General features: G+C 41.5%; 1 protein-coding gene across 3 annotated transcripts; it reads right to left on the bottom strand.

The window, feature by feature from the left end:
• Positions 1–48,725: 48,725 nt before the first annotated feature.
• On the bottom strand, positions 48,726–277,598 carry ATP2B2 (ATPase plasma membrane Ca2+ transporting 2). Of its 3 annotated transcripts, none has more exons than XM_041489963.1 (23): positions 277,516–277,598; positions 217,677–218,161; positions 164,453–164,650; positions 142,557–142,814; positions 141,451–141,576; positions 140,566–140,691; positions 137,138–137,233; positions 131,266–131,307; positions 129,504–129,668; positions 127,223–127,437; positions 125,472–125,714; positions 101,808–102,049; positions 100,611–100,845; positions 94,765–94,944; positions 93,706–93,793; positions 86,657–86,763; positions 85,841–86,032; positions 77,158–77,371; positions 74,548–74,759; positions 72,834–72,941; positions 68,917–69,099; positions 62,723–62,809; positions 48,726–52,189 (listed from the first exon to the last, which is right to left on the bottom strand). In XM_041489963.1, the coding sequence occupies exons 2-23, from the start codon at positions 217,873–217,875 to the stop codon at positions 51,878–51,880; spliced, it is 3,828 nt and encodes a 1,275-aa protein (XP_041345897.1). In that variant the 5' UTR covers positions 217,876–218,161; positions 277,516–277,598; the 3' UTR covers positions 48,726–51,877. The 3 variants fall into 3 exon arrangements, with proteins under 3 accessions (XP_041345897.1, XP_041345898.1, XP_041345899.1); XM_041489964.1 differs by having other exon boundaries at positions 137,138–137,230; XM_041489965.1 differs by lacking the exon at positions 62,723–62,809 and having other exon boundaries at positions 137,138–137,230.
• Positions 277,599–288,196: the final 10,598 nt, after the last annotated feature.

The following is a 288,196-nucleotide window of genomic DNA, read 5'->3' as shown; positions in this document are numbered from 1 at the left end:
ATGTTTCTGCTCACCAGAGAATGATGCTGTGAAGTACCAAATGTTCCAAGGCTACATTTATTTAGATTTATAAACTAAAATTAATCAAGAGAAGTCATTCATACCTAGAGTAACTTGGGAAAACAACCTCCAAGAAAAATCCACATGTCCACAGGATTCTGCCAGGCTGCCAAAATTAATGTCAGCTAAAGTCATGTGATACAGCTTTGGAAATTTAAAACTGGGGCTTGGCTCATTTCTTCCCCTTATTGTAACTCTGAATTTCTGTGTTGTTTCTGCAATAGAAAATCCTGTGTCAATATAACTGGGGGGAACAACAATCCTCTCCAGATTTAAAACCTTCAATTTAGATTTGCTATAAGCAAAATCTGCACAAGCCATCTATAAAGATTTCATAAAGCTGGACTCTTCGTGGGAAATAGCTACACAAAAGCAAAGAAATACAATCAGAATTTCAGCAGTGATAATAATCTGACAATATTTTGGATCAAAAGCCTAAAATTACAAAGCCATTTATGAACAAGACCAACACATTTAGCTGTTTTATTAGAGATTGACTTCAATCAAAAATAGGCTGATTTGTGCCTAATCAGTTTTCTGTAATGGGAAAAAATATTTCTTTTTTGTAGATAATTTTAAGTAAAGCAAAACCTGATTGTTTGGCTTGTGCTTAGAAAGGCTGAACCTCTATCATTGTAGATATCTCTCCATCCAATTTATTGCCTCACAATGGGTGAGATGCTGAATTTTGGGTTGAGGAGAGCTGCAAAAATCACTTTTCCATCTATTGATGTTGCCCTTCCCTTGTCAATCTGAGACCTGTATTTTGTTACCTGCATTTTATCTTCTACCCCCTCCTCTAGACAGGAGTGGGTGAGAATATTCCAAATAGGGGATTTCTGCTGCCGACTAATGCTGATCCCATGGAAAAGGTGGCACAAATTGGGGTTCCCTTGAGTTAATTCATCCATTCCCACTGCACTTTAGGGACACACCCTTCTGCTAATGGGTAATGGTATCCTGAGTTTTTTAGACATGAATTTTATACACAGACAACACTTGGAAAGAACCTCCAGTCCTGGGTTATCCACAACTTCCAAGAGTTAGCAGTCACCCATCCTAGTGAACTGAAATCTACAAAATAGCAAATAAATGACAGCACTAAATGAGAAGACAATTTTGAAAGGTTTTAATGGGATTTACAAGTGAGACTAAATAAAAGAAATACCAAAGAGACCTGAGAAGAACTCAATACATAAGACCACAACTGCCTGTAGTCAGTCATTGTTCCAGGTCAGAAGCTGAATTTGCACTCTTCATGCAGATACAGATGTTATCAGAATGTCCAGCTCATAGGAACTGGGAGCTGCTCCAGCCTGGAAAAGAAATGAACTCTGAGGAGACATAATATTTTCAACTCTGTTAAAATATTTTGTGTTATTAAAGGTACTCAGTGAACAATGTCAGAATTTAATTCAGGTTACAGAAGCTCTCTGCAGGCTCATGAAATCTTTTATTTTAACCCAGACACTCTTTGTAAAATAGGGTAAGGGGTTGCTTTGTGCACTGGATGCTCCAGGTCAGTATGGGAAGATTGTTAGGAATTAAATTTCAAGGAATTGAATAACTCTCACAGCTCTGGTAGCAAGAACCATCTCCCCCCCACCCTTAGGTAGAGGTCCAGTGTCCTTTGTTTCTGCAAGCAGCCCACTGAGCCAGGCTTTGGGTTAATCCTGGAATTTCACAAAACCAGCTTGCCTTTGGGTTGGGTCTGTAGCACAGTAATTAAAAAAATGAAATTCCAGCTTGTAGATGAAGATGATCATTCCATGTTATGAAGTGTCATGCTCAGCAGTAAAAAATGGGACCAAGAGGGAGGGAGGACCATAATTTGAGTGATGGCATTTTTCTTCCCAAATATCCCGTGGATGAAGTGCTGACCTCCTGGAAATGGCTGAACATCCACCTGCTGATGGGAAATAGGGAATTCATTCTTTGTTTGGATTTGCTTGCATGTACTGCTTTGTTTTACACATTAAACTCTGTCATCTCAGCTCCTGGGCTTTCTCATCCCATGAGTTTTCCCACTTTTCCCTCTCTGATTCTCTACCCTGCCAATATGGGAACCTGTGCAATATTCAGGTTCAGTGAGGGGTGGCAGCAACACTGCACACTCTGACAAGTGCTGCTTTAAAATACATGAAAATCAAAAGCAAGTTAGCATTAGAAACACAATGATGGGTGTGAATGAGGGAGTGGTTTGGTTCTGTGTCAGACCTGAAATAGGAAAAAAGCTCCAAAAGACAGGTCAACCCAAAATGAAGATAAGTCATTTTTCTCCCCAGTGCAAAATAGTAAGAATTATATATAACCCCCTAAAATTTAAACTTAATCACGTTTTACTTTTGAACTAGAGTGCAACAGCAATATATTGCTTCAAAAATTAAAAAGAGGTCCCATATTTTCAGAACATTTCCTTTATTGAAGTCTTTTTGGCTGAAGTTGCATGTCAGTAAAGCAAAGTAATTGCCTGGAAAATATTGATTAGCTCTTGTCAAACACCCCTCTGCTATTCAGTATTTCCATTTCAGCACTGTCAGCATTCCAGCACTGGCACAGGAGTTTAACTGTGTGTGTTAAGTTCTCTAAAGCAGCCCCAGTGCAGTCCCACAGACACTGAGCCCCTGCAAGGGCTCTGCCACATAAATTACATGTGACAACTTGGACTAACTCAGCAAACAATCCTGTCCTGAGCCGTCTGCTGGCACATTGCTAATTAACAATTAATTGCCTTCCACAAGACTCCTGCAGAGCAGATGATGTGATACTGCAGATGTTTCAGCCAACTTGTGTTTCTCTGCAAAGTGCCCAAAGATTTCTTTTAATGATTTGCTTTTTGTCATGGTATTTTTAATCAAATACATATATTCCTTTTGTTGTTGTTGTTGTTGTTTTTTTTTTTTAATATGTTGCAGTATTTTATTGAAACTCCTTTTACTAAAACATTTTCTTTAAAGCTGTGAATCATCAGCTGTTGGTTGACACCTGTAGGTTTATAACCTGAAAATTGGGTCACAATAGAACTTAGCTGGCAGACGAGAAAAATTAATTATTGTGAAACCCCACCCAATTATGTCCAGCAAAAGCAACATCTCTGCTTCAAGAGCCAAAAGAGAAAATACTGTCAAATTTTATTACATCCACTTACTAAAAATGCATGGACTTCTTTGTCTTTCCCAGCTATAAGAGGAATATTTTATTGTAGGCTAATCCACTGGGAAGGCAAAAGGAGAAGACACAAAGATTATCCAGAATTTCATCTCTGCTGGACAATAATTATTCCCAATGACTCGTTAAAGGTGAACAAAGAAACTCAGTGAGAGAAGAACCCTCCAGCAACAAGGCAAGCCTCACATTAGGTGCACAAAGCTGGACCTGCAGGGAAAAAGAGCAACAGGGAGATCCTGACTTTGCTGGCACAGATTCCAGGAGCCTGACAAAGGCTGTGGTGGGAGGGCAGCAGGAGATGCGGGAATTGCTCTTGCACTCCTCAGGAAATGGATGAACAATTCAGGCACGGAGGAAAAAACAGGGAAATTGCCATCAGTGGGAAAAGCCTTCCTGGAAATTTCAGATCTAGGTTCTTCCCCCAGAGGGTGCTGGGCACTGCCCAGGCTCCCCAGGGAATGGGCACATTCCCAAGGCTGCCAGAGCCCAAGAAGTGTTTGGACACCACTCCCAGGGAAGGATTCCTGGGGTGTCTGTGCAGGGCCAGGAGTTGGACTGGATGATCCTTGTGGGTCCCTCCAACTTGGGATATTCTATGACCATTTTTATGTTTCAGGATATTTCTGACCATTCCTACTCCCTCTCATCTCAGCTCCTTTTCTACCCACAGGAAAACTGAAACTGATCCTACAGGGTTTGACTATGTTGTAAAGAAAAGCTTAAAATACACTTGTCTCCAATTTTTTTTCCAAGTGTCCAGCACTGAGGAGAATCATCACTCTCCCAGAAACACAGAGCCTAATCCATGGAAAACTGAATTCAGGAGAGGGGAAGGAATTTTACTGGAGGTCATTTTATGCATAACTTCTGCCTGTTTTTGATTCCCTCAACACCCTGATGTTTGTAGGGTGAATTACAGGTAATAAATCAGGAGACATCCCATGTTACCTGAGACATGGAATTTTGGCTTCACAACAGCAGGAAAAAGAAGTTGGGCTTGTTTCTTTTTGTATTCTGTAATAAGGAAGGCAGTAGTAGAAATAATCAGTTGAGATTCTGTGCTCCCACCATGTTTTGATTTAAGCACAGTATCTGTCTGGTGAATGGAATTCCCAAAGCAGCACTTATTTCTTAAACTTTCTCTAAAATTAACTTGCAATTTTCTTTATATAGGAAAAATTTCCTATGCTGAGAAAGGCTAGGCATCAATTTTTTTTAAAAAAACCAATTTTTTAGAAGTTTAACTTTCTCTGAGTATTGTTCTAGCCATCATTTCTTCATGATTAGAAGTGTGTAGTTAACTAAAACAGGAAGAACACAAAGATCTCCTTATTCAGTGTCACTTTTACTTGTCCCACTGGGAAAGCAAGACTTAGCTGATGGAGTCAAGGCAAACAAGTCTCTCCTAAAATGTCACAGCACGAGTGACAGTGACACATCCACAAATATCACATCTTTACCAGCCGTGGTATCACAACCATACAATTTTTGGGAGCATCAGTCTGTGTTTTACAGTCAACTACTCCACCTGCTCCGATTAAATATCATTTAAGAGTAGAAAAATTGCACCCAGAAGAGGAAAACTTCCTCTGCAGAGGTGTCCATAATCACAACCTTTTAGCTTTTTACAGGCTACAGAACATTCTGCAAATAAACACAATAAAATTTTCCACCAGTGCATCATTTACAAAACTTTCAGCATATTCAACCTGAAATTAATTTCTAAAGATACTTTGCAGATTTGGGGCTTAAAGGCCAAATTTTCAGGGCTAAATTACTGAGGTGGCCTTTGCTGCTGAAGAGGGGTAGAATATAGCACTTGGTTCATTGTTTGCAGTTCAAAAGGGGTTTGTGCATCTTGGACACTGATTGTTTTGAGACTGACAAGATATGGCTGTATATCTGTAAGTGCTTTTATCTTTCCAGAAAGTGTGAGATTCCTGAGTTCATTACTGACTTTACACACAGAATAAAAAGCTGTAATCCACATAGCAATAGAAATAAAGGTTTTAAATCAGGCAAGGTTTTCTTCTGAGGTTTGTTTTTAAACCAAGCAGGGAGGGTGTGGAGCAGCCAGCTCTTAGTGCAATTAATTTCAGGTCCTTGTTAGTCATGATAAGAAAGTATTACATTTCAGATGATAAGAAATGATAAGAAAGCATTGGCTTGTGTTACATGGATTTTTGATTCTAACTTGATTCCTATTTTAAGTCTCTTTAAGCTTATTAAGAGTTTCCCAGTTCAGCCCTGGGTTTTACAAGAGCCTTGAGCAAGGAGCAGAACAAAGTGTCCCTCTCCTGCAGCCCCTGGACACACAGGGATGGTTCAGATGCTTCCAATGAAGGCAGAGCTTACAGGTGAGAGACCTGAGTTTATACAGAGACAGCAGCTGCTCTGGAAACTTTCTCCTGTGCTGTTGTGCACTCAGAGAAATAACAATTTATGTTCATTTGCTGCATGACCAGTAAATCTGCAACAGACTGCGCTTGTTAAACATGGGTTTTGTGAGCTGTAACACAAATCCTTAGCTACCAAATAATTCTATACTCTGCAGTGTTTCTGCACACTGGGGTTTGTGCACTGAGCTTTTGGCAGGGCTGTGGCTGTGTCACAGCACACTGACCCATGGAAGGCAGTGCCATCCCTCAGCAGGAGGACACAGACGGAATTTTGTGTTGATCCATGAGGGGCAATCATGGAACCATGGAATATCCAGAGCTGGAAGGGACCCACAGGGATCAGAGAACATCCTGAGCTGGAAGGGACCCACAGGGATCACTGGGTCCAACCCCTGCACAGACCCCCCCAACAATCCCACCCTGGGCATCCCTGGCAGCACTGTCCAAACTCTCCTGGAGCTCTGGCAGCTTTGGGAATGTCACCATTCTCTGGGGAGTGCCCAGCACCTTTCCTTCCCTGATCTCCACCCTAAACCTGCCCTGGCACAGCTCCAACCCCTAAAACCCTTTGTTCACACTTTATACCCTTGTGCATACAGACTTTTTTAAGCACAGGGGCTCTCCATGATTTCTTGAATGGTTTCAGTGCCCCTTTGCTAACAGCATCCTGAAGTCCTGAGTCCCCTTTTCTATTTGCAAATCAGAATCCTGGCCAGACACAGAAAACAACCCATCTATGAGTCCATTTGATTAAAACAAAATTTGGCTGCTGCCTAATGGCTTGCTCAGGAAGCATTTGGGTTGCATTAAAATGAAGAGGCCAAAGCAAGTTCCTGAGCTGCATTCAAAATCCAATGTTAAAGGTCAAAATACCAGAGTGAATGGCACCTAATCTGTGGAACAGCTTTCAGGAACTCTTTTTGCCACCTTCAACATTCAGCACTCTATTCTTAGCTGAAGCAGATGTAAATTATGGTCTCCTATTAAAACAAATGAGATATTCAAGAAAACTTCTTTGAGGAAACTGGAATAGTTAAATACAATAAACTTAAGACACTTGAGTTCTGTAATAAAACTTATTTTCCCATAAGTAGTTTAATCTTAATGAAGATTGTTGCTTTACAAGATATTGTTCTAACATAGATGTTGTTATTACCCTTTGTCAGGTGCACTAAAATATCTGAAAATCTGCCCAAATTACCATTTCAACTCTACAGACATCACCCAATTCCAATTCTAGGCTTAAAATAAATTCCCACTCTGCATCTACAACTATGAAGAATCTAAAATAATTAATAGTATTAAACGTATATTGCAAAATTTGGGAGAAAAAAAAGTATTTAAGCTTTCCATGTTCCAATTCCTAATTTAGATTTTTTAGAAGTAAATGCATCTTTCACCTATGTTTGTTTTAAAAAGGGTTGTATTATAGTGTATGTTGCTTACAGTTGGTTTCTTCACATCTTCCTCCTATGTTTGCAGGCTTTAAGGTTATTTTAAAATGCCTTTTCCCAAATGATTCCTCATCTGTTGCTCCTGACCCTGTGATACCAGCCTGCAAACCCTTTACAGCAGGGCCTTACCCCAGTGGAAGGATTTCCACACAATTACAGCAAGTTAATGCTCTTGCTTTCTTTAAGGACTTGGGCGTGGAGTGTTTTAAAAGCAGCTCCTGGTAAAATTCCCTTTGAATAACAATAATGGGCTTTTCTTTCTCATTGGTGCATCCCTAAAGTATGGAAAAATGAGTCCCAGCAAACTCCAGCCCAGTCCTGAATACGACACTGAAAACTAAATAGCAAAAGTTGGACATTTTAAAATATTCCTAAAACTTTGAAGAGTACTTCCATCCCTGTTATTGAAGTCAAGCCTTATTTTCCTGGGATTTTCTACAGCAGGACATCAAAACCCTTGCACACCTAAAACTCTCCTGACAAATTAAGGCTTATTTTTCTTCTGCTTCAAATTAATTTTTCTCAAAGCTTTTGATTTTTTTCAAAGTAATAAATTCCAAGCTTTCTCAGTTCACTGTTTTGAACCAAAGGGTTTGAATGGAATAGTCCAGCTGGATTGCCCTGTCAGCTTTTTATCTCTGTTTCTATTAATGCTTGATAATGCCTCCCTAAAACAATTTTTATTATTGGTTTGCAAGGCAGAATTACCTGAATGTAATCAGATACATCATTTCCATTAACTGAAATATGTCTCTGGGCCATAAAGAGCTCTCTGTGGTTTTACAACATTATTTTATTATTTAAGATATTCAATGTTATTTATTGCATTATTTAATGCATTATTTAATATTTTGATATATTAATTAATGTTATTAAGCATATCACTTAACATGATAATAACTTTGCTTATAAATATAAACCATAAAATATAAACAGGCCATTTTAACTCTAGCATTATAATTTTTAAATTATTGTTCAAGTTGCATCTTGCATTAGTTCTTTCACTCTAGATTACCTTAAAATATAATCACAAATACAAAAATATACATTAAAAATCCTACATTTAGACGTGATTAATGACCTAAAGTTTCCTGCCCATGGCAGGAGGTGAGAACAAGGTGATTTCTAAAGTCCTTACCAAGCCACACCATTCTGGAATTCTCTGAAAATGGGCCTCCCATTCCCACTGTCCATTTTACTAGTATTGACTGATTTTCTAAATCATCTTCCAAATCAGGCTGTGTTTGCTCCACCTCTGGATGAAACAGGTAACTATATAAATAGAATATTTCTGATTTTCTATATTGCCTCATGCTGTTTCTACAGACTTTCTAAAGACTGTAAAAATGGCATAAACAGCAAAAATTCCTTGCTAAGAAATGGACTTCCTCCATTTATTTCTGTCATTAAATTGGGAGCACCATGTCTAATTGCTGCAAGGAGGGATTCACAGAGCTGAACAAAATCTTGGCACTTCAAAAAGAAACAGAGCCAGGCTTGCTTGTTTTCCTGAGCAGCTCTGAACTCTGCCCAGATGTGCTGTGATCCAATCAACTCCTGAGGGGATCCCTGCAAACAGAACATTCTGGGCCACCAGCAGCTCACCCACTGCAGTGGCTGGAGCTGTTCTCACAGCACTGCTTGGATGCTGGCAGACAAACTGATTTAAAAACCTCACCTAGGTAGAAATAGGTGATAGAAATGTAGATGCACAATTCTTAATTCATCAGGGATGACGTGCAATAGTAGATTCATGAGAGAGGCAGCAGCAAGGAGGAGAGAGAATTCCCACAAGAATTTTTTTTGTCTGGGTGAACCATGAATACCCCAATATAACATCAAGGAGGAGAGAGAATTCCCACAGGAATTTTTCATCTGGGTGAACCATGAAAGCCCAACACTAAATCAAGGAGGAAAGAATTCCCATAGGAATGTCTTATCTGGGTGAACTATGAGTGCCCCAACATTACATCAAGGAGGAGAAAAGCTTGCTTCAATCTCCCACTGACTCTAGGAACAGCTTAGAAAAATTTTTGTATGACTACTCCCCCAAAGGCTTGAGATCTATGATTTATAGCTGAATCTTCATGGCATGAGTTCTTTTTGAAAGAAAAGCCTGCTGTTGTCACCTTGCCCTGTGATGGCAGAACAGAAAGGTACTGGGGTTTTTTAAGTGTGTGATCTGCAGCAGAGAATTTGAGCTCTCAGCTGTAAAAGCTGCTCTTGTCTCTCTGAAACCTGCTTGCTGCAGCTCTGACAGGTATCCCAGACTGCTGGAGATGCACAGATTGCCCTGAAGTTTCAGCTATTGAAGGAGAGACCTTTCCAAGGAGCAGCTTTCCTCCACCCCCTCCCACCCTCCAGTAGCCTCTCTATTATTACAAAATGGGTTTCTCAGCAGGAGCTGCTCGACAAGAAAATGGGCCCTTGGCTCAGCCACCCAATGTTGTCAGAGCTGAATATCTGCCTGGAACAGGACTTGATATTCCTTAAAATCAGTTCATTAACTGTTTGACCTTTTCTACTTCCTAGGAAGATAAAAGTATCAATGCAAAGCCAAAGCACAGCCCTGGACCACCTAGGACGCTGTGACAGGGTTTATAAGCAGGGACGTGGGTGAAAGCAGAGCCGGGGCTGCCCGGAGAGGGCAGGGCTCCAGTGAAACTGCTAAAAGTCATTAACATTCTCCAGGACTGTGCTGGGAGCCTCAGTGCCTCGGAAATGCCCTGGCTGCTGAGCCAGGGCACAGGCAGTCCCTGCACCCAGACATTCCCCCGTGCTGGAGTGCCCAGCTGCCAGGCTGCCCCAGTGCTTATCACTTCTACAAGTGAACAAAATGACTGGAAAACAGCAGGAATTCTGCTCATGCTCCAATAATGCACATTTGCTTGCTGCTGTTAATGTCAGTAACAGGGTAAACTGAGCAACTGCAAATCTGTGGTGTCATTGACTACAGTGCAATAATGTCAATAATTATGTTCATAACAAAATAATTCAGAGCATTTTCACATCCAGTGACATCACTCATATATGAACAAAAAAGTATAAAAAATTCTTTTCACCTTGACTGCTTTCTTGGATTATTTTCCAAGGGTTTTTCATGCAGACCATCATGAATTTGTCAACGACTCGAGCAACCAGATGACTGTGTGGCCTTGTTCTGTGCAAATCCCATCTTTCCTCTGCCTGCTCATTAGCAGCATTCCCTAAAACATCAGCAACCGCAGCCTCAGGCCTCCAAGGCCTAACCCATGCTTAGCTTTAAACATTTAAGAATTCCAAATAGCAACATCTCTTAACAACCAAAATGCAAAATTCTGTTTTTACATGATGATTATGCACAGACGTGACCAGTCCTGGCCACCCACAGACAACAGATCCTCCTTTAGCCTCTGGAACCACTCTGCTAAAACAAACAGAAAATGAGCTTTTACTGGTGGCAAATCTGTGTCATTCTGATCTCATTTCAAGTTGAGGAAGAGATTATTTTCATCTTGTCTGAAGTCTGAATGATTAAACATTTACACAGTTCCAGAAAGACTTCAGAATAACTTCTTCCAGCATAACCAAGTGTCAGTTCAAATGACAATTGAGAGGATCCTGGAGTTAAAAATTGTTTGGATACAAATATTAGGGTTGTAATAGATGCTGATCTACCAGACTCTTGTAGCCTAAAGTCATTGATCTACTTATGGCAAATTTGTGTTGTGCAAATACCATTAAGAAAAAAAAGGAATTTTTTTTTTTAAATCCACAATGCTATTGATTTCAAATAGTATTATACAGAGAGGAGTTAGGAACTGGGGTCTGGACTTTACCTTGTGAAATCAGTTTGAGAAGAGGCCATGTGGCTAAAGCAGGAGTCTCCTAAAGCACTTTCATCTGTAATGCAAGGGGAGTTCTGCAGCACAGAACGCCAACTGTGGGGTGCTACAATACCAATACAATAAAATATCAATACAATAAACTATCAATACAATATCAGCCAACAAAATCATGAAAACCTGCCTGTGCTTAAAAATAATTAGAGAGATCCTAACTCCACTCCTGAATTTGGTATATAAAAATTCCAAAACCAACTTTTAACTAAATTCAAAGGAAGAACAGCCAGGAATTTGGCAGCACTGTCAAACCTGTGAGTCTTGGTGGCATCCCGGGGTGGCAAAGGGAGGGGTCAGAGCAGGTGACCCAACTAGTTCCCCTGGATTAATTCAGTGATTTAAATCAGGTGTGATGGCCTGACCCCAGCTGGCAGATATATATTGCTGTATTACCATGATAAACTCCATTTGCATGCCAAAGAAATCATCTATTTCTTCACAAATGTTTCCTCTACTCTCAGAAAATGTATTTTTATGAACAGATTCAAAACTGACTTCATGATATTGTGGTTTATGGGTAAAAAAAATACAGCTATTCTACCTCTAGAAAGCTGAAATATATTCTTTCCATCAGAAGAGGAAACAGGCAGAACAAAGTTACTTCTCAAGCAGAAAATTGCTAGATAAAAAATGCCCAGCAAAGCCAACACTCCAAACATGATTTGTATATCAAGCATTTCTCATAAATATCACCTGATGGAAGGATAGGGATTCATATCCTCTACTAATTTTGTCTATTTATCATTCAGAAGAAGCATCTTGCTTTCATTTCTTTGCATTTCATCTGGAAAACAAAAAGGTTGAAATTGTTATACTAAAAATATGTTAATTCTTATGTAGAATTAATATAAGAATAAAATATATTAGAATAAAAGCAGTTACAGCCAGAGCAAGTGAGTGCTTTTATTGCCCCACACAGCAGACTGAGCAGTCAGTGCTTTGGATCCCCTTTTTCCACGTTGAAAAAGGATCATTCCTGCTCTGTCATGGGGGGTTTGCCCAGCAAAGGGGCAAAACCAGCAATAACTCTCGATAAAAATAAAAAAATATAGAGACAATTACAATGTGACAGAATCAGTTAGCTTGATCCTTCAGAAAATGGCAGCTTTGCCTGGCCCATTCCAGGAGAAAAAAAGGATTTTGTTTCCTATAATCTTTGGAACATGTTGAGTGCTAATCCTGCTATGCTGAGCAGGACTTGGGGGATATTTTCTCTCTAAATCCACATATTTGCTGTTATACTCTCAGCCTTTTTATTGTATATTTGAGTAGCTTGCTGGGGTTTATAAGTAATTATTCCCTGGCTCAAGCTCTATCAAGCTCAGTTCTCCATAGGACAATAAGGGACTATTTTTGGCCAATAAAAATAATTTGATCTGTTTATAATTTCACTGCATGGCCCCATTTATCTCCTTACATCACAGTCAAGATGATTCGGGACTGTTGCAATTGGTTTAATTATTTTGGTAATAGTCTTCTGAGTTATCAAAACTTATTTTTCTGCAGAAAAACTATTTGACATCCACAGGAATCTAAGAATACATGCAGATTTTTAAAATATGTAGTATATTTTTAATATATATAAAAAATATTGGTATGTGGATAAAATAGCTTAAAGAACAAATGGAATTTTCTTCTTTTGCCTTTTCTAAACATGATTGAATGCAACAATTGTTCAGTGAGGATTCACTGGGCTTTGTGGCTACTAGAACATAGATTTTCTACACACTTGGTGGAGAAATTACAGCAAAATAACTGCTTAGAAAAGTTTAACTAAGGTCTGTAAAAGACAGTTAAGTTTTATGGTTTGGCTGATAAATACCTCATGAAAGATAAAGACCCTCGGTTTTCTAGAACAGATTTCAGTCTAGATCTGCACACAAACTGCAGGAGAGATTTTTAATAATTCATCTGTAATTTCACGTCCCAGAAATAGTTCTAAATGCTGGTGCTGTCCACAAATAAAAATGTTATCACCACCCTCATAATGTTCTTTGCAGGTTATAATTTTCCTTGCAGCCAATAAATAATGGCTGTAATAAGCAGTAGGTGATGGGAAGGCAAAGAGAGTTTTATTTGCATTTATTTATAGCATTATTTAGACAATGGTTAGAGCAAATTAGGAAAGGATAACTTGGTAAGGCAGCACCATATCACAGATAAACGTTTTGGGAAGAAAAGATGTAGGAAATCATGTTCAATTAAAAAAAAACAAAAAACCAAACTAAATGTGGTGTCAGTGCTGAGCTTTAACGAGTTAAAATTCTCCACTATTGATTGCTTTGGAAATCCATCATATTCCACTGCAGTAGCAGCAGAAAATCTGTGGGTGGAGGTGCAATATCAACTGTGATAAAAGAGAATAGCCACCACAAAAATCACAGGAGATTATAAACCAAAGCCTGGCCAAATGTTTGCACAATGGAGGAGCCTCATTTCACCTCTTTTGAGCATCTATATGTTGCTCTAAAATATTCAGCACATTATGATTTCACCTGCAGCTTTTGCTGTGAATCTCAAATGATCCTGACCTCAATCTGGGCTCGAGTGAGCAGCTTTCATGTTCTGTATTTTAATTGCCTCTAAAAAAATGAAAATTTGTTTTACTTTTCCTGACTAGAAAGAGCTTCCTCCCCCTTTGTTTTTTCTCTGAAGCTGCTGGTGCTCATTTAAGAGTCCACTGTTACAATAAAAACATACAATCTTTTCCAGATTTCGTTAACAGGATTTTAGTCTGATTGTGAGCATTTTGTTTAATTATTTTAAAAGTTGTTTTCCTTGTGCCCAGGGAAGAGCAGGGTTGGCTTGTGGGAGTTACTCTGTGGTAATAGTCACTGTGCAGACCAAGGTTCTCAGAATTTATCTGACATTTCTTTTCCAGTTTTCTTCTGCAGAAATATCTGGAAATTAGTTATGCCATTACAGAGATATATTCATCTTTTCCTTGTGGTTCAGTTGTGTTTTTGAGCACCAGCACCCCAAACCAAAGGGATTCTCCAAAAGTAAAACTAAAGGGTAAAGATCATTGTGGAACTAGAAATCAACACTTTTTAAATATAGACTGTGAAAGGAAATGCTACATTTCATATGAATCTTCTCTGGAAGAGCAAAGCAGTGTGAAGCCATTTGAAAAACAATTTAAGTGGACAGGAGAAAATTGGACAGGAGAAAATACACAACAAAAGTTACCCACATTATGGAAAAACCCACACCTGGTGGCCTTATGGGAAAGATGCATGTATGTAGCACAAAAGAGATATCTTCCAATATTCTGTGTGGAATAATCTGATTTTTGAATATGGAAAACACGGAAATCAAGAGCTGCAGCCTTACAAAAAAATTTCAAAATTAGGACTCATCAGAGAAACACAAAAGTTTGTGAGAGGATATATTCACTATGAGAAGTGAATTATTGCTTAGCCTTGGTACAGATAACCAGATTGTAGAAACATTCAATCCCAGTGAATCAATTAAGCTTTGTTGCTTCTCCATAATTAAAAAAAAAAAAAGTGTGTGGGAACTTGTATTACCACACTAAATCCAAAGACAGTGTCTGGAAAGCACACACAAAATTACTTAATGTTCAAAAAAAAAAAAGGATTAGCATTGTTCATAACTTCCAGAATTTTTGGTTCCAAGTCCGGTCAACAGTTTTTTTACAGACATGAGACACATGAAGTAATCTATATTACAGGCACTCATTTAATTAAAAACTAATTGAGTCATGGAGTTCAAAAATACCTGTTAAAAACAGAAATACCTTGAAGGAAATGGTCAAGAGTTAAAAAAAATTATTCCTTGTCAAGAAGTCAGTGCACTATTCTTTATATTTTTTTCTTCCCATATCATTCTCCATTCTCAAAAGGAGCAATGGAGTAGCTTTACAGTGATCTAGTGCAGTCTGCTACTGTGTTCTTGAGTTAGGTCTTGGAAAAGGACCACTAGCTACCTGATGGGGTTATTTTTAGGAGCTGAATACATCACCAAAGTCTGTTCTGCATTCCCAGAGCCGGGCCCAGGTGTCACACGGAGACTGGATGCGTTCCTGAAGCCTGTGGGCAGGGATCCAACGGTGACGGTGCAGATCAGGCTGACACGGAGCAGGAGGGCTGCAGTGCTCACTGAAAAATTGCTCCAGGCAGCCAGAAAACATGCCAGAGAAAGGAGAAGGTTGGAATGGCTTCCTTTGTGTTCATCCCTGTACTTCTTAGCGAGAAAGGAGGAATGGGAACACATTACTAGGAGTTTAATCTCTGGGATAAAAGCACAGAAGCTTAATGGGGCTGATTAGAGGAACAGAAGCTCACACACACTTTGTCCTCTGAGCAGGAAGAGTGATGCTCATCCTGAGGGCAGCCAGCATCACTGAAAGGCATTAAAATAATTTTAAAAATTAACTTGTGGGACCTTGCACTCATGTTACAGTTCTGGCACTCACAACAGTGCTCAGAGAGAAAATGTTGATTCCTGAGAAGAGAACAACATCAAGGACAAGAGAAATGCCTTCAAGTGCTGCCACCATGACACCAGCTGTGCCCTAGAGTGTCCTGAGTGGGGAGGGATGCACAAGGACCATCCAGTCCAAGCCCTGGCCCTGCACAGACACCCCAACAATCCCCCCAAGCGCTGTCCAAAAGCTCCTGCAGCTCTGGCAGCCTGGGGGCCATGCCCATTCCCTGGGGAATGCCAGCCCCAGCACCATCTGGGGAAGAACCTTTTGCTAATATCCAACCTGGACAATCCCCCCAAGCGCTGTCCAAAAACTCCTGCAGCTCTGGCAGCCTGGGGGCCATGCCCATTCCCTGGGGAATGCCAGCCCCAGCACCCTCTGGGGAAGAACCTTTTGCTAATATTCAGCCTGAACCTCTCCTGACACAATTTCAGGTCATTCCAAATCCCTGGTCACCACAGAGCAATCAGTGGCTGCTCCTCCTCTTCCACTCAGGAGGAAGCTGAAGATCCCTCGTGCCCTCCAGATGAGCTGCCCGAGTGTCCTCGGGCGCTACTCACACAGCTTCCCCTCACGGCCCTCCGCCATCTTTGTGTCCCTCCTTTGGATAGTCTCTAATAGTTTAATATTCTTTCTTATATTTTGGCACCCAAAACTTCACAGAGTACTCAAGGCGAGGCTGCCCCCATGAGACATGTGGGGGTCAGAAAATTAACTTAGAGTAGAGCAGGACAATGCCTTCCCTGGCCCAGCCAGCCATGCTGGGCCTGGTGCCCTCAGGACACTGATGTCCCCCCAGCTGCCAGGACACACTGCTAGAGCCTCAAGAGAAATATTTGCACCTCAACCCCCATCCAAAGCACTGACTTGTACTCACAGTTCTTGTCTGGGTGGTTCTTGTCTGAGAGGTGACTCTTTGCTGAGTCACCTCTCTCCCTCATCCTTGGTTCAGTCCTGTTACGAGCAAAGCCTTTTCCTTCCATCGGAAGCTCCCAGGATGAAGGCTTTGCTCCAGACACACACTGGATTTTGGGGAGGAATCTTCTCTCTCCCAGCACAAAGTCAGCCAGTCCCAGAGGGCGGGAGACCCTGCGAGCATCCATCCTGTGCCACTCTATTCAAAAGGCAAACTGGAAGGGTATCAAAGCCATATAATTCATGGCAAGATGGATGGAAGTCTAATTTAGTATGAAATGTTGCTATTGACAATAGTTAATTAATCTCAGCACTAACGAATGTGAAGATAAATTGTTTGACTGTCTGTTCTGTCCACATTGGTGGTCTTAGATGAGATGCTCTGGAATTGCCTCTTTATGGAAAGGGTCCTGATAGAACAGGTGGTATGAATTTGTGAAGAAATGATTCACACCAAATATTACATTAACTGCTGTAACCACATAAACAGGATTAGTACAAGGGTAGAGGAACAGTACCACTCCAGATCACAGCTTGATCCTTGAATTTCAAGTATCTTCAGTACAAATAGGTGAATGAAGCACAAAATTACAGGTTACCTTTGTATCCTCCATGCCACAAAACCACACTAACAATTTTTGGCCACATACTCACAATTAACAAGAATTAAAGTTTTGTTTATATAGTGAATTTCATTGTGGATGATATATTCTAAATTTTTCAGTCAACCAGTACTAAAAAGTGCATTTCCTCTGTATGAACTGCACAATAGAGCTTTCCAAACTCAAAAATAGACTGTAGCTCTATTGATTTCTAGCATTTACTCTTCCATTTGTTTTCAAGAAATTTATAAAAACATACTGATTTAGCTTTCATACCCCGGAGTTTGTTTGAATGCAGTAAATTGGTTTTAAAACCGCTGGGGCAGTGATTGACTCCTGTCAATCACACGAGCACAGGCAGCGCTGCGGGATGAGAGAGGAGCAAATCTCCAGAGGGCAGGAGCTGAGATGGTGAGGATTAGCAGACTGAAGGGTTTTTTGCTGTTTCCCCAATTTTAGCACTGCGACCCCCCTGAAACAGATGAAATATTTTCTCTTGGAAGCAAAGCAGAGTAACTAATGAGGTATTAACGAGGCAGTAAAAGCAGGAAGGTAAATTGCAGACCCATTTAAGAAGCCAAGCTACAAACAAGGGCAGTGCCATCCCATTCCTAGAGCTACCAAAGAGTAACAGGCAAGATGTTCAACCAAAAATCCTTTTCTGACTGCTCCAAATTAGGGTGATGTGTGCTACAGAAATACTTCCCCTGTTCACCTCTGTCTCCAGGTCACTTGCTCACCCAGCACAGTGTTAAAAATAAACCAAATTTAAAGTGAACAACCAAACCACTACATTTCCAAATCCCTGTGGTTTTTGTTAAGTGGCTATGATATTTAAACCTCAGTTAATGACCTATTGATCAGGAAGCCTTGCTGGACAGGATTATCTCCCAATTTATAACTCAGAAATGAAGGCCAAACCACTTGTCAGAGGTCCTGTGCATAATTGAGTGATCAGAGTCTCTCAAATTCTAAAAATGTTGCGGAGAACAAAAGATTTCTCACTCACAGAAAGATAGGCAGCCCTTGGCAGTCCTCACCATCATTTATGGCAGCAGAATCCCAGCAACCACGCTTAGAAAACCACGTGCTGAATTTAGTGAGAAGTTCCAGCATTATTTCAAACTACTATGAAAATTGAAGGGTTCATCTGCCTCATTTGCACATGCAGTGGAACCTCAGTGGGTCTTCCTAGAAAAGGCTGATTTGACCTGAACTTTAGAAACATAAAACACCCAGAGTAATCTCCACCCTCCCTTTGGTGTTTATCATGGGGTACCAGCCTAGGAGATTCAGCATTTTCAGTTCTGGGGCTGGGGAGGGGAGGCCCATTGTTTATCTAGTCAGACCAGGATCCCTGTTTGGTTTGGATGAATTACATAATGACTATAATCAGAATCTGGGGATGGTTCATAGACAAGAAAACACAGGCAAAAGCTTTTGTGCAGCAGTAAGTGCTGGTAATTAAGTATCACCCATTCTTCCCTTTATTTGGTGAAACTACACACAGAATATCAATTAAAATTCCCAAAGTTACCACCATGGAATTCAGTCCTCCCCCTTCAACCAAGGTGACCTAATTTGACTCTTCTCAGTTTTACTTTAATCTCCACAGTGCAACCAAATCTATCCAGCAAATGGGGCAGGACATCTGCTCACACTGGAACATGTATGAAATTCAAACTCATGCCAGGTGTTCACATTTGTCTTTTTGTAGCAGCGTTAGGAAGGAGTTTCCTTACACAACTCATTAAGGTTTTTACTGATGAAAATAAAGGTGTCTGAGGAGCTGCTGGACAAATGTGAACTGACAGGGGCTTTTGGAAAACATTGTTCAGGTATTTGGTTTAAGGAACAGAAAGGGAAAGTTGGATTATGCTGAAAGTTTTCCTGGAAAATCCTCACCTTGGGTCTCTGGGAATGAGAGGAGACTCCTCCTATTGAGGCGATGCTTCCTCAGTCCCAAATCCCTGCCCCATTTGCTGGGAGTGGGCTTGGGAAGCAAAGGCTTTCCTTGTGCCCACTCTACAGGTACAGGTATTTATTTGTGGTAAAGTTTTCTCTTAGCTCCTTGAGTTATTCTCACCTCAGAAGGGCCCTGGCAACACTTCCCTGGGCACAGCTGGGTGGGAGCTGCTCCCTCGGGCTGTGTGAGTCTGAGAAAAAAGAGACACAACCCTCAACCTCAGCTTTTATCATCTCCTCACGTTAAGTTTTAAGCACAAGTGTTGTGGATTAAGGATAACAAGGAGCTGTCCCTGTGCTCCCACCCGATGGTCCCCTCTGGTGCTCCATTTTCAGGTGTCTGATTGCAATTACACCAATTAACCTCAGGAAAAGATGAAGGCTTGCTGGGGCTGGGGATAATTTTTCTGAAGCCCCAATGTAAAGGTGTGACTTTGGTAGTCTCTTGTATTTGATGCATCCCTCTATGTTCTCAGAGTTTACCAGCTTTGTAGCAAAGGAGTTTTGAGCTCTAGGACACAAACAATGGATCATGGATGGAAAAAACCTTTTAAAAATCTTCTCATTGCAACCTTTTTTTTTTTTTTTTTTTTTTTTTTTGCTGTAGTCTTTATTTAATATAATCTGTGTATTAAATATATAAATGTAACCCATTGCCATTAAATATAAACCCATTAAATATATAAATGTAACTCATGCCCTGGCTGTATCAAGGCATTCCTGCAACACTCTCCTTTTATTCAAAAGATGCCTTGAAGAACAGGTTTCCCAAGGAGGGGAGGTTTCCCAAGTTCCTTCTGGCCCTGGCTGCTGTTCCTAGCTAGTTTTCCATACCATTTCCAGGGTGTTGGTTGAGGAACAGAGCATGAGCAGCCCTGTTCCAGGAAAGCAGAAAGTCCAGAGCATCCAGGAAACACGGGATAGAGAACTGGGCAGGAACAGGGCAGTGGGGCTCATTCCTGATGGTGGCACTTGTTTCACCAGCTGAGAAAGGCAGAAGTCTAAACTGGGAATACAGAAGGGACAGTTTTCCAAATTTTTATCACCAAAACCTAAACCTGGCTGCTGCTGAAGTTATCATTTTGTAGCAGGGGTGTGCAGTCACCATGGGAAGCATATTTAACACAAATCCATCGAGCTGAGAGCAAAGCTGGCTTGGCTTGGGTCTTTTTCAGTTTGGTTAGGGTTTCTTTGTTTGCTTGGGGTTTTCTTGGTTGGTTTGGGTTTGAAGCTCCTAGAGGAGCACATCTGTATCAGCACAGGAACAGGCTCCCTCTGGTGGCGCATTTCCATTTTTGACTTTTTTTTTTTTTTTTTTTTTTTTTCCCAAAAAAGCCGTTCCGTGCAGTCCAACCAATTGGAGTTGGCTGGATGAGGTGGAACCTGTTTGGGAGCACGTAGGTTCAGGAAGCTCTAAGGTTTTTTGTAAAGCACTGAACAATTAATTCTTTTATTATGACTAAAGACTTGGGGGTTGTACAGGCTCTTTGTTGTTGCTATGCAGGCTGTGAAAGCATAGAGAAGTCTTCATTTATAAAAAATAAAAGCCTTTTAAAACAAGTATATTAACTATGAAACTGTGTAATTTTATTTAATAATGCTTAAAATTGCTGATTATTAATTCCACACCTGCTTTATTTGAAAAATTATATCCTTGTCATTACTTCAAAGTCAATATTTGCTACTTTTTGGAGGTACAGGAATAGAATGAGGCTTAGAATAGAAGTTTGAAAGACTTTAGAAGAAACAAACCAAAAGCATAAACACTTGGAAGAGCTGATATAGACATGTACATGTCTTTTAGCTCAACAAGATAATGAAAGAAGGAAAGGAAAGGAAGAAAGGAAAGAAAGAAAGAGAAAGAAAGAAAGAGAGAGAGAGAAAGAAAGAGAGAGAGAGAGAAAGAAAGAACCACATCCCACCTTAAGAATAAAAACCCAAAGGCCCTGTGATTGTATAATCAACATCACTGCACAGCTTCCAGCACTTGCACTCTGCTATTCAGCCTTGATCCCATGTGGTCCTACCCAAGACCTACCAGATTTTGACTGAAGTAGTTAAAATTTCATATGTGGCTAAATATAGCCTGCCAGTCAGGAAATGCTGCATGGATGGAACCTTCCAGCAGGGCAGGAGCAGGCTTGGAGCTGGACTAGGTAACCCAAGCACTAGGTAATCCAAAACATTTTACACCAGGCTGGAGTTAACTCTGGTCGTGTCTGACAGCTCCTGGGGCTGCCTCTGCAGTGAGAAGGAAATGGTTTCTGTTCACACCATCTCCATGTTGTGTTATTGATATAAATCTCATCCAGGAGAACTTTGATAGTTCCTAATTCTGGCTGTAAATATTTTGGCTGCAGCAGAACAAACTCTGGGTCTGAATGGGCTTCAACAATTTTTGGTTGTTTCAAGTTTTCACCTCACCAAATATTATTCTAAAGGACTTGTCCCTGAGTCTCTGCAGGGAATGATCCCTAGTTCTGAAGTAGCCCTTTGTGAAGCACAAACCCTTCTTCAGTTTAATATTTCATACAGTTATAAACTGTTGGAAGTTATTCCAGGATTGTTCTTCTGCTTCTTGTCCCCTTTCCCTTAAAACTTGTTGGAATTGTCAGAATGGTACTAAAGAAAATTGTGCCTTTAAGAAATGTTCTTCTGTCAGTTCGTTTTATATTTTAGGCCAATCTCTCCAGAATCCTTACCTAACCTTTACAGTGCTGGAGAAAGGGGAGGGGAGAAAAAGGTTGCTAGGATACTTGCAAAAAGGCAAATTAGCTGCACTAGAAATAAAACAAAAGGATTAAAAATCTCTAACCTTTTGAGTTAAACACCCAGTTCCAGCCACTGCCAAAATTTCATGGTCCTTCTTTTTGAGACAAAGCAATGCAGAATGTCACAGAGCCCCAATTTCACAGGCATATGGGATTTTAAAGCATTGCCTCACTGCATTAAGGTTAAGTTATGACAAACTCTATGGTAAGTTTCTCCTGCTGTTGGCCGAAAATTTGATAATTATTTATAAATTTATATATATTTCTATTTCTATCCATGTTTGGAAGTGGAACTTTAGAGTTTTAGATATTCCATAACACACTGAGCTCAGCTGAGCAAAGCTGAGTCCCTAAAACCAGGTAGAATGTAAGGCTTCAATCAAATACTTACTTTTGGACAGAGCTGTGGAGTTCTCCTTTTATATCACTTTAGTTCTACTGAACTTTTCTTCATTTATAGCTTTGGCAGCAAAAAATCCACAAGAAAAGTAAAGCTGAAGATGGAGATTCTTTCCCTTCACTAAAATATGCACCACTGATTGAAACACTGACAAGAAATCAACCCTTGCATATTTTCCTTCGTCTTAAGTGTAGTAAAATTTCTGCTTATTTCAAGGCAATCTCATTTTACATATTCAAATCCACTGCAGCAGAGAGCTCCAATCCCCTGCACGAGCTCTGAGGCAGAGCCAGCACTCATGGGGAGTTGCTGGGATTATCAAAGCACATCATTTTCAGGGCTCTCTATTCCACTGAGCTGAGCAGGTTTTGATCAGATCCAAGCAAAGGATGAAGCCGTCATTGCTCTGGCCCCTCCAGAATTTGGATGCAGCTGTGATTTGTAGGCCAGCGAGCACATCTGTATTGATGGCTCTTTCTTCTTCCCTTTTTGTCCAAATAATGCCTGAACAAAACCCCTGTGTGCACAGGAGATCCTCAGGAACACTCCACAGCTGGGCCATGTTTGGTGTTTTGGTCCAAAGAGATTCTACATGACATTATTAAGAGGAAACACAAGGCAGAGCAGTGTTGGGCTTGAACAAACCAACATTGTTGATGAAAATGGAGCAGGATTTGCTCCTTGCTCAGTCCCAGCTGGGAGGGCTGGCTGGCCTGGGTGCAGGATCAAGGGAGGGCAGTCCTGCCAGCTGTCTGCTCTGCAGATGCTCGGCAATGAAAGGCTCCTCTGCCTCTTCACCTTGGCAGAAGGTGTCAGAATTCCCTTTAAAGTTGTCCCTAAGGACAACTTTAAAACTTCCATGGAGGAAGAACACTGCCAGTTTCACAATCAGTTCCCATGGCTCTGCCATTCTGATGTCTGATGCCAGCAAGGATTTGTTCTGCACCCCTCCTGATGCCACAGAAGTCACAGATGGAAGGCTGGGCCTTCCTTTCTTACAGGAGGAGATAGAGATCATGCTATTGCTCTGGCTTGACTATTTCCTTTCTCCAGCTGAGGCAATACATAATATTTCAGACAAGAAAAATGTGTACCAGGAGCCTTCCCTTGATGTATTTTCTTATTTTTCTCTTTGACCCTTTTAAACCGTGGCGTTTTTTCCCTCTTCTTCCTCTCACCCTGACGCGAGTCACAAGAATGAGTTTGCAGGTTTGGAGGGTTTTTTTAGTTGTTTTGTTGTTTTTTTTTTTTTAATTAAAAACAAGAAAAGTATAATCTTTGCATGCATAAATGGAGCTGGAGTAGTGACAATCTGAGACGGCAAATTGGGAAGAATCCGAATGCAGCTGCATAGAGAAAACAGCAAATTGGAATGGAAACACATTTGGATAATTACAAACTTGCAAAATCAGGACATGTAAATCTCCTTTTTAAAAAAAGCAAAAAATGTAATAGTTTGTTTCTGCAGTGCTTACTGAATTAAAAATGCAGAGGCTGTAATAGTACAAAGCTCAAGATTTACAAAGGAAAATGAGCTGTAGGAATTAAGAATTACTGAGGTCTAACAGGTCATTTTAAAAGAACTCCAGAAGAGCAGAGCCAGGACATTCCATGGGCTCACTGCTCCCTAAGGAATGGGAAACAAAGGGCATCAGCAGCCAGAGCCCTGCCCAGAGGCATCAGCAGCCACAAGAGGCAAGAACAGCCCCAGAGATGGTCCCAAGCTGAGCCAGAAACCCAGGGCTGCAGACAAGCCATGGAATCCTAGACTGAAAGGATCCCAGAATAAGCCCTGGAATCCTAGACTCAAAGATTCCAAATCACTGATGTTGGAAAAGAGCTTCAAGGCCAGTGATTCCCAGCTGTGCCCCATGCCCACCTTGTCCCCAGCCCAGAACTCTGAGTGCCACATCCAGGAATTCCTTGGGCACTCCAGGGATGGGCACTCCACATCCCCCTGGGCAGTTCCAATTCCTGAGCTCCCTTTCCATGGGGAAATTCCTGCTGCTGTCCCACCTGGCCCAGCCTGAGGCCGTTCCCTCTCCTTCTGTCCCTGCAACCTGGGATTGGATCCCAAATTTGGGATTGGATCCCAAATCCCCTGGCTGTCTCCTCCTGGCAGGAGTTGTGCAGAGCCACAAGGTTCCCCCTGAACCTCCTTTGCTCCAGGCTGAGCCCCTTCCTTCCCAGCTCCCTCAGCCCCCCACAGGACTGACACTCTGCCCCTTCCCCAGGGTCACCTTTCTCAGGAGCTCAACAATCTTAGGAAAATATGAAGGCAATTTAGAAACCAATGGATATAAAGCAAAACTTAATTCACTTTTCTATTCTAAAATCCATTTTAGAATAGAAAAATTAATTAAAAGCCCTTTTTTAAAATTATTATTTTTTTTAATTTTAAAGGGGGCACATATGGTGCAAGATGCTGGTTCCTGGAATACTGTGTTTATATTTTTGTGTGATGATCCTCATTCTATTAGCCATCCTTTTGAGAGGACATTAAATATTATATATATATATATATTTACAGGATAAATAAACTTTTAATATGCCAGACTTTTTTTTTGAGGGATGGGGGATAATAATAATTCAAGTCATCATAGTATTTGATTAAGCCTCTAGGAATTTCAAATTATTTGCTAAGGAGCTGGAGTACTCCTTCAGAATATCTATTTCTGTTTAAGAATCTTAAGATTCAAATGACTGGTGTCTCTCTCGTTCTTTCAAAAAGATTGAAAGATGAACTTCAATTAATTGAACTTGAATTAATGAACTTGGATTTGCTTTTATTCAAGCATATAGGAACCTGCTGTAGAGAAGGAAAAAAGTGAGAATATAGTAGGCATACCCATAGATAAACTTTTAGTAATAATTTGTGTTTGGTAGAAAAAAACTCAAAATTAGGCATGTCTTGGGGTAAAAAAAAAAAAAAAACAAAAAAACAAAAAAAACCGAAACAAAACATTTATAGTGTGAATCTCTTCTCCAGCACTGAATTTCTGATATTACAGTGAAGTTCAACAGTGTGTTGTTGTGTGCATCAAAGTGAAATAAGGTCTGGGAGGATGCAGCACTTTGGATTTCAGTGTCAATGAGAAAATTAGGAACCTAACAGGAAGCATAACTCGGTGATTGCTGGTTTTGTTGTTTTGGTTTTGGTTTTTTTTTTCCTGTTGAAATTCCTTCAGTTTTTAATCACGCTTTAAATCTTCTGCAGGGTAATTAGAGAGGGCACTGATCCCTGAGGGAGCAGGCTGCAGTTCCACATCTCCAGAGGGATAATCATTCCCAGTGATTATTCTCTGTGCTACCCTTGATTTCCATGCTGCACCATTGTCTTAATCCACATTTCAGTTTAATAGAAAATGACAAATGTCACTAATTTGCACCTAAATAGCTTTTTAGAATTGCCTTTTACTTCCCAAAAATGTGCAGCACAGGTATTGAGCCTCACTTGACTTTCAAAGCACAACCCAAGAGTTGTAAACACTTGGTGAGAAAACTGACAGGTGAATAATGTGAGTACATCCTCCCACAGGAAAGGCGTTTTCAGGGTGTTGAAAGTCTGGTGGTTCACACTTCAGTTTAAAAAGTAAAACTTGGGATTCTCTGAGCAGCTGGTATTTTGTACAACCCGTGCAGAAATAATGCATTAAACCATTTCAAAATATGGGGCAGTGATCCCACAACTCTGCACTATAAAGGGTTTTTATGCATTAATCACATGGGATGCAAAACAACTCCTTGGTGATATTTTTAGAGGTTTTGGTGGCTGAAAATCAGGTTTTGTTGGCTGAAATTTTTTAAGAGATGCTGCTAAAATACTTTTTGCTTTTTCCAGTCATGTGCTCCCAGTCAAGAGTGATGGGGAATGCCTGCTGGGATTTTAGAATTTACAGCACAATCTAAAAAAACATAGCATTCTCTGACAGAGACAACTCTGAAATTCCTACTAAGCTGATACCTTCCCGTTCCCCAGAACACAGCTAAATTATTAAATGCAGCTTGACTATAGAAATAAATATATTTCTATAACATCTGTAGGAACAGGGGAAGTATTAATACTAATCTGCTCTCAGTGTTTCATGTTTCCAGCAGGAATTAATTCCATTTTTATTCCCTTTATAAGTTGGTATTAGAACTTTGCAAAGGTCTGAACAAGTCCTGTAACACTGAAGTGTTTTCAGGGGTTTCTTCTTCAGGGATGGAAAGTTTCTTTTTTTTATTCTGTGACCAAACAGGAGTTTTCTGTCCTTTTTCCCCTGAAACAGGAGGGCTGCAAAATGCAAATGCCATCAAGCTGTCACCTCAGTCCCTGCTCCATGTGGGTTGCACATCCTGTCCACTTCCAGCAGGGATCAAATCTGCACACTGAGCAGTCTGTTCAACCCTTCCCTTGGGTTGTTGTGACCCCCAGCACCTGCCAAGGTTTGGTTCCCCCTGCTCCCAATCCCTCTCCTGAATTCCCCTGGCAGGTTCATCACAGGACAACTTGCCAAATTCCTCCTTGCTAAAATGTCTCACTCGTGGGATGTTCTCTCATTATAACCACACCGCAGTGCCAGGATAAATGCATTAATAGCTCAACATCTCTCTTGTTTAGGAGATGGAGCTATGCAAACAAAATATGAAATAAATATTTCAGGGGGGCAGTTAAGAGGCAGAGTGTGTAAGACATGAAACTTCCGTTGAGCTCCTTCCAGAGACTTTTAAAAACATCCTTCTTCCTCCAGCAACATATTTAACTTGGTCCTCCCCTCTGTGTTTGTTGGGGATTTTGCATAATGCAGTGTCACTAGAAACTTTCTGTCTAGCTGAATTAAGAACCACCAAAAGTCTCTCTAGAATGGAGTTCCTGAGTGAAACTGAAAGGACTAAGTGGCTGAATAACTTTTTTTTTTTTTAATTAAAAAAAGAGGATATGGCCAGTTGCTTTGGAAAAAAGGCCATTCACTTGCCAGAGGACTTGGAGATCTTCAGACCACCCAGAAGGCAGGGACCCTGCCAAATCAAAACCCCAAGGACATCATGCAGAAAGGGCTGCAGTTGGCTCCCAGGACTACTGGGATTTTACTTTTTCTACTTCAGTGTTTAGAGCCATAGAGGAGATCTTGTAGCTGAAACTGTATTTCATCATTAATAAGTCCCACCTGTCTGAAAAAAACAGGTAAGAGCAGAAGCAGAGATGAGGTGACCACTGGGAAAATCAGTTTTGCAGTTGAATGGGATTGGGAATGCCAGGAAGGCCGAGGTCTCCTGCTCCAGGATGCTCCTGCCCTGCACAGCACACAGGGGAAGCTGCAGCAGGTGGAAGAAGAGGCCACAAAACCAGAAATTTTTGTACCAAACAGGGGCATCACCGGTGCCACTCAGTGAATTTTGGGAACTGACACATGACGTCACCCAGAGCTGAGACTTCTGCTTGGGATTTTGCCATGTCATCCCTGAATTTCCAGCTAGGCCATTACTCTCTTTCTAATTAAACTGAAATGATGAACATTTGTCAGGCTTTAGAGATATTTGCTGTGAAAGCAGCTGCACCTGTTAGTAAATGGGGGAGCAGCACTGTCAGGAATGTTGCAGTGTAAATAATGGTGGCAGTGGTTGTTCTGGGAGAGGTCCCATTCTGCTAAAATCAATATTAAATTGAGGAATATTAGAGTGATGCCGTGTCAGGGCTACCTAAACCAGAGGCCAGACAGAATAAAGGGAATAAAAAGCAGTTCTATTTATTGAAGGGCCTTCAGGTACATTTCAGGCAGATGAAATCTCCCAGTCTTCACCCAAAATGGATGATGGCTCAGGGTTTTTCACACTTTTATAAGTTTGGTCCATTTGCACATTGGGGGTTCATCTGCCAATTCCAGCTCCAGGTAATGAAGTCATTGACCCCAGGTTTGCTCCCCCAAGTCCCTTTTGTTCCCATCTCTGGGCCTGAGGCAGTGAGGTGTCCTTGATTGCCAGGCCTGGAGAGGAATTGTTGTGTCTGCCCAAAATGGGAAAGCTGCAGCTGACACTGAGTGTGGGGTTTGGAGCTCTACACTAGAGAGCTGCAGGATTGCAAATACATGAAAAATAGACAAGCTAAAATGCTAAGGCATCAAGAGCATAGTACACACTTACTTGCACTTTAAGATGTGATAATCAGATAAAAACCCCTGTAACATTTATAAATGAGCATACTGTGCTCATGAGCTCATTTCCAAAGAGAATTGGAAAACATTTCTTGGTTTGCATGGCTAGGTGATGCAGCTAGCCCTGTGTGCTGTGAAATCAGGGCAGCAGAGCCTGGCATTCCCCAGCTGGGATTGTGTGGCAGCACCTGCTCAGCAGCACCAACCTGCCAAATACCAGGCACAATTCATGGCACGTGCCTGAATCTCCATTATTTCAATTTGTGTTGCAATGAGAGCAGTGCTGGCAATGAGAACGGCACACAAAATGCAATTTTAGCAGTTTGGAGGCGCTGGTGATAACTCAGATTTACAAATTCTTTTACTATACATGAAAAGTGTGGCTGCACATTAACTGAAGGCACAAGAAGGTCATGGCAGGGAAATTCCCTGCTCTGAGGGGTGGCTGTGGCCTCCATCCTCTGCACAGCACCTCAGTCGACCACGTCAGGAGCAGCAAGGCATCCACCGAGACAAAATGATAATTCCTCCCAAAAATATTCCTGGAAGTTTTCCAAGAGTGAAAACATTCCTCCCTCAAGTTTGTTATTTGAGTGCTCTATTTATATAGTGGAGTGTTAAAATAATTAAATTTTTTGGCCAGACTGTGATAATCTCTTTTGACAACCTCAGTGGGTAGCACAGCCATAGATTTTTTTTCCTGGTAATTATTTGAGTTCTAGACCAGCTTTCAGAAAAAAGTCCTGTTCCAGTGAAGAAATGCAGGTGTAAGGGAGGTAGAACTTCAGGAATTTGTGCCAGGTGAGGTAATATGTAACTGGCAAGTTGTGTTTTTATTTGACTGTGGGGTTTTTGCAGCCCCAAATTTAGATTTTGATTAATAAGTTAATGCATTTCTTTTCTTCAGGAGTAAGTTTCAGTAAAATGTTTCTGAATGTAGAAAAAACCTGACCCCCTACCCTAAAAACCAAGGAGGAGGGAAAGATTAAACCTCTGTGTGAAGTAGATAGGAAATAATTTTAAAAAATATTTTTAAACCATATTTTGGGGGAGGGGTAATACTTTTTCAAGTTCATACATAATTTTTTTTTACAGTATTTGATGACCTGACTTGTCAAGCTTATTTTCTGCTAATCCTGATCCTAAGCTATTAACTCTAGTCTGAGCATTCAGTAGAATAATCATTGAGTTAAATAGAGACATGTTTTCTCAATATTTTTGTAAGATATATGATGAGGAAAAAGGAAAGTTTTGTGGACCAAAGATATTCATAAATTGAGGCAGATTTGTACATTTTCAGAGGAAGTCCCAAGTGTGGGCCCTGTATTTCACACAGTGGCACTCTGCAGCACTTTGAGGTGACTGAGCAGTCCAATAAATGAAAAAAAATGTAAATTATTTTAAAATAATTGTGGTTTTAAAGTGGACACACAGAGGTGTAAAAGAGAGGCTTCCAAGAGTTCCTACATCACAGAAGGACTTGTGATTTTTGGTTGGGATAATACTTCCAGAAAACAAAATTTCATCCTTAAAGAAATCTCTGTTATCTCGTTGTGCACATGAGGCTTTGAGCTGGATAATACAAATATTTGGGGGCTCTGTTCTTCTAGAACAGCCACAAAGTTAATTTTTGTCACAGCAACATTGATTCTGTCTCTTGTGTCTGCTTTTCACAAGATTACAGAACAGTCAGGCTTTTCCTTATTTTTTTCTTCCTCTATTCCAAGATGATTTACAAGGAAAAGCTGCTCTCTCCTTCACTTTGAAAAAGTAATAAATCTTCTTTGGATATTCATTGTGCACAGGTGTAAAACCCCATCAGAAATTAGGAAAGGTTTTCTTCACAGCATCAGGAGGTTGGAATAATTTAGAGAAAAAAATTATATTGCAAGAATGACTTGCACAAAGCACTCTTTACTTTAAAGTATATTAAATTGCCTTTATAAATGCAAGTACTAATTCCAGTGTTATTTAGTGCAAAATCAGGGCTTTGAGTAGGACTAGGAAAAAACAAGTCACTCTAATTGCTGAATATTCTTCTTGAATACTGGACTTAAAAAACCCCAAAGACGAAATTGTTATTCGAAAACTGAAAACATTTGATTATTCAACTGGATAAATTATCTTAGACTGAGACAAGGCTGGAATTAAGTGCAGATATTTCTAAAACTCCCTGAGAGCAGGCAATGACCATTCCATTAACTGAATTGTTGTGCTACTTATTCTCAAGAATCCCTTTCACTTTCCTTTCCTCTCTGTTGGTGTAGTGGAGATCACAGCCCTCCAACATGTGCAATTTAAGTTTTCAGTGCTGATGACAAGTTCAAATTGAAAGCAGTTTTGTAAAATTACGAGTGTCAGTGCAGACAGAACAGAACAATGTAATTAACTGCAGAGCAAGTCATTAAAGAGAGAGAAGAAATGAAGCTGCAAATCAGCTGCAAAGGCAGACTCTGAACTTATGGCACCACAAATTGCTAATTCATTATCAGCATTGTTGTTATCGGCCCTCTGAAATATTTGGCGACCTTTAAGTTTAGAAATGGAGCTTTGGGAGTTTGAGAAACTCAGAAAACCACTAAAAATGCACCTTTTCCTTTTGCTAAATTGAAACAGGGTTATATAGATCAGGATTTCTGTTTAAACACAGCAGCTGTGCCCTTCTGACAATCAGTTTTGTGGGATCACTGCATAAATTCACAGAAGACCACTACAAACTGCATGGAACAAATCCATAAATATGGTAGGGAAGTATTTTGAGCCAACACAGGCAGAAATTTCTGAACCAGAGTCTATAATTTCTTCTAAAGTTATGGGTTTGTAATGCTAGAGCAGTAATTATTATTTTTTAACTTCTGGAAATGGACAGAAACCAAATAAAACAAAACCATTTGGTTCCTCATTGGAAAAAAAGAAAAAATTAAAACTATTGGGTTTGACCATAGATAGCTCATGTCAATAAAATGCTTTTGAAGGATGGGAAATAAGGGCACGAAGGGAATTATGGGCTCATTTCTCAGTGTTTACAGAATTCGCCAAGGATAGTTGCAGACCCCCTGCCTAGGGAGATAAAATCACGCAAGTAATGACAAATTCACAGAACTGCACTTTGTACAGACACTGCTGCATTTAGGGCCAGAAATCACAAATTTCACCTCCCAGGAGAAAGTCCAGCCAGAAATGCTGCAAGAACTTTCCGCATTTGCTGTGTCCAAGACAGAGATAAATGTTTGTACAATGGGAGAGCACTCCAGCAGAGAGTTTGGAGCTTCTCCATGAGCAGAAAAACTGGGAATTCCAGCACCCAGGGAAAAAAAAAGTGTGAATTCCAGCAGCAGGATCCCATGGTGCTGGAGTTGCAGCAGCCACAGTTATGATTATTATCCTTACTCCTCTCTGTCAGGAATTCTAGGATTTTGTTTGGGGGTGGATTTGTACAGCCTGCTGTTTTAGCTGAAATTTATTAGGACTTTTAAGTCTGGAAAAAGTATTAGAATAAATCTTATTTTCTTGCAAACATTTCCATTGCCTCTATCAGTTACTGGGGATAGATAGAAAAACACTCAGAATTTCCCTCAATTACTTTAATTTTGGTGTATATTTTATCTATAAAACTCCTCTCTTTGCATCCAGCTGGAGAGCAAATATTTTAAGACCCAAGGAAGAGCTGAACAAGTAAAAAAATTCAAGAACAACAGGAATTATCTGTCAAGTAAAACAAAGCTTTTCCAGGAGTTCCTTCTTAATTTCTTTATTATGATCCAAGCAGATAAAATGGCAATTTTATGAGTTAGGAAAGAGTAGCAACAACAGCAACACCACCATGAACTAGGAGCAAAGAAACCCTGACCTCAATCTTATGTTGGTTTTGGGTTTTTTTTTAATGTATTTTTTTTACCTGTGTGTTGTTTACATAAAGACATATCTTTATTTCTATTTTATTTATAGTCCCTGTTTGGGCTATTTTTACAAGCCCGTCTACCTCTAGTCAGCAATGAAAAACAAGTGTGATTCAAGAGAGCTCCAACAGAGGTCTTATTCTTTAGGGAAATCAGATTGAGTATGGGCTTGAATAAATTCAGGCTGCAGCTCCAGCAGCCTGTGGGTGTCTGTGAATGGCTCATTTTGTATTCCAGACACACTGTGAGCTACAAATGCCAACCACCAGAGCTGCACTACACAGATCAGGCTCTTTCTCCATCTTAAAGCAACCACTTCCTTTCTGAAAACACGCTTAAAAATCCTCTGAGGACAGAGTGCTTTATTTCAGGAATTTTTCCTCATCAGTGTTGGGTTTTTTTCTGATTTCAACTCAAATATTGTCCCAATGCGAGGTTGTAAACAAGGAAAAGCAGCAGCTCATGAGCAGAACTGAAATGGGGGAGAAAAAATGAGTTTATCTGTTTTGGCAGATAAGAGCTTGCTGCTGTGATCTGTCATTTGAGTAATTTCCCCCTTCAAAATGGGAACTGAAATTCATTTTGCTGAGATTTCCTTTGAAACTCTGTGTGCAGGGGGGCAGAGTTTTCCCACAGGACAAAGTGAGAGTTATTTCACCCCACATTAATCAAGACTTCAGCACCCTTGGCCCCCTGATGCCTTGGGAAGGCTGGCCTGGAACAGAGGCTGGATGGAGTTAAAGAATAAAGCAAGGATCCCCTGGTATGAAGCTCAGACTCACACACTAAAGCAGCACAGAATGTGAAAATATAAAAGCCAAAACCTGAGGCACCACCCCCCTCTGCCCATCACCTGGACTCACTCACACACGAGGCAGAGCGAGGCCCTTTCCCAGCAGCAAACCTGGGCTGGGCTTCAGAACAAAAGAAGCAAAATCTGATTTATTTCTGCACTGAGCATGCTCCTCCAGCTCCGGGCATCATGTGGTTCCTTGTTTCCAGGGAAACAACTGTGATGCTGAGCACATCCTCTCCTATCATGGAGGGTTTGGGATTTTTTTTTCCCCCCTCTGAGAATTTTTTGAAGACATCAATCTGAAATAATTTGCTGCACTTGATTGGCATTGATTTCTATTTACAAATACATAATTCTTCCCATGAGCAGAGGAGATTGTCTAAATCTACACTGAAATGAACTGCAGGAAATACATGGCATGGGCAAATTAATTTAATTCTCTTTGGGATGGGATTGCCACAGTTGACAAGGGAATGAAGATGTTACACAATTGTGATCCCTAGTTGGGGCTTTTACTTTGATTCTTTGGAGGCATAATTTGCATTATGGCTGACTTGTCATTTAAAAAAAATAAAAAGAGATTTACAGAGCAGCTGCTTCCAGTGATCATGTCTTGAGCACCTGGAAAATACTGAGGAAAACAAGGGGGAAATGGGGGAAAATGGGAACAAATCTGAAAGTGTGCCACACCTGAGAGAAGTGTTGCTTCTGCTTATCAGTGGATTGGTAAAATAAAGAAAAAATTGATTTACAGATTTACAGAAGCTACAGAAAACCCTTCAGTACAATGATAAGGATTCCTGAAGGATGCTCTTCCCCTTCTTGTTAGTGGCCTGGACTTTGCCATGCAGGACAGTTTTTATGGCATCAAAACTTATTAAATATGACTGAAGGGTTGCAGAAGTTAGGTTTCCAACTTGAATCCACATTCTAAGTTATGGACTGCAAGTTTTCATTTCTGTTTCTTTGTGTGAACAACACTAGTACAAAAAATTACATTATTAAATCCCCCACAGAGTATCTAATTAAATTCTAATTAAAGTGAAGAAATCCACTGAAACAGAAATAGGAAGTGCAAATAACCCTTATTAAATCTATAAATCTGAAGTGATACAAATTCAGGTAATTTCTAATGTCTATTTTTAGGAGTGTTTGTAAGAGGCATGCAGACATTATTTCTTTTTAATGAAAACAAATACTCAGGAGATCACCAAAGCGCCAAGAATGGAGCCAAGGAATTTTTCCATGCCAAGGCAGGCAGAAACTCCAGGGATTTTAAAGAGGCTGACTTGGTTCTGTTTGGACTCTTAATGAAAAGAACATCATTTCCTCTGCCATGTTAAAAATCAAGCAAGACACTGCAGAGTTTGTAGGGCTCTGTTGGTATCTGCCAGCCTTGGAGAGAATTTCCAGGTTTTTGGAGACCACATTGGGCTGCAAGTGCTTTCTGCCTTATCTCCAGAGGGAAAACTGATAATGTGGCCAATATGAACTGTCCCCTATCAACAGCAGGGGAAAAGAGAATTGGGTCTGTGCTTTAGGAAGGGACATTTAAGTGACAGGATTTAAGCAGGTAATTTAATCTAAACACACTTAATTTGTCATGCTGAGTAAAGAGAATCAACATTGAAAAAGGCAACTTACTTAAATCCTTCAATCCTGAGCAAAGAATCCCTGTACAAGGCCATTGCCTGTTTTATAGCCCTTGTGATAAGTTACAAAATCTTGCCCAGAAAAAATCTCTGCCTCTATTGTGTTCTGTTCAAAAGCACAGAAATATTCACAGAAGGGAAACAGCTCTGTGGAGGTTTCCAGACAAAAATATGACTCCACCTTCAATCAAATGGTTTTACTGGAGGTCAGGAGTGAGCCTCAAAAATCAGAGCCTTAGCAAAAAAAGGGCCTTCAGCAGGGAATTTCATCTAAACACACTTAATTTGTGCTGAGTAAAGAGAATCAGCTTTGAAAAAGGCAATTTACTTAAATCTTTCTGTCCTGAGAAAAGACTCCTACAGCAAGGCCATTGCCTCTTTAGTGCCTTTGTGCTGTTATAAAACCTTCCCCAGAAAAACCTCTGTTTCTTGTGTTCTGTTCAAAAGCACTGAAATATTCACATATTCCTCAAAAGGAATAGATATCCTTCATATTCCTTTTGGAAAATAGGATTCCAGACGATAATATGACTCCAGCTTCAATCAACTGGTTGGAAGTGAGCCTCAAAAAGAAGAGCCTTAGCATAAAAAGGGCCTTCAGCAGGTAATTTAATCTAAACACACTTAATTTGTGCTGAGTAAAGAGAATCAGCTTTGAAAAAGGCAATTTACTTAAATCTTTCTGTCCTGAGACAAGAATCCTTCAACAAGGCCATTGCCCATTTACGCCTTTGTGCTGAGTTATAAAACCTTCTCCAGAAAAATATTCTGTTCAAAAGCACTGAAATATTCACATATTCCTCAAAAGGGATATATATCCTTTATACTCCTTTTGGAAAATTTCTCTGTGGAAGTTTCCAGAGAAAAATATGACTCCAGTTTTAATTAACTGGTTTTACTGGAGGCTGGAAGTGAGCCTCAAAAAGAAGAGCCTTAGCAGTGGGGACTCCCTGAATTCAATTTAGCTACAAAACACTTGAAAAATTCCACACGAATGGAAATTAAAATTAAGAGCATTTTTTCAAGTTGAAACTGTCAACAGATTGTTTTATCAGACTTCAGATTTGAGAGCAAGCAGGTGGAATTTCTATGGTTTTTTACAGAAATTGAGCACATTTGAAGGACAAACCCAAGGCCATGGTGAGTTCCACACTCTTCATTGATGACTCTCTTAGAAAGGGTAGAGTTGATGAACTTTTACTCTGAATTTTTTCCTATGCAATTCTCTATTAAAATAGAATAAAAAGGGACCAGAATTACTATTTACATTTATATCACACAAATTAAAATTTAAATGAAAGCAGCAGCATGAAAAGCAGGAATCTCTTCAAAATTTGAAACTCTTTTCCAGCTTTTTGTTCTGCTTACAAATTCAAGAACTGATACTTGCAAGTTAAAACCTTGACAGGAAACTTCAGGGGGTTTAGGATAAAGTCTCTCTGCTCAAAATTTATTTTGGAGAGGAAATTGAAACATTTCTTTATCTGTCCATGCACAGTATAATAATAAAAAAAAAATAATATTTTCTTTAGAAGGTCTCATACATGGATGTAACACAGTAAAAAGAAAACTTGAGAAATTAAAACTCTCTTCCTCCTGGGACATATATTTTGTTTTGGCTTCCACTTTCTGATATCCAACTGTAGTTAAATTTAGAAGGAATAAAACACTATCCTAAGTATTGTAATCAAAGATGTCCCTTATTAACCAACAAGCAAAAAACTGTTGCAAAAATCAACATTTTAAAACAGAGCATGTGATCTTAGAAGGTCTGATTTAACTTATTAAACACTGAATTGTTCCTTTTTCAGTACTGAAGAAAACAATTAGTTCAGGTTTACAATATCATTGTTAGAAAATTAATTTTACTTTGGTTTTAAAAAAACCCTCTGTCAAAAATATTCTCCTGTTGAGTGTTATCCTGAGTGGCCTTGATCTACAGAATAGAAGAACTGAACCTGGATTAATTTTAAAGCACATATTATGGACAAAATTAGCAAGAAAACAGTGCTGCAAAGCAATTTTCCCTTTGAAAATTCACATTTTTTGGGCATTGGTCTTGCCTGAAAGGTGCTAATCCATTTTCTCTGTGTGTTCAATGCTATTTTCTTGAACATGAATGCATTTCTGTCTTCCTTACAATAATTTCCTCTTTGTAAACATTTTAAATATTTTAAAATGTATTTTCTATTCTACTTGTGCCTTTCCATTCTCAAAAGGCCAAACCCCCAGTTTTCTTGAAAATTAGTTTCCAGACTTGAAAATTATCACTGTTTCAAGATTTTTGTATCATCTAAATCTAAATTTAATTTAATTTAATCTGTAGATCTAAATCTGGACATCACCAGCTTCATTTGAAATGAAAGCTCTGTGGGGAAAGCCCAGGACTATAAATCAATTTGTATTCCAAATAATTTCAGAAACCAAGTAGAAGGAAGTCAGACAGGAGGTTTTCCTTTGGGACCACTTCTGAAGCATCACTGGAGTAATTTATTGGAGTCAAGCTGAAGGGCTGTGCTTTTTCTGAACCTTGTGTTCAGACCTTCAAACCCTAATTGATATTTTTAAAGTTTGGAAAAGTCTGCTTTTGACAGGAAATCCCCAGGAATCACAAAGAGCAGACTTAGAATGTTCTCTTGACATCTGAGGAGTGCAGAGGCCAAGCTCTCAGGCAGAAAGGAGAGCACAGAGCCCTGTGCTGATGGCAATTAGCACAAATAATGAGGTGGCTCCTGCCCAAACTTCCAGCAACACCTGGGCAGCACGACTGGCTTCGGAGGTGTTGCAGGGTGAAATAGATTCACCTGGGAAGATTGCTAATTTATTTAGAAGCAGAATCCTTTTCCCAGCCTATTCCCCGGCTGGGGATTCGGTTGAGTGCCTCTCATTAGACTGTGTGATGGTCTAGGGTGACACTTTGTGGCTAATCCGAGCACTGAAATATCAAGTCAGCTCTTGGGATAACTGGGGAAGAAACCGATCTCACCTCCTGATTAAAATCCTGAGCAGGCACGTGTGGAGCTTCTCGGGTTTTTGGAGTGTGTCATGTGGAGTGGTGAGCATGTCTGAACTGCTGTTCTCAGCTTAAACATGACGTAAATCCCTGAAACAAGGGAATGATCACACTGGAAGTGCCTTTAACAAGGACAGATGAGTTTGGCTATGGGACAGAAAGGGAAAAACAACTGATGGAATTTCTTTCTCAGTGTCCTCTTGATGTTCTTTTGCTCCATCTTGGAGCCATCCAGGCAGAGCCACGGCTGTGGCTCTGGTATTGCAGGGTGTGGCCTTTGAAGGCACCTCACTAAATATCATCTTTATTCCCCTTAACTCCATCCAGCCTCTGCTCCAGCTCCTCGAGGCATCAGTTTGGTGACCCAGATGGGACAGTGAGGCATCTGGAAAACCCTTGGACCTGGCATTCCTAGAGAGGCCCAGCTGAGCTCCAGAGGTCCTGAGGGCATCACTCTTGATCTGCCATCAGCTGGGTTTTCCTAGGGGTGCTCGGGAGCAAACAGCAACACTCAGTCCCTCACCTTGGCCTCTCTGCTGCTGGCCTGGAGCTCAGTTTGGTTTGGTTTCCTGGCTGCTGCTCACCCTCACACCTCCCTCCTCTTCCCCCTCACTGCTTCTGGCTCACCCAGCCACGTGGACCTGCAGTTCATTGTGCAGATAACACCAGACCTCCCTATTTCCATGGATTCTCCTTCATCCCTACAGCTCATGGCTGGCCTCACACAGCTTTGGCACAGTCGATTTCAGCTCATACATCTGAAAGGAAATGTGGCTCAGAATTCCACAGATTTCAACACAACTTCACCAGTTCTACCCTTAGCAATCCAAAGTCATCAACTTAACTTATCCAAGGAAAAATCCCTTCAGAGGAGTCAGTGGTGGGTGCAGCCATAACTTTTAATACTGCAAATGCACCGGTTCCTGTTGAAATGTTCCAGCATGTATCCAGCTGGAGAAAACAGTCCCACTTTGACACTTTGTGCAGCTGAGGAGCTCAGCCTGGCAGAAACCACCACTCTGAGTTGCACTACCATGCTTTGAGAGCATCTTTTGTTGTCCTTCAGCTGCAGCTCCATTTGCAGGTACCACTTGTAAGATTTAGGGTAGGAAAGAGTTTGAGGCTGTTACAATGTGCAGGCCTCATCATTGCAGCAATGAGTAAGGGCTTTCATAATTAGTTCAAGCATTTTTGCATCCTTTCTACATAATTAGATGCTGCTTTTCTCCTGACTTAAACTGTGAGTGAGGCTGTTTTGGCAGTGTTTACACTGAAATTTCTCCCCCCAGTTTGCTGCAGGGTTTCCCTCAGAGCTAAAGTGAGTCTGGCTGGATTCAGAGACCAACCTAAAGAAGATTTTCTCCTCAGCTGCTCTGCTCATACTGAAACCCACATCAGGAACAAATCTCATTGTTCTTCTGGGAGAGGTCCTCCTTTGGTGTCCCTTCACAGCTGTTTTGTGTTCCAACCTTGGCCGCATCCAGTGGTGCAGTTTGGGCTCACAGTTCTTAAGTCCATCCATCCCTCCTGCAGAGCCATGGAAGTTCTGCTGGGTAAGGCCCCCCTGAGACATGTCAGATTTCAGCCCCTTGCTGAGCTACCACTGCTGCTCGTGGAATTTCTATCCCAAGAGATCACTTTGACAGCACAACTGTCCTTTTCCAAACAATTTCTTTGTTCAAAGAGAATTTCTGCTTTCTTTGCTAGACCCTTGTCCTTGCATTTATTACATAGGGAAAACCAACATGACAATTTTGGTTTTCCCTCACTTGAATTTTAAAACTAACCTGTTAATTTTCCTAAATTCCTTCGTGGACTATATCACTGTTGAGAGATGAGTATCCCGGTGGGTTTTCCACTGGCAGGATGCTGCAGTGTCCCTCTGTTTCCTTGCCACAATGGTTTCAGCAAACAGAGAAGCCTGATTGCCTCTTCAAAGGTGTGAAATCACAGCAAAGCTGTTATGATCTGCATAAATTGTGGGTATATTTGAAAGCCTGCATTTAAAACTATGGTAAGAAAATACAATTAAAAGATCAGAAGGGATTTAATCTGTTTAAATGATTAGAAATTAATTCAGACCTGCTGGGAGGTGCTGCTCCCTTGCTTGAAAAGGGCTCAGAAGAGCTCCCAGTCTGAGTTTAGCCCTGCATTTATCAAATATGTGAAGAATTGAGTTATTGCACCTGGGGCACAGAGCTCTGGATGTAAAACTCAATTTCCAGTTTGAATTCCTGCACACTTTGCAATGCCATAAAGAATTCTCCACTTGCAGCTCCCCAAACCCCTGGGTTCACCCTTCCTGTTAAGCTCTGAGTGTTCTTGTGTCCTTTGCCCTGTGAATTCAGCAGGTGAGTGGCACAATTCCCCCTCTGGAGTGGGGTTTGTGATGTGTGGGATGCTCATCTGTGCTTCCAGCAGATCCTGCACAGTCCTGGGAATTCCACACAGGAGCTGCTGGATCTGGAAAAGCCTCCTCTTTCAGCTCAGTGGAAAAAGAAAAATTATTGGATGGACTTTTTCCATCTTTGCGATCCTTAACCTGAATGATTTAATTCGTCTTTGTGAGGAAAAGTTTTAGAGTTTATTTCTTAGAGATTTAAAATTATATTAGTCATTAGACTATCATCAGCCTTTTCTGCAGCCACAGTGGAGCCAAGTGGAAAACAAGAACTCCAAAACAGGAACAAAATCAAAGAATTTGGATCGCCACGTGCATTGCTATTGAGCATGGTTTGTGGTGGTTTTTTTTTTTTAAAACCTCCTGAGTAAGACCATAATCTACTTATATGATTTTTGGTTGCTCTACTTTGATAAACCAAAATCAAAATTCCACCCACAGCAGTTAAAAAAGTAAAAAATTAAACCAAAAACCACCCCAACAAAAAGAGGTAAAATGAGAAGAAAAGAAGGAAAAACTGATCAGAAAGCAAAAGCAAGTCCTAGAAACAGCTCTTCCTTTTGATCAGAATAACTTCACATGGAAGAGACTGCTTCAAAGCTCAGCAGTTTTCTGGAAATTATTGAAGCTTGAGGAGAGTGTTTCAAGTGATAATCTGCTCTTTTGGTGGTGTGGACTGCACAAAATGGCCCTAATGAGATTCAGTTCTAATGTCACAGGTCTTTCATAGCTGCATTTTAATCTCTGCTGAGGGCACCCAGGATGGCTGAATGAACAGCATTTCTATTCTACAGAAATAAAAATTCCATTTGAAGATGAGCTGAGATAATTTGTGCGTTTCTCCTCCACTCAGAAGTGCTGCTGTGGGGGAAGGAGCAGGAATGGGATGTCAGGGTCTTCATTAACCCCTCAGAGGGACACAGTGGTGGCACTTTGGTGACAGAGCTGTGCAATATGGCCAGGGATGCTGGGGAATTGAATGATGCCTTAGCATTTTAGCTTTTGTATTTTCCATCTCTTTGTTCTCCTGCAGTTCTCTAGTGTAGAACTCCAAATCCCACACTCAGTGTCAGCTGCAGCTTTCCCATTTTGGGCAGACACAACAATTCCTCTCCAGGCCTGGCAATCAAGGACACCTCACTGCCTCAGGGCCAGAGATGGGAACAAAAGGGACTTGGGGGAGCAAACCTGGGGTCAATGACTTCATTACCTGGAGCTGGAATTGGCAGATGAACCCCCAATGTGCAAATGCACCAAACTTACAAAAGTGTAAAAACCCCTGACCCATGGTCCATTTTGGGTGAAGACTGGGAGATTTCATCTGCCTGAAATGTACCTGATGGCCCTTCAATAAATAGAACTGCTTTTTATTCCCTTAATTCTGACTGCCCTCTGGTTTAGCTATTTTGGTATCAGGAACCTCACTGATTTCACACTTTTGCCCTCTGTTATTATTAGTAACACATTCTTCCATCCTGGGACGTCTCAGCTCCATTTGAAGGAGAATTTCTCCCAGCCTGGACCCCTGGCACGGTGACAAACACCCTGTCCCCTCCGTGGTGCCACTGTCAGGGGCTGCACCTGCAGCATGAGGTGAGTCTGGGGAATCACCACCGTGCCCATCACACGCAGACCCTGCAGCACTCAGCCTGGGCTGGGCAGGATTCAAACAAAAGCAGCTTCTGATGGTTAAAATCCCCTCACTCTGGCACTGCTCCTGCAGCACTGCAGTGTGTTTCCCTCCTGTGAGTCTCAGACCCAAACTCAGCCTCTCTGGGGCGTCAGGAACCAGAGCAATCCAAATGTTGTGGCTGAAGGATGCTGCTGCGATCCAAATTCTGCCCCTCCTGTCATCCCTCTGCAGCAAATGTCTCTCTGCTAAGATGTGCCGCCAGATTAACGGGCATGGCACAGAGCTGACAGCTTTACCAGCCTCTGTGGCACCCTGCTCCTCTACCAGATCAGCTTTTCCAATCCACAGCCCCTGAGGGTTCCTCAGAGATTGGCAGAACAAGAACAGATCACCATCGTTTCTGAAATGTGACATTGCTGTTTATTTTTTATTCAGTTTTCCATATCAAACAGCACATCTGTGTACCCTGGCTGGAAATCAGCTGGTGTTCATTCAGAAACCTGATCCTGGCATTTCCCTGTGTCTGAATCCAAAACATATAAACCTCGTGCCCACAATTTGTTGCATTTCTATGGCATCATCTCAATCTTTAATGTCACAAGAAGCACATAAAAATGAGTTGAATTCTTGTTTTCTTTCAGTATTCTAATCTGAGGAGCACATTGAAAAACCTAACACATAAATTACTCCAAGATATAATAAGACAAAGGATTATAATTAAAAAAGTATCACTGCAATGAGACATCCACTATGAGGAGGTTTAAAAAAACAAAAACAACAAAAAAAAATCCCCCCAAACTGCCCTTAAATCTAAACCAACACATTCATGTCCTTTCCCTGCATGAACAGATTTGAAAATATTTAACATCAATTCTAAAAAAACTACTGCTTGCATTGTCAGTGACAGATTAAGCACAAGACTGAGCAACAAGAGTCTGATGAGATCCCTTTTTTCAGTGAATTTGAAGACGTAGCAGCAGAATCTTTGAAATCTGATATTGATTTCCACTGTAGGTAATTCCTATATGAATTCTGCCTCCCTGTTTAGTCAGAAATAAATCATTAATGTTAATTTGTGCCTTGCTTATACTCCAGGATTGTTTTTAATGGCCATGACCATGGCTTCCCATCAGTAGAGAGATCCTAAACCACCAAACAACTACAGAATTAAAGTGCAAGCCCACAGGTCCTGGGCACCCTTTCCTGGCCTTGCTTTCTGTTACACAGCACCCATGGACACTGATGGGAAATTAAGGATGATAAATAGAAAAACCTGGGGGAACTCCTGAAATCAAAGAACCTGTGCTCTGTCAGTTGAAACATGAAGCAAAGATTAACTGATATATCAAAAGCCACAGAATGATGCATTAGCTTTGGAACACTGGAATTTTTCAGGGTTTGTGGAAATTATTCCAATTATAAATCTCTAGTGCAATTTCAAGCCAGCAGATTAGAAGCAAAAATCAACCCCAATAACTGGACTAATATTCCAAAGAACTGAAATAATATTTGAGGATCCAGACTACCAGGTTGCAAACATCTCTCATTGTCATCAAAGGTAATTATGATTTGGGGATGAGAGAAGAAAAACAGGATTTCCTCACTGGGACTTTGTTGTACTCTTCTGCCCCATAAAAGCTAAAATTTTACCGGGAAGTTTTTCAAAGTCTCTAATGGCCAACAGCAGAATAAAGGCAAAAAAAAAAAAAAAAAAAAAAAAAGGAACAAGGGTGTGCCAGATTATAAATCCCAGCAGGGTGGCTGGGGAGTTCAGCACACAACCCTCACTATTCCCCCCCAAACTCCATTAGCAACACCCTGCAGGACACAACAGCTGAACAGAAGGGAATCACTCCCCTGAGCTCCCCAAGAATTAAAATGTCCCCTCCCTTCCCCCCTGCTCAGCTCCTTCCCTTTGCCTGTCAGCACTGCAGGCTGAGCTGCTGCAGTTTGTCCCAGAGCAAAGCTTCCCTCACCTGCTGCAGCCTCTCAGGCTGACCTTTAATGTCTTTAATTTGTGTCAGATGCCCTTAGAGATGCAAATGAGATAAACCTGTCACAGTCAGCAGCAGAAGTTTGTAGCTCCGAGGTTTGGGTTTAATTGCTTACATACATTAGAATTTCTGGGTGCCTTTAGAGGATTCCCTTTTGGCACCTGCTGTTTCCTCTGTCTGCCCAGCAGTCCCCTTAGCACAAGATTTTAAACTCTTGTTCTGCTTTTTGGCTTAGCCTCAACTGAGCTTTAGCTACTCAAATCTTGAAAACTTTTTAAATGGTGTCACCTTCTTTAAAGAATGGACTTTTTTCCTGAGCTCAAATTACTTGATCTGTGTTTCAGTATTTGGACTTTTCTGCCATTCTGACACCATTTAGTTGCAGCCTCAGGAGCAAAAGCAGTATTTTTTAAAGGTGCTACCATTGCAAAAGGCAGGATTTCTTCTCTTTTCCCTACCAACATTGCCTGCAAAGTCTTGACATCAAAAGTATGCACTTTCTAAGCCCAGGAGAATTCCATGACCAGTAGTCTGCTTTGGTTTTTTTTTTAAGCCAGCCAGATTTTTTCTACTTTGACAGCATTTATGGAATGATATTCTGTGGAACTAATTTACAAGAAGTGATCATTCAGGATGTTTACGTACCTGCCTGTTTTCCCTACTAAATCTCAGATTGCTGGGGATCCTAAAGAATGTTCTTTGGTTGTTTTTTTAAATAAAACCATGATTTGTAACACGTGACATGTGCATGAACTACAGAAGAAAGCAAACTCAAATTGTGACCACAGCTCTGTCCCATTTCAAGATTCAATAATACAACAAAACACTTCGATGTGGTGAGACTGCAGAGGTTCTGCATTGATAAAGAAATTCAGTTAATTATTGACTATAGGTAGCAAAGCTTTCCTCTGGTGTGAGGTGATTCAGGGCTGTCCCAGCCATTATTTTCAATGTTGGCTGTTTGGAGGGATGGCAAATTTCCACCAGGCTCACCATTAGCATAAGGATGCTCTGCCAGTGGCAGATCATGGATCAGCCTCCAAATTTTCAGGAACAAAATGTCCTGGCAGGAACACCGAGGAGACAAAATGCTTTGGCATTATTGGGGAGTGCTTCTGTCCTGATACATGAAAATGAAAAGAAAGGCAATTGAATCATCCCTGCAGTGTTCTCAGCCAAAGTGAGTTTTCTCATCCAGTGAAAATACAATTTATATCTAGGAGTTGTGGGGTACAGGAGACTGTGGAGTTTAATACAAGGAAAGAAGTCAGAAGGAATATTTCACTACAGCCACTTTTATCACCTCAGGCCTTCAGAAAATAGCACAGCAAATGTAATAGAGAAGTACTGAAACCTTCCAAATCCCTCCCAAGCACAGACAGCAGGATAATAAAACCAGCTGGAAGGGACTTTATTTCGTGCCAGTAGAATAAAACCTCCAAAAAGGTCCCTATGGCAGCAGAAGCAGCTTCCCAAGGAGCAGGCAGAGCTCCTTCTCCCTTCCCAGGAAGTGTGATGGGTTTGGCACAGGGGAGCCCCTGCCTGGCAGGAACCCCTCCTCTGCAGATGTTTGTGACCCTGCAGCTTTGCCTCTGAAGCCAAAGTCCTCTGTGATAGGTGGCAGCACACAAAGACAGTCCAGAGCACTGAATGTTCTGCTGGGGAGCTCTTTAATTCCCTTTTTTTTTTTTTTTTTTGGTAGGCTTGTTAGAACAGACACTTTACTCTGAATGAATTATGGCTTCATTCCCTGAGCAGGCACCACTCCCCGCAAAACCATGCAGTGAGACCAGGCCTGGAACTGGAGAGAAAGCCACTGAAATCCCCAGGAACAGCCCAAACAAACAAACAAGTGGAAAAGCAGTCTGTCCCAGGCCAGGAGCCCCGTGCTCCTCCCAGGCAGTGACTGTGGGGGAGCAGCAGGGCTGTCCCAGGGCCCTGCAGCAGGGCTGGCCATCCGGCAGCTCCAGCTGGGACAGGAAGGTTTCTGTGTCATTCCCTTCCTTCCCACACAGCACTATTTATGTGCACAGTGACATCTGCTAGGACTCCCGGAATCTTTGTCTTCTAGAAAATAATTCCAAACATGTATCAAATTAAAAATTGTAATTAACTCTCCATATGCAAAGAAGCCTGAGAGAGCTTTCCCATTTGGTGTTCTATGGTGAGAAAGTATTAGTAACTCATTCCTGTGACTCATCATCCCATCACTCTTATTAAATTTTCTTCAATAATTTTAGATAATTATTTTAAATGCCTCTTTTGAAACTTGAAGCTGGAATAATTTTAAATAACTCCCTGATGAAAGCACTAGGAGCTTTATAAATCCATGTGTCACCCTCTCTGGAGACATTCCAGACCCACCTGGGTGTGCTCCTGTGTCACCTGCTCCAGGTGACCCTGCCTTGCTGGGGGTTGGACTGGGTGATCTCCAGAGGTCCCTTCCAGCCCTGGCTGCTCTGGGATTCTGGGATAAAGGGCCATCCTTAGTAGGTGCCATAAATGCTCTGTGAGACTTTCCAAGAAAGCTCAAACAAAGAAGCATAACTCGTTTTTCTAATTTTCATAATATTGTAAAAGCTGTTTGCTGTGCACCAATAATGCTCATTTTATACCAGCTCAACTCCTAGAGATTCTCAAATGCCCACACACAAGGGGTGGAGGCAGGTGCTTTGTAATTTGCTGGAAAATCAACCAAATCCATCAGAGGAAGGAGTGAAGTGCATTCCCTTACTTGGAATTTAACACTTCACTTATTACCAGGCAAACATGGGCTCCCAGATAGAAAATCAGTTTGTTTGAACGTGTGGGAGAAAATGTTGTAAATATTTCCTTGGCTTTGTGTTTTTCAACAGTGTGCCCTGTTTAATAAATTAGTTGTTTGATCATACTTCTCTTTAGTTCCCACCTAGTTAGATTATAATGTGCCTGTTAAAACCTTCTTGTAAAAAGAAAAACAGAATCAAACACTTCCCTGTTCTTCCCAGTTCCTCCTATAGCAGTGTGCTGGTGATCAAACCCAAGCATTCCCTACATGGATTCCATAAAATCAGAAATATGGACTTGTAGTTCATAGCCTAGAGTGATGCACACATGGACCCTTGTCCAGATCGGAGCCAGGAATACATCATCATTATTATTATTATTATTATTATTATTATTATTAATGCTCTATTCTGCCAAAGTCTCACACAGCTGCAGGAATGCAAACACAAATGGCAAATATCCAGTGCTTACCTTTAGTGGTTCCTCAAAAGCCACTCTAAAAGTGCTGGAATACCAAGAGGAGGTGAGAAGAGTCGAGCCCTGGTGCTGCCCCCGTGCCCACATTGGCTGCCACAGGTGGTGCCAGCCCTGCTTGGGGCACGGACAGCAGCAGACACCCAGGGCACTGGGATGCCAGAGGTCACCTACTCCCAGCTGCTTTGGGACTTCTTTGGAAAGGGCTTCAGACAGGGAGTACTCTTGGGCTGGAACTCAGTGCCAGATCAACCAGTCACAAGCAATTACGACTCCATTTCATTTCAGTAGATAGCAAACTATAGATGCACCTGCATTTTCTTCCTCCTTCTCCTTCATTTCCCCTTTTGGCCTCTCCTTTATCTGCTATTTATGCACCGTTTCCCTCTTCCTTATCAGTACAGCACCTCAGCAAATCACCGCCTGGTTTTCTACAGAGGTCACAATGTTTACCCTCATGGTTTTGGCATAAAACAGCTAAAAACTTCCAGCATTGCTATGTTGAGTCAGAGTGTCAGCCCTGGTTCTCCCTCATGGATGAATAGCCTCAAATATGTGCCTTTCTGAAACCTCAGTTTGCTGCACAGAGCAGGAATTCAGCATTGTGGGGAATTTCATTCCTGCTTTTCTTCCCAATTTGCACCTGCAATGCACATCCATCCCATATTTCACAAACTCTCCTGCAAAGGTGAAGCTGCTAAAGCACATCTCTGGGGCTGCAGCATTCCCAGAGTGCCCAAATCACACTGAACAAGGCAGAGCTGTTTCTTACCAACACCTCCTCACAGGTGCTGCTCTGCAGAGATGGAGAGCCCTGCCCAAAGCACTCGGACGAACGCTGCAAATCAACTCGTGCGTGTGAGGAGGGGGGAAATGAGGGACAGGGAATTCAAGTAAAAATACTGTCTGATTATTACCTACCCTGAGCTCCCAAAATCAAAGCAGAAAAGAGTTTCATTCCAAAGTAGCTGTAAAGCTGCATTAATCCAAGAAATCTGCTGTCTAAATAATTGTTTTCTCTAGGGGTTTTGTTGAATTCACGGTGCTGAGTACAGTTTTATTTGTTGGTAACTTTCCTCACAGTGCAGCACTATTTCATTTTGGCCTCTATCAAGTATAACTTCTGATAGAGAATTGGTGAATTAAAGTTTGAAATTATTTGAGAAGACAGGAAAATCTGTAATCAGAAGCATTTTACCTTTACAAATGAGATTATCTGACAGCCACTCACCTCATACCTGGCCTGCTTGGCTAACTCCTAAAGCAACAATATTGTATGAGCACAATTGAATCAATCTAAGCTGGGAAAAAAAGGGAAGGAACTTCTGGGCTCAGGGCCTGAGCACTGGAATGAGAATTCCCTCCTTTTTCCCTAGGTCTTCAGTGGCAGGAGGAGTCCTGGACTAAACTCCCCTATTCTAATTCTCCTGGCTGACAGTCCTGATGCACTCCCCAGTTCTAAAAATTGAAAGTTAATTTTTCTCCCTCTGACAGATGGAGAAAGAGCTGAAAAAAAAAATCGGTGTAAGTGCAGAGCTGTCATCAATGTCAGGAAAAGCCTTCGAGAGCTGTTGTTCTTAGGGCCAAGATTAAGCTCCTTGTTCCCAAATTCACTTCATGCTTTGACTTTCCTGAGCACTCATGCAGCCATTTCCCTGCAGCACTCCCAGGAGCATTCCCACCTCCAGGCTTCCCGGCCAGGCAGGCAGGAATGAGAGCCCTGGGGGCTGCTCAGCCCCTGGGGCAAGGGAGGCAAGCTGTGCCTGGGGAGCAGGGTCCTCACTGCCAGTCCAGATTTACATCCACCTGCACATCCAAACATCCCAGCGGGAATCCAGAGCTGCATCTCGGGATTTCAGGTGAGAATAAAGAAAGCTGTTACATTCAGACCATTATTGTTCATGCTGCTTTGTGAATTTATTTCTTTAAATTTTCCACTTGTGCTCCTGCCAAGAGAGATCTATTAGACAGAAAGCAGCAAGAGTAAATCTTTATCATTTTGTTTCAAACTATAAAATAATTTACATCACATATTTTACTTACTTTTGTCTTTTTTGTTTGTTTTTTTTTTGAAACCACAAACATTCCAGCATCACACTGTAGGAATAAGAATAACAATAGAAAGCATAACCTTTTGCATAGTATTAAATGAACAGACAGAGTAAGTTCTTTATTTACAATTATTGTCTAGATAAAAAAATTCATAAAAACAGATGAATGAACATATATTAATAACCCCTAGTGGGATGGATTGCCAATGTACCACTGTATTGTTGTCCACAAATCTCATGCTGCTAAGTACAGTACGTAGAGAGCGAGCATTTATATATTGCAGGGAATTTTAACAAACTGATCATTTTGGTTTTTGATCCATTGTTCCCATCACAGAGAGGTCAAGCAATAAAAGAAAGGAATTGTGATGCACGACTTGTAGTTGAAAGGTCATAGCTATTCTGCTTTAAAAAAAAAAAAAAGTCTATCATTTATCATATACATAAAGCACAGTCTCTGCTCACAAAAGCCCAAGTTTTCTATGCATCTCAGTTTATATATGTTTTACTATATATACACAGAATGCAGTGTTCGTTTTCTTAACAGTTTTCAAGTCTGCAAATGGTACCTTAGGGAGGGGTACTCCTACAGGAAAAAATTCAAAAATTTAAAAAAAAAAAAAATGGAACCAAGAAAAAGCATGAAGAGTGTTGGAAAACAAAAAGGCAAACAGTCAGTGTGTTAAGATGCTGAAAAGAAACTGTTCCAGTATTAATAGCTTCTGTAGATGTTCAAGTCCAAAGCTAGAGGCTTCCCTGTAAAGAGATACCACTTTTGTCTTCTGGCCAGAGATGCCCAGAGGCCCAGGGAGCCAATCCGTGGTGAACAGGGGAGTGCCCAGTCACAGAGCACCTTCCTGCCTGGCGCCCATCCCTGGCTGCTGGGGCACCCTGCCTGCCCCCGGGGCTGAGGGTGAGCCACAGCCAGCAGAGCTCCCAGCCCCGAGTCCGGCAGCTGGCAAGGGGAGCTGCTCAGAGCTTTACCTGGCTGAGAGTCCTGATGCGCCCTCACAACATCGGGGTCAGTCTGCAGTTTGGCCATGAGTCTAAGCTTGGTTTGGAGAGTTCTGGCTTGGTTAAGCTGCTGTGACTGCAGAGATGCACCACTGTATGGAGCCAACTTTAGGACAACCAGAAAAACACCTTAACAACTCAACAGATCGAGGTGGTTGGAGGGTGTTTGGTTCCAACACGCCTGGCATTATCGATTGTGTAATTCCAAATGTCTTTTGCACTGTACAGTTATGGAAAAAATCATATGCTGAAAAGTCTCCAAGCAAACTTTATATTAAATACAAAAATTATTTATGAAAAATCTGTGATCCACAAAGTGCTTAGCATTCAAGTGGTTGACATAGCAATTGTATAAGCTCATAATTTTTACTTTTCTAGGGCTGTTACCATCTTGAAAAATGTTTTTTGCCTTCCATACTGCAGGTTTTCAAAGCAGCTTTCTTGGGAGAAAGCTGAAGGTAAAATAATGTATTACTGTGTTACTGCAGGAACACAAGCTTGATTTAAAAAAAAATCACACAAATCACATCTCAATACACAATTAATAAAGATTCGTTCAGTCCTAATAGTGCAGAAATTATATTTTCCTTTAAAAAAAATCAAAGCAACAACCTACAGTGATTTCATCCAAAATGCCAACAGCCCATACCTTGCAAATAATAAGGAAATAAATGCCTAAAGTACTAATCGAAAAGGATTAACACAGTATATCACAAGATTTTAACATTTCTTTTATCTCCATATAGACAAACCAAATATAACTTATTTTAAATTATAAACTCATTTAATGTCTCTCTAAAAATAGCTTCCGAAGCCATTGCGGTATGTCTGAAGAATGAAATAGCCTCCATTATTGTATGTTGCACCAAAACGAGTTCAAGCAGATTATCAGAGGGAAGGAAGGAAAAAAAAAAGGAGAGAACCTGATCATTTTGATTTTTATTTGAAACAAAGGAAGCCTGGTTTACCTCCCTGTATATAGGATCACAATGCTACATCCAATGTGTTATATTTTGGCTTCTTTTGTTATTTACTAGCAGTATCTACATTATTAAAAAAAAAAAAAAGACAAAAAAAAAAGAACCCAAAAACTAAATCAGGCAGAAATCAGAGCACGGTTGTAATAAAATATCCAGGGTGTGAGAGTACAGACATTTTCAATGAGCTGAGCTGAGCCATTTTTATACTACTTCGGCAGGAAGTGCTTTCTTAACCCTACAAATAGTTAAGGATATTATCTACAGGTTTGTAAACAAATTACATTCTTTTTTAGGACATAAATAAGTTAAAATAGTCAGAGCAATTTGAGCAGAAACAAGGCAACATGCCAACAAAGAAACTTTATATATATATAACTATATATATATAGATAGATATATACATATATATAATTAATTATCTATATACTTATATGTATATATCTCTATATATAGTCTCATAAATGTTTAAGTTCCTCTGTCCAACTGGTGCAAATCTACTGTGCAAGTTAAGCTTTGCAACTTCAAAAAAGTTATTTAAATTAATCTATACAATTGAGTCCATGCCACACAAGCATTTCAAAAACTCACAGACCAGTGAATTGGATAAATAGCCTCAGAAAGAAGTCCTCTGCAGTTCCTGCTTAAGGAGGAAAAAAAAAAACAAAAAGAAAAAAACCAAAAAGGAAATAAAAACAAACAAAAAGAGAGAAAGAAGGGCCAGCAGTGTACAGTACATTCATGCAGGAGGATTTTTTTTTTTGTTTTTGTTTTTCTGAAAGGGAACAGGGGGGTATGTAAATCAGCCATTCATTCTTTCCCCAAAACCATTGTGATCAACAATTCATTCACTTGTCTCAGAGTGAATAAGAGTTCAAACAGCTTTTCAGCCAGCAATGTTTTTAATATATATATTTATAGATCTCGGTTGCTGTGGGGTTTCTTATTTTATTTTACTTTAACTTTTTATATTTCTTTTTTTTTTTCTTTTTGCAGTGACCTTTTCAGCTAAAGTGATGTCTCCAGGCTATGTATTGGGCTTCCTGGACTAGAAGAGGTAGCTGATTTACTTGTATCAGTTGTAAGATTGATTCCACTGTCGATAGCACTGTTGTTCTTGTTCAGCGAGGACGGTGGACTCGAGTTTTTCTTGAGAGCAGGGTCTTCTTCTAGGTCTGTGTCATCAATGAGTGGGATGTGGGGCTGGGAATCTTCTATCCTAAATTCAGGATGAGTCATAAAGTTGTGAATAGAGGTTCTAGATTCTGGTTTTTCTAAACCTTCATAGAGAGAGCTACGGAATGCCTTCACGACGCGGATCTGGGGGGAGAAAAGGAAAGGGCTGTCAGAGGGCACGGCCCCAGGGCACAGCGGGGCAGAGAACACTTGGTGAAAAATGTAGCACATGGTTAGGGCAGTGCAGGCAGCTGGAGTCCAAAGTCTCTGGATGTTATATGCATAAACGAGTGGCTCAGTTATGTGCATTTTGAATGTCTGTACCGACTGCAATATTAAAATAAACCAAGGTTTAAAGCCATCAAAGAACTGATGGGGAGGAGTGGTTAAAGAAAGCCAAGGTCCACTCGTGTGGTACATCCCTAGTAAAAGACAAGCCATGTTAATTGTAATGCAAATGTCAAACCATGCATGTTGATAGTTTGGTGGTTTTTTTTTTTTTTTTTGCAGTGAGTAAGTAGAAAGGCTTTTTTAAAATTAAAAAGTCTCTTTTGTATTGTTGTTAAAAAAACCATTACACATAACATATCACACTTCACAAACAGAAAAGCACGGAACACGGACACGGTTGGATGGGTACGTATGAGACACACACAGGAGCCAAGTGTGAAAACTAGAATATCAATGTTTTAAAGCAAAATCTAAATGGATGCAGCCAAGAGCACAAAAAGCCAAGCAGACAAAGTACTAAGCGCAATCATGCTACCACAGGGGAAAAAAAAATAAAAAAATCACAGTTACCACATGAACAGAGATAACTTGCACACAACAACTACACTTGGAAGCCTGGATAATGTGAACATAGTATCGTTGAACCAACTTTTATTTGTCCTTCATGCAGATGTGAGGTAAACACTCGAGTATAGACCCACTGTTCTAGCCATTCAGCTTGTTAATAAATAGAAGAACATGAAGTAAAATAATGGATTGGTTGTTGGGTTGAATTGAGTCCCATTGTTAACAGCGAGCTGTTTGGATTTGGTGTCTCAGTCGTGCACTTAAATGCTGAAAGCCACATGATTTATGCCATATATGCAGTCTTTAAAGCAGGTCAGTGACCTGTGCCAGGGGCCACCTAATGCCAGAAACCACCTGGCAGAAAGAAGAGAGGTGAAAATCAACTCAAGACTCAGCCCAGCGATTCTCAGGGATGGTGCCCACCGTTTTCCCAGTAGGAAAGGGGAGGAGCAGAGTGAGGAGTGGGGACACTACATCCTCTATGGGTGGGCAAAGGGATGGATGCTCTCTAGTCCCAGGGACCTACCAGTTCTCAAAAGAAGTGAAGGGTTGTGCTGGGTTACTGCTGAAAAAAACCAGAACTTTTTGGAAGGGGGTGGAGGGGCAGAGAGGAAAAAACAGAATGGCAAAACGTGATCTGTTGGCAAATGTTTCATGACTAAGTATGAGTTCTATCCCTCTACTTCCATGTAGTCCATGAGCAAACCTTGAGCATTTCTCAGGGGGGAGAATAAAACACAGGCAGAGGCAGAAAAGGTGCAAGCAGGTACTGTGAAAGCTTCTCCACACACACTTGAAATGGTTTGGTGGTTGGCATGTGGATCTTTTTACATGTAAATATGCTGCACATTGTTGGTTGGCCTGATACACCACTGCTTTGGAAAGCTTTAATCCCTCTTTTCCTTGGCAGACTGCACTTCAGTAATGGCACAGGGCCACAGGGTTCCAGCTGTGGGGTCCAGCTGATCCCGTGCTTGGAACTGGCCAAGTTGTACAGAATTTCAGCACATTTGAGGAGGAGGCTGACTTGGTTTGGTTTTTTTTCTCTTTGATCTTGGTCCTTGTTTATGGTCTCTAAATTTGGATATTCATCATTTTTCAAAAATCTTAACAGCCAAAGTCCTGCCACGTTCAGATCATTGGGCCAGCCCAAATACTCTCCCTTCCCTTCACAGGTACATTTGGTAACAGCAGGGCACAGTACAAAAAGTAGTTCATGTGACTGTTTATGCTCCAGGTGAGAGGATTGGAGTGGCACAGAACGGCTCAGCCAGACCTTGGGGTGTGAGAATGTTTTAGGTTGGCAGAGGTGCAAGAGGGAAGATTGTCTTGCACAAAAAAAAATATCAACAAAATAAATTTCAAATCAGTTTCACCCACTGCAATCACACAATGTACCTAAGAGAGCTCCTGGAATTAAAAACCAGGGATTTATGAGAGCTGAATCTGAGCTGTGTGAGGGCTCTGTAGAGTCAACAGAGTGGGGTAAGGAATGCATCTGCACTGCTAAAAACAGAAAAGGTGACAAATCCCTTCACTATTTATGCCCTCCTAGCTTGTCTTTTCAAGAGCAGAATAATTAGTTTAAATGATGAAAACAATTGTATGACTGTTAAGACAGCCTTAAAACCACATACCCATATTGGCCTATTTAAATGAGGAAACTTTTTCTACCCTGGGTATTTTATAGTATGGGCTGATGAGGTGACATTTCTGCAAACCTCCCCATTATTTCTGCTTTCTAAACACAAATACCAGTCACCTCTTCAGCTGCAGCTGGATGCTAGAGCTTATCAATTAATGAGATAATTCTATTTTCTTGGAAACAGCCAATTTCTATGACATAGACTTAGGTTCTATTTGCCAGCTGGATTTTTTATAGTGAAGGTAAATTTTTGCTTAAATAAAAGAGTTTGATATTATCCTGAACAGATCCAGCAGAATCCAAAGACAGGAAAGCTTTTCTTCATCACACAAACTGTATTTAACTCTCCATGATTTAGCAAGGGAGGAACTGATGTCAGTTTGTAAATTCCATATCCCACAGTAGGGAAAGCATCTGTATTGCTTTAGTACATTAATCTTGGATTTCATTCCAAGCTCCTCGTCAGTCCAGGGAAAACTGCAGATTCCAGCTGTGTTTGACAGGCAGCTCTGCAAACGTGCCTGCCATGACCTGGATTTGGGGCTCTGCAGTGGCTCTGGAATTAATTCATTAATGAGCCATTGCAGGGGAGCAATAATGACTTTTAGCTGCACGGTCTGAAGATAGAACTGCAGCCTCTCACTTTGGGTTCAGGTGTGTGGCAAAATTTTTGGCCTGGACTGTTTGGGTCTTGAAAGAACATTGAGATGTTTCTGGAATGGCTTCTTGTTCACACTGGTTTGTAGTGGAAATATTAGCTTAGAACTGCTTCAGCTCTGCTGACACCTAAGGTAGGCCACCCTCTGAAGGCAGTGGTAATGGAAGGGCCAAACTGGGCAAGTCCCTCAAGCTGACAATAAATCAAATTAGATTTCTAAAGAGTTTTCTTCACAAGGGAGTTGTAGGAACCCATAACTTCACTTAAAATCTCTCTATAGAGATGTATATTAGTTTTCCATTGATTTTTCACTTTAGAAGAAACTCCCTCCTCAACTTAAAATATTGCGTACTGAGCTTGGCATCCAGAAGAAAACATTTATTTTTTTAATGTCACACATCATTCAGTGACAGAATTTCTGCATTGCAATAAAATTCAAAATCTCCTTCAAGACCTGTCCCCCAATGGATCAAATTATTGCTTGCAGGGACAAAACTTAGTGGAAACAAAGGCAGAGGGTTTGTTGCATGTAAAGGTGGCGTTTTTGTTTCTCTACCATAATACTACAATATTTAATCTACCTATTATAGCTGATACAACTCCCAGATTTAAAAAGATTATTTATCCAGAGTTACATGGCCCAACAGCAACAAGTTCTTTTAATACATGCTTAAATTCAAGGTTTGAGGTAATATCTGGTGTAAAAACGTTTTGGGGCTCTGCTGAAACAAAGCCCAGCCAGTTTTATTTTGAAGATAAAATCAAGCAGATGAACTTGGGATGTTGTTATGGCTGTAAAAGCATGGAAAAGCAGGGACATCCGTGATGGATAGAACCTGGGAAGTGTTGGTTTAGTATGAACTATGTAAGTTCATGTAATGGTGTTTCTTTATGAGACTGACAATGCCAAGGGAAGACAAACAGTGAGATACAGCTCCCTTTTCTCACAGTAATGGAGACAACAGAAAAAAATGAACTGCTTTTAACAAAAGACTGTGGGGACAACACTTCAGGACATTTTTGACATTGCTATAAGTTTCCACTTCTTTCTTCTCTGGAGCTGTAACAGAAAAAAACTCTTCAGCTTCATCCCACCTTGGAAGTCAGATTTATTATACTGCATCAGGCAAGAAAAAAACAAAAACAACAACAAAACAAAAAAAAAAAAAAAAAAAAAGAAATAGAATTTTAGATACTACAATTTTTTTTTCCCATCAGAAGAAAAAGGTGATATTCAGAATGTCAGTCCTAAGTACAACCATCTAGGCAAAATCCCCAAAGCCTGGTAAGCACCAAGAGCTGTGTTCTGGTTGGTAGTGTGTGGGCTTATACTCGAATGTTTACCTGGCTTCATCTAAGCCAAGTATCTGGAGTTTGGTTCACATTCATTTCAGGCTCAAGGTTAAAGACTCACAACCTCTTTTTATTTCACTCTCTCCTGCTGAACCCTTTTGTCCAATGTTCTCTAGCCCTCTGGGAAAACAAACACATTTAATATTCAGACAGTAGAGAGTAGGGCACTGCAACAGCAAATAAATTCAATACTGAAAGGTCAGTAAGGTGATTAGTATAAAATTGTAAACAAGAGGTCAGTTTTGCAAAGAGATGCCAACTCTTAGGTGTAACTGAAACTATTCTAGGTCAAGACTAAACTGTACAAAGGTAAAGGAGTTTGGTCAAGGACTATTGCATATGGAATGCCTTGAAATAGAAAACATCTTCAGTATATTGGGATTTCTTTTTGAATCCTCCCAGTTTTAGGTGAGTAAAATCAGATTAGGTCTCCACAAGAGATGCTTCTTGAATTGGGGTCACCTGTAAATGTTGTGCCTCATATATTCTGGGGACTAGGATGCAGAAGTTGAGCAAATTCAAACATAAAGTTAAAAAAACATGTATAAAAATTAGAAATTCTAGTTTTCTGCTTTAACGAGTGAAACAGATGCATAACATTATCTGTGCTGCTCTCTTCCCACATAAAGATGCAGCAAATCCTGCAAGGGCTGCTCAAAATTCAAACCACAGGCAGCAAGGAAAGCAGAGCACCCACACAGGCCTGGTTCTCATTCCACAAAAGGGCTGAATTCCACTGTATTTTAGAGCAAAACAGCAGAGCCCTGTGCAGGACTTCCACTCTTCCACAGCAGGATTGATTGCTGCAAAATTATGGAGTTGGACATTTTTGTATCAGTTTTAAATAAATCCCACAAGCCTTTAAAAGAACCTGTTTGTGCTTTAGGATCTAACCCTTCCTGCCATGGCACATCTCCACTTGAGAGCTTGGGTTTATATTTAGGCTCTAAATCTGCTTAATTTTCCTTCAGGGAGGAGATCTGGGAGTAGATTTTTATTTTTTTGCATATCCCAGGAGGGTTTTGTCAAACTTTGGTCACAGCCAGTGGGAAGTCCTAGGCTTTAGTATGGAACCCCGGTCTCTGGTTCAATGGTGCAACTTTTAGAAACATAATTTTAGCTGTGGGTTTGATTTAAGTTCTTCTTGTTCCATTTCCTCCTGTGATGGTTAAACCTGCCCACTGGTCTTGGTCTGTGATCTAAATGTAGATCGATACTGAGCAGCAATCTTTGCCTCAACATTTATTAAAATAGATGATTTCTTTAAAATAAATTAGTTCCCATTTTTCTTCATGAAAAAATTTCATCCAAACAAGACTTTACTTCAAGTTTTAACTCTGAATTCTCAATTATTTCTTTCACAGAAAATTAAATATGCAAGAAATATAGAAGCTCTTCATACATAACAGCTTGCGAACAGTTAAATGGAGTCTTTAAGATGATCTCTTGGGAAATGGGCTGTGAGAGCCACTGGAGCTGAGCTTGCTGAGTGCCTCACACAATTTGCAGATGCTCGTGGCCTCGTGCCTGCCCACAGCAAAGCCCTGGGTGACACCTCCACCTGTCCATGGCAGTTCCTGCCCTCGTGCCACCCCAAGCAAATGCTGAATGTTCTACACAGGACACGTTCTTGGCACATCTCAGAAGCTGCAACCATTCTTTGATTAAAAGGGGAATGGGAAAGGTTTTCTTGCCCAGCAAGTGAAGCCCCAATTCTGGAGGCTGTGGCCCCTCCAAGGGAGGCAGAACACAAATCCAGCCTTAAGGGTGCTGTGCTCTGCTCTTGCAGGAAGACACTTCTTAAAAACCAACCAACCAATCAACCAGACAGAAAAATAAGCCAAAAAAACCCTTCTGAGATCTGTATGATGGACAAATACCTCTGAGAGCGTTTTGTGGTTGATTGGTGAGGCTTGAACTGCTGCTATAAAATCTGGAGTTGTGACTCTGTTTTCTCCTGTCCCACCTTTCAAGTGGGTCATTTGAGGCCGCTGCTGCTGGGGTTCATGTAGTAAAAAGTTTCAAGTGATTGCTTTAAATATTCACTGCTAGAAACCTCTGACAAGACAGTTCTCATCAGAACCAAGAAAAGGGAACTCTGGGAGGTCTTTTTGCTTGGGTTTGGTTTGGTTTGTTTGTTGTTCCCCCAATGCTCCCTAAACTTAAAAATTAGAATGTATTTTGAAAGAAAGGAGAGATTTTTTTTTGCAGGGACCTGCAGTTCCTGACTGGTTCCACTTGGGAAGAGTATGAGCTCCATATGACAATGAGAGGAAGAGCAAGTACAAAGGAATATTAAATGTGTGTCTTTCTTGGAAAATCTGCAACTGTGCTCTTTTGCAGGGGTTACCTATTGCTAACACAAACATCTGAGAACCAGGAATACACAGAGTAGGATAAAGACTTGTTTACTTTGTGTACAGTTAGATATTCTCACCCTCTACCTAACTAAAAAAATCTAGTGCTGAAAACTTTAATCACATACTCAGTTTTAAGAACAAGATAATTTTTTGCGTTACTAATTCTGAGCTTGAAAAGGAAAAAAAGGATGCTGCATTGCCCCAATGTTCTGGGGTTTTTTCCCTCCAAATAAAACATAGAAAGAAATGCATATAAAACACAAATCCACCAAATGTTGTAGCTGAACCCACCCTTAACTCTGCAGCGGCAGAGCTTTCAAATGATGGAGGTTTGTGTGTGTAAGATCTGAGACCGCCTTGCTTAACTTCCCCATATTTTCATTTTCAGTAGCTTAAAGGTTTGCATATTAAACAGGTGCACATATTTAGTGTGCATTTAAATGAATTTCATAATTTGATCAGAATATTGAAAATGCCAAGTTTTAATTTGCAGAATTTTTTGCTCTATTTAAAGCTGCAATGTCTTTCAAAAGAGATAAGAGACTCACAGAGCTCCCTGTTATCCATTAATGGTGACATCCAGAAATTTGTCATTTGTTATTACAAATAACACCCTGGTGGCTCACTAGGGAGACTTTAGTATTGTATTCAATATTCCCTTTTACAAACTGCTTTTAATTAAGGGATTCCACAACTCTGAATGGGCCATATTTGTAAATAGCTGCTAATTACAGGTAATAACTTGCTGACCTGTTTCACAAACCACTCTAGGGGTGGATGCATTCCACAGGCAGATTTCTCTTTAAGCAAGCACTAAGCTTTGAATCAAATATAAATTTCCCCAAAAATACTAGAAAAACATTCCATTAAAAAAAATATCCAAAATTTTACTATAAACCTGCAGGAGACATCTCACAGATTGGTAAGATGTCACAATGAACTTTATATTAAAAATTAGTAACACAATTAGTGAAGAGCTTCATAAATGCTGTGTTGAATTAGACTGACATATCAATAGAGCATCATGTGATTCCTATTTTTTAATTAAGTATTCATTGTTATCAGACCCTCTCCACTTTGGGCACCCAAAATGCCACCTGAAATAGCCTAGTTGTTGCAACATCCTGAGCAGGTTTCAAGAGCTAGACCCTGTTTCCTTCCTATACTCTCAAGGTTTTCCCTCGATACTCCCCATAATACATTTACATCTATTTTCAACAATCCTGAAGACTGGGAAAGGCTTCAAAAACAGAAGTACAATTATCCCATTATTCTCTTCCACCCCATAGGAAGAAGAAAATGGGGTTTGAGCTGTTCTGAGCAGCTCAGAGGAAAGCAGCCAGTCCTGTGTGCTCACACACACTTTAAGCACAGAGGTGGAGAGCAGCCCTAGGTGAGCATTTTGCAACTGGGATTTCCTCAGAAAATATCAATTCACAAAACCATCCCCCATTTCTATGAAATTTGTATTAGGAAAGGTTTTCCAGGTTCTTGAATATGAGCAACCCACTGTAAATACCCCATTTAAAAATAAAAACCATGGGGGTTTTACTTGATGGGGTTTTTTTTCACTGCCATTCATAAATTTGTGTCTTTGTATGAATAAATCAAAACTTTCCCTAAGTGTTATAATTTCTGATTTAATACCAGCAGACATTCTGCTGTGGTAATAAAGCACCAACAGTCCAGAATAAGCACTTTAAAATCCCAATCTCTAATAGCCCTCTGACGTGGAGATCCTTATCTCTGGGAAGTTTAACAAATCAATCACCTGGCTTTTATTTTAGTGAAGAAACTTGGCTATAACCACGAGGAGCTCTGGACACCTGTTTTATTTCTCCAAATGAAAGGTGACAAAGGCTGGAGCAGATTCTGCTTGCTCCTATTAATTAACTTCAGCCCATAAATGAGTGAGGCCCTTGTTAAGGCACAATAAAATCCAATTCTTGCTTTGCTGCAGTGGAGAGTAGAGAGGGAAGATAAATTGTCTATTTAAATTTTATTAGATCTTTCCTCCCAGAGTGCTGGCCACAGCATGTTAAGGAAACATTTCCCACAGCACAATGACCTGCTCCCAATTTCCTGCTCAGATGGAGAAACTCTATCCCAGGCAATCATTCCCTGGATGAAAAGCTGCTTTGGGATTTTGGGGTTTTGTGTGCTGCTCAGTGTGGAAATGGGGGAACCTGGGCTCAGAAACCTCCATGGCTTCACTTCCCCTGATCCTGCAACTGCCCTGGAATAGTTGGGGCTGTTGGGGTAAAAGTTCTCAGGCCAAACTTCCCAGGACAAAAATAGAAAAATATAGAAAAATCTCCAAGAAGCAATTGCCAAAGCTGTAACCTAAATAGCTTTAGCAAAAATGAAGTTTCTCTTTAAATCCAACAAACCTTCCGGTGTTGCCCTCTGCTCTTGCTTGAAAATGCTTTAAAAACCAACCAACCAATCAACCAGACATGAAAAAAAAGCAAAAATACCCTTCAGAGATCTGTCTGATGGACAAATACTTCTGAGACTATTTGTGACTGTTTGATAAGATTTTAATTGCTGCTATAAAAGTCATGTTTCAATGTTTGGTGTGCAAATACTGATGGGGTTTGCACTCAAACAGAATAGAAAAGTCAAGCTTCCATTTTCTTGCAGGAGTTCTGGAATTTTACCCCCTTCTCTTGTCTGCCTTTTCTCTGTCTGCCTTCCCTTTCTCTGTTGGCCAGACAGATAAGAGCAGTTTCTTCTCTGTTTGGCCAAGTACTAAAACTTGTGTAAGGAATATACCCAATTATCTTCTGAAGTGTGTGACAGGCTTGTAAACTGAGTTCTACACATTTAAATATTCTTTTAATGCTGTAATAGAAATAGCTGCTCACAGTCCTTAATAAATAAAAATCTAGAAACAGTTAGATCTTTCTGAGCAACTGGAATTTTTCTGTTACTGAAGCAGCCATTCCTTATCAGCTGCCTCAAACATTTTTCATTCATTTCAGTACTGCTTCAGTAGATATTTTGCAGTATTTCTTCAGTAGATATTTTGCATCTTAAACCAAACTGTGTCAGGATGTTAGGATTCAGAAATCTGTTTCTTCTAAAAAATTTGTTACACTGATTTTGTTGTTTCAACGCTGTCCTTTAACTGTCTACGTCCCTCCTGCTTCAGTGCTTTCCTGCCAGTGAATTTAGAGGTAATAAATCTACATCTAAATAAGACAGAGATAATAAATCTAAATAGGATAGAGATAAGAAATCTAAAGCTAAATAAGACAGAGATAATATAACTGAAACTAAATAAAATAGAGAGAATAAACTTAAAGAAGTCTTTAATCTTTCATGTGAAGTTTAAGCCTGGCATCATAAACTAGATTTCCTGTTACTTATTCCTTCATTTCCATGTCTTTCCTGGCCGAGTTACAGAGAGTCTTCCTGGTGGAATGATCTGGTATCTGAAAAGCTCTAGAATCATTAAAAGTCTGTATTTTAGAAGCAGTAGAAAATAAAACCTGAAAAAAGAAAACCTGACAGAGAGCCCTCAAATAAAATTAAAATCCCCTCACTATGGGTAAAAAATGCCCATAAATTCCTGCCCTCACTGTGAGTTAGCAAAGAGACAAAGAGAGAACAACTCCTGGGGAGCATCTACTGTACACAAAGTAATCATGTCACGGGGTTTGGAGCTGGCTCAGGTGGGAGCAGCGCCTGGGGAGGGGCACAGGAGATGAATTTGAGGCCACTCTGGCTAAGTTGGCATCTCTGAGGGTCGGGTGCAGTAAGAATTCACACTCACGCCCAGCCGCAGCAGCAGAGGTGCTGGTAGGAGAGGAAAGAGCATTGGATAACGATACGTGACTAGGGCTAGAAATATTGGTTACATCCTGGGTCTGGCTTGTGACGGAGGACTGTCTCCTGAGAGCCCCCTGAAAGGAAGTGCCACTCTTGAAAGTATTGACTACTTCGATCTGTAACGGAGGAAAGAACGAGACAAGTTGCTTAAAGTATGGATACAGTTGCATAACTGACAGGAATAATCATGAAAAACAACAAATCAACCGTGCACGCGCTTCTACTCCCGTTGGAACCGAGGTGCCCCTTTTCAGGGCTTTTAGAAATGATTCAAATCTTCTGGCTGGATAAAATGAGGCAGCTCTGTAGGAGGCGGGGGAGCTGCATCACTTTAAACAAGTAGAAGATTTGAAATAACAGGTTTTTTAAAGTTTAAACCATTTTATTTAGAGGTAAATAAAATCAGCTGGAATACCTGATGTAACTAATCTCCGCTCTTTTTTTTCCTACTGAGTTTCAAATTATGCTGTTATGTCTCTCCAGGGGGAGGAAAATTCAGTCACTCAATTGGAATTTGGGGGATGGGGTCAGGGATGACACTCAACCAAAACAGAAAAATTTTAAAATTCAATATATGACTCTATTTTTCTACAAACCCAGGGTTGTCAGTACACTAGTTTGATAAAATAATTATTTTATCTGACTTTTTCTGTAATGAAAATTTGTAAAAAATTAGCATAGTGATAAAGAATGTTGGAGTTTTGTAACTGGAGATTTAAAAGTATTAATATTTTATCTTTATACAGAACACTTAAAAGCACCCAGAAAATGATGTGGAACTGGATTGACTATTGCAGCAAAAAACATCACAATTTTCCTCTTATTTTCATATGCCTGCTGTATTCCCTGTTTGACAGACCCAGACTGAGCACCTTCCTTTTACTCCCCAACACAGAGGGCGAGTTAAAAACAGAGCTGAGTATTTGAAGGCATCTTTGGCACCAGTATAAACCCATAAAAAGCAGGCTCTGGGTACAGAGGGAAAGCCAGGAGTAAATCCCACAAATCCCTACACCCCAAAATGTCCTCTGGGCTGCATGGGTGCAACCACAACAGCGGAACATCCACGGCAGGAATTCAAACAACTACTTGTGTGAAGTAACCCACTGTTACCAGACCACGCAACCCACATCTCTGGAGATTCCCAGCCTAGAAAGAGGTAAATTGGTGGCATTTTTATCAATTTAAACAGCACAAATCTTGGTGCAAACCCTCCTAAATTTTCCAAGTGGGAAGCACTAGAATGAATTTATGATTTTCTGCTGTGGTCAAACTTAGGAGAAAACCAATTTGTAGGGCTGCATCTTTATTAATATGGATGATTTCCCTCACTTAATCTTGCCTTTGGCCACCATTGTTTATTTTCCTGCATGTTTTTATGGGAATAATCAATGACACCCAGCTGGAAAAGGGATCCCAGGTTACTGTTGTGCAATTATCACAGTGAATTTTCCTCTGCAAAGCCCAGGTTTGTTCTGTCTGAGCCCTGGTACCATTTCTCTGTGCCCACCCAGGGCTGGGCAGTGTTCAGCAGTCCCCACAACGTTGGAGAGCTTTGGTTTTGGCAGCAGAATTACATGTCCAGTGCAAATCTCACAGTGAATCAAGGGTAAATCACAGTAAATAAAATGTGAGGTGAGTTTGCACGTGGGGCAAGGCACGAGGGGATCGTCAGCTCAGGCTCATGGAAACACCACATGGCTCAAAGCACTGGTGACATGGCACATTAAATACTCACCTGGAATGCTCTACAAAAGTAGAATTAAATACAGATCTTGGGTTCTCAGGGTCTAACCCAGGTGACAGAGCACTCTTCAAGAGAGACCATTCAAAAAAGACTCTAAAGACTCTCACTGAGGCATGAAATGAGTATTTCTGTGACAAACCCTGAGATGTGCAAAAGCCTTCCTAACAAACTGAGAGCCTTAGGTACAAGAGTGAAAAGATGAGGGAAGATCTGTATTTAATGGTTTCTTCAGAGAAGAAGAATTACAGCCATGTAATTTGCTTTTCTCCTGAAGAAATGAACTCCAGCTGTTCATGGATATAATTCCTGGTGGGAGGATGACAACCTCCCCAGAATCCTAAAAGCTGAACATACAGGGCTGTTCCCTGCCTGAAGCCAAGAAAGAAGAGAAGAACTTGACCCAAAAGTTTGCCTTCTCCAAGCAGAAAAATAACAAAGAAGAAAAGAGCTCATGGAAAAAAATAGTGCATTTTGAATTAAGATGGAACCTTTCCATGACAAAGGAATGCATTTATTTAGAACAAGTCAAGCTGCTAAAGAGGAGAAAGGAAACAAAAGTTCATAAGTTAAAAAAATTCCAACACCATATAGGATGCAATCATGTTTTGATTATAGGCCTTCAGGTAAAGGAAAAATACTGTCCTACATTTAAAGCTTATCCATAAGGTTGATATTTTTCACACCTGCCTCATTTTTCTCTATGTTCTATACTCTAGAAGATCCAATTGTTTTTTGTGTACACAGCAAATAAAAATATCAGTGATTAGCAATTTAAAAAAAAATTTAAAATCTGATAGTAGCAGAATAGTCCTGGCAGAACAGGTACTTCTTCCTGATTTTTAACACAGAACAGATTTTCAGAAGCATTTCTGTTGTCATTTATGTGAGTAGGACCCACGTCTCATTCCCCTAATCTCTAAGCAGGATATTAATTAAAAAAATTTTAAAAAACCCCAAAAACCAAAAAAAAACACCATTAAAAAAACCCCACCTTTCTGTAAGAAATAAAACAGTTTCCATTCCACTTACGTAGGGCTACCACAATGTTTTCTATATTAAAAGCTACATGGAAACCATAAAATGAGGTGCTGGCTTTTTATCCAACTTCAGAACCTCTTCCAGGAGTGACTTTCATGAAAAGAAGGTTTGAATTGGTTCAAAAGAAAAGTTTTCATGTTTTCTACATGAAAAATGAAGGATGAAATATGCAGTGCAGCACCTCTGTGTCGTTTTTTATCATCCGAAGAGAAACAATCTTTAAGTAGCAGTTACCCTGTCACCTGTATTTTTTTCAGCTTTTCCTTTTATTTTCAGCACATTCCAGGCAGTTGTTTCCCACCTGGGGCAGATAAAGCAAACTGAATTTCAGGATGAATGAAGCAGAAGAGGAAAGAATCAGGCCGCGGGTGTAAAATTCTGACAAACATGAGAAGTTTTTGAATCTCCTCGCTTCAGAACGTTTCCATTCTCAGATGTGAGGGAACTGGAGAATCTTTCAATACACAATTAAAAGAGGTGAGATGCGTATTTTTTTCTCTGTTTTTTTACTCCGATTATGAAGTCTGGCCTGAAGGTGAACTTGGTGAATTTCCCAAAGGCTGTTAGACCTGCCAAGAGGGTGCGCTCAGTCTTGTCTTCCTTCTGAATGAAGAATTTCTGAGAACGGCAACAAAAACTTGGGGAAAATCGCAGACAACTGTTGGAAAGTCCTGTCTCTATGCAATTTCAGACCCCTTTTAGATCCTCCTCAAACGTGCATCTCTAAGATAAGCCATTTGTGAAGCTTCACTCCTCAGTGTTCATCTGAGAGAGCTTTCCAGGAAGGAAACCCTTCCATTCAGAGCACACGTCCATCCAGAGATTCCCTGTTGTATATTTATCAGAGATTCCCTATTGTGTATTTTGTTCAAATCTAAATGAACAAAAAGAGGCCAAAAAGAGCATCAGAAGTCGATAGCCAGTCTCTGGCTTAGTTATGTGCATTTTTCATATACCTTTCTTTCATTTAAATTTATGTGCGTTTTTTATAGAAACAGAAAATTCCCAGTGGAAATCCCTCCTCTGGTGTCTTGGGCTGAGCCCTCTGTTTGAGAGAGGATATAGACAAAAAAATCTCTTTAACAATGCAAAATCTCTCTGACTGTGTTGTCAGTTTGGATGGGTTTAAAAGGGAGCACTCCAAGGAAGAACTGTTGGGTGTCTGAAAACAACACCCAGCCTGTTGTAGGTTCTTTCTTTCAGCAGTGAAGGCTTTGCTGGGAGCTGAGACCACCTGTCCAAGAGCGACTGAAGAGAAAATAAGGTCAAATAACCCAATTTACAGCACAAGTGTGGAACCTGGTGTTGTTAGGATTGAGTGACCAATCTGGTCCTGAGCCCAGAGTTTCATCCTAGTCTGCCATCCCCAGAGATATAAAATGAGGGGATGCTCTACCTTCTTCCTCCACATCTCCAGGCGTGCATTAGACAGCAGAGGATTCCTGCAAATCCTGCCAGGGATGCTAAAGACATCCCAGCCCTTTCCAGGAGCTCTTCTTTTGCTGGCCTCCTGAGAAATGTGTTATAAGGGATTGAATCCACCTGGATGGGCCCCCTCCAGCAGGGATCAAATTTGACCTAAGTCCATCACTCTCCACTGCACACCTGGGCACTGCTTTGGAATCCGTTGGCCCATTTTCTTTCTTTTTGTATATTTTTTCTCTTTTCATTCCACAGATGTGAAATGGATGCAAAAAAATCAAAGTCATTGAGTAAATAAAATGAGAAGAAAAATCACGGAAGTCTCTTGGCACAGAGGAGGGAAACATCCTACTAGAGGTGCTTCTACAACTAAGAGCGGAAAGGAAACCAAGATGGATGTTAGCAAAGAGACATAATTAATGTTCATTTGGGTTTAAGTAGTGGAAAAGAATCATTTCTCTGTGAATTAAGTGGACAAAGAGATGCAGAACTAAAAGCTACCTCTCAGACTAGAAAGACAACTGGAAGGACGTAATTTGCTTTGTGTTGCTTGAAGTTGTTTACACTCACCCCAACCAGAAAGACATCCTGACAGAAGTGCCAACAGGCAACACTCCTCCTACAGCCACCAGGGAGAAAAGAATGCACATTTAGAGGTCATCTTTCCCTGAAGATCACCAGTACCTGGGCACTTTTTGTCACGACTGAAATTTGAATTTTCTCTAGTGATGAGTGCTCTTGACTCAATGGAGTCAAGACACACAAGCTCAGAGCTGAAGATCCGTATTTAATCACTTACCACAGAACCCTGGGAATTCCCCAGCTCTTAATCTCTCTACATTTTATGCTCTGCAGATGCAGCCAAGAGATCTCACTGCCCTAATTTGTCTTCTTTCCATCATTTTTTCTAAAGTCATGGCTGCATCTTCCCCCCTCCCAAAAAAAAGTATCAATTTGTAGATGTGAAAAAGCAGAATGTGCTGTTTATCTTGGACGAAGACAAAAACCCCAAATCTTCTGAGACAAAAATGTTCTTTAGAAGATTCTTTCAAGAAAAAAAAAGATCATTTTCTTAATTATTCACCTCTTTTTCTTGTCAGGCTCATGTAAAACACGCACATCTGATGTGGTGATATCTGTTCTCTGCTGCAAGCTGGCAGAAATACTTGATCTTAGAAAGATCAAGCAGAGCACACCTGAGTGCAATGAAACACTTCACTGCAATGGAAAAGGCAAAATACTTCACATGATTTTCTTCAGCACTCCAGGACAAATTTCACAGCTCCTTAACTTGCACTATATTTAGCACCATGATTCAGTGCAAAGGTCTGGTATATTAAAAAATGCCGTGGATTTTTGTGTTTAGCAAAAGTTGGGGAGAGATATTTCTCAGGAATCATTCCTAATAGCCAACTCTTACACCTCAATATTTAATGGATTCTTAATTCCTACTAAAATCCAGAACCACATTTTTCATTACCTAATGGGAAATAAAATCAATCCCTTTTAATCGTGATCGATGTGTGGCAGTGCCAGAACTGGTTTTTTTTAAAATCAAATTAACATCATACTTCAGACTCAATTTCAATTATTCTGTTAGTGCAGCAATGGCAGCAACAATGTAATTTTTTTTTTTGAGCAAATCAAGCAATACATTTTAGAAAGCTTTCATAACATTCTGCGAGCTGACGTTGGCCAAGCAGCACAATTTTATGAGCTGTCATCACTCTAGGAGAAAAAGAACATCCAGTCACGGTATTCCCAAATCACAGATCCCTGGTTTTGCATTTGATCATTTTATATCTTTTCAGTTTACCTCTTCTGCTGCACACATCCCCTTTGCTCAGTTCCCCTACTTTGTTTTTCATGTTTTTCCTTCGAGAGCAATTAACCAGTGCCATCCTCCGCACACACAAACACTCCGTGGCTTTCCTGTTAACGTTATCTTGCCTTGATCTCACATTAATCAGTTCTTTGGGTGTTTCTAGACCTTGTGGGCATTTATTTTTAGCATACCTGGGTCTGGATTCTGTTGAGCCCTCGGAACCAGAGGATTTGTCCACGTCGGAGTTCTCTCTCTGCATGATCTATTTCTTCAACATCTTCATTGAGCTCTTCCTCAGGGACCTCCTCCTTCTCAGTGAGCCTCCCTGCCTCCTTTAAAAACTTTAGCCTACTTGTTGGGATGGTTGCAATGACCTAAAATTATAAAAAAGTACTGAAAACATCAGCCTCATTCAAGAGCAACAGTATAACAATCTGCTAATTACAGAACAGCAATCATATTTTAGTAAGGTCTATAAAGGTGAGCTAAGCCTGTTCCTAGCAGCACTTTGCACTCGGACAACTCCATTTTAGTCCCAAAAATATTTAATTTACTGTGTAAACAATTAGCATGACTTGCACCACTAAACCACAGTGTGGAGCAGGTTCAAGGCTGGGAAAAGTCTTATCAATAAAAGAAACTGAAAATAAAGCAAGATGGAAATATTTCAGTGTAATTATGTAAAGAAAACTTAAGCAGATTGATAGCTCTGAAATTAGAGTTTGGGTATTTGTATGGTAATGGGAGGTGAAAATTCGTTGTATCTCATGCTGATAAATCTTCTCACACTCCCTTGGTTCATGGATTCAGCTTCCCCTTGTTCCAGCAGCTGGAATGCTTTTCTGGCATTTATCAAAATTGAGTTTTCTGAAAGGTGTGGATCTGGTTGTTGGATTTCTCTTAGGGCTGTCTCTCACTCTGTGTCCTTACCACCAATAAATTCTGATTAACTTAACCCCTCTGCTTATTCTGCTTGCCCACCCAAGTGGTTCTTGGAAGTAACTAATACAGGAGAATAATCTTTAAAAATTGCAGATACTGTAGCTGGACAATTATCTTAAATGCATTTCAAGGTTACCCTGTTGGGCAGTCATTTTCTCTTTGTTCTGATTCCTTGCATAAAACCAGGAGCAAATCATGGCAATTTGAACAAGACATTACCTGGAACATACTGAATGCTTAAAGCAAATCTCCTGCAAAGCAAATTTTTAAACCCACTTAGCAAAAACTGCTGCAATTTTCTTTTTCATCTTCATTTCAGCAGCGAGCAACCACAATTGTGAAGCTCAGATGTATGAAAAATGAAGAGAGAACCAAGAGAGCTGCCAGAAAATTGGTGAGGAGAGCTTTGGAAAACTGGAATGGATGCAGTGAAGACACATGGAAATGTTCTGGATATTTTCAGGGTGAAAGCAAACCTCTGAGTTTGCTGAGGGTCTCCTTGAGCTTCACAATCCACGAGGCCAGTTTTATTACAATGTTTTAAAGACAGATTGAAAAAAAACCCGAAATAACCAAACCAAACCCAGTTTCTACACTACTATAAAACCTTTTTAAAGGGGGGTTGAAAAACAAGATGCAAACCTGGAAAATTAATGGTGTGGCATGAGCAACGACAGAACGGGAGAGAAAAAGAAAGGGGAAATGCTCATCAATTAAATACTTACTGAAAGTCCTTCAGCCTCCCGGCTTTCAAACTACAATGCCAGCACTCTACAGAGAGAAACTACTGGAAACTCTGGGATCTGATGAAAAGTGACGGTGATAAAGGATTTTTAAACTAAAATATTCATAAAAATAACTTTACTGGGTCAGAACTGTGTGTGACAGAATGTTCCTCTCTTGCAGCACCTCACCCAAGCTGATGAGACTCTGCTCTAATTCTTTCCTTAAGGTGTTTACATGGCTTTTTTTATTATTCATTTATTCTCTGTATCTGCCAACACCCACCCAGTTCAGGACACAGACTCAATAGATGCAGATTAAAGAACTAAATATTCTCAGAAAAATGATCACAGTTTTAGTAAGTGATCAATAATTCTCGGAATGGGACAGGAAATACTTTAGAAAGTCTTGGTTTTCAGAATGGATGGGAGCTGTTAGAAAACTGTCCCTCCAAGCACCTCAAATTGACTTGCTGGGAACTTTAAATTAAATTCCTTTCAGAAGTGCTTGCTTTGACACCCAAACTTGGAAATCTTGACTGCCTTTCGTGGGTCACCAGAACAGCGGATTCAGCACATGGATTAAAAGAAAAATAAGAATAACAAATTTGGTTTGTGCTGAATTAGAATGAGTCAGAGCAGCAGAGAAAAGGCTGAGACAGAAGAGAAGCATCACTGCTAAAAGAAAAGAATTCTCTCTCACTGAAGAGCTCTATGAAGAAAGACCTTGTCACAGACTGTAAATCATGTAAATATGGACATAATTGATTGATTTTAGCATCCTATTTTCTCTTCTTGTCACTAAATATTGACCACAAGACAGATATTTTCTTCCCTCTGTATTCGCTTTCTTCTCAGTGCTAAAACTGTGGAGGTGTTCCAATATCAGTTTTAATTTAATGTCTAAGGTCTCACAATAAACCTGGGGCAAGTAAAGTGGAAAAAAAAATGCTGATATTAGTATTAGTTCTTGGTGGTTATGTAATAACCATGGATAACAAAATTTAGAAGCCAAACTATTTGATCAAAGGCTGTGGGAAATTTTCACAGCTGAATGAAGCAGTTTGGATTCTTCTCCCTCTCCCTGTTTGACTTCCCCTTTCTCCAAAGGTTAGTATATTTTCCAAACAGTAGGAAAAAAACCCCAATAAATCTTTCCTTTCTGAGATTATCAAACTGATTTTAGGTCTTCCTCCTGCAAGGCCTTAAGTAAAATCCCAACCTTAAGTAATAATTACAGCAGAATAATTTAATAGTGATGATATGCATTAAAATATAGGTGTGCATTAAAAGCTGTTCTGATTCTGAGCTTTTTCTAAGGAAAACTGAGGCCGAACTTTCAAACAAAGTTTGTTGGTTTTTTTTTGGTTTTTTTTTGTTTTTTTTTTTTTTTTTTTTTTTTTTTTGTTTTTTTGGGTTTTTTTTGTTCCAGAAGAGAACAAATAATCAGAATTGAAAGCAAGCATTTATTCACTACAATTCCAGTAGAACCACAGAAGAATTAAATTGCAGTGGGCAATTTCTTGACTCTTCATAGAGGCAAACTGTGGATCTACAAATCTCTTTACATCTGAGAGAAAAAAATGTAACGTCACATTTTTCTTTACTGCACCAGGTGGCAACAATTTAAATATCCTGTTAGTGCATTCAGAGGTGAAAAAATATTATTATTATGAGCTTTGCAACCTGTGTTTGCACATAAAAGAACAATGTAGAATGTTAATAATACTGATAGTGTGTGTGTATATCACTTCCAGAGAGTTATTCCCAATTTATCATTGACATTTTTTTCTTCATCAATGTATAATTCTATATTAGCCAATGATGACAGAGGATATGGCAGAAATTGAAAAGGAGATGTTAATTTAACTGCCATTTTCTACAACTTTTAAATGCAAAGAAATTCCTTTTTTTTTTTTTTTTTCACTCCCTCTTCCATCCTTCACACACAGAATTAGATGGATGGAGAATCACAGCAGAAATATTTTAAAGGCACTGGAATTTTTCCTATGACAGTAGCCAGAATGGCAATTCCAGCAAGGGAATGAGTTGGTTGACCTAGAACTGGAACTTCATTTCAGCTCCAAAACTTTGCCACATCCTACAGGAGGAATTCTATTCCAGGAAAGGTCACAGTGCATTTGCCTTTTTGTTGCATTTTTTTGTGACTAAAAGACTGAAGTTGTGACTCAACCTCTTTCATAAAAACGCCTAACTGAAGATGCCCCTGGTGATTGTACACCCTACTAGAAAGGAAATATTTTAAAATTAACAAAAAACCCCAAAGGAACAGAGGGATAAATTATCCTTGCTAATAAATCCCTCCTTGAAGCTCTCAGAGAGCACCTTGGGTTTCAGTGAGGGCTGCACTGGGCACTGAGAGAGGAAATCACAGGATTATCAACAATATCGCCCCTTTGAATGTGCAGCTCCTGAATGCTTACCTGACCCCACACCAGCTCTCCTAATCCAATAAATACACACCACATCCACTGGTCCAGCTGCAGGGGAGAACAGCTGAATGGTTTTCCTCCAAACTGGACAATTACTATCTACAAAGAGAAGCATGAGGGAAAAGGGGTCAATTTTTTCAGGGAGAAAAGGCAACAAAACAAAAACAAACACAGCTAGACAAAAAAAACACAAAAAAAACCAACAAAAAAAAACCAAACAAACAAAAAACCCCCAAAACAAAAAAAAAAAAAACCCAAACAAACAAAAAACCCCCAAAACAAAAAAAAAAAAAACCCAAACAAACAAAAAACCAAAACAAACAAGCAACAAAAAAACCCCCACAAACTTCTGCATCCCAAATTAAAAGTGTGAAAAAGAAATAGCAGTTCAGACAGGAGTTCCTCAGCCTCATATTTAACAGTGGTCAGATATGAATAGCCAGGAAGAAAGGGAACAGGACAGTCCCTGTGTGCTCTCCCAGCTCCTGATTTATTGACCCTAATCCAGTTCACTTTGGAATGTCCATTGCAAGAGAGGCTTTTCCCTCCAAGTTACATTTTATTGAGTATTTACAGATGTGCTTCATGGAGGGACAGAAGGGACACAAAATTCTAGAACTGTTGGAGGAAGGGGGTGGGAGAACCCCACACCTTCAGCAGGATAACAACACACAGAGGCTGAGCAGACTGAGAAGGTTTTGCTAACTGCAAATCAGATATTATTGATATTTCTTTTTAATATTGTTGCTGCAAAATCAGGGACCTGAAATGGCATCCAGAGATTTAAATTGTCCAAGTTTTAAACTCATGATTTTGAATTAGATGTTAAAAACCATCACTGTGAAGTTCTGCTCCCATCACTGCTGCCCTTCCTCCAATATTCAGTTCATTGAGGAGTTTCCCTTTTCAAATCTCTGTAGCCCAAGCTCAAACTGCTCTTTCCTCCTCCTTCCTCCTCCCAGGAGAAAGGTGCCAATGCTGAGCTGCCACTGCTGAGCTGAGCAATAACGACAAGATAAAAATAGATTTCTAAATGATAATATCAAATACTACAGGATGGATGCCAGCAAAAGAATGGATGCAGGAGCAGGAGGGGGAATTCTTACAGAATAAAAATTTGTGAAAATTGTTTATTACTGAGAGCATGTTCACTTGTGATCGGACAGCAAACTCAAGAGAGAAACATGAGGAATCACAATCCAGAGGCATCATTGCTGGGAATACTGAGCGGCTTTGGGCAGTGGCATTGAACAGAAGAACAGTTCAGCATCAGCTGTTTGAAGGTATATTTGTCTTTTCAAGGAGTAATAACATAATTGTAAAATGCTTTGCTGGTATGCTATTAAACAATTTCTTCTTTAAAAACCAGTTACAATATCAATGATTGCTGTTATTATTGTACATGCTGAGATTAATTTAAGAATTAACCCAGTTATAAGGACCAAAATTTCTGTTTTATTAGCATGGCTACATAATGTTTTCCATTATTAACACTTGTGTTGATTGAGAAAATACACCAAACCAGGTGGTTTACTCTTAAATGGTCTTCCTGCAGCACTTAGATTTAAAATTAAAGAAAAAAAAAAAGAAAACACAGAGAAGAAAACTCCCAAACAACTTTGTGTTTGATTTTTTTGAGTGGGCTTGTGATGATTTGAGTGATGATCTGTGATGAACAGTAAGTGATTCTTGGCCAGAGCTTTACCTGAATAGCAAAGGTGCCCAGGACAATAGTGCAAAAAATGGGGTTTCTGAAGATGCCGTCGAAGACGTTCCTCTCGCCGTGGATCTTGCGGGCGTTGATCTCGTTGAAGAGCTGCATCATGACAAAGGTGTTGAAGATGATGGTGTAGTGCTCGGAAGGAGGAGAGTGAAGAGGGGCGTTCCTCCCGCTGTCAATCTTAAACATTTTCTCACCTAGGTATAAGACAAAAATAAAAGTTTTCTCCAGAATGAATCAAACCAATTTATATTCCAGTCATATTCTTCAGCCTTCTCTGCTCTGCTTTTTCTAGATAAAACTTTTCTTGGACCAATGAGCAAAACACATCTCAACTGAGCAAGAAGCTGTTCAAATGCTGGTTTTTATCTAACAATACCTAACTCCTATCTGACAACACCTGCACTACGTTGTCAGTCCTGCTCTTACCTACCCAAGTAGGAATTACTCTAAGCACTCAATTCTTTCAGGTGCAACAAAATCTTAAGGTCATTGCCAGAGTGTTTGAATTTTCTACAGTGGTTAGAAGACATTCCTCTTCATCAGGTTTTACCCATTTACTAATCCAGTAACTTCTGCTAAGCATTGAAGGATATCAGTCACAAAAGACACCGACATTCCTGGTTTTAAAGAGATTTGGGGTCGAGCAGCAGCAGGCACTGCTGTTTAGTTTGATAATTTGGATTTCACTCATAGATCTGACCAATCAAAAAGCAAGATACAACCCATGATAAGTAACCAAAAATGTGGTGAGCTTTGAAAAAATAAAGTTATGATTTTTTTTATACCACAGCTTGACAGGACCAGACAGTGAATTCCGGATTTCTGATGTCTCAAAGACATTTATGTTTTGTATGTTCAAACACAATGTATTTCTAAAAATAAAAAAATAGAAAAACTTGATGTACTGGTCTCTTAAGAAACCTCCTACAAAAGAAAGGAAGTATTATTCGACCAAAATAGAAATAATTCTCATTAATTCAAAATTTAATTATGGAGGCACTGAGTTTTGCACACCATGTCACTGCAAAGCTGAGCCTTGTGGAGTTTAGAAAGGAAAAGATTATTTCCAAGGCTTATCAGAAAATTGTCTGGGATGTGTCCTTCAAAGTATGCAGGAGTTTTCCAAAGACACACAGGAGCAATTAGAATAGGGGGTTTGCTTTTCATCTGGCTCAGTATAAAGTATTTTCAACCATAAAATTAATCAAAAAGCCATTCTAACTCCCCATAAAGTTCACAGAACTTGTTCCAAGATGAACATATGAATTCATATTAATTATCAAGAGTTTCTTCACCTGTTTTAGAGAACCTGAAATTCCAATTTCCTAATGCAGGCATTCTCAAAATTCCCTGTAAATCTAACAATGTTAGAGACCACGTCTCTTCAGAAACCTGGCAATTTTTTTGGTTTAACTCCATTATGAACAGATCACTGCCTCCTCTGAGCATCCCAGATAAGCTGCCAGATGGCCATAAAGTGGACAAGGCTTTCAGAATGGAACGCAAAAACCTCCTAAAAATCAAAAATTTGCAGCTTCTCTGGAAGTCTGTGTATAAGGGGGACAAAAAGCCTGAAAGACAACACGTGTGATTTAACAGCGACTACAAAGTGACAAGAAGACAATACCCAGCTGAAAAAAATCATCTGTCCTTTGAGAGGGTTCAGTTATTATTGTGGAGAAACAGAAACTATTATTAGCTCCTACTATTCCCCGCAGCAAGAAACATTTCTCCTCCCTCCCTCCCCTCTCCAAAATACAACCTATAAAAAGCATCCATTGCCAGCAAGGCCTGAAGAAGAATCCAGTAATGCAATAAATTAGACTTTTCGCCCCCTTTTAATATCCATTCCAGAAATTAAATGTCAAAGCAGAGTGTTATTTGTATCACTTAACACTGATTACTTACTTTCCATACAGCTTAAGATCAACATTATTTCTGGACTGTGGACAACACTTTGCTCTTGGTAAAATGGATCTTTATTTTTATTGTGGTTTGTTTTAAGGGGGTTTTTTAAATATGTTTTTATGTCCCTACTCACCATGACAAACCTCACAATGAAATCTCAGTATAGAAGCAGCAGGGTGGACTCTCCTGTTACAGCATAACCTTCTATGCTGTGTTTGGATGCAAACTTTTGCCATAGCCCAAAACTGTATTTTATGAGGGGAAAAAAACTCAGTGAGGCTATTCCCAAGGTAACAATATATGGAAAGTGACTACAACATGACGCCTTCTGTGCTTCCCATCCCATCAACAAGGATTCACAGGATCACAGAGTGACTGGGTTGGAAGAGACCTTCAAGATCACTGAGTCCAACCCAGCCCCAACACCTCAACTAAACCCTGTGCACCAGTCTCTTTTTAAACACACCCAGGGATGGTGACTCCACCACCTCCCCAGGCAGGCCATTCCAGAACTTTATCATCCTTTCTGTAAAAACTTTTTTCCTAATATCCAAACCAAAGTTTAAAGATAATGAAGGCAGACAAAAAACGCACATTAATTCATTATATTTAAAACATTTTGACACTTCAGCCATACAACCCAGCTGCTGGTGAGCTGAGCACCGAGTCTGGGCAGCTTCTCACCGACAAAGAGCAGGGTGAAGATGAGGGTGAGCTGGTAGACGGCGTGGCCCAGGATGTTTTTCATCATGGTGCGGGAGATGAGCGGCTTGTTGCGGCCGTAGGGCTTGCGCAGCAGCAGCGCCTCGGTCGGCGGCTCCGTGGCCAGCGCCAGCGAGGCGAACGTGTCCATGATCAGGTTCACCCACAGCATCTGCACGGCTTTCAGGGGAGAGTCCTGAGGGGAGAAATCAGGAAGGTTTGTATTTCCCAGGAAAAGCCTGGCTGGGGGTTCATTTTTCTCAAGGGACCCAGAAATCCCTGCACTGAGGACCCTTCTTCCGCTTCTGGGACCCTCCTTCTTCCTTCTGCGGGACCAGGAGCACAATGACCTGAGCAGAGAGAAATCATCTCCCTGCAGGCATTTAATCAACACCATTTGCAACCACAAAACTCATACCAAGCATGACAGTAACTCCTTCTAACACCTATTGCAATGCTCTCCGTTCCTTCATGCATCGTTGCTTGAATTTTCAGCTGAATTCAGATACAACTAGAGAATCCAAGTTTCTCTTGTGGAAGAAAAATTATATTGAAACAGATTAAAAAGTAACATTTCCTTTATACTGTCTTTTTTTTTTTTTCAGAGACAGCTTGAAATTATTAAAAATTTATGGAACAATTATGGTGACATCGTGATACATTACACTTAAATAAGATCATTAACAGTAGTGACATAATAATAAAAAAAAAACTGATATTTTGATAAAAAATAATCTGAAACTTATTAAAGTATATCAAATGTGCAAAATCAAGACTACCTATTCTTTTATTACTAAAAGGAAAGTATATTTGTCACTATGGAAATGGAATGAAAAACCCCAAATCCTGGTATTTGATGCAGGCTGTGGTTTTGGAAGCAGCTCTCCAGTCACTAGAAGGAGCTCTTTCCTCACACAATCCCATAAAGTCTGTGGTCATAATACAGATGACTTTAGTTCAGGTTTTAAAACCCCAAAATTAACTAAAATAAAGCAAAGTTACACAGATCTCAGGAGGATGCTGGACAACCCTTAACCAAGTTTTGATGTGTAACTCACTGGGGCAGCTGTGAAGAGAGAGAAATGTTTCAAGGAGCCAGGGGAGGAAAACAAAAAAAAAACAAAACCCAAACTCCTGTGCCTTTAGACTGTATAAAACAGGCAGCATTAGCAAGGTCTGCTTCCTGTTCCAAACACATCATTTTTATGAAGGAAAAAAGAATCACCAAAGTAATAAGGCATCAACATGACAAATTTCATCATGAAATTGAGTTACTTTGCTCTGTGAAAGCTGGGAGAGGGAGCACTATTTTTATGTATTTCATTACCATGGTGCTGCAGCATTGAAGCCAAAACAATGTAGAGGACAGGATACAAACCAAAGCAAAGCCAACAAAACTCCCTGAGAATTCTGCCCGTTTCTTCAAAGGGTTAAATGTTAATTTTTAATGAAATACCATAAAAGAACATGCATTCAGTATCCTAAGGACCAATAGAAAACAAGGTTAAGTGTTTTGGTCTCTTGAGCATCTGGTTTAGATTTGAACTCTTCCCTTGAGATAAAATATTATTTCCCCTAAAAACACATTTTTAACACATTTACACAGATTTTGATGCATTTGACTTATTTAAAAAAACCCCAAAACTTTCGGCTTATTCAAAGAGATGGAGAAAAGCAACCTCCTGTTTCTCAGTCTTACAGGTTGGGTTCATCACAGCAAGGAGGACAATTAGCATTTATAGCTTCTTGACCTCTTGGTTATGAGTTGCATTAACTGGGTTTACCTGGAGAGCTCAGCTCACTCATTTGAAATGCAGCTGCAGAAACAGGAATGTCTTTGTCTTTAGAGATGGCTAAAAAACTAAAGGTGATCAGGACAAACTTCATCCCAAATCAAGACTTCATTCATTTTTATTAACACTGAGTGGTCTAACAAAGAGAGCCCTTGCAGTAAAAATCAGTTTGTGGCTGGGGCTCACAGACCCTCGATGGGACACAGGTAAAAAGGAAAGCATCTTTTCTGCTGAAGAATTTTCCTTATCATGTTTTTGCCTGTCTCATTAATAAGTTTGAGCAACCTTCTCTGCTTTGATCTGTTACAAAAACTCAATTTCCACTTCACACGCTGAATTCTTTGTCAATAAAACCAAATTTCCCTGTTAGATTTAATAGATGGAGTCAGAGATTCAGGTGTCTATCAGAACCTGCCATATTCCCAGCAGAACAGGAAAGGCAGGGTATTTCAGTCTCTAAATCACACAACTGTAATTGGCAGTCATCAGTTTTGGCAACAACATGTTCTCACCATTTCACACTGCCAATCACCTTGGGTGGCTGTGGTGCCCCTAATAATTATCTATTATTGGCAGTGCTACACTGCTCAGTGGAGTGTGAGAGCTCATTCCAGGCTGAAGCCAAAACATTAAATACACATTAGTCTGGGCAGGCAGTGGAATGAAATTTCCACTGTAACTCTATCTGATTTCTGATTAGTTGGTGGAAACTGAGGGAAATACATATCAGCTAAGGAGCTTAGGCTTACACTGCAGATTTTAGTCACTTATGGAAGTGGGATGCAAATCAACCTTCTTTTCTTTGTGTTTTAGCCACTAACTGACCAGCCAATAATTCTTAATTCCCTCTCTGAAAACTTTGGGGATGTGAACCATCCAAAATCACCACTTATTCATCAAATTCCTTTCACTTGACCTTGGAATAGGTTAGCCTTGGCCTAGAGGTAAAAGGAAAATGTCCCTTAAATCAAGTGATGTTACACTTCATCTTGGAAACACTTAAAAGTACAAATTGCCAAAGGCTGGAAATAAACTACAAATCTTTTGTGACATGCACAGCCTCACAAATTTTAGAGCTTGTTACTTTTGATTTAGATGACAAGCTGCAAGGGAACAAAAAGGTATTTTCACCCTTACCTCTTTACTCCCATTTGCCACAGAACACATGCAGGGATTCATTAAAATGAGCATTTCTGGGAGTTACCTTTCTATACATTAATTCAATAAAAGTCCCTGTGCTGCTAGATCACACTGTCTGCTAATTGTATGGAAGTGGCATCCTCAATTCCATTCCCATGCCTTGCCAAAACAAAGCTAAACAACACAGACTTTGATTTTATATTACAGCTTTTTCAAGTTTGCCAGTGCTATTATTTTAGAATTTGCCAAGTACAGTTCTGCAGTAAAACATTATAACCACGTAAATTACTCCCTTTTACATGTAAGTATAGATCATCCTCATTTTTTTGAACAAGATCTGTAAAAACAATCAGTGATTCATGCAGCAGTTCATTGCTACAGTGCCTTTTAATTAACATTTAATTTTCCAAACATAATGTCCTATGGAGTCACTGTTTTCAGCTCCTAATGTCTGCTAAAACACTAAGTCTCTCTCAAAGTGAAAGAATAATAATTTGAATGTAAAATGTTAAAACACAGCCTTTGTCTTCCCTTTTTTCAGCGCAGTCCTTTTGAAGAGTTACAATTGCTCAACATTTGGAGCCACAGACCGAACCTGGCATGGAGAGAAACCCTCTTGCTTCATGGCTCCAGTAAAAAACTGTTTCCATTTGACTGAGCTGCATTTTAAAATCTTCATTTTGTTCATAGCCAGATCACTATGGACAGCTCCAAGCATAATGAGCTGATATCCTCTGGGTGTTGTGTGGTTTTTGGGGACAGGGAGCGGGGTGAGCCCATACAGGGCTCTATAGGACACCCAGAGATGTGGAGCAGTGACTCACTGCAAGCACAAAACTCACAAGAATCGTAGGCAGAGCTCCAAAGAGCCACCCTCACTGCATCAGTCAGGGCTCTGCAAAACTGTTATTCAGAGAATGAAGTCAGAATATAAAAGTTTGTAGCTCATAAATCCACTGGGAAAAACAAACGATGGGTTTGAGCTGAGGCAGTGGCTGCAGAAGAGAAAGGACAGCTCTACACAGACTGGTCAAGACCACCACACCCTGACCACACTAAAGGTGTGCAGTGAGCACCACAGGGAAGGCAGCAAGAGGGAACTGAGTTAGATTAATTAAAAATAAAGTGAATGAGCCCAGATCAGTGGCACTGAGCCACACAAGCCTCGCTGGGAGTAACCGGAGGTGTGAACTCCTCTGGGGTCTGTGCACACACAGACACAGAGCTAAAACCACCCCTGCAGCCCAGGCTGGGGGCTCCTGAGCCAGCTTCCCACCAGAGACTTCTCCAAGCTCTGCTTTCCTGGATGACCCAGATCTCAGAGCGCCTTACGTAATTACAGACTCACAACACAGAAGTTCATTATTAGCTGAAAATTCAGATCTTGTGGCTTATAGATTGAGCAGCTGTAAACTGAAACAGGGCCCCGTGTAAGTGAGATCCCTTGGAGGGGTGCTTGTGGCAGCAGCTGTGCTAAGCTTGTCAGCAGGTGACACTGGATCTGTAATTCTTATGCTGCTTAGAATATGGTTGCTGTCACCTTAACATGACTTCATGCTGGGAACCAGGGGAGACAAGAGAAACAACAATTTGCTGTGGTCCTGTGCATAATAAGTTCTTTGACAGCCCACTGTTTGTCCTGCATAAGCTTTATCTGGCACTGGAGCAGTACAGAGACATTTTGTACACATCACTATCTACTGAGACGGCAAACCAGGACAAATAGAAATTGTAAATATAGCAGATATTCTCTAACAGCAGCATCTTCTTGAAGCAGGCATTGGGTAGATGAAAAATAAAATGATAGTTGCTTAAAATTAACAGAATTAAACTAAACAGCAGTCCCCTGAAGTGGAATTGGCAAGGACCTTCACTTCATTAATCTACTTGAGAAAAAAAGCAGCAGATTATTAAAATGGCCACTAATGGTCCCAGGTTCTGCCTAATGTTTTTCTTAAGCCTCTCCATGGGCCTCCCAAGGTGCCCTGGACCAAACAAATCATCTCCTGCGTGGGCAATGCACTCTCTGGGTGCCCCTTGAAGGGCTGGCTTCACTCCCACCACACTCACACAGTCATTAATTAATTCATTAATACAGAATTGCTGTGCTTTCACTTGCAGTCCTGCAGGGAGATGACCACATCCTCATATTTACATGTACACCAGAGCAAGTGCAGGATCAAGACTGAATAAAATTAAGCCCATTATGTTGCAAAGCACAAGCCAAGTATTAAAAAAAGATTAGTCCAAGCAAAGATTTTATTATCTTTGTACTTCCTTTAAGCACAAACCAAAAAAGAGTAGGTGAGTGTGCTGGTTCCAAACTGCAGAACAGACTACTTGAGAGGTGGCATGAGGAAGAAGGGAACAAATGTTATTACCTACAGAGAATTTTTCTCATTCTAGATATGAAATCTCACCAAAAGAACAGCCTGTGTAATGTTCATTAATCTGAATCTTAATGATGGACTGAAATTATATTCTGTGTGTCAGAGAAAGCCAAACTGATCCCCTAAATCAAAGGAAAACTCAGTCCAGTGAAGACTTTCTTTGTGTTCATTTTGAAGGTCACAGGAATCTGTGATGTCTTTTTGAAACTATAGATTTAAGCTTTGTTTATTTGTTTGCTTATTAAGGACTAAAACATTTCAGTCAAAATCTTTCAGTCAGATCTGTGCGCAGTTCTGCAGATTTGGATGTACATGTGTGCACCTAGACTGTTGCAGGCAGGATTTTTTTGGGAGAGTCCTGCACTTTGTGCTGGAGCTATTTTCATAGCAACCAGAGGGTACAGCATGTTCCCAAGTGCAATTTTTAGCAAAGCTTTCAAGCCAAACAGAATGTCCTTTGGCTGGCTGGAGTCAAAGCCTAACACAATAATGTGCATTTGTGTGGCAAAATCCTTCTTGAATGAGACAGAACCGGGAGCAGCTCGAGATTGTTCACACTGAGTGTAAACAGTGGCAAAGGACAGAACTGCTGCCTTTCTGCTGCCATTTCCACTTCAGCTTCCCCCACACCTTTCCTTTGGGTTTGCACCTTTACTGCCAAATTAAGGAATTGCACACAAATCTGCAAAGCAGCCCAGGAGTTCCAGGAGGTGTCCCCTGAAACCTTTGAGCAGGGACGACAGGCCCAGGGATGGACTCACAGACCTGGGGGCAAGAGAAATGCACTGGGCCTGATCCAAATCCTTCTAGAAGCCAGAGGAATGATTCAAAGGATGAAAAAAGCTCCAGAATTAAAAAGGGGATTATGCTTGTAATGATAATGCACTTCACATCCACTTAGACTTGATTTAAAATAGTTCTTGCACTGATCCAGCAATGTTTAACCTCCTCAGGGATAAAAAATTATCTGGTTACCAAATAGAATGAGTTTCCCTTTGGGCTTCCACAAAAAAAAAAAATGAAGATATGCTGGGCATTGACCAAGAAATTTCACCTTAAATGTTTCTAGTCAGACACTGATTGTCAATAAAATCAGTTCCAGTGATGGTGCTGCTATCATCACCTTGTTCTGGCTGGATTTGTACCACTTGTAAAAACCTCCCAGAGATTCAGTCCTCATTCCTGGGTTACCAGCAACAATCATTTCACAGCTGGGCATTTCCTCAATATGCTGGCAAATGTTTCCAAAGGGAAATTCATCCAACTTTGCTGCAACACCATGGATTTTGTCCATCAGCACAGGCTCAATGGTGACAAGAAGGGACCTCCGAGGCTCCTGGATGTCAGCCAGGGCACAGGAGAAGTTTGACCTCATGGGTTTGTTAAGGTACTTGGGTTTCTGGTTGCAAGGATCAATTCCATGATTCCAATGTAAGTTTAGCCTGGAGCAGAGCTGATGATTTATTCATTGCTTTGCTCAGGTGTGCCTGGGCTGAAATAGACCTGCTGAAACAGGTATGGGCATCTGGGTGATGCACCATGACGGAAGCATCAGTTTTCCCAGTGCATCCCAATCCAGGGGGGCATTTTGTGACAGCACTTGTCTGCAGCATCTAAAATATACTTTATTTTAGGGACTGACAGCACTAAAAACCACATTTTGTTATTTTCTCATTAAAACAAAAACCTTACACTCTACTGCATATATCCTGTTTACTCTCTAGAGGAAAAAATGCAATTTTATTGCCCAAAAAATTATAATTTGAGGAAAAAAAAAACATGTTTGCTTTGAGATATGCTTCTTGTAAATGACCTGGATGTGTTGCATCTGCACCAGGATTGCAATGAAGGATTAATGGAGTGCAAGAAAGAGAGGTCTAAGTCCAACTCTATGTGTCATTTAATTCGTTTGTCATCTGCATCTGGAATTAAAAATAACTGCCTGAAAGCAACAAAATAATTTTATCCGTCAAAAAGATTGGGGTTACTTCTGTGGGTCATCAGTGCTGTCTTGAAAATAACCTCATTCCACAATGCATTAAAAATATGTATTTATTAGTGAAGTATTCTGAGAGAAAAAGGCAAATTGACATAACCGGCTCCTTTCCCAGTCCATGGTGTTTGCTGTTTGACCATCACAGGCTCAGGGATGACAACACTGAGGGAAGCAAAAATGCTCCTAAAAGTGGGTTCCTTTGGGGAAAAAAAATGGATTAACCCAGCCTGACATCAGCAGCCCCTTAACCCTCAGCAGCCTGATCCTTAGAATGCTCAGGAGAATTTCCAAAGCTTTTGATGCCACAACAATTTTTTGTCTTTTTTTTTTTATACCTTTTATGTATTCTCAGAGCCCTTAGCATGCATACTTGTAATTCCTTAAGTCTGATAACTTAACATAGTCCTGGTATTCTATTAAGCCAGAAAACCAAACATCCTAGAGGCCTTGCAGTTAGAGACCAGAAAGCCCTATGCTATCTTGAAAAACCAAGGTCTCCTCTCAAATATATCCTGTAAACTAAGGTTAAGCCCAGCCAGGAATAAATACTTCAAGATAAAAAGATACCACTATTGTATTTGTAGAGACTCTCATGGTAGGGAGGAATGATGTATCTGACTTTATGTTTTCAGAAGGTTAATCTATTACTTTATAATACTATATTATATTAAAGAATACTATACTATACTATACTAAAGAATACAGAAAGGATACTTACAGAATGCTAAAAAGACAATAATGAATACTGGTGACTCTCTCCAGAGTCCTGACACAGTCCCTTGGTACTGATTGGCCAAAGAGTCAAAACAACTCACAGCAGAATCCAATCAGACAATCACCTGTGGGTAAACAATCTCCAAACACATTCCACACATGAGCACAGCACAGGAGAAGCAAATGAAATAAGAATTGTTTTCCTTTTCTCTGAGGCTTCTCAGCTTCCCAGGAGAAAAATCCTGGGCAAAGGGATTTTTTCCTGAGAATGTGAATGCCACATACCACACTATTAATTCTAGCACCTCATTGGGGCATCTTTGTTAGATATGCTAATTTGCAAGGTCTATAAAATGGCATACGTGATCTATCGTGTGTAGGCATTTCAGCATGCTCCACCTTGGTGAAGTGTTACACCACAAAAATCCTCACTAAATACCAAGATAAAAACCCTTTAACCCTTAACCATGCCTAGCTCTTCATTTTAGGACCAAGGATAAGGCATCAGTTTATTTGCTGTGTGCCAAGCAGGAATCAAATGCAAGGCCCCATCTACTGCGAGCGTGGATCGTGGCGGGATCGCGGCAGGATCCCAGCAGGATTTCAGCAGGATCTCAGCAGGGATTGCTCACCTGGGTAATGCAGGCGCCGGTGAAGGCCACGATGACGGCCACGATGTTGACGGTGAGCTGGAACTGCAGGAACTTGGAGATGCTGTCGTAGACGTTGCGGCCCCACATGACGGCCTTGACGATGCTGCTGAAGTTGTCGTCCGTCAGGATGATGTCCGAGGCCTCCTTGGCCACGTCTGTGCCCGCAATGCCCTGGGGAAAGGGGTTGGGAATGAGATTCCCGCTGGACAGCACAAAGCTCCATAGTCAAAGCCCACAGCTTTTTGTATTTCCTGGAATTTCGCTAATTCGGCCTGGTTTTGATGTGAATTAGGCCGCAGAAAAGGGAATTGACAGAGAGCAGAGGAGTTCATGTGGTGATGGCTCTGAGCGTTTTATCCGCTTAAAGACTGCTGATCATCTGAACTATTGTTGTCATTGATGATGGTTTTTTATTATCCATGAACAGAACTGGTATCAAAAATGAGAATTATGTGTCTTTATATATAGTCAGAGTACACATGGAAGACACCTTTCCAATTAGTGGTGGATTTATCCACAGCAAAAGAGAACTCCAGTGTTGTGAAGAAAAAGTTCATTTTTCTGTATGGGTACAGGATTCTGCATAAAGCCAGTAATTAATTAGACAAAATCCTGAAGAAGTATCAAAACAGGCAATGCCAGTAAATCCAAGTGAATTAAAGGATTCTGAGTCAACATAACTCATTCCCACCAATATATTCCTTCACTGACAAGTATTAACTAAGCAACTTCACATTCCATGAATGGAAAAGCCCTTACAGCAAATTCATAATGGCACAAACATCAAGATTATACCATTGCAAAGCCAACATCAGCTTTTTTAAGTGCTGGTCCATCGTTGGTTCCATCCCCAGTCACAGCTACCACCTGCCTCTGTTCCACCTGTGTGCTGTCAATAATACCTGCAAAAAATGTATGTATGGGTGTGTGTTTACAAACATTTATGGGCAATAATTAGCAAGATAAAACACCCCTGAAAAAAACAGGATCTGTATAACACAGATTGGATAACAGGACACAGTTTTAGAGAGATTAAAAGGCAGATCTTTAAGGAAAATAACGATGAAAGCTGTGGCATCACCACCATCCACTACTAAACATCACCATTAGGATTTACATGGAAAGTTCTGATCCTGCATCATCAACACATCAACAAAACCTGCTCAGGCTTCAAAGGCACTTAGAGCAGCTCATTATGTCCTTCTGGCAGATTCCTGCTATTTAAAGTTTTGTGTCACTGCCCAGCACTGATCAAACATCAATGAAAAGGATTTGCCAAAAACTTAAGTTCATGTTTAGGGCTCTCCTAAACTGGGACCTAGCTGTAATATCAGCTTTACTAAGAGGCCTTCTTAACCTAGAGGTAACAATTTTATTTAGCTGGAGAATTTTAGCAGCCATGTTCAATTTTGCCAAACAATGATTAAGGAGATACAAACTAATTCTTTAAATTCTGGAAACAAGCATTTTAACAAATAGACAGAATAAAATAATTTCTACTTTCATTTTGAGATCATTTGAGAGAAATTAAAAACACTTTTCACTTGGTGAATCAAGTTTTTCACACAACAAGGCTGCAGGGAATTATTTTCCACTTATGCAGATAGGGAAACTCAGGAAAATAATGAAGAATTTTTCAGAGGCTACAGAAGCAGCCCAGTTCTTTATAGGATGAAGATAATTCACAACTCATGTTTCTATTTCCATGTCAGGGTCCATTTGAGTACGAGTCCAGAACACAGGATTGTTGTGTAGGATACAAGAACACCTTTCCATATTGATAACTTAGGGGAGGAAAATGACAGAATTTCTTTTGCTAACACATTTTGCACAAAGTCGTTACCTCCAAAAACAATTATCCAAACCTACCCAGTGTGAAAAGCCTTCACTCTGCTCTGAAAAAAAAAAAAATCCCTCCCATATCAGATAACCAAGGAGAAATAGGAAATTGCAGATTACAGAGCAATAGCTGCCTCTTGGCAAGGTTCAGGCTTATCAGGCACCAGAAGATTGCAGTGCCCTGTGCAAGCAGTTAGTGTCCTGTATTTTTCAGATAATTTCTACTTTCATTTTGAGATCATTTGAGAGAAATTAAAAACACTTTTCACTTGGTGAATCAAGTTTTTCACACAACAAGGCTGCAGGGAATTATTTTCCACTTATGCAGATAGGGAAACTCAGGAAAATAATGAAGAAATTTTCAGAGGCTACAGAAGCAGCTCAGTTCTTTATAGGATGAAGATCATTCACGACTCATGTTGCTATTTCCATGTCAGGGTCCATTTGAGTACGAGTCCAGAACACAGGATTGTTGTGTAGGATACAAGAACACCTTTCCATATTGATAACTTAGGGGAGGAAAATGACAGAATTTCTTTTGCTAACACATTTTGCACAAAGTCGTTACCTCCAAAAACAATTATCCAAACCTACCCAGTGTGAAAAGCCTTCACTCTGCTCTGAAAAAAAAAAAATCCCTCCCATATCAGATAACCAAGGAGAAATAGGAAATTGCAGATTACAGAGCAATAGCTGCCTCTTGGCAAGGTTCAGGCTTATCAGGCACCAGAAGATTGCAGTGCCCTGTGCAAGCAGTTAGTGTCCTGTATTTTTCAGAGTTATGAAAATGAGAAAAAAAAAAAAAGCCCTATTCACTTTCCACTGGTAGTATGACCTCAGAAAAATGGCAATTACTCTGATAAGATCTCACAATTGGAGCTTTCAGTTTGTTGGGGTGATTTGCCTTTGGTATTACTAAATAAACAGGAACATCATCTGTCACTGCTGTTAAAAGCATTTACTTTGTCTTGTTATTAACATATCCTTTGATGTTAAATTAATAGTTTAAGCTTCTGAAAAAAAAAAAAGTCATTAAAATCTCTGGCTCATTAAGGTATTAACTGCTCCAAAGAGGTCGACAGTATCCGCTCACAACTGGGCTCCAAGTGGGAGCACAACCCAAATCAAGTTGAAGAGGCTCAAACAAATGATCTCCTAATAGAGATAAATGGATATAAATAGTGACTGTGCTGATGACTGTGCCACCAACTGCCCTCCCTCAGCCAACTCCTGGGTGCTGCCAAGTCATTCACAAGGTTTAGGAGACATTTTTATCCCAAAATCCAAACTATGCAGTCAGGATGAGCCCAGAGCACAGAGCTGAATGCAGCCATGGAAAACCAGACATGAAAAGGTCTCAGGTATCATCAGCACCTGAGCCCCAGACCCTCCCTGCAGTGCCCAGTGGGAGTGCCACAGGAAATATTTGGAATTCTGGGGATGGATTTCAGTGCTCCCCATGGAAGAGAGAAGGACTTTGCAAAGCTCCCATCTGTACGTCAGACAAATTTCTAAAATGGAGCAGCCACGATTATTTGGGATTCAGAGGATTTATCACAGCTCTGCCAACACTCCCTGACTTCTGCCTGCTCTCTTTAATCTGTTCCTCCTCCCTGCTTCCTCCCATTGCTGAATGTTTGCCTTCTTCCCAGCACGTGCCTCCTTCCAAACACATTGTTTGTTTTTAATATTCTGTTAACGACTGTGATAAGGTTTCACCTCAAGAATTCTCTTCAGTACTGAGAAATGTGCACACTGTGAGGAGACCAAAGAGAAGGAGGATGCCCAGGAAGGGCTCTCCCTCTGAGCTGTGGGGATTAATCTCTGATGTGATCAGGGAAAAATGTGACTGAGGGCATGAGCTGACAAGCTGCCAGTAAAGAGAACATTCCCTGGCCTTTGCACTCAGTCCAAGTGGCTGAAAAGAAGCTCCAGTAATAATCAATCATGTCTAGCAACCAGGAATTTTCTTCCAACTATACAGCTTTACTCCAGTTAAATGCTTACATACAGAATTTTAATAAAAACAGGTTTTCATGGGGAATTCTGCTCTCAGCAAAGCTTCCTGCCAAAACAGCCTTTGCTCTTTCACTGGCCTCTTCCCTCATGTTGAGCTGTTTGGCCATGACTTTCTTCTGTCAGAAGGAATTTCATTCAACAGCCTCAGGAGCACACATCAAGCAGAACATGACAGTGTGCTCCACACACGGATCCCGCTGATGTGGCAGGAATTTGGTTAGGAAATTTGGGCAGGAATTTGTCCTGTGGCTTGCATAAGACACAAGTTTCTCAGAGCAAGCAGCTTGTGTCAGATGAGGGCAAAGATCAGATTTAAAATGACCATGCAGAGCTGTTAAGAAGGACTCTAAATGCATAAGCCTGCCACAAAAAGTACAAAACACAAGATACAAAACTGCAATATATCCTACATCTCCCACCTTCCTCCCACCTAACACTAAGCAAGCATTAAATCAAATCCACTCAGGATAATAACTCAGGGAATATCAGCCAACAATGTCTCTTCTGCAGCTGTGGCTCAGCTCAAACCCATCACACCAGCCCCAGGTTCTCCCTTTGTCACAGGAAAAGTGCTGCTCTACTTAATCAATCCTTGCTCATCACCCTTAGAGTTGCATCGTTAGAAACTCCTGGGAGAAAAAAAAAAAATAAATCCTGGTTTAGAGATTTGTTTTTGCCTCTACTGCTTAAAACAGGCCGGAAAATTCATCTCCAGCTGAGGATTTCAGAGCTGAAGCCCAGTTCAGGGTTAGAGAGGCAGGAAAGCTGATCCTCCCTCAGGATCACACAGATTTGTGTTTCTTTGACAAGCTAAACATAGGCACAGCCACGTATTTTCATAAATACGTCCTCTTCAGGTGAGTTTTTAATACTTCCAAACTTCTGGAAGCTCCCTGTTAATGTAATAAGAATTTACAAAGTCTGTCTGAAGAAGAAAGGTCAAATTTATTTCAGTTACATGCTTGGGTACCTGCCTGGATAGAAGTTTAAAGGTTTTTTATACAAAAATGTTCTATATGACATTGCAGACAGCATTGGGAATTAAGTGAAAATTCCTCCCCAAAGTTCAGAATATAAATTAATACCATTTTCTGTATTTTGATTATTCTACCCATCTCACAGCTTTCCACATTAATGAGGTTATGAACATACTACCATACCATGAAAGAATAGTTAAAATATTTGAGTAATTAAGGGTAATTAATTTTCTTCTTAAAGTTCCCTTTCTGTTTGATAACAAATTAGCCCTACTTGAGAATAGCTGTTTTTAATATCACCAAAAAAAAAAAAATTCCAGTCTAATTTAAATATATTGGAAGGTACCGCTTCTTTAATTGGTTATCTGAGTATTTTTTAATCTTTTCTATTTCTTCTGATATTTCCCATCAGTGTTAAACATTTGTTTCCTGCAGTGTTTTTAAAAGATAAACTGACAGTTTTGAATTATTTCAGCAGTAGCACTGTAACTTCACATCAGTATAAATTATATGTTATTTTACTTGTTATATTTTGAAATAGAGTTAAAAATATGAAAGTTTAAATTTGATAAATAACAATATGAAATACAAAATTTTTAAAATATGAAAAAGTATCTTAAAACCCTTCCCAAATTGTATTTCAGTGGGACTGAGATTTTGGTTTCACTGAAGCAGTTTGTGATGATAAACCATTCTGATGGGTGTTTTTCCAATCTACCTCTACTTCAAAGCCATAAATATTTGACTGCAAGTGTCTGCCCAGGCTGAAATGCTGAACCATGCCTTTCTCTGGTCCCTGAGCAGTACTGAAAACAAAAGTGAAAAATAAAAATGATCCTTTTGCTGGGTGGGATTGTGCTATGTTAACGGGAAAAAAGATTCCCTCCAGCAGCTGTATGTCATTAAAAATTAAATATAAAAAAAGTTTATTTTCTGATGTGTGTTTTTAGCCTAGAGCAGATAGAATACATCAAAGGGGAGAAAATCCTCTCAATCCCTCAAGTGTCTGAGAAAAACATAACATTTTAATAAGAGGCCCAAAACTAGTGAACATTTAAATAGTTTCTTGTAACTTTTAATGGCCCTTGGAGTATTACTAGCCAAAAAATTCCATCATGATTTCCACAGACTCGTTCTTGAACTTTGTTAAGACACTTAATTGCTCTCTTGACCTTGTCACATCTTTAACACATTAATTGTGGTACTTGCATGTGGCATTCAGTAGGAGTAAATATCTTTTGGGCTCTCAAAGTGCTTATGCTACAAACCATCAACAATTTGCTGTTCCTTTTTGCTCCAGCTCTCTATTGATTTCAATTTCCCTGGCAAAGGTTTCCTGCTCCTCTTGAGGGAAAATCCTGAATGATTCAGACGAGCGCTCCTGAGGGACTTAGTTAATCCACTTAATGAAACACAAATTGTTGTGTTTCTGAAACAAATCAGCTGTTGGGCGGAACAAGGGCTGTTCTCTGAGAGCAGGATCCTGGAACACGGGGTTTGAGATGCACTGGTGAGGAGACTTCAGCTGACCTTGGGCAGATCCAGCACTGAGCCGTGGAGATAAAAATGCTCTCCAAACCTTTCCAATCCTGAACAAACCCCTGCTGGGAAACTATTTTGGAGCACACCTCCCCCAGAAATGTGTATTATTTATTAATTAATTATTCTATTATTAATATAGGTACTGCCATACTAATAAATTGTGTACATTATAAGATATACATATAAAAGGATGGGATGGAGATGATACATTCTGTCTCCAGCTGCCCCATCCAGAACCATGCCAGAGTTCCCTGGAATGATCCATTTCCACCTGGTCTCTAGCCCAAGGGACCCAACTGATCCAATCTTCAAATTCACAGTGGAACTTCTGCTCTAGAGTCATTTAGGCATTTTTAAAAATTGCACGATGCTCAAAAGCCTTTGTAATCAGTCATTTATGGAATCATAGAAACACAACCTAAAGGATTTCCTACCTAAATGTGGATTACTATTGGAGTAGTCAACAGCTGAAAACAGGTATGTGATCAGCTGGATCTTAGCCTGAACTTTAGTTGCTCCAAGAATTGCTAAAAGGGGCTCCCCAGACTTTCCAGGGCCTTAGCAAAGTATTCCAGCTCTTTCTTCATCAGGAAACAGCAACCTGCTGACAGGGCTTCTACCTGAGCATGGCCAAAAATGATGTTATTCCTGCTCAGAAACTGCCTGATTTCACCAGCTGTGAAACGTGAGCCTCAAAGTCAACTGAATAAGATGTCAAGTCATCAAGAGAAAGAAGGAAACTGCCAAGCAAACCATCTTTAAAGGGAGCATTCCATCTGCAGACAGTGTGGGGAGAGAATGGAGTTTGTATGGTGCACTTCCCACAGGGCAGATTCTAAAAATACAGGAATCTAAAGGAAGCCAATGCAAATCACCCAGTTAGATTAAACTATAGGAAAAATGGAATTGGCTGAAAATCCCCATCTCCACTGGGCAGCTCCCAGCTCCACCATACCAATAACTGCTGCTGTGACAGGAAAAGGTTTTTTCCTCTTGGAATGCTGTTTAAGATAACTGTGAGAGAAGACATGCACTGGAGTGACTGGATTCACTCTGAATGAGATTGTTCTTGCTTTCCTCATAAAGCAGTGCAGGCAAAGACAAACAAATCTATGTCCCCTCTTGTTTATGTCTTGTTTCCCAGCAATATTTTCTTTCTGGCCACCAAATGCACATTTTCCCTTCTCAGCTTGAGCCTTGTTCCAACTAAAAGTCACAAGGCAAATATGAGATTGCCTAAATCCACTTGCCAGGCATCTTATTGCTATTTCTCTTATTCCTGCCAAGGAGTTTCCTATTATTTTCCATGTCAAGGCTGAGGTAGAACACAAACACATGAGTGCAAGAAAACTTCCTTGTGTTAAAGATGACAACCCAGGTGGATTTGTAACAGTGAAATCAAAGCAGATGATGTGCTTCAACACCTGTATCATTGATTTCCACCCCCCACAAGCAGTTTGCACCCACCTTTCACCAAAGTGTGTTTGTCCGTGGGGGAAGAGCGAGCAAGCACCCGGAGCTTTGGCCAGATTTTGTCAATCCGCTCCTGCTCAATCTGCAGCGGTGGGGAACACAAAAAAAAGAGCCCAAACAGTAAAACCCCTGGCCTGTGATGAGCAGAGTTTATGTTATTGTGTCAGAAAATTCCCCTCATTGCTCAAACCTGCAGCTTTTCTCCAAAGAGAAGAAAAATTCCAGCAGTGATCCATGCTGCAAGTGAAGACAAGGCCAGTACTAACAGGGCTCAACTGCTGGCTAACACAGGTAAATTTTTTCACAATACCTAACCAGCCTTTCTTATCATCCCTATGGATAATTCCACTCAGAATCATCACGCTAGATAAAGAATAATGGAGTTTCTCAAAGTTGATCAAACCTGTTCACAAGTTTGTCGTTCTACTCCACAAGAGAACCCAGATCCTTCATTTAGTATCAATAATGGCAAGATTTTCTTGTGTAGCAACAGGAACAAAGCCAAAATTGTTGCAGTTACTAACATTCCCAGGATTCCACCCATCCATGCAGGGAGCAAATGACTGTGTCCATTCATTTATGATGGACTCAAGAGCCAGCATAGATTTTTCTAGTTTAGAACTGTGTGTGAGCTCCATCTTTGATGAGGAGTTAAAAATCTTCCAAAGGACAGATTTTTTTAATGCAAATCATTGCTATGAGTACATTAGAGAAAGTGGAATAAATTAAAGAAATGAGAGGAGATGGTTCTCAGTACAGATTGTATTTTAGGAGCAAAATTGCTATTGAGTTCCTTCTCCTCCTTGCCATAAACCTGCTTTAATGGGCTTCATTTTGATTTCTTGTGGAGTAGTGCAGTGGTTCTAAAAACTGCACAGTTAGGCCTGCACTAAACTGATCTTGGAAGAGCAAAGACTGGAATTTCACCACTGTTTTGAATTACAAATATTTAGTGGGAGAAAAAAGTAGCAGTTTTTCCAAGTTGTCTTTACTGTTACGAGGCGCACACCAGCGCAGGAGAATATTTTGGTGTTTTTACCGGGTTTTATTTACCTCTCCCTTCTCATTTCGGATCCTCCTGTTGAACTCCTTCCCCTCGAGGCAGAGGAAGTCCTCTCCAGGGTGGATGATGCCACATTTGATGGCGATGGCACGCGCAGTGTTGATGTTGTCCCCGGTGACCATGCGCACGGTGATCCCGGCTCGCTGGCACTTCCGGATGGCTTCTGGCACCTGCAGAGGATGCCTTAAGATTTTAGCTTTTGTATTTTGAAAATTCCTCTGCTGTAACTCTAAACTCCATATAGAGTGCTAGTTAACTGTCTTCATATTTTGGTCAGATGAAATTATTGATTACACATAGGTACTGCCATATTAATAAATTGTGTACATTTTAAGATATACAACAATTCCTCTCTGTGCCTGGAACCCAAGGACACCTCACTGCCTCAGGCCCCAAAAAGTACAAACTAAAGTGAATTGGGAGAGCAAACTGGGGGTAAATGACTTCATTCCCTGCAGCTGGAATTGGAGCATTAACCCCTGATATGTGAATGTCCCAAACTGATAATTGTGTGAAAAACTCGTGCCCATGGCCCACCTTGGGTGCAGCCTCTGGAGGCTGTGGCTGCCCGAGCTGTGCCTGCTGAAGGCTTTAATGAATCTCCAATTTATTCTCCTAACCTTGCCTGGCCTCTTCCCCAGGGGCCCTTCCAAGGCATCACAAAAGCAAGGCAAGGGCAAAGAAAACTCCTGAGTCAGAGGTAAAACACAAGGCAGGTGTTCCAATCCAGAAAAATTTCAGGCTAAGAAATGCCTGAAGCAGGAAGAGGAATCAGATGTGTTTTATTGTTGCTTGACTGTTGTGGAGTTGGGATCACTCCACAAGCAAGGCAAATCTTTTATCAAGAAGTAAAAAAAAATATCGTTTAGATCACTTCCTTCAACTTTCTCCAGGCTTGAATAAAAATGAGTGCTCTGCAGCTTCCTTGACCTTTATCAAGCTGAACATAACTACTCAGCATGTGTAAATATGAATGGACAATACAAACATTCTGTACAGAAAATTACTTCTGATCCAAGCCTTCCTTTCAACAAGCTTTTAAAAGTTATTGTGATTTAGCACTACTTAATTCATGCTTATCAACAGGTGTAATTCCTAAATACAAGAGTTTAAAATTAATATATTACATATTTCAAAATCATTAAAACCAAGCCTGATTTTACTTATGCCTTTTTCTGCATGAGATAAATTTCTGCTGCACAGGAAATGTATCAGGGAGAGAGATATATTCACAATATAACAGGGAGTGTGAGATTAATGTAGGGCCTCCATTCTGACTTGGCATCATATACATCTTATTTAAAAAAAAAATCAGGAATTAAAAGAAAATATTGATTCCTAATAATTAAATAAAACTTTACATTTACTTTGGTAAATGAAGACTATAGAAAGTTCCATGTCTATAGCTCAGTTTCAGATGGGGGAAAAAAATTCTGTTCCCTTAAACTGCATCCTAATTAATTATAATTTCTAAGTAAATATCACTAACCAATTAATACAGTCTCCTCACATTTTTGCATTATTTTGCATTATCGTTATGAAAGCATTATTTCTTCAAGAGAAAAACAACAATATTATTTAAAGTGAGAGAATAAGGAATGTGTTTAACATGTCCAGAACAGCCTGGATGTCATTCTTCAGCACAGCACCACTTCTCTAAATTTCATTTTTACCTACAAGAGTCTAGAGCACCCAAGGATTCATCATGAAGGTTGAAGCCCTCCACAGAGCTACAGGGAAGTGAACTGCCCTACTCAGAAGATAGAAATGCACAATTATTAAATATTATTTTAAAACCCCACAACTATTTAAGAAAAGGTATCAAAATGGGTGTTACTGTCTGTATTCAGTGCACCCTGCTGATCACACCCTCCAGCACAGATACAATTGTGTTGGGCAGCTCAATGCCAATTTGAGTGGATTCATCTCATCCATTAGTGCAGAAAATGCTGAGAAAAGGAAACACCATCTCCAACATTACACTGCTCATTTTATGCATTTCTAGATATTTTCATTTCCTCTGCAGCCACAAGTAGGGGACACAGCTGAGGGCTTTTAAGACAATTCTTGTCTTGAGCCAGTGTGACAAACCTTGGGCTTTAAGGGATTTCCTGGGGCCAGGAAGGCACTGAAAACCCTAAACCCCTCCACCACACCACAGTTAATGGTTCTCCCAACCTGGGAGTAATTTCATACCATGTTTGTGAATATTTATTAAAGGCATTTTGTGGAGTTCCTGTTTTCCAAAATACCTCCCTAACCCAACACCTCGGAGAGGACCAGAGCAGCACTTTTCCCAGGATTTCCATGAAAATCCCTCTACCCTGAGTGTGTCCACAGGATGTGCTGTTTGCAGGAACTCTGTCAACACAGATCACAAAATCAAGGGCAGAATTCAGGGACAGAGCTTTATCTTCCCATTTCCTCACCTCTAACTGGGAATATTTTCCCCACAAATTGTACACCCTGGAAAGATTATTTCCACCTGAAGCCTTTTAGTGATGTGAAATAGGTTTCTATAAGGGAATGTATGATCAAGTTCAGTCTGTTCCTTAAGCAAATGACCCCTGACTTCCCCGGTTTCCACATTCATAATCCTGCCTAAATCCCATTTGTCAATTGGAAATGCTTTTGGTACCCACTTGGAGCTATGGTGACCCTCATGCACAGGACAGGACAGATTTAGATGGAAATCTAGAAAACCAGCCCAATGGATGGACCATGAAGGAGAAAAATAAATTACAGTGCAAGCAGCAAAAAAAGGGTTATTCCTGTGAAGGGCCAGTCCCATTGAACAAGGTCAGGGGAGGACAGCCCCAGTTGCAAACATGTCTCAAACTCACATCTAACTGGAGAAATCATCCTCTTCTGTCATTTTCTGGACAGCTGGTGGGTGGTATCTGATTTAATAGTGTGTACAGTAATTACAGTTAAAATATTGTTCATATTTTTTTTATTGCTGCAAGGGAGAAAGAGTGTTGGCAGACTGAGTGGGCAGAGGAAGCAGATATTTTCCATCAGTTTTGCAGAGTTTAAGTACACATTTCACAATTTTTTGGTTTATTTTCCCTCTGCAAAGCAAAATTTCCAATGCAAGCACGCATGCACCAAGTATCCAACACAGGAATATCTTTCCCAATCAGGTGACAAATAAATAGGAGATATTTGGAAGGGATTTACGTTCGTCTCCCAGAAATAACAGACTGGAGGCGTTTTCTGGCAGATCAGTGTGAGCCAGTTCAGGCTCATTAAAATCAAGCCAGAAAGAGTGTCAGGATCAACAGAGAATCTCTGCAGGAGAAGGGCATCACTCTGTTTGTTCTCTTCCTGTGTATTTATCAAAGAAAAATAAAAAAACACACCCACAAAATATAAATATCAAGCAAGTAGTTCAGTGCTTGCTAAATCCAGCAGCTGCTGATGACTAAGCTGGTGTCTGAATTAACCTGGGAATATGGAAAAGCCATGGGTGTCCATGGTGGGTATTCCAGAGTTGCTGGACATCAGTGCTAAATAACTCATTTAAATTGGGTTTTTTAGTGTATGGGGGAGATGTGAGTGCCAGAAAGCTCCCTGAGTATACCAAGAATATCCATGGAAGCAAGAGGGAGGAAGGAGTCCTCCAAAACAGCTGGTGTTCCCACGTGGGATCACTGCTGGATGCACAGGAGTTGTGTCCCACAGGATCCACAGCACAGCCTAGCACCCTCCAGGGAAAAGGAGAATCCTGATTCTTCCCCAAGAAACACAGGAATGTAACTGAAGGGAAGGTAAAGGCTGCCAGGACTGGGACCTTTATTTTTGGAATTACCTGATTTATCACCTCCATCCAAATAAATCCTAAGACCCGCGAATATTGAGAATATTGATAAAACAGCACTTTTTGTAAGAATTCTAATTTTTGTGTTCTTTTTTTTCCCCCCTACAGAAAGCACTTTGAAAATGCATAAGCTCCAGTGGGGAGTCAATTTAATGAGCAGATTTCATTTTGGCAAAATATTCCCTATAACTGCTCAACATCTTGCTCTTTGCATCAGCAATGGGGATTTCACACATGCACATTATGATATTCCAACAAAGTCAGATATTCCAAACTTACAGAGTTTTCTGAACTTTATGTTTTTCTCCTGGCTCAGGGTTTATTGGTTCATTTAATTCCCCTAAGGTACTGCTTCTTATAATGCGCAGAGTAGTAATAATTTAAATATTGGTTTAAATATTTTCATGATGTTGTTGCCACTTCGAAACAGTCAAAAGGCACAAGGTGGAAAAAACCAAAAACCCAAGTCCTAAATGTCCAAAATTTGCTAAAATTCTGAAATTGAAAATATTTTATCATGTGTCTAGCACTAAAGTAAAAATGTTCCTGCATGTTCTGGTGTTAACCTATGAGAAATTCAATACAATATTCAAGTGTTTATTGAGAAATAAGATGTTTTCCTGCCTTCATATCTTTGATTCTTTACATAGAAGTCAGATCTACCCTCTATTTTTAGCAGAGTTATTCACTTTTACCTCAAGCTCCCAAAAAATTATTCCCTGCAAGATAAGAGCAGCTCTCTTACACAACACCCTCCTAACAATCACATGAAAGAAGAGTTTGCAGCTATTTTCCATAATAACTGCAAATCCCACTGCTCCCCAATCCCTCAGTCTGTCACACCACACGGAACTTGACTTAAAGCTGTTTTCTAATGTGGATCATGATTTAATTTAGGAGGGGGAGAGGATTGATTCACAGTTCCAGTGGCCATTGACAAAATATTTCTGAAAATATCTGTATTTTCTGCAAAGTATTTTCTGCAAAATATCCTTATATGTTAGCTGGAGCATTAAAGGAGCACTACAGACAGAACTTCTAAAGGACATTTTCCAACATTTTGAAAGCCTTGCAATGTCAGGCATGGGGACAGATGGATTAGCAGCAGGAGACCATCTGATGACAGATAAAGTGGATGCTGTTTATCTGCTCTCTGTGGAGATAAGGAGTTTATCATCCAGTTGTCACCTACACCAGATTTACTTTATATTTTAACCTTCATATTGAGGTAAAAACCCAATAAAATCCATTCTGAGGCAAGGCACAGTTGTGCAGTTACCTAGGTTTGTGTTCTGCTAGTTCCAAAGTTACTGTCACTATTTTCAAACCCTAACATGGAATTAATAATTCTCCACTAATTATCAAGCACCAAAGAGAGAGATCAGAATTCTCTAACTCGACCCTTTGTATTTCTGCAGGAATTTACAAGTGTAGAAGCAGGGGTGTGCTTCCCATGTGCACACCTACTACTGATTTACTCGAGTGAGTTGAGCTGAAATTTTATATATATATATTTGTACAAGCCAAGTAAATGTGATATCCATGACAACTGCAGACTTTCCTTGTTCAAATACAACATCAAAAACAAGTTTTCCTGAGTAGTCACCCAGGTACAATATTAAGTGAAGTGACAATTATTACAATAAATGGCAAAAACTCCAGTTTCTCTGGAAACTGTCATTATAATCATGGCAATTTTAATCACTGCACTTGTCTTCCCTTCTTTCAGAGTTGTACATCACTGCACTGCTTAAAGGAAAATTCTTTAACATGTGGGAGCATTACAAAACCTTTGCTGATCATCTCAATCCTGCAGTGCAAAAAGCCCTATATTCCTTTATTTAAATATAGTTGAATTTTATCACCTTAATTATTTGGCTTTTTATTGATAAAACCCATTTCTAAAGCTGATTTTCAGCTTCTTTGAAAGAGCTAATTAAAAAAAGAGATACAACCTGTGAGAAACCTGCCATTCAGATTATGTCCAGCTTTATATAAGACAAAAATTGGACATACCTCTGGCCTTACTGGGTCTTCAATGCCAACGACACAGATGCAAGTCAGGTCGGATAAGATGTCGTTCTCGTTGTCCCAGTCAGGCTCGGGGCTGCTGGGGAAGTCTCTGAAGGCCACACAGATGGTTCTCAGCCCATCACAGGCCATGGGCTCAATCACTTTCTTCACCATCTCGTCCCTGTCGCGGGGCCTGAAGATGCGCGGTTCCCCAGCCGCGTTGAGGATCCTGGAACACCTGGTTTGGGCAGGGAAAACGAATAAAAACTGAGTGTGATGCCTTAGCATTTTGGCTTGTCTATTTTCCATATGTTTGCACTCCTGCAGCTCTGTAATGTAGAACTCCAAACCCCACACTCAGTGTCAGCTGCAGCTTTCCCATTTTGGGCAGACACAACAATTCCTCTCCAGGCCTGGCAATCAAGGACACCTCACTGCCTCAGGGCCCAGAGATGGGAACAAAAGGGACTTGGGGGAGCAAACCTGGGGTCAATGACTTCATTACCTGGAGCTGGAATTGGCAGATGAACCCCCAATGTGCAAACGGACCAAACTTATAAAAGTGTGAAAACCCCTGACCCATGGTCCATTTTGGGTGTAGCCCCTGGGGGCTTCATCTTCCCTAAATGTACCTGAAGGCCCCTCAATAAATAGAACTGGTTTTTATTCCCTTAATTCTGACAGGCCTCTGGTTTTAGGTAGCCCAAAAAGGCATCAAATGTGCATCTGCATGTCTGACAAAGTATTTCCTGTATAAGCTCATTTCAGTCAATTCTTTCCTCTTCTGATGTCAAGTTTTAAGTTTCTAATGTAAATTTCTAGAAGACTCACTATTGAAATATCAGAGAGAATTTGTAACTTATTGAACAGACACCAAGAGCCCTTCATGCATTATTTTCCCAATAATCAATGAGCTGGCAGCTTACAGTGAAACTGAAAAGTGCTTATTTTCCAAATGGGTTGAACGTAAAGAATCCATTTGTAAATTACCAAAAGGAGACCCAATTCTTTGGTAAGAGAAACAAGCCAATTTCCCAGAAGCACTTAAAAAAATTAAAACACAATAATAGCAGCTCATGTTGCTAAGGTGTGTCACATTCCGAGTGCAGGCAGCAAACTCCAAACACCACAATTCCCATGTTTTAGTGTCGGGATGCTTTGAATTTTGGAAAAACGAGGGCAGGGATGCAATGCACTCACTTCTTGAGAACAATCTCGGAGGCTCCTTTGCTGTACATGCGGAAGCTGCCGTCTGGCATTTTAATGACCGTGCTCATGGACTTCCTCACGGAGTTGAAGGTGTAAACCTTGTAGAGCTTCTCCTCGGGGATGAGGCTGCGGACGGGCTCGTAATCCTGCTTCAGATCCAGGACAAACCCCAAGAGCCCACACTCCGTCTTGTTGCCCACCTGGCGAGGCAGCCCGCCCTCTTTTTCTGGTGGCTGGAGAGAGAAGTGAAAAAAAATTGGAGATTAATTTCTCTAATTTCTCTGACTTCACAATTCCTAATTTAATATCTGAGCTGTGCAGCCATGAGTTTTTCAGTTTTTAAAAGCAAGGTAAAAATTCCATGGAGCTCCAACAGACCTGAAGCATCTCCTCACAAGGAGAAACATTTCTCTAGACAATATTTGCCACATTTGGTCTCTTGCATTTCTTTTTTCTTAATATAGCCATTGGCAGCTTGTGATGGTTGGGCAATCCATTAAAAAGGAAGTAACTTTCCTTAGGCTGAAAACCAAGCAATTTTCACGTGTCACAAACAGAGGATTCCCTTTTCTCTCTTGCTTAGAATTCCATTGGTTTGCTGATTTTCACAGCTTAAAACGTGAGTTAAAGAAAGCTCTATTTTTTTTTTCTGTGAGGCATTTTTAATGCAAAAATAAATCTCCATCTAACTATAACAACAAATCTCAGTGAAAAAAAATCTATAAAATAATAGTCCTGTATCTAAATGTACCCGTTTCTAGAATTACTTTAGTCTGCTGCTTCAGACAAATAAATTATATATATGTTAGAGAAAATGGAGTAGGCTGAACACTGCTCAGCTTCTACTAATTCTTAGTCCTTCTGGAGGAGAGAAGGAAGGACAAGGAAGACTTTAAATTCCCTTTCAAAACAGAAACAAACACTTATTTACAAACTTTCTTTGGAGTGTTGTACACCCCAAACAAAATATTCCTGTGCCAGGACTCCAGACTTCAAGAGGCCAATGTGTGAACTATAAACTATTGATAACTTACATTTTCTTATGCTCAGTAGAATTAAAAAGGGTTCCTTAAGCCAGGGCTAAACTTCCCTTATGAGAATAAAAACAGGAAATCATCTCACAACTTTAATTTGCAGTGAAAATAGATTTTGATTTGGCTCAAGCCAAGACTCTAAGTCATCATTTTCAATATGAGTTAAACGTTTACCTCACATCTTGCAGAATTAGGACTGTATTCAGAATCCTTGTTTAATTCCACTTTAAAATCCAGTTTACTTCAGTAATGGGATTCCTAATAGATGGAATTTCCTACACTGTCCCTCACTGGGATGAGGGCACACAAAGGGAGTGCTTAAAGCTGCAAATCAGCCATCCTACTGGATTTGAATTCTTGCAACAAGTATGGCCACAAAAAGGGAAAAGGGGGCCTTTTAAATAAGCATTAGTAATTAATTATCCCAGCAAACCACCAACTGCAGCTGGTTTAAAAAATGAAGGTCAGATAGATAACAGACTGGTCTAGAACTGAAGCAAACTAATATTAATTTTCCAAAAGAATTATTTCCCTCCCAGCAGGAAGACTGATATCTGGTGACAGGTAGATTAATGTCTTTTTTGAGAAGCAGCTACAAAAAACAACACAGAATAACCCAGAAGTCTCTGAAAGAGATTTATCTGTCCAAAAAGGATTGTAACATCTTTCTTTTATGTGAACCATCATTTTTACTGACTAATATGGGTCACTCTGGTGTTGCTGTGACATTTTAACATCACTCCAGGGTCACTGTAAAACAATGACATTCAGCAAAAATGCCAGTGAGATACATTAATTTTATTACCTGCTATAACAACTTGTCCTGCTGTAACCTCATTACACTATGATGTAACTTCACTCTGGATTCTCAAATTCATTTAAGAATCCCTAATTCAAAATGGAAGTGCTCATATTGAGGTGTATCTGGAATCCAGTGAGTAAAAAAATATCTTTTAAAATCCAGTTTTGTTTACTTAAATAAGCTTTGTTTTCCTGGCATTGCAGGCACAGGGTTCCTGAAATCTGCCAGGAACTTCAGGTTTCTCAGCAACAGAGGAAAACCAGCTTCATTGCTTGGGTAGTGATGGAGTAAAAAAATATCTTTTAAAATCCAGTTTTGTTTACTTAAATAAGCTTTGTTTTCCTGGCATTGCAGGCACAGGGTTCCTGAAATCTGCCAGGAACTTCTGGTTTTTCAAAGCAACAGAGGAAAACCAACTTCAGTGTCTGGGTAGTGATGGGTGCCAGGGAAGATCCATTCCTCTGGGCATATTAAATCCAACACCTCTCATTTTAGATCTAAATCCTCATTTATGCTTCTCTTTGCCACTGAACTCAATGAAAATTATCATTGAATTAAATATGAATGTGGTCAGGTCACTGGAACACTCCTGGAACCCAAAGAAAGACAAAGTTTTCCATCAAAGTCAGACAATTCTAGAAAATAATTTATATATATGATTTCATCATGCCCTGATGCCAATGGAAATCAAGAAAACAAAAACCTGCCCACATTTCTCAATAAAAAACTAACCATCAGAGTCTTTCCAAAATCACCTTTATTTCAACAAAAAGTAGATCACACTCCCCTGTTCTTACTGTGGCCTAAAAATAGATCTCTTTCAGGGAACATCTTTTGAATGCAAATACGTAAGCAAGGGGGGAAAAAAATCCCCATGAAAAGAAAAGGAACAGACACTTCGGAAAGGTTTCAGAATCTAACAAGTGGCCACCTCCCTGCAGAGCAGCTGCTGTCTCCATATTCTTTGTGCATTACATTAGGGGCAAGCATATGGTGCTGAGAGCTGGCACGGAGCACTTCCTTCCCTGCACTGTTCCAGCTCAAAATCTATATGCCAGGAGCAGCCTCCTTGCAGATTGTTCTTGACAATCCCTTGCAGAAGCTGCTGCCTCTGAAACTTCCTGCTGGGTTGGAGCTAAATTTATTTCTCGCTGAATTCTGCGGTTCATGGCACCTGGAAAACAAGGACAGCCCGATGGGGTTACTCTGGAAGGATTCGCTGGGAGCAGCTTCAGTGACCCCTCAGAGGATGGAACTGATGCCTTAGGATTTTAGCTTGTGTGTTTTCCATCTCTTTGTACTCCTGCAGTTCTTTAACGTGTAACTCCAAACCCCACACACAGTGTCAGCTGCAGCTTTCCCATTTTGGGCAGACACAACAATTCCTCTCCAGGCCTGGCAATCAAGGACACCTCACTGCCTCAGGCCCAGAGATGGGAACAAAAGGGACTTGGGGGAGCAAACCTGGGGTCAATGACTTCATTACCTGGAGCTGGAATTGGCAGATGAACCCCCAATGTGCAAATGGACCAAACTTATAAAAATGTAAAAACTCCTGACCCGTGGTAGATTTTTAGGTGTAGCCCCTGGGGGCTTCAACTGCCTGAAATGTACCTGATGGCCCTTCAATAAATATAACTGCTTTTTCTTCCCTTAGTTTTGTCTGGCCTCTGTTTTTAGGTAGTCCCAAAAAGGCATGATAACCCTTGGAAGAGGGCAGAGGGAACGGCTTTGAGCTGAGATTTACCACAGGGAGCTCCAGCAAGGACCTTCTGCTCCCCACAGGTCTCCTGCAATCTGTTCCATCACCTGCTTGGAAGGGACTGAGCCAGGATCTTCCCCTAGTCATGACCCTTGCAAAATTTTTTTCAAACATCTCTCCCGTGCCTTTGGATTATTTACCCACAACATTTCAATTGCAAACAGCTACTCACATGCAGAAGAACCCCCAGACAGATGTTTAAAAAGCCCTGGTTACACCCAGCCGATCGAAATAGGTTTCTAGGTCAAACTACAGCTGCATTATCAGGGCTTAAAAACACCAATGCAAAGCCAGTATTGACCTGATACTGAGTTTGGATTACAAAGGGAATTTTCAGAATTGTTGCACTGGGAAATAATTGACTAATAAAAGGTTTTAAGAAGAAAGATAACATTCTGAGCATAATTTAAAGATGTGCTCCAACTTGTGAAATTAGATTAGGAAATAATTCCCATTTTAGTCCTAACTGTTTACTAAACCTCCTTTTTCTCACTGCCCCTTCTCTGCAGGAAGACCCAAGAGATCCTTCTACATTAAAATGTCAGGATTTTCCATATTATCTGAAGTCTTAATTTGTTGAATGTAACTCTCCTGTGTTCTACAGGTTGAACTACTCCTTTAGAATAACAATGACATTAAATATTCTAATTTATTAACATGAACAATGAGCTTTGCTAGAATACCATATCACTATTGAGTGTTCTATTTCAATACAGCATCTCAACTGGAAAACAGAGGAAAACAAAAACTTTTTAAAATTAAATTGCAAAATATTTCCACTTCATACTCTAATTACTCAAACAAAAGAAAAAATGGACCAAGGAATTTTTCTCAGTATAATTAAACAAGTTATATGTAAAATTTAAAATAACCAACAAGGATGAAGTTTGTTCAAACCACGTGATTTTTTTACTTTTGAATTCCTAATACTGCCAAAAGCAGTACTAAAGAACTGTGGTCCTATCAGAGATATTCCCTTGCTACATAATTTTAATCAATATTTTAATGTAAGACATCTAAAGCAAGAATAAAACATCCCAATTTATAACCAAATATTACAGCTTTTTGCAGATACAGCTTCCTTCAACTGACTTCAAGCTGAAACAACAGAGATTTTGCCTGTTTATCTTAGAGAAAAGCTGCAAAATGAAAGGGTTGAGTCTTTTTTAGCCAAGGATTAAGAATTGAAAACTTTGCTCAACTAAATAAAGTTTCCCATTACAAAATGGGAAATGGTTCCAGAAGCTCTGTTGGCAAGAGGCTGGCAGTGAAATACCAGCCCTCAGCTGGTTCAGAATTTGTGTTTAGAATTTCTCTGGGATTCTGGAGCCAGAGCAATGGTTTAACCCCAGCTGGAAACCAAAAAAAGGAGCCTCTTTGCTCACTACCCCTTCCCCCTGAGATGGTATATGGGGAGGAAAATCAAAAATACATCAACCCCTGGGCTGAGATAAGATCAGATTCCCTACAAACCCCTGGCAGCAGCTGTGCACCCTTAAAATGCTGTGAATTTATTTCCACAAGGTCTCTACATAGGAATAAAAATCAGCTTTTCTGTCTGTGTAGACTGGGATCCTTGCAACCTCAAGGGCAGACCTGGAATAACAGCATTTATTGACAATTTGTCCTTGCACAGTTTGGAAGTTTCTGTGAGGTTTCTGTGCTAATGGTGAACAAGTTGCCTGTGTTTTACACAGAGCAGGATGATTTGTGGTACCACACAGCTGCTTCCCAGCTCAGAACCAGCACTGCAAGGTGCAGGGCTGCTGAAATTCAGTTAAAATAAAGTCAAAAGTCAGCTTGAATTGGGGTCAGCAGAAGGGATTGGAGAAGAGCAGTTATGAACTTGGGGCTGGTTGTGTAACCTCCCTGGCACCAGGAGACCCAGACTGCAGGACTTCCACACTCACTGCATTTAAAGCTCAACACTTCAGTCTTTGAAGATTTCGTGGTTTTTTCCTACTCTTTTTCACAGTGCTGAGTAGCTTCACATCAGTGTTCCCATTTACTTATGTTTATGTTCACTCATATTAATGTTCACTTATATTAATGTTCACTTACATTTATGTTCACTTATATTTACCTGTTCATCACAAAGTAAATTGATCTCCTTTTAACCTTCAAAAGATTAAAAATATTTTTACACTGAGCTGATACAGATCTCTCCCTTCACAATTCCCAAGAACTAGAGGTCGACAACCCTTAAGGAGAGTGAGCTTCTGAATTCCTGACTCTGACAAGTTTGCACCATTTTCTGGGTCCAATGATTGCACATCCAGAATTCAAAGCCCTATGGCTGATATACTTGGAAATGAACTAGAAACCAGACAACAAAAATGCTTGGAAACCCTTTAGCAGATGCTTTACATGCCCTGGTACCTGAGGTTGGATATATTTTCCAAATATTATTGGATTTCTTACATGTGGTACATAATGGTGTTACACAGTGCTTGCTACACAGAAGAGAGAAAAAATATTAAATATTTTTGGAAGGGTTAATACAGCTTCTCTAAAATAAAATCATTATAGGCTTAACCAGGAACTTTGATTGTGAAGAGTTTCTGACAGAGAACAGAAAAAAAAAGACAACATTCATTTCTAACAGTGCCATGAATTTTCAGAGAGAAAGAATCAAACAGAAGGTGATGGGAGAAGGAAAAGTGGTTTTTGCTAATTCCCACTGTATTGCCTGTTCTCTCCCTTTTTTCCTGCTATATCTCCTGCATGATTTATACACTTAAACATCTCTGTAGCAGACGGGAGGACATGGAGCTGTTGTAACATGAGAAAGTTTAAACTCAAAATTGGAGGGAGGAACAGGATCAAGAGAAAAAAATGGGTTTTACTGATGGTATCAGTAATCCAGCACATCAGCAGCATTCCCAGGCATCAAGCAGGACTGAAGCAAAGGAGAATGCAGAGAGGTAAATCATAAATAATCACCTAAATAAATAAATAGTTAAAATTTCACCAGGGCTGCCCTTTATTGATGTGTCCCCCATATTTCTAGTCGAAAACACAAAAAAGTGGGATATAGAAGCTAATTCCTTCTGCTTCCCATCACCCACAAATCCCCAAGATCCACAGCAGTTCCATCTCTTGGGAAAATGGCACCAAACAAATCACCTCAAGTTCTTACTATTTCCTTTAGGCACCAGCAGCCACCACCAAAGGTCTCTCAAAACCAAGGCAATTTATTCCAAACCCTGGCTGGCAGGTAAGGAATTACCAGCTCATCCCACATCTAGAAAATCAAAAATAAAAGCGCAATGAAACACCCACAGGGGATCTAAAATCTGAAGACTGGAATCAAAAATGTAAACGAGATTATTTCATAATAACAAAGTTCTACATTAAGAGGTTGCTCCAGTGTGAGTTTTGGTTTAGTATTTGATGTATTTTGGGAAGAATGTACTGAATGGTTGTAATTGATTTGTAGTTGAATATATTGTGGTAAAATAGTTAATATTATAGGTATTTATATATATATATATATATATATGTATAATTATAATATTAATATTATAGGTATGTTGGATATTGGTGTAGATGTTATTATAATTTTTTATGTGTTTTGGTTGAGTGATTGGAATTTAGTAGTACTTATGTGTGTTTTAATAGGAATTGGAGGAGCTATATTGTGTTTGTAAAGTGAATTTATGATTACTGTTCTATTCGTGAAGGGAAGATAGTGATTATTTGGTTTTTTGTGGTGTAAAGATTTATAGTATGGGGGGGAGATATATTGTTTTAGTGGGGAATAAAAACAGAAGTGAGTTTTTGATGGGAACTATGGTGGCACGCATCAACTGTGAAAGATGCATTGTAGAAGGACCATGGGGGAAAAAATACAGGTGACTGGTATTAGAAACAATAGCAGCATTGTGTGGCAAAAGCTAATAGGCTGAAAAACATTTATAAGGAACTGTAACCAGGAAATGGGTTGGTTCTCATGGAATGGCGTAGAGTTTTACATCTCTTGTGTTTCACTCTTCATCGAGACTGATAATGGAAAAATTGAATTACCCCAAGTTTGATATCCCTCATTGTTTTCAAAACTATTTAAATATCAGATCTGCCCAAACTGCCTAGGAAAAGAGTAGCAGGAAATTTTGTCTGGTTCCTGTATCAGTTTAAGAACAGTTCATGTGTGATGGAATCATCCAGGTACAACTGGCACCACCAGCTCTCCCACAACAGCTGGAGAATATTGAAAGGCTTCCTGCCTCAGATTAGCTGGGATGCAGGGTAATTATTTCATTTTTGGGAGGATAATTATTGAATGGTTTTCCCTATTATCTGAAAAGGACCGGAAAATGATGCCCAAACCAAGGCAACATTTTGCACCGCATCATTCTCCTGCTGCTGCTCGAGGTGGGGACAAGTTTGGTCAGCTATAAATTGATATAAAAATGGTGCATTTCAGCATCTTGCCTGCAACTCCAGCAAGGCAATTCTCCTCTGAGAGAGGGCCAGCTGGAATTATGCAATGGATCAGGGTGACATTTCCCAGCAGCAAAGCTGAGGAGCAGCGCTGATGTGGCTCAGTGAATATGGACTCGTGCTCCTTTCAGCTCACAGAACAGGGACAGGGAAAACAAGGATACAGCCCATGAATTCCCCCACGAGTGGCTCTGGAAGAAGGGGAAATCAGGCATGAAGAGCAGACTGAGAGGCTGGTGTGACAGTCCCCACTTCCCCTCGCTTTGAATCTCACCTATTTTACATTCACAAAGAGTTTTTTTAATAAAAATCCCTCAATTTTAATAGCAAATAATTTAATTGTCCTTTTAATTTGAAGGATGTATCTGCCTTTGATTCACTTAAAAAAAAAATGGTGCATTTCAGCATCTTGCCTGCAACTCCAGCAAGGCAATTCTCCTCTGAGAGAGGGCCAGCTGGAATTATGCAATGGATCAGGGTGACATTTCCCAGCAGCAAAGCTGAGGAGCAGCGCTGATGTGGCTCAGTGAATATGGACTCGTGCTCCTTTCAGCTCACAGAACAGGGACAGGGAAAACAAGGATACAGCCCATGAATTCCCCCACGAGTGGCTCTGGAAGAAGGGGAAATCAGGCATGAAGAGCAGACTGAGAGGCTGGTGTGACAGTCCCCACTTTCCCTCGCTTTGAATCTCACCTATTTTACATTCACAAAGAGTTTTTTTAATAAAAATCCCTCAATTTTAATAGCAAATAATTTAATTGTCCTTTTAATTTGAAGGATGTATCTGCCTTTGATTCACTTAAAAAAAAGGCAAAAAAATACTTCCACAAACATGAAAGTTGTTGATTCTTCTCACTGATTTAAGATGGATATGTCAGGTTTGTACACAATTTTTGAAAAATTGGAGATTTGCTCAGGGCTTTGTCCAGTGGGATTCTAAATATCTGCAGAGAAGGAGACTCCACAACTTCTGCAAGCAACCTGTGCCAATGTTTGACCACCCTCACCCCTAATTCAAATGAAAATTACTTTTTCTTTCAGCCTCACAACCAGTTAAATAGAGGGATAGCTCTAGCAGAAGTAGTTAACAAAGCTAAATTTAACCATATTTATCAGTACAATTAATTTAATTTGGAGCAGAGCAAGGTTTTCTGATTTCAAACTATAAATAAAACAACTGATAACTTTTAAAAATTAAGAATATCTATTCATAAGGTCTTGCACATGTAATTTAACAATACCTATGTTAAGGAACCAAACACTGACAGAGATGTTGCATTTATACATCACAGTTCAGCAGTGACTCCATAACCTGAAGATATGAATTATTCCTCTCCATCTCCTAACCCCTTCTGGTTCTCTCATTTGAACTTTTTCCTTTTGTAATAAATTGTCTACATTTCAAGACAAAAATAATTAAAACAGAAGGCTGCAAGTCTTTTAATTTAAAAACCAAAACTAATTATGAAAAATCTCTCCATTCCAACTGACAATAATTCGTGGCTGGGTTTAAGCAGGGGTACATTAATGCACCACACCACAGTGCAAAGAATGAACTCTGCCTTGTTATGACACTACTGATCAATTCTTAGTTATGATTAGGATCCTCCAGCCTTGGTTTCCAGATGAGATTAAACTGAATTTTACTGGCACAGATTTTTCTCCACATTTCCCTCACAGGAGTCTTGGCATTGCACCTAGGATATTGTTCATCTGTATTATTTAGGGACCTTCCTATTGTTATTGATCAAACCCATTGCTACACTCCCTTAAAATGTGCCATTTCATGACAATTTAGCTCTGAATTTGGAATATTGCCTATTCCCTTTCCAGACATGGCCACTAAAAACCTGCACTCTTGTCATTTTGTGCAGCCCCAGGGAACTGGCAATGGTTGGATTTATTCTGGCACCATCCCAGCTTTAAGTGCAACAAGAACTGTTGACAAGAAACCTATATAATCAAACTAATTAGACACAGCAATTGTTATAAACTTACTTTAATCAACAACTAATTTACTTTAAATATAGTCTAAGTACAAGGATTCTATTTGAGTTTGCTACAAAGAAAGCCTCAGCACTTCTTCTGTTACCAGTATCAGCAGAACCCATACAAGAGTGACAAAAAGGACAATTTCTAAACCAAACTGGTAAAAGTTAGGAGCAGATTAAGAGATTTTATAAATTCCTAATGAATTCTTCAATACATTTGGCAAACACTCCCCAAATTGCCATGAGCAACAACCAAGCTGAGCATCTTTCATTTCAAAAGAGAAAGTGCGCTTTATGGCAGGGCTGTAATTGATGGCACCCAAGAGCTGCTACCTTGGGTTAGACCTATAAAGCTCAAGTTTTACTGCCTGTTGGTCCTAGACTGGCTCTGTGAGAGCTGAACACAGAGCAAACAGGACAGAAACTGCCTGGGGTGGAGCCCATCAGGTAGGAAAACTCCAGGTCCAAGGCAACGTCCCTAGTTCAAAAAGCGTATTTCCAAATTAGACCCAGCACTGGGATTTACATGGGGTTGGCCAACAAAAGCCTTCAAGCAACTGTCTTAGGGCTGAAACCTCACCTTTTAGGTTTAAGGAAGCAGAGATATGTTTTCTTCAGTCTAAGCAGCATCTGTACATTTGGAAAATGTCCTTGGAGCCACTCTGCTACACGCTTAAATCATTTATCAGCAGATTTTTCCCTCACATCTCAATCCTTTCTCCCATCTAGACAATAGTAATATTCAATGATTCTGACCACATGATCTTCATATCTTATCACCTTTTATTAACTATTTAACTCTTTTAATCAAAATTAATCACATTTTTTAAAAACACCTCCACTGCTAAGCTGAGTTTCCTCTCGTGCCTGTTTTTGCCTGGCCATCCTGCATGAATTTCAGCCACAAAATGTGAAAGCCATCACCTATTCCATGGTGATGGAATTCCATCTACATATACCCACTCTCATTTCTATTTGTATTGTCTCCTCTATGCTTCTTTCAGCTAATTACAAGTGGAAAAAACAATCAACCTAACATCCCCTTGCACAAAAATCCACCAAAACCCAGTCCCACCATCTGAAAAATATGAACTGTGATAATAATCATAATGTACAAGAATTTAATCATGCATTAAATAACAGAAAATGCCTGACCTTTACAGATGTGTGTCAAAAACCTGAATTTTCATAAAAGAAAGAATTTACAAGTGGCTGATCTGTCCATCCAGTTTTCACATGCAGAAAACTTATCAATACTCTGGAGATTGTCTGTTTTTTTATTAATAGAACCAGATGGGGAAATAAATGTCTAGAAAGACCAAACCAAAGCAAAGATTAATCTTAATACTTGCTGCCTTTCTTGTGGCACCACAGCTACAAACAACTTGTACAGTCGAAGGAACTAAATTTAGTGAGTGCAAAGCAAATCTAGCCACATGAAAAAGGAAGTTTTTCCACTTGATTGAAGCTCCTGATTATAGCCCATCATAATTACAGATCTCTGTTAATAGGACTCATTTCCAGAGTAAGGAGAAGTGTTCTTCAAGCACCCATCTCCAAAGGAGTCTAAAACCACCAAGAGCAGATATTTAACTGCTGATACAAAATGTGCTTCTCTTTTCCAGCACGTATCAGCTGCAACTATTTTTAAATTGGTTTGGGTCTGTTCCATTTGGGGTTTGGGAGGCAAATGGATGAGCTCAAGTGGATATAATCTGTCAGAGCAATGCTTAGCTAATCTATTTTCTCAGAGGGATTTTTTTGCATGATTGGTGGGATAATGTTTGGGATGCATTCTAAATTCAGTCCTCTGGCCAGGCCCTCTCCTTGTCAGGACACCAGGAATGATGCCTTGGCTGGGCAGAGCTGCAGACGGAGGCTGCAGCCAAGTTGTGCCTGATTATTCATTCAGGAGGAAACGGGACAGCAGTGATGGAGAGCTGGAACATCCTGTCCTTCCTTAGAGAAAAATTCTCCCAGAAAAATCTTGTTTCTCACCTCTTCCAAATGCACAGCCCCTGTCACACCAGCACTGAGCACTGCCAGCCTTTGGAGTGAGGGGAAATGGAAGGGGATGGAATAAATGGAAATGACAGAAAAATAAAAATGGCATTAAAAACCTGTTTAACATGCTCAAGGCTTTGCTTTGGTGCTATGGCCAATGAGCCACATCTTCTGCCCAACTCTCATCCAGAATTTCCCAAGGATGAGGTGTCCCAATGTCCCCACAAGGACTCACCAGGAGCCAGGCACACTCTACTGCTCTGTGTTTGTACCTGCACAGGTAAGGCAGGCTCACAGATTTATTCCATTTATCCCATTCAATTTCTTCAGTTTATTAAGGCAGGCTCACAGATTTATTCCATTTACCCCATTCAATTTCTTCCATTTATTAAGGCAGGCTCACAGTGCTTATTCCATTTACCCCATTCCATTTATTTAAGGCAGGCTCACAGTGCTTATTCCATTTATCTTAAATTTTTATAATTTCTAGAATATTATTTTCCATGCAAGGTGTCTGCACAGCAGCTCTGTCATTTTTTTCAGTGATGCTAAAGGACTAGATGGCTTTGACTAAGTTAAAAGAATCCTTATGAAATTTGAAAGTTTCCTGTTTCCTCTGCAAGGTTCCAGATGGGAAAAGGACTTTGTGGGACACATGTCCAGCCTGCTCCCTGTCAGTCTCATGCCCCTGGGAATCTGGATCCATCACAGCCATGTGCCTTTGGGAAGGCAGAGCCCCTCCTGGATCCCTGGTGACAATTCTCCAGGTTTCCGCCCATCCGAGAGGTTTTGCTGTCCGAGACCCACCTCGAAAAGCAGAAGGGCCCAGGATTTTTGGACACCTTCCCACACCCATAAATAACCCAGACATAAAATTGGTTTTATCCCAAAGGAGCCAAGAGCTTCACACACAAGAAGAGAAAACTGGAAACTTGACAGAAAAATGGGCTCTACCTGCAGGAGAAAGCAGGAACTGGAAATTGAAGCATAGATTTTACTTATCATACATTTAATACTGATTCTCTAAGTTATCTGTGGCTCAAAAATAATATAATTTTGCTTACATTAAAAGCAAATTAACAGATCTTGTGAAGTGCAAGGTCAGTCACAAAGAATAGCAATGAAAGCCAATTTAAAGTCTTGTTCAAGTCTGCAAATAACTCCTGCCACTTATTGCTCTGAAATCAACACATTTCCTGTCAGACTTATTCCTGATCAACTGTACTTCAGATCTTGTAACATTTGCAGTTTCTTGGTGATTGTTGACTGGCTTCTTTGCCAGAGGAATAAACCACATTGGAGCTCTGAGAGTACAAAAAAAAAAAAATACTAAAACGGCATTGTATATAAAATGTATATTTACACAATATAAATTTGAAAGGAAATTAATTTCCTATTTCATGAGCTGGAACATCCTGTCCTTCCTTAGAGAAAAATTCTCCCAGAAAAAATCTTGTTTCTCACCTCTTCCAAATGCACAGCCCCTGTCACACCAGCACTGAGCACTGCCAGCCTTTGGAGTGAGGGGAAATGGAAGGGGATGGAATAAATGGAAATGACAGAAAAATAAAAATGGCATTAAAAACCTGTTTAACATGCTCAAGGCTTTGCTTTGGTGCTATGGCCAATGAGCCACATCTTCTGCCCAACTCTCATCCAGAATTTCCCAAGGATGAGGTGTCCCAATGTCCCCACAAGGACTCACCAGGAGCCAGGCACACTCTACTGCTCTGTGTTTGTACCTGCACAGGTAAGGCAGGCTCACAGATTTATTCCATTTATCCCATTCAATTTCTTCAGTTTATTAAGGCAGGCTCACAGATTTATTCCATTTACCCCATTCAATTTCTTCCATTTATTAAGGCAGGCTCACAGTGCTTATTCCATTTACCCCATTCCATTTATTTAAGGCAGGCTCACAGTGCTTATTCCATTTATCTTAAATTTTTATAATTTCTAGAAGATTATTTTCCATGCAAGGTGTCTGCACAGCAGCTCTGTCATTTTTTTCAGTGATGCTAAAGGACTAGATGGCTTTGACTAAGTTAAAAGAATCCTTATGAAATTTGAAAGTTTCCTGTTTCCTCTGCAAGGTTCCAGATGGGAAAAGGACTTTGTGGGACACATGTCCAGCCTGCTCCATGTCAGTCTCATGCCCCTGGAAATCTGGATCCATCACAGCCATGTGCCTTTGGGAAGCCAGAGCCCCTCCTGGATCCCTGGTGACAATTCTCCAGGTTTCCGCCCATCCGAGAGGTTTTGCTGTCCGAGACCCACCTCGAAAAGCAGAAGGGCCCAGGATTTTTGGACACCTTCCCACACCCATAAATAACCCAGACATAAAATTGGTTTTATCCCAAAGGAGCCAAGAGCTTCACACACAAGAAGAGAAAACTGGAAACTTGACAGAAAAATGGGCTCTACCTGCAGGAAAAAGCAGGAACTGGAAATTGAAGCATAGATTTTACTTATCATACATTTAATACTGATTCTCTAAGTTATCTGTGGCTCAAAAATAATATAATTTTGCTTACATTAAAAGCAAATTAACAGATCTTGTGAAGTGCAAGGTCAGTCACAAAGAATAGCAATGAAAGCCAATTTAAAGTCTTGTTCAAGTCTGCAAATAACTCCTGCCACTTATTGCTCTGAAATCAACACATTTCCTGTCAGACTTATTCCTGATCAACTGTACTTCAGATCTTGTAACATTTGCAGTTTCTTGGTGATTGTTGACTGGCTTCTTTGCCAGAGGAATAAACCACATTGGAGCTCTGAGAGTACAAAAAAAAAAAAATACTAAAACGGCATTGTATATAAAATGTATATTTACACAATATAAATTTGAAAGGAAATTAATTTCCTATTTCATTACAAGGTGATTCACCCACCACATTGATTTCTAATCAGCCTGTTTGTGTACCTTATAAAATCACCACCATTTTCTGTGAAATTGGTATTAAATCATCACATTGGAAGGCATTATCTTCCTGTTCCTGTGACTGAGAGCACAAAGAAAACTCACATTAAAACAAAATGTGCCTGAAGTAATTGGTTTACACCAACTCATGTGAAAACAAAAGCTCCCATCAGGAAAACATGCTCCCTGAGAATATTCCCTGAAAAGTGCTAACACCACAGCCCCACCAGCACATCAATCAGCTCCAAGGTGTGATGGCTTCACCTCAGCAGGGTGACAGAGGAGGAAAAGCAGCCCAACACCCTCCAATCATTCATTGTGCCAACGTATTTTTAAAAAAGAAAAAATAGCCCTAAAACGCTCAGACAACAAGAAGCAGTATTTATAAACCCTGATGAAAACACTGTGGAGCACCTTGCAGGAAACACTGATTTTTAAAGCTTGCACTTTTGGGAGGAGCTGGAGGTAATTTTCTCATGACAGGACAAGATTTGTGCAGAATAAGAACATGAACATAAGATAAATAACATAAAGGAAAATTCTATGCAAGGCAATGAGAAAAATACTTGTTGCATCACAGCAAGTTCAAAATCTAATTTACTCATTTGCATACCAGCAAGAAGGGGAAAAAAAAACCCAAATGTATAAAATGATATTATAATAATAAAGAGCTTCCAAGTGATTTCAGACTGACTAAAAGCTTGCAGTGAATATTGCTTCCAACAGGAATTGGTGGAATCTGCAATTACCAAACTGGAGTCAAAGGAGGCCAGGATGAAGGAGGTGTTTATTACCATGGGCTCTGTCACTTGAGGAAATGTGACAAATCAAAGAGGTGAAATGCCATGGAAATGAAGAATGGAATTTAAACTTTTAGCTGACATGGGAATAACTTGTCAAGCAGGACTCTATTTATCCATCTCCTTTTCCTCTGGCCATTTGTTGTGGGGGCAGCACAGTCACCCCTTTCCTTGGCAGGAAATAAGGAAGGAGGGAGGGAGCTGCTGGTGCCCAGTGCAGCCACAGTTCCAGCTCACTGGGAGGGGATGAGCTCTGTCCCAGCACATTTATCCCACATTTATTCTCTGCCTCCAACACCTGTGTCCCTCTGCAGGGAATCCCCCCTTTCCTCTGGCAACCAGGGCACCAAAACCCCCCAAATCCCACAGCCTTGGGTACATGGCAGAGGGAGAAGATGGCCCTGTTCCCATCCCTGCTCCCAAATCCCCTCTTCTGCTCACAAATCCCATCTTCTGCTCCCAAAATCCCCCCTTCTGCTCCCAGATCCTCCATCCCTGCTCCCAAATCCCCTCTTCTTCTTCCAAATCCCCTCTTCTGCCCCAAATCCCCTCTTCTTCTTCCAAATCCCCTCTTCTGCCCCAAATCCCCCTCTTCCTTGGCAGCTGACTCCATTCCACCCCTCACAACTCCCCAAAAAAAGGAGATTTCATTCAAACCCAGCTTTTTTGGCAAGCCAAGGCCCTGGTGCCACTGGCAGGAGGAGCAGGGTGGGATGAGGGGCTGTCCCAGGCTTTGCACAGCCCAGCCTTGCCTAATCACAGTTATTTCAATTATGAAGTCAGCTGCTAATTTAGGGAGAAAAGCTGTTTTTGTACCTCTCATTCTACACAACTCTGATGGCAAGTGATGTGTGAAGATCATTACTTTCTGCTAATTACCGCCCCTAGAAGCACAGACAATTAACTGCATCATCTATTATCCCTAATAATTATTATTTACACAGTAAATAAGATGGACACTATAGGTTGGGGTTTTTTCCCTGCCTAATTAATCCTGAGAAAATGCTTACCAAGGGCTTTAGAAAAGTTTGAAATATGTTGGGGGGGATTTTTTGGGTGATGATTGTCTTGCTTATATTTAGAAAGATTCTCTGGCCTGCATTGTCTGTTCCTATCCATAATTTATAGCTGCTTACACAGTTGTGTAACACTGGGAACAAAATACAAAAAATCTGATTAAATATAAATTTACCTAAAATAGGAATTGTTTTGCCTAGGAAATAAAACCTCTCACAAAATATACAGATTTTTAATGATCAGTTCAATCAATTTTCAACCATATCAACCAGATTTTTCATTTAATTGGCTTAAATGCGCCATTTAGCTGGAGATACAGACAACATTTTAACCCTGTCACCTGAGGTCTTCAAAAAGAAGATTTTCACAAATTTCCAGTACCAAGCTCATGTGCTGAAAGCAGCCAATAAATTACTTGCAGCATTATCCAGAAGCTGTTTGATTCCTGGGATGCCTTTCCTGATCTAAAGCCACCCTGAAAATCACATGGGGTATCAGAGGCAGGAAAAGAAACCCAACACATTCAAATCATGCATTGTCCCAACATATTTTGTTTAAAAAGAAAAAACAAACAAACAAAAAAAAAAAGCTCAGACAACAAGAAGCAATATTTATAAATCCAGATAAAAACACTGTGGAGCATCTTGCAGGAAACAGTGATTTTTAATCACTTAAATTTAAGTGATTTAAAAATCACTGTTTCCTGCAAGTTTTTAAAAGTTATCTTTGAAGCCCCATAAGTGAACCTGATTTTCTGCTAAGCAGATTTTCCTCTGCGTTTCTCCTGGTATCCCATATTTAGTAATTTATTGTACCCCTAGGGCTGCAGGATCCAAACTGTAAAACCTGGAGCAGTTCCATGAGTTGCCCCAGATTCCCTTGGTGTTTTTTTCAGATAGGGAATGAAATGAGGATCCTTGAATTTCTCCACCAGTTCCTCCCAGTACATTTTGCTGAGCCATTTTCTGGATGGCTTTAATTACACAAGGAGAGGATTTTAGGACTCCAAGTGTGTTCCACAGTGCAGAAAGGTGACTCCAGCCTGTTTCTCCTCCCTCACCCAAAACCAATGGCACCAACGAGCTGGTCCACTGCCGTTAGAAGGGCTAAGATGAAAAAATTAATTTCTTACTGTTTACTGATTTCCTGTATTATTATGTGAGGATAAAACCTTGGACAGACCTATCCTTCCATAAAATACCTGTCAAATAGCACTTCTCTTCCCCATCAGCCTTAAAACACAAATTATGAAATCGTGACAGAGTGTCTGAAGGGAGAATTTACTTTTGAGCATTGCCTGAGGAAAGCAAGCAGAGATAAACAAACATTCTGAAGGATGGTCACTGCTGAATTGTCACCAAAATTCCCTCAAGCCTTTCTGTACCAACACTGGCACTGCAAAGCTCCCTGTGGACAGAGCTTGGATTTGTGGAGCACATGGTGCAGAAAAGCAGGGAAAAGCACACTGTAAATAGAGGAGCACAGTGTGGAGAACTCCTGCAAACTCTTCTGCTGCCAATTCAGAATTTCCTTTCCTTTCCTTTCCTTTCCTTTCCTTCCCTTCCCTTCCCTTCCCTTCCCTTCCCTTCCCTTCCCTTCCCTTTCCTTCCCTTCCCTTCCCTTCCCTTCCCTTCCCTTCCCTTCCCTTCCTTCCCTTTCTTCCCTTAATTTTTCCTTCCCTTTTTCCTTCCCTTTTCCCTTCCCTCCCCTTTTTCCTCCCCCTTCCTTACCAGTTCTCCCTTTCCCCCCTCAATTCACCCTCCCTGCAATTCTGTTTTTCCTTTTCCCATCATCTCTTCTGCTCCCACAGCTCTGGCCAGGCAGGTCAGCCTGGACTGGCCACTTGACCCCCTGACAAATAAATAACTGATTTTTTCCAAACACTTCCAATCAACAGCTGGAGCTGCCACTTGATGTCAGTGGCAGAAGGAAAAACAGAATTTAGTCCATGCCAGAGACTCTTTTGTCAGTTAAATTATCATAAATGAAAGCTTTCCTCAATCTATCCTTACTAATTTTTTTTTTACCACTTTTGTGCCCATTTCTGTCCTCATATTTTGTATCTGGAGGGTTTTTTTAAGTATTTACTTTGATTTATTTTTAAAGAATTTATTAATTTTATTTATTTTTAGGTATTTATTTTACTTTAAGTATTTATCATTTTTAGCAGCAATGGGGGAACTGAACTGGATGAAATAAGAAATGGCTTGAACCTTTATGTGCAGCAAAAATAAATGGGAAAACCATCTGTACTGTAACACAAGAAACAAAGGGCTTGAGAATAGGTTTTAAGCAATCCCTACCTGTGAGTAAAAATATCCTTGCAATTCCATATGCCAAAATAACTCAAAAACGCAGTTTGGAGGTCAAAAGCTGTTTTCTTATGGTTCTCCTTGGAATAAAAAAGGGAATTCTAGTGACACATAATAGCAATTTCATTTAGCAGAGAGCCCCGGGCAGACAGCTCTGCTGCTGTAGCCTCAGGCCACAGAAATTCCCTGATTTTCTGCTGATTAAGTGTGGCCTAATCTGATCTGTTGAAGTTTGATCTTTTTTTTAAAATGAAATTTAAAAAACCTTTTCCTAAACAGTCAGAGTCTCCATCTTCTTTTTTATTTGCAAAGCAAAACTTCAAATAAATACAGAAACATATTAAAATATATATACACATACATATATATATATATATATATATATATATGTATATATATATATATGAATAAATAAATAAAGGTAGCTAGATAAAGGAAAGTCAGATAAGATGAGGGAGCCACAAGCAACCACTGTTTAAAAAGTGATATTTCAATTCTCCTTCCCATCACTAATAACTTTACACATTAATGTGGGGAAATGTATGGAAAAATCCATCAACTCACCTGCTACACCTCAAGTTTCGAAATTATTTGGTAGGAAACTTCCAAATACCCACACTCCCCTAAAAAGTTTAAAGTTTTGGTTTTTTTTTAGAAGACCTTTTAAAAAGCCAAGATAATTCAAGTATTTGATGAATAAAATTCAGTCTTTGAATAAAAAACGAAACAAATCTCCAAGAAAGAAGCACATTTTGCACTTTGCACACCTTCTCAAAGTCTGTTCCTGACAGGAACATTGTGTCTCTCAGCAATCAGAGAGCTGTCCTTGCTTGGCATGCAAATATATTCTCCCAAATAAAAAGAACTTTCACCTGGCTACCACATCCATGTTCCCAATACCAGCAATAGATTTGCATCAATCCTTGCAAAACAGCAAGATTGTGCTAAAACCTTATTTTTCCTCCTTTCACTATTTCAGTTTTGTAGAATGTCATTGCTTCTTATGGCTTCTGTGTATTATGGGTGTCCAATATGTTATTATCTACCTGCTCTGCCTTTCAGCTTTAATAAAATTGTCTCTACTCTTTGTGTTTTATTTCATTTTCTCCTTTAGGTTTTATCCAACAACGACCTTTTTGTCCCAAAAGCTTTCCCAGCTCACAGTCACAACTTGATTAATATTTACTAACATATAGACCAAAATATTTTTATTTTATTTCCTCTGGGGAAAGGGAGTGAATGAGGAAGGGAGTGAATGTTTTGCACTTTCCTGTGACTTGTCTTCCTTTGGTTCAAGTTTTGCCACCACATCCTGCCACATTCTGTGCAAATGCACCAAATCACAGCAAGAACAGCCCTAAAAATTCAGATACTCACCCAGCACAGGCAAAAGGAGCCTTTTATCCCTCACACCCATCAAGCAGCACATGGAAAGTCGGTGTTAGATCCTCACACTAACAGCTCCAGCTGGGACTTTTCCACTGGTGCTGAAAATCCCTCAGCTAAACCCTAATTGTGGTGTCTTCTTAATCAGGCACATCACACCCAGCCAGGAAATTAAAAGAAGAAATTCCTTTCTAATTAAAACTGGAATTATGAAAGCGAGAGCTGCACAGGAAAGTTGAAATCAGTGGTTTTGGTGTTTGGAGTCTGTTTCATCACTGCTTCTTGGCATCCAAGATCAATGTGCTCCTGCCCCAAGTACAATCAAAGCATTCCCAAAATGCAGATTTTGCTCTCAGAGTCTTTGCAGTCCCCACCCCAGCTCACAGGAAGAAATGCACAAAGCCTGCATTTATTTCCATGTGGAAGCAGGAATATTGAACACAAAGGTTTGCTGGAGAACAGCTTCACACAAACAGCAGAAAAGTTGCTCTGAAGCTGAAGGGATGCAAAATCAGCTCACCCAGCAACTTAATCTTGGAAAGCAGTAAAAAGAGCTATATTTAATGATGCTATTGTTCACTTGGAATAATTTGTGTTTAATTTCTCAGGGAAATTCAAATCTTTTATGCCAAGCACTGATATTATTCCCTTTTTATATTTTTATCAATGGTTCAGTTGCCCCTTAATCAAAAGACAATGCAAGAGGGAATATTTCTCATTCAGCAGAGCATCTTGACTAATTTTATGGTCCCCTATGTGATCCCTCTGAACAGAAGTTCACACAAAGAGCAATTTACAGCACACACGTAGCTGGAGAGCTAAAAATAGAATATGCAAAACTCAGTCTTGGCAACAGAACCCTTCCAATGCCCTTTGGGTTTCAGCTGATATTCACAATTTGATTAAACATGCTCCAAGAACGAGAGCACGAGCATGCATTCTCTATTAGCAGGAAGGAAAAGAATTCTGTCTATTTATCCTGGAAACAACTCCCTCAGGTGTTTTTTACTGTATTTATTTGGGATGCAAAATGGGCTATGGAACAATATCTTGTATCTTAAAGGTCAGCTTGTTATAAACTGTGAATAAGATGAAATCCCCTGAGATTGGAGCTGTGGTTCTCATGGAGTCCATATTGCACAGCTTCAGCTCGTAAGATCTAAAAGATCTTCATTATTTTCAAACAGATAAGTTCAAGCAGTCACGGATCTGCATCCACAGGATTTCACCCCTTTATCAGTTTAGAATCAGTCTCTGTGCAAAGCTAAAAAAGCACTGACATGCTGAAATATTGACTCTTTTTAATAGGCACATAGCACTAATTCCAACAAGGAGCAATGTAGCCAAGTCAGAGAAAAAAAAATTATATTGAGACCATTTTAGAACTAGTATTGACCAGAAATGTTTCAATAAATCACATGAAAAAGACAGATTATTAAACTTAATATTGCAAATGTGGAAGGTCTGATGATTTCCCATTTACTCTGGGATTCTTAGGGGTCAACTGGTGCGGAAGCTGAGCAGAAACACTTTGATCTCAAAATGAACAGCAAAATATAAAACTCTGTATAAGCCTCTGCCAGTCCCACCTGACTGAAGAACCAACCCCCTGCCTGCCCTGCTGCTCCCTGGGAAGGAGGAAAATTCTTCTGGCACTGGGAATGTTCTCCCAAAGCCTTCCCAAAGTCAAACCCTGTGCCTTGTCCTGATCCTGGCTGGTCAGGGTGTTTTATCCTCTTTCTCCAGGAGGAAGAACCTGAGCTGACTTAGGCTGTAACAATATTTAAACAACCAAAGTGTATTTTCCTCTCCCTAGCAATCAAATATTACATTTGTGAGAGCAGGAATTACCCAGCAAAAGCAAACTATTCTTGCTGGTTTGGAAATGCACAAATGAAATTCAAGGAGCTGCTGCCATAAAATATCCACTCTGAGTTATCACACAGGATTTGTTTTCTCTGATTGCATTTGAAGAGACCACTTTTAAAACAAACATCAAGTACATGCCTGGCTTTATTCTGCAGCTCAGTACAGACCTATAAAAAGGACAATACATGTATTCATAAACTAGAAAGAAAAAAAAATCTATTTGTTCAGCAACTTTAACATTCAGCGTGACCTTTTAAAGAACAAATCTATTGGAATTGCAAAAATTTTCAGTCTCTTAATTAGCTCTGCACAAAAGAATCAGATGAAACAAACGCCACAAACAAACAGGATATTTTCCACTCTGGCCTCCTGTACAGAGTGAATAAAATACTTCAGGATGTAACTCACCTGAAACCATTATGAACAAAGGTCATTAACCTCACTGATTTAACCAATTCAATTTGTGCTCTTTGAGCATTAATTGAAATTTCTTAGACACAAAAAAAACCCATTTTGCACATATGAAGACTCAGTGAAAACCAGATGTGTTACCAACACATTTGTGTTCCCAAATTTATCTGCACCAAAACTGAGTCACCCCAATCTAATGACACCAGGAGTTTTTTAAATGTCTCATAGCCATTTTTAAATAAATCCCTGTTCTTGGGGAAAAAAAAAATACACTTTTTAGAGCACCTGTTCTCATTTTGAGGACCTCAACAGTACTTAATGCTTCATAATCAACAACAAGACATTAAAGAATTAACTTCTCAAAAAAAATAAAAGTTACGCCTCCTTCTGCTGATGCCTCAGGTTTGAGCTTTTCTATTTTTCAGATTCTGTGCTGCTTTAGTGTGTGGGTCTGAGCTTCATATAAGAGAATAGTAAGCTCTCTACACAGAGTAGGGAGACAAAACAATTCCTGCTCCAGCTGGGCACCAAGGACAAATGATCCAAATCTCAGGCCCAAGAGCCTAAACAGTGTGGACTGAAGAGAGAAAAATAAGAAGGATGGGATTCATAACCTAAAGCTGTAATTGGACAATTAACTCCAATAAGCAGACGGAGCAGAGCTGATCCCAGGGAGAGACCCCGTGAGCGCTCGTGCATTTTGGGACCATTTGGGTTCATCTTGGGTGCAGCCCTGGCTGGGCTCTTGTGCTGCCCAAGGGGCATCCATGGAGGAGATCCTTTGAATAAATCCCAGCTTCATTCTTTTACTCCATCTAGTCTCTGTCCTAGCTCAGCCTTCTCAAGGCGCCACTGCTAGGCCACACTTAACAGCCCCCCCAAAAAAAAGGCACCTACTCACCAGAATTTTTGTAGTGTAAGCACTGTTGATAGCAATCGCATTGACCAGCAGCTCCATGGTTTTGGCAGGGATGGAGTCGGGGTCGGGGATCTCCTTGTAGTGGACGTCGCCCACGTAGGCCTGCACCACGGTCATGCGGTTGGTGGTCAGCGTGCCCGTCTTGTCCGAGCAGATGGCCGTGGCGTTGCCCATGGTCTCGCAGGCGTCCAGGTGCCGCACCAGGTTGTTGTCCCTCATCATTTTCTGAGGGGAAAACCCACCAAAACCCAAGTAAGAAATCCTTTGATGTCGGCTTTGACGGGTTTTTAGTAATAAAAAGGAAAGCAGCCCATGGTTAGTCCTGATGGGGAGAACGTGATGTTCTCTAGAGCAGAGCTTTGGCCCAATAACCCCAATTCCCAGTCACAGACAACGAAGCTGTGCCTATCCCTGAGGTAATTTTGCCTTTGATAAACTAAAAGGGTTGCATCATTTTCCTGCAGTAGGTTTGCATTTTAAGGAATAGCTGAAACAGGTTGTTGTCCCTCATCATTTTCTGAGGGGAAAACCCACCAAAACCCAAGTAAGAAACCCTTTGATGCCAGCTTTTGAGGTTTTTAGTCATAAAAAGGAAAGCAGCCCATGGTTAGTCCTGCTGGTGAGAACTTGAAGTTCCCTAAAGCAGAGCTTTGGTGGGGGCCAATAACGTCAAACCCCAGTTATAGACAGCAAAGCTGTGCCTATCCCTGAGGTAGTTTTGCCTTTGATAAACTTTTAAAAGAGTTGCATCATTTTCCTGCAGTAGGTTTGCATTTTAAGGAATAGCTGGAACAGCAAAGATGAGCTAAAGGAACCAGAGATTTTAAATTATTGTTATAGCAAGCATTTGGGATTTTTTCTTAACACTGCTTGGAATGCCAGGACATTATCTGGCAGCACACAGATGGACCACACATTTTGGGGGAAAAGCAAAAGAGGAAGGGTATCAGAGGAAGGACATCAGGAAAATGAGAAAACATTTTCAAAGCAGCTACATTCTTCATTAGCAAAGCCCCATCCTTCAGACTTCCTCCTTTTTCCTAATAATTGTGATATTTGACTACACAGAAGCCAAAAGATTCCTTCCTGAACTTCCCAAGTTAATTTGTTTACATGCTAAATGGAAATCAACTTTACACCATCTTCATCTAAGATTCCCAGAATGTTTAAATCATCTAATTAAATTGCTCAAGTAATCCTGAAGTCCAGGATGTTAATCCTCTTTAATTTCCTAATAGAACCATTTACATTGACTTCAAAGAACTGCAACTGCATTTAAGAAAAGTACATGAAAGCTTCAGTGAAACTCTTAATTTCTTTGAGAAGCTCCAATTTCTCTGAGAAGTGCTCCTGAAAACTTCAAATCCTTGTCAAAACTTTGTATAGTTGCACAAGAAAATTTGAATACAAAATTATTCTATATCAAAAGACTGGACTATTTTCAGAGTACATTCTGCTCAATAAATTCCTGGTTCCTTGCAAATTAAGTAGGTATTTCTACTGCTTGGTATTCCTGCACTGTGCAGTTTTAAGGAGATGTGTTGGAAGATGTATTTGCATTTTTGTTAGAAATACTTTCAATATAAGTGTTCTTTAAAGCAATTTCATGAATATTTTGAGCACATAATTTTCAGACCATTTTTCATCCCATCTGATAAAATCTGAGGACCATCTTAGTGGTGAACTCAAGCAAACAGCACTTTTCTCCCTGGATTATTTTGAATGTCTCTTACCTTTACAGAATAAGCCAGAGAAATAGTGACAGCAAGTGGGAGTCCCTCAGGAACAGCAACCACGAGCACAGTAACACCAATAATGAAGAATTTAACAAAATACTGAACGTAGACAGGAGTGCACTCAGGCAACCACTGCTTCTTGTTGACCACAAAGGTGTCAATGGCAAAATACAGTACCAAGATGATGACAGTGATGGCAGACATCACCAGACCTGGGAGGAGAAATCACCAGTTACCATAAACCCAAACAGCGCTGAGAACACAAGCAATTAGAAATTGGGATTTGATAGGAAATTCTTTCTTTCTTTCTTTGTGATGTTTTTCACCAGTACCAACAACAAGGATAAATCGTACAATGAAGAAAAAAAACATTGTCATAATATATTTACAGTGTACAAGGAATTCTAGGAAATTCATTTTTAAGCACTTACTGCTGCCTTTACAACTTCCCAGGCAGTGCAGGAGTTCTGCTGTCACTTAAGCTAAGCTTATTCAATTTAGCACATTACTTTGCCTGGTACAACATTTATCTGTCCTTTTAACCCCCACCTTTTACAAATTACTTGTCTATCCATATTTAAACACCTTTCTTCTAAGTATATCTTTAGAGGCTTAAGCAAAGGAGCCTCTCATGTTGCTGTATAAAATAGAAAAGTCCTACAGATGAGTCTGAGTGAATATAAAGAGGCAATAATGCAGAATTATCCACAGGACAGTTTTTCACTGGGTTTCTTTAAAATGTGGCTAATACTGGTGTCTCCAATGTGTCCCTTTTCAAGGGAACATCTGCAGAGTGTGTATTTTCATGAGCAGAGGTTCCAAAGAGACAGAGGCACCAATAAATATTTCACAGAAATGACAACATGTCCCAAACATTCCATCCACTCTCCCAATGGCACAGACTGCTGGGATAGCACTCCTGCTCCACAGTTTTGTCCCTGGGTTTGAGTACACAAATAAAATTTCCATTATAGCCTCAGCTTTGCCTTGCTCTGACAGTCCTGTTTGTCGGGTTTGTGTGAAGGAGTTAAGCCTGCATTTTGGAATAAATTAATTTCTCCCTAATGAGATCATAGAGTAGAAGGAGAATGCTGTGAATTTCATGTCTTGACTGCAGTTCTTAAAAAATTGGTAAAGCTGAAGGATGCTAAGGTTGACAGGAAACAGATGAGTCAGGGAGATCACTCTGTGCCAGAGGATAAAGGAAAAACCATTAAAATATTGTACAGGCAAATACTCCTGACAAGGCAAGACATCCCCATAAGTTGCTCAACACCAAAGAAAAACCAAATGAGACAATGATTAATTAATTTAATTCCTGTTCCTTGCCACATTCTGGTCAGAAATCCCTACACAATTACTTCAAGAGTGAGGTACATGTGCCAGAGCAGAGGTCAAGGCAATACTGAAAGACATTTAATCCAAGGAATTAATCATCAGGGGAAACAAATAAGAGAAACTGGAGGAATATAAACGGGGGCAAGGCATGAAATTAGATATCAGGGATGATAATCCTGGATTTGGTCACACTCTGCTCAGGCAAAGGGAAATGGCATCGTGGGGTTATGTGATCAACTCCTGTGATGAACTCACAGAGGGATGGGAAGGGAAAAACCAGACTGGGGGAGAAGGCTGAGGGACATGGAGCAGAAGTAAAGGGATCTTGGAGGGCCTCCACCAAGGAGCTGAGATCAAAATCTCTTTATTACCATGATAAAAGCAAACCTAAGGAACTTTAGGCCCTTATGGAAGATTTCCACTCTCTGCCCACATGTTGGAGAAGTACTCTCTCCAACTCCAGGAGCCAGATGGTTCTGGATACACGAGTCCAAAGATGTGTCATGCTTGGGGAGAAGGCAGGAATGTGGATATTTGGGGAGAACAGAATGATTTCAGAATCCATGAGAGGGGAATACTGTGTGAGTGATATTCTGAGATGGTATTAGAGATTCTGAAACTGTGTACTCCCAAGTTCTGAGGGGAGAGGAAATTAAATACGTAATTACTGCGCTTGGGAATATTAACTCTGAGAAAAGCTGCATTTAATTTTGATTCAAATATTCATTACAATCCAAGTTGCCCAAAGCTCCTTGGCAATCAAAGCTGATTTTTAGGAGAATAAAAGATCTTCAGCATCACATACTCCCCTTAGAACAGCTTTGTGATGACCCATTTCCAAATCTTGCAGTAAAAGAGGGCCTGTCCCTTTTCAGAACCATTTGCTTTGCAGCTCTTTGTCTCCTGCCACCCAGAGGGCTTTGGTGTCACCCAGCCATACCTGCTTTGCCAATCTGCACTGCCAGCTTGGTCAGCTTTCCCTGCAGGACGGATTTTTCTTTCTTGTGCATGTTGGATTTCTTCTTGTCCTTGTCGTCTCCCTCTCCCCCTTCTGCGCTCTTCAGCGGCTGCATCTCCATGGCAGCAGCCCCGTCCTGCTGCTTGGCTGATAATGCAGAACAAAACTGTTACTCCACAGCTTTATCCCTTCCTTCTCTCCGTGCTCATCCTCTCTGAACCCAGCCAGCCTGGGACAATCCCTGCCAGGGACACCCTTGGCTCCCTGGAGAGCCAGCAGGGCTCTACAGGACACGGCTGTGCCAGCGCATCCCTCAGGACATGGGGGGATTTGGGCTGGAAAGCCTTGATGGGGTTTATCCCTCATTTTTACCCCCACTCGTGACGCTCTAGGCCATACACATATATGCCACTGAATGTCTTGCAGGTGACTTGGCAGGTGACAGCACCAGCACTGCAGGATTCCCTGGAACAGCAGAGCTCAGGCAGAGCTGTGACAGATCCACATTCCTCTCAATTTGAGGATGCCTCTTAGAATGCAGTGCATATTTCCAATGCAAATATTTTGAAGGCAATGTGGTTGCACAGGTGGCCTATGTGTCACCTCTCTGGGCTGCAGGGGCACCTCAGTGACCAGGGGACCACACTCTGCCATCCGCCATTCCAGAAAATCCCTCCGTTATAAAGTTTCCTCAGCATTCCATGATCAAGGTACTCAGCCCTTGGGTCTGATGGAGGTGGCATCACCATTCCCCCACAAAACCCACACACAGTTTCAGGGCTGATCCCTTCTTTCTTGACAGAATGCCAGCAGAAGGAAACTTTATTTTTACCTGTTTCTGAACATGTAAATGACATTGCAGTGGATATATGTGCATGTGTCTGGTTTGTACTGAGCACAACAAATAAAATAGGATGAGATGAAACAGCTTGGCTTTCATGAAGAGATTGTACAAGACTGTGCTTGTTTGACCTGGAAATCTAATTTATCTACCTAGCCTGAATGTTTATTATTTAATAGCATTTTATTTGGTACTTTTGTACCATGAACCACTGAGTTTCTCTATCCAGTTTCTGAGCCATCACCTCTGCAATGTCCAATATTATTTGAGAAAACTGTCGTTTAATTTGGTATAACCCAAAGAGCTCTTGATAGCTGTGTCTTATAATAAAAAGGGAACCATGACTTTGCTTCAGAGAAAGCAAAATACTGATTCCAATTTCTTCCTGACACTGTATATTAAATAAGAAACACTTAGGATTCTCAATCTTCCTGTTGTTTATCCTTATAAAAGGCTTTTGCACTGCTAGATAACACTTTGGCTTTAAGGTTTCCTTTTGTTGTTGCTTTGCCTTTCCCCTGCAGATGAAGAGATGTCCAGACAATGCCATCAGACACCAGAGATGATGAGACATAAAAAAACTGGGCTGGAAAATCACTAACACTACACAGGATACACAACTTGCACAGGAAAAATTAACTCAAATGAGCTTTGTGAGATGAAAGCAACATCTATAAGTGGTCCCTTTAAAATACTCCTCTCCTAAACCTCTGCAGCTTGTGGAAGTTACAATCTCTTTGGTTGGGGTTGGCTGTTTGGGGTTTTTTTGGACATTCTGCATGAACAGTTAGGGCCAGTATCACACACAGGCACAGACCACAGGTTCTCACTGTACTTTGGGACAGGGTTGAACTACATGCTAACAATACAATCCACAACCTCCTGAATAGCAAAGAAGATTACCTTTGTTCTGGTTGTTCTCCATATTCCCATCCTGCATCTTGCCTAAATGATGAAAAATTCCAACAGACAACAGACAGTAAACAACCTTCAGCCGAGACAGAACACGAAAATGGGGATTTATATCAATGGGAGACAAAAGCCATGAGCACACCACGGGCACCTGGGCACCATCCCTGCCCTCACACCTGCACTCACTCAGGGGCCAATCCAGCCTGGCGTGTCCAAGGAATTCCAGCCAAGCTCAGGGTTGGAACACATTAAATGCTGAATATCAGCAGGTATTTTTGAGGAATCTGCATAAATTCAGAGGGGGAAACTAAAAAAGTGGATCTGGTGGGAAAGTGAATTGGAATAATATTCCTGAGCTGATGTTTCAGAGGGCTGGGACTTAAAAACTCTGGCACACACCAGTATAGAGTAAAACTTTCTTAATGTATTCCAGAATTAAATTAATCATGTTATTAAATTGAGAAAAAATAGAAACAATAGTGTTAATCAATCTAAATGAATGAATAAAAATGCAAATGAGATAGGATTTTTAAATTACATGTTCCTCACTTGGTTGTACTAATTAGCAAATTTCTCCTGGAAATACAAGTGCCAGGTGACCTAAATTCAGATTTATCCTGAACACAGATTTTCCATGTGCCTCTTTAATTTCCAGCTTGATATTTTATCCACAGAAAGTTTTACCACAGAAAGTCCTTATTCCTTTGTGCCTTTTTCAAGTGGAAATGTCATTTGAAAGTGTGCATGAGATAAAAATGGCAAAATGCACAAATCACATACAAAACTTTGGTATTCAGAATAACAGCTAAATATTTTCAAATGGATTCAAAATTTCTTGGTGGGATCCCTTACGAAACTTTCACAGTAATTATATGAATTTATGGAAAAGGCTACAACAAATATTATCTCAGAATGGATGACAGTGTCTTTTGGTAGTTATGTAAAATGCACAATAAAAAATGATGCTAAAGAAAATTAAGTTAAATCTCCATTACAGGATTGTTGACACATTCTAATAAGAAATGTACCATCAGAATTTATTAAAAAATGTGCCAGCAGGTACATCTTGTTCTTCTGACTGCTATGTGGATTAATTTTTTCACTCTGCTGTGACTAAATCATAACAAAATGGAAAATCTAAGATGCCTCTCTTGCATGTCGGTCTTTGCACTAAGTGGGAGAGCAAAAGTGACCAAGTCAATGCTATATTTGTCAAAAATAGGCCCCAGTGCCACACTGGGAAATTCCAAAGCCCAGAAGCAGGGTCTAAAATCATCTCAGAGCTCAGGTGAATTACTGCAATAAACCACTGACCATCAGCTGCATGTCTGTATTTCTAATTCTATTCCTACCCTGGCAATAACAGGACTTTAAAAAATTCAGAATCCACCTTCCAGAGCTTTACACAAGAGAAGAATCCATTGAACTTGAGCAAAACCAAGCTCCTTTCCACAGTGAAATTCCCTATAAAGCCTTGGCCCATGGGGCACAGTTGGGCTCAGTACCTGCCTGGTGGCTGTTTTTCTTAGAAGGGCTTTTAATAAAGTTACTGGAAGACACAAAATATCTCTGGAGATTTGGATTTCTGGCTGGAGCATAAAGCCTTCCCTAAGAACTGGAAGGCACTAATTTAGAGCAGGCAGTCTGCTCCATTTCCTGCTCTGGAGATCCTTTTGCAGAATGCAATTCCAAACCTTGGAGTGGTAAAAAAAATTGAACAATATTCAACTTTCAAAAAGATAAAAATCACCAACAAAACCCAAATGTGGCTGTCCCAACTTGCAGACACATCACAGATATTTTTCTTTTGTAAATTAAAATATGTACTTTTAGGACAAATATTTGCTATTTAATGGCATAATTATCATAATAAATTACACCATCAATTGACTGGCTGACTGAAAATAGCAGTACACAAAATAAGCAATAAAAGTACACAAAATAAGCAATAACATTTTAAACTCAGGTATTTTAAAAATACATTCTTAATATTCTTAATCTGCTGCATTCAGATTATTGAGTGGGGGAAATCATCAGAGGTAGTTACAGTTCAGTTATTTAGACAGAATAACAAAGAGAAGGTAATTTGGGTAATCAAGATAAAGACAAGGAAGCTGTAAACTATTTATATCTTCCTGTGCCAAATAATTTTAAGGCTGCACTTTGGTATAAAATATGAACAAGGAAATTAAGGCAGAAAGAAAGGTGATAGAATCACCACTGCTGAGAGATCCTTCCTCCTTCCAGGTACAAATACTCCCCCATCCTTCTCTCCTTGGTGCATTATTTAGAATTCTCAAAAGGAGGAGTATTTATTCATATTTTGATAGCATCATGTCAAATAATTCTTTAAAAATGCACTAATTTTTTTTACATAATTCTGCAAATATTTTCTTCCTTTCTGTTTGGAATAATAGATAAAATAAATGATGTTTGGGCTGGAGAAATCCATCTGAGTTATTTATCACTTTTCTAAGCAAGGATGGAAAAATCAGAAAATTTAGAATAGCACTTCTAACATCTGCATTCTGCAGCTGACTTGAAAGTTCTGAATTTAAATACAAATATTTTGCACATGCCTTTGCCTCACTACAATTCCTGTGTTTTGGAAAAGACTCATGGCACCTTTACTGACTAAATTCTTACTATAAAAGTAATGGACTTCACCAAACAAGATTCCCAAGAAAAGCCTCCCCCTTAGCAGCTGCAGCCCTTGAGAAAGAATCAATGACACAAAATAACAAAGCCCTATCACTATTTTGGAAATTATTTCCCTCATTTGGAAATTATTTCTAAATTGGAAGAAGTGCTTGGAATCAACCAAAAAAAATAATGGAATTGTGTTCCAAGTGCTGAGAGGGAACAACTGTATTAAACAGGAAGTTTTAGATAATCCTTCTATGCATTCAATAAATAACTTCACTTACAATTCAGAAATTTAAACTATAAATTATAAATGTATTTAAAATAGAAAAATAGTATTTAAAAAAAAAAAGTTCAAACTGCAAATTGCTTTGCAGGAGCAGAAGTAGCTCAGTACCTACACTGGGATTAGCTGTAGATGTAAAATATTCCAGCAGAGATTTCTCTGACTCTGGTAAGCCATTTCTATACCTTTTATATTTTCTTAACACACATTTTAGTAGGAAATTCTCGAGCTTACAAATGCCAAAAAAACCCCAACAACCCACCCTGGAAATCCTGATTTAGGAAGGTGGCAGTGCTCTACTGGAAGGAAATCAAATTTGGGGTAATTTGAGCTACTAGAAGGAAATCAAATTTGGGGTAAACAAGCTGTAAACAGTGATTGCTGCTTCCCTGATTTTCATTTTTTCAAGTTACCTGTACTAAATATAATACTTTGGAATGAGATGAGTTTTCCTGAACTACTACATTTCTGCAAAATTTTCTGCTCTGTTTATGGCCTTAACTTGCAACCTTTCAGAAACTGAATGCATTGTCCATAGTTCTGACAACGAGATAAGCAACAATTCTCTATTTTGATCTCAACTCCTAAAAGTCAACATCTATAAGAATTGATAAGAGTTCCTTTGGTACAGCACATAATACACAGGCTGGGTCACCAAGTAAATGAATTTATCACTACAGGCTCACAGGCTGACAACAAACTCATTCTTTTGTGTCAATTGTTTATTGACAATTAAAAATGAAAATATTTTATCTGGAATGTAATTAGTTGATTTTTCAAGCAACATTTCCTGAGTTTGCTACTTATTCAAGTATATAATTATCAATTCTTATTTTAAGGTATTTTCTACACAAAGGTATTACTTTAGGTAAAATTCTTGTTTCCAGTCATACCTCAGGAAGAATTTTATGACTTTAAAAAAATATTTATTTCATCCAGACCAGAGGAAAATGCAGGTGAATTTGGGGTCCTTACTTTTAACTTATCTTTCCTTCCTTTCTCCCCTCCAAACCATATCTACATTTTCAGCATTTAACTCACCATAATCAGCAGTGCTAACTGAGAAATTACCAGAAATCTGGCATTGCCCATTTCCCAGATAATTCCAAAGCACTCAGACCTATGTTTGCCTGTCTTTCTCCCAGCAGTTGAATTGTGGAAAGCCTCTCCTGCCCTTGTTGATCAAAGATCAGCAGAAATATTGAACTGCCTCGTCTCAGAGGAACTAAAATCCAAAACATCCTTAACTGCACAAAAAAAAATTCCCTCCCCACTGCAAAGCCCTGAGCTTGTATCTCTCAGCTCCAGGATAAACATGGGCAGTTACTGTTGTTCCTGACTGGAGAGAGGATGATGGAAAATCACATCCCTAATCCTGACACTGATCTAATATCCCCTGGAACTCAATTTCCTCATTAAGCTCAGCATTAAGCCCAAATACAACAGGGATTTACCAGGCAGCCCCAGCTCTGAGCAGAGCCCAGGGCTCGTTCTGCACCTGCTGGGCACCAGCAAAGAGGGGCTGAGCTCTGCTCCCATCCCTCCTCTGCAGCTGGCAGGGACGAGCAGGAGCGCTGAGCAGCCAGGGGGATTGCAGGGGGGTTTGTTCTACACTCACCAAAGTGGAATTATCACTGAATCATCACAGGATGGTTTGGGTTGGAGCCTTAAAGTGGATCCAGTGCCACCCCTGCCATGGCAGGGACGCCTTCCACTGTCCCAGGGTGCTCCAAGCCCCAGTGTCCAGCCTGGCCTGGGACACATCCCAGGGCAGCTGCTCTGTGTCTGGAGCTCAGCACACTCACAGCAATGGAGAACAAAACACTTACAATTCACTCCTCTAAGGAATCTGGAACCAGGATGATGGAGGTCCCTGCCATGCAAGGAGATGTAGGGATTGTAAATCCTAGTTTTCCAGAAATGGTTTTAAATCTGGTTATATGTTTCTTTTAAATTATTTGAAAATAGGCTTAAAGATTTCCTGTGTCACTGTTTTAAATAAGATTCTACAGCAGTAAATCCTGTTGCTTGTTTAGCACTTGATATTGCTGTCAGAAACTCTAATTTCATATGTGAAATGCAACCTGCATGGAAAAAAATTCTTTCACCAACATGATGAAAAGTAGAATGACTTTACTCAGTATTTTTGGCTCTGCACAAGAAGGAAAGGTTGCTTGGCAAATAAAGGCTCATGTATCTGATTAGCAGCAAAATACAGCTGATGCCTACACTAATATTGACCCAATCAATCCAATTTAACACTGGAATCTGACTGTTAGGAGAGCCACTGAAATATCTGCGTGCTAACAAGCAGGGTCAGGAATCTGTGCTGGGGCACAGTCAAAACTGCAGGAATGGTTTGGTTTGGGCTCAGTTTACACAGGCAGGCTCAGGAGAAAGTCACTGGGGGCTCACACAAATATCCACAAAACTTCTCAGTCCCTCTGCTGAAAACAGCAAAAGTTGTTCCTAACACAGTGTTGGTTGAAATGGAGGCAGATCCCTGACCCCAGCCCTCTCTCAGAACTGTGTGAGGAATTAGGAGTGAAAAAGAGGAGAAGCAGAGAGAATCCCTTTCTCATGGTGCTCTTCTCCAGATCTATGCTGAATAATGAAACTTTATAATAAAACATCAGGTGAATCTGCCTGAAAGTTTTGGAACTGGCCTGACATAACTGCTTCTTTTAACTGCGGTTTGAATGGCAAATAAATCATGATTCCCAGCTCTGCCTCTGCCAGGCTGAATTCTGGGGGAATGAGGCTGCAGCATCCCTGTGGCCCCTCTGCCAAGCTCCTGCAGAGCGTGTGGAGCAGGATCTCTCAGAGTGCAGTCACACAAACACAACATCTGTGCAGGTCAGCGAGGGGAGAGGGAATTTGACACAGTCAGGAGAGAAATCCATCAAATCAGACAAGCCGGGGGTTGTGACGTACCATTGACTAAGCTGGCATTTGCATTATCAGTGGCATTTGCACCTGCTGCACCATCTGTGGCTGGAGGAGGGTGGGAGGAGGGATGGGAAGAATCTACTGAGCAATAATGGATAAAAAAAAATAAAATAAACAAAAAAACATAAAAACAAAACGGCAAATAATAAATAAATAATAAATAAATAATAACAGCAACGCGAACGAATACACGTGACAGAGTGAAAAGCCTTCGTGGCTTTGTTTGCTCCCAAAATCAAAGAGCTTGAAATTAATTAACACAAATTTCCAAAGCAATGTGGCATTGGGAAGGTGTCACAAAGCAAGCTGAATATTCAAATAATAATAACAATAACAACAACAACAATAATAATAACTAAAGATAAATAAACATGAAACACATTTAGCAAAGTTAAAGGAGTCAGTGAGAACAGAATGTACACAGTCTTGTGTGCATTGCTTTAGTCCTTTTATATCTTATTTTTTGTACTTTCATGTAATGAATGCATTTTTAAAGTGGTTGAAATGTTTCCTTTGGAGTTCATTTACACAGTGCTTGTGTAGCTTTAAAATTTGCATTTTAAAATGTATTATATCTATATCTGAACATACTTCTACATGGAGCAATGGTACATATTTTATGTTTTAAATAATTTTGCACATTATGATTTATCATCACTGATGCAGCCCAGTCTAACAGGGCTCAACCCATGTCCTGCCATCCCCCAGGTAAAATGCTTATTGATCTGAGTAGAAACATGGAATTTCCTATATTTTATGTGGAAAAGGCAAATATAGTCTTGAGGAGAATAAGGGGTTGTTTTAAATCCAGATAATTGACATGAGACATTTCCTGGTTTGTGATGACATGAATGAAGAATCAGAAAAGAAAACCTCTTATTCTTTTCAGTTATTATCCACATATTAGAGAAAATTGGACAAGAAATCTTTCCTAACAGGAAGGTGAAAAGCTTAAAGAAGGTTTTATCATTTTACTGTGTTTTTTTATAGCGAAGTTCAATAAAATTAGTCTCTGCAAACAATAGCTAGAATTTATTTTGTTTTGTTTCTGGTGGTTAACTGCTCACAACAGAACCAAGTCCTTCCATGGATCCTGACCGAGGCTCTCAAACTGCTCCAGCCCTTGCCCCACAGGGATTATTTTGTGCTGTACTGGGCTGGTACTGCAGAAGAATGGACTGATTTTATTTACAAATGGCAAATTGGGAGAAGCAAATAAACAGCTCCCGGGATTTAAAAACACACCCCTGTGCAACTGCATTCAGGAAAATTTCAATTGCAAATTTGATTACTGTGGTGGCAACGACTTAAACTGTTTTGGTGACTCGTGTTTGCTCTTTATTCCGTTTGGATCCCCACCCCAACCAGCACAGCGTGAGCTGCTAACAGCAAATCAAGTATTCCACATTAAATACTTTGCAATTTACTTCTGGAGAACAGCTGATTATTCCAGCTGAACGGGAAGATTTGCAACACCAACAATGCCTGCACACCAAAAGATTTGGCACCAGCAATCTTGTTGATTCGAAATCATTTTATAATTTCAACTTGACTGATTCAAAGATGATTATTTCAATCAGCAGTTCCCCCCTGATTTGCATCATTGGATGGGGTACAATTCTTACTCTACCTGGAAGCTGCTGTTCCTCCTCCTGTTTCACACCTGCACGGTGATTTTTAAAGTGTTAATGAACAATAAAAGCACACACCCACATGGACTGAAAGAGACAGGATTTCTGACAACTGCAGGTTTGTGTTCCAGAGGTTTTAATTTGAGTTACTGCCTCCATCTGCCACCAGCTCTGCCCAGGCATGAGCACAAAGCTGCATCAGAGGATGTGGAGGAATTTTCTGTATTATGGATTCTTTATGTTTTAGCTGTTTCTACAGAGCCACGTTCAATTAAATTCTGTGTCTGCACCCAAATTCTAACACACCTATGTAAGAACCTCTGCTCTGGGTAAGTTACAGCCACAATGTGGAGAAAACTCCCTGATTTCTCTTTTCCTGCTTTTCCAGGCTCTTCCTTGTGAAACCTGAGAGCCACCAGTGTCCTGAGCAGAGCCCAGGGAGGCCAGCCCAGTTAAACCCAGCACAGGGAGCTCTCCCATCACACAGGGGTGAAGCTGCTCCTCCTCTCCTCCAGACCACACAAAGGCTCTGAACGACAGCAAGAGCAAACTCCAAGGTGCTGCTCAAAACTGGTCTGGCATAAAAGAGTTTTGCTTTGTGAAATTTCAGTCTTTTCTCCTTTTAATTCTCCTGGAGCCCCCCGTGCCTGGCAGCTATTTCTGTGCATTTCTGTGCAGAAATGAAATGGTAAACATTTCATTTAGTAAAAAAGGATTTCCTCAAAGCAGAAGAGAGTCAAAGGCAGACACTTGTTGAACATACTCAGGAATGGAAATTGTAGGTCCTGAAAACCATTTGAATTTGGTCCTTCCTATCTGCAGCTTCATATAAAATGATGGAAACCAAAAAAAAAAAAAAAAAGGTGGAATCATATTGCCTGACAGATAGCAAATAAAATGTTCAGTAAAAATTTAACTGCTTTTTTTAAAATTAATAGTGAACACCACTAGAAAGAGCAAAAATGTCTGGAGAACCTGTATTAATTGGCCCTTAATCATGTCTGAAAGAAAACTATTCTTAGGACAGACTTGGAATGAAATTGTGGAAGCAGAACAATTTACAAGACTGTGTGAAGAAAAACTGGCAAGGACAGACATTAAATCATGTTTCTGCTTAGTGTGCAGCCCATAAATTAGCAAATGCTTATGACATCACACTGTAATAAGGTGAAAAGCCCAAAGAGGCTTCTTGATTTCATTAACTGATGCAGGACATGAAAGTAAAACTGTCTGCTAACATTTACTGCTACATTCTTGGCTTTTACTATTCTTAGCTCGACCTTTACACCTGAAGACATTAAAATGCCTCTCAAGTCAGTCACTGACATTAAACAATCCAGGCTAGCAAAGAGCCACAGCTTATCTTTATTTTAGTCCTGAAGCTCCAAGACAGATGCTATTTCCATGGCCAAAGGGGTTTTTTTTTTTTTTTTTCCCAGGGGAAAAATATTGGATTGATAGAAAAACACAAAATCTTAGCAAACTGTAGGTGAGCATGGATTAATGTAGAGAAGCCACAGCCACTGGAGCATGCCCAGGTATTCCATTGCATTTCAGTATGGACTGGGAGCCTGCAGCTTCACACTGGAAAAACATCATGTTATCCAATGGATTTATTGGTTAACAGCTTCTGCTGTTTTTCTGTGTGACATGTGATGATAAAAATGTGTCATAAAAAAAGGCAGTTTGAAAAATCACATTTATTTGTCAAGAGCGAGGAGAGCTCTGGTTGCACAAAGCCCAGGAGCTTTCTCTGGAGCATCCTGGTGTTGGGAGATTTACCTTTCTTGTCTTTCTTCTCCTCCTCTTCTCCCCCAGCTCCCAGCAGAGTGAAGATGATGCCAGTCTGAGAATTCACCCCCACAGCAGTCACCAGCATCCGCCCAGAGCCTTCCATGACATGGGTGCCTGAAGAAAGGCAAGACAGCTTACAGAGAGCTAAACTAAATGTAAAAAAATTATGCAAGGCCTTTCTGAAAGTATAGAGAGAGATTTGTCATACTTTATAAACCTATATTGAGGGGGATATTACCACATAACCAAAATAAACCCTGTTCCTCTCAACCAAGAATTAATGCTTAAGCACAAACCTCAGGCTGCACATCCATCACCATCAGATTCTCTTTTTAAAAGAAATGCTATCACTAATGAAGTTTATCTTCTGCAAGAAAACAGTTTCAGCAGGACATCACAAATACGCAAATTAGGTAAAAAAAAAAACAAACAAACAAAAAAACCAACAAAAAAAATTCCATTCAAACCTAAAGATCAGAAAATATCTTTAAAAGCCAGCAGAGACTTGGTTGGTTCAGTTGGTTGGAAAGGAAAAACGCTGCAACCTTCCTCAGAAATGTATCAGAGCCTCCTTTAAGATGTGTCACTATTTCCAAATACCTTTTAATTAAGAACTTGCTATTTGTATCCCTGTGTTTTTTTCTGAGGGAATCTTCTCCTGAACTGGACGACAAAGGTGGATAAAAATATCCTCCAAAAAGAGCCATTGGCTCCTAGGCTCCCAGAGCAGCTTTGGCAGGAAAACAGGCACCCAGCAGAGCCCAGCCAGAGCTCTGCACCCCTGGAGAGGGCAGAGCAGCAGGCAGAGGGGATGGAGAGCAGGCAGAGAAATATTTCTGGTGCTCTGGGTTTCCACAGTGGGGCAGATCTTACCTGACAGCAGCATTGGGTCTTTGTCCACGGATTTGCGGACCTGGTCGGACTCTCCAGTCAAGGAGCTCTCGTCGATTTTGAGATCATTTCCTTGAATAAATATCCCATCAGCAGGTAGGAGGTCACCTGTGGTCAGAACAGGGCAATGGAAAACCTCCATGAGACTGCTTTTATAATTACACAATGATTTTTGTTATAAAATCACAAATAATTGCATGAAAAGGTGAAATGAAAGAAGGGAAGGAATTACTCCTGATTCTGTCCACACGAGCCACAGTACTGCAATCCAGCCAGGAAAGGCCTTTTATTGCAACCATGTTCTGCTTCATGCCGTCCCAGAATCCAAATGTATCACATTTAATTCACAACGGACATCTCCATCATGGGCCTTTGGCAGGGAAGTGCTCCTCACATCACCCGAAGGTTTCTCCATCAGACCTCATAGGAATTAACTGCAGCTAATTAACAGCTGATCTGCCCTTTCCCCTTCCCCCCTCAGGGAGCCCTTAGGCAAGTCCAGGAGAAATGTGATGGCTGATGGAAGGGGGATATTTGTGGAATTAACAACTCCCTCCAGGGCACACAGAGCTCCTGCAGGAATCTTTCACTCCACTGGAGCACAGGGCTTTCCCTATGGCATGGAATTAGCAGGCACCTGACCTGAGGGATCAGTCTGAATTTGAAGCAACTCAACGTTTAATGATCATAGAGGCCCAATTCCCTTCTACACAACATTTAAAAACATGTCCTCTTGCCCCTAACTGGACAGAAACAAAAAGAAATTAATCTGAATAATGTAATCCTCCATGACAGAGAATTACCTTTGTATGAACAAATACAGAAAACTGGAAGGACAAATACAGAAAGCTGGAAGGAACTGGAAAACTGACCAGTCCTTGTCAGTGAAAGCAGTTTACACCACTTGAATTGACTTCCTAGTGCAGCTTTACAGCAGGTCTTCACGTTCTCCTTTTGCCCTGACAGCTCAGGTGTCACCTCAGCATGGCCAATACTGATTTTCTGTCACATAAACCTGCCCTAACCCTGCCCGTGCTGCTGGGAAGGGCCAGCAGAGCACACCAAGGCTCCAAAGGCCGTGCACTCACCATATTTGACCTGTGCAATGTCCCCAACCACGATCTCTGCCACGGGGATCTGGATGACCTGTCCCCCTCGCACCACGGTGAACTTCTGCTCCTGCTCGATGCGGCTCTGCAGCCCCCGGAACTGCTTCTCCTTGCTCCAGTCGTTGAAGGCAGTGACCAGGACAACGCAGATGACAGACAGGAGGATGGCAGCACCTTCAATCCAGCCAGCTTCGGCCTCCCCCTCATCCTCAGCTCCTCCTGTTGCAGTCCCACACCCTGCAGAGATGTTAAGGATCGGTTTAGGGAAGGTCGGGTGTACCACAAGAGTTGAAATTTGCTGTGACGTGACAAGGTGAGGGGATGGAGCTGATTTTCCAAGCACTGCCTGCTGATGAAACGTGGCAGAATGGAGGAAAAGGACAAATAACAATTTTATTTTTTTTTCTGTGAAAAAGAGGAAGGAAATAAATCGACAGAAATCTTAGTCCTTTTAATTTTTCTACTGAGCAACCCATCCTTGGTGAACCCAGACTAAACAAATGGAAGGAGAAAGCACCCATTCTGTTATGTGATAGAGGACTCAGAGCTTCACCTGAGCCACCAAAACCTGCAGGATAAGAATAAGAATAATACTGAAGAATAAGAATAATACTGAAGAATAATACTGAAGGTGACAGGAAGGGCTAAAACAATGAATGACATTAAATAATGCAAAGCAATGGCCTTAAATTCACATTAACACCCTGCCAGATTAAATTAAACTGTTTTAACACAATTTTTTTAAACAATTTTCAACACAATTTCTAAATGTTCTGAACTAAACACACAGAGAGCACTCATTGAAAAAACAGTGGGGTCAACTCAGTTTATCAGCATTTCAATTTGATAATGAATGTATTAAGGAACACTGAGTAAAAACAATTCCCTGATATTAATTCATAAGTCTTCTCTACAGAGAAATGCAGTGGGATGCTTCTAGAACTGCAAGTACATTATTGCTGCCAAAAGCAAAACAGCATTAAGAGAACCACTCTGTTCTGAACTGTTAATTCTGAACTACTTTATATACATCTGCTAATTATTTATTTCAAAGTTGGATGCAATTAAAATTTAAATAGGTAATATTCACCAAAGGAAAGTGACATAGCTCTCCTTACTGAAAGAGCACGATGGAGAAATCCTGGACAACCAAGGGCACATTCCAGAGAAATCCCAACTGGTGGGAGAGAGGAGAACTCAGCCCGGCCAGCAGAGCCTCCTCTCCTGGGGGACCTGGGAAGAATTGCTCCCATTTTCCATGAGGAATGGGACCAGGCAAGAATTTGACATCACTTCTCCACCTCACCCAGGTACCAGGGGGTTCAGCAACTTTGCTTCCACCTCTGACTGAAGTTTAATTTGGTTTATTCATCACCTCTCACTGGAGAGAATTAACAGCCAGGTTGATTTCTGTATTTAAATTACAAACTGGAGCATCATAATCCATTAACCAGCTGAGTAATTACTCCTGCATGTGAACAATAACAAAACGACCAAAAGTCAGAGGAATAAAGATGAGCCTGAACAGCTGCTAAGAGAGGAAGAAAATGAAAATAGAGGGAGTTTTTAGCCAAGTTCTCTGTAGTTTACCCTGAGTTTCTAAGGGCAGGGCATAGGCTCCTCCCAAGGGCAGGGGCAGCCCTGGCAGGGCTGTCCCTCCACTGCTGGCCCACCTGAACCTTCAGCACAAGAACCTCACTAAGACCACTTTTACAGCACTCAAGGAGGAAATTAGGAAACTTTTTAAAGTCCAGTACCTTCAGCTGCTCATTACCAGCCTCAAACGCAGCTCAGAAACCAACCCTGCAACTTCCTCCTGCAGCAGAATGGGGCTCTGGGAAGGACTAATGAAGTTTGTTCTGTTTAACCTTAATCATCTCAATTGGGCTGTGCTGGATTTTCAGATTCCTCTTGCAAATCAGCAGGTTCACTTTTGATTGTTTTAAATGGTTTCCTAGTGCAAGTAATTCTGTTTCAGCAGGTGTAACACCAGAATTCACTCTCCTTTTATTCATTAGATGTGACTTAGAATTAAATATGATGAATATTCTGTTTTTTAACAGCCAACCTCCTCTTCTATTTCTCACAAAAGAAACATGGCCTGACCTAGCCACAGTCAAACACTGCTTTTATTTTCTTTTTAAATGGTTGAAATTTAGTCCAGCTTGCACAAAATTAAAAAGAGCTGCTGCAGAGTAATATTTCCAAGACCCTTCAGTAAAAAAAAAAAAAAAAAATTGATTTACCTGATTAAGCAAAATCAGGTAAAAAAATAAATATATTCCTTGACTTGAGCAGTGAGGTTAATTTTGTGTTTGATCTCCACGTTCACATAAGAGGCACCACAGAGCATGCAAATAATGCAAGATATTATCATTAACATAAAAGGAATTACCTGTAGATACCATGTAGATTAAGCACAATCAAATAAAAGAATTCATTTTTTCAGCTGAAAAATTTGTTTTATTCCAGCTAAGAAAATTGTTTGTAACAATGAAAGAAAATCTGAGGGAAGCAGATTGAACTTAGATCAAGCTCTTGGAAAGTGTCCCTAAATCTGACAAGCTTCCACGCTGAATAAAAAATCATGTTTATGACTTAAAATCCTGAGACAATCCTCCACAACCCAATGAAAACAACAAGATTTTAAATGCATTTAATTTTCTTTTCTGTTCCTTTCATCTGACAATGACAAATTCAGGTGGAGCAGAGGTGTTTGAAGGGAGGAGGGAATTCCAGGAGTAGAGGAATTAATTGCCAGACCTCATCAAAACCTGAAGTCTTTGAGAGGGTGGAGGAAATTCTGAGTTGATTTTTGAGTTGTTAATTGTTGAGATTCAACGTGGCCTCTCTAAAGCCCCAGGGGATCCCCTGGCCCAGGTGAGAAGTCATCAGATATCAGAATCAGACATCAGAATTTCCCAAAATTTTGCCTTTGCATTTTACACTCCACAGAAAGGAGATGGGATAAAAGTGCTACATAAATTAATGCAAAATGTTCTTTTTCTAGGAATAAATTCTAGAAAAAAATTGCCTGCTTCTTACAAGAGCAAGATTTCCGAGCAGATTTTTTTAAAAAAATATGAAGAGCAAGATTTTAAAATGCAGCCTCTGCCCTTTACAACATGACCCAGCTGTCAGGAAACATTTTCTTGAATTATGTGGTGTTCTTGCTTCCAAACTGTTTTAGATGTGTTCCTTTTGATAGGGAAAAAAAAAAAAAAAAGGAAACCTGCATCTCCATTGGTTTGAGTCTGTCTAATGTTTTCTTATATACTTACAAAAACAATTGGGTTTTTAATTTTTTTTTCCTGCTGTTATGGTTTTCTAAAAATTATGGAAAGACTTACATGGATTTACAGAAAGAAACTTTATGTATTTATAGGGGAAAAAGACACAAACTTCTTAAGTCTATATTTAGATTATCTGTCCTTATTGCAGTGTAAAGGGACCCAGTATTGACCTTACAGATAAGGAGAAAATAAGAAATATTAACAAAATACATCATATTAATATACCTAAGTAGGAAAATTGAGTTTGAAGCACCTAATATTTATTTAAAATGTTCAAATAAGCTTGAAAAATTCATGTTGAGGTATAAGACTGCTGTTCTGCTCTCACAGAGAGCACGTGGCTCTCAATGCTACCAAAAATCTGCCTGAGCTTTTATTGAAATGCACAGAGTGAAAAGCAGCACAAAAGAGTTGCTAACACGCAGATGTGATTTGCGGCAGGGTTTTATTCCAAGACAGCAAACTGTGATGTTCTCATCTTAAATTACCTTTAACAGAGGCTCTATCTGTCAGAAACCCCAAATGCAGAGAGGTAAACAAGTTTAAAACACGGAGCTCTCTTCTCCCACAGCTCTGAACGTGTGCCCTGGCCAAAGTCTGACCTCACGGGACAGAAAATGTGCAGGGCTGGAAACTGAGATGCTGAAGACTTGCAAGTCAAGGATGCAAAGGGCTGGGACTCCTTTGGCACAGAAAAAGCAGATGGAGCCCTAAAATGGATCAACTCATCCCAAAAGGAGATGGAGCTCCCCAGGAGAGGGAGAACCTGGCAGCACAGTCTCAAAGGAGGCTCAGAAACACAAAAGGGCACCAAAGGAACTTTTGTGCCCGTAAAATACCTGAAAGGACCTTTCCAGAACCTTGTGGAAGGAGAACAGGACTTTAAAAAGCTTAAAACTGGGCCAGAAATAGATCAGCAAATCTGATGGAAAAGTTTTCTACAGGGGGGAGATGAAAGGAAGGAAAAATCCAAAGGAAAGGAGGGTTCAGGAAGGAAAGAATAGGAAAGTTCTGCCCCCCATCACAGGCAGGGAGCCCAGCTGAGGTGGCAGCAGTTAGATTTCCATCCCTGCAGGGACTGCAGGGCTCCAGACCTGCCCAGAATTTCCATTCTCAGCCCAGCTGAGGTGGCAGCAGTTAGATTTCCATCCCTGCAGGGACTGCAGGGCTCCAGACCTGCCCAGGAGCCTGGAGGGCTGAGCAAACACCCAGGCACTCACCTGGGCTGCCCTTCAAATCAAGAAAATTCAAAACTGGCCTGAGAAACCTCCTCTGCATGAATAGAATTTAATTATATTGAAGAGTTTAGAAGGAAAAAAAATTTTTTTTAAAAAAAAAAAAGGAAGAAAGGCATAGGTTATTAAAGGGAAAGTTAGAAAAACTTGGATGTGCTTGTGGTGAAAAGGGGAAGAAGGAGAGGAGGAGGCACAAGAAGAGGTTGAAGCACTTCAGGAACAGTGAGCAAGAGGCAGCACGAGGTAATAATCTGGTGGCTGCTATTAATCATTTCAATTTAGTGAAAGCTAGCAAGCAAGAAAGGGAATTAATAGAAGTCCACAAAAAGCCAGACAGCATCACCTGACAGCTTGCCAGGCCCATGTCCTCTTGGATCTGGAATGCTTTTACACCATTTCAATGTACATTTCTCCTGATATCAACCAAACCTGGGCTGATACAGGAGGAAGCACACGGGCTCAGTGCAGCTAAAAAGAATATCTGCTTAAAATTTCAAACAGCTATCAGGAGATTCTTTAAGCTGCTTTGAATAACATAATGATTATAATTACAAACTATACGGTCCTGAGCTGCAGCACAGTAATTTTTAAATCAGAAAAAGTACATTTTTAAAAATCTGGGAACATCTGTATTCCTAAATCCCAACCTACAGCACATACCTCTCAGCTACTCTTTTCAACCTACACACTGCTATTTTTAAGCTGAGAATACCTTGTGGCATTTAAATTCCCTAGGAAAATCTCCTCACACCCCCAGAGGTAATTTTTTTAGTCAGTCAAACTGGTTTTGTCACCAGAAAGACACCAGCTCCCCGATAAAAACTTTTTATTGAATCTCTTTCTCTGAAGAGATTTTTTTCCCTGGCTGCAGCTCCGGCACTGATGTTATTAAAGCAAATTGAGCAGCTCGAAGTTACAGCTTTGTCATCAGCTCTGCTTCCCAACAGCACCACTGACGATTCTTACTTTACAAATGTATTTAGCTGTGTAAGAAAAGGAATGATAACCCAAAAATTATGTGATAAAACCTATAAATTCCCTTCCTTAACACGGCTTTTCAAGCTGTAACAAACACTGCAGCGTTGATTTCTGCAGATTCCTCCCTGTGTCGTGTCTTTTGCTACACAAGGAGTCCCAGGAGTGATTGCCACCTCCATTCCTGCCCCAAATCCTGCTCTGTGTGACGATGCATCAGCAGATGGTGAATCACTGCCCACAAGGGCAGAGCAGCACGGGGCTGGCTCCGAGTCACAGCTCAGCACAGGGGCAGAAATCACTGCCCCTTCAACCATTCCTGCTTTCCCTCGCTCCCTCCAAGGGGTTACTCAGCCCTGAGAAACATTTCCAGGTTACCTGCAGGATCAGTGCTCTCCAAACCCACTGAAGGCATTTATGAGGGTGGCAAAATTACCCCACGAACATCGACTCAGGGAGTTTGTTCACTCACTAAAAGCCACTTCTGGACACGTCTTTGAACCCAATATGAGAATTCCTGGCTTTGTGATCCATCAGTTTGTTATGTAAGGGCTCCAGGGGGGCAGGGAGGGGGAAGCAAAGAGCTGCTCTCCCTGTGGGTTTGTTATGTAACTGCCAGCTCCAGAGCTTCCTATTAAATATTTACACTTTTTTTGGCATATATATGCAAGGAAAAAAATCTGGGGGCCCTGTAAGCATAAATATAGATAGATATATAGATATAGATTATATAGACAGATATATATGATATAGATATAAATGATATAGATGTAGGTATAAATATAGATAGATGATATAGATATAGATAGATTAGATAGACAGAAAGATACACATCACATATATCTATATATATATATCTAGATAGATAGATAGATACATTCGGGAATTTTCATCACGAGTCCTGTTCTAAGGGACTGCAAGAGAAAAACCTTGATGTTGGGTTGTTGTAGCTTCACTTATATTGCTCCAAGCTAGAGACGTCAGGTAAATAAAACCTCATATTCTAAAAGTAAAACATGGGCTCCAAATGTGGGAATCAGACCTTAAAAAGTTGTTCTGTGTTTATTAACAAGGATTCAAGTGCAGTTATTCAACCACTTGACTTGCAAGGACACGTCCTAGCCAAGTCCTACTTGCAGAATTAATATTTCTGGAGGATCTCTTCCTGGAAAATATGTGAGAAGATTTTTTATGCTGTCCCAAAGTTCTAAATCTCATTCCCTGCTGTCCCCAGCCAAGAGCTGAGTTGTGCCTGGCACCCTGGCAATGTGTGATGAGACTATCCAAAAGTTTTGTCAGAGGTCTGCACACCTCTCCTGAAGGGAAGGCACCTGGGGGACCTCAGATTTTGCAGCCCAACACAGATTTGTGGAAAGCAGATGTAGGTCACTTTGCACTAGGAAATAATTCTTCAATCTGCAGGTCCCACATGACAAAAAAGTGCATATTTTGCACTCTACAAGTTCTCAATGTGTTGTTACTGATGCCAGCTGGGGACTAAACTTCTGTCAGGAACTGGCTCCCAAGGCTGACCTGGTGTGGAGAACCCCAAAGAATGGAGAGTTTGATGCAGTGGGCAACACCAGATTGTAATAAATAAAAAACAATATAAAATAAATTTTAAAATTAAAAATAATAAATAAAAAATATAAATAAATAAAAACCTATATAAAATAAATGAAAAATAAAAAAACTCCACATCGCAATAAAAATATCAATTGACTCAAAAAACCCCAAGCAGTGCTGGATGAGCAGGACCTCCTTTGTTCTCTCATTCCACAGGTGATGGGCTCAAAATAGAGAAAAAAGAAAGTCGTAAAGACAGACAGACTGGCTGGATATCCAGCCAGGAAACCAGGAAATTAAGGAACAAGGATTTTATAATGGGAAGTTTCAGAAAAGACAATTTCTACTAATAAAATTTCATGTGATCTCAGTCTAGAAGCAGTTCTTTGTAAGCATTTTAGAATATGGCAAAAATCAAGATAGGTGTATACCAGTGGAATATATCTTCATCAAAACACCTAGAAAAGACCAATTGCATTCACTTAAATTTCTGCAGCCCAGTAGAAATTTGCAGGAAAAGTGTTTTTACACAAGAATGCTTACCCCTGTAATAATAAACAACTATAAACAGCCTCACAGGCACTGCTAAACAAACAAAAAATACTTTATACTTTAAAAGAAGACAAAATAATTAAATTTAAAAATTATTCCTCTTTAAAATTCTGTAAGTAATAATTATTTGAGGGATTGAGAGGCTGTGAGTCAAAATTACAGGACAATATATTCCACAGTGCAAGGAAGGTTGTGCTGGGATAATTGTTACAGTGACCTTCTCTCAAAAAACAAACAGCTCTTAGTATGACCTACAACTATTCCATAAAGAAATATACTTAATATTATTTAACTCTCTCTTGATTTCAGCACAAATATTAATGTCCACAAGGAAAATTCTGGTGCAAGCTGAAGCTTTCTTTGTATTCATACAGGATATATAAAAATAGAGCTACAAAATTCTCCACATTTAAGTAACTGTTCCAAGAATGCAGAACAGGTGCACATGGTCTTAACCTTAAATAGTTTTAGTTCTTTTTCTCAGGGTTTTTCATGGAAAAAAGCTGGACAACCTCAGCTCAGTTCCATGCAGATAAAATACATTGAGAAATCTGGTTCAGCAACCAGCCTTGATAGCCCCAGAAACTCTACCAGGAAAGTGTTTTAAATTCAGACTTCATCAAAAACCAATTTACAGCAATGAAGAACACGCAGCACAAACAAGGGATCCCCTTCAGATGAGGTTGTTTAAATGTCATAACTATGGAAAAAAATCAATGTAAAACACAAATCCTGTTTGAAAGATGTATGGGCTAAATTGAATTAGCAACATGAGGAACTGTGATCCCAGAGCTCTGGATGGAACACTAATAAATGTCATTGGTTAATTCAGAGTAAAAGAAGGAGGGAAATAAATCCTTTTTTTTTCCATGATCACATGTTGCAAGACCACATTTAGAACAGGCTATTGTGCCAATGCAAACAAATCATTAGGAATAAAACCAATTAGAAATTAGAATTTCTGTTAGCTTGATATTAGCAGGGAAGTGGCTGTCCATATGTTGACATTTACTCACTTGGAAAAGTTTAATTAAGTTTGATTTAGAATTCTAAAATTGCTATTAGGAAAAAAAAAAATGGCAGAGGGAACGCTGCAGCCCCTGGGATAAAGTTGTCTTTTTGAACATGAATGGATGAAGAAAAAAATATATATAATGTCAGGAAAATCTGCTAAGTTTGGAGCTGCTGCGAAGCAGCCATGTCAGAGATAAAGGTGCATCTGGGTTCTAAAAACAGGAAGCATGCTCCCATTCCTCATGGAGCAATCCCTGATGACTTCTGATGCCTTAGGATTTTAGCTTTTGTATTTTTCATTTATTTATACTCTTGCAGTTCTCTAGTGTAGAACTCCAAACCCCACACTCTTGTTTTTTATTCCCTTAATTCTGTCTGGCCTCTGGTTTTAGGTAGCCCAAAAAGGCATCATTCCAGCACTTGTGAAGTGCAGCTGGAAGCAGAGGAGGCTCTGAGCACTTCCTCAGCTCCCACTCGGATCAGCGAGAGCCCCAGGAAACACAGAAACCCGGGCAAATAAAGAAATGTTTCCCTAAAAGCAGCTCTCATCGGGGCACTCAGCTTTAAATAGAGCCCTGCAGAACGTTTCGCATTGACAGAGAGCAACAAATAACCGATCAAAGCACGATCAGATGAGAGCTGTCTGTCTTGTGCCTATCCACAGAGCCTCTTCCCTTTCTGTCTGAAGCACGGGGATGAAAAGAGCAAATCACTGAAAAAGGGTTTTTGGGGTGGCATCTGCCTCAGTAATGGATGCTTGTGCTGTTCCATCCCTCTCTGTGTTCTGATAGAAATGAAATGTGCTTGCTTCCAAAAATATTCTCCTTTTTTTTTTTGGTTTTTGATGCTTTAAAACAAGGCGTCCTAACGGAGAGGATTTAACAGAAATACTACCAAAAATCTGCAAAAACAAAACTGAAAAAAGGTTGACTTTGCCTGGAAATCTTGACAGATGTTTCACTGGAGTTTCTAAAACCCCAAGAGGAGCAGGGGATGGAGTGGGGATGTCTGACCATGCTGACACAACCTGCCCAGGAGCCTGGAGGGCTGAGCAAACACCCAGGCACTCACCTGGGCTGCCCTTCAAATCAAGAAAATTCAAAACTGGCCTGAGAAACCTCCTCTGCATGAATAGAATTTAATTATATTGAAGAGTTTAGAAGGAAAAAAAATTTTTTTTAAAAAAAAAAAAGGAAGAAAGGCATAGGTTATTAAAGGGAAAGTTAGAAAAACTTGGATGTGCTTGTGGTGAAAAGGGGAAGAAGGAGAGGAGGAGGCACAAGAAGAGGTTAAAGCACTTCAGGAACAGTGAGCAAGAGGCAGCACGAGGTAATAATCTGGTGGCTGCTATTAATCATTTCAATTTAGTGAAAGCTAGCAAGCATATAAACATTTCTGTAGATGATTGCAGTTACTTTGGTTGTGTTCTGTGCCAGCAGAAACCTTTTCCAAGGTCTGAAACACTTCACAAACCCAGACAATTTAGAGAGAAATTGCCAACTTTTTCCACTCTGCAGAGAGAGGTTACTGAGGAAAGGTGACTGATTTACCAGGTCCTCAAAGAGCAATTCAGAGTTTTCAGAGGTTCAGAGCTGGAAAGGCACTGATAAAGAAAATTTGCAATTGAGGAGCTTAAACAAAAAAAACCCCTGCAATCCCATAAAATTCAACTATTGCCCTTGGAGCCAGTCCTGGAGCACCTGAGCCTCTCTTGATTTTGTCCCTGCCTTGCTCAGGACAAGGAGAAAACCTGGCAAAGGAGATAGGGAAGATTTGTAGAGCACAGCCACAAAACCTCCTCATAACCTGCAGTTTTTATTGCTTTTATTCCATTTCTCATCTCCATTCCTTTGTGCTGGAAGCTTTAAGGGGTGAGGAATGAGCTCAGTAAGAGATTAAAATTTTGTCAAAATGTTTTACAGCAGCAGGCATCAAGAAGTTCTCCCAATATTAGCGTGCCCCTACAAAAGCAGTTTTACATGCCCATCTCTGTGCTAAGGAAACCCCGAGCTGTGGGTTTCAGTTTATTTTCACCCCAAAGGATGGGTGAAATCCCCCCTGAATTCACAACCAAAACTACCTTCAGTGTGAACCCCACTGGGGACAGACAGGAGAGGGGATTTCTGAGACAAATTCTAAACTAAAATGTTCACATGGCTCTATCCAAAGCTGCAGGAAATCAGGATATTCTCCATTTAGAATGAGCATTCTATATTTTCTGCATATTAATTATCCACACTCAACTGAAACAAGAGGAGCAGCATCTCCTGGAGAGAAAAGGCAGAACTTGTGCAGAACAGAAATAAATCAAAATTACTTGCTTAAATGCTACTTTTCTAATAGGAGAGATAATGTGTGTATTTATATATGTACATGAAAATATGCATATATTCAAAGTGCCTTCCTGCTCAAAAAGGTATTTCTGGTTTGTTTCTGTGCTTAAACATATTTTTTCCAGGTAATAATTTTTCATTCTAAATCAAGCCTACCAACAGTGAGGAACTGCAAGCACAGGCAGACTTCAGGATGTAGCACAGTTTGTCTCAATTCCAACTATAAAATAATCCTAGAACCTGATCCAGAAATATTTCATCTTTAAAAAGTCACATCATAAAGATTCTTCAAATTTGAATACTAATTGGTATCTTAAAGCTGCCAAATTAAAAATTATTTTTAAATCACGATGAGATAAGAAAACATTCCATATTCCTGTATTTTATATTATTTAATTTTATTTCATAAGGTATTAACTTTTGGCAATAAAGATGTTCTCAGAGCTTTTGGGTTCCCATTGATTTGAGGGAATTTTGATTTATTTTTTTCAAAAACCAGGTCAATATTCTTAAGGTAATATTTTTGCTCCCTTTGTCAGCTTCAGTGCAATATTTGCATTTTCTCTACTACTGCCATGCTGCTCAAATTTCAAATCCCCAAACAAAAAGAGGGGGAAGTCTGAACAAACACCTATTCCCTGGTATTTATAATCAGGCTGTATTCAAGTACACAAAATATGGCTGGAAATTTTGTGTACTTGAATACAGACACCACAAATTGGTCTTTACATCCTTGTAAAACACAAAACGCAGCGTTGAGTTTAAACTCTTACAAGAGACACCCTGGTTACACACCAGGAATTCATGTCCCTGTGTAGGGACACTCAGATTATGCAGGGAATTCAGAGACTTTCCAGCACTGGAATCTTTTAGAGATAACTGATAAATGTCTGTCAGGGAGGGTTGAAGTACTGGTGATGCTTTTGAGTGTGAGAGGGACTAAATCTCCTCCAGCATCCCCTCAGGTGGATTTGTTCATCATCTCCTGCCTTAGGCTGGTGTTGCCAGGCTGGGATTAACTAGACCAGGCTGGAGTGCTCTCTGATTTACCCACCCAGCATTCCTCCTGGCATCATTCTTAATTTAGGGAACACTGGGGAGCTCTGGGCAAGCCCAGCCCGGCTGCCCTGCAGGACTGCCCTGCCTTCCTGGCCAGCCCTGGGGTCAGGGCCATGGCCAGGTGAGCCCTGCACTCCCTTGCCCGTCATCCCTGGCTGTCAGCACCCCAAACAGCCCCCAGGGGCTGGGAGCTCCCCAAACCCAGATCCAGCCAGAACACCACGTTTACCCCTCTCCCAGCCCCCCTAGCTGGGAGGCACAGGAGTGGCTGCCGTGGCCCTGCCTGGCCTTGGGGCTCTCTCCAGGAGCATCGTCCCAAGCCCAGGGCTGCAAAACCCCAGGAAAGGCTCTGCAGGCTCAGTCTGAGCCCTGCCTGGCCTTGGGGCTCTCTCCAGGAGCATCATTCCAAGCCCAGGGGTGCAAAGCCATAGGAAAGGCTCTGCAGTCTCAGTCTGAGCCCTGCCTGGCTCCTCTCCCCATGACCCCACAGCACAAAGGACTCTCACCCATTCATCCCGTGGAGGAGCCCCCAACATAAATCTGTCCCTCCTTTATGAGAATAACATGAAAGCAAAGATGTTTCAGAAATTCATCAGTGTCTCCAGGGAAGGATGACCCAAAGGGGCACAATGTCCTCCCCATGAGCTCAGCCTTGTACCAGTACTGGTGACAGCTGATAAATGTCTGTCAGGGAGGGTTGAAGTACTGGTGATGCTTTTGAGTGTGAGAGGGACTAAATCTCCTCCAGCATCCCCTCAGGTGGATTTGTTCATCATCTCCTGCCTTAGGCTGGTGTTGCCAGGCTGGGATTAACTAGACCAGGCTGGAGTGCTCTCTGATTTACCCACCCAGCATTCCTCCTGGCATCATTCTTAATTTAGGGAACACTGGGGAGCTCTGGGCAAGCCCAGCCCGGCTGCCCTGCAGGACTGCCCTGCCTTCCTGGCCAGCCCTGGGGTCAGGGCCATGGCCAGGTGAGCCCTGCACTCCCTTGCCCGTCATCCCTGGCTGTCAGCACCCCAAACAGCCCCCAGGGGCTGGGAGCTCCCCAAACCCACAGATCCAGCCAGAACACCACGTTTACCCCTCTCCCAGCACCCCAGCTGGGAGGCACAGGGGCGGCTGCCGTGGCCCTGCCTGGCCTTGGGGCTCTCTCCAGGAGCATCGTCCCAAGCCCAGGGCTGCAAAACCCCAGGAAAGGCTCTGCAGGCTCAGTCTGAGCCCTGCCTGGCCTTGGGGCTCTCTCCAGGAGCATCATTCCAAGCCCAGGGGTGCAAAGCCATAGGAAAGGCTCTGCAGTCTCAGTCTGAGCCCTGCCTGGCTCCTCTCCCCATGACCCCACAGCACAAAGGACTCTCACCCATTCATCCCGTGGAGGAGCCCCCAACATAAATCTGTCCCTCCTTTTGAGAATAACACCAAAGCAAAGATGTTTCAGAAATTCATCAGTGTCTCCAGGGAAGGATGACCCAAAGGGGCACAATGTCCTCCCCATGAGCTCAGCCTTGTACCAGTACTGGTGACAGTGAGAGTTGGGACACACAGCACACAAACTCTGAGCTGTCCTGCTCTCTGCTCCTGGATACTTAGACCTGGCATTGAAGTAATATTTAGAGCAGGAATTGAAAAAGTAAATTCTTACAAGAACTAAATTTCTTTAGCCAAACAGATTGGGGTAATGTGTCTAGAAGCCATATGCTGCTTCACCTCATCCCTGCTTTGGGAGGAAGGAGGTTAAATGGGGGTTTTGGCAGAACAAGCTGTTTTTAAGAGGGCAAATACTTCTGTTTCATCTATTTTCCAGGCTGCCAACTGCTTCGTCCTCTTCATGCTGACAGACTGCTTAGACTGATTTAAAAAATCCTGGGGGAATCTCATGGTTTAATTTTTACAGTAAAGGAGAAAAGAATTTGAGTGTGTGCAGCAACACTCCTTAAAAGCTGTTTACTAACTCTGACAACAATCTCTGCTTTTGAGATTAATCTATTTTATATTAAAAAATTGCTATTTTCTAATAGCTCAGCTTCTCTTGAGAGTGCTCCTCCCTGGGCAGCACAATAAAACTCTCTGGTGCAGCAGCAGCTGGATCAGTGTGATCTGTTTAGCAGCAAAGACGATGAAGGATTCCTATTAGGACACATCAACTTTTAAGGTTGTGTGGCCCTTATACCCCCTGATATCCATGACTTCCCATTGATCTCTTATTGTTCAGTGCCTGGAGAGTATTAGGTAACACTCTCCGTGCAGACTTACAAAATGAGACAAATCAGAAGCTGGAAGATGTTCACCACTTGTTGTTTTCAGCATCTGTAGCAAAGTTTTGTGAATATTTTCAGTTCTTGTTGGGGCTTTGTACCAGCGCAGGCTGTGAAATGGGGTGACATTTAGGCTTCAAAGCACTCCAAAGTGTTAAAACAAATGAATTTTGGCTCACTTTCTTCTGAAAAGGCTTCATATTTTCTCCGTGTTTAATGGAGAGGACTTGAAGAGAGGACAGATTTTCAGTGTCCAAAAAATGTCACTGGGAGACATCGGTTAAAGTGCACACACACAAATTGTGGAGTCAGTTTTTCATCTTGATCTTGGCTTCATAACCGAGAGGGCTGGCAAAAGACTTAGAGTTGTTTATTTTTGTGTGCTGCTATGATTTTAGGAGGGTTGCAAAATACCATTAACATTGGCCTTACAAAATAGATTTTTGTGTTGCCCACGTTTGTGCATTTTTAATGCAATCTACGTTATCACATGTAAAAATGCTCTTAAAAAAAAAAAAAAAGATTAAGATGTAAAGCTGCCACAAAAGACTAGAGAATTAACTTTGGTTCAGCTGACTCATTTCTGACATTTCTCAGTTTTTCACTCATTAATCAAATTGATTAACTGCATATTAATGTACCTTGGGGTGGCAGATTTTTAGAGACAGGGAGATGCATGCAATGTTTTCCTGTGGAAAATGTCCTGCCATCTTGGATGGGCCCTGCAAGACCCTCAGGATGGAAAGGTCTTGCAAAGGATTTAAGAAATGGATGTGCTTCATTACGCATTCAATAGCCCTCCTAAACTGATGTGCTAAGGGAAATGGAGGCTGGGCTGAAAAGGTGAAGACAACGTAAAAAAAATTGATAAATGCTGCATTAAAACATTGAGTTTTTATTCAATTGTGCCTCTCTAGGAAGTAAGTGAACCGAATCCTCAGAGGATGGCACCAGACCTTCATGTGGCTATTTATCTCAGGTTACTTTTAATGCAGTTTAATTAAATTTGCGTCGAGTTCCTCAGCAATCAGTGCTTTCCCTTTTTCAAACCAACTGTTTATTCCCCCGGGCCGTTTAATCCGAGGGGCACAGGAGAATTCCTTGTTCCAACGAACTCTTGAGCCGTGCTCATTTCTACGCCTAAAACAACACGAATGCTCAACAGCGACAGAGCCAAACCCAACAACCCTGACATGTCCGCCCTTGGCAGGAGCTGAACGCTCTCCCCAGAGGGTTTCACAGCTCCCAGTGCCATTTCCCAGAGCAGATGAGGTGGCAGAGCTCCTGCAGGGACAATCCTGCCATGCCTGGTGGATCCAAGGGTCGCCTCCTGCCCTGCCGACACCTGCGCGCGGCTCCCGAGCCAAGCCGCGGTTGCTCACGTGGGGTTCTATTTCCAGGTTTCCCCACCAGGCATCTGCTGTGTTTATACAATCTAAGAACAAGATGATTTCATCACAGAGAGGGAAGGTTTCTAGAATCCCCAGGAAAAAAAAATATAAATATCCACTAGACCCATTTCCTGAGACACGACGCTTCTTGGAAAGGGAATAGAAGGAGTTTTTTGATCTGGGGCAGTAAGTGTGAGAAAGGAAAATGTTGCTGGGAGAGTGGGAAGAAAATTGTTGAGAATTGGATATGAAAGGAGTGAGAAATTCCAAATATCACCTACCTGAAATTACTAAAATGAGTGCAGCTCTGCCACAACTGTTGGCAAAGAAAGTGAAGGGAAGAAAACCACAGTTTAAAAGCTGGGGGAAAAAAAGAAGAATTCTATCCAATCTCTGGTCAAGCAGTCCTGACACATATGGCAACATAGAAAGGGGCTTCTCCTGCCTGTTTCACCTTCCCTGATCCCTGAAATTCTCTTTAGCAGCTTAAAGCAGGAAAACCACAAAGTGACCCAAAGAAAGGTGAGAGCTGCAACCACAAATGACACAGCACAATAATAACATTTTGAAGTGTTTTGAGGGAGCAATGTCTCCATTTCATCTTATTCCAACTGGTTTTAATGTTTTTAGGAATACCCACACTGAGTGCTAGGGGATTGGGACAGACATCCCATCTTTAGAACGTTGTACCTGAGCCCAGCAGACACACTATTGCAGCTGTTCTGCTCCAGCAGAACTCCAAGGTAAGGAATTTGCATGGAGGAGAATGAGACTGTCCAAATTTACGGGAATATAATTTTTTTAATGTACATCAGCACAAACTGCACAGAAATTCAAGCTAGTTGACGTTACATTCAACATTTTCACTCCTAACTAAGAAAAAGAAGCTTGCTGCCAACTGCTCTGTATTTTTTCATATCTAGATATTCTTTTTTGTAGGTACTCTTTCTAATACCAATAATTTTTTTCACTTTCTCCCAGAGATACCCAAACTAACAGCTGGTCAAATCTTCCTCACTGTGACTTATTTCCAGAGCTGCTAAAGAGATGAAATGTCAAAGAACACATCTTGGGCTGTACTCCACAGGCAGGAACCTGGGAGAAGATGGGAACAGTACAGCACTTCCAACCCCACTCCAGAGATCTGGACAAGGAGGTGGAGAAGTTGTTTGTTTGGCTTTGGGTTTTTTCTCCCCCTCTGACTGATTTTTACAGAGTTTTTTTAATCTGAACACCCCTTGGCTGCCTTGGCTTCTGCAAGGAGAGCCTTTCCTGCTGCCTGGTGACTCAGGCACTGCTGACAGGTTGGCTCCTGCCTCTCCCTGGCTGTTTGAGCCCTGCTGTCCATCCCATCCGAGCAGGGATTTGACATTCCCACGACAGTTGTGCCACGAGTCTGAGCAAGTGCTGCCTCTGCAGGGAGGCTCAGCACAGACACAGGGTAAGGCAGCACCCTCACAGGAGCTGTGGAGCAGCTGCACCTTCCCTCCAGTCTCTGGATGTCCTTTCTGGTTCAAATCTCCAGCTTGAGTCCCCACTGAGCAATGTGGCACATTATAAAAATGATAAGAAAACACCTGAGTGATGAACCCCATGAAATAAAGTGTCTTTTATTTATAAAATGTGAAATAAAGTCTCTTTTAGGTCATGAAAGGCCAACAGGAGCCCCAGCTCCAGTCCTGGGCAGCAGCAGCAGCATAAAACCACCAACATCTGCAAGTGTTGCAACATCTGCAACCACCAACACAATGCAAGTGGCTTGGGAGGCCAAATTTCAGGGGACCATGTCCCGTTCCTGTGTTTTTCCAACTTGTTGGATGAGTAAGGGAAGGGTAACCCACTCAAAGCCCTGCTGAGCAGCACTGAGAGATGTAAGTGATCATTTCACTTTGTTTTCAGCCCAGACCTTTGCCTTGGGAATTTTAACAGAAGCTGTCTGAACCAAAAAGGCTTTTCCTTTTTATTCCACCTTTAAGCTGCTAAAAGCTGTACACTGGAAAATAGATATCCTGCCTGGGGCTTCCTGTAAACACTGGGATGTTGAAACGTCTTACCCCAGGCTGCTTTCTCCCCCTTTGCAATCCACAGAAGGAAAGAGAATTCAAGGAAGAGCAGTTAAAAGGTTTGTTACACTCCTGTAAACAGCAGATGATTGGCAGGGCTTGACATCAGCAGTTTTTGCAATAAGATCCACATGTGATGCAGGGGCTAAGATAGGAGCAAGGAGGAGGATGGAGAGGGCTCAGAAAGTGCTGCTGAAGGTGTTTGCAGAAGGCTCTGGGAATTTTTGACCAGTTCATATGGGTAGAGATGGGGGAGGAACCAAAGCAGCAGAATCCTGCTGGGGGACTGGGGGAAAGCAGCCCCAGAAAGGGACAGAGCTGCAAAGTGCCACCAGGGCATTTCTGCCAGAAGGGACTGCTCCAGCAGAGCTCTGAGGGAAAACAGTGAGGAAAATACCAAAGCAAACCAGCCAAACAAACAAAAAACCAAAAACCATAAAAAACCCCACAAACAAACAACAACAAAAAAACCCCCAAAAGAACAAAAACCCTCCAAAAATAACAAACAACCCACCAAAAATAACAAACAACTAGGCACAAGAGGAGATACTTGCATTTCTACAAGCACAATAAGACAGATATTTTGGGATGGCCAAGAGAAGCCATTTCCCATTCCCTTGCTGGATTTCTGAGTCCAAACTTTCTTTCCCAAAAGATGTCCTGTTTCCTCAAGCAAAGTTATGGTTTGAGTCCATGGCTTGCTCTCTATCTACTCATACTCTCTTTAAAAACAGGACATGGCATTTCTTCACAAACTCTTCATAAAAATCATTTCACCATGTACTGATATACAAAGACAACCATTTCGATTTTAGTCCTGGACTACCTCTAATCAACATTACAAAAAAATAATGTGAATTAAATTATTTTACACTTTCTTCAGATCCTCTGAGCTATCACAGATCCCCTACTCTGCATGGCCAGGGAACACTCTGAAATCCACAAACCCAGGGCATAGAAGGGATTTTCCTGAGGAACAAAATATTCTTAGCCAGCCACAGCCCTGTGTGATCCCCACGTGCACTGGGAATTTTCTCTCAAGTTGCATTTGCTAAAATCTAGCCTCAGTTTTGCACTCTTTTGAAAGGGCAGAAAACTGATTTCCTGTGGCTCAGTAATGAGAGCAGTAATTGCCACGGGGCTGACAATAATTTATGCAGAAGTTCTCAATTGCTTCTAATGGCCTGTCAGATGGTGAAAGGGAATGCAAAGCAGATCATCAAAACCACTCCTGAGAACAACATTCTTGAAACCTGCACTGCTGCTAAGGAATATGAAAAGGAAGAACTGGGGTGGCTTCTGGAGAAGCAATAAAAGTGCACTTTTATCCAGAGATTCCTCTAGATCAGATTGCCCGACTGCACCAGAAATGAAAATCACGTTCTCCAAAACTCACCCAGATCTGAAATGAAGATGTGAACACTCACATCCATGATGCTCCACCCTTACACAAGGCTCCTGAGCACTCTAATATTTGTTGGCAATGTGGATTTTATCCTGCTTTTCTCCTTCAAAAGCCTCAGGAGAAATATATTTTGCACTTCAACTGCAGACAGCAGCTAAATGTTAATTCTGTTACAGCATCAAAAGTAATGAGTGGGTTTCAAGAGCCAAGACAAGAAAGAGTTATACTAATTTTTAAAAATACAGATGAGTTCAACTTATTATATTAACCAGTAATGCCATTGGTAGATATAAGTTTAGGATGTGTGAGAGGCAGATATAGATATATTAAATAAAGGCAGATAAATGTTCAATTTACAAGTGGTGTTCCCCTGACATTGTGTTCTAAAGTCTCTTGTTTCCATATTATCCTTTAATCCTCCAAAGCAAAACTGTCACTTCTGGGGGGTGACAGCTTTTCAAGTTACTCCAAGTAAGAAGTTGATGAGCTCAGAATATTGGCAGTGGTGGTTGAATAAATCAGTGTGGAAAGAAAACTCTTCCTAGCTCATTTTCAAAATGAAAATGCATTTCACTTGGAAAAACAATAGAAAAAAATAGAATTTTAAAGGGGAGGCAAGATCAAGAATACAGAACAACATGTGCCAGCTCTCCTTTCTAACACCTGGCTGTACTTTCAGCAGTAAATATATTTTTTTCAAGGGAAAAAAAAAAAAAACATAAAAGTTGCCAGTAACTGCATATTTCAATTAAATTTTCATTCTGGGGAGAGTCAGGAAAGGAGAATACTGAAGACAAACCCATTAAAATAATTTTCAAGTGGGATTAATCCCCACTTCACCAAGGCAAAATCAAGATTAATATGTCCATTTTCCAGTGTTTGGGACTCTTCAAAAAGGTCATCTAACAATAAATTAAAGGTACCCTTGGCAGCAATTTATGATATACTAATTTTAAAATTAAATTGAATTATTCATACAGCTGCTCAAAGAAAGAATTCAAAAAAAAAATGTGGAAGACCTTTACAATGTGTTCCACAAATTGGATTACAAGATATTCACTAATTTATTTTCTTGTGTACACCAGGGCAAAACCTTTCAGGAAAACAATTCTTAAAGCAGGGAGAGCAGTGACTATTGAATAGAATGCTGTGCTGTGGGAAAACACAAACACATTTTCCCAGGCTGTGCTGCTGAGCTTTCCAGACTGCCTCAGAATCTCAGCTGGCTCCTGTCTTCCCATGGGAAAAGAAACATTTTAAATGCAGGATCAAAATAATAAGAATAACAATTTGAAAAAGAAAGGAACAAGCCTCCACTGCCTGATGACACAGCTCCCCTCTTCCTAAAACCTGGAGAATTCATGCTTTCAAAATTCCTTCCCCCCAAAATCAAATCAAATAAGGCACTCTGCACATTTAGTCTAAGCTAAATCCTAATTTTGTAAAGAATCTCTCGTGGTTTATATTGTCCCCAAGGTATCCCACCAGAAATCATGCTTTCAAAATTCCTTTGCCCCAAATTAAAACAAAATAAAATAAGATAGGGCAATCTGCACATTTAGTCTAAGTTAAATTCTAATTTTGTAAAGAATCTCTCATGGTTTATAAGGTCCCCAAGGTATCCCACCAGTGAGATGAGGTAATTCCAATAAATAACATTTTCTTCAGTTAAAAAAAAAAAAAGGCAATGACTCCTTTATCTTTTCATGCCTAAATGGAGCACCTGCTGGATCAATAGCCAAGTATTCAAAATGCAGTGAGGAAGCAATGAAAGAGTCCCAATTATTTATAAAGGATTAAAGAACCCCGAGCAGGAGCCAGGAGCTGTGCATGGCTACGTGCTGATTGTGCTGCTGAATGGAAGGGAAGGAGGAAGGGGCTGCAAGGAAAGCAGCCAAAGGAAACTGCAGCAAATGTAAAAAGCATTTCAGGGCTATATTTAGAGGAAGACATTCTTCCTACATTTGCCAAGCTGCTCACGTCATTTCACACAGCATGTTTGATCCAGCTTTAGAAGTCTGGGAGGGAGCAGGAGAGGGGGGGAGGAAAAATCTGGATCAGCTGCCAGAAATGGAAATCTTGATTTTATGGAGAGGAACAAATATTTTAAGCATGTGAATTCAAGAGTGCTTTCCAAAGAGGGTGGGGGGGAATCGGGAAAAGAGGAGGGGGCCAGGCAGGGTGGTAAAACTTCCTGCAGCCAGAAAGGCTCTGCAGAATATGGAGAATATTTACCAGGAACAGGACTTTCCAATATTCCCTTTGGAGCCAGGCTCACGAGCCTGAGCTGCACCACTAAAAATACTAAAATGTGTGAATCTCACTGAGTTCAAGCCTTCATCTGGTGTAAACTGGAGATCTGTGCTCCTGCAATGGGATCCAGCAGTTACATAAGCAATTACATATTTCTCATCCATAATATGTGATAAACAACCACAAAGGATGAATCAAACACCCTCCAAATGCAGGCTCAGAGGTGCAAACTGTATCAAAACCCCTCCAGTTTCACAAGAAAGTTATGATTTTCCTTTAACTCACGTCATGAGGTTCAGGATTTGCATAAAGAAACGTCAAGATGAAAAGAAAAATATGTCAGGAGCAGATGTAATGGGATCAGGAACAAACCACGTGGAAATTTCCTGTTGGTGACCTTCTGGAGGGTGGTGATGGAATTGATTTGAGATTTAGGACATGCTTTGCTTAAACTGAGATGACTTCTGTGAAAAGTTTTTACCTTCATTCCCTTCTCCAGGTGGCTGATAAAACGAAAGCCCCAAAGATATGATGGCTGCAATTTCCAAGATGATTAGAGTCACGTCCTGCAACGCTTCCCAAACTAGCTGTATGAATGTTTTTGGCTTCTTTGGAGGTATAAAATTTTTTCCAAAAATAAGCTTTCTTTTTTCTAGGTCTGCAGCAGTGCCAGCTGATCCTGTAAATAAAATAAAATAAAATAAAATCCGGTCAAATTGCCATGAAATAGAAAATGTATCCCTATAAATTCCAAGCTGTAGCACCTATGGCATATTGACAAACGTAAATATTACACATCAATTGTGCTTTCGTGAGAGATTTTGTCCTGATATTCTGAACAGAATTCTCATGAGCTCCATTTAGCACTAATTTGTGCCACGTTTAATAATTAAAAAGTCTTTGAATTCAGAGGTTTGTATTAATAAGACCTATGTATATACATATATGCAAACAATGACTTCTGAAAATAGATCCTAAAGCACAAATAAATTATTTTTGGGATGAAGCTGGAAGAGCTGATAGAAGCTTTTGGTAATACCTGTAGCAGGTCACACAAATCTTTGTTCTGAATGCAAAGGATAAATCAATAAAGCCTCTGTTGTGCGGCTTCAAAGCAACCTCTGGCTGCAAATGGACTTCAGCACATCCCTGGAATGAGCTGCATCACATTTTTGTCACAGGAAAAAGGCAAAGTGACAAGTTAAATATGCACACAGGCAAAAGGAAACAACATGGCTCCACGTATTTTACATGATGCTTCAATTTAAGAGCATTTCAATTTAAGAACACAGGATAACAATGGGCGATTGTGCTGAACAATCCACTGGGATACTTTTTTCCCTCCTTTTTTAAGTATATTAAAGGATGCACTTCTGCTGCCTTCCCAGAAAAGCAAAACAAAACGAAACAAAACCACCAAAAACAAACAAACAAAAAACCCCAAAACTTGCAAGCATCAAGGTAAAATAACTGAGCCCAAATATCCCTCTGAGCAGCATAAAAAACTGTAAGAAGCGTTCCATATTTCTGCCAAACAATTCCTGCTATCATTGGTTAGATTGGAAAAGACCTTTGGGATCACCAAGTCCAGCTGTTCCCCCAGCACTCCAAATTCCACAACCACACATCCCTTAAATCCCTCCAGGAGTGGTGACTCCACCACAGCCTGTTCCAATGCCAGTCACCCCTTCCTATGGAGAAATGTTTGCTAACATTCAATTTCCACCTCCCTTGGAGCACCTGGAGGCTGTTTGCTCTTGTCTTATTTGGAGAGGAGACCAACCCACCTGGAACATTGACAGAACTTTAGGTTTTGAACGTGATCAGCAACATATTTATGGTTATTTACAATTGTTTATGGCTATGTATGGCTATCCATCATTACATGACACCAGGAAAACACCAGAGCTGAGGAACAGAAGGAGCAGAAGGTGCCTGTGAGGAAGGAAACCACCAACCCCATGCCATGAGGATTCCTGGAGTCGGGGCAAATCCCTGCCTCCCCCAAAGCATGTGGGATACCTCGGGAACAGGAAGCCCTGCGAACATCCCCTCCAAGCAGTGAGGGAATGCCAAGGGTCCCCACTCTGTGCCTGGCTCCCCCAGCAGCCCCGTGGCACCCCAGTCCCTCTCGGGTGGTTCCTCCGTTTCCTCGGGACGAAAGCGATGCTCCCCTGGCCGGATCAGTCCTGCCTCACTGCAGGCACATCCTGACTCACCTTTCCCTTCAGGTGTCTCCTTACAGCTGCTGGGAGGCTTCTGGCTCTTGGTTAACTCATCAAAGTTTCATTTCCGCCTCAGCTGCTGAGAAACACGAGCCCCTCCCGCGGATCAGGGGTTATTATTACCTCACCCCGCTTAATTTGCAGGGCCTCGTGCTCAGTGACACTGGGACAGGTTCCAGCGTCTGCATCACCCTCCAGCATCCAAACTCCTCTCAGAGCTCCCAGGCAGCTTCCAAGGCTGGGAAAATCAGGAGTTGCTGCCTTTTTTGTGAGCCCACAGAGGTCACAGAAGTTTGAGCAATGCAGCTGAGGGACGAGGCAGCTACTCCCAGGGACCAGGTCCAGCACACACCAAAGTGGGGCAATCTGAGAAGCACCAGAGGCTGCCAAAAGGAAGGATTTATGCTAAAAATCACAGGCTCATGGGATCATTAAGGCTGGAAAAGGCCTCTAAGATCATTGAACCCAACTTTTAAGCCAACACTGTCAAGTCCACCTGTTGCCTCTGCTGAGAGGTTCTCTGGTTCGAGAACGGCACGGCAGCCACCTCAGGCTGCTCAGGCCAATCACTCACAGACACCAATATGGTGGACGGTAAATAGCATTTATTCTCTGGTTACACAGCCTTATATAACTTTTGTCTGCTTACGCAACGAACCGGGAGAAAGGGGAGGTCCCTGTCTTTCCGTCCAGCGCGAGATCTTCCGATCGCCTGTCCCTATCTTCCCACGCTTCTCTATCCTCCCACATCCACCACATCCCCAGGCACCTGCATGTTTCTGAATTCTTCCAGGGATGGTGATTCCACCACTCCCTGGGGGAGCCTCTTCCAGTGCTTGACAACCCTTCCATGGAGAAATTTTTCCTAACATTCAATCTAAACCTCCCCTGGAACACCTCAAGGCCATTCCTCTTGTGGACCTTGTTCTCTGGGGGCAGAGCCTGACACCCCCCGGCTGTCACCTCCTGTCAGAGAGTTGTGCAGAGACAGAAATTCCCCCGAGCCTCCTTTTCTCCAGGCTGAGCCTCCTCCTCATGGGACTTGTACCAAGGGCCCCCCCAGTTTGCATCACACCCCCAAAAGTCACCCTACTTAACCTCCCACGTGAAGGGGAAATTCCATGGGCACCACCGACAGGGATTTGGGGTAGAAATTTTTATCTGCTGCAGCTTCAGGCAGCAACACAAACCTCTGGAAGGAAAAACTCAAAGAATGGAAGGAGCAGATGTCTGAGCAATGCCTGTTTTCCACCACAGAACATTGGTGCTCAGTGGTGGGGCAGCTCCAGCAGCTCAGCACAGTTCTGGAGATGGCAGGGACAGCACAGGGAAAAGCTGCAGGGATCCTCAATAATCCCTCTCTGGGGGCAGAGCCTGACACCCCCCGGCTGTCACCTCCTGTCAGAGAGTTGTGCAGAGACAGAAATTCCCCCGAGCCTCCTTTTCTCCAGGCTGAGCCCTTTCTGCCTCCTCCTCATGGGACTTGTACCAAGCAGAAATTCCCCCGAGCCTCCTTTTCTCCAGGCTGAGCCTCCTCCTCATGGGACTTGTACCAAAGGCACCCCCAGTTTGCATCACACCCCCAAAAGTCAACCTACTTAACCTCACACGTGAAGGGGAAATTCCATGGGCACCACCGACAGGGATTTGGGGTAGAAATTTTTATCTGCTGCAGCTTCAGGCAGCAACACAAAACTCTGGAAGCAAAAACTCAAAGAATGAAGGAGCAGACATCTGAGCAATGCCTGTTTTCCACCACAGAACATTGGTGCTCAGTGGTGGGGCAGTTCCAGCAGCTCAGCACAGTTCTGGAGCTCTCCAGCACGGCAGGGATGGCAGGGACAGCACAGGGAAAAGCTGCAGGGATCCTCAATAATCCCAGTCACAGCTACCAGGATGTGCTGAATTCCCGAGTTTGAAATGATGGCCTGTAGCTCACTGCCAGGAGGGCACATAAAGGACAGCTCCCGTCCTGGGTTTCTGATTTGTGTAAAATACACCTGAGGAGCCTCCAAAGCCAAGGAGAGACTGCAAGCCCAAGAGCTGCTTTTTCTCTAAGATAAAATTTGGCCGTTTAGACACCATAAGGCTGAGGAACAGACTGTCTAAAGTATCCATGGTCATCCTTATTTTCCTGACTATAGTCCACATAATGCTGGAATCCAGACATCAGTCATTCAGACTCTTCCATTTCTGTTAATATTATTTTCCTTAACAACCACATACAAGGGTAAATTATACAGATGATTTTATTCTTTTTCCTAAGTCTTGGTGAAATTACTCACCCTCTCAGTCTCATCTGAAAATCAGAGTATATTCATCTTTAATAATGAAATTTATTTCCTTGTAAATCATTTAGAAATCCTGGAAAATGACATCCAGTGTTCAGCTCAAACCAAAAGGTTTCCTTTCTCCTGTGACCCAGCCATCATTCAGAATCCTGCCCCGCAAAATTTTGGGGCTGTTTATTTTTTTAACTCCCACTGAATGCCAGAAATGAACAAACTCTTCTAATGAGGGAGAGAAAGAGAAAGGAAAGGGGACAGTGGGGAAACGTGATGAAATTGGATTTTAAGAGTTGTGTAGAGATAAGCAAAGTGCATGGAAATGCCAAAGATGTGGGGAAAGGGGCTGAGCCTCTGGTGCACAGCAAGAGGTTTGCTCTGCAAAACTCCCAGAAATCCTCAGAATGCATAGGAAGGTACAAGAGGGGTCCTCCTGATCCCTTCCAAGTCAGCTGCTCTACTCAGAGAGGTTATTTTAATTATTCCTGGGGGGTTCTGAGCGAGGCTGGGCTTGGCCAGGCCGGAGGTGGCTCGTGGTGCCCAGATGGCACAGGCAGCCACGAGCACAGCGAGGGCAGCACAGGACATCTGCCCCCAGCAGCACCTGAGCCTGGAGATGCCTTTCCTGCTGCTCCAGGCTCACTGGGTTTTTATCATGTTAAACACACCCACTTCATCTCCTGAATATTATTGTTTTATTCCTCCCTGGAGCCCTGTGACAACAATGAAAGAGCATTGCAGATGAAGGCAATTTAAAACATCATTTCTGCGTGAGGATAGAAAACACCCAAGGACATGGAGAAGAACCAATGGGGACTAAAAAACATGAATGGAAATGGAAGCTCAGCAGGACTTCAGATTTCACATATTCCCAGCACAAGCAGCAGCCTCCCATTTCTGTTCAGTGTGGCAATAAAAGTCACAGACTGGCTGGGTTTAGGTTCATTTCTCCACACAAGCATGAATATTTTATTTAAGTGCTTTTCTAGGTCAAAGCTGTGCAGTACAACTTTGCTTGACCTGGGTGTTTAGAGCAGATGTGCAGATTCGGGTTAAATTTACACACAAATATTGCACACAGGTTCAGGAAATACTGTGAAAATTTACTGATGTTTCCAGCACTTGAGTCATCTCTTAAGGTTTCATTTTCCAAAAGTTTTCACCAAAATTTGTGGGAGAATGAAAGTGATTGCATAGAAAACTTTTCCTACAATGTCGTGCAGTATATTAAATTCATCTAGGATTTAATCTGGCATTGTTGCCTTTTTGGAGGGAGAAAAAGAATGCAGAACTGGAGAAATGCCACTTAATGAATTTTCTCTGTTCCTTATCTACATCTGCCAGTTCCTGCACATTGAATATAAAGCCATTTTTTCAATTAATGCCTGGAAAATTGTATTTTTCTGACAGTCATCTCTGCTGCAACCAAATGGAGCATGACAAACACAGAATGATTCTGATGCTGCAAAAATAGCAAAAGCACAGCACATCTAACACAACAATGAAAAAAACCCACCATAAAACTTTTAAGAGAATGTTTGAAATTGGCTCAAATTAGGAGCTGAAGAATGAAGAATTTACATTTGCATTAATTGAACAAATAAAGCAGTCATTGCTTATTAAATTCCTTCTGTTCTTTTTCTAATGCAGCCAGAAAATAAAATAAAAATTTCAAATAACAAAACCTGTAAATAATGGTATTTTAAAAATCAAATGTGAGATTTATTCAGCATGGAAGGGAAAGGCTTCCAGGGATGTTGTGGAAATGAAGGGAGAGAGGGAAAGCAACTATTTTGATTAGAGATAATTAAAAATTAGGTATGACACACCTGAGTTCTTCCTGTGAGAACCCATGGTTTTATCTCTGAAGCCAAAATCCCCCTTGGCTTCAAACTCTCTTCTCCCATGATGAGCACTCCCACCATCAGAGAAATTAAAGAATATAACACCCCCAAGAATCCCCTGGACAGTTATTTCATTTTCCTTGCCTGGTTTCACCAAGTGCATGTATTTCCCATGGAGCTCCCTGCCATTCCTGCTGCTCCACGAGAACTCAGGAAACCCTTCCCCAGCCCCACGGAGCGCTCACATCTTCCTGATGAACATTAATTAGAAATATCAGCCCTGCTGGGCTAACAAGGACAATTCAAGTCCCTCACTAAACATTTTAGTGGGATTTGACTCTCTGCCTTTGCAGTCAGAGTTTTGCTCTGCTTTCCCCTCTCCAACAACCAAGAAATAGCTTGGCTTTTATCCTTCCATCTCCTCAGCAGCAATCTAAGCAGCTTCATCTCTGTAACAGTGACTGAAGGAGCTGGAAATGTCACATTTTCAATTCAAATGAAGAGCTTGGAGCCAACAGATTCGGTTCCTGAGGTGTGCCTTGGGAAACTGCCCCAACCTAACTGGGGAAGGCAGGGGGACACTCCCAGTAAACTGTTCTGGTTTGGATCAAATGCTCAGGCAGGTCTGGTTTGTCCCTAAGGTATAAAGATATCATCACTGTGATGTAATCCAGCATCAGCCTCCCTTATTTCCTATTGGAAAGTGGGACTGGGGGAAAGAAAACCTTACATTCCCTCATTTTCTCTCTATCCCTTCCTAAAAGCCCCAACACCATTCAGGAATTCTTAATGAGCCTTGTTTATCCAAGGAAAACAGGTCAGGAACTCTTCATGACCCTTGTTTATCCAAGAAAACAAACACCTGGAATACCACAAAACCACAACTTGCATTAAACTGGCACAAGAGTATTGGTTTCCAGGTAAAACATACCCTAAAGATGGGAAACACAAAGTGGAAATATTCACCCCCGCAATGGGTGCCTCTGGGGCCTCCCAGTTTTACCAAGATTTTCCATGCAGTACATTGAAATTCTGTCCAAGTGATATTGAAATAAAGTCAGTTGAGAGAATGCTGTCCATCAGTAGGAGAGAGTTTAATGAGAGCATCATCTAATTCCAGCAAGGTGAATTGGAATTTCACTACTGAATGAACCTCAACAAATAATAATTTCCTTCTAATCTCAGGACTACAAAGCTGTCTCTAAGTGTAATGAATCTCATTACCTTTTTTCATTAATATCACTTGAATACTTTTTTTTTTATAAAGGTTAAGAAATACATCCAAAAATTAAAAGCCTTTGGCATTACAGTCATCTGAGCACGTGTCCTGTAAGCTTTATGCTGCTGCTGGGACTCTTCCTGTGGGCAGAACCTTGCTGGACCCAGACCCTCCTGGACTCAAACACTTCACAGCCACATCCAGGCAGCCAGCATAGAGAAAAGAGGGCACAGAAGCAGGAAATTAATTACCTCCATTTCCTCATTAATCATCCTCCCTCTTCGCATCTGACAGCAACGAGTGGCTCAGCCACCCTGTCCTGCCCTCTGAGCTCTGCCACCTCTCAGCACCCCAAAGCCAACGACCTGGCCACAAAAACCCTCCTAGAAACCTTCCCTCTGACAGGGTGCAACCCAAGCTACCACCTGAGTCACACAAATTATGCAAATACCTCTGTAATTCCGTGACCTTTCAAAAAATAAAGGATCTGAAGAGCTTAACAATTGTTCTTACAGACTGATTGTCTAGTGCAAATGTTAGGTACAGCTGTTAGGAGCAGGTACAGAACAGCTTGCACCTGAATTCCCATCTCTCAATCTGTAGAAATTCTAGAAAACTATCTCAATTTGATGAGGCAGGGAAAGGCTGAGGTTCCTGCCCCAGACAGGTTGGGGGCAGTTCAGGGTGGTGAATCCACATCATCTGGGATTGCTGATTTACATTTACACCAGGCAGGGTTTGTTACTGCCCAGAAGCACTGAATGCTCCATGACATCTCTAATTCCCCATCATCCATTTGGGGTTTTATTTCTTCCATCATCTTTTAATTCCTTTCTAAAGTCGAATTGCCCTGAAATGAAGCCATTGAGCAGGAACAAACAGTTTACATAAGATGAGTAATAACAGCAGCACCAGAAATGGTTCTTCATAGTGGCTGAAAACAGCCCCAAAAAAAGCCATTCATGTGAAAGATGTGCCATGATTTCATAATAATCTAATGACTGGACTTCTGTGCAGCACATGAACATGAGCCAGGACTGGGGCAACAGATGAGACATCAAATATTAAAGGCAAGACATGCACTGGAGCAGATGACTAATGGTTTTCTGGCCCAAAACAGAGAGCAAGAAGCTTTCTGCCAGGGCTGATAAAGCATTCAGTGAGAGCTCAAGGTCCAGCATGAAGAAAGAGGAATCAGGATTTTTTTTTTTTTTTCTGATGTTCTGCTGTCAGTGAGAGTGTGGCTGTTGAGAGGGAAGAGAATTATCCCACCAGAAATCATTCCTTCAGCTCTTACCCCACCTGGAAATCATGAAACCATCCACATGTCTCACCTCCTACCCCAGGCTCCTGGAAACATTTTTCTTTTGCTTTATCATGATATTATATCAAGAACAATAAAGCCATTAGATTCAGGGCAAGGATTGTAATTAATACTAATAATCTAGAAAAAATACTAATAATCTGGAATTAATACCCATCATCCCAACCACCACCAAACAGAAAATAAAATGCCAATAAAAATTCCTTTTTTGCATTCGATATGTAAATACCAGAGCAGTAACAGCACAGATCTTCACCCAGCACTAAGAGACAATGAAACTGAAGGTTGTGGAAGGGGTTGGCAGCCAAGCCAAACAATCCCAAGGCAGTGGAATACCCCACAGACACTGGATTCTCCAGGTTTGTTCAGCATCACAGACCCTCAGCTTCTGCATGGTGTTGGGGCTTTTAGGAAGGGATAGAGACAAAAAGAGGGAATGTAAGGTTTTCTTTCCCCCAGTTCCACTTTTCAGGTACTCAAAGCCTTGAGAATGATTCTTCAAACTGATTTTTTAGTTATTAAAACCAAGGCAGGATTTCCCTCCCACAGAAGGTAACACTAGGATTTAATGTGACCATACAAATGCCCTCTGCACATTTTGTGTCACACACAAAGCCCTGACTTCCTACTCAAACACAGATGTGGCAGCAGTAAAATGATTTTGACTCAGAGTATACAGGAAATAGTATCAAAAATGTGGGGCTACAGTGGTGAATTATAATAATATAATTATTCCAGATAATGTGAAATCTTTCTCTTGCTCTCTATATTTAAATAAAATCAGCATCCCTGGGTCCCTCTTAAGAGACTGTTAAGACACATTAAGGGGTTGTTCTGTAGGTCAGGCTTGGAAAGCATTAACACGTGAATCAGGTCATGGCAAGGAGCACCCATGGAAGTTTAACAGTGGAGATCCAAGGTGATTGTCAAGAAAACAATCAGAGAATGAATGACATCAAAATGTCAACATGGAAAGCCTTCCTTAACTAACACACAAGCTCTTATTACTGTTCTCACTGGACACTACCAAAAAAAAAAAAAATCACCCCTTCACAAAAATTGCCAGTGGCAATTTCAGGAAATAAAAGACCCTCAAGTCCATCTGTGGGTCCCTGTTCCCATCCCACAAGTGAGAAGTGCTGCTGGCAGAGGCAGCCTGAGCCTGCCTGCGTGCGCCCAGCCCAGCCTGGGCAGTGCAGGCTCCCAGGGGCAGCATTTCCATCAGGGTGTGGGGCACCAGTGCCAGCTGGGAGCTCCCTGTGGCCTCACAGAGCAGGATGGCAGCCCCAGAGATGTGAAGTTAAACCACAGAGGTACATGGGAGGGAAAGGTCTGAGCCCTTTCTCTGGGGTCTCCACCACGCTGCGTGTGTTCCCCTGTCCCACCTCCTTCAGGATCTGGAGCAGATCCTCCTCACCCAGGAGGACACCACAAGGGCCCCCATTCCCTGGGCAAATTGCAAGGGCTGTGTAAAATATCGGGGTGTACATTTAATCCTGAGTGGAAAGTACCTAACATTACAGAAACAAATCTCTCTCTTAATTTTAGAGATGAGATTCCTTCTAGAAATTGGAAATATTTGACTCCAGCCAAATTTTGCCCAAGAGCATTTCCTACTTTCCAAAAGAAACTGGGATTAAAAACAAATACCCAGAGAATGAAAGGTGTCATCAATATATAGTGAAACTTTATTTAGAACAACTCTTTGAGGCTGGCAACCTGCACAGATGAGAATCTGAACAGGTCATGTCCCATGAAGGTCCTGCCTTCCCTCGGCAGGAACAGCTCCTTGTCTCTAAGCCCTGGAGAGGTTCAGCCAACGGGTCCCTCCCACAGCACCCAGGGGCAGAGGAGAGCAGGGAACACCTCAGGGCTGTGCAGGGATCCTTGCAGCAGAGAGAGAGGAAGAGGATGGAGCCACATGTCCCCTGTGTGAGCAGGACACGCAGCCTGGGGACTGCAGCTGCTGGGGACCCCACACACACCCACATCACTCTGCTGCTGCACCGGCAGCTCCTCTCAGGTGACACCATCCTTCACCTCTGGTCTCTCTCCTGTCTCATCACAGTTTTTGGAGTGGCTTCATGTCACTCAGAGTTTTGGATGTACAGCACTGTGTTCAAAGGGTGTTGGTGCCACTGAAGTGTCCCAGGATCTGCGGCCAGGTGAATACAGCTGAGGGATTCCATGGAGAGCCTTGGCTGACCTCTCACACCAGAAGGTGCTTTCAGGGTGATGTGGCCTAAATTGCTAAAGATTTCTCATGATGTTGTGTGCCCACTCAGGGTGACACTCTTGGCAGCCAGAAAACAGCAAAGGAATTAAGGAATCACAGACATGAACCTGGGACAGCATGGCCTGAGTGAGGGAGACATTCTGCAAGGCACATCAGACAGTCTTGTAAATCCAGCATGAGGTTCTTATGCAGTATTCTGAGAGTCTCTTTTCCAGGGAGGGGAAAGAATCTCTCCTCTTCCACGAAGAACCTTTCCTATTATTATTTGTCACTGCAATCACCACTGTTTCTGTGGCATCAGCAGTTCTGAGGGTCTGGAGCTCAATTTATTTGATGAAGCCTATTGAAAAGGGTAAAAGTGACACAGCATAACAACAGATGCTCTGACAACAACAACAACAACAACAGCGTGGAAAAGAGGGGGCTTCTGATGAGGCCAGGCATGTGTAGGGTAGGTAGTTAATTCCTCACAGAGTGCTTTCATCTTTAACATGAAAACACAAAACAGAAAAATAAATTTATATTCTGATGGGACTCATCTTTGTGAGGTCTGTAAGGAAGTTGAAACAAAATCTCAAAATCCACTTTCCTCAGGCTGCTTTCTTGGCATGATTCTTTCCCAGCTCGCTTAGGTAAAACAGCAAATAAACCAAAGTGCATTTTCCTGAGGTGTTACCTCCACGTGCTGCTACTTGGCAGCTCCTAATGTCTCTGTCAGCGTCACCCAGTGCTCCTGTGAGCAATGTCACCCTGTCACCCACACCGTGCTGGCCTCTCCAGCTCTGCAGGGCTGAGATCCCTGCTGTGCATCCGGGCAGGGGGAGCTAAAAGAGTGAGAAGGCTGAAGGAAACACAGTGCTGTGATCATGGTGTCACCTGCCAGCAAGGCTCAGCACTGCTCTGACTCCTGCAGTGACAGTGATTTCCCTCTGACCACGCTGTCCAGCCTGGGAGGTGCTTTTGGAGCATCCAGAGGGTGAAATCCCACAACCCAGGAGCACCACAACAATGAGATGAGCTCTGGCAGCCCCCAGAGCTCTGCCAACGCTCCCTCTGTGACCCTGCACTTATCATTTCCCACCCAGCCCATTCTCTCCAGGCACCATGTGTGGATCTGCCCCCAGATTCCATCCTGTGGATGAGGAGGGGCCTGGCTCCAGCAGCACCTTGGAGATGCTCAGGTCAAAGTGGCCTCAGCAAACTCAGTCTGAGGATTCACCTGCTCTCAGCTCTGTGTTTATTCTGGGATAGCTGTTCCCCAACACCCAGCATGGATTAACTCCTTCTGGGCAGCTCTTCCTCTGGATTCAGAGGCTCTTCCCAGGATGAAGCAAAGCAATGAGTGAATGGGCTGGAAGTCAAATGAAATGGGTGGCACAGCATAAACAGAGGGGATTGCTGTGCAAGGAAAAGCTTTCAAGCCATGCATGGATTAAATGACTTCTCACTGGAGACCTCCTTTTCACTAAAAACCTCAACTTCTCAATGTATAATGAAGGTTAATTAATAACTGTTGGGGTTAATTGAGGGACATCAAGAAAATGCAGTATTTGTTTATTCAGTGAAGCTGCCAAAGGATGGTTGTTTATGAGAACTTGGTGCTTCAACTATGACACAAAACAATTTGTTTTCTGCTGACGTGTCTCACACAAATTTGTAAATATTTGCACACCCTTCAGCTCATCCTCTGTCTTTCCTGCAGACTTAAATACAGACTTAGAGGAAGAGGAGAAGTGGAAGAGGCTGTAAAATTCCATCCAACAATGCCAACATGAGCTCTGCTCCAGTGACCAGCCCGAAACTGAACACAGATGTACACTCAAAAAGCTGGGAGTCGCTGGGCACTGATATTTCAGCAAGGCAAACAAGCTCCCTCTTGCCCCATTTTCCAGATTAAATGGAGAAAAGATGCAAGCAGAGCCTCAGGACTTTCATGTGCTGTGGTAATGAGTTCATTCAGACACAAAAGGTGTTCAGGTGTCCCAGAGCAGGGGATTCACCATGAGCAGCAGTGTTCTAGTTGGGAAGATGGCCCCACTGGAAACAATAGAATTTTATTATTCCAAAGAGCTCTCAGCCTTATTTAAAGCTAATACAAATACCAGAAAAAGTGACAATGCTTTCTCCACTCCTGCTTTATTTTTGAGTGATGAGAAAATACGAGTTGTGACCAAAGCAATCCCAAGATGTCCTGAGGGACAGAGCATTATTTTATTCCTATACCCCCATGCAGCAGAACTCCACCAGGAGCACAACACCCACAAACATCTCCCAATTTAGCACACAAAAAGCCCAGAAGAATAGATTGTCTCTTCCATGAAGCACAAATTGTCAATCACCTTGATTAGCCCTCCACACAATTAACAGAATCTGAATGCACTAATCACTACTGAACTTCTCCAGGTTGTTTTCCAGGGCAAATCAAAGATTAAATTAAATTACAAAGTCAGCCAAGGGCTCCATGGGCTTTTTAAGGCCACCCAACTGGGCCCAATTCAAATCCTCTCAGTTCACAGCCACGACAAAAGCAAAAGTGGGAAACACTTTTGGGGTACAAAAGACGGAGTTCCAGCAATTCAAAAAGCCCCTGAGAATCACTCAGCTCCCATGGAATTCCATTCAGGGTGACAAAAGGGGGGAAGTGTCTCTGCTCAAATCTCTTCGCTTTTATTATGTTGGTGACAATATCTATGTGTTTGTGTTCTTTCCATTATGAATGACTTTTTCCTCCATTTTAATTTTCTGCTCTGTGGTTTGAGAAGTTGAGAATTCTTTGTGTCCTTTGGCCAGTGCACACTGAGGATTTGAGGATGGAGTTCTGATCAAAGCTCTGGCAGAAGTGTGTTGACATTGCAAATGTTTATAGATTTGTGTGAGACACATCAGCAGAAATCAAAATATTGTATTTTATCATAGTAGAAGCACCAAATTCCTCTTAAGAGACATCCTTGGACAGCTTCACTGAATAAACAAATGTTGCATTTTCTTAATGCAGGCCAAATAACCCCAACAGTTATTAATTAATTAATTAATCTTCATTATACATTGGGAAGTTGAGGTTTTTAGTGAAAAGGAGGTCTCCAGTGAGAAGTCATTTAATCCATGCATGGCTTGAAAGCTTTTCCTTGCACAGCAATCCCCTCTGTTTATGCTGTGCCACCCATTTCATTTGACTTCCAGCCCATTCACTCATTGCTTTGCTTCATCCTGGGAAGAGCCTCTGAATCCAGGGTAAGAGCTGCCCAGAAGGAGTTAATCCATGCTGGGTGTTGGGGAACAACTATCCCAGAATAAATGCAGAGCTGAGAGCAGGTGAATCCTCAGACTGAGTTTGCCACTTTGACCTGAGCTTCTCCAAGGTGCTGCTGGAGCCAGGCCCCTCCTCATCCACAGGATGGAATTTGGGGGCAGATCCACACAATAATTGATGTTTTAATGCAATATAATTTATTGTGTTGAAATAACACAATCATTTACGTTGTTGAATTATAAATAAATTCTTGCAAGTAAAAAGAAACAAAAAGACCAAGAAGGAAAAAGTGATTTAAAAAAAAAAAAGCAACTAAACCCAACATTCTTATTATACCAAAAGGGAGCAGAATTCTAAGCACTTAAGTACTTTTATCATGTAACACAGAGGCATAGATTTAGATAACAACCACTTAAGGAATTAATTACATTCTTAACACCAAAAGAGATGGAAAAATGAAGTTATCCCAGTTATGCTCACCCCAAGGAAAGGAACACTTAAAACATTTTCCAAACTTAGCATAGAATTGTTCGCTTGTCTCATTAGTTACTTAATTAGAAATTCTATTTTTGATTTTCAGTAGGAGAGTAGGTTTTGCTCTGCTCTGTTCCTTGACTTGTCAGGTTATTTTTTCTTGTGCAGTTCCTGCCTCTCACAAAATGTTTTGGGGAAAGTCAGTCCAAATTCACAGTCCAAAATCTTATGCAAATTACTACAAGCCAACTGCTGTACAAATATTATGAAACAGAAGTCTCCCCAAGTCCTTTTCAATGGCTGCTGAACACAGCAGGATCAGACACTTTCTATTTTTATTGAAGCTCAGGTTTCCAAGTTTGTACAATAAAAGGCATTGGAATAAGTCTTTCCGAAATAGCAAAAAAAAAAAAAAAAATAGACTCTGTGCCTAAGAAAAAATGCTTTGGGAAACTGGCAATCTTCCTAAAACCCAAAATGTTCCAGAAACACAGCCTGTGATTCAAAGGCACTTTGTCATCTGTACAGTTTTGCTTATAGCTGCATTGCAGCATTCTCTTCAGAACTGCTCACTGCTCTTGGAGGATAAAATGACCCAAGTGCCTCCTCTGTTCCATCATCACTCATTAATGAAGAGCCTGGGCCTAGAGGATTGGCATTGCAGGAGAGAAGGAAGCTTCATTAACACATCCCTTCAGCACCACACACACCAACACCAACCACGAGGCAAGAAAATCAGACACGATTTCAGTGGATGCTTCAGCAGCATTCAGAGCAGTTAGCAGTTCAAATGGCACTGATAATGCTGCTCTGCTCTGAAATCATCCTCAAGAATTCAGGAAGTGCACAGAACCAACAGGGCTGAGGATGAGGTCATTGCTTTCAGCAGACATCTTGAACATGCATCTGTTTTCTGCAGGTTATGTAAATGATGAGCAGAGAATTCAATGCTGAAACACTCTGGCTGCTCAAAGGCAGACTTTGTGTGCGTTTGTCTTGCCTAATTCCAATATCCCTTTTGTTAAACAAATTTACATTTTTCTCTGCCTCCCCATGCACCTTCAGCGCCCACTGCTCTTCCCAAAGACCACCTGAAGAGATCTTCTCTCCCTTCCTTTTCCATGTTCCTCAATTTCCCCTTCCTTTTATCTCAGAGAATCTGATAAATACCAGACAGCTCTTCCTCCTTCCCTCTGAGCTCCCACTGCTCCCCTTCTCCTTCTTAATCCCTGCACTCTGTCCTCTGAGGCACAGCTCTGATTTAACCTCACACACCTCTTTGGGGAGGTTTTTTTGCTTGTTTGCCCCTTTTAATCAAGAAGCACAAAGCAAGCAAAATTTGGGGAGATCAGCGTGGAGCAACATCCATACCCCGTCAGGAGTGTCTTCAAAGACAACCATGAGTACCACGCACTCTGCAGGCTCATTTCTTCTTCAGTGAAGAAAAACCCTTTCAAGGAAACAAAATAATCCTCACATTGCAAGACTTTGCGAATCTTAAAAAAAAAAAAAAAAAACTTCTATTCATTTAATGATTACGAAAACCAGCAGACAACAGAAAAATTCAGAAGTAATTACGTGAGCCTATTCATAGCAAGTGCCAATAAGTTTCCATTTCTGTGCCCCTCATTAGAAAAATGAACAATTTCTGGAATTGTAGAAACAGGCTTGCAGAACATAAAAAGACTCTAACAGCATTAATCTTTTAGCTTCCTGAGCTTTGTTTGTACCACAGCCTTTATTTGCAATTAAGCTTAGTGCATATGAAGTTCACTCCTGCCAGCCCTCAGTGCCTGATCCAGCCTTGGTGGGTAATTCAAGCTCCTTTTCACTGACCTACCAAACTCTGACCTGTTGGACCTGGCTGGTAAAAGTGAGAAGGGATTACAATTTCATTCAGATCGTGATATCTGAGCAATTCATTCAACAAGGGGAGCAATTATGTCGGATCCCCTCACCTTTCCCCCTGCTTCTGGACTGGACTGATTTGCTGGGAGAAGGTAATCCTGAGTCAGGGGGAATTTGATCACAGTGACCTGAGATGAAAAGTGCTGGATCTTGAATATGATCTCAAATTGATCTAGTTTGTTCAGCTGTTATAGATTGGTGCTATGAAAGCAGAGGTTCTTTGCCTGGAGATAAATATCCACCACTCTCTAATTTATTTACACACGGTGGGGATGATGCACATGAGACCATCATGTGCAAAATGATGGGAAAAACAAAACCAGGGAATGTTTCACAGTGGTGCTCTGCTGTGTCAGAACATTAAACCTACAAAACATGACATCCTCTGCCACTGGTTGAAGGCAGCAGGTGATTCATTAACTATCAGTCCAGTCCACCAAACAGACTGTTCCCTCCTGAGCACAAAATTAATTAATTAATTAATGTTCTATAACTAAATACAGCCACTAATGCAGTCAGCATCTAGCCAGAACCAACACAGAGCAAACTCCTCCACAAATGCTGCTTGGAAGGTTGTTGGATGCCTTGGTTCCCTCACCAGAAAGGCTTTGCTTTGCCTGTTACAGCCTTGATGTCTCTGACTTCCCCATGCACAGAGCTCACCAAACCTCCCCAGTCCAACCAGGGGAGGAAGGATGGCCAAGCCACAGGACCCTGGGGTGCAGCCCCAGCCCCCCAAGCCCCAGCAGGGCCCTGTCCATGCCCCACCGGCTGGGACCCAGGGCTGGCACCCAGCTGCACCATCCAGGAAAGCAAGAACACCTGCTGCCAGCAGGGATTTCCAGCTGCAGTGAGGATGCAGATGCCTCCAGGAGTAGATTATTTTATTTACCCCGAATACAGAGCCTGATCCCACCCCTGAGGGCAGCCGCAGTTTTGCTGCAGGGAAAGCAGAGGGTTCAGAGCCCAGGGATGCTGTCCAGCAGCAGCCCTGGCTCCAGAGGTGACCCTTTCCCAGCAGAGCTGCCCTTCCTCCCCAAAAGAGCCACACTCTGCACTTCCCAGGGCTGACACACCACAGCAACCAGATGCAATTGCCCAGTTGCAAATCCTACTGAAAATCTCCTTAAACATTCAAAAGAAGCACTGACAGGCTGAGGCAGTCATTAAGCTCCATGTCAGCTCCCCCTTGGAAATTCCTTATAATATCCCTTTAAAACATCTCTCTGGGCTCTGGCACTCTGCTTTGGCTTGGCCACACACTGTCCCCCTGCCCCTGAACGCAGACTGCAGCTGCTGTGCTTTATGTAACTCTGCTTGCAGCAACGTCACAGGACCCAAATACAACATTTCCACACGGAGCTGCACCCAAAGATTTGGCTTCTGTTGATTTTGAGTGAGTAGCTTCCCCTCCCAAGGCCTCAGCTCCTTCAGGCTGTATTCCTTGAGGCTGGAAAGCACTGGATCCTGGCTTTATCAAGCTGCTGCCTCCAACACCCTTGGCTTGCCCTTGAAAAGGCTTTCTGCAGCCATGACTCACTGCTACAGCACAAAACCCAGCCCAGCGCCAGGGAGCTATCAGGGAGGGACATTTCCATGAGAGAGGGACAACAGGGACCTTCCTGGGGCAAGAGGAGGGAACACTGAGCACCCAGATCTGTGCTCTGGCTGTTTAAAAACAAGAAAAGAGGCATCTACTGTTCAATTTTCCTGGCTCCAAAGGTGCTCTCTGGATTTGCAGTTTCATTCAGCTGCAGGAAATAAAATGGCACAGCCAAGCTTGGGCCTTGCAAACAACCACTTAAAGGGGGTAAAAGTGCCCAGCAGGAAGGATTTGAATCATAGAAGTATTGGAAGAAAACAAGAAATGGCAAATGGGCAGGTAATGAAGCTGTTTGCAGCCAGCTTTGATTTTCAAAGCCCACATCACTGGATATTTGCCCTTCAGAACAAAACTCCTTTCATACTACATGTATTGCTGGAAACTTCCAGGTATAATTTTCCTAATGGCATAAAATAGAGCCCCAAGTGTTCTGGTGCTGCAACAGACCATGAGGATTTTTGTTAACAGTAGAATTCTGTCTGGAAATTGCCTTTGGATGGATGAAACAAGCTGCTCAAAAAGCTGCAATTCCAGGAAGGACAACACAGGATGCTTTCTGGAACATATTTATTTACCTGAAAACCATGTGTGGTCATTAGGCTGCTTGTTTCCCAATAAATAGGAATAATCTGTGATCTGTGGGATATCAGCTGAGCTTTCCATATTCTCCCCCTCTCCTATGCCCACTCAGTGCTTATGAATTGTGATGAGACATTACTGCACTCTCTGGCACAGTGGGGATTTGAATTCTGATTGAAGACCAGCAAAACACAAACATATGGAAAAATAAAGCCATTTACATCTCAATTTGGCATATCCCATGCTCTGTACAACTAATTATGGATCCCTGAGCTCATTAATTTTCCCTGGAATTCCCATGCAGGGGTGGCACTGGAGCCAAGTGTGAAATACCCTATGGCCATCCCCAAGCCAGCCAGGTAGGATTCCTGATGTATTTGCCAGCACAGCCACACAACCAGCTGTGCTGACACTGGGAACTGGAGAGGGTCACAACAGCCCCAACTTGGAGCATCCAAAGTGTTAAAAATATTTAAAAAATAAAAATAAAAATTAAAAAAAAAAGCCACCAGTGCTGCCCCAAACAGTGCACAAGCACCCACCTAATGAAGGAGCAGGGCCATGAAAATCCCCGAAATCCAAAGGATTTTTCCACAGCAGTGGCAGGCAGAGGTTCACATGTTAATGGTCTGTACAAAAGCCAGTGATGGTCAAAAGGTTGTGTTTATCCTCGTAGCAAGGATTGTTTATCCTCACAGCACACTCTGGGCTTTTACAGCTCCAGTGTTTGCATAACATAATGCTCAAGCCATTAACAGCAGAATCCTTCTTGACCCTTACATGCCCAGGTATTGCCAGTGTTTGGCTTCTCATTAATCCCAGGAAGTTTTATTCCTGGAGGAAAGAGAAGGAGCTGATCCAACATGGATTACACATGGTTTGTGCAATAAATGTCACGCCATAGATCAGAAGTGTTTGCTCTTGCTCAGCTCACACATTTCTGTCACATAATTGTGCCTTTATGTAAACAGAGACAGAGAGAATATACACAAATACCATCCACAAATGTAGGAACCGTGTCAGGAATACCACAGGGATGATGCAAGGGAAGGGGCAAGCTGGGAATGTGCACACTGATGAGAAACGGGAAACACAAGGCTCTGGTGCAGGCTCAAAAGGTAAAACCCACACGAGTGCATTTAACTTCTTATTTCAATTATACTTGCACAAAAAATATGATCTCTTTGCACCAAAAGAGCCAGACTGATGGAAACCCATGGGGCTCACACTGGTTCAAATCAGCTTTTCCTGAGCCCTGAGGGTCCGTGGCTCCCTGTCAGCACAGGAATTTCATGGAGAAATCCAAAACAGGCTCTTCCAAATTAACAGGCACACATAAGGAGGGCACAGCAGTGGGGTTTTGAAAACTCTCCTTTCCAACATGCAACACAAAATTAGGGATGGGTAAAAGCACTGTTTTCAGGGCCATGCTGGATCCAGTTTGTCACTTCGGTTGTGGATGGGAATGATTTCAGAAAATTAAATGTATTCTAACTTCCAGTCACTTCTAAAATTACACACACTTGAAAGATCACATTAAAGGTCCTTTATTTTAGATCTCCTCATGACATAAATCTCCAGATCTGGAAAAAGCATCAGACCTCCAGGAATAAGTGCAAAAGCATTATCTCTAAATACCACCAGAAAATAAATAACCACTGACTTGTGCATCTGAAGCTGAGAAAACAACAGACATGGAGACAGGGATTTAAGCAATTTTGGGAGGATATTAAATGTTGTAGGGGTCTTGTATTAATTTCAGTCTTGTTGTAAATCTTATTGCAGTGATAATGAAGATTTCTAATGACTGCAATGTTTCACTGATTGCTCTTGGGCACAGCTCTCACTCAGTTTTATGGCAAAGAAACAAAATGTTGCAAAAGCAACAGTATTTTTTTCCTTGAGAAAACCACAAATAACCTGGTCTGACAATAATTTTCTTTTATTATCAGCAAACTAACAAAATGCAGGAATCTCAAACATTCTTGGCAGTTTGCAATACAGAAAAAAAATCACCAGAAAATAGCGTGAGGATGCTTATATTTACATTTCATACTCTCACACACAGAAGTCACAATCTGACCTCAGGCACAGGAATGCAAACAGGCTCCTCTCATTGATGCTCCCCAATTGTTTGGTTTTTACCCTCTTAGCTATTTTCAAATGTTCTGTGTCCTGCCTGAAGGGGGCCCACAGGAAAAATGGAGAGGGACTTTTTACGAGAGCCTGGAGTGACAGGACAAAGGGGAATGGATTCCTACTGAGAGTGGGTTTGGATGGGAAATCAGGAAGAAATTCTTCTCTGTGAGGGAGGTGAGGCCCTGGCACAGGGTGCCCAGAGCAGCTGTGGCTGCCCCTGTATCCCTGACAGTGCCCAAGGCCAGGCTGGATGGGGCTTGGAGCAGCCTGGGACAGTGGAAGGGGTCCCTGCCATGGCAGGGGTGGCACTGGACAGACTTTGAGGTCCCTCCCAGCCCAATCCATTCTGGAATTCTATAATTATCTTTATTTTCAGTTAACTGTTATATGCTGGTGTTTTAATTCCCAATTTCCAGCAGAGCAATTTAACTTCAAATGTGATCTTGATGTTAACTTCAATTGAGCTTCAAGTATGATCTGCTCTGTAGCCAGGAATTTTCAGTGCTACTTCAATTATAACCCTACATATTCCAATGAAAACAACTTTGGAAAACACAAGTTGCACTTATAAGTTACCAAACTGTCCTGCACGACTAAGCTGATTTCTAAATAATGACCATTCACTCTTTTTAAAATAAAGGTAATTACAGGGTTGTATAAAAATGTTTATTCAGGCAAGGCAAAAAGCTGCAACTGACAAGTAAATTATTCATCTATTCTAATTGCACTGCCTGCAAAAATTGGCTCAAAAAATTAAAATGGTTTCTAACAAAAATCCTTGAGAAGTACTTAAAAGTTAAAAGAGTTGTGGTATAAAGTTCACTTCTAATCTTTCCTGCCACTCAGTTTTGGTGCCAATGCCTGGGAAGATTTCTGTAAGATGTTGTAACTTCTCTCACGTGGGGTTGTAAAAGTTGTAGTGCCAGGAAAAAATGTGATTTCCTAAGATGTTACAAGTTGAATATAACAGCAAAATCGTGTAGAGCCGAGAGAGGAGGATGCTGAGTTCTGCAGCTGTGAGTCTGCACAGAGGCACAACCAACACACCAAGACTGCAATCCTGGAGTACAGAGAGCAACTGGCTTACTCCTGCCACTGAAATCCATGGCCAAGGAGCCTTAAGAGCACAACAAATCAAAAATGACAATGAGAACCACCTAATGTTTGGGCTGGTTCATTTGTTCCAGCTTGCTTGTTCCAGCCAATGAAAAGGATTTGAGATATTTTTGTCAGAACTCCAACAGATATTGACTTTTCTTTGCCTTCCCAGCACTAACTGCGGCAATCAAACCTGGAAGAAAGGAAGGCCAAATTCTCCAGTGCCTGAACTCTGACAAATGTCAGAGAACTCTGGAAACTGGAGGTCAGATTTCTCAGAATATGTTACACCAGGTGTTACTGGACAAAATCTCCCAGAAATCCAGGATGCATCAAAACAGCAAAAATGAAAGACTCCTGCACAGGATCATTTGGGTTCTTTGGGGCAGACAGGCGTGGTGAAAGGAAAAAGAAGGAAATACAAATGAAGGAATAAACCCACCTTATTTATAAAGGAAACTAAATACCCTCTAACAGGTTTAAGTTCCCACATAGATGTTATTTTTACAAGGTGTTTTATCAGCCAATTTAAGTTCAACTTTTCCATTAAAATCACAAGATACAAGCAGCTGATTTAGACTCTTTGATTTCCAAGCTAAGGACGAAAAGCTGATCATGGGAGGAAGAAGTGCATGTGAAGAGGAGCCAGTGGAGGTGCAAAGCCAGAGATTTCCCCAAGGGTGCTCATGGCACACAGGGAAGAGGGGACTATTTTGGAGCAGAGGTAGGTGCCCTTCACAGCACCCAAAAAAGGGGAGGGAAACCCTGGAAGAGCTGCTGGTTTTGAACCAGCATCCCTGGAGGTGCCTGGGCTCCCTCCTCATTTCCAGAACACCCTCCAGCACTTGCACTTTAAAGGCTTTTATCATTATTAAGGATATTCCCGTATATTCATCCCCTTCATTCAACCCCCAGCAGCTGATGGAAGGGTGGAAGATGATCCTTGAATTCAGAAGCAGGTAAGTTACACCTGCTTCCCAGAGTGACAGGAATACTCTCCAGAGCTGCTGCAGCCCCAGCAGAGCAGGCAGAGGCTGTTATTGACACTTTGTCTTGGCTCATGCAAGTTCCCTTTGATGTTTCATAATCCCAAGGGTGCTGAAAACTCAGTGAAAAACACATTCCTCCTCCTACAGATCTGTCTCATCCACCAGGCACCTCCTCTGCACAGAAAATTGATCCCCAAGAGAAGTCAGTGATGGATGGCTTTAAAAGGGTGGCAGGAGGAATGGCCAGAGCCAAGGACACCAGAGTGTCCATGCTCTGGGTCACTATGGTCCCCCCTCTGGGACTGCTCAGCACTGATCTTGATACACTCCCAACCCCAATTATTTCAACTGCACTGGTTGTAATTAGTGACAAATAACTCACAAATGATGAGAGAGAGCTCGTCACCAGCACTCCGTGCTCTCAGGACTGCCAGGAGAGGTAAATCACACAGCACATATGCACATAAACACAGACTTCCAAACCCAAAACCCTCCCAAAAACCAGACAGAAGTTCTCAAGGGCTGCAATTGTGACCTTTCTGCACACATCTGTTTATATTCCTACAAACATAAATTGGGGAGAAAACCCCAAACCATTGTGGGGTATCACATACAGCACTGACAGGGCAGTGTTTGCTCAACTGGAGATAACATACATTTATATGTGTGCATAAATTCTTTTATACTGAAAGTCAGGCTGGATTTCCAGGTTAGAGGTGCAGCTGATGGGAAATGTGAGGAATGCCAAAATGTGGGCAAGTCTGAGAGCTCTGTGCATCTTGAGCTGAGATGGGGAAGCAGGGAAGTGGCTCCAAGTGGGAGCCAAACACCAGCCCCCTTCAAACATCCCCACATCCGTTTGGAAAGGGTGCAAAAGGATAGGAACAACTTAGGGTGAAAGTAATTCCTCAGCTGAACCTGATGCCTTGGTTTTCCACCCTCTTGAGATAGCAAAGCCTGTGGAAGTTAAAGCAGGTCACTGCTGGAGGAGAACATTACCAGCTCCAACCTCAATAGCCAGCATCCTCAAGATTTATCTCATGGAAACCAGAGATTTCCAAGACTTTTCCTGCAGGGAAAGAGGCAAGCAGGTAATAAACTCTGAGTTCTGGTGGTGGGGGGCAGCAGACAGGAGCAGTGAGTGCTGCCAGTGCCTCCATGAGCCCGCGGGGCCGGATAACGTTACCCTGCACAGCAGGGATGGTAAACAGAGACACGGCTGGAACCTGAGCTCTGGAAATTTCTGCTGGTGCCTTGAATTGCCCAGGTTTTGCTGGAGAAGAAAACTTCAGCACAGCCATTTCCTGGGCCACCATTTCATAGGTGTTTGGTGCATCCGTTCAAATTCCAGCAAAATCTGAGGAAACTACACGTGAGTGTTCAAAGTTCAGGCGGTTTTTAAACGTGATTCCACATTAAGGAATTTACAGAAGATGCAAGGATAGAGGACTGCTCTGCCATCAACACCCCCAGAGAAGGACTCACACTTTGCAGAAGAGATCTTGAGAAGAATTTGTGCAGTTTTAATTCCTTCCAGCGGAGGACAGTGGTTTACAACAGAAGGAATTGGCTGGCTGCGTTTCATCTGGAATTGCATTTCCCATGGTGGCAGTGCAGGGAATACACCTTGCCCAGGTTTTACGTGAGCTAAGGATGGAAAGCCCTAGCCTGGCCTCTACCTGTGTTGCTCCCAACATCAAATTTTGCTTTAAAATTCCCCTGGAGCTTCCAAATGATCCCTGCAAGAGTGAGCTGATGTCTACACCACAACTGATCATCACATTCCTAAACGGACAACTGGAACCAGTACTCAGAATGCTGAAATATTTTGAGAACTTTTTTAGAATTAATTGGAGGATTCAGGATGTGTCAATTTAACTGTACAATACAGTGATTTTTCTGGCTGAGACTGCACCTCTTTAAAGGCTTGATTTCCACAGGGAAAAAATCTCTTATGTAATATTTAATATTTGAAATAAAATGCTGAGAAGGCATGTATCTTAATTATTTAGTTTCTGACACATACCCTGCCTTTAAAAATTCAGCGTCTGACTGCAGATCTGAAAGACTTTCTTATAAATAAGTTATCTTCTCTGAAGCTGTAACAAATTTCAAAAAGGATTGCAATGGTTCTTAGCTGATCAGAGGAGGCACAGGACCATTAAAATGTAAAAAAAACCCATGTATTTGAATATAATTTTAAGGCAGCTATTCCAGGTTGCTGGAATTCTACCAAAAAGGCTCAGGGAGAGCAGCTTGAAAAAAAAGGAAATTAATTTCCCTGCTCCCAAGTACTTTCTGTCCAACAAGTAAAGCACAAGATTGAGGGAGTAGTTATAGTTTCTCTTATCTATAACAGACCTGTTTCTGCAGCAAGTATCTTCTAAATGGAAAGCATTCTAAATTAATTAAACAAACCTCAAGAGACAGTAAACTAATTATTCTGGGCATACATAAGATGCTGTTGAGTTAATCTCTATGAACACAAGTGAGTTAAGTTTGTATTGACATATTGGGCCAAATTTATTGTCAGAGAAATTAACTTCAGGGGAGTTAAGCCAAGAGTGAATTTTTCCTCATTAAGGAGAAATAGGCCTATTGTCAGAAGTGTGAGGATTTAGAGCCTCTTGGGAAAATCATACTGCACTTCAGTTTTATAAGTGAGGAACTCCTGCACAGAATTGTGCTTCAAAATGCACAAAATTCTGTTTAACCACCTCAGAGCTGGGCTGTCACACGGGACCCCTCTCAAGTGAGCCCTGACCTGAGCACTGAGGATGCAAAGTGTTCTGCTAAGGTGTGGAAATAATTATTCCTGAAGCTTCCCAGCAGCATTCAAAGTGCTTGTACAAGCAGGAGACACAACCCTCATACCTAAATTTAACACAAAGTTCATTTAGTTACCACAAAATGTCTTTGTTGTCTACACTTAACCTAAGTGAGATATTTTTGAATGAACGACTCAGAGAAATTTTCATCCACTGCAATTTTTCCTATTAAAAAAAATATTCATTCACCTAAATTTTATAATTTGTGTGCTCTACACAGGGGCTATAGAATGGCACACATTAATATTTAAATTATTTTGTCCAGCGGAGCAGAACTCAAGGAAGTAATTGCTAACACTAATTAAGAAATAGATATAGGAAGGACCCAAACTGGCATGAAGATCATGTCTTGAGATGAGCAGGGCAAGCCCCACCTGCTCAGGAGATGGTCCCCAAACTCCTTCAGCTCTCAAAGTTCACCCAAGTTGACCCCAGAGTCCTTCCCTGCGCTAGTGGGACAAATCCCATCACAAGTGGCAGGACAGCATTCCCAGCATCCTGGGGGACTCTGTACCATCCTTAGTGCCCATTAGCATCACCCTTCCTTCCAGACCTCTTCTCCAATTAATGGTTTTTTTGGAGCTTTCCATCTCCACAATTCAGGGATATGACTCAACACTGCATACTAAAGGCAAAGCATGATTCTTGTTTAATTTATGCTCTTCTCTTTCCACCAACCTCTGGTTCACACAAGCATCCCAAAGAGAAATCTATTTTCAGCATGGCCAAGAGAAACTCAAGAAGTGCCTGAGGGCGGAGTGAAGCAGGCTTTGGATCAGGCTGAACTATTGAGAAACATTTGTGAGAACTGGCACAGCTCCACAGAACCAATGGAACTCCCTTGACACAAGGCAGAGGCCTCAAAGTACCCTCAATATTCTCTGAAGTGATGATAGTTCACCTCTTCTCCTGGAGATATCTGTACTAAGTGCTATTAGTGCTGTCACCTCGACTTGCTTTTCAAGAGTCCTTCCCACCACGTGAGACAGAAAAACTAATCAGAACTCAGCCTGACCTGGGCCATGAGGGCACACAGCAATTGCCATCCTGCACCTCCCAGAGCAAGCAGGTGAGAGGAGAGCTCGGGCAGGGAGTTTAATCCCACTGGCCTTGGGATCACAGCCGGGCACCTGCACCTCCTCTGGCCCCACACTTTGGGAGCTCCACTCAACAGCAGTGCAAACATCGAGTTTCAATCTTATTTAGACTTTCTCACCGTTATCTTGGCAAAGGCAGCCTGAGCATGGCTTTAAATACCTCTGAAAAAACCACGTTAAATTACATTAGGGAAACATCCAAAATTACTGGTTTTAAAATCAAAACCCCCAGTGCAGAGTATTATGGTAATGACTAAGAAAATTGCTATAAAAGCCAGGAGGTTGTTTTCTTAGCAATACCAAGAGGATCTTTGCCATTGTTCTGCCAAGACTCGCAGCAGTGCCAGAGATGTTCAGTTTTCCTGAGGTTCATCTCTGCACTACGGCTGCTGCTTCAGCCACTGAAGAGTGGCAGCCTCCTGGAGGGCCTTAATTAAATAAAAGGCAATTTTAGAGGGTGGGGGGGAGCATCACTGCTATTTGGATGTCAATTTACACAAAGCTATATTTGCTCTTAGATTATGTTTCTAAATGGCATTCAAATCAAAAGCAAAATTATCACTGAATGATTCCAGTTAAATTATTTATCACCAGAGTTTAGGCTGAGGTGGTCACTAATTTAGGTTCTTTTTCAGCACATTTCCTCCAGGAAAGAGTAAATCTCCAAACTTCAAGCATGGGATCCTTTTTTCTTGGATGAGTATTTGATGTCTTGGATGTATCTCTAGTGCTGTTCCCAACCAGGATGAAGCACAGTGCCCATTTTCCAGGGATGTCATGGAGGAGGAACTGGAAGATGGTGCCCATTTTCCAGAATTGACATAGAGGAGGAACTGGAAGATGGTGCCCATTTTTCAGAAATAACACAGAGGAGGAACTGGAAGATGGTGCCCATTTTCCAGGGATGTCATGGAGGAGGAACTGGAAGCTGCTGCTGCTCACAAGGAGGAACTGAGGCCTAAGGGAAGGGCAGCTCTCACCCAAGAAGCAGCAGAGTCCAAACAGGGTTTATTGAGGGAAATGCTCCCTATTAGAAGTGGCTGTGAGCACCAGGACCAAAACCTTTCCCCATCTCTGATCTGTCAGAGCTCTAAGTGCCAGTTGACTGTACAAAATGACAGCTATCCAGGCTCATCCCTTGCAACAACTGGCATCTGCTCTGGAGTCGTTTGAGTTGGTTTGAATGGCACTAATTAGGAGTAGTTACACATAAATGACATCCCAAAGACTTGACACAATAAACATTGCTATCTAGTGCCATTCATTTGCTCTCCCCATTCAAGCACACACAGTATTTACGATAATTTCCATGTTCACTGCCACCTTTATCCCACAAATAAGGTCAGGAGACAGACAAACAACAAAGATGGGAAGCACCACATGGAAGTTGAATACATAATAAGTTATCAACTGCTCTTTAAAGCATGTGGGCCAGGGTTTTGATTGCTCCTGCAAGGTGGATGAGAAGGCTGCCTCCTTGTTTGACCTGGCAGAGAAGCCACTAGGATTCCTCACAACCACCAGGCAGCTTTATAAACACTATCAGAATTCCTTATCTTCCTCTGCTCTGCAGGCAGAGAAGAGCACGAATGAATAATAAAGACATTTCTATTGTCTCGTGGCTATAGACTGCTGGGAAAGATGATGGAGCTCCGAGCTACCAACAAGAAACTTCTCAATTTTCTTTTTACTGACTAAAAGTCCTCTGTTTCTGCCTCAAGAAAAGGCAGCAACCATCAAGTGATTTTATTTGATTTCCACCACCCTACATTTTTAGCATCCCACTGCCTGTTTTAGCCTTACAGCTTTTCTTTATCCCCTTACAGCTTTTCTTTATGTCATTGTACATGTCTTCAACACCTCATACAAACTCTCTCACAGCCATAGTGGCACAATGTTATTTTCAAGCACCTTTAAATAGTGCTGCTGATTAAATAACTCATCACTAATGTGATTTCAGGAATCCAGAGCATCTCCTAAGGTGTAACCTTTACCACTAATTGCAAATATAGAACAGAAAATTAAGTCAGGCTGACAGAATTAAATCAGGAGCTTTCAATGCAATGTCAAATTTCTGACAAACTGCATATTATCAAAGAACAAACTATTTACCAAATGATTACGAATTTAAATTTTCTTAAGGATGTTTTTGGCCATCACATTTTGTGTACAGCTTTGTAGAAGATGGGAGGAGAATAATCCCAGTGGATTAAGAACAGAATGCTCATCAAAGACTACTGGGACCTGTCAAATTCTGAATCCCTTCCACCACCTTTAAAAAACTGGAATGTGCCAATTAATTTCCATTGTTTCAGCTCTCAGGCAATAAATGCAGACTTTTTTTTCCTTAACTGCTCCCATTCCCAGCTTTACACGTGCACACACTTGCAACAACCTGACAGGAAGGCTTTGGAGTCTTCATTTGTTGGAGTCACAGCATAAAAGCCAAACTCCCTGTGCACTGAGCACATCAGCACAAAACAAAGGAGAATGAATAGAGACTTGATTTTGTCCCTGCTCATATCACAGAGCACGGGAGGCTCAAACAAAACCTCCACAGATGAACCACTGCTCAGGCACTAATTAATTCTTTTCCAAAACAGAGCCAGGTAACACACAACCTTCTTTTTACTTAACAGCCTGTTTAACTCTCCCTGAGGATGATCCAACTCCAGCTGAACTATTTGAGCACACACAGATCTCCTGGAAATGCTCTAAATGACAAAAATGCTCAAAACCTTCCTGAGGGTCTCCCAAGGTGCCTAAGGTGAGCCACACTCAGTGTGTCCAAGGCACTGCAGAGGGATGGGCTGCACCTGAGAGATTCCAGAGGTCTGGGAAACATTCCCAAGGACAACCTCATGGTTCTGAAAACCTGTCATGGTTCTGTCCCACAAAGGCCACACTGCCTACAGCACAAAGAGATGTGGGAGTGTTTGACAAATCCAGTGTCCCCCTGCCTTTCACTAAGTGAAAATGATGCTCTTGACTATATTTTACTTGTGTCAACTCTTTAAAAAGGAGATTTTAAATCCATTTTCCCCAAAACTGTGTAACCTCCAGAGTATCAAACTTATGAAATCTCAAGAAGAAAAGATTTTCAGTGAAAAGATCATCCTGTCATGCACTATGAGACGAAGCCCAGTTTTATAAACTCAGCACTACCAATACCTACCAGACCATATTGACATTTCCAAAACCAGACAGGTACTTGAGCTCCAGCCTCAACATTGGTGCCAGAACTTCAGCATATTTTACCACAGCAGAAGTCAAAGCAGGCTAAAAATTATGCAACGTTCTTCTTTTTCATTCAACTTGATGATTATATAATCAGATGCTTTTCAATATCCCAGCAGTACCTCTGTGTGTGGGTCCCTGAAAAAGACATTCTCAGGCCATCCCTGCCCACAGCAGCTGCCTATTCTTTCCTTCCATTAAAAGATCAGTCTGGAGAAAATGGATGTGTCTTTTCCCCTCAAGGTACTCTGTTTTGACAAAGCAGTGCCATTCCCCAGGCACAGCTCCCCAAGAATACAAAAATCATTATTTTGTTAAAGCAGCTGCTGGGCTGAGAAGTAATAACTAGGTTATTTCCTTTTTTAACTTGTTACCTTAAAAGTTCACTCATCTAACCAAGTAGAAAGTTATTTATCACAAATGCACAAATTACATCTGAGAGGTGTAAGAATATTCTTAGTAGCAGCATTATATTTTAGGAAATAGTGGGTCAACTCACTCAGAGTTTTATGTCTGTATTCACCAACGTGGTCCAAAGATGGAATTTTATTAAAGAAATTCTTTTATTCACTACATCACTTTTAGCAGCCTAACTGTTAGGAATGATATAAAGATAAATAAATTTAAAAATTGTTTGCTTTCATTTGAGATGGCTAAAGAAGCAAGTGAATCAAGAAGCAGTTTTAGCACACAACAGGATGGAAATGTTAAGGAAATAGTGCAAAGTGTCACCCGACAGGGCCCAAGAGTTATTAACTTCTTTTTATCACTAGGAAATGTGCAGAAGTTCCAGAAAAATTTTTGGAACTGTGAAATAGGAACTATTCAGAGGGTTCATTTGCACAGCAACCCCCTCATACCTACAGGTTATCCCAAAAAACCTGCTCCACACCCAGTCTGTGGTGCAACCAGCACTTTATTCCCTTACAGAAGGTTGTGTATCAGTTAAGAGCCAGAGCATTCTGTTCCACATTGATTATTCATCCACACAAATACAATAAGTGCTAAAGAATATCCAAATTCAAGTGTGAATGACCACATTTCATTCTAGCATGAATTTTTTAATTGCACTTCAAATTGTGAAGCTGCTGTTCTAAAAAGCAGAATAAAAGCACCAGGCTTGAGGTTAAGCTGTAGACATCACCCCAAACTCTCCAGAGCAATTTCCATATGGATACACAATGTCCTGCACTGCTTTTCAGACCAGTCCATCCATAACAGACACACACACCTACAAAATGGTTGTTTTTCCACCAATTGCCAGTTACTCTGATTAACCCTTCGCACATTGTCTTTATTTGTGCCCTGCAATAATCAAATCCTAAGCTAAAATTAATTAGAAACTCAGAGCAAAGCACGCCTGTAACCAGCCCCAACACTTCCAGTGTAAGCATCCTTCTTACACTGCTTCCTAGCAGCACTTTTCTGGGCTTGGCTTTCACAGTTGATTTTTTGGGGGGTTCCTTTTGTGTTTCAAGCAGGATCTCTGGAGTTAGATTGTTTAGAACCACCACACAAGTGTTTCCCTAGAGACCTCGGAGATAACTCCAGACTCCTGCACACAGCACCTCCTTTCTATTCCTAAAAGCTGCTGGATTTCCAAGGCCAGCCTTCCCTTGCTGGCAGTCAGGCACCTCTGCTCTGGAGCCTCCTGGACGTGTTCAGCTGTGAATTATGGCTGGAGCACCCTCATCCTTCTGCATCCTTCACTTGCAACAGGGAACCAGGCACTGACCTTGCCACTGCACTGAATAAACTCTAAATATAGCTTGATTTCTAAGTATTCCAATGTTCTTTCACCAGTTAACTGTTAACTCATGACAACAGGCAAGTTTTGTCCTGAGGCACGCATTTTTCCTTTGTTGTCCTCTTGTTCCAGGTTAGAATAAACCTGGTAGAGAGTCAAGATGAGAACATTCAGGTTCTTTCTCCAGGCAGCTGCTTGATGACTTCAGGGGGGAAAGGCAAAATGCACCTGGGACAAGTGATGCACCAACAGCTTGGATTTTGTAAGTCGGATCTTATTTATCACTCCCTGGCCTGTGCTTTGGCTTTGTAACTCACCACAGAGGTGGTGTTGGGCTATTTGAACTCAAGTGTATGGATGTTTCTGTGGAAAGACCTGCAGAATAGGTTGGGTCTCCTGCCCAAAAAATCCTAATGGAGAGCGACGGAAGGAGGGAGAGGGAGGAGCTGAGGAACTCTCCTTAGCAGAGCCCTGCAGAGAAGCATCCAGGAGCACTTTGCACATTTTCAGTCCCATATTTCAGCACAGTATTTACCCAAACCACTGCTGAAAGGAGACAAATACAATCATTACCCCTTCCTTGGCCTCTCTGTAGATTTAGAAGAACCTCAGCTCTGCTTTAAGAACTTTCTAATATTTCCTCCCCTGTTGGAAAGGTTTAGAGACATTGAAATAAAATTCTTTTCTCTTCATCCCTCAGCTGTTGCAGAACACACCTGGAATGCTGTGAACACTGGAGGAGTCCAGTTTAAAATAGTGGCCAGCCTTGGACATAACTGCTCTTTCCCTGTGTAACTATGAATTCTGTAGGGAGAAAATCCATCTCCACCATTTTGCAACATTTAATTGTCCTCAACAAAGAGCTCTTTTTGAGAGGCCCAGTTCTACCACATTTTTTCTCATGAGTATCCATCAAAGCTCTGTTAGGAAGCACCTCCTCAAGCAATGCCCAACCTGCTAGAGCCTCTCCCACTGCTTTTTTCTGCCATGGGCAGGACTTTTCCATGCTCACCTGCACTTCAGCTTCCTTTTGGGAACTCTGCTTTTGTTTTGATCATTCAGCATTTAAAGCTAAACTCTCCTGTTATGCTTAGGCCTGGATATAAAGTTGGTTTGGATGAAAACTTCAGTAGCAACAGATAATTCCCTGTTTCCTCCATGCAGAGGCTCAGCTGGAGCCTTCCCTTCCCCTGTCAAATACCTTGGAGCACTATTTATTTATTTATCAATATTTTGCTCCAGCACAGGACACCTGAGCTGCCTTGCCTGGCCTGGTTCAGGTATTTATAGCATGGCTGGGCAAGGCTCTCCAAGGTGAATGTGCAGATATTTCAGCTTCCTTGAGGATTCTGCCAGCCTGGGAAGGAGCCCCAGGTTTGTGCTGGATCAGGCACAGATCCCTCAGTGCCCCACATACCCTTCACTGTGAAGAGCAGGACCTGGCCCCACCAGAGCCTGGCCCCAGACACTCACTATTTGTCCTGAAAAGTGTCCTTAAACACCTGAGCAAAAACACTGAAAGGAATAAAAATGACTATGTCCTAGAATATTCAAATTCCAAAAAAAGAATCCCCTCAGGAAATGTTGTGCTGCCTGCTCAGTACTGATCTCTCAGAATTTCCAGTTCCATGATTCAGGATTATAACTGGAATTCTTTATTATTTTAGCCCACACTTTAGTATGGAGGCACTAAAAGTACCACATCAGAGGTTGCTTTAAAATGAGGATTTAAGGAGTGCTATAAATCAAAAGGTATAACAAGGAAATTTAATAAAGATAACATTGTTATGTCAAATGCAACATGGATTCTAACACACAAAGAGCAATTGTTTTTCCACATAAAAAGCTCTCATCAAGAATTTTGCACACAGTGTGAAACTAAGAATTACTAGAATAATAGTAAGTTGCTCTTGGAAATTAATTGAACAAATAATCTTTTTTATTATGAAGCCTACAAAAGCTAAATCCACATGTACTGAAACAGAGTCTTTAACTTTATTCACCTTTGTATCACATTGTTGGCATTTGCTTTGCTTCTTGCCTATAAACAATGAGGATTTGGGGAATACATCACAGAAGAAAAGCAGAATATTATTACAGGGTTCATCAGAATTGCATCTTACACATGTTTACAGAATTAAAACTTTAAAGCAAAATCAAGTGCCAGAACATGAACTGCGATCTGATCCTGTCTTAATTGTTGGTAACTGCGATGATGCTGAATATACGATAGAAAAAAATCACTTTTCCTGTACATACCATGGCTAATAATAACAATAATTAATAATAATACATGAGGATTCTATTCCCCACTCATATCCAATGCTGCCAAGGGGACTTCTTGAAAGTAATTCCATATTTTGTAGTCAAATGTAAACCTATGGTACTCTTTTTTAATGAGCAACAGAAATGTTTGTGTGAAAGAAGGCAACATTTATGTCTCATGTCCTAACAGATAAATGGCTTCATTAGTTCAAGGGAAAATGTGGCATTTCTACTTGCCCTCCAAAACCACCCATGATCTGAGTTTAAGACAGGAACATAAACTTTTTCACATAAATTACTGCAAATGCCCCCAAATCAAGTAATGCAAATGTCCCTAAATCAAATATTAAGGGAGGAATATAACCTGACTGAAAACCAGCAGAAAGCTCAAACAAAGCAGCTGCAGACCACCTTGAGAGGCACTAAAAACGTTTTGCTGTTCCACAGGAGATCTCTGATTCCAAAGCAATTCCTGTGGTACCACACACTGGATTCCCAGTTTCAAGAAGTAACCAGCTGCAATCAGTGAATATTCTGAAAAGACTTCACTAAAAACCAGTTTTGCCTTCCAGGAGAGTCCTGCAGCTTCCTCAGGTGGGTTCTGGGGGAAGTTGTCCAGGACATACCCTGCCATCCAGCAGTAATATTGATGTTCTGCATGCCAAGGACACCCCACGCCCAGCCCAGCCCCCTAAATTATTAAAGGCACCATTTTCTTCAAGCAACTTTTTCTTCAGAAAATTCTGGGAACAGACACCTCAGCCCTCTCAGGTGCTCTTATCTATAATTCACCATCCCAAGTTCCAGCTCACAGAACATTTACAGGGAAAACCACAACTTGGCACAGTCTTTGTCTGTGCAAGACAACTGACAGAAGCAGAGGGCATCACATTAGGGGCAATTTTGGCTGAGCAGAGGCAGCTGATACAGAGAAAAGCAGGACATTTAAACACGAAGATCTGAAACTCAGTCCACCTCTTCATAAAAATGTAATTTACAATTCCAGCAACTAATCAGTTACTTGGAATAAAGAAGAAAGCAAAGCTGCTTGGAGTTTTGAAAGAACAGATGAAAAACATCATTTCAAATACGATCTGAACAAAAGAGTCAAAATACAAGATTCTTCTTCCAGGAAAGTCTCTTGGGACTAATTCCCAATCACCACACTGCTGAGTTTATCTGTTGTAACAACTAGCATCTATGAAAGCTGGAAAACCTCAACGTTTTCCAGCACTTTTCTTATTCCCTACAAAACCACTAAGTAAAAATGACAACATCTTGGAAAGCAACGCCATACAGATTTTCTGGTCATGCACATGTGTAATTTGACCATTTTTCCTTTGAAGTATTTTCAGATACCAATCATCAAAGACCAGTCCTACACAGCTGGGGTGACTCTAAAAACCTATTCCCAAAGGCCTGGACGTATAGTGGATTTTTCCAGACCTCAGCACCACAACTGCCCCGTGCCTGTTGACCACATGCGAGGAAAATATCTCTAAATGGCAGAAAAGTCGCTTTTCTGTCTGGGACAAGCAGAAACAGCCACTCACTGATCCATTCTGCTCCTCCCCAGCCAGGCCAGAGCTGCCCGAGCTGGGCTCACACCAGTTTGAGAACTGGGATCACCCCAAAGATCCATGCTGCTCTGCAGCTGAAAGCAGATCACTCACACGTGCAGAGCTGCCCGAGCTGGGCTCACACCAGTTTGAGAACTGGGATCACTCTGCAGCTGAAAGCAGATCGCTCACACGTAGGCTGCTGTGCCTTTTGCAAATGAGTCTGGCTTCCATTTACAGGTCACTAAAGTGCACATGGAAATGAAAACAGCCCCAGACAGCCAGAATTTGGTCACTCAGTGATGCAGGGTACTGAATACCCCTCACAGGTATTCAAACACTCCCTGTGCTTGGTCCTGCTCAGAACTGGAGATTGCTGAGTTATTGCCATGCACTAGCCCAGCTGTGACATTCAGCTCCAGAAACCCATGGCACAGAATCCTAAAGGCCCCTCAGATGTGATCTGATTCACAGCCCACATGCAGAACCCCTCCTTACCATGGAAATCCATGTTTGCACCTGGTGGCTGATGCAGGTTTACATATTTTAAACCCCAGATGTCAGTTTAACTCTCTTACACTTTACAGCTGGTCCAGGATTTGTTTTGTGGTTTGTTATAAAATCTCTAACTCTTGCTCTAATTCCCTTCAGCTTTTCTTTTCTTCTTTTTTTTCAATTGCAGGAGCATCTCCAATATTTCCATGACAGAAAAGCTCATTCAGAACCATGCTCAAGGAAGCTGCTGTGTGTCAGAGTGAAACACACCACAGTAAAATATGTTCCCTCCTGTGCAGAGCAGCTCAAGCTTCTGAAGTACAAGCACTTAAATTAGGACCAAGTGCTACTTTATAAAATCAGGACAATATTTTCAGCATTTGAAATGCACATTGCTGCCTCTGTCTCTGCCAAAACAATCTCTGCACTGTTCAAAACTAAATTCATTATTAGAACTGAACACGATAAAATTCAAAATGAAATGCACCTCTGCCTTTCTCTGCACACCTGAAATTTTGTAGGCAATTCCTTCAAACATGGTATTCCCCAAATGAGGTTAATTTTGTTAACACAGTCTTCTAAATAGCCCAAGTGCTTCAGAAAAGCTGTGGTTCATGTTTTTCCATTGAAGAAAATGTTTGGGAATCCACTGTGTCCTATGAACTATGTCCTGTCTTCCTTCTCTTTCTGCAAGCTTTGAAAAGAAATAAAAATATCTTCCAGGTAGTGTCTAATCTAAAATATATTCCAGTATCTTCTGGATTTTAGTCAGTTGGAAATGATAGCATGGTTTATTGATTGATCACCCCATATCTTTACATATCTTTTAATAAAATTTCTTTTCAATTTTGGATCCCAGAAATTCTTAAGTACTTCAATAATTTCCTTTTTCAAAAGTATTATTGCTACTGCAGATTCTGGGTGGATTTTTGCCAGAAAATAGGTGGAAAGAGATGAGTAACTGCAATCAAATTCACTTTAAAATGTTCCTTTTCAGAGTTAGATACCATAAAAAACATCATATATACAACATTAACAACACTGTAAATGTTTACAGAAGATATTCTGAGAGAAAGATTAAATTTTTACTCCATCTAAACATAAACACCTGGATTGAACAAAAAAATATACTTCTATTTTGGGACACCAGAAGTCAGACTGGAAGCAAGAGAGAATTTTCAAGGCTGTTTGGCAGCACATTAAATTGCAGCGAGTAGAACATGCAAAAATAAGTCAATGTGACACTAAGGAAGGGCTTTTTACCCCTGCCAGACATAATTTCTGATACAATTAACCCACACCTACAAATTTTCCTCTAAGCCTGCTGCCTTACCAGTCCCACTTAGGCTTTACTTAGGCAAATAAATATTTGTTTGGAATTGTTTTATTAGAAGAAGTGAAATAAAGTTGTCAGTTCTTCAGGTGATGGCAAGATGTTGTTTATCAGTTGCTGCTTCAGATTTAGGGAAAGGTCAAAACTTTGAGCATTCCTGCAGACCGAAACTTCTATATTTCAAAAGGTTTAGAGGGAAACTCCAAGCACACCTCCCAAAAGGAGGAGTATGAGCAACAGATTCCAGCCGGAAATTGCAACAGATTTCCAAGTAGATTCAAGTTAATGAATTCTGTGGTAACTTCAAGAAATATAAACGGAGTTGTTCATGAAGGACCAGGCCTCCTTGGTTCTTTTATTTAACAATTAGCCCTCCTGGAAAAGGAAAGTCTCATCCATAAGGAGCCACTGGCACCTTGTGCCCAGCCCTGTTATACGGAGAAGTTAATTTGAATAAAAACTGGGCAGTATGCAGCCAGTTTAGAGCAGTGGTGATTACTGGGTTGAGGTCTGCACACTCCTCAGGACCCTGCTGTCCCAAAGCCGGCCATGGTTACAACCCCACAGGCACACCTGGATATTTAGCTGGCTGTACCTGGGAATACAATTGTGCCTTAAATGTTACACTGAAAAACCCAAAATAAACACAAAAACCCCCAAACCAACCCAAGCCCCACCAATTTTTCCTCTATGAATTGCACCTGCAGCAGAGAAGGCCATGCCAGGGGTGGGCTCCATCTGCACAACCTGGGCTGCTTTTACCCCATAAACCACTGCCAAGCGGGGACCAAAAGTGGCACCAGGTGAATTTTGCACTTCCATTTCCTAAAATCTCCCAGTGCAGCACGAGCTGAACAACACCTTGGCAAATGGGGATGGCTGCATTACTTAATTTTGCCAGCTCACCTTACTCTCACACCCTGCCTCAAGACTGAGCACAACATCAGGTGCTCACCTCTGAAGAGACGCGGCCTTGCTCGTTAATTAGCGCCGCTTGCCAGCTCCTGTTAACGAGTTGTTGGTTACTGAGTAAACCAGGGCTTGGCTCTCCGTGAGGAAACTCTGTCCTGAGCCTCACACTGCACTGCCACCCCGTTATCTGCTCCTGACTGCCAGCACCACTGCCAACGCTCCGCGGCTCCTGCTGATTAGAAGCATGCCTGAACCCGTGGATTATCCTCACATTTCACTTTCACTTCCCAACACTTCCTTTCCTGCTTCCCCAGCCTTTATAACACTTCCAGGCTGTGGAATTTTTAAACACTTTTGGCTATTTTTAAGTTATTGTTTTTTCCTTTTGCTTTATCTGTTTTTGAGGATTAGCTGCAATCAGACTTTTGTGGTGTGGGAAAAGCTGGAGCATTGCTGTAAACTTGGATTTGCAAAGAAGTCCTGGGAGAATGTCCCTGTTCACCAGCAGCAAAGGCTTCCTTGGCTTTACACACTCAACTCAGCATAATTAATTAAGGTTCTATAAATTGCTATTCCAGAGTTCCTCCCAGTTCTCAAACCAAAATTACCTTGAGCGCTTTTCAACAAGTCTTAAGTAAGGAACAGTTGAATTTAAATAAAGATAATTTAAACAGAAGAGTATCTGCTAATATTATACCTTATCACTTCCAATCTTTTCTATGAAAATCAATTACCATGATATGAAAGCATTTTAACAACTATTTTTTTTAATAATTACATCTTGATTTCTTAGACTGGATAGATTATTGCAGTTGACCAAAGAGTCAAAGCACCAAAATCCATTAATTTTAACAATATTATAAAAGTTTATCACTTAAAAAGGCTTTGTCATAAACCCTAAATGTTAAATTAATAATATCTTTTCTAGAAAACATTGAAAACTATTGTGATATGCCCAAAGACAAAAAATTCAAACCATCTTGCTTAAGGAAGAAATAGAAATTTCATCTTTGATGTGAATAAAATAAGGGTTAAGTCATGGGACAGAATGAAACAAAACCCAATTCTTGCATGTCTGGAAACACAAACACAAGTAGCCAATCTTCCCTGTCATTTAAAATACAGAGTTTCAGCCTGTAACTTTTACATTTAATTATCTCACCCAGTGAAAAGGGGCAGAAGTTTTCAAAATTAATTTCTTATATAAATACTTCTTCTGACAGCCTTTCCAGCAAAGAGCAACCTAAATTTTTTTCAAAGATTCAGAAACAAAATCTGATCTCATTTTAAACGGTATGAAAATCACTGTGTAATTTGGGTTTGGGGTGAGTTTGGGGTAGATTTGATTGGTTTTTTTTTTTTCTTTTTAAAGCCACAAGGCCAGTTTGAAGATCACTGCTGGCCTTAAAATAGTTTTAGCTGGAAACTGGTACATCCATTTGCAGAAGACCATCTAGTTCCTGGTTTAAGGCACCTAGCTTGTAATTATCAACTGTATTTAATAGCTCAAGTAGATTTATTTAAAGTCATCCTGAACTATTTGTCTTTAACAGTCAACATTGAATCTGCTGCCAAGAATTGATGTAGCCACAATCACACAGCTCATTCAACTGATGCCACCATCCTGCAGAACAACTTCAGCAGATAAGGGAGAGACAACCCTCCCAAAAGGGCCAAGTTCAGACAGGAAAAACAGGCCAGAGCAAATAAAGGAGATGAATTCTGCCAAAAGGGCCAAGTTCAAAGAGGAGAGATGCTCAGCATGACCAGATCAGTACTTGAAAGCACAGGGTCACCTCCAAAGCCTTGGGATTGTTAGAGCAAGTGAAGCTACCTGAGGCCACAAGGGTGATTTCAGTACCATTTCAAAATCAGAGATATTTAAGATCATCGGGAAGCAGAAAAATGCAAAAAACTAAAACACCAAACCACCAAACAAATATAGACCAAAAAGCAAATAAGCAATAAAGGAAAAGTATATCTGCAAAGAAATTGTAATCAAAGGACAATGGAAGAAAGTAAAGAAAATTGAAGGAGGAATGGTTTGCTCTGAAATCACAACAGAACAGAATTTTGATATTTGTTTTTTCAGGTTGTCTACAAGGATAAATTCAGACATGGAAGAGTCCATAAGAGGGAACATTATACTGAATTTTAAATGTGGAAAATGCAGATACTCAGAATATTTTAGAAATAATTCAGGAAAATTCAGATCGATTACTTAAATTTATCAGGGAAGCATTTCTATCATTGCTGACCACTTATACCAGACCCTGCAATTGTTCAATACCACAAGAAAACGTGGATAATTTGCAAGAATAAATATAAATAAAAATAAATAATTTGGAAGAATAAATACCTCCTAGACATTACATAGTTTAATATTTTTTTGTTGTTCCTGTCAGCCACAGTCAACCAGTCCTTGCAATCCATTAAAGTTACCACATTCCTGGGCCATCCCAGGCAGCCGTGTTATCAATTTTTAATAACAGAATGAACTTTTGCAAAATATTTCAAAATTAAAACAGGCTTAAGCCTATTCCCCTCCTTCCAGTCCCCAAATTTAAATGAAGCTGGCAAAAATTTCTCATAAAGAACCCATGGCAGCCTCCTGCAACTGAATCTTTTAAGGAAAATTTAAGCAAGACTTAAGAAGCCCCCCAAATAAAATTCAGCACTTTCAAGCAACAATGCAAGTTAAGAGGCTGAAAATAATGGTAAGAGAGGAGAAAAGTCTCCCTAAACCACCATGAAATGGTGATAAATAATGAGAAATCCAGGGGATTCCAAACTGGGTTCCAGATTTGGGGCATTAATCCCAAATCCCTCATGTAAAATGGAGTTTGCTGTTCCAACATGACCATGGCTGCACTGAAGAGATGCCAGAGGCTTGCAGGAGCAGCTGGTGGATCCTGCAGGGAAGGATGCCAGCAGTGCTCCTGCACCCAGAACAGCAGCTGGAAGTGACTCCAGAGCAGGGCTGGATGTCCCCACAGGGACATCTCCCACCCACACAGGAGGTGAGGTGTCCCTCAGCAGCTGCTGAGCGTGGGGACATTGTCAGGAGAGAGCAGAAAAGCAGACACAGAGCTCTCCCCACGCACGGAACGGCGTGGACTGCCACCCTACAGCAAGTCCCACCCGATTTTTCTCTGTAATTTTAAGCTGTGAGCTGCAGAGACATTTGTGTCAGAATCAATACTTTGGGAAAAGTGGGGCAGCAAAAAGAACAGCCAGAATTTCATGGCAAAACATGCCACATTGATAGCCTTGTTAAATAGGATTAACATCAGGAAATAAAATAACATCTAGGTTTGGTAAAGAAGAAAAAAATAAACCTACTGATTTTACCTTAAGAGTCCCCATCTATTGCAAACACTAAAACAGTTATTTTTAAATCTTTTCAAACTCTGTAGATCTCTTACCATGCTCACTCTTCAGGGCTGAAGGCACAAAATCTGTTTCTTCAAAGCCATTTGTCCAACCCAAACATGAACCCAGCTCACACTCAGCTTGCGCACGGTATTTTGGAGCAGTGGTGCACACACACGTTATCAAGCTGGGTGTATTTGTCCTCTGCTGAGGAGTCACTTCAAAACAGTGAGTAAGACAATTTGAACTTCATGGCTCCTGCCATCTGATATTTCTTATTGAAGCAAGTGAGCTCAGCTGCGCTGTGGCATTGAGCACAGCCAAACCAGCTGGGCCAGCTCACTGAAGGAATGACAACTGACCTGTGGCGCTTCCTCAGCTAAAACTGCTCCATTTCTCTGCTAACACAACCCGCTGTGCACATCCCTCAGTGTGCACCGTGGGCTTGGGCCGACAAGAGAGAAAAGAGAAAATACCGGTGGCTCAGAAAAGAATGATCATTCCTTTAAAACTCACTTCTGAGGGTTCAGGTTCTGGGATTTACCTCGGGGGTTGCAGCACATGAGGCTGCATGTTCATAAGCAAGTAAAGCAGCAGGAGGTGTAACACAACCACTGAGATTTCCTTGGGAAAAAACCCAGCAACACATTTTCCTTAGCTATCTGTAAATTTTAAAAATTCATTTGTAGAGTCCTTCAACACCTAGAGCTTGGAATCATCCAATGGACAAGGCAGCAAAAATAAGCAGATTTATCATCCTAGGGCCAAATACAACTCTCATATAACAGCTTCATGTAGCACTGAATTGTTGGAAATTATATGACTCTAACTAATTTTTAATTAGTTGTTTTAATTAATTGCAAGTAGTGCCACTTTTACCTAGCATTAGTTGAGTTTCTTCACAGACTCTTGTTGGAGTAACCAAAGATACAGGGGAGATTAAGGCCTGGAAAGCTGGAGAAAAATGTGATAAAAGGACTAAAGAATAGGACCAAATTAGCATGAAGAGGAAAATATCAATAACCAATAGAGGACAGAATATTAATTAATGGAGAGAATCATGTCACTTAGAACCAATGAATATCAATTTCTTTGCTAAAAATGCATAAATAAGTGAAAAGGTTTTGTATCAGCATTGGTGTGGAGGCTAGAACATTGTCAGCCACTCACCTCTGGGCCAAGATTGAAGTAATGCCTTACTAACACTAAAAGACAGTGTTAGAGAGGGTTATTTTTGCCCATTTTGGGAGGATTTTGGTACCATCATCGCTCCTGTTGGATGCACCTGTGCCACTGATAACCACCTCCAATTTACCACTGTGATCCTCTCAGATGATTGTGTCTGAGGTCTGGAAAGCAAATTGTTCTGAACACTTCAATGGGCACAAGTTCCACACGCCAGGGAGGCAGGGTGAGCTCTGTCACACTGTCCCTGCAGTGCCCCACACACCCAAAAACTCACTGGCTTGAGAAAACAATGGAACAAAGGAGCAGCCCGGGCACTCAGCACCCCCCCCGGGAGAGCTGCACAAAGCCAGCAGGGGAGCACCTGGAGCCTTCCAGAATTTTCCAAGTTTACACCATATTTCTGCAGGAAATGGCAGGGGGCTTTAAAGTATCTTAAGGTTTTTCTCTCAGTAAAAACCCAACAATTTGAGGAGTGAAAATCCCAGGTTCTGACTTGGCCAGTGCCTTCACTCTTTGGCTTCATTGTCACAAACAAGGAGGGATTTTCTCCAGGGTTTCTGCAGGCTAAAAGTCATCTGGAACACTACAGTTCAAGGACAGGCAGAGATTTTTGGCTGCAGATGCCAAGCTGGATGACCTCTGCTATCCATGGAAAACCAAGCAACAGCCATGACCCCACTGGCAAAGCAGCAATTCCTATTACTGGAGGATTTTTTTAATGAAAGTAAAACAACTTTAAGGTGTCATTAAAAAGCAAGCAAAAGCAAACTAGAAAAGAGGAAACAGAATGGCTCAGAAAAGAATGACCATTCCCCTAAAACTGAGCTCCTGTGCCAGGGAAAGGGAGGGGGCCAGCACATGACTGGAGTAAGGCAAACCTAAGGAAACCCCCGGTGCCACCCGAGCTTCCAAACTGAGACAAACACTTGAGACTGCCAGGGGAACTGCAAAAAAATCCAAGTGGATTTGCTGTATTGTTTAGGGAAAGAATCAACTGAGGTGCCCAGACTAATGCTAAGATTATAACAGCACAGCTGCCCTGCAGTTCCACAGCATTCCCATATATTTTTTTCCACCTTAATGCTGCCACAGTCCTGAACAAACAGCGCTCAGCTTGTAGCATCCAAGGAGCTGTGGCCTCACTCACAGAGACAAAGTGAAATCTTGCTGCAGTTCACTGCATGCTCCAAGAAAATTGTCCTCTTTTATTCTGTACTACCTTTTTGGGTAAGCTCACTTTTTACAAGCTCACCTTTTACAAGAGGGCTATTTCCTCTTTTCCCTCATCACAAATGCTGATCAGAGGAAAATAATCATGACAGCTTTTGAACTACTCCATAAATTTGATCTGTTTTCCTTCCCAATACTCCTTTTTTTCAGACTTTTTTTACCTCAGAGGACTGTACCTACCTAAGCTGCCCTCACACTGAAATAGACTGTGGAAAGTGCTGGGGAGGAGAGATTGACACAAAATGCAAAAGGAATAATCAAAGGAGCAGCACAGCCTGTGGAAGCTCAGGTTTGTGAGTCTTAGCAGAACTGACTCAGCTCACAATCCACACAGGAAAAGAGTATCTGCAGTCCCTGAAGAATTTCATTTGAAAGCAAAGAGGAAACAAGGGCTAGTAAATGCTATTGTTACAGAAATAGCAGCTCCATACACCCAGCTATTTCTATTACACAACTGAAATGCTCTGCATTTAATAGAATCCGTGGCTGCTTTGCCAAGTTCTGGACTGGCAATTAGGATGGGACATTGAAATGCATTGTTTTACCAGCTCCAATGCAAGGACAAGGAATGGGATTCATAATGAGCATTCAGAAAGGGTTTTTTCCTTCTTTAAAAGTTAAAAAGGAAGTTACTATACCCTGCTGAAAGCTGCGCCAGAGAATGTCATCTATTATCTGTGAAAACAGGTTCTTTATGTGTGAGGTAACCATCAGCTTTTCAGGATGGTGGGGAGGCTGCTTTCTCCTTACACCTTGCAGGATCTCAAGCACAGTTTCCAGAACACCTACACAGATGTGGAAACAAAAAAAAAACAACCTCCTGGTGATAGAGGAGAAATAATTTCTAGAGATACTTCGAAGGCAAGTCAGAAACTATGAGTGTACCACATTAAAGGAAGTCAGCACTGAGGGAATGCAGATATGTTTGTCTTGGAAGCACATTGAGCTGACTGCCAAAAATACATATTTGGCTTTATTTTCCACTCACCTTTATAAATAACATGCATGTCAAACACCAGCCTCTGACTTCTTGGAAAACAAGTGGAAACAGTAAATTTGAACAGTCTACATTTGAAGGGTGAGTAGTAATTGCAAAAGGGACAGGAGGCAGGAAATCATTACTGCACCTAACACTGTTCTTATCCTAAGTCTGTTGATGTATCTTCAAAAGAAAAATGACCACTTAACCATACTAATTCTTCTTACAGGGCTGCTGAGCTTACACTCAGTGAAGCCACTTCCTCATTTTATCAAAAAAAAAAAAAAAAAAAAAAAAAAAAAAAAAAAAACAACTTAAAAATTAACCTCGATGACACCACAGTCTTCTTATAAAAAAAAAAAAAAAAAAAAAATAGTACAATCCACTTTCATGAAAACACAGAAATGCAATGCTGAATAAAAGAAAACCAAAATTCAACATTTCATTATTGTGAGAAATGGCATTTTCATCACCTGTCCAATCCACAGATGATCCTTACGAAGATTTTAGCAGCAAAATTTTCCCATTTCCATGGTTCAGCTGGAAGCAGCATCACTGCTAGCAGTGACACTTGGCAAAATGTCTGAGAACACCTAACAGAGATTCGAGAATTGTCTTATCCCTACATTTTAAGGTGATACTTTAAAGGAAGCAAGTTTTTGCACCCCAATAAATACCAGCTGAGACAATGAATTAAGAGCTGTTCTCTTGCAGCAGGGCCAGTTCCACCAGGACAAAACCACTGCACAGCAACTCTTTGCTTTCCCAGGGCACCTGCAAAATCAGGCAAAAACCCTTCTCTGTCTCTGAAACACTGCAAAGGCAAAGCTTAATTCCATCAAGGGCACACTGGCTCCATCGATTGGATTATTCATTTGGTGTAATGGACTTTGCTTTCTTCCTGTAGCCTTCTCAAAACAAGAACAAAATGAAGATAAATCAGCTCTCACTCAAGGCTGGCAGTCTATAGATATTTATGGATTTCTGAGCCCTGCAGTACAACAGGAGGGAGGCATTCCCCAAGGATGTTTTCCTCTGCAGTCCTGTTACCTTCCCAGCAGCTGCCCAGCACAGGGACACACCAAGGAAAGGCTGCAGCCACCTCTCCCCTTCAGCTCCATCGCTGACCCAACCTCCAGCTTTGCCTTCCCCAGCACAGGAGCCACTTTGACACCAGAGCCCAGAACAATCCCTGTTTGATCCTCCAAGCAAAGGCCTAATTGCCACTTTCCGAGGGAGCACCACCAGCGTAATTCCAGTTTGCCACTGGGACAGCTGACGTAGCTTCCATGGATCACAAAGATCACTTCCCCCATCGTTACACTCTGCCCATTACGTTGCAGGCCTGGCCTCATCTTTTTCTCACACAATGAATGAGCTGATTATGCCAACAAACTCAAACTACTACTCCTATGAATGAGATTACAGGTTTATCAACTGCCCCATAAAATGGCAACACTTTCCATCACTTAATAATTCACAGAAAGGGGTTGACTCACTGTATTGCATCACTGCATTCAGATCAAGGAGAATCTTGAGGCACAACACGTTATGGAGAATGTTGGCCTGTGATAACCTCTTTGCAAAGAGGGAAAGAATAACAGAAAGTTGCTGGGCCAGGTTTTCCTTTGCCTTATGACACATTGTAGTTGTAATTGAGTTGACTACAATGAACAAACTAGTCCTGTGCACAATAGGTACAAAAAAATTTCACATCATCCATTTATTACTCTGTTATTTAAATCTGAGGTACAAGAGCAGAATGTGTGTCTGTGGTCAGTACACGCTGCCTGCATGTATTTAATGTCTTACAGCGAAAAGGGATTTCAGCTTGCATGAAAATAGCCTCCTTTGTAAGCATTGCACCTGCTGAGGTAAGAAAATCGTTGAGAGGAAGATGATGTCCTGGGTAATCACATAAATAAATCAGCACTGACCCCAGAAAATCTTTGATGCTGCCTAATAGAAAAAGCAGAAGACACTCACTCACTTTCTGCCTTTCCTGGCCTTACTTTAAAGCACTGCCTGTAACCCAGAGAGAATCTTTTTGCAAGCCATTTAGGATTCTCAAAGGGCAATATCTTTCTAGTTCTCCACAAGTAACTGAACAAAGCCAAAGTAAATCAGCAAGTGGCACGACATGCAAGAACCCAGAAACAAAATGAGCAATGAAATTGGACTTATCACAGAGAAAAATCTGAGCCATTCATTTGAGATGCTTATGTTTGGGTAACCTTTGGACGAATGTTTGCTGTTCCATTATACAAACAATGGAAATATTAGATAAGGAAAAGAAGGGCTATTGCCAAGAAAGCTCCACGAACCCCTTCCAAATCACGAAACAAGGAGATGTGATTTTATGGAAATATAACATGCTGCCTGCAGCAGGAGTGTCAAAGGTACAGAGCCATTCCTGCCAACCCCAGTGGGCCCAGGGAGTGCAGTTCAGAAACCTCTGGGGCAGCACATCTGCCTGGCAGTGGCCCGCGGACACATCGGCACACAGGAGCCAAATTCCATCTCCCTAAGGCCAAGCTTCCAGCTGGGCCAGGCCTGTTGAGCAGGACTGAGACAGCCCCCCGTGCCAAAGCAAACCTGCCACGAGTTATTCACACACAGCCACCCCTCCTCCATCTGTTCCAGCCTTTCCCAGCCTGCCAGGCGCCCCGTGGCAATGGCACTCCCTGGGACTGGGGACAGAGCAGAGCTGACTGCCAGAGCAGAGCTGCAAAGGGCCACCAACAGGACCCAGGGCTTGTCCCTGTGCAGGGAAGGGGCAGGAGGAGTCCCTGGGTGCCACTGGAGAGGCTGCAGAAGGGATGCCCCTCTGCACACTCTGTGCTGCCCACTCTTCCCTCAGTCAGGGACCCCTCCAGCTCCCCCAGAGATAAAGGCAGAGAATTATGGAATTATTTGGGTGGGAAAGGACCTTTAAACCTTGTCCAGTCCAGCCCCTGCAGACAGCAAGGACACCTTCAGCCAGACCAGGTTGCTCAGAGCCCCATCCAACCTGGAGTTCAGCATTTCCAGAGGTGGGACATCCCTCACCTCTGTGGGCAGCCTGAGCCAGTGTTTCATCACCCTCATTGTATGAAATTCCTTCCTTATACCTAATCTCTATCAACCCTCTTTCAGTTTAAATCCATTAGCCTTTCTCCTGTCACAACAGGTCCTGCTAAAACATTTTTCCCTAAATTTCATACAGGCTCCTGCAAATACTGGGAGACTGCTATGGCCTCTCCCTGGGATCTTCTCTCCCCCAGGGAGAACAAACCCAGCTGGGATACACATGAGGGGTTCTGCAACTGCAACTTCCGAATGAAGCAGCATCCAGGACCCCTTTCCTTCCCAGCCAGCCCCTCATGGGCAGAGCCAGCCCCTTTGCCAAGCACAGGTCCCTGGGAGCCTGTTGGGGCACTTGGGAACAGCCAGTGCCCACTGATGGCCCCACAGGAAAATGCCAAGTTATCCAAGCTCTCAGCAGCTCAGCCACACCTGGCACTGCACGGACAGCCAGGTGAAATATGAGTTTAAAGTTAATCCATGGGGTTTTTCCATGTGAGCTAGGAAAAAGCCCCATGAGGCCTCGGCCCTGCCAGTGCTGAGGGGATTTTTCATGGCCAGGGCTGTTTTCATTGTTCAAAGCAAACTTTCCATGTGGGGAGAGCATGTACAGATAAGGGCTGGATGTGGACTTGGAGCTTGGCTGCTGCCTGGGGGTGGGGGGGTGGCAAATGGGCCTGAACTGCAAGAGATGTTCTGACACCACAAATAAAGATGAGGAATTAGGCAGTGTGGTGACCCGGAGAGAAGATGAGCGGGTCTGCTCCTACAAGGCTTTTAAGGTGCTGCTTTGAAGGCTTCCAAAGTACTTCAGATCAACATCACAAAGAAACTCTTCAAATTTACTTTCAGACAGCTGGCAATGTTCCTTTTAAAGAGATTATAAAATCAATCAAATATTATCCATCCTAACCTTAAATGTAAAGTAACCTAAGAAGATCTTGAACTTATGGATAATATTTAATGATTTATACATGACCAAGTGTATATTTTTAACAATGAAAATGATGCTATCACCAATTTCTTTACATTCATGGTCTGTTTTGGCAGTGTGTTAAAATAAAGCTTAGTCTCTGACAGTCATAGAATCAATTATTTTATGTTTCTATTTTAAACTTCTATTTGTCTGAATCAAGTATTTTTCATTCCTTTCCCAATTTCCTTTCCAATTTCTTTGCATCTCTGTAGCTGATTGAACACAGTGGTGCACCTGACTGCAATTCAGTGTGAACCAGCAAGAGCAGCTTCCAAACAGACTATTAAGTTATTAAAGGTGCATTTTTATAGACGCAAGTGTGAGGAACCAAAACTAACAAGTATTAAAAGCAGTTGGCTAATTTTCTTGCATTCAATCTTTCTTCATCTTCTACCTCATCGTTAAAATTGTGAAAGGCTTTTTAGATTGCAATAATGAAAAATAAACACACCTCCACAGCTGGCCCAATTGATTCTCAGCTGTATCCCCCACACAACAAACACAATTTGAAAAGAGAGAGAACTTCTCTGGTAGCTCAACTAAGGGCAGTTGTGATGATTAAAAAGCAACTTCTACAGTAGAAATATAATCAGTTAACTGTGAATTGATATTGTGTCTTTTCAAAAACCTTTCCATGGTGTCCTGAAACCTACAGAAAAAAAACCCCACAAAATGAAGCTGAAATGTTCTCCCCCAGTGCACTCTACCAGCCCATTTCTAGAACATTAACTTGTTCTGTATCCAGTAAATACCAACAGAAAGGCTTCTTCTGTTGTGCCGTAATGTCATCACCAACATGTAACACCTTCTGGAGTGCATGTCTGGGGTGTGGTTGCACAGATACTGCCATGGAAAGGTTCTTCCTTCATATAAAAATTTTAAAAACTTCACTATAATGTGCTGGGGCACGGCCCCAAGGCTGCCAGAGCTCCAGGAACCTTTGGACAGTGCTCTCAGGGTTGCACAGGGTGGGATTGTTGGGGTGCCTGTGCAGGGCCTGGGGTTGGATCAATGATCCTTGTGGATCCCTTCCCACTCAGGGTATTCATCATCCTACACACAGTGAATTCTTCACTTTTTTACATGCACTGGAAATTGCAGCATCCAAGTATTTTAAGCGAGAAATCAGGGAATTTAATTCACTGACATACTCCTATAAGAAATAAACATTTTTATAAGGGAAAGTAGATGAAAAAATTACTGTAAATTGGTGGGTACTATATAAAATTGTGGGTAAATATAGTTAAGTATTGGAGAGAGTGGATTCCAGTCTCATTTGGTATTCATCCAACTAACTCATCCCATTTTACCAGCTGTCCTTTATAAGGTATCACTGATGCTCCAGTGGGCCTTGGAGACTCCAATTGCATGGAAAATTTTACAACTGTCAGCACAGCTCTGCCCAAGGGGGGATTCAGCATTGTTTTGCAAAGTGACAGGGATAGATCCTGCCTATATTTCTGGGATAACGAAAGTGAAACCAATCTGAACATAAATATTTTTAAAGCAAATTCATGTCTGTTTTTTCACATAAACTATTTCCACAGATTTTTTGGGAGGTTCTTTTCATGAGCACTTAAATACGAGCTTTTCATTATAATATAATCACTTTAGGGCAGGAAATCCCTCAGGCATAACTGAGAGCTGGGATCTCCACTGCATCTATAGCTAAAGGAGCAATCAAAGAAAATTTAAAGGAGAGACTGAAGTCTTGAAACCCATAATAATATTATTAATTCATTTAGCATTCAAATATTATTCTACTCAACATTCAGCAGACTTCCTCAGCTCCATGCTGAATTGAAACAGGGGTTCACTGGGAAATGATCCTCACAGCAGAGTCAATGACATCTGAGTTACAAATATGATGTCTTAACTTGAGAAGTTCAGGGCCTTTAAAACAGTCTCAAAAAGCACTTCTAAGTGTGATTGATCCAACCAATCCATAGGTGAGACATCAAATATTAACATGGGAAATGAACTGAGTCAGCTCTGAGCTCATGACTACTTCTGCTGCCAGGAAACTTTTTTTTTTTCCTCTGGTCTGGTACCTTGGTACCTGTTTCAGCCCTTATTCCACAAAATTAAAAGGACTTGATGCAGATAAATTCTGGAAGATCTTACAAGGCAAGGAAGAATCAAGTTCTACAGCCAGGTCCTTTTTAGTGTTTCAGTCACTCAGGACTCCTGCTCAGCCATTTGGTTTCTTCAAAGTGCCCTGCAGTAATTCTTATTTCATATTTCCCATAAAACCATGTGAGATGTGCAGCACACCAACATATGAAAAACAAAGGAAGTTCAGTGAACTGTGCTTCACCAAAAATGATGCCTGGTTGGAAAAGTGATTTTCAGGCACTGTAGCAAATTGAGTTTTTTCACAAAGGTTTTCAATGAGGAATCCACATTTTGCTGCAGGTACCAAAGGATAAAGCTCAGTATGTCAATAATTAATTTTCAAATCATGTCTGCTTGATGTTAGAATCCATTTCCACATAAGAAATGATTATGGGTTTTTTTCCTCTAAGAATAGTCATGTCTCCAAGAATATCCTCTACACTGAGCTTGGAATCAAGAAAAACAATGGCTTGGGACGTAGAGCTAAATATAAGCTTGTGTTTGCCATAAGCCTTTAAAGTTTCTCTGTGATGGATACTTTCTCTCCAATGAAACTTTCCGGAGTTTGACAAGACATATTTCAGAGAATTTTTCCAAGCAAAACAATTAAAAATAAGATGTAAGCTTTGTGTGACTGGGAATTCCTATTATGTGATCTACTTGAAAATTAAAACCCAGCAGAGCCTTCACAATTCCAAGGCTATGCTGATTGCCATTTGAAGCTGGAAAGGTTTTTCCCTAATGCACAAGTGATGAAGTACACGTAATGCTTGGAGGAAAGTTACCTTATCTGCAGTATCAGATATAGATTACTGCTGGAGTCAGTGTGCCACGCTGCTGGATCCATACACTCTGTTCCAACATGAGGAATTGAGTTTCCCTGATGTCATAAATTGAACACATAATGCAATTAACATCTCCTTTGAAGTTCACATTGACCAGGTAACCACTAGAATGAGTTGGCAGAACTTGACTGAAGTCACCGCCATGAGCTCAGCTCAGACAGAGACTTCAGAGCTCAGACTTTCTGCAAATGTGGAATTCTTCAGGCCGAGACATTGACAGCTGCTCCTTTGGGACCCTTCAGCTGGGATAATTTATGGTATTATACAACAATTGACCTGTTTATGATCACACCAATAATTCCAGACTTTGAGGCATTTAAACACTGGAGGTAACTGAATGATTAATTTTAGAAAGAAGAGAATGGAACAAATCCAAGACTTCTATCTTCGTGAAAAAGAAAAGAACTTGAAATGAACATCTTGGCTACTTTACAAGACTGCAGAAACATTATAGACTGAAAGACTGTGTAATTTCCAAAAGTGTTAATACTCCTTGGAGATGAAAATACAGCGACAAAAATAGAATTCTTAGAATTAAACAGAATTTTACTTGCACTTCAAGAGAAAGAAAATTGTACGAGGAGAGGGAAACATTGCATCATTGTCAATGCTTTATGGGGTGCTATTTGGTTTGAGCATTGAAAACCAGACAAATAAATTATCAAGTAAAAATCTCTAAAAAGACTTAGGAAAAGAGATACTGGAAAGTTATGATTGGTGGCATTAAACATAAGAAATGTATGGAGCTTAGTTTTACACACAACAGAAGTGCAACTACTAAAAACATTGATACAATCACAGACTGATGATTTAAGCAAAATTATCTATGGTAATATAATAAGTGAAGATTAGTTACCCATCTATAAATATAAAAAAATATTGATCTGCACAGTAACAATGTGTATCTCAGAAGGTCATTTCATACTCTCAAGATGTCCAAATATCTAGAAGCTGCTTCAAAGCAACTATTTTGCACCTTCTTGCCCCCAAGAGCACAGAAATTCAAGTCTCTTTGCAATGCCTAAAACATGCGCTAATTTTTTGTGTCATTTTAAGGAAGAATTAATGCATTTAGCTGTTAAAACAAGAAGCACTCCTTTCACCCTCATGCCAGCTTTAGCCATAGCTGGACAGGTTTGTCGTCTTTCTTAGAAGACTCTTGTTTTATTGTTGGGAATAATGGTAGCACCATGAGAATTCTGTTCAGGTAGGAATCAAAACCTCTTTTTTCCCTGCTCTGGAGAGCATTTACACAAAGTCCCCTAATTCAAGTGAAGTGAAAAGTGCTTACCTTCTGTTGGTGATGTCTTCAGATGTCTGCAGAGCCCCTCTGTTTCCCCATAAGTCTCTTTAATTTTTACTACTGCTTCTGTCCCTCGGAGTTCCATGAGGGAGCGCAGTTCCTGCAGTGTGCACCCAAACTCTCCTGCATGGTTGGCCTCATTTCTTTGGTTCTTGGAATAAAAATCGCTATTTGTCATGTCACCCATTGTGGCTGGTTATATTGCTCCACTCGTTGTAGTTGATACAATCTTAAAACTGTTTAAAAATTGGAGGAGAGGAATCTCGAATTCCAAATCGGAGAAATTAAAAAGAATCCCGCATGTGTCCGGCGAGCGACGTGGAGGATGCCCCTGGCGTGGAGGGTGTCCCTGACAGGCTGGAGGTCACAGAACGGCTGCTCTCAAGGCTGCAGACCAGCTCCACTCCATTCACCATTTCCCATTATGTTGCACCCAAGCTGTAGAATCTACATGGTCATTTCTTCCTCTGGACCTTTGGGAGCAAGCAGAAAGGACTCATTACAAGGTGGGACACTGGGGATGGTGTCAAACGGGCTGTGGCATCTCAGAGGAGCGGCACAGCACCGCGGTGGGGTGTCCTGGAGGTGCTGCAGGTCGGCAGCATCCCCCCCAGGACAACACCGCTCTGCCTTAGATAAAGCTCTCCACGGCTCGAGCACCAATAGCAGCGCTGCTCGAGTCCAAAGAGCAGCCGCTAAATGAGATGAGTCATGAATATTAATTAGTGAGCGATTCGGCCGGCGTGCAGGATGCACCCCCAGTACGTGCTCTGCTCCATACAACCACCCCGGGCTGTCCTCTGCCCAGAAAAAAGGCTCCCGGTAAGGCTCCGGAGTTAACAACGGGTTAAAACACCACCGGTTTTCATAATGGGTTAAAGCAAAACTGGTTTTTAGCACGAGGGTGGTGAAACTTGGGGAAAAACTATAGAGTCACCATCACAAATGCAGAATATATTTAAATACATTACATCTTGCAGCCTTGCCTTCTGTGCAAGCCAGCACAGCATGGATGCAACAGGATGTCTGGGTTGGAAGAGGCAGAGCTCTGTATGAGGAGCCCTTTCCCCTGAGCCCTGTCACCACAGGCACACACACACAGGATGCTGCTGGGCTCTCTCTTTTTTCTTCCTTTTCCCCTTATTTTATTTTCTTTTCTATGTGCAGTGTTGAATGAGTCCCATTTGGACCATCTGGGAGACAGTTGATTATTTGCTAAAGCCAGCCTTTAAAACCTGTTTCCCCTTCTCATATTCTAATGAAGTTGGTTTAAACACTGCTGAAACCAGCTATTATATTTGGCATGCAGAGTTTTAACAGAGATTAAAGGTTTCTTTTTTGCCTCAAGCGGGTTAGTGTGAGTGCACTGTCTAATCTAGAGGTCTCAGAATCGTTTTCATAATAAAAAAGATCTTCCAAAGGGCACCCCAGCAGCCTAATAACTGACCAACCTGTCACAGGCAAAGGTCACATGTTGAACTTTCTAGGCACAGCAATTCCCAGTGGAAATTATATATAAATGCCCAGATAAAGCACATCAAGAAGAGCCCAGTGCCTTTCAAGTCCCAGTTTTAGATTTGTGCAATAATTTTAATCTCCCGCCCAGCTACAGCTGATGTAACACGTAGGGTTTGCTATTTCCACTCTCTAAGGATGTTGCCATTGCTCTGCAGCAACAAAGATCAGCCCTTTGTGAGCACTAATTTGAAGTTACCTTGCTCAATTAACAAAACTGAACCTCTACCGGCCCTCTCCTTTACAGCTTCGAACCTCAACATTCCTTTGATTTCTGTGAAGGAAAAAGTTAAAGAAAAAAAAAAAGGAAGTTCAAGTTTCACTATGATATTACATCCCAAAATTCAAATACCAGCCAACTGCTACACATTTCTTCCACCCATCCTATTTACTGATGTATCTTCTAGTGCTAAGAACTTCTGCCACCCTCAGTTTCACATATTGCTTCTCACATTCACGAGATGAGAATTTCAGCACAAAATGTTTTTACAGGAAACAACAAAAAGAAACTCGAGGTAGCAATTAAAAAGGGTTTTATTTGCCAAACAGGAGATGGTGAACCACACTCTGCTCTCCATGGCTGCATCCTGGGCACTGCTCAGCCTCAAGCCATCCCCAGGTAATGCCTATATACAGCAGGAGGAAAAGGCCTTATTCACACTATTGCTTTGTCTTTTTGTAAACAGGATGGATCAGTATTCCAAACAGAAATAGCATCAGCCTGCAGCATTATTTGGGGAAAAAAATTGCAGGCCAGAAATGTCACAGATGCCCAGTGAAACAGGCTTCATCCCAGGAGGCAGCACAGGGCTCCTCCTTCCTATCAGCAGCACCCAGGCTCTGCCTGCTGCCAACCACAGCAAAATGCAGATTGAGATCTGATTGTCAGAAAGGCTACAGTGATGATAAGGAATAGCTGAAATAACAGGCTGCTCTTTACTTCCAGTGGTTAAAAAAAACCAGTAAAGTCTGTTCCTAAGTGCAGTTCAGGGTTTCAAAAGCTGGGCATCTCAAACAGCCATGATTTTAAGAGAAAAGAAGATGGAAAAAATATTGCTCTAATAAAAAATCTTTTTAAATGTTGCTTCAAAATAATAAAATTGTTCTCAAACTATTCCATAAAACCACAGAAAAAAGACAATTTTGAGGCTTTCTGAAGAGAACCATCAACCAATTTAATTTCTAATGCAAAGGGTACTAAACAGAGCATCAAAAACATTTTCTCCCTGATCTTTCTGTAGGATGTGTCTACTCCTCTCAATCAAAACATCTCTTCAGGCTGCCTATGCTATAAATTAATATATTTTCTTCCATTCTTAGAAATTCATTGTCATTTGTCAGCCACAGTGCTGACAAGACAGTGCTGTTGCTTTTCAGCATGAGTCATTTGCCTGCTTAATTTTTAATTTCACCTCCAATTAAATATTAACCAATAAACAACAAATATGAAGTTTACACTTCCTTCAGAGCTTCAAAACCAAATCACTGGCAGTCTGTGCTGCTCATGACTCACCTAATGCTGTGCCACCAGGGAAACACCACCTCATGTTTCTGAGAGGCAGATGGAGAAACACAGCAGGCACAGGGCATGACTGACATTATTCCCCGCTAATACAGCTCCCTAACCCCCTGGAACAGGATCCTCAGGCTCCATCCCATCCCAAAATCTCTCCTGGCCAAAGCCCAGGCCCCTCGCCAGGCTGGCAGGACTGACACGCCACCACCTCACCTCTCCTAAGTGCTGCATATTGAATATTTCTGCACCAAAGAATAGAAAAGTTGTGGCTGGCACATGGCAATATTCCCATCATGGGGGTTTGCATCTCCAAAATACATCCAGTTACCACAAATGGGAGAATTAAGAGCCTCATCTACAAGAAATCCCATGATTACACTGGGTTGGGAGGGGAGTTTTTGTTTGCTGGTTTTCTGGGTGGAGTTGTTTTTGTTTGCTGGTTTTTTGGGTGGTGGGTTTTTTTGTATGCTGGTTTTTTGGGTGGAGGTGAGGGAAGGGACTATTTTACAAAAAAACTCACAATACTGATATTTTCAAGATGTTCTACATATTAATGTTTTCAAGATGTTCTAAATGAACTACCAAGAAAGGCTGATTAAAGGAGGTGATACTGGCACATTTTTTAATCAAAATTATCTAATATCCTAATGAGCCAATAAATAAAGTGAGCTGGATTTCAGGCTCTGGATGCTGCTTTCACTGCTCTATCCATGGTGAGCTTCAGTGGGTTCAATCCATAACCAAAATCTTCCTGGAACATAAAGAGGCACCAGTCCCAAACCCTGAGAGACCAGGGTTTGCTTTCCATACCATCCTAGAACAGGGTCACCTCCTCCTCCTCCCAATCCTCCAGATCTGGTCCCATCCTTCCCTGTGAGAACAACTTGTAGGGAAAACATCCCTCCTCAGACACATTCAACAAAAGAGAAATAAAAACTCCAGTAAATTCATTTCACACACAACAGTAGTTCATTTTCCCTGACAAAAGCAGCCACTTTTAATGAAGGTTATTTGGTTTTGCTTATTCTTCCCAATGCTCCTGATACTAGAAAACTGAGTAAAAGAAGTCCCAAAGTGCAGTTTGAAAACAACAGACTGCTCTGGAGCAGAGATAAAATCCCAGCCCACTTAGATACAACTCAGGTAACAAAAGACTTCACACTCAGAACACCTGAGGAAAAAAACCCACCATCCTTATTTTCCTCATTAAAAAGTCAGAATATCAGTCTGTTCCTTGGTCTGGAATCTTGTCAAAGATAGATTTTTGTTGTACAAATGCAATATAAACTTGAGCTGGCTGTTTGGTTGGATTTTTTTTCTAGAGTTGCTGTGTCTGGGGGAAGAGGCTTCCAGTCCTGTAGAGCCCAAGTCAAATATTTTTAATCTCCTAGCTGCTTAGAGGAAATGCATGCCAATTAAAACAGAAGCAATTTGGATGAGCTAACTGCAGGCCTGCTGGGAAAACTATTCTTTGATTTCCCTAATCAGGAAAAGTCTCGTCTTGGAAGCTTGTAAATATTTTCACAGTGTGTTAGAATGTAGATATCATCCCCAAGTATTCTGACATCTGATTTCATTCAGGCTTCTACTGGCAGGAAAGTTAACAGCAACATCGTGAACCAGATTTCACCAGAGCAGAATCCCATGACTTGCATTTCACTGTTCTTAAAGTCTGGACAAATAATGGGTTCACCATGAGTCAAAAGAAAATAAATAAAATGAGGATACAGTCTTAATTTTACTGTACTCTCTAAGTTGTCACCTGAGATTTTGGTAACCCTAATTTCAGAGCTTGCTGTGCTGCTCCTGTTTGAGTTTGCAACAAATTCAAAATTTTCTGTTTGAATTACAGGTTAAAGGGTGATCCCCTCTCAGCCAGGACAGAGATCAGCACAGCCCAGGCTCTGCTCGCTCCTCGTGCAGCTGGAAGGTGGCACACACAGCTGGTGCTCCAGGAATTAAACTCAGGGAATCAGCACTTCCCACCCCTCCATAGGGAGCATCTCTGCCCCACTTGGACTTTATTTGGCTGGAAATAAAATTCCAGCTGAGCCATAGAGACAACCCCCAAGTAAGGTGGGGGAAAGCAGTGAAATGTCACATTTTAGTGAGTACAAGTTGCATAACCAGATCCTTCTGTATTCACTGATACCATTCCTTGGTAAAGCAGGACTGGAGCAGATTTAAGGGAATTTTCCCTTGAGTCTGAGCAAAATCATCTGAGATGTTTTGAGACTACAGTTCCTGGGAGCAGCAAGGCAACAACTGATTGCAGATGATGAAAACCTCACAGCAGACCTCTGCAAGGGGAAAAGAGTGGAGAAGGAAAGCCATAACCTGCTCTGTAGAGGCCTGCAGATATGTGAAATAAATCAGGTGTGGCCCAGCTGTGGCATCTTTGCATGGCAAAGCCAAAATATCCATCCATTTGTGAACACAATCTTCATGGAGCAGAATGAGGAAAGGATTCTCTATCTAGCAGCTAAAAAAGCTGATTAAAAGCACCCAGCAATGCCTAAACTCACACTGTCTTAAAAAAAAACAAAAACAAACAACCATACTGACTTTGAAGCTCAATTATCAGCAATGCACAAGATGCAGAAGGAGCTAAGGAAAAAACACCATCTGAATAAAAGCTGGTTGGCACCTCACAAAGTGTGACATTTTGTTTAATACCAGAAAGCCAAGAGCAGATAAAGAAACTGAACTTTGTCGCTGAAATGTTCTCTGAAAAGATTCCTGACTTCATTCCTACATTTCCTCATGAATTTCAAGTTGCCTTAAGCTAATCTGTCCATCTATAAAGAAGCTGTGGCTGCCTCATCCCTGGAAGTGTCCAAGGCCAGGTTGGACAGGCCTTGGAGCAACCTGGGATAGTGGAAGATGTCCCTGCCCATGGAAGGAGCTGGAATAAAATGGTCATTAGGGTCATTTCCAGCCCAAACCAGTCTGTGATTCTGTGATCATTCATTCATGATGAGCACACACAGATGAGACATTCATTCAGTCGTTGTTTTCAGACAGAAATATATTTCCCCTGATAATAGGATGACATTAAGACAATTAAGTTAAAGCATTATTTTAAAAATATTGCAAAATGAAAACATTAAAAAAAAAAAAAAAACCACAGGCCACTGTCTGTTACAATCCCTTAACAATTGTTCCAGTCTTTCAGCATGAAACTGAGCCTCCAGTCAGTACCAGTTTCATTATCAGGTAGGATAAATAAACAGGATTCCATGCCTCCTGTAGACACTGTTGAATATTTGAAGGCAACAAAAGCCTTGTCACAAAAGAAATTGTTATTAGAGAGACACCAAATATCATTAATTTTGGTTCTACAATAAGCATATTTACTTAGGACTTCTACCAAACAGAATCTGGCGCAAATGGGCTGATTCTTCTCTTTTCCATGTTGTACCAGTGTAATGAGGGGAACTGAAATGAGGGTTGTGAATTAAAGTACCTGCAGCCCCTGCTGCAGTGCACAGTTATTCAGCCTACATTTGATCCTCGTGGAAATGGCTCCAGAAAGCCAAATGAACTCCTGACAGCAACAAAACTGCTTTAAGGGAATCAATTCAGGCCCATTAAAGAACAAAATTACTCCATCAGTGACTTCTGGGGGACTGCAGCAGCTCCTGCAGATGAAATCCTTCCTCCCCTGGTGCCAGAGCCTCTGTGGGAGCTTCCCCCTCTGCCTGCAGAGGTGGGATCTGCCCTGAAAATGAGATTTTTTTCACTAAAGGCTGTCTTAGCCATTAGTTTTCAGAACTCTCTCTCTGCCCTGCAGGTGTGAACATGAGTTTATGGTGTTTTGCTTCCAGTGCTCAAATAAAAGATTATTTTCCATCAGCCATTTATTCTCTTGAGGCTCCAATTCCCCACTGCAAAGCAGGTTTGGGGTTTCTTTCATTCGCTGCCTTCCAACACACCACATAGTCCCACTCTTTGGGGTTGTGTTTCTGGCACTGAAAAGGCCCATTCTACACCACTTTAAACTTTAAAAAGTTAAACAAACTTTAGCAAATTCATGATTTCATATAGAATTGAGTTTACTCAACACAGTTGTTGCAAGGAGTGCCAAGTTCCAAACTGTGTTATCAATTTAATCACAAACACAGCTGGGAAAAAAAACTTAAGGATATTCAGACTTCAGACTCTCAGATAGCATTAAATAAAGCAGATGTGGGGGGGAAAAAAATCTAAGTTAAATGCTCTAAAAGCAGTAGATGATCAGGTAAGGACCATTTCTCAGCAGATTCCTGCACCACTCCCAGAGTGGGGGGAAGAATTTTTTGTAGCAGAAAACACCCAAAAGATGTGATGCTATATCCCAGAGTGATGTTAGACAGCAGCCCCTCACCATCATCTCCAGGGAAAATATTGAAAATTTCTTCCTTGGGCTGAGGTGCCTTTCTTTTTTTCCCCCAAAATTATAGTTCAGTCCAGTCATTACAGTTTTGAGGTAGGGGACAAGGATAAAAAATCCTATAAAAGAAGAGCCCAAACTCACCAGGCTATAATTCAGATCTTTACTTTGCTTCACTAAAAGCAAATTATTGGCACACGAACACTAAAAAGATGAGGCATTCTACATCTGTCCTTCATCTGTGTGTTTCACAGACCACCAGATTTCTTAAATCTAGAATGTGAGTTACCATGTGACCTTCAGCTGATTATCGGCTTGGTGCACACAATTTCAGGGAGTTCCAGGAGTCTGTGTGCCTAAAATACCTCATTATATCTCATTTTATCAGAAAATTCTCCAGAACATATTAAAATGATTAGATTTTCCAGCTCCTTCCAACCTAAAATTCCAATCTAACCTTTTCCTGCTCCATCCCACCTAAAATTTTTGGCTTTTGTTCAGTCTCTGAATTTGGGTCCTAATTATTACTTTTTTTAGTCTATTACTAATTATTTTATTATTAAAAAATTAAATGACCTCTCTAATCTTCATACCTTGAGATTAACCCAAGTATTTAATACTTTGGTAGAAATTGCCATTTCTCCTGATTGGTCACATCCATCTTGACCTCTTTTCACATTTCTTTCTCAGATTTTCAACAATATTTTGCAGCACTTTCAATCCTAAAAATTGAGATTAATGAAGATAATCTCACCTATATCTGAACCATCTCTCAGGATTTTAATCAATAAACTGCAATTTCATTTCATGATTCCTCTGTGCTCTCAGCTCTACCCTGGGGGCTGCATCAACCCACACCTGGTTCGAGAGTTGGGAAATGGGACTTGAAATATTTCCAGTTCTGGACAGGACTTTATCATGAGAGCAAATTCAAAGACTTCAAGGAGGCTTGGACTTGATTACTTTTTAAATAAACTAGAGATAAATTGAAGCATTTTCCTGCCTTCTTAGGAGCCTGAGGATGAGGAAGTGCACTCATTAATGTGAAGTAGAATTTTGATGGATTGCTTTTACTAAAAAGTTGACAGGTATCATGTTTTCCATAAATATGAATCTATAGGATAACAGAGAATAAAAACCTGGGGAAATCCATAACTGGCCAGCTGTAGAGAAATTCATTTTGATGTGACATGATCTGAGCTCTGGAGGTTAAAGCACCTTTCCACTTTTAACATCCATGCTATTGTAGCCTGATCAGTGCTGACACTCATATCCCTGAGAAAGAAACTCCAATTTCTACATAACAACCCAGGGGAGACCATTAAGGGAAAAAAAAAATAGAGAGAGAAAAAACAAAGCTTAGCCTTGTTCTGCTGTTGTCTCTGTCCTTCTGTCAGCATCCATCACATAAATCACCAGCCATTAGCAGGGAAAAGAACTGACTGACTTCTGCTGTCTATAAAAGTCAAGAAAATCTAAGCAGATCCAACAGAGCTTTGGCCAAAAGACAGGAGACCACAGCACAGCCCCACAGAAATGGAATCAGATCTCTGTGTTTAGCCAAAAATGCCATAATTTCAGTGTTATGCGTGCCAAGTCTTTTGTCTACGGCAGACTTCAAGACTGATTGCAGAAAAATCCAATTTTCCAGGAGTTACTCTTATTTTCCAGGTGTGTGATTGCTCAGCAGGTGAAATGCTGAGCATCAAACAGATCATGAGAAACAGCTGGTCTGGGAGGAAAAAAAAATGAAAAAAAGAAGAAAGAAGAAGGAAAAAACCAGCCCCCTAAACGAACTAAACCAACTTCCTCTCCAGTCTAAATTTGCAGACCTCTCTTCTGCCACCTTGGTTTCACTGTCTCAGGCATTTTATTATAATATTAATTAAAGATATAAAGACATGAAGCCAAATACTGAAGCTTTTAGTGCAGCACCATTGGTTAATGAGATCCAGAAAATGGAGCTTCCATGCAAAATAAGTGCAAGCAGAAAAATAAGAGGAAGAAAACAAAATATAAAAGTAAATAATTTGGTTGTTAAAAAAGTCCCAAACAATATATAGTTATTTAATGGCTGAACAGACATGTATACAAGTGAAAATGGAAGAGACACATTTTTTACTTGCACCATTCTCATGAAGACTGAAAAAGCAAACTGCAGGCTATCATCTGCTTTTCTGAACATATATCTAAATTTTCTTTTTATTAACAGTGAAAAGAACTTCTGCATCTTTTTTCTTAAATATATATATATATACAAAAATTCTTACATAACGCTGGGCTATTTTATTCTTGGGATGGGATGCAGTTCTCTAAAATGAGAATAGAGAGACCAAATTATAACTAACAGGGACCATCTCAGAAAGACTTTTGTTTCCACCTGCACATTTGATGGCAGGAGATCATTTTAGTTAAGCAAGGGCATAATCCCAAGCCTGTCCTGCTGTGTGCCGGCACACTACAGAGCACTCCTGCCCCACCTCACCTATTTATTAGGATTCAGAAGCAGCAGGTGAAAGTACAACAAATTTAAAATCAAGCTTTAATAGGTTATAAACTGCTAAAAATAAACTATCAGTAGTGTGCCACCAGCAGTACACAGAGCAGAGTTCAGCTCCTATAAAACCTGGCATCTCTTCAAATCTCCTTTATGCCACTGAACTCTCAGACCATCATTATGCAAGGACCAGAGGAAAAGAAATATCACTTTTTAGCTTTGCTCCATCTTATGGAAAATAAGTTATGTGGTAGAAGAAAAAAGCTTTTTCCCTTCAAAAGATAAATTTGTTTCAATCATATTCTGGGGTTTTTTTTGCTAAAAAAAAAAATCCATCTAAATATTTTTTTACTGTCACAGTTTTATAAGCTTTTCTTATAAGCCAACCCATCTTTGCTACTAAAGAGAGATCCAAACCTGGCCAGCTTTGAACTGCAGCTCCACATCCTCAGCCACGAGCCTGCAGGTAACAGAAAGCTAGAACAATAAATTGCAACTGAAGTGATGATTTGGGCAGAATTTCTTTGCAGTTTTGGAGAGAGTGGAAGAGGGAGAACATCCAGCTTGCCCGTCCCCAGCTGAAATGAAAGCCAAGAAGCTCCAGCCCTCCCCAGCTGGCTGATTTCTCTCACCTGCCAGGAAAACCACAGGTGATTCTGATTCCCTTTAATCAGGGGAGAAGAAGGGGAAGCCTTCAGATAGGATGGAGCCCAACAGCCCCCTTTGCATTTCTAATCACTAAGAAAATCAAATATAAACATATTTTCTCCCCAGTGATTCAGGAGATCTGCCCTGTAAGGCAAGAGGAGCAGAGCTGCTGGTGAGGTGAGTCTGTACCACAAAAATCCGTGTGAAAGGAGGAGAGGGAAAAAATCCATCCCTGCAGGACTCGGGTGTACAATGGGAACTGGCAGCCAAGGTCACTCCTGAGAAAGAGAGCAGCCAAAAAGGAGGTTTTAAATCTCAGTGGGCATTAGCTGAAAGACACACAGCCATGTTCTGCAGGGCTTTTAAATAGGACATGCACAAAGGATTCCAAGGAGATGGCTATCAGGCAGCCCTATCAAAATACCTTTTTTTTTTTTCTTCAAAAAAACTTTTTTTTTTTTTTTTTTTTTTTTTTGCCCAGGTTATTGTCATCCACGGAGAATCATGAAATCATTACGGAACAGAAATGAATAAGTACAATCTGACAGAAATCACAGCCAGGCCCTGCATAAATACCTGACCAAAATGGCCTTGCCAGCACCATCTGAGGGGGATGAGGAACACCTGAGAGCCCCCAAGCAGAAGGAAGGAGGGGAGAGGGCCCTGCCCAGGAGCTGCCAGCGACACTTGCAGAGGGCACTGGGCACCGTGGGACTCCAGCTCCTCTCCCTGGCACCAGCTCACACCACCTGGCCCTCGGGAAGGCACTTTGGGGACAGGCATATGCAGGCAGAACCGGCACATTAATGCTAAAAACTGGCTCATTAAACCTAACCATCCAACAGGAAGAATAAAAAAAATAATAATAAAAGAGTTTGGGAAGAGAAATTTCCAAAGCCAAGTGTTCTCTGCATTCAGCTTGAGGGAAAGCATCAATTTTAGCAGAGGGAAAATAAAATAAAAAACCCATTCTTCCCTCAAAAACATACATGAGTACAGACATTACTCTCTTTCTGCTTCACAGAAGCAACATTTGGAAAACGACTTAACCTTTCTATTTTTATCTGGATGCATTCAAATTACCAATAATGTACAACATGCTGTAACAAAACCACTGATGTAGGGTATAATTTTCCCTCAAGCACATTATCCTAGCTGGTGGCTCAGAAAAATAAGCTGATAAAACAGCAGCAGACATCAATTGATGGATAAAAAGCGATCACAGTTATGTAGAATGTTGCTGCCCAACCTTAAAATCATACAATTAGCCAAAAAATACAAGCTGTAGGACAGGACATACCAACAACCATGCATTAGCTACGGGGTCATCCCAAAAATCCTCCTACAAACACATTTTTAGGCAGACCAGCAGATTATCGCCTCATAATTTAGCTATTAACACACAGATTTATTTTAAAGCCATCATCATGCCTGGTACTTTTATTAAATATCTTCTTCCCTGTCAAGTTCAATCGGGATCTCATCCTAACCATGATGAGCTTTTAATTTTCTGTGCTATTAATAGCAACTTAAAAATAAAATGTTCTCTTTTGAAGCTATAAAGCTGTAACTTTCTTTAGGAGCTGCAAGGGGGAAGAGAGATTAATCTTCCTACTCTGCATCTCTTAAGCTACATTAGTTATCTGCATATATGGGAAAAAACCCAGAAGAACAAGGAAGAAACAGGAATTTTCTCTAAGAATCCCATAATATAACTCCCTGTAAGGATTTGACATGGCTGCAACACAGAAATGAAGAATTACCAATATCCAAGGAAAAAAATACTTTAATTGCCAGGTAAATTCTGAATCCTTCTCAGTGACCCTCGTGCCCATCAACAAGAGATAACAGATTAATGAATGACATAATTAGCTGCAGGATGCACAGAGTCCTGTCCAGCAAAGCCCTTCAGCAGGTTCTCAAATTTCAGCACAACTGGGGTCCTCATTAATTGCCCAGCAAATGAAGAAAGATGGGAAGCTGGAGATGAGGCTCATGGCCCTCTGTGACCATCTGACACATGGATCAGATGCTTCCAGCTGCTCTTCCTCAGCTGCCTCCTCCCAGCAAGGGCAGAAGGGAAGGTACAAAGCTGTTCCAAGCCCTCTCTGGGTCCGTAGGAACAAAATTAATGCAGAGTGCTGTACAGTCCCTTTCAGCATCCTGCTGCAGCGCTGCTTGCACTTCCAAGGAATGACACAAGGAAGGTCAGCTCCAAGGCTCCTGTCAGAACCACAGAGCCCCAGCAGCTGCAGAAAAGCCCAGACAAGATTCTGGGGAGAGCTCAGAGCCCCTTCCAGTGCCTAAAGGGGCTCCAGGAGAGCTGGAGAGGGACAAGGGACAAGGGATGGAGGGACAGGACAAGGGCGAAAGGCCTTAACAAGGGATGGAGGGACAGGACAAGGGCGAAAGGCCTTAAGCTGGAGGAGAACAGATGTAGGTTGGATTTGGGAAGGAGTTCTCCCCTGTGAGGGAGGTGAGGCCCTGGCACAGGGTGCCCAGAGAGGCTGCGGCTGCCCCTGCATCCCTGGCAGTGCCCAAGGCCAGGCTGGATGGGGCTTGGAGCAGCCTGGGACAGTGGAAGGTGTCCCTGCCCATGGCAGGCATGGAATGAAAGGGTCATTAATGTCCCTTTCCGCCCAAGCATTCTGGATTTGCTTCTTCCATGACCTTGGGACACAATCAAGGCCCTGGGCTGCTTTGGGATGTATTTTCTGTCAGTGCCTCGATGCTTGTGACCTCTCTTTTAGGATATGGGCCTCGCCACAGCTATTGAGGCCTATCTTCATCCAAAGATTGGAACACTGAAGTGTGTTTTAATGAGGGATAAACTGAGACCATCTGGATGTCTCAGCTGCTACAGAGCATGATTGTTTGCTGATTTTAACCATGGCTCTTGCAGAGAACATAGACCTGTGTTGCACAAAGTGCACGAGCTCAGCTTGATTTCTCCTTGTAATCAAATGTGTTGATCTAAAATCTGTTTCCAGCAAATTACTTGTCTGTTTTGGGAACAGCTCCCTCCTCATCTCCTCAGCACGGTGATGGGGATAAGCAGAGACCATTGAGTTGAAAAGGTATTTTTGTGAGGGGCTGACAGTGAGTGTTCCCAGTGAAATCTTCCATTTTGGAACACGACCACCATTTACTCACAAACTACATATCAGGTGCCAACTCAAATTAAAGTCTGGAATTTTCTTTTTTTTTTTTTTTTTTTGTTCAAGGGCTTTCGTTCCTTTTTATTGTTGTTGGGTTTCTTTGCTAATTTTTTTTTTCTTTACAGAGATTTGTTGCAAAAAAATGGTAATTAAATGGTCCCATTTGAATGATGGTGGCACGGGGACAATCTGCATTTCTTCATGCACATATTTCAATGGTTAAGTGTTCTGAGTACTGGATAACCATATTGCAATTAAGCTGCAATAGATCACTTGTTGATCCTGTATGTATCCTGCAAGATAAATAATGAGTTTATTTGGGAAGGTAAAGTAAGAAACTATTCAAAACCACCACAAAATTAATGGTGAGCAAAAGAAACTGTGAAAATAATTCTGCAGATTAATTATTAGAATATTGCCTAGACAGCTGAGGTTTCTGTGAATTCTCAAATTAAACAGAACCAATAGGGGATCAAATCCAAATTTCCCATGTTCCCACTGTTTTTTCCCATGTCAGAAACATCCAAATTCTAAAACCTCCAGCAAACTTCACATTTAATTTTCAAGAGACCAGGCCTGGGTCTGGAAGTGGGATGGAGTGAGTGTGTAGTGACTTCCACCCAAACACCTCAGCCAACAGGCACCATTAACAATTTGAGATTAGAACATTCTGTTTCAATTAGTTTAAGTGCTGTTAATTATGCATTCACCAGGAATGACACCTGTGACTTCAAATTCCAAGCAGATCTGAAAATTAAAAGACTAAAAGCAACAAGTGTTCTTGTGAGAAGAGCTACTCCAGGGATACTGAGATCAGAAGTAATTTAGCATATTTTAGCATGGATTTTTCACCCTTTTTTAATCTAAATAAAGTTCCTGAAAAAGAAATTTCTATCTGTTGGTTTTACTTCTCAAAAAATGATCCAACAAAGAATGTTCTGGCTTTTGACTATAAGGTGATTAATTATTTGAAAATGAAATCCTATCCTATCTTTTCCTATCAGAGTATCAATAAATGCCTAAAAGGGAATTTCTGGCAGAGGTATCTTGAGATGCTTGGGAGAAATACCCCGCAAAGCACCAAGATAAGCTGACTTCTCCCATTTATTAGGCTCCATCTAGTACCAGGAGACATTGCTTTATTGACTTGTTGGGCTCAAAACCCATTCAAGGACAACACATAAATACCTACAAAGGTTTCAGTTGGTTTCTACTTTGATTCCCACTTCTAAACCCAAATGGTTTAGATTATTTGAATTCATGACACCCATCACCAATGGCCATCCCAGATGTGCTGGAAAGCCACATCCTTCCTTCTGACACCAGGCCCACAAATATTTCACACTAAAGGATTCCCAAAGAAATTAATTCTGGCATTAGAAATGTGGAGGCATCCAATAGACCAATAAAATTAAATCTCTCCCTCTACAGGCAGAAGTGATAACGAGGAATTACCAAATTCTCCAAAGATCCAGGCTAGTGCTGAACTTGCCTAAAATAGCCAAAGTTATGAACCATAATATTATTAACCTGAAATACTGTTTTTCATATCTGTGCCTTAGTGTGTTCAAGGTGTGCCTTGAACACAAAGTTTTAAAACAAGTTTTGAACACTGGGATTTCCATTATTAATCTGTTTGAATCAAACCCCCTGCATTGACATAACACCTGAAATGTGCGAGTAAACAAAAGACAAAATCCAGTTGTTTCCAAGGTTTTCATACCCATCAACTCCTACATATTTCCTAGAGAAGCAAACTCACACCTCCTGCAACAGCTTTGGTTTTTTGTTATGTTTTGTGAACCCATCTGAAATAATTCAGACGTCAGAGAATTGAATTACCATGCTTCTAATAACTTTCAGCAATCTTCCAATCTGTTATAATCAGAAATCTTACAGAGAAAGCACCCCCACAACAATCTCCAGAATAAAAGGGAATTGTCAATTCTTTGCATACTTAACTGCAACCCCCAAAAAATAAAAATACAAGCTTATCTCAGAAAATTAAGCAAAACTGATCAAAGCAGAGCCCACGTCTCTGATTTGCATGCACCTAACCCACATGCTATCACAAAATGCAGATCCAGCCCACTCCTGATGGCAGTGAGCAACTCTGCCAGGTTGGGGATTAAAAAACAAGATCCCATCTCTTGCTTCAGCCTATCTCAATCTGGTGCTCCCCATGTAAATCAGTGCAGGTTTTTTAGCATTTTAAATCAAGACAACTTTTGTTCACAGATGCTTCTGTGATTATTGTTTTGCCTTCTTTGAAAATGGACAGAAAACACTCCCTCAGATGTGTTCCTTAATAACCTTATGTTTATCTTGCTTTTTGTCCCTTCTTGCAAGAACAAAACTTCCCAAGTTCTAGCACAGCCATTTTAAAAAGGACTTACATGACCACTGCCAAAAATGATTAGTGGAAATAGAGCGAGTGGAACAGACCCTTCCCATCCCTGTAAAAGCAACTCCAGTGACCTTGAGGAAAACAGACAAATAGGAAAAACACACAGCTGTCATCTAAACCTCTTTAACTCTTCCTGGAAGCTGCAGTTGCCCTATGTCACCCTGAGACTGCCAAGAGCATGTACACCTCATTTGGAGGGGCTGATGCCTTCACGGGACTACCTAAAAACAGAGGTCAGACAAAAATAAGAGAATAAAAAGCAGTTATATTTATTGAAGGGCCACCAGGTACATTTTGGGCTATGCCCAAAACGGATGACAGGTCATGGGTTTTCACTCTTTTATAAGTTTGGTCCATTTGCACATTGGGGGTTCATCTGCCAATTCCAGCTCCAGATAATGAAATCATTGACCCCAGGTTTGCTCCCCCAAGTCCCTTTTGTTCCCATCTCTGGGGCCTGGGGCAGTGAGGTGTCCTTGATTGCCAGGCCTGGAGAGGAATTGTTGTGTCTGCCCAAAATGGGAAAGCTTCAGCTGACACTGAGTGTGGGGTTTGGAGTTCTACACTAAAGAACTGCAGGAGTGCAAATAGATGAAAAATATACAAAAAATACAAAAGCTAAGATGCTAAGGCATCATGGAAGCACTCTTGTGACCCTGTGTGTGCTCAGGCTGTGCATTTCCATCCCAGTCAGGAGGCAGTGACACAGGCAAAGCTCTGTGTGTGCGTTTGCTCCCGTTCAGCTGCTGCTCTGCTTGACCTGATCTGCCACTGGCGAGCACAGGCAGCAGAGTTTATTTGCTGAATCTATTTACCCCACTGTCAGTCAAGATGTAGGATGATACTTAAACAGAGAACAGTCAGATTAATATAATTGAGCTGCAGCTCAGAGCAGCCAGGGAGCCGGGCTGGAACGGCAAAATGCTTATTCCCTTCTGATTAAAACCTCCCCAGGGTTGTATCAGTGTAAAGACACCAAACCAGGGATGCACAGGGGACCCAGGGATGGGAGCCTTTCCTTTTGGGAACAGCTCACCAGCTTGAGAGGAAAGAACATGGATCACGGGGAGATAAGTTGCCATTTTAATTGCATAAGGAGCACTGGTGGATTTGTCATTCCTTGTGACAGAGTTTTCTCCCCAGAGTCACATCCTGAGCACAGCTCTGTTGCTATTGTGTTAGACATTTCATGCACCAGGGTGACAGCCCAGCACACAGATCCAGAGAGCCTCGTAAACAGCCTGTTTTCATTGACTCCAGGGATAGATGCCTCTCTGCTCTTCACAACAGAGCAGGAAGACCCTGTCCAAACACAAAAATCAGTGGCTGATAAGGAGCTCAAGTCCTCAGCACCATCAGACTGACTAAAAACCACACATTTCTTTGTGCTGGCAGTGTTATTTCCAGCAATGGGGAAAACAGACAGGCAGCTTGCAGGTGGCATCCTCCTGCAGGGACCAACATTGCTGGCACAGATGGCACAGGAAAAAAGGGAGAAATGCTGGTGGTAAATCCATTTGCTGAAGTCTTTAGGTCCCTTTGCACTCAAACTCTTTAGTACCTCAGCACTACAAATCCCAAAGTTGGAAGGACTTGTCCTGACTCACAAGCTGTAAGGAAAGTAACACAGAGAGTGAGGTTCTCATGGTGGCAGAGGGCTCCTCAAGGCTTGGCACCACAGCTGTGGCTGTGTCTGGGAGCAGAATGTCCCCAGGGAGAAGTGCTGTGCTGCAGCTGGAGCTGCACCACACCAGCATCCCACAGCTGGAACCACTGACTTGGTGTCACCACTGACTCAGTGCAGTGATTTCAGTGATTTCAGTGACATTTGCCCTAGAAATGAGCCCTCCAACTCCAGCTGAAGCACACAGGAGCCACCAGTGGCACAGCACACAGGAACTATTTCTGTATCTGTGCAGAGCTGATCTTTGCCTTTTCTCTAGCCTAGATTTTGATTTCCCCTAAGTGATCAGTGTTGGCCTAATTCTACTCCCATTTACATCAGTGGAAGCTTTACCATCAACTTCAAAGAAAATGGATTTAACCCAATATAGTTCATTTTGATAAATTCTCCTTTAAGAGAGAAGGACCTCTGCTTCTCCAGCAGAGGATAAGATGATGTATTTTTACATCAGGCTTCAGAGCCAGATGACTTTGCTGTGCCCTACATTCACATTTTGGGTTTGAGCAGCACTGCAGTTCACAGCAGCTCAGCTGTGGCTGTGTCTCAGCTCTGGAGCCCAGGCAGGAGATTTCTCTGGGAGAAAACAGAGCAGAAGCCCCAGTGCAGGTTCACACTCTGCACTCACAGGGCAGGAACAATCAGAAGGCTCTGGAAAGCTTCCAGCCCCAGCAGGAGCACTTTGAGGCCAAAGGCTCAGACTAAATCCAGTCAGACACAAGAACTGCACAGACCCAGAGCTGCTCCCCACTATTGATCTGCCTCTAATGCACCAAATGCCTTGTTGATGGACACACATTGCAGACTCCACTTCTGCCTCTTATCTCTACATCTTTTCATTTCCCATCCCTTCCTAAATGATTCACTCGGCATAACTGGTCTTCACAACCTTCTGTGTCTTATCCCCAGATTCTTATTTCAATTGCATAAATTTGGTTTAAGACTTTTTGAATTATAGCCCTGGAGCTATGCCTCCCTCTTACAGGAACCTGACTCCAATTGTTAAAAATTCCCTCCCAGAATGAACCTTCCAAGACATTTTGTTTAACATTGCATTAATCATCAACTTCTTATCAAGAAAACTTCCCTTGTAAACAAGATTCTATAACAAATTATCTGACACATTAGGCATAGGAACTTTAGTCCAACTTAGGTACCAGCAAATCCACTATCAGAATAAAATATTGAAAAGGAACACTACAAAAACAACCCTTCAAATAAGGCTCAAAACTCAAAATCAGAGCACTTGTCTAGCAGGAACAACAGTGGTTTAGACTTTTCAGCTTTTACAAAGGGAAGGACTGCTGCAAAAGGTATCTCTGCAAACACCAGGTAAAGGAGCTGCACTGAAGGATTTCAGGAGGAATTTCTTCACAGAAAGGGTGATTAGACATTGGAAGGGGCTGCCCAGAGAGGTGGTGGAGTCACATCCCTGGAGATGTTTAAGGAAAGCCTGGATGCGACACTTGGTGCCATGGTCTGGTTGAAAGAGTGGTGATCAGTGATAGCTTGGATTTGATGATCTCAGAGGGCTTTTCACTTTTCTAAGTGATCTTGTGATTCTGTGCCTTATTAGAAGACATTTTATCAGAGGAAGAGCAACCCAAACGCAGTTCATCACAGATATTTTGCAGGAAGGGAAGACAGATACTGTTGTAAATGCAATTCAAATATTTCAGCCTTTATCCAGCTAGAATCCCCTTTAACAATTATATCCTAAAATTATTGGAAGCCCTCTGTCTGCAGGAGTGTCTTGCTCTGCCTTTATACACAATTATTTATTTTCACTCTTTCCCCCCTATACCCCAAGATGGGGACAGAACCCTCCCAACTGTCAGATCTTTTGCCCCAAAACCAAAATACACTGTGGCCAACCCAACCTGGGCTGGCTTATCTGCTTCTCTCTCCCTGATCTGCCTCTGCCCTCCCTGATCTGCCTCTGCCCTCCCTAATCTGCTTCTCTCTCCCTGATCTGCTTCTCTCTCCCTGATCATCTTGTGGTCTCCCTGATCTGCCTCTGCTCTCCCTTATCTGCCTCTCTCTCCCCGATCATCTTCTGCTCTCCCTGATCATCATTTGCCCTCCCTGATCATCTTGTGGTCTCCCTGATCTGCCTCTGCCCTCCCTGCCCATCCTGCTTCCCAAGGCCTCTCAGGGATAAAGTGACATCTCTAAGGCCACAGAATGATGGTGACACTTCCCCCAGCAATTTTCCTTTTAACCAGAGAGGGGGGTAGTGGTTTCCAACCAGTTTTCATCCTTGTAACCTTACTGAGCCCACCCTACATTTCAGAAGTGACACCTTACATTAATTGAGCATGTTTTATCATAACTCATTTTCCTCTTTACTCACATTTCCCCCTCAGACACAGGCCTTTATCAAGATGATTATCAGATGTATTATTTACTATTTTATGGTGCAGAAAGCACTCACCCAAAGGAAAGTGACGCTTGCAGGAAGGGTGCTTTAACAAGAGACATTAATTAGCAACCACTGTAATAACACCACAGCAACAAGCGTCAAACCTCCCTACATGGACTCAAGTAGTCAAGATTAAGTTAACATTTTTTTCCTTATTACCCTGACTTTTATATAATTTCGCACTGTAAATGGAAAAGTCATCCAGAAATTTGGGGCAGGTCATTTATCACTGTTGAGAGCAACTGCACAGAAATGTCTGAGATGGAAGAATTTCAATAATGTTTTCTGAATTCCCAGCACAGGACAAGACTGTGCTGCTTTCACTCCTCCTGTTTCTGCACTTCGGTCTCACCTGCATGAACTCTGCTTGCTGGAATCAATTAAAGCAGCAGAAGATCACAAATCTATCATGGAAAAATGTAAAATCTCATAAAGAGTGGCCAGTAACAACCCAGAGTAACAGCTAAGCCCAAGCTGCCATTGCAAATCAGTGCTCCAGGACTGCCAGAGGACTCAGTGACTCCACAGGACAGCACCCACAGAGGTCCCATCAGACTAAAAGCTGTCCATGACTCACAAAAACACAGGCTCAGGCTTCCCTGCATTCCTGCTTGGAAAACAGACTTCAAATCAAAGAGCTCTCTTTTTTTTTTTTTTTTTTTTGGGGGGGGGTTTGTTTTTAACCAGTGTTCCTAAGAAAACCATAAGATCATTTAGATTGGAAAGGAGCTCTGAAGGTCATCTAGCCCAGCTTAGTGCCAGCTTTGAATGCGGAACAGCTTGCTCAGGGTCATGCCCAGCTGAGCTTTGAGCATCCCCAAGGATGGAGATTCCCACCCCTGTCTGGGCCACTGTTCCCATGTTGGAACATCCTCCTGGTGAGAAAGCTATTTATATTTGACCAGAATTCCCCTTACTGGAATTACAGCTTTTACCTCAAATCCTTCTGCTGTGCACCTCGGGGACGAGTCTGGATTTTCCTTCTTTTATGACCTCCACTGGGCAAGTGAAGAAAGGAATAAAACCACATCCAGCTCTTCTCCTGAGTGAAGGATGCTGGCATTCCCAAGCCTCCCACTGTGTGCCGTGTGCTCCCACCTTGGTGGCCCTTCTCTGGACTCCCCCCAGTCACCAGTACCTCTCCTGTACTGGGCAGACTGGTCACAACTCTCCAGAAGCAAGATCACAAGTTTGAAACAGAGCAAGGAGATTAAAAGGAGTGGAGAGGACAATTATTGAAGAGTTCAATGCCCATGCCTTGGCTCAGGTATCTCCGATAAAGCAGTTTATCTGCACCTGCCATTCCAGAGGGCTTTCCCTGAGCTCACAACGCCACCATTCACCCAGAGCTGATGAGAGCAAAGGAAGAGTCGGGATGAACTTTGCCAAAGTCCCTGGGAAAAGAATTTTATTTTCAGAATCCCGCACTGGAGGAGGAAAAAAATGTTTCCATACAATGAAGGCCACCCATTTAATCAAAACATTAATCCTAGAGTGAATTTTCTGAACACATTTGAACCTCAAGGTCAAAAGTTGCAAATACAGATTAAATACATTTCTTATATATAGAATTAGCCACACAAAAGAGATTGTTTTAAAACTTGTTTTCCTTCAATACACAAAGTATTGGAATTAAGGGACTTCAAAAATCAGCAAAGGAGTTTGATACATTTACAAATCTCTGTTCACAGGGCTATCAAGATAGCCTTGCTAAAATGAATTAATTCTGATTATCGGGGGAAAAAAATTGTTTGCTTGCTTTAGCAGGTTACATAATTCCCAAAAATACTTAGAGCAATATTAAATTCTGCTGTATTGGAAGTTTTACATTATACAAGATAATGCAATACCCAAAACTGAACGTGACCATTTAGAATCAGAGCAAGGCAGTGGCAGATTGTTAATCACCTCTGTTTCATAAACACAATTTGAAAATGAGGCTTTGGTAAAGGCATATACCAAGAAACAAAAGCAAATCAGAGCAGAATTCAGAGATTAACAACTCAACCAACTTCCTAAAGGCCAAAATGTATCCAGAGGGGCTCTGCTGGGGGAAAGGTGCACTGAGGGGTGGCCAGGGATAAAGTACAGTGGTGGGAAAACAAAGGACTTAAACAATCAGTATTTCAGTGGGGCCACAGTGTCAATAAGGAGAGAACTTGTGCATGAAGGCTGTGCCTGTGATCTTTAACCAAAATCAAAGCAGCACACATCCAGAAAAAGCAACAGGGAGGCAGACGGCAGCACAGGTAACAAGTGGTGGCACCTCTTGGCGTGGGAGAGGGTTTGAATTCAGCTCTGAAACACCTTCAAGCATGCCCTGATGCTCAGCTCCAGGGCAGCAGGGATGGAGCAGCTCCAGCAGCCTGGGAGATCAGCTCTGCGGAGAGGGGGAAGATCTGTCCATGGCCCCAGGGGAGGGGCTGCTGTGTCAGGAGAGGGAGGCAAGCAGGACAACTGGAGAAAGGAAGAGGCAGGAAAGTGGCTAAAGAGCAAGAGATGCATTTGAGCCTTTGCCAAATATCTGCAGCCAAGGGAGAAGGCAGGAAAGGAGTGGGATGGATACAGGCCTTCACCCTGGGATTCAGGTGAAAGGAAAGCTGCCAGCACTGCTCTGCAGCACAGATTTCTCACATCCCCCTAGGTTAGAAACAAACATCTTCATTTCTGCTCCCCAGATATATTATATTATATTTTATTGCCATACTGCCCAGGAACAGAGCACTCTGGCTGTGCTGGCCAGCACTGACACCCTGCTGGCCAAACACAGCCTGGGTGCTCACAAGACATGAGGCAGGGAAGCTCAGAGCAGGGCTCTTCTAAAGGCAAAACTAATTTGGGCAACTTGAAGTCACCCCAAGTTTCAGAAATAAAGGCTGAACAGCTTTCTGAGGCACTCTGAAGCACATTTTCTGCTGGATGAATACAGATTTTGCAACACTTGCAAATCCCATTAGCAGCAAGGAGAGCTGTAGGACTCAGTGCACACGATGCATTATCACTGAAGTGACCCCTATTTAATTACTGAAGAAAATGCAAACAGCTTTCAGTTGATTTTTGCAGTGTTAAATAGCTTACAAATTGTTGCATGGATGCTTTTCCTGGCATGCATCAGGTCCAACACTGGAGAAAAATCATTCCTTCACCTCAGCAGAAACCTGGGCCCTCAGTGGTCAGCAACAGCTAAGAAGGGACACTGTCCTTGATCCCCACAAAAACTGTGGTCATTCTTTAGGAGTTTCACATCTTCACTTTAAAAACCAAGCAATTACAGCTCCTTCATGTTCTATTTTATGGTTCCAGCAGTTTTCTTAACCTTGAGAAAATTTGGCACCGTTATTCTAATTATGAGAAGTGGGAGTACATGAAATCTTTCCAGCAAAGGAGAATCTGAGCTGGCAGATGCATGAAATTCTATCCTGCAAAATGACAGAAGGGGAAGTAATGGGACACTAGACCTGTCACTTACCCAGGTAAGTGCTGTAAATAAAAAACTACATTCTTTTAAGCTCATTCAGCTCTTGATAAATTGACACCAAGCATGGATATTGTTACAAAATGCAGCTGCAGTAACTCGAATTGCTTATTTACAAAACCTGTTGTCACCATAACACAAAGACAAGCAGTGTGTGTGTGTGTTTGTGTACATTTAAAGCCCCAAACCCCAGAAAGGAAAGTCTCCCATGTGTGTCCTGACACAGCATCATACATGAAAAATGCATGCACTTTCCTACTGAGCTCACACATTGGGTTACAGCCACATGGGAGGATTTAAATACCCCACTGTGCCTTTTCCATCTCTGGGACAACTGCCCTGGAGCCCAACATGCACAAGTCCCAGATGCCATGAAGGCTATGGAGCCATCGCTCCCTAAAATTTGGAGAAAACTGAAGGAGTTTATATTTTAACAATTTCCCCTTAAAACCCTCAAGTTTATTAAGGTCTCCGTGCTAAAAATATTTGAAAGCTTTCATCCCAATGAAAGACACCATTGCACAAGGTCTCCTCAAGCGCAGGAAAGCTCAGTGGAATGCAGGAAGGCCCTCGCAGACATTCCTGTTCCAGAGGGGCAGAACTGAGCTGTCGATGATCTCCTCCACAGCAGAAACCCTCGGAGATCCGTGCAGTCACAGATGTCCTCACACACATTTAAAACCAGGCTCCAATCCCTCCTGCATCTTTCTCTGTGTTGTACTTGGCTAACCCCTTACATAATCCCAGGACTTCCTTCTTTTAAAGCACATATAAAATAGTCTGAGTTCAAGCACGGAGATAACAAAGTCGTCAAACAAATCTGAACGCTTCCAAAACCTACTTTTCTCTTTTGACAACTGTCTGAGAACAGAGAGTGCAGAGAGCTGTTCCTCCTTTAAATTTAGCTTCAGCCTCTGTGAAAATTCCTCCCAATGCTCCAGCATTTGCTGCCTGATCTTTCCATTCCAGTGGAACGGGGCAACGAACCCGATTTTGCTGACCCAATCCCATGGCCGTGGGATTACAGAAGGGGAAAAGTGAGCACGTGTCTGAACAGAAAACCCAATTTTAATATTTTTCTTTTTTACTTCTAAGGTTGGTGTGTGTGTGCAGCAGTGGGACAGCTGCTGCTGCACCTCTGTCTGGCACATCTTGTGTGCCAGGGAAGGAGCTGGTGCTGGAGCTGGTGCTGCCGGGCCGGATGCGCTGCCCTCGGCGCCACGTGAGCTCTGGAGATGCTCAGATGTCTGCCTGACATGGGATTGCTCTGAAATTAGAACATTGCCCCATTTTCAATAAAGCCTCCAAGATCTCAGGGTTGTCCCTGTTAGCAAGGGATGTCCTTGAAAACGAGGACAGCTGATGACCTTAAAGAAGGAGGGTAATTAGTCACAGCCCTGCAACCTTTTCTCCTAAAGAAACAGTGATAAAAGTAAACTCCTATTAGAATATCATTAAATGCATTATTATGCAATACTGGTTACATAACCATGCTTTACCAACTCGGGGTATTTTCAGGCAGAATTCAGTTTCACAGAATTGCCCACACAGAAAGGTTTTTGAAGTATGAATTGTCTCTCCGGAGGGGATGAAAAAAGCTCAGGTAAACTGATGAATGGCAGATTGGCTGCCAATATTTCACATCCAACTTGAACCCTTAAAAAAAAAAAGTCTTTTTAAGAATCCCTTTTCAGCTAATTCCTCCCAAAGAAGTGATAAAATTCATAGAAGCATTTGCAACTCCAAATATATCACCCTATCCAGACATTCAGTACCATTTGAATTTCAGCTAAAAATTCACTGTGAATCCATGCAAAAATCAAGGATAAGTAAAATTAGACTACATTAAGCATGACAACTTGAAAAATGTTGCTGCATTTTGTCAAAATTAATATTGTAATCTATTTTCCTCTATCCCTGCATCCAATTACAAGCAGGAATAGTGATGCATTCTATGTTTTACTAAAATATTTAATCTCATTTTACTCATTTAACAGCTTTAGTTAGTTCAGAAATGTTCTAACCTCAAAAATAAATACCTGAATATTATTCTTATTGGTATGTGAGCTCAAGTTAAATAAAATTCACAGCTATTATGAAGTCTAAAAGCAAGAAAAGAATGAAACAGGGGTGCATGTAAAATTCTTACAAGGCAAAAGCTGGTGCTGAATGGATTTTTTAAAAGATCAAGTTTAAAAAGAAAGGATGTACATTTTCAGCACAGAAATGTATATGAAATATAAGCATTATTATTATTTAAAGTTCATTAGTAAGCTGCTTATTTTCTTGCCAAACCTTTCCCTGCAATATCAGCCATTTACTGCTGTCTATGGAAGTCATCCCAAAATACTGCATTTGTAACGGGCTACAGTGACAATTGTTAAAGAGAAAATAAACAGCTGATTAATATTTCAGGTACAGCATCATCTCTAGGTAATAAATCCACGATAGTTACATTTTTCTTTTACATGGCTTCACTCTAATGAATCATTTCTACTCCCATCCTTCCCAAAAGTCAAATGCAGGGGACATTTTCGAAGCAATTACCATTTGCCTTCTGGCTGTGCAAACTAATAATGGACATCCTCCCTCTGTCACCAACCCACATTTTGTGCCTCACGGCTTCCCACTCAGGGCATGCACAGCTTGGAGCCCAAAACCAGAACCCAGAACCGTTCAGCCAGCCCAGAATAATCCTGCTGGGCAGCAAAGCATCCTCGTGCCGTACCTGGATCGCTGCAGCCCCGCGGGGGTGCCGAGGCAGCGGACGCGCCGTGCAGGTGAGCCCCGCTCCCGGAGCGGGCTGGCCATGGGAGGGATGACTGAGGGCTGCCCAGCACAGCCCGGGGTGTGGCAGCAGGGACACACCTTTCCTGCTTCTCTCCACCCCCTCGCATCCCTGGATCGCTGTCTCTTCCCCAGCGCAAGTTGCCTGGGGAAGGGAGCGGGGAGCGCTCCGGGGAGGAGGCACCGCCTGCAGGGCGATGCTTTCCTTCCCTGCCGGATCCTGGCCAGAAGAATGACATTCCTGCGGCTTCCCAGGCGGGGGAACGCCAGCCGGCCCTGGCAGCATTCACCAGCTCGCAGGCAGGTGGATTCCTGTGCGCTGTCGGTTCCCGTGTCCCCAATCCCCGAGCGCACCGTGCCCACCCCGGCACAGCCAGCCCGGGCTGGGCGCGCACCCCGAGCCAGCGGCTCACACCAACCATCGGGAACGGGCTAAACACGAGCCTCTGGAGCGCTCCAAACTTCGATAAGGGCTTTTCAACACCACTCAGCAAATGCTGCTGAAAAGGCAGGGAGCCATCAGGTCCAGCCATCACCTTTAGTTTCCAGTTATTTATTGAGGTGCCCATGAACCCAGCAGCAGGGAAAGGCTTCACACCAACCCGGAGCGCCTGGCTCGTGATGTGGTCGGGAATATTTGGGGAAATGAGAGGCAGTGGATTAAAGCAGAGGATGAAACTGAATCCCAGCCTCCCTCCCTGAGCCCTCAGCCACTAAAAGAAGAGGGGAGGCAGCAAAGCCAGTGCTGGAATTTTCAGCTTCCCTGCCCAGGGTTGGACACCAGGTGTAAGCCTGGCCCTCTGGTTTTGTACAGCTTGAACTGTAACAAGTTTTTTCTGTAATCAACATGAATATATTGAAGTACTGTTCTAAATTTCACAGGAAATAAAGGAATAGGGGAAAGGAAAAGAAAGTTCCTGCTAGCTCTGATTTTTAAAATGTCCACACAAAACAAAAATAAGTGGGATGAGCGGGACAATCCACATTAAAAAACAAACCAATATTTTTATGGAAGAGATATATACACACATCAAGTTCCTGCTATTATTATTATTATTATTATTATTATTATTATTATTATTATTATTATTAAACTTCAGGCACTTTCTCACAGGTAAACATTTTCTCCCATCAACAAAATACAGAATTGTCATTAGAAAAAGAAAATAATGATAAAATATCCAAGAGTAAGGAAGTTTAGTGCAGCTTTTTTAACTATTTTATCATTTTCTCAGGAAACATTATTATATTTTAATGGTGCAAATTACGTTTATCACTGTCACACTATGAAAATTAACTTTTGATTCCTCTAAATTACAGAACTTTGTAAAAAGTAACAATTTCTCCTATAAAAGCATAAGGACTTTTAATAGAGTCTAGAAGAATTATACTGTGATATTTAAAAATAAACACTGTCAGACTTACCTGAGAAAATCAAATCCTGTGAGTTAATTCATGTTTGACTGGACAGAATTTTAAGAGTATTTCACATATACTGACCCTCCAGGTGAAGAAACCAACAGTCCCAGGTCTTTAAATTTTGGGACTGTAAAAAGAGACTCCAAAAATACTCAAGATGGTTTCACCCAACTATTAAAATAAGTGGTTAAAACCTAAGTAATTAAGAAACTTAAAAATATGCAGGAACAAAATATGGCACTAAGCTGTTATAAAAGTACATTTGTGGCACACAAATGTCTCAAGATAAAACCAAATTACACCTGAACAGGAAAGCAGCAGCATGTGCAACCTCCACAAAATATTATTCTTAAGCACTGAGAAGCAATTGCTGTTGGTGAGAGGACTCATTTCTTGAGTGGAAGTGATAAAGAAGACAAAGATCTATTTGTTATGCGTTTTTAAATAATTTTTATTCATATTCTGGGTGCAAACAAGAGTCTGAGAAAGAAAGCCCTGAAACTGTGCTGAGCTGCTGGGTCTCAGATTGTTGTAAACCCCAAAGGCTGGAGCCACTCTGCCTTTGCTCTGGCACAATTAAACATCTTCAGCTCACCTTTCTGCAGGTATTTGACACTGATTTCTCCTGAAATCAACCCACAATTCCATCTAGGGCTCCCTGCAGCCCAGCCCGGGCTCTGACATCCCCCCTGGACGCCCAGGGCAGCTCCCAGGGCTGCCCAGCCCCGCTCAGCTCCAGCCAGGAGCAGCTGTGATTTACGAGAACTTTGCACACTTTGTGCAGAGGGCGAGGAGAGCCCGAGGAAGGCCTGGCACAGCTCTCACACTCTGCAGAGCCGGTGGCACCGTGACCTGCGGCAGCGCAGAGCGCTCCTGGCACGGCAGAAATGCCAGCCTGGCTCTGCCTGGGAGCAACCAGGGCCTGCAGTGCCAGGGAAGGGCACAGCTCACAACAGGGGCACAAGGTAAAAATCACTTCAAAGCAGGCTCTGTATCTTTCTGTACACAAATAAACACTTTTTGGGGTTTTTTTCCCATTTTCTGCATGGTAAATGTTCACCGGCGGCCGTTCCCAACCTCAGCACAGCAGGCCAAATTTAAGAATTAAAGGAATTTATTTCCCTTACCTTTGTTATATTTTCCATTCTGAATAACTCTGAAGTTGTTTTATCTAAATTTACAGAACAAAAAAAATTTTTTAAAAAGGTGATTGGGGTGGGGAGTGTTTAAAAATTACAGAAACTAAAAGGGAGAAGTTTGGTGCAGAGCATAGGAAAAGGACATTCAAGACCAGTCCAAGATATTATTTTGGGAGAGTCACTTTTGCCACTGCTCTAAAATTTACTTGAAGCTCAGGGTAACTGAATGTTATCTTCATATAATATTACATAATTTTCTTTTTTAGGCAGACATATACACATTTTCCTGTACATAACTGTAACTTTCTGACCTAGATGAATCTGCAAACAGATAAAATATTGCTTCTTAACCAGGTAGTTTTTATTAAATCTTTAACAGTAAAACCAGATTTTAATATTTTAAAGAGTTATATGTAAGATAAGAGACAAGAAATCTGTATCAAATCATTTTATCAAGGAATAGGCACATGGCTAAAGGAGAGAGTGGAATTTCAAGGAATGAATAAGGAGGACTGGAGATGATGGAATTTATGTGTGGGGATGAAGAACAAATTAAGTAACAATATTGGGAAAACAATGAAATGGAAAAGGGTAATAGAAAAACTGGATTAATTCAATTAATTTTAAACTTTACCTGCTTTGTCATAAATTTAGCAATGTAATTTCAAATTCAAGAATACAAGCTTATACAAAGCTCATTTAAAAGCAACTACTATTTTTAAACAAAACTGTCTACCGAAAGCCTGAAATTTAAAAAAAAAAAAAAAAAAGGCTTGATCCAATCAATACAATCCTATCCATTACAGTTTCAGGGGTGACCTTTACATCAGATCTTTGCATCAATTCTGATTGCACCAATTCTGTGTAAGCAGAGCTGAAAGAGGTGTAAGAGATATGAATTCTGACCAAAGGTGTTGGTGACCTTTTACACCACAGGTGTAAAAATTATGAATTCTGACCAAAGGAGTAAGAACTCTGAATCCTGACCAAAGGAGTAAGAACTCCGAATTCTGACCAAAGCTCTGAGGTGGGGACCCCATAGCTCTGAACCCTCACCCCCCAATAACCCAGAGTCTGCTGCACCCCAGCATTCCACCAGCTCAATGAGCTCCAGCACCCACGTGTGTGCAGGAAGCTCAGCCTCAGCCCCAGCAAGGTAAAACCAGCCCCAAGAGCACAGATTTTTGTGCTGTTGCAGCAGCACCCAGCCGTCCCACGCAGCACATTTTTCAGACACACAGAGAGCAGCTGAGCACTAATATTTCATGAAGGCGTCACGTTACTCCCCCCAAAGGGAAGTGAGGCATGCAAGGCAGCCCTGGCGTCTCCAGATTTTAGAGATAATTGCACAAACCTGTCACAAAGTGCTGACCATCACTGCGATACAACTCATGTACAAATGCAGATGTCAGAACTGCGCTTTTTTATGCAGGTTGGGTATATTTCACATCATGCGCGGTGACTCTAAGTCCCCACAGCAGGGTGTGGCACTGGATGAGCTTTAAGGTCCCCTCCAGCCCAAACCATTCTGGGATGTGTTACAGGAACACAGGGCAGGGAGAGAATGGGTTTTTTGCTATAAACCGTGGTGAGTAAGCAAAACAAAGCAATTTTGCTCCACTGACTTCTAAAGATTTGTTAACCAGAACGCAAAATTTGACCCAACACTCTCTTGTTACAGTTTATCAATCTGCACACATTCATTTTATCTGTACTCTTGTCCAATGTCCAGACCACTGTTTGTTTTGTGTCCCATCCAACATTTCCTCAAGCAATGTTATTAATCTAAATTCATCCAAATGCATCTGTCATGACCAACCTTTCTGCAATGTAAGAACAGAATTCTTAATTGAGAAGAAAGTTTTAAAAGTAGATATTTTCTACTTTCTAAGGCTCTGGAAAAATTATTGGGTTTTTTTCAGAAGAACCAGTCTTTTAAAGCAATTAATCTGCTTTTTAAAGTAGGTAGAACGACCGAAGCCCAAGTTGCAAAACCCCTTTCAACCTCAGTAAAACTATAATTTAATCCCATGCTGTGTTACATCTCCTACAGCAAGAGAACAGGATTTAAAGATTGCATTTGTGCACTTTTGGAACTGTTCTCACAGTCCCAATCCATCCCCCACCATGATTTTTCCATAATTATAACAATGAAAATATACAAACTATAATAAGCAAGTCCCAAATGTTTGACCCAAACATAAACACCGCTTTAAAAATATCCTCGTCCCATTTCCCTGACTAATCCCAAATAACAAACGTTGCCCAGATAGAATTAAGTGGTTATTTCCCATAATTTTCATGTTAGAGTTGCCATACTCTGATCCCAGCTGCAGATCCAGCACGACATGGACACATTGGACAAGGCTCTGAGACACAGGGTGGGATTACTGGGATGTCCTGGACTCAGTGATCCCTGTGGGTCCCTTCCAGCTCAGGATATTCCATATATCCATAAGGATATATATATATATATTCCATATATCCATAAGGATTTGTACAGCAGGAAATGCAGAGTGAGGCTCCATTCCCATAATCCAAACACGAGCAGGGCTGGTGAGGGCTGAGCATGGAATAATCAGAATACCTGGAATGCTCGGAGCCACAGCAGACACCTGGCAGCACCCATCCTGCATTTCCAGAGCAGCTGCAGCTCCTGGAGCTCTCAGGCTCCTCTTGGAGCTCTCACAGGCCCAGCAGCCACGCAGCTCCCAAAGCCCATAAGCTCTGGAGCATGGACTGGCAAAAATCATCTCCCAAGAAACCTCAACAGCTGCTACTGACTTGACCAATTATCCAGTTAAATCAATGTGGAAAAAAACCTGCATCCTTTGGCATCTGCTTTGCTTTGGGAATGAAGACCAGTACTACTATAAGACAGAAATCCTGCTCTTTGTAATAAAATTTTTAAAAACCCACAGAATCACAGAATCACTGGGTTGGAAGAGACCTTCAAGATCATCAAGTCCAACCCATCCCCAACACCTCAACTAAACCCTGGCACCCAGTGCCACATCCAGGCTTTTTTAAACACACCCAGGGATGGTGACTCCATCCCTCCCCAGGCAGCCATTCCAGAACTTTATCACTCTTTCTGTGACAAACTTTTTCCTAATATCCAACCTTTATTTCCCTTGGCGCAGCTTGAGGCTGTGTCCTCTGGTTCTGTCAGTGCTGCCTGGAGAAAGAGCCCAACCCCAGGTGAGCACAGGCACCTTTCAGGAGCTGTGGAGTGATAAGGTCACCCCTGAGTCTCCTTTTCTCCAGGGTAAACACCCCCAGCTCCCTCAGTGGTTCCTCACAGGGTTTGTGTTCCCAGCCCCTCTCCATCCTTGTTGCCCACACACATGGAATTTAAAAACTAAGGCGAATTTTTAATGAACGGTTCAGCAAAGGAGAATTTTCAGCTGCTTCTAGTGCTGGTGATCACAGCCCTCACCACAGGTCATTTCTAGGAAAGTGTGTTTCCCAATTATCTGAGTGGTGCAATTGTTCTGTTTAAAATATTTATATTTAATTGCTCATGGAGCCTAATGCTGCTCAGCCTTTAGCAAGGGCAGCACAGCCCCAGCTCTCCCCAGTCTATGCAGGGAATTTTTGCCCTCAGTTACCAGATCAGGTAAAACCAGCACTGAGTGTCCCTATTATGGACCTTTATATTTTACAGATTGAGGGTGACTGCTGGTTAATAAATCATTGTGCTTCCCTGAAAGTCACAAAAATCAATAAATAAAAGTCATCACAATAAAAATGTCTCTCTTTTTGTTCCTCCCAAGAGCTGCAGAGATCCCAAAGACCACTCTGCCTTCACAGAATGCTTCCCTGAATTCCTGGAGAAGGAATAAAATCATGACCCCCATCAGGGCAAAGCACTTCCTAAAATGAAATGGAACCTGCAGAATCCTCCTTTCAGACCACTAAAACACACACACACAAAGATTTTTCAGAAGATGATGCAGGAGCACAAAGGAACAGACAATTTGCCCTCACCCCAGTGACCAAAGCTCTCGGGTTATAAAAGCAGACAGGCATTGCTTCCTAAACTGAGGAATGTTTCACACAGACAAACAGACATCCAGGCACTGCTTTGTCTATCTGCCACAACTGCTGAAATCCCAGAATATTTCTCCAGAGCCACTTTGTCAACCATTCCTTGTAAACAAGAAGCGAGCTGAGAGCGAGGGGATGGATTGGGGGATGAAATTCTGCCCCAGTGACACATTAATGCAAATCAGGGGGAGGAGAGATGGATTTCTCATTCCCTGCCAGGGTCTTATCCTGCATCCAACCATTCAGCTGGAAGATGGGAGCCACTCAGCAGCTTGAAAATTGGAATTTTATTAGTCCAGAAGAACAGAAAATGTAAATATAAATATATATAGACACAGAATTAAAGCATTACCTCCCCTAAGGATGGAACAGTGCAAAGAAAAGTCACTGGCCATATCAGACTGACTCTGTCTGAAGATGAAAAACCACTGTAAACGCCCCCAGTCCCTGCTGGCAGCAATTCCCACCCAGCTGGGGCTCAGGAACAAGCAGGGCATGTAATAAGCTTCCAGTAGTTGCATTCTGAACAAATGAGTTCATTTTCACTTCACCAGGTGGAATTCAGAAATTCTCAAGACAACCATTTGTTGTTGAGATTTGAGATTAATATGAAACCAATCATTCCATATTAAAAATTCAATATGTTAATAATAATAATGCAGTTTATTTTGCTTCTCTTTATCCCCCCAGATTAAATTTAATCCATGTTTGTATTGGTTGCCTGAGCATCCGAGCAAAAAATAAAAATCTAGAATTAGGAAATAAAATGCTGACCACTGTGATTTTAAAATAATCTTGAAAATCTCAAAATAATCTGTTTCCAGTAGAACAAGAAAAATGTTGATACTTACAAAGCATTAAAACATTACAAAAATAAAAGCTAGCAATCATCAAAAATTGCCCTCACTTTTCATGCAGCATTTTATACTTTTGAGAAAATGATTTTTAGAACAGCTTAAGACGTCACAAAATTGAAGTGCTACATTTAGCTTGGACATACTGAAAAGTAGAAGCTTCAATACTACCAAGAATGTTTAAACATAAAACATCTGTAAATATCTTAAACTTTATAAATAAAGTATTGTGGGTGACTTTGATAAGGAAAACTTCTGCAAGCACCAGTGAAATGTATTAATGTTTTTTTCTATTTAATCTTATGCACAAAAAGGGACATAAATAAGGAGAACGGTGCAGAACAATAAAATCTATTTCTAAATACATTTTTCTGTTAGAATCAGAAGCTCAACCTGAGAAGTTCAGGTCAATTCATCCAGGTCTGTGTCATTTCCACAGAGGAAGTTCAAAATTCTCTTATGGCCCCAAAGAACCTTCTGCACAATTCCAAGGATTAGGATGGATTTTGCTCCATTGAAAGAAAATTTTAGAACAGAGAAACAGATTTAAAATGTGCTGAGATCTCCTATGGTTAGCCCAGGACATAAAAAGATTACTTTTCAAACTCTTGGGTTTTACTTAATCTTCACTGAAACAATGCAAAAAAATATCCCAAGACATCACTTGAGATTTCATTGGTTCTGGGACAAATTTCTGGGTCTGGCCATAGGATTCTCAGTTTCTTACTTGGGCTCTGGACCAGCAATTTGCTCCTGATTTAGAAGAAAAGCAAACCCCAAGTGTTCTCTGTTGCAGCCTCAGCAGAGGGGGGACGATCACACCTCAGCTTTTTGGAAGAGCTGAAATTCAGTTCACTCCTCACTGACACGTGCCAATGTCACCGGAGTTTTTTCCAACACCAGACTTGTGCCTACACTGCTTTTAAAAACACCCAGAAAATGTCATATTTGACCCTTCTTATTCTATACTGCCAGGAAGAAAAGAGACAGCAAAGGTGAAACTGTCAGTTCCCACTGGAGCATGAAAAATCATGGATTTGACCATCCCAAAGTTCTGGCTGAAAAAAACCTTTGGGTGCTCTTGGAGGGCCATGTTATATCAAAGCTGTATTTCTCAGGAAAATAATTTTTATTTTTTCTAATTTTTATTTTTATTTCCAAAAATATATTTCAAAAAATAAAATTTTTCTTTGAAAAATTTTAGTGTGACAAATTATCCAAGGAATCATTAAATAGAAAAGTCACCATTTGTACCCCTTCAATCAAAGCCATGGGAAGCACAGAAATTTTGGGTTCAAGTAACTCTTTACTCCCATTTAGTTTTTGGTTAGTCTCTGTCAGGAACTGTAAAAACACTGCCTTTGTGGGCAGAAAAACTACATTTTGCTGGGGGTAAATTAAATAACATCCTGAACTTCACAAATTGTTTCCATTGCAAACCTCAAACCAGTGAAGATGCTGACTGGAATTTTTGGCAAGAGCAGTTGCAGAGAGTTGTTCTAGTGACTGACTTCAAGTTCTTTTGTTCCAGTTTTAAAAGCAACTTTTTAATGTGGGTCTAAGCAAACATTAGAAATTCGGACCCCCAAATCATCCTCTTTGGAAAAAGAGTAGATTCAGTTTTCCAGACTGCTTTGATTCCAAGGCTGTGGGGGAGTATGGGCCTGCTTGGTCTGGGGTTTTTTCAGAACAAGATTCTCCTTAAATAACACAAAACAGATGTAAAAAAATTCCAGTGATCTATTTAAAATGTTGAAATGTTGACAGCCTAGTTGTTGACAGCTAGTCCAGTTGCTCACAGTAGGAAAAATATTCCTGTGGTCCTTATTGCATCTCTCATCTATATTATGAAGAGGTTACAGCACTGTCACCACATGGCCACTTAGCTTTTAGAAATAAGATAATAATTCAGATTACAAAATCAATTTATTCCCCATAAACTGATGAGAAATAAGGTGACAATATTTATTTGATAAACAGACAACCCAGGAAGTGTTACTCTCTTGGAATAATCCTGCATTTCCATGTAAGTTACTGTTGGTGCTTACCTTGAGAGCACACACCTTCAGAGCTCCTCTTCTCACCACATTGGGATGATCCAAATTTACTTTTCCAGAATTACTACTCCTGAATAATTCCAGAATTAATATTCCTGATCTGAATTTTAATATTCCTGATCTGAATGAAAATGCCTGGTTCACGGTAAGCTCCAAGTTTTTTGAGAACAGTTATTTTCATAGAAATTTGTTCTCAGCATTAACCGAAATCATTTTGCATTGATTTCATCTGGTTTAAACTATTCCTCTGCTATTTCTCTTTCCTGGTTGTTTCTGCCCATGCTCTGATGAAGATTTGCAAACACATCAGGCACGAGGATCTCACTGCAGAGACGCCAGGGTCTGGGGTGTTGCTGGAGCAGGACAAACATGATGGGTTTTACCTCTTTTTGAACACCCTGGGTGCCAGCCCGGTTCTGCTTGCGTCTGTTCCAGGCTCAGCTGCCTTTCTCACATGGCAGGAATTGTTCCTGCCTGCAGGAATTGTCATTTCCCTGCCTGCTGGGGAAGGAAATGCTGCAGAGGCTGAAGCAGAAGCTGTCCCCGCTGCTGAGAGCTCCGCTGTGACACCCAGGGTGACACGGGGGATGTCCCTGCAGGGGCAGCAGGGCTGGGTGCCCTGCTCACCTGCTCCCCACACCTCTGCCATCTGCGGCACCTTCCAGCCAACCCGACATCTCCAGAGCCATGGGGAGCAGGGGGATTCTGGAGGATGGAGATGCTGAATCCCTCCTGCTCCTCCTCCTCCTCCTCGGTCGAGCTCCCGCAGTGAGTCAGGATGAGCTGACAGATTTCCAGGTGTCACCTGGGGCCGTGTCCCTGCCGGGCAGTGACCCCAGGCCTGACCCCGGGGACACCGAGGAGCTGGAATCAGCTATTTAAAGCTCATTACAATATCAATGGCAAGCTCAAAGGAACCGCCAAGTCCTCCTAATCCCCAATGCTCAAAACGCACCTTCCAAAGCCGCGGCGTGTTTATCTCCATCCTACTTCAGCCAAGCCGGCTGGCTTTTCCTTCTCCTCAGAGGAATCTCTGCAGTTATTGCTCAGCTAACTCGAGAACTGTTCTACAGCACAGCACCTCTTCATTTTCCCCTCCATACACATCGTTAATGGTCCCTCCAGTCCCCACATCAGAGGGAATTCCCAATAAACACCGCTGTAATCTGTTACTGCATCCTGTTGATCCCGTTTAGGCTGTACTAAGCATCCCTAGCAGCTCAGACCTGCTTCATGCAATAGGGCTGGGGCAGCAGCTCTCGCCAGCCCCAGAGCTGCTCCTCCACATCCCTTTTCAGCTTTGTTTCAAGAAATTGATTTAAAACTTCCTAAATGTAGGGACTCACCTTCCAGGTGTTCACCATTGAGAGAGTTCTTGCTGGAAGAAATATAAAACATGGAATTTATATCTCTTTCTGTAACTTAAGCATAGCATTGAGCTTTGATCCTCCTTTGAAAGGGCCTTGCTAATATGAAAATGAAGGCACAATAATAGATCATGTCTCTGGCTGGAAAAGCCATTCAGGCACCCTTGTTTATTATTCCAGGGAAATTGTAGCCACAGACACTTCAAGGAATTGTAGCCACTACTCAGAGAGGTGGATTTACTGAAAGAACAAGCGAATAGATTTACCACACTTCTCTTTCACACAGTCTTTGAGTACTTGCAACATCCACATGGGGCTTACTGGCGGGTGAAAACCCACCCTGACCTCTGCACTCCCCTGCTCTGCTGGATCCATTTCTTAAATTTGAGGTGTTTGGGGATTTTTTCCTGTGAGTAATACTGCTACACATCACAACAGCAGCTTGCTTTGAGTCCAGGAAGGCCCAGCTGGGGCCTTTCAATATAAAAATTTGGTTTAAAAGAGAGGGACTTTTTACCAAGTCCTGTAGTAACAGGACAAGGGGCAATGTTTTCAAACTGAAAGAAGGAATGTTTTATTGAATATTGGGAAGGAATTGTTCCCTGTGAGGGTGCCCAGAGCAGCTGTGGCTGCCCCTGCATCCCTGGCAGTGTCCAAGGCCAGGCTGGACACTGGGGCTTGGAGCACCCTGGGATAGTGGAAGGTGTCCCTGCCCATGGCAGGGGGTAGAATAGGATGAGCCTTAAGGTCCCTTCCAGTCCAAACCATTCTATAATTCCATCTCCTGTATGAACTCTGTGATGACATTTTCACACAGAGAAGAGGAAAAGAAAAAGGAAAAGCTGAACAAAGCAACCAAATAAAATTAAAACGTATTTTGGAAAAATTGAAGTTGAAACCACAGCTAAACCCAGACTGTTACAGTTAGAAACCAAAAGAAGTAAAGCCCAAGTGTTAAACCACCTCCTTAAACCTGGAATTATACATCCACAGGTGCAGAAAAGTAACCACAGTACAAAATAACGCCATGGCTGCTGCTCCTCCAGCAGGAAATCCTCACTTGGGCAATCCTGAGACATTGTTTAAGAGAACAGAAATCCTTCAGGAGAAAACAGATCTGAGGACTGAAACCTGTATCAAGCCTCATAAATTGCACCAGTCTTTGCAGAAATATTCCACCAATAAGCCTGCAAAGGCAACAGAGAGTGTTTAGGAGGGAAAGGTCAGTAATTCCAAATCCAATCACGGTGATCTGGCAAACAATTCTGTTGCTGAATGCTTTAAAAATATTTGTCTCTAAACAGCTGAAATCCAACAACTTTGGATGGGCAGACAGGTCACAGCTTTATTTTTTTCACTATCTCTCCTGCTGCCACTTTGACCTTTGTTTGCAATCAGAAAAGGACAGAATTTAAACCCAGTCTGGTGGCAGCCCAATAAAATCTGATCTCTTTAGCTCCCCTCTCTACATAAAATCTGCATAGAGTTCACTCTGTATTTTTAGTCTCTTTAGTAAAATATTGGGAAACAGATCCTAAAAGTTTTTAAATGTTATTATTAATTCCACTACCACCAGGCAATCTGGGCTGAAATTTGGAAGTAGCAAGGTCCGACTTGAGGGAGAAGCTCAGAAAAAAGTTGGGAAGGGAATTTATCGAGCTAGACAGAAAAATAATACATGGTCTTGTCAGGAGTTAGCTGTAACCTTTCAAACACACACCACAAATGTGCGTTTGAAAACACAAAATGGAACCATGGAGAAATGGAAGAACATTCCCAAGGAAACCAAGAGGCAGGTGCAGGACCTCCATTCCCCACGCTGTGCTGACTTTAGCACAGCTGTTGCACAAAACAAGATGTCAGAAAGAGCCTGCTTCCCTCCAGTCAGGTTTTGTTGGTTTTTCTAAAACCCCTAACTCTAAGTTTTCTACTCTGTGATATCACACACTTCTAATCAACTACATGCCCATAATCTCAGTGTTATCAATCAATTTTGGAAGTTTTTGCTATGGCCTCAGGCTAAATGCAGTGTTCTCTTGGAGGTCAGAGTCTGTCAGCACAGAAATTCTAAAATTCTCAGCATCCAGAACTCCAACATCATTTCTCACACAAAGCTGGGAAGTTTTCAAAGACTCCTTCCCTGTCTTTCCCTCTCAGCTGTACAAAGATCTGACTGGCAGGACCACAAAAATTCAGGATCAATCAGACCAAAAGCAAACCTCAGGAGTCAGGGATTTTGTTCTTAGGACGAGGTCTCTGAAGAGAAAAGTTTGGTAAACTCTGAAGCAAAAGTGGGATCATTTGATGGCTTCAGCACAGCTGCTGCAAGAGGCAGCAACCAAGGGATGAGACAGCAAGGTGAGGAGGGAGCAGCTGTGTCTGCAGTGCTGATCTCCACAGGAATCCCTTTATTCCATGTGTTGGGAGTGGAATTTAGGTCCCTCAAGCCCATCCATCTTCTGCACCCCTTATGCTGCTGTCCAGCACCCATTCCTGCTCTGAACAACCTGAGGAGCAGTTTTCTGTACATTCTGCACAGCATCACTGCTCAGAAGAGGCTGCAGGAGCTCAGCTGGCAGGGTTTGCCCCTGTCCCTCGTGGTGTCCATTTTCCCTGGAATTGCTGCACCTGCAGGTGGGACACACTTGGTGGAGGCAGCAAGTTCCAGCAGGCACAAGGATGGGGCATTTTCCTGCTAAACAGAGCTGCAGCCTCCCATTTACAGAGTCAGGGAAGATGCTAAATGCACAGAAAATCAGTCTCCAGTTCAAACCATACTGCCCACAGCTGCCTTTCCAATAGCACAGCAGCTCCTGGATGGTCCAAAGGCAGGGCACTCATGGCAGGGTTTTCCATTAGCAGTTTTGGGAGTTACTCACACAGTTACCAGCCTCTAAAGGCCTATTTTCAGTGATATAAGTCCATCTATTCAGCAAAGGTATTTTGAAAGGCAAACACCCCACAGCAGAAAGGTGTGTGAAGTTTTATACCAATATTTTGCTGTTCTATACCATTGCAGATGGTTCTGCAGATCATTAACCCCTCAAAACGATTATCCCAAACTGTCACTGTAAACAAGCTTAATTACCAGCCTTATTATTCTTAAGGCTTTTCTTTCCCACTTGCAGACAGGATATTCTTCATCATGTGATTTAACACACAGAGTTTATGCCTACAGGACTGGTCTTCCAGTTGGACCAATACTGAAGTTATAATTTATCACTCAAATCTGAGAAAAACATTTCAAACCTTTAGGTCAGAGGAGAAGAGGACTACACCTCACTTAATTTATCACTCAAATCTGAGAAAAACATTTCAAACCTTTAGGTCAGGCAGAGGAGAAGAGGACTACACCTCACAGTTTATTGCTGGCGTATTTGCTATTTTAGGCAGAGAAAACTGAGTACATGTTTCTGTTCTAGTCCAGCAGTGAACTCTCCACAGGTGCACAGGAAAAGGATAAAATACTCCCGTGACTACACTGAGACTTAATTCAAACATTTCACCATTACAGCTGCACCCTGATTTCATAGCTCAACTTCCACTGAGGGAGAGATCCCTACAGGAAAACCTTAAAAAGGCTGTTGTTGGCAGAAAACATCATTTAAGGATTGTATTAAATATTAAGTAAGGCTCTGTAAACACAAACTCTTTTGATTTTCCATGCTATTGTTTTAGAAGCTCACTCTTCACTTGCTGTAAGCACAGGGCTGAGCAGAGCTGCACCATGCTCAAGTGCAGCAGCTCTTTAGCTCCTGCCAGTTATTCAAACCCAGTCCATTCATTGGAGTGACTCCCAGTTAGATCCCCTTTTATCAATAAATACAGAGTAAATTCAGTACAAAACTGCAGGTTACAAGTGAATGTTGCAGTCAGTTATTTCTCTGAATGCTCAAGGTTAATGAAATCAAGCAGATATTTACAGAAATTATATCATTCAGGGGCTTTAGGAACTCATTAGTCACAGTTGTGAGCCATTTTCCTAATCCAGTGACTGGTATTGAGCAATAAAACATTTTGGTCATCTGCTGTAAAAATGTCTCAGAAGTGATTATTTTATTTGCTGATACTATAACAACTGAAGTAATGCACAGTTAAATTAAATTATTTGGGGCCCAGCATAAGTAGCATCATTTGGGATATTTCCCATTTTTAACCAGTGAACTCTGATATTCATGGTATGAAGATGGATCTGAAAGCACTTCTTCATTTAACATGGCCAAGCACAGACTGTCTGTAAGAACTCCAGGAGATTTTTTGTGACACAGGGCTGACATTTCACTGTAGAGGATGCTTGTGTTTATTATCAATGCACTGGCAAAATTCGAGGTCATGCTCACAAAGCAAGTTTCCTTCTGCATCACTTGGTCCGAAGCCTTTCCCTTGCAGCCCAGCCTGCTCTGCCCAGGACAGGAGGATTTTCTAACTCTGCCCATCCCCACCTCCCCTGACAAATCCCAAATTAATTTTCATGTTACTACCAAGTTCATGGAGTGGAGAGAACTCACAAGGTCTGACAACTGTCCTGAATATTTGAATCCCTCTCTGGGTCTGATGAGAGGGAACACAAGCCATTAGCAGGGATACTGATGGAAAAGTATCTCAGAGGTTCTTCCAAGCAATTTCAGAAGCTGCTTTGATTGTAAAACATCTTGTTTAGCCACATGTTTATGTGAAATAACAGCTCTGTCAAACCAGCACACTGAGAATCAACCACAGATAAAAATACAAAAGAAACAGAACTGCTATTGAAATGCTCTGAATGCTTCTCTCGTGAGCTGAAAGACAGTAATGTGATTGGCAACAGAAAAACTCTGGATGGAGCTTCAGCAAGTTAATTTAAGCCAAACAGCTCCTTAACTTTGGTTTCAATGGACAAGACTCTGCTTAGCTGCAATTTGCAGCACTGTTGTCTTGTTTAGATTTTCTAGACTGGTTTACCCATCCCTAATAAATGATATATTTGTCTAATTAGCCTTTAACCCTTCACTGAGAATATACCTGATATGAGGTAATGAAAAATAATATAATAAAAAAAATGATACAATATCAGAACACAACCAAACCCTCTGCATCACCTGCTCCTTCCCCCACCACCTTTCATGGTACTCAGAAGCATGAAGTGTTTCCAGCTCATGCTCAAAAGGAATAAATAAAATTATTCAAAAAAACAACAACACAACCCCAAAGCCCCCATCACTGCTCATCAACACTAAACAAAGGAAGAAAATTGCTGAGCAGCAGCTGTCACCAAGTAGGAACAGAGAGAAGAAACCACCAAGATGTTTTAAAGTCTCCTTCTTTAAGAAAATCCCTCTCTTCTCCCAAAGCTGTTTTTTTCAGCCTTTTAAACTCCAAATAACTGCCTGACAATTTATCACTATATTTTCATCTACAAGTCCTTGCCTGGGGGGAGGTCTGGCAAAGGTTTGCATCACAAAAATCTTTGCAAGCTGCCTTGAAAGGCCCCCTGCCCAAGCAGAGCCCTGCTGCACCCAAAGGGAGACACAAAACCGCTGCAGGTGTGAGCACAGCACCTGGGGCTGGAGTTCTCCTCCCCAGGCCCTAAAACAACTTCAGGTGGCCAATTTGGGACAAATTCTGCTGTTTACAACCTCATTCCTATCTATTAAAAAAAGAAAAGGCACAACAATGGTGCCTGGTGGGTTCACAGCACTTTGCTAAACAAGATTTTGCTTAATAATTCATTCTATTTCAGCTGGTTAATGTTTAAATCAACTTCCAATAAAACACACCTCAAGGCTGGTCAGGAAATTCATAAAGTATTCCTTAAAAAACTCCAAAGCTTTTAGACATATTTATAAATATACGTATGAGTACACACACTGTCAATAAATGTTTTGGGAATGTTAAGAGTGCAAAACTCAGTGCTCAAAGTTGGCCAAGCATAGATATTCAATATTCTGTTATAAATACCTGCGCTCAAACCATCATAAGGTATTGCCTACACTTGTCCATGCTTCTCATTTTCAAAAAATCTGCTAACATAAATATATAGTTCTTAACAATATGTTAAAATTAGCTTTCTAGAATTCCCAGTTCTGTGTCCAACATGCATTCTGGATTTTCCCTTTTCTGTGTTGTCTACTGGCCATACAAAACCTGGATTAACTTGGATTTTGACAACTGTCCCATATTTTAAAATCCAATTTCTAGTTAAATCTTCATAAGCACAAGAAAGAGACGTTTTTGAAAGGAAAATAAAGAGAAAAGTAAAACATCAGATGAAATGTGACACTGGAAGAATGTGTATTACCACTTTGCTTGAGCTCCTAAGTACTGAGTTACCTGAAGCAGAACATAAATAAAATCAAGGTCAAAGAAAAGAAATGCTGCTACTTCTGTAATAAACTGTATCCTTAAAGGTTGTAGTCTGAATTTGCATGAAATGAAATGTCTCATCTAGATAATAGTCCAAAAGTCCATTAATATTTGCCTAGTTGGTTTTCCACATGTTTTTCCATAGCTGAAATGGATGTGGTGGTGATATTTTTTTGTTCAGAAAATACTGTTGAAAAGAAATAACTTTAAAGAAGTATCTGATAGCCAGCTCATGTATGATTTAAAAGTAATTAGATTTTTTTTTGTCTTTAGTAGAAATATATTATATGTATCCAAACGTTCAGAAAAGGGTTAAAGCCAAGAGCAAACACATGAAAATACTTGGATGGATTTCAAATTCTGTGTGGAGCTTTGGAAGATCTTCACATGCAGAGAAGTGATACCTCTAAGATCATATCCAAATTATTTCCCTCAGCTTGACTTTACCCAAAAAATAAAGTTTCAATCAACTGCTTTAAAGAGAAAAGTGAGCATAAGGAGTCCTTCAGCACCTGAAAAAAGTGCCAAACAGAATGGAAATTCCTAAGAATTCCCAGTGCATCTCCATTTATCCCCTAGGCAGCAAACACTTCATTCCCTCTGGGAATTAGTCCAGTGGCTCTGTGTTTGCTCCCATCTTTGCTGGGTGCTTGGCCCCACAGACCCAGCCCCCTCCTATTCCCTGATACCTATTTCCAGGCAGGATTTATTTCATGTACAGGCTGTGCATGTCACACACACAAACTCCTCCAAACCAGCAGAGAGCCAGGGGCTGGGAATGATATTCAATAACAATACTCAATAACAATATTCAGTAACAATATTCAATAACAATACTCAATAACAATATTCAGTAGCAATATTCAATAACAATATTCAAACAGGCCCAGCCACTCCAAACCAAGGCACTGCACAAATTTTAATCATTACCATGGAAAAGCTGCAAAGAAAGTCCATGAGCAGTGGAAGACAAGACAAGGGATTTTTAGGAAGCACATGCAATGCACTCCAGCTGTGCTGGTTCTCTATAGTTTACAGATAAACCTAAAATACAGAGTTATTTCCCCCTCTCTCCATCATCCAGTTTCTTTAGCATGGATTTTTATTTTTTTTTAATGGATAATCTGCAAATCTGTCAGTCAGAATTGTTTTGGCTGTTTTTGTCAAGATGCACTGTACACATCTATGTCCAATGCCTCATCTAGTGTAGCTGCACTACAAAGATAATTGAGGTTAAATAAAAATAATTTAGGTTAAAACTCGGGTTTGATGATTGAAAAAACATGGCATAACAAACAGTAAACAGTACAGGAAAATAAAGGGTGAAATGCTTTAGACAGACCTAATTAAAAATTCATATAAAATAAGCAATCCTAATAAATTCAGGTTTGGTCATTTTTTTAACCTCTGATTAATTTACTGGTCATGATCCTAATTACTAAGTAGGGCACTGCCAAGTGCTGCCAATGATATCTATTCCTTTGTAGCACAAATTACTGTTGAAAATTTGAGGTAAGATATCTCAGAATGAATGAAGGTTTTGGGGAGGCCACAGGGTTAATGGGATCACTTAAGAAAAATATTCTGACTCAGCTTATCATTAGGATTTCCACTTTTACTCAGCTTTGAGAACATTTTCTCCAGAACAGGATAGAACTGTTTAGGTTGGAAGAGCCCTGGGAGAGCACTGAATCCAGGAGTTATCACCACCTAACCATGTCCCCAAGTGCCACATCTAGATGATGTTTGAAAATGACCAGGAATGATGACTCCACCATTTCCCCGGGCAGCTGTCCCAATGTTTGACCACTATTTTAGTGATTTTTTTTTTTTCACTTTCCCTGTCTAAACCTCCCCTGGCCCAGCCTGAGGCCGTTCCCTCTCCTCCTGTCCCTGTTCCCTGGGAGCAGAGCCCGACCCCCTGGCTGTCCCCTCCTGTCAGGAGCTGTGCAGAACCACAAGGGCCCCCCTGAGCCTCCTTTCCTCCAGGCTGAGCCCCTTCCCAGCTCCCTCAGCCCCTTCCCAGCTCCATTCCCTGCCCTGGCCCCTCCAGCCCTGCCCCAGGGTTTGGGGTGGTGCCTCAGCAGGGCCAGCTCAGGGGACAATCCCTGCCCTGCTCCTGCTGCCACCGCAGGGCTGGCACAGCCCACACCGGCCTCCTGCCCCCCGGGCACCGCTGGGCACCCCTGGGCACCCCTGGGCACCCCTGGGCACCGCTGGGCACCGCTGGGCACACCTGGGCACACCTGGGCACCTCTGGGCACCGCTGGGCACCGCTGGGCACCTCTGGGCACCTCTGGGCACCGCTGGGCACCGTTGGGCACCCCTGGGCTCATGTCCAGCCGCTGTCCCCAGCACCCCCAGGGCCTCTCCCTCCTTTCCAGCTGCTCTCCCCCATCCTGGAGCTGCAGGATTGCTGTGGCCCCAGGGCAGGACCCTTGGCCCTGCTGTCCCTCAGCCCGCTGTCCCCAGCCCACGGATCCAGGCTGTCCCCATCCCTCTGCAGAGCTCCCTGCCCTCAGCAGATCTGAGTGCCCCTGGACAGCAAGCAAGGAAAATTACACAGTGGCAAGGTCTGTATGGAATATTTCCCTCCAGAACACCCTGCTGGTGCCAGCTCTCAGTGACAGCACAGGGTCACAGGCACAGAGCTCCCAGCATGGCCACGGCACAATCCCAGTCTGACACTGATCCTGACATTCCCTCCTGCTGGCTTTTACCCACCTGGTCCCAGTAAAGGCACCGGGCAGCACCACCCTCACCAGTGGCTATGTCAGAAGTCCTGCAGGAACCTCACCCAGCCCCAAAAACACAGTTAGAAATATTCTTTGCACAACTCTGGCCAACCATTCTGCAGCATCATACCAGGTCACTTCCCCTTGATTAGAAACATTTGCTGAAATGAGGTTATTTTGAGTTGCAAGTACATTACCTTGTGTCAGGGAATGATTCATGCATACAGATTTTAATAAAATAATTAACATTTTGTGCATAAGGTAGTATTTAATGTTCTAGACCAAGATGTCAGTCTGAATCCTAGGCAGCACTGATTTCCATGCCTCGATTATTCAAATATCAAGTCCTTGTCATGTTGTAAAAAACAGCTGTTTGAAAAGAATCATTTTTAAATGATAAATATATTGTGTATGTGGAATGGTGACTAAATCACTAAAGGTCAGACTATATTTTGTCTATCAAAAAATACAGGGGTTTATCAGCCTTTTTTATTTGTAAGCAATGTTTAGAAGGTCTGAATATGCAAAAATCTGTTCTTGCAGCTACCATACAGTTGATGGATAGGATCTAATCATGTCCAGAACAACAGGTAGGTTGATAAAGACTGGAATGCATCCAGGAGTTTGGTGGCAAGGGAATAATTGCAGTCCACAGGAGAAGAGTCAAAATATTGTTTTGACAATTTACATTAAATTATGCTCTCACATTTCTTTCACTGCAGGGAGAGGCACTATCAAAAAATACCAAACTTTTTATGCCAAGTTTTTGCTTTTCAAGAAATAACAAAATCTAGTAAGTGCTATTTGCAGAAAATCCTTTTCATTTAATGTTCTTTACACATTTCCCATGGCAGCTGACCTCTCCCACGGGCCCCAGCCTGAGGAGCACATAATTTGTCACCAGCACATAACCTGGGGACAAGTACTTGATTATTCGTGATATTTCCAAGATGCAGGACTGTTGGAACCTTTATTGCAAAATGCCTTCGTGCAGCTCTTAAACCACTCCTTGCTGCCTTTTCCTAATGGAATTATTCCTCCTCTCATCTCACCATCCCTGCAAACCTACTGGAGATCCTGAGAACGTGGAGCAGCAGTGATGCAGCAGTGCTCACCCCCTCCTCAGGAACCCTCCTCTATCCAGGCTGCACCTTTCACCAGGGAAGTGGAATTTACTTGGATTTCAGCAGGACCTGCCTGCGCTTAGAACCAACAGGAGCACTTTTGTCATTTGCTACGTGACAAAATTCCCAGCCAGGAGCTCTGGTTTGTGACGGAAGATGGAACAAACAGCAGCAGCCTAAATTTCCTCACCTTTTTCCTGGTTGCTTTGCATTCCGAAGAACAAACCCAGCCATTCCAGCCCTCCCATTAATCTACAATCCCAAAGCCCTACTCCATTGCTGCTACACACAGCAAATGCTCACATCAACCACTGGGAAAAGCTGTGTTCAACCATTCCCAGAAAAATCTGTGGTAGGAAAAGTAGAATTTTTACCAAAACTATCCATTTTTATGGTTTCGTTAAGAAAATAAATCTTACCTGTAAGGGTTGTTTTGTTTTGTTTTTTTCTTTTTTGACTGTTATATAAAAACATCGTAAATAAATTGCTCAATATTAAAACCAGAAAAAAAATGCAGATTTATTTCACTTCTCTTGTTTCGTCCTATCTTCAAAATATTAGATGAAAACCAAGTTCTTGGTAACTTTACATCTGATTTACTCAGAAATGAAGTAGTTTTGAAAAGCACTGTAAACCATTTTCAGCGCCTGAAGTCATTGGACAGGTCAGTTCTGCAAACTGCACGTAGTGATTGAATGAACATGCAGAAAGAACTGCCTTTGAGCCTATTTCTGGAAAACGGTTTTGATTGTGGTTTGTAGACTGAACACAGGGTGGACTGAAATGATATTTGAGCTTTGTGAGCATCCTATGAAACATTTAACAAGAATTCTTCAACCTTATCACCACTTGTTTTTGTTTAAAAAAAAGGCTCTTCTTTTGTAATAAGATAATGGATAAAGCACATTTCCAACCTCACAGTGACATATTTGGGGGGTTTGAAACGCTCCCAGTTCTAAGGATAAGTTCTGCAGTAAAACAGCCCTTCCATCAGGAATTCCAACTGGAATTTGCTCACAATCCAGACCAGCTGGGCAACTCTTGAAGCACCACAGTTTCTGCATCAATTATCCCTGGGGAAATATATAGATTTCTAATCATCTATTGCCTCCTTTTCAACGATGCATAAGGGATTTATGGAAAGGATTTTTCAGGCACGCCATCAGTCAGAGAGCTTTAGAGACAAATATGAGGTTCTGTAAAAGCAGTTTTACACTACTTGGACACTCACAAATGCAATCACTCCCTCCTGCCAACTCCCAGATTATTATGTAATATACCCAAGCTTTTACATTTATTCAGTATACACAACTGTGGTTCAATTTGGCACATTTTTGGTTTTAAATATGAATAAGAATGCTTCAAAGAATAAAAAGGAGCTGGGAAATATTTATACAAGAAGCTGAGTATGGATTAAAATTGCTTGGCTTCAAAAGTAAAATTAGATGATGTTTAATTTAGTTTATTTATGAAGTTGTATTTGTTCAATTTAAATACGTAATCTCCTCTGAGAGAGTTCAGCTTTGCAAAATGATAATCTGTTCCTATATTTCTATTAGTTGTGATTTATTCTGATTCATTCCTTTGTTCAAAAATGCTAATGAAAGCAGATGATGCCGAAGAAGATCCACAAGCAACAACCAATACATCCATCAGTCTGCAAAACAGGGAGAGGCTGCTCCACGCAGTCAGGCAAGAAATCCCAGAACAAAAGATTTCCAGGGAGACACTGGCTGTGGAGAACCCAAGCACAGGCTGAGCCAGCACCACCTAAAATCTCAAAACTCATCTCAAAAAGTCCTGCAAAGGCACACAGCAAATTGCCTCCCTCCTCTGGGTAGACATGGAGGAGAGATGAATGCTAAAAATCAGCTTTGCTGGGCTGTGATGGGAGGCTCCAGGGAGGAAAAGCTGCCCACAGCTCTGGGGACTTGGGAATTGCATGGGAGGATGAAGGGCAGATGGACAGCATCTCTGCCATTCTGGACATGTTCTGAGAAGGCATCAAAGAGATTTTCCCATCAGGCCTCAGGTTTGGAGTGGTTTTTCACAGAAATAATGATAAAGCTCTGGAATGGCTGCCCGGGGAGGTGGTGCAGTCACCATCCCTGGGTGTGTTTAACAAAGCCTGGATGTGGCACTGGGTGCCAGGGTTTAGTTGAGGTGTTGGGGCTGGGTTGGACTCAGTGATGTTGGAGGTCTCTTCCAACCCAGTGATTCTGTGAGTTTCCCTGTCACCAGTTGTTGGTGTGTTTACTCCACTCCTTGAGTAAGAGCCTGGCATTGCTGGGGTGTCTGCACAGGTCACAAAACCCCTCTTCCATCACTGCTCCTACAGCTGCACCCAGAAACTGCCACAGAAACACCCCTGGGGCTTGCCAGGGCCAAGACCTGTTTGCAGACAGAAGAATTTGCCACTGATAAGAGAGAGCCTCAGAAATACCTTAATTACAACGAGATTTTTTCCATCCTCCACGTGGATTAACCCTCAAAAGCACTGCTGCTGGTGCACATACCTTTTCCTTACACGGCTATTTCTTATGGGCACACATGGAATATCCCACTTTTCCCATGCCTTTCCCATGGAAGCTGATGGATCTTCAATTTAAGCCATGTAATAATATGGTTTGAGGGGATAATAAATAATGATAACAGGTCTGAGGGGATTCCCTATTTCTATGCTCGTATTTGCTTTGCTCTCCCCACAAAGAGGTGATGAAGAGTAGGATCTCCTTCCCCTTCCTGAACTGAAGTGAAAGCAGCTTCATGGAGCCTTTATGGCCAGCACCACAGATGTTTGGTGCTCTGTGATTTAATGGAGCATGTGGTTCATTCCCTGGTCTGTTCAGTCCTCTGCAGGAATGAGCTCCACAGCTCCCAAGAAGAAATTTTTATCTCAAGTAATCACAAGCATTCCTGTATTTGTTTTCTAACTGCTGTGATGGAACTTGAGGGCTGTAAAAAAGCAGAGTCATGGGAGAGAAAGTCAAATCCATACAAAATTTTGAATTAAGTACGGCCTCAAGCTTTGAGGCTCTGTGTTCACTACAGAACAAACACAAAAGCCAGACCAACATGGAAATGTGCTGCTGCTCCTGAGGGTAACTCCTGAATAGAAATATCTGGCAGCTGGGAGGAAAGTTTCTGGAGAACCAGCTGTGAGGTCAAACAAGAATTACTGAGGAAGGGAGTGGATCTGGTGTGTGGGAGGCAGTACAAAATTGGTATTGTTTTCAAGTGAACCACTGCAAGATTAACTTTGAATGGAATTGAACTCCACAGTAAACCAAAGAGCAAGAAGGATTTTAGAGCAACTGCTCTCTGTCTGGGTGCTTTTAGAGATGCATACGTGCACATACACACAGATACTGATTTTCTTCTCCATGTGTAAGGATTTATCCCTTCCCTTATCTAGCAGTGGGCAGAGCTCTTCCCAAGATTCCCTGTGAAATGTGCCCTCCTTCAGGAGCCTTTGCACTTTGCAGGGTCAGTGTGAGCCCTTCCAGCACTGCCAGCCCACTCTGATTTGCTGCCACTGCCACAATCCTGGGTCATGCTCTGCCTAGAGGCAGCAGGGTTAGTTCTCTGATGGGATAAATACAGCACAGAGGCTTTCCAGAGGATCCCAGACCCTAATCCTCTTTGATTCCCAATGCCCACAACAGCACTGAGCTCACCAGGACTGCCTCCCACTATAAAGCGCCTTCTTTAAAAGAAATATGTTTGGATGTTTCTACTTACTTTAATATTCGTTTTTCCATAGCATCCTAATTCAGGTTTACTTTAAATATTGCAATTATTCTTCTCTCAGGGTTTGGCAGTTAAAGCTCAGAAAGCACTGCTGCTTACCTGATTGATACTAAAAACTTTAGCATGTCCTGTATCTGCAGCTTCCATCTGCTCCAGGTAAGGCAAAGGAGGGGAACAAGATTTCCTAAGAAGGAAGCTGGACCCAATTAAGAAATTGTATGTTAGTTTTCTCTAACAAGTGGAAAAAAAAATCCCCAAAAATACTTTCCTAGCAGTATTTTTCAAGGTCCCCTCCTAATCCTAAAGCAGATATGTAAATGAGGCTTGTATGTTAAGACCTCATGCACTCAATTTTAAGTCTTAAAAAGGTTCAAGAAAAAAAAAACACTTCAGATGTCTTCCATTTTCCCTTTCATTCCTTTCCATCTTCAGTTCTGGTACCAGAATTATGTTTTCAGATTAAAACTTCCAAGTGTATTTCTAAACTAGAAAAAGGAGGACAAGGGCAGGGACGAGGACGCTTAATTTATTATCTTTTCACATTAGAGTTACAGGGAACCTTAATGATATACCAAGCTATAAACCCTGTAGCTGGTACTGTATTAATCATCTGTCTACATGAGAACTCAGATAAATATATAATCCTATTTCTGCATTGCAGATTTTATATGTGCCTTCCTCAGATTGCTGCTTCTTTTTTTCATTATTTTGAAAACATTGCTGGAGGGGAGGATCCATCCCAAGGTAGGGAACGGCATCCTAACTGTACTTGCTTCAATTGAACAGCCATATTAAGATTTATAAGGAGATAACCAAAGCAATAGGCAGCAATTCAAGCTTTGCAGCAGAGTCCTATTTTTTGTTGTTGTTGTTGTTTTTTTAACAGTCTGAGCACAGCACAGTTTGTCTCTCTCAACGCATTTTCCCTTCTCCAAGGTCAAGTCTGTTGCCAACCACAGGCAGCAGCTGGCCCACCCAGGCTTCCCCCAGCTTGGGGACGAGCCAGGTCCCACCTGCATATCCAAAGCACTTCATCTGAGACAGGCTCCAGTGGTCCCTATCCACGTCACCTCTTGTCGTGTCACATATTCCTGGGAAAATCATATTCCCCTTTTTTCTTCCCACTTCAGCCCAAGCATGTAAATAAATCCAGCCCCTCCTCATTCTGTAATATTTAGGCATCACACAGGACAGACAGAAATACCCAGTCCTATTTTAGATGAACCAAAACAAGATTTAAAATCAAATAAACCAAAGATCCTGCAAACAGTGGTGCAAACTCACCAACACAGTGCCCTGGGGATAACAGTTCCCCAAAAACACTCAGTATAAAACATCACCTCAGAGCCTCTATGGCCTGAAGGGGAGTCCTTGATGCTGCAGTGCAAATATCAGGGCAGTCCTTTCACATCCTTTTGGCTCAGCCCCAGACACACAGGGCACCCCTCAGCCTTTCCCCTCCATGGCAGGAGCTCTGTCCTGCCTGGGGCAGGGTGATGCAGTGTGGCCATGAGGGAGGCACCAAACGCTCAGTGAGAGCCATGGAAATTACCTGCAGAACCAAAAGCTTGTTCCCAGGAAAGCTGGGAGGTGTCTTGCATTGGGATTTGGGCATCTCATTCCTCCTGTAATCCTCCTGCTCCAACAGTTTGTTTTCCTGGCATTTTCAGCCATCTTATTCAGCACTGCTGATTTAGCACTACCATTTTATCCTGCAGTTCTCTGCATAACAATCACCACGACAGCATCACAGAGACAACCAGTCCTACCATAATGCAAATGTCCTCCATGGGTACTGCAACAATTTGCATTGCATCTCAGGAGCCGTCTGCAATTCTTCTTGGAATTTCCCAGGTTAGCTCAACTACTCATAAATAGGTATTGCTACAAGCACTGGGGGAGGGAGGATGACAATCTCATTGTGAAAAACACCATGAAATCATCATTTCATTGTAATTGCATTTTGCTGGTCCCTTAATATCAAACATCATTTGGAGGTATTTTTAGAACAACGTGCAAAATGTTCATTACAATGCAAGCAGAGGAGAGGGACATGGGAAGCCTGCAGTGCAAATTGAACAGCTGTCCTCAGCCAGGACAACAGCTTCTTCCCAAACTGACTTCCAGAGGACACAGATCAATGCTGCCTCCTGACATCTGGGATTGCACATTTCCCAAGGAGACTGGAAGGGTTTATTGGGAACGCTGTTCCCTTCTAATTACCTGTGAGACACGAGGTGTACCACTGTGAAAGACAAGTCAGATCAGTGGCAGAGCATTATTTTATTGTGCTTCTTCAGCACCCAGGGGGTGCCAAGGTTAGTGAGCTGCTGAGCACAACCATTGCAACGAATTCATCCAGCCCCAAGGCAAACAGTGCACGTGCCACAGAGCCACCACCACTCTGGGAAGTGCCCCTGTTCCCTCAAGGCCCACTGAGGCACAGAAGGCTGCTGAACAAAGAGTGTGGATGGCAGGATCTGCGCTTGGAAGGCTGAGGCAGCCAAGGGAGTGGGGCTGGAGGTCCCCCCATTGCAGTCACAGGTGACAGATGGCTTCAGAGCAGAGTGCAGCAGATCCCAGGATGTGTGTGAGGCTGTAAAGGTGCCCCAGAGTGTTCCACTCTCCTGCATGAGCCTGCTCCTTGCTGGTTCCAGCCTCCCTGTGCTGGCTGCAGGTTTTGAGGATACCTGGACTAAAAACAGTGGAGCATGGAATTAGTGCAGAGGGATAAGACAGCACCACCAAAGGAACTGATCATGGCAGGGGTTCTGAGATTTGGAAAACTGAGGCCCCTTGAGCTCCAGAAGGAAGACGAGGCTGAACAAAGAAGTGATCTCTGAGAAAACATGGGTATCCAGGATAAAAAAAAAAAAGTGGAGATTGGACAGAATACCAAGGGGAATTTGGAAAGACAAGTAAGTGAAGATCCTGGAATTCTGAGATGCATGGAGACAAAAGGCAGGGGGATGCCTGGGGCAGCCTGTGTGTGAGATCAAGCAGGGTAAAAGCCCAAAACTTGTTGGATCTTGAATAAACTCCATCACCCAATTCCAGTGTGGGCTGTCGTTCCCTGCCTCACCTGGGACACTGGTGGGAATTGTCATATCAGATTTTAGCTGGGAGATGCAGCACGAGGAATCCCAAATCCCAAATCCTGTTTAAAATGCTGCATCTCATCCTAAACTGCAGTCCAAAGTCTGCGCAGATCTACACTGTGGAACACAATCCAAACCAAAGCACAGGAGATAACTTATCAGACTAAGACAGCTCTTGTCTAAGTAAAAATCTCCTCAGATGGAGTGTATGTATGAGGAGTGTCATTTTCTCCAAATGCCCAGCTAATTTCCAGAGGTCAGGAGCTGGAAGGTCAGTGAACTGGACAGGCGAGGAGTGCAGAAATAGCTCTTTGCCCAACATCCCACAGATAAGCATCTTCCCTATCCTGTTTCCTCATTCTGTGCGACAGATTTTTCAGCAAGATCCAAATCAGATTGGACTAAATCTCATTTTATTTTTAATTCATTTCATATGGTTTTATTTTTAACTCACTTTAATTGAAATGCAGCGAATGAAATTATCAATTGAAATTACTTCATCAGCTGTGAGTCTTCATTCTTTAATATATAAAATAAGCTCTTAGTAAATCTGAATCACTGATTTTCCTGTTTCATCCTCAAACCCTGGGATGCTGATGCAATGCATTGGGCATTCAATATTGCAAATTCCAAGCTCTCAGCTATAAACGTATTCAAGATATTGACCAATTTTTGGCATCTTTTAATAACACAGCACTTCAATTCTGGGCTAAATCTTGAAATTGCAGTTCCAGCTCTAATCCTCTCCTTCCAAGGGATTTCTCTCGATGCAAAAGCCAAGTGTTTTATTAATGGCCTGGATGAAGGAACAGAGCACCCTGTGCAAGGGCACAGAGTGGGCAAATGGGGAGGTGTGGTTGTGCCACCAGATGGATGAGCTGCCTCTCAGAGGGAGCCAGGGCCAAGAGGAATCCCAGGATGGCCAACAAAGGGAAAGGCAAGCTTGTGCCCCTGAGGCAGGACAGGCTGGAGGCCAGCTGGCTGGGGAGAAGCTCTGCAGAAAAGGCCTTGGGGTTCCTGTTGGACCCAAAGCTGGGCAGGAGCCAGCACAGGGCTGCCTGCCTTCCCACCAGCACTGCTGGGACATCCCAGGACAAAGGGGACCTGGGCTTCCTGGAGAGATTCCTCCAAAGGCCTCAGAGGGGAGGAAAGGACTGGAGCACCTCACACGCAGGAAGGAGGTTCAGCAAACTGGGACTGCTCATCCCCGAGAGCAGAAGGCTCAGGGGGACCTTATCAATGAACAGCTGATGGGAGACATGAGCAAGATGGAGCCAGACTCTTCTCAATGGTGTCTGGTGAGAGGCAAAAAGGCCAGGAGAGCAAAGGTAGAAAATTCCATGTAAAGGTCAAAAGGTGTGAGGGTGGTCAAACACTGGCACAGGTGGCCCGGAGAGGTTGGGAAGTCCCCATCCTTGGGGATACTGAAAACCTGACTGGACATTGCCCTGCTATAGGTGACTCCACCGGGGGCAGGAGAGGTTGGGCTGGACCATCTCCAGAGGTACTTGCCAACCTCAACTATTCTGTGCCTCTGAAATCAGCTTTCTCCAGCCATTTCACCTTCACCGTGTGGGCAAAGGAGACAAAAGGTAAAAAATGCACAAACTCTTCCATAGAAATCCAGTTTTACTGCTAGTCCTCTTCTAGCTTTTCCCATTCACTATTTCTAGGATTCTCTGAAAGCCTGGTGCACAGCCCTCAGATGCTTAAACTGTGCAATGAATATTTTAAAAACGAGCTAAAACATGTTACCAGCGGGATGAACTTGTTCATACACGGTGTGGTAGAAGGGAAGTATTTTGTAACTTGGTTACCATTTCCCAACTCTGCCAACTCTGGTACCTAAGCAGGAATTCCACATCTCTTCTGAAGCTCCATGTTTCACCCATCTGCAGCGATCAGAGGGAACACCTCCTGCCTTTTACAGAGCTGACAGCCTCTTAATTTTATTAAAATACACTTCATTCCCAACCCTTCTCGTATGCATTGGTTCTTCAACTGCAAATCTCCAGGTTTAATGCAAAAGCCAAGGTTATTTATCAAAAATACAACAGTAAAGCCATGCTTCTTAACCTAAACATGAGTAAAACTTGAACCAAAAACCCTAGAGCTCTTAAAATCGTACCGTATGCTTACATTTCCTCCAAAAGGGCACCGAACTTTCAAATAAAGATCACAATAAAATGCTACTGACCCTCTCCGTTGTTTTACGGATGAAATTCAAGCCTATACATTTATATAACCTCCACAACGCCCTTTATTTCTCTCTATTGGCAGGCAAAAAACCATCCAGCATGCGGAGCATAACCTACCTAGAGAGAAAGACTGTTCTCTTATGCAACTGCTCCACTAAGGATCCCTTACCTTGGAGCAGGGCTGGGGAGCTGGGCAAGGCTGGATCCCGGGGAGCATCCCTGCTGGGCACGGTGCAGGGCGGCGGGACTGCAGGGGCTGCAGAGGCTCCGGAGCCAGCCCGGCACTCACGGAGGGAGCTCTGCTGCTCCGCCGGCAGCGCCAGGGAAGCTCCATTCAGAGCGGAGTCATCGCTCCCTGCCTGCCTCAGCACCAGAAGGATCCCACAGAGGGGCTGCCTGAAGCTTTAGCATCATATTTTAATAGCTACATTCAACAGAAATACCTCTTGAATCCTTAGCTTTTTTTTTTTTTTTTAACCCCTTTTTCAACTGGCACGTTAAAATTAACCAGAAATGTGTGGTTTTAACCATGGTGGGGGGAGAGGTTGACATTTGATCAGATAATGTATAATCTGAACGTCATTAATCAGAGCAGTACTTGCTAAATTCCACATCCTTCATTGTGTCTCCTTGAAAACAATGAAAAAACCTGGCAAAAGGCAACTTATTCTCTACAAGGTTTCCCAGTCAGGTTAATCAAATGAACCACTTTCTTCCCTTCAGAACATGATTTTAGGTGCAAGCTGTAAAAGTATTTCCATTTCTTAAGGGAGGTGGGGTCCATTTAGAGAACCCCCACTGCTGGAGTCCTACTGCAGTGCCATGGACTCTCAGTGAGTGGGAGAGGAAGTTACAAGGTCAAGACTTATACATTTATTCCAAAATGTAACAAGGAATTACTATATACACAACTGGCATTTGACAATGTGAACTCCGGGATGAAAATTAAAAAAAAAAAAAAAAAAAAAAAAAAAAAAGCAACATTTTCAACATTTTCATATGGTAGCAGGATATATGCTCGCACTTGCTGCATTCAGACAGGAAGATATATACATATATATTTAGTAGGATTCAAAAAATGTTGCATCCCTAATCCAACAGTACTGGGAAAGATAAACTGTACATTTTAAATGCTGGGGGAAGACGAAAGGGGAAAAGAAAATCTTTCCAAGCTGTTTCCTGGATACATGGTATGAAATTTAAAAGGAAAAAAGCACTCACAAAAGTGACTTCACGGCAGCTCTCAGAAGAACAGTATGATACCTAGTTCATCATTACCATGTCTTCTGCAACCTGGAATCCTGCTGGGAAGCGTGAAACTCTTCCAAGCTGTTCCAATATGCATGCATGCAACCTTTTTATATATGCAGAAAGCATGAGGAATATCATGCCGGTTTGGTTTGCAGCAGAGAAGAAAATTGACCTTTTCCGTGAAAATGAATGTATATTTAGCATTGATGCGGGCCAAAATCAATTCTCTATAGAAATGAAGACAGACACACAAAAAGGATGAAAAGGGGGCAGATGGAGAAAAATAAATAAATAAAAGGGAAAAACCTTCATGCTGCATTGCTCTACAGAACTTATCTACAAGGCTTATTTTATTGCCTTATTCACAAACTTACTCATTTTACCAGCACTACGGGGAAAATGTGAACCACCTCTTCACAGGTAGCAATTTGGATTAAAATGAGAGGAGCATGAACAAAGTAAAAGCTGTCTGTGTTCAAAGACCTGCTGGATACCTGAGTCAAACACTTATTCCAGAGCAAGGTACAAGAGCCAGTCATGCATATGGATGACCTCTCACAAATTAAATGCTAATCAGGAATGCATCTCAGCAGTAAAAAAAAACATGTGGACTATGAAGTCGATCTGTAATCTCTTCCCTAAGCATATACTAGCAAACCCCCCCACCACCGTTATCAATTTCATACCACAAATATCTAACATCAACCTCAAATCCCAGCAATAAAAGTGCAATTTTCCCACGTTGAACGTGCCAGCTCTCCTCCAGACACCCCAACTTGTGCAATATCCCCGCAATCCTTCCCCAGCCCCACAAGAGAAAGCAATCAGGGGGTCAAAGACCAGAAACCCTGAGGAGCAGGGATGTAAAAGGTTTCTCCTGACAGCAGAGCCATTCCCTTGGAGCTCCCTCAACACTCACCTTGCAGAAGGAACGGGGAGCACCGCGCTAAGCATCTGCTGGTGGCTGCCTCGGAGCCCCAGGAGCGCCCACAGCCATGGCCTCGGCAGCCCTGGGAGCGCCGTGCGGGGCTCGGGGGAGCGCCCCGGCTGGGATAGGACAAGCCTAAAGTCAGGACTGGGGAGGCTGGGGCAGAGCTGGGCTGCTGGCGGAGCGCGGGGCACAGGAGCTGCCAGCGCCGCAGGCACGGATCAAACGCACAGAATCTCCCTTTACATAATCGGAAATGACTCCCGTAATCTCAGGGCTTCTCTTAAAGCGTTGGGTGCCTCATGAACAGCCAAAAGCTTTTTTTTTTTTTTTTTTTTTTTTCCCATGCAGCGTTCGGTGGATTTGGAGCTGATTCTTCTTTTGATTAAGTAAGTAAGTAAATAAATAAATAAAAATGAAAGTCTATCTGTCAGAAGTCTTAATTAATATACCATACACCTCAGGAAAGCCTTTCCCCGTCTTCCCACAGGAAACACCATGCATGGTAAGAAGGCATTACAGAAAATTCCCTTTTTCTTCCACATTATTTTCTAGTCCATCTCGATACAAAGGCAATGCTTGGGGGTTTTAACCTGCATGCCCTTTACTTTCAAACAAACACACTGAAAAGCTATAAACAGCTCTATAAAGGAACACAGCTGAAGATTACAGATTTTTCTAACACGAAATAGCTTTGCCTATCGTTAAGAGAACATTAAAGTTAGAAAAATACAACAGTCAAAGTGTACTGCTCACATTTTAGTGAAATGTGAGCTTCTGAAAGGAAAAAAAAAAAAAAAAAAGGCACATCCGATTCTTACCAGCAATGATAAAAGCAAAATCCCATCCACGTGTTTTCCTCATCACTAAAGAACTGATTTAATCAAAATCAAGCCCATACGTTTCAAAAACAACAAGATCATGCTGAATTCTCAACCTACCGAAGCCCAGCAAACGCTTTCTGATGCAAGACAGCCTTTTAGCTATGCAGTTTCTCTTTGACCTTACAGAATAATCTACACGAGTCGCAGCATTACCTTTGCAGAGATTCCCAGGGCACGAACCAAAACCTAATGCATCACTCAGCCCCATTCCCCACACCATCTTCCCATCAGCTCGCGCCTTCCCCGGCAGCAAAATGCCAAATAAACGAGCTCAGGAACGGAAAGGGGAAAGATTTGATTTTTTTTTTTTTTTTTTTTTATTATTATCACCATCATCACCACCATCATTATTGCTCTCATGCTGTGGATGTCGCTACTTACTTGGCTAAGACATCCTCCCCAGCGCAGCCTGCTCCCGGCTAGCGGGCGGAGGGCTCAGGGCTCGGCATGGGCGCGGGCAGGCGCGCAGCGGCCGCGGAGCCGCTCTGCAGACCGTACCACCGCGGCAGCGCCGGCCGGGGAGGGAGCGCGCTGCGCCCGCAGCATCCCCGCACCGCCGCCGCGGGGACACCGCCGCACCGCCGCCGCGGGGACGGGGGCAAGGAAGCAAGGAAAAAAAAATTATATAAAAAAAAAAAAATATGGACTGAACCACCATGTTGTTGTTTGCGATTTTTTTTTTTAACGCTTCCCCTGGGATAATGACAAAAACGGAAGATGGCAAGCGACCAGGAATATGCCACTTACTGAGAAACGGGAGAAACCTTCAAGGACAAGGGCTGTCAAGTCCTATCACTGTCGCTGGAGGAGGAGAGGGGGGGTGGAAGGTTGTGGAGGAAAGGGGGCGCGGGGAGCGCGGGGAGCGGCGCATCCCCGGCACCCCCGAGCAGGCGCAGGATGCGGCGGGGCTGGAGCCCGCAGTGCCCGGCGGTGCTCGGGCTGTGCCCGCTGATGACAGCCCGGCACGGCGGCGTGTCCGTGCTGCAAATTACTTCATAATCACCCTCTGCAAAGATCCGGCTCGCTCGCCCTCCCCTGCTCTTTCTGTTTATGTAAGAACAATGGGGATTCTAAGGAAATGTAAAAAAAAAAAAAAAAAAAAAAAAAAAAAAAAAAAAAAAAAAAAAAAAAAAAAAAAAAAAGCAGCCTTGCAGCGCTGTGGGGTTTGTGTTGTGTTTGTGTCCCTGCCATGCCTGCCAGAAATCCAAACCCGTACAGGAGGAACAGTGAAATATCCCCGTTTAATCTGATCTGGTCACATCAGCATGTGCTGTAAAAGGACACACACATGCCAGAGCAGCTCTCTGCCCTTCTCTTCCTCTTCCTTACAGCCCTGCACTTTGGGGAATAACTGCATTTTATCTACAGCTTCTCACCATCCATTCTGAGTTGTTATTATGTGTCTGCTATTTTGAATTATTAGCACATAGAGGATTCAGAAATGTAAAAGGCTTTTCCAATGGAATACCGTGTTACGGCAGTGCAAAACAAACCCAAACACCAAAAATAAGACAGAGACATTAGTCCTCTGAAAAGGACATTTTTTGTGTAATTGTGTAATATTTTATTTTTTTCAAAGAAAACTGTGATCAGCACATGTACCATGTCCCAACTATAAATTCCCTACCTCAAACTATTCAATCCTGAGAGTAAGAGTGAAGAAAATACTTTTTTTTTTTTTTTTTTTTTTTTTTTTTTTTTGTGAAGAATGTGTAAAAAAGCACAGATAAAAGTTGGGATGTGTTCTCTAGCATCCTAGGACAGCAGTGGCTCATGGCTTGCCTGTGCCTTGGCCAGGGTGGGCAGGAGCACCTCCCTGAGCAATAATGGGAGTAGCTGTGCTGATGCTCTGTCATCCTGCCTTACTTGCTGCTCAGAATATCAATTCAGCCAGTTAAACCAAAAGTCTGCACTGCACCAAAATGGAAGCTATTTAAAAAAAAAAAAATGCTGGGATCATTGATCAGGAGTTTTATCTATGCTGATCAATTTTTTCTTAACGAAGTAAAATGTAAATCAGGACTAGGATCAATGCAGAATTTTCTCATGTGAGACTGCCTTTGTCATTAGGAAGCTACAGGCAATTACATGCATGCCAGGACAGCAGATGCAGTGACTTTGGGTTATATTAAGCAGAGAGACGTGTCCCCTTTTCAGAACAAGTTTTCAGTACAAACTGCAGCTGTGAGGAGTTTGCAGTGCAGCTCAAACTGAACCCTAGCACTGAACAAAGCAGTGCTCCAGTTAAATGTCTTGTGCTGAGGTCCCCGACCCATAAATGTTGGTGACCTCTACTGCTCTGTCAGAAAAGCAGGAAGATACTGAGACATCTGCAATTATCTGGCTACTGACATTCATTTTTTTGATAGAAGTCTTGAAGATAATTTGAAAAGCAATAGAAGGCTGATTGACACAGTAGCAAAATATATTAAAGAATACTTTTTTCTTACTCTGTCTTTCCTGAAGGAAGAGAGGACTGGCTTAAAGAAATTCATCACAGCATAAAAAACTTGTTCCACACATTTGGCTGTTGCCAGTTTGAGGAGTGCTGCTCTCAAAAACTTTGTGTCATACTACAGGAGCTTCAGGCCAGAGAGAGAACCATAAGGTCTATATCAGAAAAACTCTAATTCTAATTTTTAATTAACAGAACAGGCAAGGGAATAAGTGGAGGAGAAAAATTACCAAAACAAGGTGTTCAAAAGTGAAAGAAAACCTTAGTTTGAACATTTCATTATATACCAAATCCAAGCAACTTTGCACATGGATATTCCCAGTGCTCACTCACCACAGGCCTCTGAAGCCCCAGAGCACGTGGGGAAGATGGACAAGCCAGGAAGATTTTGGGAGGTTTGTTTGGAGCCTGCTCACAAGGTTGTGTTGGTTCTGCCTCCAGCACAAGGCTGCCATCCTGCAGCCAAGGCCAAGCATTAATGCTGATCTCCATCCCGGAGGATGCAAACCCTGGAGGGGAGCTGGGCTCCCAAGCCTTGGATTCGTGCACACACTGGAGCCTGCCCTGGGTATGAATCAAGGAGCTCAGAATAAAGAGACAACCTCATGTTTGCCCTCATTTAAAACTCTCAAGTGAAAACTCTTCAGAAATGGCCCAAACCTGAGCCCCAGCACTGCTGAGACAGGGCCAGGAGTCCTCTGGTTCCAGGCTGACACCTGCTCGCTGTCCTCAGTTACAAGACCACAACCCCAGGGAATACCTGCTACCCACAGCAGGTACCCTCCAACCAGAGCTAAAACCAGCAATTCCACCCTCAGAAATGGGCCAGCCAGTAAACAGCACATTTAGGAACACTCTGAGCTCAGATTTTAAAGGGTTGGTTATTATTATTACTTTTTGGACACAACTGTGAAAATATTAACATTTTCCAACCTGGATTCCAGCACGTGCAGCTCAGAATGGCTGCAACATTGGCTGGTGCTTTTTAGAGACATTTCATCATCAAATTTAATAACAAAGACCTGAAAAGCAAGACACCATCCGAAACGAGGGTTTGTCAGCACATCTTCATGCCCATTAAAGCATCCAGCAGCATGTTATTTAGCTCTGACAGAAAAATAATTTAACACCTTAACTTGGGGGCAAGGAGCGGAAATGGAGCAGAAAAACGGAATGGAAAATAGAAAGATGCTCTTTGGGAGTAAGTTTAAAAAACACAACAATGCTTACGGGATATAGAAGGAATGAGACTTCAGCTGCTGAGCTTGAACTGCAACTTGAAAAAATTGTTTCCCCAGTAAAACTTCAACTGACAATTTATATTCAGCGGCAAAAGAGCCTACCTAACCTCTTTGGAGAAAATTTTAATTCCGTACATGCTGGTATCTGATAGACATCACAAGCACATTTCAAGGTCTTTATGAGATAATTAATGACAGGAAACACAGGAACATAATTTTAATTCCTCTTTCAGGATCTTCTGGACCAAGACCTCCTTTCCAGTGAGGTTGTCCAATCAGAGGAATGGCACAGGAAAGCAGCAGCAGATTTCTAATATTTTCCTAATCACAACCCAGATACTTAAACTGGAACAGCAGACTGGCAGCCTCTCGTATTTTAAAACCTCATTTGCTACGTTTTTTTCAAAACAAGAATTAAATCTGTTTTCAGATTCGGTGTCTCTCCAGTTTGGGAACACAGAGCAGTAATATTTCTGCAAGGAAACAGCTTGTGCTCCTAAACTGTGCAAACATGTTGTTATCCTGGGAAGCAACACGACCTAATAAAAGGAGTGGAGGAGAGGGACCTCAGAACAGTCACATTCAAGGACTTGCCCTGCTGTTTCCTGACTGGGAGATGTTAGTAGGTCACTTGATCCCACTGTGCTTCAATTTCTCTAACTATAAAGTCAGTGTATTCCCGAGTTTAAATTACAGCTCTTCGGAGCTGGTTGCTTGGTTAACCCCTCCCTGCCCCTGGGGGAAGGTGTTGGGCACACCTGGCTGTGCTGAGGGAAGTTCTGGAGCTAATCCAGGCACAGGACTTGGGTTGGGAGAATGTAGAGAATGCAGAGAATGGTTGGGTTGCCCAAGCCCAACCATTCTCTGCATGATTTAAACCTCGGAAGCTCGCAGTTGCCTTGAACTCTTTATTTTATCTGCCACATTTATTTTCCTGCACAAATTGCCACTTGGTCTGACTGATAAATTATTGCAGCTCCAATCAGCTCACTTCCTTGACCAGCATCCCAACTTTCTCACTATCTGAAAGGAAAACTACCAGCCAGCCAGGACTGCAGTTCCCCCCTCTCCTTCAATCTCCACCATCTGATATCTACAAATATCCCAGTTTTTCTTCTTTCACAATCTAAAAGCCATGCCCACAAAGAGAAGGTGCCTTCAAGGCTGGGCTGACATTGCTGTCCCCTCCTTGCCACAGGTTTAAAGCTCAGAAAACAACACCAGGCTCCCAGGATCACCCAAGCAGGAAGAGAAATCTTTAGGCTCTTGCAAAAAAAAAAAAAAAAAAAAACACCACCAAAAAGCTGAGGAAGAAGCATTCATTTGCCTGAGCTTCCCAGTAGAGCTTAAGTAAACCTGGCTCACTGCCACAGCCTAAGCACAGCAATGACAGAGAAGCATCTTAGAAGCCTCCTCCAAAGGGATCTGCCCTGGCCAGGGTGAGGACCTGCAATATCTGACCCAGCTAAACCTGAATCCACTGCTGAAATGAGCTTCTCAACAGCCTAAGGCAGGCCTAAGAACACAAAACCTGTCTTATACCAGCATCCAGCCCTCTTTCTGGCTTACAGACAGAATCTGCCATCTCACATGCAGATGAGAGGAAATATTTGTCGACGCTCAGAACAAATCTTAGACCAACCAATACAGTGGCCTAACAAGAGCTTGGAAGAGCAACCTTGTGAGGGTGCCACAACTTCTGGGAACTGTGGATAGGCAGCAAAGGAATCCCCCCTCCATTCTGTGGGCATTTAAACCCCATAAACTGCCAGTTCTCAAAGCAGAATTTGTGCCAACTGCTTCCCAGCATTAATCTGTTTACTTAACGTAATTCAGTGATACTGGCAGGGAGATTCCAGCCCTTTGTGGTTTCCACCACAGGAATTCCCTTCCCTGTGTTCAGGAAGGGAATGTTACTCTCCCCCTGCAGTCTCATATCACTGGTCCTGATGGAGATTAGAAATGTATGCCAATGTATGTCAATTAACCTCAAATTATAGGATTGTACAATTTAAAGGGGTCACATCAGCTCATATCAAACTGCAGATTTCAGACAACTTGACTTTGAAGGATATTTGGAAATAGGGGTGAAACTTTGCACAAGTAGATGGGTTACATGGACTCATCCCTCTATTGCATCAAAACTATTCTCCCAGGAAAAAAAAATAAAAAGTGTTTGGAATCAGAATTTTGGTTCAGTACCTTCTTCTGATATCACTGATGCCAAATACTACCACAATGTTCTAAAAGTTGTTTTTCCTTCTTATTTGCTAAACTGCTGTACAGGAAACCACTTCTCTTCCATTTGGAAAGAATATCCCCAGCAGGATGGGTTTGAAGGAGCATTCTTTGCCATGAAATTGTGTATGGCTGTGTATAGATGTGAACCTCAAGTACCCCCTTACACAGCCAGGTCACACCATGACCTTGGACTGCCCCTTAAAGAAGAAACCCACCATTGTTCCACTGAAACTGCTCAACCCTTCCAGTCATATTGCAGATTAGACAGTAAAAAATAATAGCAGAGAATTACAGTACAAATATGGGCTGTTATTAACATTATTAAGGAAATGCATGCTCCTTTGAGAACTTAAAGCTTTCATTCTTCAATATATGGACTTTTCCTACATACCTGGATCTCCTGGCTGTAAATCTCATTAACTGACACAGTAGCTCCCATTGTAGCATTTTTGTCAAATGGCTCTGAATGGAAGCCTGGATCAGCCTTATTTATTACTCCAATAAAGGCAAATTATTAACACAAAGTGAAACAACAGTGGGACAAGGTTCAATCACTCTCAGCAATTCGAGCGGGAGAACTGAATTTTAACAAACTATGAAAAAAGGACTTTTGATATCTCAGCAAACAATCCAACTCCCATACACATTTCCTAGTCATTAATCACCTGCAGGGATTGCCTCCTGTTGAGAAGAGGGTTTTCCCAATCTAATGAGATAAAAGGCTATGTTTAGCTTAGTGGGCAAAGCAATCTGACCCGTTAAGCTTTGCTAAGCCATGGGTATCTGTGCCCTGCTGATCACCCTGCCTGGGGAACGTGCACACATGGGCAGCCCCAGGGTGCTCCAGAGCCCCGTTATTGTATTTACAGGGATCCCCAGATGAAGGGAGGAATGAGGAATTTGACTCCATGTTCTTAGAAGGTTAATTTATTATTTTATGATACTATATTTTATTAAATATACTAAATATTAAATATGAAATACACTAAATATATTAAATATACTAAACTATACTAAAGAATACAGAAAGGATACTTCCAGAAGGTTAAAAAGATAATAATGAAAACTCCTGACTCTTTCCAGAGTCCCAACACAGCTTGACCCTGATTGGCTAATAAGTTAAAATAATTCACAGTAGAAACTAATGAAACAACCACCTGTTGGTAAACAATCTCTAACCATTTCAAAGCAGCAAAACACAGGAGAAGCAAATGAGACAATATTTTCTTTTTCTCTGAGATTTCTCAGCTTCCCAGGAGAAAAACCCTGGGTAAAGGGATTTTTCAGAAAATATGAATGTGACACCTCATCCTGGGTATCTCGGGGCTACCCCAGAGCCACCTCCTCCAGAGCGTGTCCCCACAGCCCAGAGCCCCATCCTGGGAATCTCAGGGCTACCCCAGAGCCGTCTCTTCCAGAGGGTGTCCTCACAGCCCAGCACCAGGGGCTCTCCTCCCTGCAGGGCCCCAAAGCCACGCAGACCTTGGCGCTCCTCTGGATGAAGGAGGAACTGGAGCTCACCCACCCATCACACAAATCACTGAGAGCCTTGGATGTCCTTCCCTGTGCCACAGCCTCCAGCTCAGCAAACCTTTGTTTTCACTTGGTGCTGCTGATGTCGCCCGTGCTGGCAGTGTCACCCCACTGGCTGTGGGAACTCGGGCTGGTCCCAGGGCCTTGGAAGCGTTCTCTGGTGCTGGCTGGAACGTACTGGTACAGCCCAAAATGTTTCACACCAGTCCTGCCCTTCCCTGCATGGCAGCACTTGACAGAATGGCTCCGCTTCAGCCAAAACAAACAAAAAAATGTGTGAACTTCAATAAGTCAGTTCTTTCCATCCCACTGGAATATCTGGGAAAAACTCTCGCAGAAGCCAATGCAAGCCAAGCAACTATAGAGTCAAACCTGATCTGAAATTATCACAATGGCTGTTTTTAGCTTTTAGATATAAATATTCTCCTGTAAGGACTCAGAATTTGTATTCACAATTGCATCTAGATTTGAAATAAATGTTCAAATTCTTCAGCAAAGAATGAGCTTTACAATAAGAAAGCTTCAAGAATTATTGCTATAGAAAATTTACTTAGAGGTGTAACGTATAATTTGCACAAAAATACTTATTCACATTATTAAATATTAAACTAAATACAAGACCCAAATGTTATTGCAATAAATATAGTTGGTATAGGAAATAAAAATACACTCTAAATGAAAATTAGGTGGGTGTCAGGCTTGGCTTCCGGACTGAGCCATGTCCTGAAGATCCATGAGCTGTTCCTTAACCCCAGATGCAGCACTATGAAGCAACAGTTATGAAAATTTTGCCAAAATATCAGAACTTTTTGAAGCAACTGAGCTTAGGACTTGCCAAAACATTATTGTAGAGTGAAAGAGTCTGTCCAGCACAGAATAGTGAACATGTGAACAAAAATGTTATTGGAGAAAAAAACCCCACCAATATCTAGCCTAGAAAAATCAAACATCCAAACAAAATTGGCTCATTTTATAGTATTTCCCTTAGCTAAATAACCCTTCAAACTGTCCAATATTTTAAAATTGCCCTTCTCCAACAACACTGATGTGCTGCAGCTTCCTCACTAAGAGGAAAGGTTCCATTCCTTCAGGAAGAGTTTTTTAAAAAAAGGGGGGGAAAACCCCAAACAAACAAAACCAAAAAAACCCACCAAAACAACACCAAAAAAAACCCTACAAAACTCATTTAGTTTGGTCAGAAATGTGTCAAGAAAGGATTTAGGGACAAACAACGCACAGCAATACCTCTCCTATTCCCCAAGAAGGAACCAGAAAATACAAGAACTAAAAGACCAAGCAGAAGGAACCAGAACCAGTCATTACTTTGTAGAATCACAGAATATCCTGGGAGGGACTCTCAAGGAGCACTAAACCCAACTCCTGGCCGTGGTTGGGTCACAGCCAGGTTTAACCTACCAGAGAGCACAGCCTGGGAGGTTTGAATGATATCCTAATTACATCCTGAGAGATTTATTGACTGCATTTTACCTCCCTTTCTTCAGAGCCAGAATTGTTCTTTTCTGCACCAGCAACAATTTGTTTTGGGCGCTGAGAACAGGATGCAGCATTGTGCAGGGGAAATAAAAGATTGGTTATTTATTTCACTGGGGGTCATTTGTCAGCTCCCATCCCAAAGCCAGCCAAATTTCCCTCCACAGGGACCACCAGGAAGTGCTCCAGGACCAGCAGGCAAATCCCAGAGCCCAGGACTCAAGGCCTCATCCAGAACTTCTCCATCTGGATGACCAACATCACCATCCCCCTTCTCCAGGGCTAACTCACAGACATGATCTCTTAGCACGGTTTTTGCTCCAAATAAATCTTTTGGAAGTCTTAATGTCCAGTAATAAACCAGCAGATTACAGTGATAAAATCCCAACAGCCTCCTCCTGTCGGAGGCTGGCAGAAACCACCCCTCCTCCTTGCCCTCACCTGATCAACCACATCCATCCTGATCTCCATAAACAGAAATAATCAGTGAAAATAATTAAGAGGAAAAAAAGTAATTTACTAGTGAATAAATACAAAAGCCTTGCTGGGAGGTTGAGAAAATAAATCTGCGAAGCTTGCTTAAATCACTCCAAAAAAGGGAAGATAAGAGGGAGAGTTTGAAGCACTTGTAAACCAGTAAAAGCCAGGAGAGCATCTTTTTTTTCTCCTCTTTAAAGTGTTACGAGGTGGTTTATGCATGGGCTGATAATTTAATACCATTAAGAATTCATCTGCCATTTCAGCTCAGCAATTTTGAAAGCGTCCAGCGCCATCAGATAAGCACAAATTCTTTAATCCACATTTCTTCTTGGAATTCCCATATTTAGAAGGATTCCTTAATTTCTTTATACAAATAGCCTTTTTTTCTCTAACACAGCACTGTCCTACAAAGATCAACTTCATACCTCTGTTACATATCTTGGAGTTTTGCTCTCTAAGTCAGACATTCCAGTCTCTAAAAATATACAGCTTTTATTTTCAAAAGCCCAAGGAAAAGATAATCAGTAATGCATACACTTGTGTACATATGTAATATATACAGGGAAATTCCTAACCTTGAAGGGAACCATATTTCTTGAACACTGATGTCAGTGCTCAAAGATGTTTCTTGACCTTGAGGATAAAAATAAATTGTGCAGTCCTGCATCGTGTCCTCGGCTTAGTTCACTAAAGACATCTAAATGTTCTGTGCTTACATACCATAAAACAGTTAAACACAGATATTCCATATTAATTATATTTAATACTCCTAACTTCGATTTGTGGAGAGGAAAATTGGGTTTCCCAGGAGCTGCTGCAGCTTCCAAACATCCTCTAATTCACCAGCACCAGAGATGCTCACACTGTTATATTTAGATAAAGTAGTGATGAGAGCCCTCAGCACATTATTCGCAAAATTAAATCCCACTGAGGTTTTTTTCCTCTCTTGCCATTTCATTAATTCCAGCTCAGGAGCAACAATGGAAGATCATAATATGGGTAAGAGATAAAATAATAAAATATATTATGAAACATCATTTGGAATTCTATGTTTCCTGCTTTTAAAATAATGGAATTTTTGATAATTTCTGTGACTGGGAGAGAAGACTCACAGAGAAGCTTCCCGAAGCTGCTGAGATGATGTCTGCTAGCCCTGATCTTCAAGTAATTAATTCTCTAAAGGAACATCTGAATGCCAAGCTCAACTATCCTTTAAAAAGGCAACGGTTTCTCAAGGAAACATTTCAGAGAAGCTGTCAGCCCTCAATTCCCCGTTTTACAGAATTCCTGGGCTCCCCCTTAAGGAACGATCCCCCAGGTGCCCCCAGCACTGGCACAGCCCAGGTGCCACCTGAAGTGTCCCCTGCTGGTGCTGCCTGGGGACCGTGGAGCC

Source organism: Pyrgilauda ruficollis, unplaced genomic scaffold, assembly GCF_017590135.1.
Source record: "Pyrgilauda ruficollis isolate IOZ18807 unplaced genomic scaffold, ASM1759013v1 scaffold97, whole genome shotgun sequence".
Lineage (NCBI taxonomy): Eukaryota > Metazoa > Chordata > Aves > Passeriformes > Passeridae > Pyrgilauda > Pyrgilauda ruficollis.
This window is presented reverse-complemented; position numbering and strand designations above follow the sequence as displayed.

Coding starts and splice junctions, on each gene's coding strand:
- ATP2B2 (XM_041489963.1), bottom strand. CDS start 217,875: ATGGGTGACATGACAAATAGCGATTTTTATTCCAAGAACCAAAGAAAT. Junction 137,234..140,565: donor GGAGAAGAAAGACAAGAAAG/GTAAATCTCCCA, acceptor ATTATTGCTCAG/TAGATTCTTCCCATCCCTCC. Junction 72,942..74,547: donor TGGGCACCTTTGCTATTCAG/GTAAAGCTCTGG, acceptor TTCTCTTTGTAG/ATAGTAATTGTCCAGTTTGG.